At 33.7% G+C, this 288358-nt stretch overlaps 7 protein-coding genes across 8 annotated transcripts in view; 3 read left to right on the top strand and 4 right to left on the bottom strand.

Annotated features, from left to right (window-relative positions):
* The window catches only part of LOC129002532 (kinesin-like protein KIF23), a 22623-nt gene extending 3142 nt beyond the window's left edge, over positions 1-19481 (bottom strand). The window contains exons 1-12 of the mRNA XM_054430405.1: positions 19078-19481; positions 12116-12421; positions 11472-11703; positions 9950-10108; positions 8792-9129; positions 7091-7395; positions 6445-6527; positions 5569-5699; positions 4158-4261; positions 2785-2889; positions 881-1027; positions 1-91 (exon numbers count right to left, since the gene is read on the bottom strand). The exon at positions 1-91 is cut by the window's left edge and continues 80 nt beyond it. Coding sequence (XP_054286380.1) covers positions 1-91; positions 881-1027; positions 2785-2889; positions 4158-4261; positions 5569-5699; positions 6445-6527; positions 7091-7395; positions 8792-9129; positions 9950-10108; positions 11472-11703; positions 12116-12404 — 1984 coding nt within the window. The 5' untranslated portion in view covers positions 12405-12421; positions 19078-19481. The remainder of the gene's footprint in view (positions 92-880; positions 1028-2784; positions 2890-4157; positions 4262-5568; positions 5700-6444; positions 6528-7090; positions 7396-8791; positions 9130-9949; positions 10109-11471; positions 11704-12115; positions 12422-19077) is intronic.
* A 33222-nt stretch (positions 19482-52703) lies between these two features.
* Positions 52704-89352, bottom strand: LOC129002636 (selenocysteine lyase-like). The gene is made up of 8 exons (XM_054430586.1): positions 89248-89352; positions 68995-69232; positions 68250-68385; positions 67581-67725; positions 63729-63861; positions 60363-60587; positions 54485-54650; positions 52704-53242 (listed from the first exon to the last, which is right to left on the bottom strand). The coding sequence occupies exons 2-8, from the start codon at positions 69223-69225 to the stop codon at positions 53082-53084; spliced, it is 1197 nt and encodes a 398-aa protein (XP_054286561.1). The 5' UTR covers positions 69226-69232; positions 89248-89352; the 3' UTR covers positions 52704-53081.
* Positions 71670-94395, top strand: LOC129002637 (uncharacterized). Its single transcript, XM_054430587.1, has 6 exons — positions 71670-71746; positions 84715-84808; positions 85693-85795; positions 86420-86499; positions 92013-92099; positions 94024-94395. The coding sequence occupies exons 1-6, from the start codon at positions 71690-71692 to the stop codon at positions 94218-94220; spliced, it is 618 nt and encodes a 205-aa protein (XP_054286562.1). The 5' UTR covers positions 71670-71689; the 3' UTR covers positions 94221-94395.
* Positions 94396-95267: 872 nt separating this feature from the next.
* LOC129003183 (mitochondrial translation release factor in rescue-like) lies at positions 95268-105075 on the bottom strand. Of its 2 annotated transcripts, XM_054431455.1 has the most exons (5): positions 104941-105075; positions 103878-104048; positions 102085-102215; positions 101149-101254; positions 95268-95537 (listed from the first exon to the last, which is right to left on the bottom strand). In XM_054431455.1, the coding sequence occupies exons 3-5, from the start codon at positions 102178-102180 to the stop codon at positions 95317-95319; spliced, it is 423 nt and encodes a 140-aa protein (XP_054287430.1). In that variant the 5' UTR covers positions 102181-102215; positions 103878-104048; positions 104941-105075; the 3' UTR covers positions 95268-95316. The 2 variants fall into 2 exon arrangements, with proteins under 2 accessions (XP_054287430.1, XP_054287431.1); XM_054431456.1 differs by lacking the exon at positions 103878-104048.
* Positions 105076-112787: 7712 nt separating this feature from the next.
* LOC129004120 (diuretic hormone receptor-like) lies at positions 112788-209430 on the top strand. Its single transcript, XM_054432555.1, has 12 exons — positions 112788-112825; positions 176213-176283; positions 190468-190639; positions 191193-191394; positions 195146-195239; positions 196409-196523; positions 197025-197105; positions 201229-201311; positions 205783-205911; positions 206920-207105; positions 208395-208555; positions 209075-209430. Exons 2-12 carry the CDS (start codon positions 176218-176220, stop codon positions 209217-209219), a joined length of 1434 nt encoding a protein of 477 aa, XP_054288530.1. The 5' UTR covers positions 112788-112825; positions 176213-176217; the 3' UTR covers positions 209220-209430.
* A 19081-nt stretch (positions 209431-228511) lies between these two features.
* On the bottom strand, positions 228512-232488 carry LOC129004316 (uncharacterized). The gene is made up of 5 exons (XM_054432853.1): positions 232281-232488; positions 231563-231645; positions 231101-231207; positions 230565-230692; positions 228512-228968 (listed from the first exon to the last, which is right to left on the bottom strand). Exons 2-5 carry the CDS (start codon positions 231642-231644, stop codon positions 228752-228754), a joined length of 534 nt encoding a protein of 177 aa, XP_054288828.1. The 5' UTR covers position 231645; positions 232281-232488; the 3' UTR covers positions 228512-228751.
* A 9751-nt stretch (positions 232489-242239) lies between these two features.
* Positions 242240-250510, top strand: LOC129004273 (estradiol 17-beta-dehydrogenase 8-like). Its single transcript, XM_054432789.1, has 6 exons — positions 242240-242413; positions 244006-244122; positions 245104-245291; positions 246052-246230; positions 247483-247610; positions 250400-250510. The coding sequence occupies exons 1-6, from the start codon at positions 242374-242376 to the stop codon at positions 250483-250485; spliced, it is 738 nt and encodes a 245-aa protein (XP_054288764.1). The 5' UTR covers positions 242240-242373; the 3' UTR covers positions 250486-250510.
* Positions 250511-288358: the final 37848 nt, after the last annotated feature.

Genomic DNA, 288358 nt, shown 5'->3' with positions numbered 1-288358 from the left:
CCAGTGACCGAGGAGTGGGAGTGTTCAAAGACTCGTCTGACAAGATACGCTTCACCTGCTGCAACTTGCGATCTTTGCTCTTCATCTCCATCTGTAAAGATAAATCAGAGTTTGACTTCATCTTGATCTCAAGTACGTACAGACAGTCTGTGATCTCACATTAAGTGCTGGATGACTCGACAGTTTTGTAAGATTATTCAATTCTTGTTTGTATAAATCAGTAGCTAACGATGAATTGGATTGGTTAAGCCATTTTATATCTAGAGAAAATTATGTAGGATGTCTACTATTGATTTAAGTCAAACTGATAGTCCCACAGTGATTAAATCGAAATGATTCCCACTAAACCAGCCCCAAGGAATAAAATTCTGAAGTTTTTTTTATACAAAATGTATCTAAACTAGAGGTTCAATAGGGAAATCTCACCATTGTCAAATAAAAACATATGTGATATTTAGTGATGGGTTGGTACTTCTAGTCAAATGTCGGTTCTGCGGAACCGAGAACCGATGGTGAAATGTCGGTACCAAAACCCGTCACCGATAATACCGGAAAATTACCGATATTGCCGCCATTGCAGACGACGACAATGACGTTAGCGCAATCCCGGGAGATGATGATAATGTCAACACAATCCGTCGGTGGCTCACATCAACGTCCATTTTTATATTTTTTTTAAATTGAGACAACTTTAGCATGAGAAATGAATGTCCAGGTGTATCAATATTCAATGTTAAAGGTATTAGACTATGCTATAAGCAAACCCAAAATATTAATCCTGTAAGAACCCTTCCTGTTACACACGTGTCAGGTTGTCAACAGTCAATTATATTTTACCTCCTTCTCATTATTTCAGTAGCCTACCCAGTTCCCATCTTACCTCTATCTTCCTCTTGTGATCAGTCAGTTTCTTGTCCATTTGCTGGTTGAGTTTCTCAGCAGTCTGTGCAATCTTGGACTGATACCTCTGTTTTTCCCTCTCCCTGTCCTGAAGTCTTTTGTTAAGAGCTGCGTCTTTCTCGTGAAGCTGGTTGTTAAAAATCATGCAATGGTGGTTAGTTAAGCAGACGGACAAAGTTTGCAATGTTGAAAATTAAGAAGCAGAAATGTAAGTTATTTGCAGTTAGTTTGCAAACTTATTTATTTATTTTAGTTCTTTTAAAAGATTCTAAAACTCAATTAATTATAGAAATTAGGTTTAGATTACGTTTGTTGTGATTGATTAATAATAAATAGTTTTACCAGGGCTACACGGGGACTACAACACAAAGGACTGCTAACAGATTCAAGAAATACGGAGTTTCAATAGCCTACAGGACTCAGAACACCATGAGTAAAATACTGCATCCAAAAATAGAAGATTGTAACAAATTTGACACTTCGGGCATCTATAAAATCAATTGTAACGATTGTGATAGCTTCTACATTGGACAGACTGTGAACTTCGTAAACCGCTTCAAAAACCACATATCTGCGTGGAGGAACAACAAACCGGAAAGATCAAATGTCGCACAACACCTGTTACAAAATGGGCACTCACTAGGAAAAATGGAGGATAGTCTAGATATTTTAAAGAATTGTAAGAAAGGATATGTAATGAATGCTTGGGAGGAATTGTATATTTATAAGGAAAAATGTAAAGATAGAAATAAGTTGATTAATGAACAAATACATTTTGATTCCAGTTGTACTTATAAAAATGTATTGGCCGGTGCTTCCGGTAGCCAATAGGGTATAAGTAGGGACGCCATTCAAGATTCTTGTCATTCGCCTATTGGGTCTGATGATGATTGGAGTGTCCAATCGAAATCGATCACCACTTACCATCGTTTTTGTATATTTACCGTCTTGTGAGTAACAGTATAAGCGTAAATATATGTTTTAAGTGTTATAAGACGTTTCTTTTATTTACTTTCCGTAAATTTAATAACACGTACAATGCTGATCAAGAAGTTATTTGCTGATCAAGAAGTTATTTAATAAATAGTGCAGTGGAATGCATGTATTCAATTATTTATAAACATTCATGAATATGTAGGCTTACTTTTAAATAAAGTACCGGTACCTAATATATGTTGATATTTCCTGAGCACTGCACGGGTAAAAACAACATGATTTTATTTTATTTTTACTCTCATTAACGGTGTCCATCCACTAGTGGTGAGTCAAACCTGTTATTGAAAAAAGTTTTTTGTTCAAAAATTCAAGTCAAAAGTTCAAAATTTGATAAGCATGTTTCGAGATTCAAAACCAAGATTTTATGGAAAAAAAGTTTGAGTTAAAAAGGTTTGCTTAAAGTGTGTTAAACATGTTATTAATGTAATTATGTCAAGACCAAGTGAGGAGTCCATTTGATTTCTTTCAATTTTGATTGCATAGTAAATAAACATTTTATTACTACCTGTATTTTTTGTAACCCAAGGCCTACCAGACAAGTAAAAGTTTTGCGTTAAGTTTTGAGATTTGAAATTTAGGATTAAATTTTTTGTGTTTGCTGTTTTGAGATTTGAAATTTCTGGTTTTGAAAATCACAAGTAGAACTTATTAAACACATAATCAGGCTGATCATTTTCTAGAAATAAGGTCCTGTCCAAGGTTTAAAACTCTTTGCATAAAACCCTCATGATTGACCTAAACAGTCTTTACCAATTTAACTACGAGGCAGAATCCCGTTTATCTGAAAACAATGCTAAGACACTTAGTACTAGCAGAAACGAGGCATATCCTACAACTCATGATGTATTCTAACTGATAAAAGTTTAAACAAAAATGTAAAGAACTCACATCCTCTTGCAATCTCTTGATGACCCTCTCATAACCAGAGTTTTGCTTCTTCAGTGAGGCAAGTTCCACTTCCTTCTTGACAAGTTGTGATTCCAGATTGGCAACCTATAACCAAACAAGCACTTTAAGCTGTAGGCTCTAACCAGGAATATTTCCGTTTATTGCCCTAATAACTGTAGGGAGACTAAATCAATTGTACAGCAGAACCCCGGTTAACCGAAATAAAGGGGGGAGAGCCATTTTGGATAACCAATTTATCCAGGAGTATAGTATATTACCACGGCGAGTTGGAAAAATGAATTAAAAACAATGTCAATATAATAGGGCCTACAGTATTTTATTTCAGCTACAGAAATGTGTTACAATTGTTTAGAAAATACCTTAAACCAAACAACAGAAGTTACTAAAGCATTTTACATTACATATTACCTATATTTTAGCCCCTGTATTATTTTATAGAACCGTTTCGGTTAACCGGGGTTCTACTGTATATAGAAATTATTCATATTATTTGATACTAGCAGAGTGTCCTTTGTACGGGGTTGGCGTATAAGTATAAAATGATTATTGCAGTTGAGATAAGAATAGGCCTATATGTTAATCAGAAATGTGAGCTATCATCATGGCAAATTTCAGTCCAATTCTAATAGTAGCTAATGTGTGACTGAACCCCAAACAAACACACAAATCTGACCAGTGTGTGCAGAGCCATAAAAACCATCCAAGTTACACACACAATAACGGAAACCCCTATACAAATCCTTAATGGTGTCAAACAAGAATTACTCCAGAGATCAGGTAATGTAATGTTACTTATGTACACCATTTTATATTAATACAGTAAACTAGAGATATGCTAATTAATTCATGCAATTAAAATTGGGCATACACTTCATTGATGACACAAACAAAATAATTTTAATTCCAAGGACTTAAAAATATGAATAGCTAAGGAAAGGCCAATTGGCTGATTAGGATTGTTATGTACAATGATAGGGATCAGCTAGCTTACCTAATAGACTAGAGTCCAGATTAACCTAGGTACACACATAAAACACATAACACAACACAGAAAAACTTTACATTTTGTCACAGTTAGGGACTTCATCATTGCCAAGTTGGCAACACTGTTGTGGAACTTTTGAATTTGAACTTTAACTGCCAGTCTTCTTTCTTCTCCCTTCTGATGAAGTCCCTAACTGGGACGAAATATTAAGTTTTTCTGTGTTGTGTTATGTGTGTACCTAAGTTAATCTGGACTCTTGTCTACCAGGTAAGCTAGCTGATCCCTATCATTGTACATAACAATCTTAAAAAGATGAATGTAATTGATGGAAAAACTCAACGCCTAAAAGTTATTAAGTCAATCTCACCTTTTCTTTGTAAGTTCCAACTTCGGAGGAGAGTAAACTGCTTTTATGAGTAAGTATCAATAACTCTTCCTCACTCTTCATCAGCACGTCACGGAAATCCATTACTACGAACAATTTGATGAAATTACACTAGCATGATGTTGGTTGGCCAGTCATAAAAAAAAACATGAAGTTTTGAAATGCAGTCTAGCTAGAACTATTGATAAGACAGGGAGCTAATGAGTTGGAAAATACTATCAGCTTCAGCTGTTCCATAAGCATGACAAATCTACTAAAGGAGTACGTTTTATCTGTGGTTTGAGTCAGTGCAAAAGACTATTAAGTTTAGGACATACAAACAAACAGGTTGAAGATACAAAGCTCTTGACAATATAGCTAAATAAAACATACTAAAGTGGTAATGTACATAGTAGTTGCAATACCTAGCTTTAGGTTTTTGGAGGAAAAAGCACTTGGCTTAGGAATAGATAGGTCTATTAAGGAAGGAGGAATGGATACACAGCTAACTTCCCTAAGAAAAAAGTTCCAGGTAGTTGAAAGCATAAAGAATGTTCACAACACGACGAACTTGATATTTCCTACCTACCAGGGCTCCTTCTGAAAAAACCCTTGGTAGAGACGAAATATCAAGTTTTTTGTGTTGAGAACATTCTTTGTGCTTTCAACTGACTGGAACTCTTTTCTCGGTAAAGCTGTGAATCCATTTCTTCTTCTTTAACGGATACCTAGCCTTAGAAGTTCCTTTGGACAAGATTTTAGAATATAATAATTCTTGTCTTCAGGATTGTTACAACTATTAAGTAGCATCCCTTTTTTGTTGCTAATATATTGCCTACTATAATATTTTCAGGGCCTTAAAGCTCCATTTCCAAAATTTAAAAGTTCAAAAAACTTTCAAAAACACATTTTAGTCATCAGAAACATTTAAGCATATTATCACTTAAAACGATACAAATAAGTTCAAATACCAAAACAAGTTCACGAAAGATTAAGACCTAACTCAGAAAACTCACATGGTAATCTATACAACAAAATTACATAACTTAACACACTTATGTTTCGTTTTTGTCCTAGTACAGTATAGGAATTTTTTGAAAACTTATGAGAAAAAAATGGTGAATGATAAAATATTTTCTCACCAATCTACTTTCTTATAAGTCCTACACTGGGACCAAACATCAGTGTATCAGTGTGTAACATTGTTTGCCCATTTCTACCTGTAAACCCCTGGACCTAAATGTATTTAGTTGTAGGCCTACTAGTCTGACTAGATTTCTTTCGTAAAAATTTCTGCTTGCCCATTTTTTCAAACTTATACAGTGCCTAAATTACTTTATTAAAGTTATGAAATGTGTAAAGCTGTATTATCCTACCATACATGTTATAATTCAAACTGTACCCAACACAATACCTTTGGTTTCAAGTTCGACGTCCATCTTTTTCTTTCTTGCTATTTCAACTTCCAGGAATGTCATCAGGTTCTTTAACAGTCGGTCGTCCTCGGGCCCCACCAGGCAGAGGTCAGGGAACTGGGAGGCTAGGCTAACAACAAAAACAAACTTCAAGCGATAAAGAACCGGCAGGAGGCACTGAAAACATCAGACAGTGATAAATAAATAACAGTGCCTGCAAATACAGAGTTATGACAGAACTAGTAGCTAGTAGCTGTGCCTGCTTGGAGAACTGCAAGAAACATTAGATTTAAAGATTTCTTAGATTTGCTGCTATAGGTAAGGTAAAAAATGTTTTTGTTGGCCAAATAATATAGGGTGAAATAAATAAATTTGCCAAATTTGATTAACATCCATAAAAATGAGCAAACTACAACAGTTTATTTAATTTCCAAAATAATTAATAACATGGGAATTTTAAATATACATTTTTTTAAATTTTCTCCGTAACCAATAATGAAAAAAAAAAAACACTTCAACATACTAAATTATTTTTTTAAGCTCTTCAAAACTGTTTGGAAAGAAGTGGGAAAATTTTATGTTTTGAAAACAAATTCTCACGCCATAAAACCCTGTTCCCTTGGTCCGATCAAGCAAAATGTTGTTATCATTGGATTTAATTTTAGATTTAGATAAGAGATACAGTTTAAAATAGAGTTTAAAAACCTTGTTCAGAGAACAAATAGGTTCCAACATTATGTTTACGCTTAATTGCAACTCAACACAAACTTGAACTTTTTTATGTTAAGTGTCACGTGGTTCATAAAAATATGGCCTTCAAAATTTATTTAAATTGATTTCTTATGGATAAATAATAGAAATCAAAGATGACAAACCTGTAGACAGCATTCACACCCACATCAATAGGAATGTTCTCGTTGTTGGCTTCATTTAGATTAGCCATTGCACGTTTGAAAATCTGAAAAAAAACATATAATTATATATAACATATTTTTAAGGTTGTATAAAATGTTTTCACCCAGTGTTACAGATATTTTTTACATTACAGCAGCAAGTTTGCAAAATACAAGTTTTGGTGTGCATGTTACAGTTTTACATTAAAGGCAAAGGTGTTTTATTTTATTTTTTCTTATTTAAGATTTTTAGAACTATTTATGTTCTTGTAAGCTTTTGTAATTTTGTAAACTCTTATTGTATCAACTTTTGTAATAAATAATTAGGTATTGTACAATACATTAGGTGTTGTGTTAATAGTGTTTTATTATTATTTATCAACCATTGTGAAACTGCCCAAACGAATAATTCCTGATAGTAAAAAAAGATCAACAATCTCGACTTGAACTTAAAATCCAGTCTTGTCCATCCCTTAGCAGGAGTAATGGAGGTGGTATTATGTGATGCCTTTGACACTTTAGTTATTACATAGAGGTTTAGTATATCTAATTTCTAGGCAAGGTAAACTCCAAACAAAGGTGTGTGCTATAAAGTATTAAGTGGCGAGTGTCTCTGTGGTCAACATACCTGGTTTGCCCTTCGTCGGCCAGCTGGCAAGTTGTCAATATTCCGCAGAGGTGTCGGCTTGACCACTTGCACTTCCTGGCTCATCTCAGAGAACTTCATCACGTGAATGTTCTCGTCATAGTCGTCTGATCTAGGGTTGACACACACGATGACACGTACGATGCACTCTCCGTCAAAGAAGTTCTTGAACAGATGAGTCAGCTTGGAGTCTCTGTATGGTACCAGCTTGTTTGTGCCATTGGCTTGGTTCTCTCGTAATATCTCCAGGCAAGTGCGTAGAGTCATCAATGAGTTGTTAATGTTTCCTAAAAACAAACAATTACTTGGTATCTCATTTTAAAATTTCAACAATAAAACTATATTTGCAACAAATATTCAGATGAGAAATTACACCTTACCAAATTCTTTAGCAATGATGTTGACTTTTTGTTGGAAAGGAATTCTATGGTTTCAGATTTGACACTATTGCCCAAGCACACTGCGTTAAATGGCAAATGAATAAAATGTATATCTGATAAGTCTTAAGTTTTGGTTTTTGTGAAAGACCATTGGATTGGTAACTGAGTGAGATGGAAGGTCAATAGATTTGACGGTCAAACTATCACTTGTGGAAAAATAAGCTATTCGTACACCGGATGGCTGCCAAATGCTGATGTATTATAGATCTTTTGGAGGCCCCTTTCCATTTTCTAACAAGTGAGATCAACAGTTTGTCTTATCTTAAGTCTTTAGGATTGTACCAATGAAGTGACCATTGTTGAACCCAAGACAATATAGAGATAATATAGAGATATAAACCAAATAATGACCTGCCAGAAGTATTATTTGCATACAACCAATAGAAGCTTTCATAAAAGATGTCTCGGTTTGCATGAGAATATTGATTTTAACTACAACAAGATACTGGTTTCTGCTACTTACAGCACAATCAATGTAATGTGTTGTGTGTGTTGCTGTGTATATAATGGTTTAGTAATATAGATAGTTTTGCCTCACAGCTCCAATAACACACAATAGTGTTCTTAGTAAGTTTTGTATGGCCATACAGGCAAAGCTGTCTCGATGTGAAAGTTATGTTCATCATGAAATTTTTTTTCCTGTCAGTATTCACATTAATTTGGCTAACACTATTTAAGGATGAGTTTTAATTAAAAAAAACACACACTCACATTTAAAACGCCATGCAAGAAAATAAGAATAAAACTTTTATAGCAGTAAGAGGATAAAGAAACAAGCGATGCAATAATGACTAATGGATTCAATTGACAATTTTTTAAGACTTGGTTTGTAGGTGAGGTCATTAATTCAGTTAGATAAGTAGCCTATGTTTGAGCATCACTCAAAACAGGTAAATGTGAGAAAAGTAGGGTAACCTTGAAAACACTGCTCGTTGATATTGGTGCGCTCAAACATAGGAAATAGAGCAGAACTTTAGTCTGTTACTTTTATTTTGGTATTTTTTATGTGTTTGTGTGTGAATTGGACGTGTGGTGACAAGGACTGCATTTCCCTTATTTCAACAAGGTGACAATCACTTATATGTCAAGGTATATACTTTTATGTTACTGGACACAAATGTTACATACAAACTTCTCCGATCGATAACATATTTTACGGTTTAGCAAAAAAGAAAAGATCTCAAGAAAACTAAAAGTTGGAAAACATTTTTGGCTTGTATTCCACAAATTTCATGTCACTTACCAGCCTCCCTGAGCCGCTGCCCTGTGGTGTTGGTTCGGTTCATGCGCTCACTGCCAGCCAGGTCCACAAAAGACAGCTGACTGACATTGATCCTACGCTTGTCCTGCATCACAGTCTCCCCACACGCGTCCAGCGGCGCCTGGACCACCCGCACAGTGAACACCGAGTGACTGCGGCTAGACTCGGCATTCAGCGTATTGTGTGCCATTCGCCGCCGCCGCAGGCCCTTGTTGAACACCTCAAAAGCTTCATCTGTGCTCTTCACCTCCACCTCTGTAACCCCGTGGACATACATGTTTTTGGCTCCGTCTTCCCGGACCAATTTGCTCTGTGGACCTCTGCAAAACGCAATCCATAATGAATACCAAACTAGTCCCTATATTCACACATGTCATTCTAGGAACACAGTGAGATATCTTGCATCATCCCCCATGCCCTGGACTAAAGTAGCTTTTTTAGAGCGCTGGGCACTTAAGTCATGCACAAATTTTCCAGCATTCAAAATACGATACATTTTGATAGTAAAAGGTTAAGCATGCATCAAGGCTCTTGCTAATTCAATTAGGCCGTTTCATTTATAATAACTTCTTAAGTTCTTAATCAGAATGGTTTGTTTTATTATACATTGAATCTAAGTCAAAATGGTTGTTCAATTACACTTAAAAGATATATTTAAGCTTATACTGTACACTACTACAAGAAGGTAATTATGTAGGCCTAAATAAGACGGTAAATAGTATTGTATTGATTGGACACTCCAATCATCATCAACACCAACAGGCAAACATTAATTATTTCCTTAATGAAACATGTTTTATGAACATTTGCCAATCGGGCAGGATAATGATGTGGGGATTCAATCAAAATTAGTCACCACTGTTATAATTACAGTCTCGTAGTGAAAAATGAAGTATTACTAGATAATATATTTTTATTTAAATACCGTTTAATATTTCAAAACTATAGAAACCCCCTATAACAACCAAACATGAGGTTCTGTACAGCCATACTCGGCTTTCCCTATTAATTCCAGTTCAGGCAAGGGTCCCTTCAAATGAGATAAAGTATACTGTAGGCCTACTTTACATTCATTTACCTGCAAAGGTCAAAAAATTATCAGTAGGCTAAAGAGTCTGTAAACAAAATGTTGCAACGAACCTGCCCCTAGAGAATTCTTCAAAGTTATCATCCAAAAGATCAAATACAGAATTGTTGTAGATCTCGATGTAAGTTACAAACACAGCGTACATGTTGTCTTCATGAACATCTTCTATTTTAACCTCCTCTGCAATCCTATTGGCCCACTCACTCTCCTGTCTGAAACACAATAAAAAGGATATGTATAAAACACAATCTGAAGAATCCAGCTAGTGCATGTAGCTTAGGAAGTTAGACCAACAATAACTTATAGCTTAGTAGAGTTGTGTTTATTTATTTTTTTAATCAACATTGATCATGAGTGAAACAATGAAGCTTATTTTGTATACATTTTTACATGCTACAAGCATGCTATCAAGGATTGTCTGTTGGGAGAGAAGGGGTATTACCAAAAACAAGTAGGTATGCAGGGAATGTATTTACCTATGTCAATGATAAATGGGCAAATGATCATGGGTTTCGTTTCTTTTCCCTATAAAATTAAACATAACTCCTTAGTTCACTTGTACGCTGCAACGAGGCTCCTCTTTACTTACTGGCATCATTTGTGAACAGGATGACTGAACACAAATTACAGCTCTGTAGCGCTGTGAAATTGTTCAAGGGTCAAAAATGGGAAAACCCAATTGAATTTTTACTCCATAAAACTCACAATTAAACCTCTTTCCAATAGTCAGATCATGCTGGTTCAAGAACTTGTTTGGATATGTAGGATTACATGTTTGTACTAAATTTAATCAGATAATTTTTACTCAAGTTATCGTGCTAATGGACATTAATAGGCCTATATATGTGTGTGAACAAATATTCTAAAGGGGTGGTGTTTTTGGCCTCTGGGGATATCAAAATGAAAAAGAAAATTGTTCTCGAGTCTAAGTCTTATCATGAGACCTACGGTAATAGCCCTTATAGCCTATGGCGAATTCACTGTAACTTAGTTACCTAGTCTCCGTGTTACCTCCTAACTTAAGTTATATGGAAATGTCCCTAAAATATAGTGTTCTGTTATGCAGGGGATAGGAAAGTCTTTTTTGACATTCAAAGTTAGCCAAACTTTGGCCAAGACTTAACACTTTAAAACCTGATCTCGAGTAGGAGCCTATAGCTCGGGGTGTTTCTTCGTTGAATATCACCTGCATGCTTAGAGCGTAGGCTGAGACTGGCATGGTAGCTCAATTGGCTAAGGTGTTACAATGAGGAGTGTAGCGTTGAGGAACCTTTCTACATGGGCAGGTTCAAATCGTGAGTTCTACACAATCTGTGAGTTTTTCAATGAACTATGTCCACTCTTGGGGTACCCAACACAGAACCATTACCGCCAGTTTTTTTGCTGCTGTCAAGACTGAAATATTTTAACGCCTATTGCATTCGCTGATTCACAGGCGCGCCGAGGCTGCGTCGCCTTTTCCAACCGCCCCACCAATGGGAATCTCGCAACGAACTTGTTAAGTAATAATGCCAAATTAGAACTACCAACCATTATATAGGCCTGTTACTTAGTAGGCCTATAACAATTATGTACCTATTAAATTTCCTTGGAGTTTTAGATGACAACACTTGTGAATGGATTTCATTGATGCCATCCATTTTTGCGTCCTCATCACTTTGGACCTCAAAACCGTTGAGTCTGTCAGGTTTGAACACATACTTCTTGGCTTGTAGATGGCCAATGCTGTTGAAAATTGCATCCAATGCTCTGGGCATGATACCTGATTCTCTTGGTGTTCCAGTCATAGTGAATGTTTTACCACTGCCTGGAAAATAAATATCATTGTATCAATTTAGAAGGAGTGAATCTAACTCGATGCACTGACAAGTGTTTAAATCATGTCAAAAGCCTTAAATTTCTCAACAATTATTATGATTGTATAGGCTACTGTTTCGTTATATGGGAAATAAATTCATTTATTTCAAAAACTGAAAATTTCCTAGTTAGAGGTCACAAGTAACAAATAATATTATGAGGTGGGTAAGAACTGTAGATATATTAATGCATAGTTTAGTTAAAATAATCTAACACTGTGACTGACATGTGCTATGACCTGGATTTGAAAACTCTAGAAATAATAAACAAACCCTTGAGAGCTACAGCTAGTCTAAACACGGAAAACAAACTATTAGGCCTAGCCTTCTTAGAAGATGTTGTTAACTTTAAACTCAACTTACCGGTGATTCCATAAGTGAACAACAGTCCATTTTTACCATGTAAGACTCCATCAACCAAAGGAAGAGCAACATTGTTGAAAACTGTCTTTTGAGGGGCATCACTATCAAAAACGTAGCTAAAAGTGTACTGTGTTTCTTTGACATAACCATTTTGATAGTTTACAGCATTTTCAGGCGGTGACATCTGAACTGTACACGGAGACACAACTTTAAGGCAAGGTACCTCATTGTCATTCAGCGGTCTCAAACGGCAATACACCTGGATTGGTTCTTTAATGGTAGGCATCATTGATTTAAGCTGTTTTACTGAAAACAAAACAAAAAATAGGCTCTAACTTTAAATCTTCAACACCAACTTGATTGTTTAGCTTAGTGTAGGCCTATAATAAACTGGGTAGCTGGGCCATTCTTCAGAAAAGGACAGATTACGGTCACCAAGGAATAATAAATAAAAATTAAGATAATAAATACATAATTTGTTGTTAAATATGAAGGTAAAAGTTTTTTTATACTTAATGTAAAGAAGAAAAAAATCTAAATGAAATTTAATGAACATTTTATGTCCACAGAAGGTGACATATCACTTCTGTGGACAGTCACCCCCTCTAGGTTTAGCTTAAGATTAGCTGATTTTACTAACAAATTTGAAATAAAAATTATTAAACCCAATTGCTGTTGGCTATCTAGACATTGAATATAATATTTGTTTGTTTATTTTACTCTTTCCATTCTATTAAAGGTAAAAAAAAAACAAAGAAACTCGGTCACCAAAGCCTGCATCACTCCTATGGACAGTTCCAGAAAAATCCACCAGGCAGCACTGGCCAACTTTCACTATTTATTTTACAGAGAAGAAGTAACCATCTTGAACATAGAATCAGTTTGGTTGTGTTTGGTTCAGTTATTAGTTGTTTATATCAAGTGAAACTAGAATTTTAATTGCTCGTCGAGCTAACATAGTCACTTCTGTTACCACATTTTAAAGGCAATTATGCATGTCAATTAAACCTAATACTCTAATTTACAGTAGTTTATGTGTTTCTCTACAAAAATAAGAGCAAACATTGTTCCTAACCTATTTGCTTGACTCTATGTTAGGCATAAAATGCTAAATCATCACTTCTGTGGACACTAGCAGTTACCCGGCGCGTGTTGCTGCGCTTAACAACTATTATTTTAAATGACAATTAAACCTAATACACTAATTGATGTTAGTTTATGTGATCCTCTAGAGCGAACATTGTTCCTAACCTATTTGCTAGACTCTTTAGGCATAAAATGCTAAATCATCACTTCTGTGGACATCACTTCTGTGGACACCTAGCAGTTACCCGGCGCGCGTTGCTGCACTTAACAACTATTATTTTAAATGGCAATTAAACCTAATACTAATTTACAGTAGTTTATGTGTTTCTCTACAAAAATAAGAGCAAACATTCTTCCTAACCTATTTGCTAGAATCTATGTTTGTTTTTTAACTTTATTTGTAAAATTTGCAGTTGCGATAATCACTTCTGTGGACTTATTGTCACTTCCATGGACATGCTAGTTTTTAAATACTAAAAATCTGGGAAAGTGATTTTTATTTAGTGTGACCATTGCAATGGGTAAATATTAAAAAGAGTCATACATTAAAATATCTAAAATAAAAAAATATTAATATTAAATTGAAATCTGTCCTTTTCCAAAGAATGGCCCAGCTCAGTGGTTTTAGTGCTTGCCTGGTACCTAGGCCTTAAATCAAAAGGATGCCTGGTCCAATCCTGAAAAAATTTCAAGCTTTTTGATGGTTCCAAGCTAAATTCAGCTGTATTTAATGGGCTTTCAATCAATGGTCCTGACTAATGAAACAGCTGGTCCTAAGTCAATAACAAAGCCACAACACAAGGAAGGCATGACACACCATTCTACACTCACCCTTCACTCATATTTAGGTTAAAATACACACATAGGTAGTGTTCCGATCTTAAACTGTAATAATAATAATAGTTTATCTTAGGCTATTAACATTGGGTTTATTAACAAGCAACAAAGAAATTCTTACCTTTTGTCAAATAAAAAAGGGTGGAAAGTAAGTTTGAGTATGTTTGAAGCACAAAATGATAGGTAGGCATAGCTCAAGCAATCCAGAATGCAGGATACATTTACACTTTTAGGCTATTTTTAGTAACTTAGGCCTCGGCTAACTTACACATACACACATGATACATGATCTCTCCGTCCATAGTCCTTTGCCTTTTGTTAAGCTCTGAATTTCAAGTAATTTTTTCAGTGGGGCCTGGTACAATTTCATTCCCGTGTAATCTGGTTTGTGTTCAAATTTTGTGAGTTTAAGTTGGACTGCATGTGTGCCCTTTGTTCGTGTGTTGTAAGTGTGATTTGTAAAAGTTGGTTTAATGTTCTGTGATTTTATATAGCAAGCTGATTCATAGATATAAAGTGAAGGGACTGTGAGAAAGCCAAGTTCTTTAAAAACATTTTTGCAGCTCGTCCGAGGCGGCATGCCCAAGATTGCTCTTATTGCCATGTTCTGCCAAACAAAGATCTGATCAATATTCTTCTTCACAGAGCCCATAGGATGATTGAATACAAAATGTGTTGTTCTATTAGGCCAAAATACACAAGTTTAGAGAGAGCCAGGTTTCCGAAGGTCCTTATTCTTCGAAGTACAAAGACCCCTCGAGCCGTTGACCCCTCCAGTTTTTTTATTTGTGCATCCCAGCTCAATTTATCGTCCAATCTCACTCCCAAAAAGTCGGCAGTTTTTGAAATTTGAATTTGATCCTCTCCAATTAATAGGTTACGGAGTCCTATTATTTTTTAAATTTTGTCTTTTTGCAGTTTGGATACACATGTATCCTGTTTTTTGTGAATTTAATTTGAGTTTGTTTGAGGAAAAAAAGTCAGCCAGATCATTTGCTCTTTGATTAGATTCTGCCTCCAGGGCCGCGTCGTCAGTCCCCCTTACGAACAACGTTGTATCATCTGCAAAGAGGTAGACGCTGTCCTGCTGAACAGTATCTGTTATGTCGTTGATGTAGACCAAGAAAAGGAGAGGTCCAAGGACAGATCCCTGGGAGACGCCAATTGAGATAAGTTTTTTTGTTGATGAAATTCTTTCAGTTTTTGAATTTGTGTTTTTTTGAATCTCAGTGACTTGGAATCGGTTGCTCATATAGGATGTGAGCCACTTCAGCGCAAGTCCTGAGATTCCAATTGATGCCAATTTTTCCAATAGAATCGCAGGTTCGACACAATCGAAGGCTTTGGAGAGATCAGCAAAACAACCAACTACTGTTTCTCCAGCCTCCATTGCGTCTATACTGCTGTTGATGAAATCAATGAGTGCAAATTTTGTTGATTTGTTGCGTCTAAAACCATACTGTCTGTCACACAATATGTTATTTTTTCCAAGAAGTTGCTAAAGTTGCTCCGAAACAACTTTCTCAATCAATTTTGAAACAACTGGTAGGAGAGAGATTGGGCGATAATTCCCCGGGTCAGTTTTGTCTGACTTTTTTAAAAATTGGTTATATTTTTGCAGTTTTGCAATTCTGAGGGAAAATTCCAGATGTCAGTGAAAAATTGACTATGTGGGTAAGAGGAACTGCCACTTCCTCCCTACAATATTTACAATATTTGGACATGCATACTGATTCCATTTACACCACTAGAGTGTTTAGATGGAAGCTTTGAGAACAAATCCAGAAGGTAAGCAGATGTAATCAAATGAAATTCAAGTCCAAGTTCAGCAGTGCCATTCCTCCTAAAACCAGATAAGGCATGGGTTTCCTGATCCTTGTTGACAAGCTTCGAAACAGTAACAAAATAGTCATTTAAGGTTTCACACACATCTATAGGATTTTCTATTTTGTTACTGTCAATATTCAGTATAATATTATTAGAGTCTGAATTTTCTTTTGGCCTAATGCTGTTTTTATAATCTTCCAAGAGTCTATAGATTTATTTTTTGAGCTGGATATGCAATTGTGTGCCCATTTTATTTTACTTTCCTGTATTTTGTTTTTATATTTATCTTTAAAGCTTTAGGTATAATTCTTTGTCAGATACCATTCCTGTCAGCCTCCATACAGAGTATTGTTGGAACATTTTTCCTTTGCAGCTATTATCTCATTGTTCAATCCATTTGTTTTTTCCTTTGCGACTGAGATTAAGTTTTGTTTTTTTATTCGGGCAGCTGATATCAAAATAATATTTGAATGTTTCTATAAAGCTATTATATTTGGTATTAATATCAGGAGCATCATATACTGAGTTCCAGTCCTCTGACTGTAGCCTTATTTTAAGTTCATGAAGATTTTCATTGGTAATTATTCTTTTTTCTAAGGTTTTATTTTGGTTTGAGATATTATTTCGGTTTGAGATAATTTCAGGTAGGCCTATTTCTATTGAGATAGCACAGTGGTCTGAAATATGGGGTTCTTTTACTGCTGCTGATAATATTTCAAAGTTGGTTAAAAAATTGTCTATGCATGTGCTGGTTGTGTCGTTAATTCTAGTTGGTTCCAAAATGTTTGGTTTCATATCAAAACTTTTAATCAGCGTTGCAAATCTGTGGTAGGTGTTGTCATCTTTGATCAAGTCGATATTGAAATCTGAGCCTATTACAGTAGCCTACTATACGCCTATATTTATTCTTAATGTTCAGTTTAAGTAGTTATTCATTTAATTTACTAAAGTATTCATCAAGGTTGCTGCTGTATGGAGACCTGTACATGGAAGCTACTTACTACAAACTGTTTATTTCTCACAGGAAAACTTATTTCAGCACACTCAAAAATTGTTTCTTTTAGAAATTTTATGCCTATGTCTGTGGACTTAAGGTTATCGAGTTTTATGAAATTTTTATTTTTGAAAATTGCTACAACCACCCATGTTTTTATATTCTCTGCCATAACCAGCAATAAATTCAAATTTTTTATTCTTAATTCTGATAAGCTATTTTGGTCTAGACCATGTTCATTAATAAGAAATAAATCTGGGTTTTCTGATTCTAAAAAATGTTCGATTTGTTCAATTTTATTTGTGATTCCCCTTACACTCAAATGAGTTATATTAAAATTGTTTTTCTGTGTGAACCTTATTCTGTTCTTATGATCAAAGTGTTTTCTGTTTCGGTTGCCGGTTGCAAGTTTTTTGTTATGATTTTAGAGGTTTCGGTTGCCAATTGTGAGATTTTTTTAATTTCAGAAGTGTTGGCTGTCAATTGTGAGTCATTTGTGATTGGAGAGGTTTCAGCAGTAGATTGTAAGTTTTTTGTAATTTCAGAAGGCTTAGGTAAATCAGGCTTCCTCATTAGAGTTTTTGGTTTCAAATTCAAATCGATTGAAGTCAGGTAGGCTAGATTATACTGCACATAGTTTCTGTCCCAAGCTTATTTAGGTGCATTCCGCTTTTTGTGTAGCAATTGCGATCAATCATTGAGTTTAGGCTTAGGTAGGCTACCTTGTTCCTGACACAAAATTCTCTAATCAGGGTATTTTGTTTCTTTATATTTTCATTTGGGACAGTTTTTGATATCAAGGTGGGTGTTTCAACAAGGATCAGGTTTTTTGGTTGGATCAGAGTTTGTTCTATTTCAGCAAACACCTGTTTTACATTATTAATGGACTGAGCCATTACATTGTTAGTTCCACCAACCACAACACAGGTGTCCTTCGGTGTCATATCCTTAAACTCCTTTTTAGCTGAAACCAACACCGCGGCCATGGGTGCTCCGAGCAGCACGATAGCCTGAGCTTGACTACCGCACCCCCCTTTGCAGCCCATGTGTCTCAACTCTTCCCCACAGTGTCTCGCATGGCTGTCTCCAACAATTACTAACCGTGGCTTTTTTTGCCTACTAATGAGTTTAGTAGGCTTCTTAACTAGGGCCACACGCTTTTTAGGCATAACACTAGTTGGAGACTTTTTGTTGTGTGCTCCTGCAGCCGTCTGCGACCCCTCCCCGCCCACACCTCAAATGAATTAGGGGTAGTCAGAGAGTGACCAGGAGCAGCCACAGCCGGTTCCCTACATCCCTTCCTCCTACTTACCACATCCGACCAGCTATTTTCACTTGGTTTAGAATTCAAGAGATTGTCACTGAGCTCAAAAAAATTAGTTTCTTTCAGATTTAGCTGTTCCTCAAGTTCCCTCTTTTCCTTCAAGAGTGACTCAGCCAAGTCACAAGCTTTCTTAGGCTACTCATTTTTTATAACCTCATAAGGAAGTGGATTGTTACCTTTCTTGTGTAACCTAATACAAACTAGACACACATAGGAATCTTTGCTAGAAATTAGCCTAAAAATAGATTTTTTCAAACGGCTACAAGCTAACTTATGTCAGAATGTACCCAAGCATCACAAATGTCGCAAGCTATGGAGCTGCTTTTGTCATCTAAAATTATTTTGTTGCAGACTTTGCAGGAATCCTGCTTAGACTTGTTTGGAGTTGGTGTTTTATGAGGTATTTTATGTGTTTTAGAAGTTGGTGTTTTAGGAGCCAACCCCCCCCCCCCCCTTAAATGCAATGAGTGGGCTGAAATCCAATAAGGTAAAACTTAAGCTCTTGTCTTTGCTTCTTCTCTTTAAGTACTGGTACCTATTAACTTAACTTAATTGCTACCTATTACCCCTTGTTGCTTTGTCAATTTAACTCTATCAGACTAAATAGACCTAGGCCTAACTTACCAAGTTATCATTGAAGCTTGGTTTGTATTCTCAACTTTTAATTTCCCAGCATGAAATGGATTTAGGCTACTTAGCTTTGTGATTTGACTTTAAAAAATTGCCCTCTGCTATGACTTAATAATTGGCCAGTTTCAAAATTAAATTCTATAAAAAATATCAGTTCTTTAACCAATTAGGCTTTTTTAAATTTAACTAGGCCTACGCTTTAAGTTAACTTTAACTAAGTTAGGCCTAGGCCTACATTGTACAAGACTACTCTACTCAACTTACCTGTGGTTTTCTTTCATTAGAAGTGGTATGTAGGGAAACAAAGATAAGCTGAATGCTCAGGTAAATTAATGGGCCTAGTTGAATGTTTGAGTCCCTCTGAACAGTCGAACGGTTCCTCTTCCTCAGATCAGGAATCAGGATCAGATCTTATTATATTTCCGTTCGCCAAATTCACTGGCCCAAAACAAAACCTGCAAAGATACGAGTTAACTCAACTGTGAGTGAGTAGCCTAAGTTTAAGTTAGTAAGTTAACTCACACGATTTTTCTTGATCTCCTACTTTCTCGTTTCTTTTTCTTATCTCATTCTCTTCTTTCTTAAGCATTATAGCCACGGCCGCCTTTATGTATGTCCCTCATATATGTATGTAAACAAACATAAACATAAACAAACAAAATTAAACAGTTTGTTTAAAAATATTTGAAATTGAAATAATTGGTCTGAAACGATCGTTGTGGTTGGTTGTTTGGTTTGGACTTAGTTGGTTTGGTTTAGTGGAGTGGAGTGGTTAGTTATTGGGTGTGGAGTGGAGTGAGTGAGCAGTTTTATTCTCTTGTTTGCTTAAGGAGGCAGGCTTTTTTTACTTTCTCCCCCTATACCATAGTATATGGAGAAAGTATTGTTTTCGTCAAAATTTTCGAGTTTGAGTTTTGAGTGGATATATTCGTTTTGGGTCCCCCTGGACCCAAAAAAGTGGTTTTCGAAGTGATGTCTGTGTGTGTGTGTGTGTGTGTGTGTGTGGGTGTGTGTGTGTGTGTGTCTGTGTGTCTGGATGTGTACAGAGCTAGGGACTACACCTGTGGTCCGATTTCGATGAAATTTGGTATGTAGGTTCTAATCCATGGTATCTCCAGGTGTTTTTTCATTTTTTTGAAATTTTGATTTTTAATGAGGATTTTCCCATAAAAACCCATAAAAAACCGGAAAATCGAATTTTCTCAAAAATTGCCCGAACGATTTTGATACAAATTTGGTATGTTATAGTCCTTTATATTCTAAACAAAATGGTACAAATCCCATTTCTGTAAAAATTACGGTTCAAAAGTTATTGTATATTATGTTATTTTCCCATAAAAAAAACCCATAAAATAACGGAAAAATCGGATTTTCACAAAACTGGCCCAAAACGATTTTGATAAACATTTTGTATGTAGCCTAGTCCTTTAAATTCTTAACAAGATTATACTAATCCCAATTCCGTATATTTACTCTCACCGCTTACAAAATATGATAAAGGTTGTTGACAAACTTATGGGAGAAAGTATGTGTCAGAATGCTGATACCGTTTATTTATATGCAGTATCGATGTGTAGTATCGCGGCCGTGGTAGGGTACGATGCCATAGCTTATAATTGCGAACATGTTGCATAGCTTATAATCTTGAAAATGTGGCATAGCTTATAATGGAAAATTTAAATTGTTCCATAGCTTATAATCGTAGAAATGTGGCATAGCTTATAACGGTTTTCTTAAAATGTGGCATAACTTATAATGGTATAGCTCAAATGTGCTGCAGCTTATAAAATATCGTTTGTTCTATAGCTTATAATTTTAAAAACGTGGCATAGCTTATAACGCGCAGGAATTACGTCATAGCGGATGGGACAGCTGATCGATCCTGAGTAGACAAAAAAATTATCGTGCAATGGTCCTCAAATTATCGTATGGACTAGCAGCCGCTACTCGGCAATAAGAAGTTGCGTTAAGTGCAGCCGACGTAGCAAAACCAAAAGTATTTCAATTTTTTTTTACTCCTGGACGACATATGTAATAGATGTAGCCTATATATGAAATGGTTTTTTGTTGAATAATAGAATAACTTTTTGTATCTGCTGTTTTACTTTAATTACGTAAGCTGAAATATATTATCATAAGCTTGATGTTGCTCGTGTTGCTTATTTATGCATGATAACTATTGTATAATATTTATTTTGTAATATTGTGTAATACCGGTGTAAAAATACTTTTTCATAGATAAAACCGTAGACTATGCAACATAAGTAGACTTCTCATCCCATTGTTGATTTTGAAGCTTGTTTTTCGTGTCTAGTTCATGTATGTCGACACTGATTGCTAGTGTAAACGAAATATTGTTTCTATTATATTAGGGCAATTTTAAGATTTGTGCTTTACGGTTTGGTTAGATAACTAGGAGACCAGTTATTTTTTATGATTATATAGTTTTATTTGGTTAAATTACGTTTTAAATATGTAAAGAAAAATAAAAAGATTCTCTAACTTCTACTTTTTATATATTTAAATATTGTATTTAAATATATTTAGTATTTACTCCTTGCAATGCTCTCAAAATGAATTCTTTACAAATTTTGGTTGTCCCTAGGTTGGAAGAACTTGGAAAGTAATAATATAAAACAGAGCTTTGGCAGTGGAAGCTTGGTGTTAAAAAATATTTGAGTGGGCCCTGTAAAATAAAAAATACTCCCCAGAGATCCTTATGGGACGTCCTTGGTACTGTTTGAAGTTCTTCCAGAATGCAATACCTTTTGTAAATAATATTTACTAATCTTAACTCTACACTGAATTTAATCTGCTCACTACCACACTAGTATTTAGTGTTGCACTTAAAAGGTGAATCTTTTGTAGTGGCCTATGATTAACTGAATTACCTTTATTCCAATAGTTAAATAATATTGCTAACAATGAATTACCAAGGTTATAGAGAACTAGAAAGTGAGTAATAATTTGATTTATTAAACAGAATTAACGAACTACAATTGGTTTCAATTTACAGTTGCTGGTTGTGGTTTATTTAACAAAATGACCTTGAGTGACACAATCAATTTGAAGTTTTTGTTTGAGAATGTTGAATGGATTTATCAAAAGGGAAGATACGGTACGGTTTCACACTGATCTCGAAAGTGTCAACGGAAGAGTGGTATTTAATTTAATGTTGAGATGACCAGTACCAAGCAAATCCAGTTCGTTGGCCAACGATTCAAAAACGAAGGTCGAGTCTCGCAGTCCAACTGATTAAACAATATTGTGCTTAATCGTAGTAGTATTTATTAGAATGTTGCTTATTGTTTTATGGCTAATTTGGTACTTTGGCGGTTCATCTATACGCAAACTGACACAGCCTCCGATAACACCTCCGTATCTAGCCGAACCAGCTACACGCTCCCTCCTTTGATATTAATTTAATTCCCCCAAATTAAATACTGACTGTGGTACTCGTTAATGAATTGTACCTTAATACTCAACAATGAAATTCGATAATGACTCTGTGAGAAAATTCCAACACTATAAAAATCTTATGAAACTCTGAATTACCCTACAAAAACATTTTCGTCTATTTATTCTTAATACTATTGGATCATCACAGCTTAGTAAATAATACAGATTGTTACACTATAAATGGATATAAAAATCAGCAAATTGAATTCGAACCTGGAAACATGTGATTATTTGACATGAACTAACAAAATATAACAGGAAAATTTACCATGTGCGACTCACTGAATTCTAATATTAACAAATAAATAACACAAATTACTTACAATTTCGGACGTCCACAATAAACACTGACACAAATTGAAGGATAGGGATGAGGAATTGTAACTAGCCGGTTTTCTAATAAAAAACGCGATCGATTTAAACTCGTGTGACGAACGTGAAATTTCCAAATGGCAGATTGCGTTGGCCGGTAAAACAAACTTTTTGACACTTGTTTGACAAACAAAACTGATTCTATTTTCCACTCGCGTTGCAAATATATCCCTTCGGGATATAGGCTATACGATTTCGAGAAAATGAAAATTTATCCGACCAACACCGCGAAATGAATTTAATTTGCACGAACGAAAGTTTCACCGACTAGGTACGTTGGAGACGGGAGAGGAACAGAACAGACACAGAGACTCTCGTTGCTGGCGACTAGTTCGGTATTTACTCAGGGGAGGTATAGAAGAGGCTACGATGACAGCTGTGGGCTTCTTATTAGCTGAGGGAACGCCATTACCGTAACAAAACGATCGGTAGCCATCGGCCTCGGTGGTCTAATGGTTAGTGTGCCGGGCTGATATACTGTAGGTCCCGGGTTTGAATCCTGCTGGCAGCATTAACTTTTGGTCCAAGATTTTTTTATTATCAGCAAGTTTGGTTGGTTGTTTCGGTTATTACAGTTTAATATTATTATTAAGTCATTACAAAATTTTAATTGAGCAAATTCTAGTTTTATTTAATAAACAGAATTATTTTTCCGATTACTAAACTTTTGTTATATTATTTCTTTATCAGCAAGTTTGGTTAGTTCGGTTAGGTTATGATAGTTTAATTTTATAATTAAAAAATAATAAAATTGAATTTGAGACATTTATAATTTTATTTTATGAACAGAACTATTTTTGCGATTAGTAAACCTTCATTGCCAAAGTGCTCTCTACTACAGCGCTGTTCACGGAGGAATTTTGAACTAAATGCCTCATTCGTACCTCCCCTAAGTAAGACCCGACTAGTTCAACCCCTACCACTTTTGGTTAGAATTGTGGGTATCTGATCAGCTGACTATTTGTCGCGTCTGCTACGCATTCGTTGTTTTATACGACGAATCGGTACAAATAACTGAAATAACAATCAAGAAACATATTGTAAAAAAATACACAACCTCTACAGTCGGCAAGAATATCAATAAAATTGCCTTCAGCTTTTCAACAAGGATGACAAATCTTCTAAGGGGCTTAATGTTTGATCTATGATCAAAACATATTTAGTAGATTTGTCATACATGGAACAGCTTAAGCCCAAATTTTAGTTTTATTTCTGTACGGTGCAATGTAGATTATAGAGGTCATGTTTTGTTTATAATTTGTTTCTTATTATTTCACTGTTTACGCCTTCATTTAGCCAAATAAAACGATCTTCTAATGTAGCGGTCAGTTTCACAGGACAAGAACTAAAGTAGACACAAAAACCGAGATTTAAAACTTACAAATTTACAGTCAGAATTCTGTGTTTAAATTTAGAATTATCTAGCAGGTGTTCAGCATGTGACCTCTGTTAAGCTCTTGGGTATTTGCATTGTAGTACAGGCAAAATCATACTAAAAAACCAGTAGAAAACATAAAAATTAGTCCATTCATGAAACTTTCAGGAAACGTAGTAAATACCATTAGGTATTGGAATCTGAAGAGTCCCTAGTGATTGTGGGGGTGGAAGTACCATTTTATGGGGTTTTAAGTTCATGGGGGTAGTGATTTTGAGAAAATTTTTATCTATGGGATCCAAGCAAGTGGGGTGTCGTTTTCTATGTTTCTTAGGATGCAGAATCGAAAAAGAACATAATAAAAGCAATAAAACCGACAGTTTATCAGAAAAAGACTAATTTATTAATAAAAAAACTAAATATGACAAATTAATTAAGGTAAAGTAATCCAGTTAATTAATATCAATCACCTATTACAAAATTGATCATGAGTCTGTGTCACATGTTAAAGATGTGAGGAAAATTAACCAAGAAACTGGTAGTTACGCCTCTTTAACCACCACGTGTCATATTGTTCATCAGCTACTGACGCATCATCACCTTCCATGGAATCGTCAGGGTCTCTAACTCGTTCTTCTCCATCATCGTCTTGCCTTAACACTGACAGCTTAGTAGTGGGGATGGGTAGCAGAATAATATTTCAGTTCTGGCGGTGATCCTGCAACTTAGGGTGAAGATAATATATAAGACCAAGAATGTAAAACCGCCCAGACCCCAATTTTTAAGGACCTTGGTCGCCCGTAATGACGTCATCAATATGGCGCTTGTAAGAGCTTGTAAGAGAGTTTGTAGGCTGGGTCGCTATGAATTGGTTATTATACCAAAAAGCCTGGACCAATTTAAATGAAATATGGCATACAAGGGCTTGAATACGATATATCTAATCCCAGTTTGTCAATGGCTGAGTTTGATTAGGTAATTTTAAAATGGCGACCATTAATAATTAAAATAATTAAAAATTGTTAAATGTTTTGTTTTTCAACTCTCTCCAGAAATCTGCAGCAATCTTTCATTTTCCTTGCCATCACAGGTTGTGATGCCGTCCCTGCATTTCATGGATTAGGCAAAATACCCCCACTGCAGCAAACCTGCAGATTAAGTGAGTTTCCATTTGCCTGATTTGATTTTCAATTAAATCCATTTCAATATCATTAAGTTTAGTGTTAACTAGGTTTGCTGCTACGGGGAGGGTAATAAAGTGTGTTTTTTTTTATCAAAATATGAATGAGTCAAATAAATTCGCCAAGTTTTATCAAAATATAACCATAAACTAGCAAAATAACTAATAAGGGTACGGTATTCAAAATAGTTTAGAGAGAAATTCGAAAATTTTACGTTTAGAGGGGAAAACATGAGAAAACCCAATTATTACCCCTTAAATCCCCCAGAACACCCCGTTCTCAGGGTCCGATATCATGCTGGTTCGCGAAATCGGTCGAGTAAACGTAGGTTTACACGTTTTTATCAAATTTCGTCAACATTGGGTAATTTTTGCTTGAGTTATTACTTGAGTTGTGCTAACGTTCTTTAAAAAGTACACGTCTACAGTCATTAACGCTGTTAAAGTTTGATGTTATGTCATATAGAAAAGTACAACAAATCTTTGGATTGATTCTAACGAGTTCGCAATCCAGCATGATCAGACCATTGGAACGGGGTTTTTAGGGGGATTTATGGGGTCAAAATTGGGTTTTGTCATGTTTAACCCTCTATAACATTTTCTAATTTCTCCCTAAACCATTTTTAGTACCATGATGAATTTAAATACCTTAAAAACAAAATAATTTTGTTTGTTGAAGTGTTTTTGTACAAATATTGGTTACCTACCAAAAAATTCAAAAATTGTAAATTTATCATTCACATTTTATTCTTATGGAGAATAAGTAAACTGTAGTAGTTTACTCGTTTATGGATAAGTTTTGATAAAACTTGGCAAATTTATTTATTTTGACCTAAGCTATTAATGTTTTAATAAAAAAAAACACAGTTAATTATCCTCTCCGTAGCAGCAAACCTAGGTACTAATTAAACTTAATGTTATTGAAATAGATTTAATTGAAAATCAAATCATAGCGACCCAGCATCCTCTTCCGAGCGCCATATTGATGACGTCATTACGGGCGACCAAGGTCCTTAAAAATTGGGGTCTGGGCTGTTTTACATACTTGGTCTTATAATTAATTTGTCATATTCAGTTTTCCATTAATAAATTAGTCTTTTTCTGATAATTTGTCGGTTTTATTGCTTTTATTATGTTCTTTATCAATTCTGCATCCTAAGAAACATAGAAAACGACACCCCACTTGCTTGAATCCCATAAATAAAAATTTTCTGAAAATCACTACCCCCATAAACTTAAAACCCCATAAAATGGTACTTCCACCCCCACAATCACTAGGGACTCTTCAGATTCCAATACCTAATGGTAATTACTACGTTTCCTGCAAGTTTCATAAATGGACTAATTTTTATGTTTTCTTAGGTGAGTTTTACCTGTACCCTACTATTGATAGAAAACTGACTTGGAGCCCTCATATAACCTTGGTTTGGAGTATGCAGTAAACTTTCCAGAGTTATCTTCCTTTTGAGTAGTCTAAAAAGTTGTCTAAATAAAAACTATAGCTTTTTTTCAAGGAGTTCTTTTGTATGGGCTCAGACTCTGGGGTGGGTCTGCTGAAATTAATGATGTACTGCTAATAAAAAAAGAGCTGTAAGAATCCTAGCAAACGCTGAGTATGATGCCCCTTTCAGACATCTCTTTGTAAATGAGGAAATCATGACTGTTTGTAGTTTGTATGTTTTTGTTTCAGTTGTGCATGTAAAAAATGATCTCCAGTCACTTATTTGTAGGGGTTATTATCATATGTAAAATAGCAGAAATAAGAAAAATATTGATGAACCTTATGTTATGTTAAGTAAAACAAAAAGAAATTCCAGTCAGTTTAGCATAAGGCTTCTTAACCACATTTTTCTTGTACAGCTTGGAACCAAACCAACAGAAAATTCAAAAACAATCTCCGGGCACTTTTATATTGGCTTTCCCACTTTATAAGACCAGCGATTTCTTTGACATTCCCAAGGATACTGTGAGAGGGTTTTTCCTATGTACGTAAGTAACAGATTGTTTTGTTTTGACAGTAGTTTTGTGCATGGTTTGTTTTTGGTTTTGTTTAGTGTGTGATTTTTGCATTTTAGTTTTTATTTTTATAAAAATTGTATATTTTTACCGTATTTGTTCTGACGATACCTATTGCATTTCATGTTTAATTGAAAATAAAGCATTTCATTTCATTTAATTTTAATTGATTCCACATGAGATACATAATTTTCATCCAACTCCAAAGTTTCATCCTCGGGTAGTGGTAAGCGTGACAACGCATCTTTTGCGAGATCTAGTACCAGTACCTACAATAGGGGATATTGTATATATTTCATGTTAATTTAGTTTTAGTGCCAAAACGTGTGACAAACTGGACTGTAGACATCCTACCATTAGGGTAATTAGGATTACGTGTGAGTACTGACAATCAATTTAGCCAACCCAACCTAAAGATAAAATAGTAACAGTAGTAAATAAAGGCAATCACAAGTGTATTGTCATAATGTTGTACCTACCATTATGTGCCAATGACCTAGCTGTCCTGTTAATTCCAATTGTGAATACCACTAAGGGAAATTGACAGACATTCAATTTATCTTAAGCTGTAATAATCTAGTAAAGTTCTATCAAAATAAAATCCATTTGACTTTTATATTAAAGTGTCTAGAGGTCTCATTACGGACCAACCAATCCAGAGTTAATATATAAATGATCTGCAGCTAACATGATTGAAACAGTGTAGGCCAATATGAAAGTTAATAACAATTGATTGTAATTTCATGTCCGCCTTTTTAAATTTGTCTTTGCAACTTGTTGCTGGAGATGTATTTACATAGTATGTGTTTGTTGATAACACAAATGGATTAACTTAAAACAATTAAGAGGATTTATCTAATGATAACTTGGTTTTCTGCACCAAAGTGTTTTTTACATAGGTTAGTGAATGTCAATTACAATGATTGTACACAAATAAATTTAATACAATTGATCATACAAATAGAAAATATATAATTAACAAAATATATACAAGTATTATCTTTTAATAATCTAAACGCATACATACATATTATACAAATAGAAATATATATAAATGCAACAACAGATCGTGGGAAGAATCTAACATCTAGTGTTCAGGGAATTCCAAAGTGTTTTTTCCCATAGGTTAGTGAATGTCAATTACAAGGATTGAACATTGAACACAAATAAATTCAATACAATTTATCATACAAATAGAAAATATATAATTAACAAAATATATACAAGTATTATCTTTTAATAATCTAAACGCATACATACATATTATACAAATAGAAATATATATAAATGCAACAACAGCTCGTGGGAAGAATCTACCATCCAGTGTTCAGGGAGTGCCAAAGTGTTTTTTCCCATAGGTTAGTGAATGTCAATTACAAGGATTGAACATTGAACACAAATAAATTCAATACAATTTATCATACAAATAGAAAATATATAATTAACAAAATATATACAAGTATTATCTTTTAATAATCTAGATGCATACATACAAAGTAGACTAATAGAAATATATACAAATGTAACAACAGTGGTGGGAAGAATCTACCGTCCAGTGTTCAGGGAGTTCTGTAAAAAAAACAAAGATTTCAGATTGTAACAGGTATGCCAAGTACAGATGGATAGCCATATTCTTTTTAGCGAATTTCCCTATAGGGAAGTATTTAGCGAATTTCCCTATAGGGAAGTAGCTATTACCGTAGGTCTCATGGTAAGACTTAGGCCCGGGACCGATTTACTTTTTCATTTTAATGTCCCCAGAGGCCAAAAACACCATTCGTTCAAATTTTTATATATGTATATATATATATATAGATTTATATATATATATATGTGTCCGTGAACACGATAACTTGAGTAATTTTTATCCAATTTTGATGAAATTTGGTTTGAAGGTGTAAGGCGGGGTAAACTTGAATGAGTTTGCGATCCAGCATGATCGGACCATGGGAACAGGGTTTTATGGGGGGTTTTATGGGGTAAAAATTGGTTTTTCTCACTTCTTACCCTCAAAACACAAAATTTCCCAATTTTTCTCTAAACCTTCTGAAAGAGCTTAAAAAAACAAACAATTCAGTATATCAAAGTGTTTTTGTACGGTTGGTTATTGGTTACGGAGAAAACTAAAAAAATGGTAAATTTAAAATTCCCATGTTATTCTTATGGAGAATATTGTAAAGTGTTGTAGTTTGCTTGTTTATGGATATATTTTGATCAAACTTGGCAAATTTATTTATTTTATAGTAAGCTATAAATATTTTACTAAAAACACACTACTTTATTAGTTTCCTTGTAGCAGCAAACCTAGGTACTCGTTAAACCTAATGTTATTTAAATAGATCAATTGAAAATCAATTCGGCCAAATGGAAATTCGCTTAGACGGCAGGTTTGCTGCGGCGGGGGTATTTATTTCTCTACTTTGTATGCCGGCAGCTTTTTTACTTGTGAAGTTCAGAAGAAAGTATTTAAAGTTCAAACCCTGTGTTGCGGATGTGCTGGTGAACAAGTCAATAATAAATTTTAAAATACCACTTTAGAATATTGAAATGGAGATAAAAGTTTTTAGATAGATGGAAATATTTTATCTCTATTTTATCAAATATCTCCATAATCATCAAGGTATGAGAAAAAACTGCGATGTTTAAATTGTTTAGTTATAGTTAATAGTCCCCAAGCAATGTCTGTTCAAAATCCTGGAATTCTTTTTCAGAGACCATGTATAATGCAATCATGCTATATTTCGGCCGCTTAGAAAGCGACCTCCTCCAGCATTGGTTTAGCATTAGCACGCAGGTCGTTTTCTAAGCGGCCGAACTATACTATGGTAATCCTTTATGGATTTCATCCATGGTGGAAGGAAAAAACATAGGTGTGCTATTTCCACATATATGTGGGAATAATATGTGGGAATAGTCGGATTGCAAACAAAAGATCACCTGATCGTAACTGTCAAATTAGTATGTATTTGTTTTGATTTGATTGTTATTGTTTTTATTAAAAATAAATTTACATTGTTATTTATCTTCCAGTATATCTGAAAACACATATCTGTTTGTTGTACTCAATAAATATATGAAATAAACCAAAAGTTATCATATTTTAGGACAACAGTAGGGAAACAAACTTATTTCTATTATTGTTAAATTAACAACACATAATATCAATGTGCTGATTAACAAGTTATTTATTGTATATAGTTGAGTTTGAGCTCTTACTTAGTCATATCTGGCAATAATGTAGCCAATTAATGCCCTGCTGTTTGGGCAGGTCCTAGGCATTCTGAAAGGAAGCTCCAAAATACCCCCTCCTGGAGTTGTGACAGACTCATAGAGTCGCTGGTTAACGAAGGCTGGGAGGCAGTCACAGCAAAGAATATTATGGCCACAGGGGGATGCCGTCCTGTCTGCCTTGTTGACCAGGCAAACATAGCAGGCTGTGTCATTGTCGAGTGCCTCTACACCAGTAACACTGTTTCCCCGGATGCCAATTGCCAAAAGGAGGTCCTGGGCCTGCCTTTCAATGAATTCCATGGGAATTACCTCCCCCGGCCTATGGGTTGTTGGGACACCCTTGTAGTTGTCATAGTAAGGCTGATCTGTAAAAACATGTACTGCTAACTAAAATTTCAGAACATGGTATGCCAATATTATTATTTAATTATATCAATTATTTAAGATGGGGACACCACTAGGTGCGTATTATAACCCAAATATGAGTGAAGGATGAGTGGCGCGATCTTTGTAGTCTTGTTAGTGACTAAGACCAACATATACCTTAGACACAACTGTTTAATTAATAGGCTATATAGCTAATGACAGCTAAGGGACCTACAGTTTATATTCTAATACGAATGACATTTTTGCCTTGTAATTAACAAATTGGTCTAAATTATCAGGATAGCACTGTGGGTAGTTAAAGTACTCACTAGTGCAGATGTTAACCCACACCTGAGAATGGGCAATTTGTTACCTCCTAGTAGCTGGATTACCATACAGGAGGTTGATATTGAAGTATATAAACATCTTTTTCATCATAATGCTTTTAACTGAAGCTGGCTAGTAATTGCCAGCCTAGTAAAAAAGAGAGATTTCACATCATCCATTCTATACTCACCGTACATTCGTTTTTTTGTTGTTAAAATACACCTTTTTCACAATTATCACATGAATAATGTAGCTAATTGGCATCATCATACAATAAAGACTATGACATAAAGACATTTTTTGATCATAAAGATTATATTTTTTATAAATATAATATTGTACAATACGAATGTAAACATTTTTGTGTTTTTTTTTTTAAGTTTGATCATGCATTAACTAATTGTAAAAACCATAACAGAACTAGAGTGTGGAGTCAATCTCCACAACACTGTTTGAATGTCCCGCCAATCTCAACCCCTACCGCTGCTCGCGCATGCGCAAGGAGGCAAGCGGGTAAGACGAGTGAAAAACGTCTGTCGTGTGTCGTGCTCCTGACTGCAAACACCATGGAAGGCTAAGTTCTTGGGAAATGGGGGGACGCCCCCTTAAGGTATTGTGTCGTAGCACTAATTATTGATAATACGTAATTTCACATCATGGTATCAATTCACTATAACATTCTTTCCATTATTAGTAATTCATCATTAAATAAAATATTAGTTCACGTTGTGTCCAGTCAACTCATACAGTAATTATTTCATAAGTTGAACAATGTACATATTTCTGTGATATAAATGCATTAATTAATGAAACAATCATCAAAGCTGGCTATTAGGGCCTGTGATTTGCGGTAAATTGTCTCCTCTGCATCAATAAATGTGTTCAGTTAACGTTTCCAACAAGAACGATTTGGTCTGGAATTTAATTCACATGACCAGGTCACCAAAATGTGGCACCATTATGCCACAAGTGGTAGCAGAGCGTGGTTACGATCCACGGACCTCTGGGTTATGGGCCCAGCACGCTTCCATGGGATATCTCTTTAAAATTTTTTAAAATAATTTATAATTTTAAAATATTTATAATATTAAAACAAAGTTTGTACATAAAATAATACATACTGTATTCTGAAAGCCATTGACATGCATTGAAACGTGGGACATTTTTACTAAGCGATTGACACCATCCGACAAAGCGATTGGGACAACAAATTTCAAGGGTACAACATGTGTTTCAAAGTAAAAAATTCAGGTCTTTAATCTAAGAGGATCGTCGAACTAACCACATAATTCCAACACCGAACTTATGTTTTAAATTAACATATTATTGTTTTAACATGGTTTGGAACTAACGAATCATAACATTGTCAATTTAAACCAATATATATATTAATAGGCAAGCACGTTCCTTTAAAACATTTTTTCTCAGCTCGTGTGCATCGCAGAGAAAATCTACGCATACCGTTAGAAAGATATTTTCCTGTAGATGTGCAGAATCCCTTTAAAAATTAAAATAGGCTCAAATATAAGGACAAAAATAAATTTTAAATTTGAAAAAAATGAACTGAGCTTTATGGGTTGCCATGCTGGTGACGAAATAACAACGAAATATAAACAGAAAAAAATGGAAGAAATTCCAATCACATGTTTTATTTACAGCGTAGGAAGAAAATAGAGAAGCCTGTACCTTTACATTCCATCCCCATGGAAAAACATGTTTTTTCCTTCCACCATGTTCCATCCCCATGTTAAAGTTGTCACCAGTTATAATACGCCCACCGCCGCAAACCTGCAGACTAAGCGAATTTCAACTTGTCTGATTACATTTTTCTATCATTTTTGTCTGCTACGGGGAAGGTAAAACGTGTTTTTTGACCATAGGTCAATAGTGTAGGATGAAATAAATGCATTTGCCAAATTTTATCAACATATATCCATAAACAAGTAAACTGCAACAAATTTCATTTTCTCTATAAGAATAACATGGGAATCAAACCTTCCGACCTAGCTCCACCGTGTCCATCCCGCGTCTGAACCGCCTCGTGTAGAATGGCCCGACGGGTTTCACGCGGACTTCACGCAACAGGGATCCCGCCACGTGTAGTTTGCAAAACATATTAGCGCGGTCTTGCGACGGTCCCGTCGCGGTTTTCACGCTCGTGTAGAATCGGCCTAAACAGAACTCATCCCACAGCCACATTTTTGGACCGATTTTAATTCTTAAGGTGTAAAAAAAAATGGCCCTGATCTGTAGTTTAGCTAAGTGTTTTTCATTTTTTGAAATCTGTATTAGTTTGGGCAGGTTCTTCCATCAAAGTTGAGTTTTCTCCCATAAGATTAACATTGGGGAATCTAAATATTTAATTGTGAACTTTGTCTCCACTAATTTGAGAGAACGGCTGGGCGTAGAAACTTGGTAGAGGTGTCCAAAGAAAGGTCTTGGTCTGTAGATGAGTTATCAAAAGAAAAATGAAGTAAATTCCCTCAAGGCTCTGCCCCAGAAGCCTTTAAAGATCCCTCCACAGATTTCTTTACATGTTGGCCATGTGGATAGTACTTTTTTAATGAAACAGCTGTGAATTTTTAAATTGTATTTTAAACAACACACATTTATTGGGAGTTACTGAATTATTGTCCAAAAGAAGTATTTGCAATGTTATTTTCTAATTTTAAATCCTTTTATCACAGTAACTCTTACAATTATTTCTTATTGTACATACTCTCACAAAAACATGTCAATCGATTCAGTAGCTTCGGAGGAGTAATTGTAACAAAAAACCTGCTTGCGTATTAAATAAGTATAGATAGATATATAGAATATATATAATTAAATTGAGTATATTAGTAGGATCCGCCCAGATCGGGGCAAAACCACCCCTAGAGTGGTAGTTTAATCCTCAGGGGTAGTGAATACATATATGTTGGAATGTTATGGGGTATTTTTAATTGTTAGGGGTAGTTTTACCCTCTGTAAGTCATATGTGGAAGTTGTTAGTTAATCATGTGACTTTTCTGTTAAGATTGTATTGCATACGTTTATTAAACTATTTTGGTGGATAAAAAGTGTGTGCTTTGACTGAGGCTGGAACTCTGGTCTTTTAGATTATGGTTAATTGCTCTAGCTATTGAGCTATGACAGCAGTTATTAGTTTATGTTGGTATTTACTATATGTATAAATCAATAAAATATTGTAGCTGTCAACTGTTTCTGAACATAACCTCACTTTATGTACTGTGTATGTAGGAGTTGTAGTCTGTTAATTGACTGCTCTTCTGCTAGCTGTTCTTGTTAATTGATATTTTTTTATATGTTGGTATTTATGTTAAAATAATATATCAAATATTTAGTTGGGGAAATAAGGAAAACAACTGTGAAAGCTAAAAATAGATTTATATATATATATACTATCTTACAACTAAAACCTTATCACTAATTGAGGTGCTGGTGATGATTCTGGTGGTATTGCATCATCTGAAACAGATAATAACTATAATTAGTGTCTAAAAAAGACATTAATCACAATCAGTACCTGAAACAACAATTATAATTGGCCTCATATCAGTAAACAAGTTATAACTTGAAAACTATTATTCTGGTAATAAATCTCTGTATGCTGATTGGCTATAATAAGCTCTCTTCTGATTGGTTATAAATAGGTGATTGGTTACCTCCACCCCTCCTCTATCGTATATATAGTGCTCTGTGTTTCTCTCAGTGTACTTTGCTCCCAGTGATTGAAGATGACGGACGTAAGTAGCTTAGCTGTTCAAGCAGTAGATTCTAATGAACCTGTAAATATAGTAGAAGATTCTGTTGAAGTAGTTGTCCCTGTAAATATCTTAGATAAACATGAGAACTATGTAAAGAAATTTAGAATTCATGGAATTAATACTGTTTTTAAGTTTTCCAATCCTCCTGCTGAAACTAGTGAGATTGATTGGCTAAGATTTGGTCAAATTGTAAATGAAATGAAAGAAGTTTGTGAGGAGGGCGACCAATTGGGATTCACTTTGCGATCACTTAACCTAAAAAGTAAAGAGCCGGGGTTTGTTGCTTTTCGCCCTGCAGATGAAGTTAATGAGGACGTTCTGTGGCAAATCTTTGGGGGAATTGTACAATCAAATTCTGAATCAATCAAGTCCACAGATACATTTCAAGTTGAATGTACCCGAGTTAATCTCCCTGTAGGTTCAGGGGCTATTAGAAGACCTGGCCTGTATAACACATTTGATGAAGAGTGTAAAGCTAGAACTGGGATTGTTGTAATTAACAATAAAGTCAATTTGTGTCTTCCCCGTGCTATTGTAGTGGCTATAGCCAATGTAACTAAAGATCCTGAATACAGTGCAGTTAGAAAAGATGCTAAGAAAAGACAGACTGTTAGGGCTCAAGAACTTGTATGTAGAGCTAGGGTTGAGATGCCTGAGGGTGGTGCAGGTATTACCGAACTTGAAAAATTCCAGGACTTGCTTAAAGACTATAAAATCACTGTGTACAACTACAATGCTAAAGGTAGGGATGTTTACTTTGAGGGAAATGTAGAGAATCCCAAGTTCAAAATTAACTTGTTGTTTTACAATGGACACTATAATGTAATCACTAGTCTGACAGCTGCTTTTGCTTGTAAATACTTTTGTGATGCCTGTCATGTCCCTTATGATCACAAAGGTCACCACAGATGTTCAAATATTTGCCAACAGTGTCAGACCATCTCACCCCCTTGTGTAGAGGAGCATGAGGGAATCTTGTGTCCTAAATGCAACATGACTTACAAAAATCAACGCTGTTTCATTGCACACCAGGCTGATAAGTGTAAAAATGTAAAGAAATGTCTTGATTGTGGGAAACTAGTCTGGCTTAAAGAGAGGTCCAAGCCTCACAAGTGTGGGGAAGTATTTTGTAAGCCCTGTGGAGAATTTAAAGATCCTAACCACAAATGTTATATGAAACCCAACAAAGGCAAACCTAAATCTAAAGACTATGTTTTTATTTTCTTTGATCTGGAAACCCGTCAGGATGAGTCCCTGCCCTCTGATCCTGAAAGTAAATTGCATAAAGTAAACTTGTGTGTCTCTCAGCAGTTTTGTTACCGGTGTATTGAGGGGAAATTCTGTATATCATGTAAAAATCGTACACGAGTGTTTGACTCTGACCCTATCAATCAGTTCATGGACTATGTAATGTATGTGAGGAAACAGTTTAAAAATGTCTGTGTAATTGCCCACAATGGGCAGGGTTTTGACTTTCAATTCTTGCTAAAGTACTTGTTGGAAGAAACAAAATTCACACCAGAACTTGTAATGAGGGGAACCAAAATTATCTTGATGAAAATTGACAATGTTAGGTTTGTGGACTCACTAAGCTACTTCCCTATGGCTCTGTCTGCTCTGCCTAAAGCCTTTGACCTACCTCCAGAGAAAAAGAAAGGTTATTTTCCCCACTTGTTCAACACACTGGCAAACCAAAACTATGAAGGCCCTGTGCCACCCAAAGAGTACTATTGTCCTGAATCTATGTTTGAGAAATCTCACAATGACTTTGACAAATGGTATGGTGAACAGATTGCTAACAACTACGTATTCAACTTCAAAAACGAGATCCTAGCTTACTGTATGTCAGATGTTGATATCTTGGCTCAAGCCTGTCTAAAGTTCCGCTCAATCTTCCTAAAAGAGTGTAATGTTGACCCGTTTCTCGAGGCTGTTACCATTGCGAGTGCCTGTAATCTAGCTTTCCGCCGTAATTTCCTTAAACCCAACACTATTGGACTTATCCCTAAAAACGGCTATCGATTAGTAGACACTCAATCAGTTATAGCACTCCAATGGCTTTCTTGGGTCGAGGAAACCAACGGAATTAGGATTGATCATGCTGGACGAGGCAAAGAAGTCAAAGTTAATGGGGTGAAAGTGGACGGGTTTGATGGTAGAAACATCTATGAGTTCCAAGGCCCATGCTCCCTTGAAGGAGGACCCCTCTGATTCTCTTCATCTCCGTTATGAGAGAACCATGGCTAAAAATGCCAAGTTTACAGAACATGTATTGGTAGAGATGTGGGAATGTGAATTCCGTAAGCAGAAAAAAGACCAAAAACTCAATCATCTAGACAGTCTGTCCATCTTGAATAATCTCCCACTAGACCCACGACAGTCTTTCTTTGGAGGTAGGACAGGTAATGCAAAATCCTATCACAAATGTGCTGAGGGGGAAACTATTCAATATGTTGATGTTTGCTCTCTCTATCCGTATGTTTGAAAGTATGGGAAGTACCCTGTAGGCCACCCAACTATCTATGTAGGAGATAGGGAGTGTCGTGAGAGAGGTATGGAAGTAGAGGGTTTGCTAAAATGTAAAGTTTTGCCGCCTCGCGATCTCTATCACCCTGTACTCCCTACAAAAATGAATAACAATTTGATGTTTGCGTTGTGTAGGACTTGTGGGGAGATGATGTATCAGGGAGAGTGTAATCATGACAGTGATAATAGGGCACTAGTTGGGACTTGGACTATGGATGAGATTAGGAAAGCTGTAGAGAAAGGATATATTGTATTGGACATGTATAAGTTATGGGAGTACCAGGTAGCGACTTATGAAAATGGGGGCTTGTTCACTGATTTTATAAATAAATTTCTTAAGATGAAACAGGAAGCTTCGGGCTATCCAGAGTGGTGTAGGGCTGAGGAGGACAAAAACAAGTATATTGCAGAGTATTTGAGACATGAGGGAATCAAGCTGGAGAAAGAAAAGATTGTTAAGAATGGGGGATTGAGGTCTTTGGCAAAATTAATGTTAAATAGTTTTTGGGGAAAATTTGGCCAGAGGGAGAACCAGACTAAAGCTACAATTGTTAGGGACTCTAAAACCCTCTTTCAAATGTTCTCATCCCCTGAAATTAAAGTGAATAGGCTCCAGACTGTCAATGATGAGGTTGTAGTTGTTTCCTGGGAGTATTTGGAAGAAGTTGGGGAGCCTCTCAGTAACGTTAATGTTTGTATCGCGGCTTACACCACCTCGCAAGCTAGGCTCAAGCTCTATGAACACCTTGATGCCCTAGGAGCTCAAGTATTGTATTATGATACAGACAGTGTTTTATTCTATCACCGTCAGGGCCTGTATAGAGTTCCTACAGGAGATTACCTCGGTGAAATGACAGATGAATTGACAGATTATGGACCCGGCTCTTATATCACTGAACTTGTCTCTGGGGGGCCTAAAACCTATGCATACCTTGTCTGGTCAACCAATCAACAGAAATTGATCCCAGTTTGTAAAATTAAGGGCCTCACCCTCAACTTTAAAACATCAAAAACTTTGAATTTTGAGAAACTAAGAGACATGGTTCTTAGTGAATTAAAGCAGTCCATTGATATCGAAGAACACAGAATCAGAAGAACTAAAGATAGGGACATCGTCACCATCACTGAGAGTAAAGTCTTTAAAATCACTGGGCCAAAGAGAAAGTATGAAGGAGAGTATGACACTCTACCTTTTGGATTTAGCAAAGTCCAAAGAGACCTGTAAATAATAACTTTTGTACATAACTTTGTAAATAATTTTGTAAATAATAACTTTTGTATATAACTTTGTAAATAATCTTGTATATAACTCTCCCAATAAAAAAAATAAAAAAAATAAAAAAAACAAGTCTATAGATAAATAATACTTATGTAACTCAATCAAAATTATATGTATGAATGTGTGTGTGTATGTGTCTCTGTGTGTGAGTCTACATTGAGAAGCTCAGATTGGAAAGAACCTGAACTACTCCTTGTAGCTCAGCTGTAGTCACCACTTACCAAGGCCGCATTATAGTAAGTCCTAGTAAGAATGATGTAATCTCAAGGTACTCGGTCACCATATGGTTACCACCTACTAAGGCGGATTGAGTAAGACCTTGTAGGAAAAATGAGCTAAATCCTAGAGATTCATCGGTCACTGCAGGCTGCGAATGAAGGTCACTAGTATGACTAACTAAAAGATCTATAAACTTTAAAATGAAAACTTTGAAATTAACATTTGGTAGAGCTACATAACTATTTATCTATAGATTTGACAAAAAAAAAATAAAAAGCTTTGTTAAGTAAGGGAGAGGGCGTTTATAACCAATTCAGATAATCTGAATTGGTTATAAACGCTTAACCTGGCCTCATTTATTGAGGGGATAGTCTCAAACCCTATCCAATACAAAGCTATATTATATGTAACAGATGTTAAGATAAATCATTTCCATCATGGAAGCCATAGCGGAAGAGCTACACAAACCTGCAAGGAAGAACTATGTCACACGTAATGTAACACTTAAGGGAATAAATGATTTGTATCAAGCTGATATAGTAGAGATGCAGCCATATGCAAAGTTAAACAAGGGGTACCGCTACATTATGACAATCATCAATTGTTTTTCTAAATTAGGTTTTGCCATACCTTTAAGGGACAAGTCAGGCCCTGTAGTTGCCAAAGCACTCAAACCTATACTAGTTAAATATAAAATGAAAAATTTTCAAACCGATCAAGGGAAAGAGTTTTTTAATATTCATATTAATAGATTGATGAAAGAGTATAATATAAATCATTATCATACATTCTCAGAAAAAAAGGCGTCGATTTGTGAGTGGTATAATAAATCGCTTAAGAATAAAATGTATAAATTATTTACTGCTCGTGGAAGCTACGAGTGGCTAAGTATCTTGCCAAATATTGTAAAGTCATATAATAACAGTAAACATAGGACTATTGGTATGAAGCCTAAAGATGTTAAACAAAAACATGTTAAGATGATACTGAAAAGATTAAACAAACTAAAAAACCCTAAAGATAAAATTAAATTTCAATTAGGAGATAATGTTAGAATCAGTAAAGCTAGAAGAATGTTCAAAAAGGGGTACTTGCCCAGTTGGACTAATGAAGTTTTTAAAGTATACGCGATTAAACCTACAAGACCCGTCACATATATACTACAAGACTCGACTGGGGAAATCCTTAAAGGTGGCTTTTATACTGAGGAAATTAGCAAGGCTAAAACGGGTAATGTATATCTGGTTGAGAAGGTTTTACAGCGTAAAGGTTCTAAATTACTAGTAAAGTGGAAAGGCTTTGATGAAACACATAATAGCTGGATAAATAACAAGGATATAGTTAATTAGTCACTATCTACCAAGGTATTGTAAAAAAACACATAATAGTAGAAAAATTGTCAAGGACCTAGTAGTAGTAGTAGTCATTGTTATCTAAAGTATAAAAACAAAACCACTTAGAGCAGTGTAATCAGTAACAATGAGGTTAGTACAGCAGAATGTGCAGTTTCCTGTAATAAACTTTGATATTTTTAGCGGTTCAGGGTTAGATAAGAATTTCAAGCATGGTCAACTATTGCCAAGTTCAATTCGGTCTATTCTTTGCGGTCCTAGTTCATGTGGTAAAACCAACGTACTATTCAATATGATCTTTGATCCAAATGGTTTGCGATTTGAAAATATTTATGTTTTTTCAAAGTCTTTATATCAGAATAAATACAAGTTGCTTAAACAAGTGTTGCCCAAAGAAATTGGATACTATGAGTTTGATGAAACTACTCAAGTTATAAAACCTAATGATACAAAGAAAAACTCTATAATTATATTTGACGATATAAGTTGTGAGAAGCATAATATGATTAGAAGTTATTTTGCTATGGGGAGACATAAAAACCTAGATATATTCTACTTGGGACAGACCTACAGTAGTATTCCAAAACAGTTAATCAGAGATAATTGTAACTTTCTTATACTATTTAAGCAGGATGAAATGAATCTGAGACATGTATATAATGATCATGTGACAACTGATATGTCTTTTGATAAGTTAAAAGAAATCTGTGCAGTTTCGTGGAAAGATAACTTTGGGTTTTTAGTAATTGACAAAACATCAGGTCTTAATAAAGGTAGATATAGGGTAGGAATCGATAGTTTTGTAACAGAGTTATAAACAGTATTACACCATTGACTTGAGTAAATTGTTTATGGTATTTTGAAAAAAAATAAAAGGTGTTTTTTTAGATAGGTTGAAACCCATAAAACTATACATATAAGCCTGCATACTTCATTCACAAATATGAGTTCCAAGGATAAACAACAGCTAACTGCTCGACTTATAGAGCTTAGAAAGGCTATTAAACGCAAGTATAAAATGTTTAAAGAGGGTACAGAGGATACGGATTTACAGCTGGAAAAACAGTACAGACCTATTATACAGGAATTAAGAAAAGCTGCACCACAGCCACTAATTAAAAGTGACGTTAAGGAAGAGGAGCCTATGGACTATGAAACTACAGATTCAGAAAATGAGATAGTAGCTAAACCACCAGCTTCATCCACCCCTATGAGGGTAGTTGAGCCACTAGCTACCCCTGTAAGGCCTAAAGGATCAGAATTTACCGAACTTGTCTCAACACCGACTAATTTAGCCTCTACTACTCAGTTTGTTGAGGAATACTTTGACAACCCAGTGACACAACAATATATGACGTGGTTTATTAAGGATATGGGTGGTAAACAAAAGGTAATAGATTATACATTTGGCCCACGTTATGAAGACGGTGATGTGTTAATGGTTGGCAGTGAAAACTTGGACTTTGACCATAAAGGCAATATACGTATCGGTGGTGTTAACTATGGAGCGTCTGAAGGTCTCTATGAACTATTATTCAAGCGATTACCTGATAAAGATACTTACAAGGAAAACGATTTAAATGCCTACAAAAGTATATTATATGCTACAAATGCACATAGAGAGAATTATGAACCTACAGGTCGAGTTAAATCAAATAGAGGTCAAAAATATCATAAAATCATACAACCATTGATGTCTGCACAAGGGAAAGGCTTACTATGGAAAAATATACAATCCCGAGATATTAAGCCACCAAAAAAATCATAAAAATAAAAAGTAAAAAAAAGTAGATTTATTATAGAGTGAGAATAGGCCTCTGGGGGAACTCACTATAATCAAAAACGCGCTGAGACCCCTACCTCATGGGTGGTGTGGAAACGTGGGTCACCTAAGTAAAATTAGATTTAAAACTTACCAACAGATTATCTTTCAGGCTCCATTTCATCATCCTCCACCCCCTCCTCCACCTCGTGACCGCACATCGTGCCATAGTCTAGACACCCCCTGTTATGCATCTTAAGAAGCTCCTCTGATAGCATCCATAAGCATCTATAAAAGATAAAAAAAAACATTAAACTAAAAGAAAGATATATATGTTCACCTTAAGAATAGTTTTAAAAACCCAAAACAATAAAAAACCTCAAAGTTAAAAAATACTTACTCACAACAGAGTGGTATCCAAAAACCCCAATGTTCATTATATGCACTACATATAACAAGGCGACAACACGACCAACACTTCCGCGGCACAGGCATAGTTAGAATGATACTCGCATCTGGTGCCAAACTCTTGGAATGAGCCGAAATGTGTAGTCAGTAATTCAGCCGGTTCAAGCCTCTCACATCTATCAATCACATAAGTAGAGCATTAAAAACAGTATATAATCATAATTGAAAATGAAATCCTACATAAGACAAATATTTAAAAAACTAAGTTTAGAGATACATACCGGCAGCATATACAAATCCCCTCATACCAAATCTGCATTAGCAAACAACAGTATACTAATCGTTTGCACACAAAGCAGTCTCTAGCATCTGGCATCTTACAAGGTAATGACCAATAGTGACTGATAGTAAAGCACTCGAGTAGAGTAGGGAACAAAAATATAGTGACCTCTACCATTTCCTCTTCCATGCATATATATACAAGGTGTTTCTGCTATTCGATATATTGTTACTTGCAAAACAAGACATTCTCCACATTCATCACTACAAGGTAAATATTGCTACTATAGTTTTTGTTTGTAGTATAGAGATAATGGTAGCCCAACTATTTACATAACCCCCATACTTGTTAGGAATCAAACCACCCAATCATGCTAACAATTATTAAGACACTTATTTAACTATATAATTTTAGATGGATCTTTCTGCCAAGCTAGAGTCTTGTGAGGTGTTCTCATCCCCATTGAAGATTGCCATCAGGGATCTAACAGAGCCAGCAAAAATCCGAGCTGCAAGGAGGGTCAGCACACGTTTTGGGACTAAGGTTATCGTCCTAGATATCACAACATCTTCTGGGGAGGAGAGGGTAACCTTTCTTCCCTCACGATTCACAACACTCCTCACAGACGAGGACTTGGAGTTTTTTACCAACACAAAGATATATAGCGTAAAATGTACAGGTATAGTGGGGAATTCCCCCAACGTACGTATTTACAAACACTAGAGTAACCTCTACAATATTCACCCATAATGGCTTAAATATTTCTTTATATACCCATAGTGTGTTTTATAGAATAAATATTTATATTGAAATAACTGCGTTTTCAATTTCATATACAACCTCAGAGTAAAGGTGAAGTTACTATTATTTTCCCAGACACACATCTCACAATGTCAAAATATAAATAATTCGTAACAACATGGTTAAGCAGCTCCCACCATAATTTCTTTGCATAGATATATGTTTACAACAGAGAAATACTACTTTTAAGTATTCATTTAACTTTACACCTACTCTAATTTTATCATAATATTTATGTTGACTAAAAGCAATTATTCCACTTTCATATAATATGCCTAGAGATACTGTGACATAAAATATTGAGTATTTTAAAAATAATATTTAAATAGAATATTGTTAACAATATATAGTTACCAACAAGCTTTTGAAATTTATGACAACAGCTTATTTAAACAACAGCAAAGAGCCAGCTGTAATAGTAGATTACTAAAAGTGTATCTTGAAAGTTTTAAATAATTTGCTAAATTTTATCATGGTTGGCATAGAATAACAAAACACCTAACAAAGTTTAACCTATGGTATTTCAGCAATGACTTACCTGCTAATTGTAGACTATCACTTGATACTAACTAGCTGGAGTTTTCACTACAACAAAATACAACAATATAGAAAGCACTATAAAATATCTTCACTTAAGGTTATATTATGTTATGTTGAGATATATCACTATATATCATACATATTAAGGCAATGAAATAGATACACCTATTTTTTAACCTTAAACATATAAATTATTTAATCAACAGAGTTTTCTATATGTTTCAATATATTAATTTCATATGATAAACACCAGTAAAATTGTTGACACAAGTTAACTCCTAATATAGCTACCCCTGTAAGGCCTAAAGGATCAGAATTTACCGAACTTGTCTCAACACCGACTAATTTAGCCTCTACTACTCAGTTTGTTGAGGAATACTTTGACAACCCAGTGACACAACAATATATGACGTAGTTTATTAAGGATATGGGTGGTAAACAAAAGGTAATAGATTATACATTTGGCCCACGTTATGAAGACGGTGATGTGTTAATGGTTGGCAGTGAAAACTTGGACTTTGACCATAAAGGCAATATACGTATCGGTGGTGTTAACTATGGAGCGTCTGAAGGTCTCTATGAACTATTATTCAAGCGATTACCTGATAAAGATACTTACAAGGAAAACGATTTAAATGCCTACAAAAGTATATTATATGCTACAAATGCACATAGAGAGAATTATGAACCTACAGGTCGAGTTAAATCAAATAGAGGTCAAAAATATCTTAAAATCATACAACCATTGATGTCTGCACAAGGGAAAGGCTTACTATGGAAAAATATACAATCCCGAGACATTATCTATTGGGATGATGTAAATGAGCTTGTAAACAGACTTGGACATATAATTATGTCTACAGAGACTGGAAACAGAGTGCATTCCAATGAGATCATCAGTATTATAGAAGAGCTGCGTGAAGCTGGGTATATAAGAGGCAGTGGAAACTCTAGGTTTAAATCATTAATATAATGACTATTGATAAGTTTGGACGCAGTAGTAAATCTGGCAAAGACCCTGTTAAAGGACCCAAGGGCGACGGGGTTTTTTTTTTCAGCCGAGGGAAACTATGACCTACAGAGTAAAATTCTGACTAATATTGGTAAACCTAAAAACAGTAATGACGCGGCTTCAAAGGAATATGTTGATAAAAGAATTATACCAGGTGATAAACACACCTATAATCTTAGAAGTAAAAGATTAATAAATGTGGGTGATCCTGTTGGAAATACCGATGGAGTCAACTACCAGACTATAAAACAACTCTGTCTAACACTCAAGGACTCCCATTTTGATGCTCAGGGGAAACAAATAACACATCTAGCTGAGCCTAAGAATAAAGACGACGCTATAACAAAAGAATATTTGGAGAGAAGTACAAATAGTATATTTACACCAATGTCTACACATTTGGATAGACTTAAATCCGATATTACTACCATCAATGAGAAAATATCACAACATCAGAGTTTAATAACGCAAAACAAGATATATCATGATAGAGAGTTGAAAAAATTCAGCGTGATTCTATTTAACTATATTCATAAAAGACATACGGGAAGGTCTGCCAATTTACCTATTACTGGAGAAAATGATTATCTAAATTGGGAGGAACTATATAAAGTGCCCGATGAAAAAGAAGTAAACCCCAATGAAGAAGTAAAACCCCTCCCCCCAAATAACTATGATCTGTTCATGACTAGTGAATAAAAAGCACGCGTCTATAGTTGACTAATCATTAAAGCTTAGATCTTTGAACATGTCGGTTCTTGTGTTTCTATTGCTTGTACCACACACTGTGTTGTGTAATAAAACATTAGAATATTTACAAAAGTATGGCTATATAGCTGATTCTGCTTTAAACGACGACATAGGTGATGCGGTAAAACAGTTTCAAGAGACGTTTAACTTGGAAGTGACCGGTACCTTAGATAATGCAACATTAGAATTATTAAACCAACCACGATGTGGTAATAAAGATAATCCACTGCCATTTGCAGTTATACCTAACCGTAAATGGAATACAACAGTAATTACATGGTACGGATATAATATATCTCATCTAGGTAATACCAATTATAATTGTTGTTTCAGGTACTGATTGTGATTAATGTCTTTTTTAGACACTAATTATAGTTATTATCTGTTTCAGATGATGCAATACCACCAGAATCATCACCAGCACCTCAATTAGTGATAAGGTTTTAGTTGTAAGATAGTATATATATATATAAATCTATTTTTAGCTTTCACAGTTGTTTTCCTTATTTCCCCAACTAAATATTTGATTTCATGATGGATAGCCTCTGGATCATTAAAATTAGCAGAATATGGTTTATGTTACCTTGCCAGAATGATCCTATGTAGTTGTCAAACACGACAGCTGTTTCGTGCTACAATGAGCACATCTTCAAAGTGAAGAGACACAAAATCAAATCATTTTGCCCGCGGTTGAGCACGTCAAAAAACACATAAAACACATAAATCAACTTACTAGCCAACTATTTGAACGCCGTCCACCGTAACATAACCTTCACACTAGAAACTGAGAACAATAAATCCATAAATTTCTTAGATGTATCAATAACCAGAACAGATAAAGGTATTGATTTTAACATCTACAGGAAGCCAACAACGACGGATCAAACAATCCATTCATCCTCACACCACCCTCATAACCACAAAACAGCAGCTTTCAACAGTTACGTTCACAGACTATTATCCATACCGTTGAGTAATGAAAACTATAGAAATGAAGTCGACACCTTAAAACACATAGCAGTGGCCAATGGTTACAACAGCTCGTTAATTGACAAACTGATAAGGAAACACAACAACAAGACCAGACAAAGCAACACAACAAATAACAAACAGTATGTCAGCGCTGAATTTGGCACAGTCCTAAATAATACCCTAACTAAACAGATGGCCCGAAATAATATTACGATAGCCTACACAACTTCCAATAAACTTTCCAACATCCTACAACAGACCAAGAACAATCCCCGTAGTAAAGTGAATGGTACAGGAGTTTATAAAATCAAGTGTGACAACTGCCCACGTTTTTATATCGGACAAACTGCTCGTTCATTCAAAACCAGATTTAAAGAACATTTACCAAAAAGAAACAACAAATCCGCTTTCGCCGACCATTTCGTTAACCACAACCATAACTACACTGACATAGAAACAAATTTAGAAGTCATGCATTTTTGCAACAACAAGAGGCGCATGGATACAATAGAAGAATTTGAAATCTACAGAGCAGCTAGAACACATCCTGACCATATCTTGAATGAGCAGCTGTCATTCAAATCGAATATTATTTATAACACCGCCATCCCCATCATGAACTCGACCAATCAGCGCAAGGGTCCTGATAAACAACAGATGATGGGGAGGGAAGTGGATGTCTCCGCTACTACCGTGACCACGCGCCAGTCATGACCTACACATTACCGGCGCCGCGTCGCGTGTTCGCGGTACTTGGCCAAGTGTTTGTATCATGTATTTTTGTGTGAACTTCATGTACTTTATGTGTTTTTTGACGTGCTCAACCGCGGGCGAAATGATTTGATTTTGTGTCTCTTCACTTTGAAGATGTGCTCATTATAGCACGAAACAGCTGTCGTGTTTGACAACTACATAGGATCATTCTGGCAAGGTAACATAAACCATATTCTGCAAATATTTGATATATTATTTTAACATAAATACCAACATATAAAAAAATATCAATTAACAAGAACAGCTAGCAGAAGAGCAGTCAATTAACAGACTACAACTCCTACATACACAGTACATAAAGTGAGGTTATGTTCAGAAACAGTTGACAGCTGCAATATTTTATTGATTTATACATATAGTAAATACCAACATAAACTAATAACTGCTGTCATAGCTCAATAGCTAGAGCAATTAACCATCATCTAAAAGACCAGAGTTCCAGCCTCAGTCAAAGCACACACTTTTTATCCACCAAAATAGTTTAATAAACGTATGCAATACAATCTTAACAGAAAAGTCACATGATTAACTAACAACTTCCACATATGACTTACAGAGGGTAAAACTACCCCTAACAATTAAAAATACCCCATAACATTCCAACATATATGTATTCACTACCCCTGAGGATTAAACTACCACTCTAGGGGTGGTTTTGCCCCGATCTGGGCGGATCCTACTTATATTATTATTTCTATGCATATGGAGTATTATTGCCGATTAATAATTGTCTTGGTTACTTGTATTGTGTTTACAAGAAAATAACTGATAAGTGAAGCTGATGATTTGTTGAAGCTGCAAAATTTTATCTTACGCACTGTTCACTTTTACTGGTGTGTTAAGACTTTTTAAAAGATAAAGTATTTTCCTTTTATCCTGCCACACAGTTTAATGCCAAAATTTTTGAAATTTTCATTAAAATAATCAATATGTACGATTGAGATTTACCTTTTATAATTAAGATTGTGTACCTAACTGTTTGTTACATTAGGAATTTGTAAAGAATTATTAAATAGTAATTAGTAAATTAGTAAATAGTAAAGTAGGACATAGGAATTTAACGGTATAAGTGTTATTTGATAAATTTTTTGTGCTTTCAGGTTTTATATCTGAAATGCCAACGCGATGTTTCTAAAAACCACTGTAAAAAAGCAAACGGTTTGGAATCAACCAAATAACTAAATTAGAGTACGGTATTGAATTAAAACAACCAACTCGTAATCTGTAAATAGCACAGAAATTGTATAGCATTGATTTAGCTACCATACTATTTATTTATATTCTTACAAGTTTTTTCTCAACATACGATGAATCACAAATCACAATAAACACCGTCTCAAAATTAAAGATGTACATCAAGTTTAGTCCTTGTAACAATCTAATTGTTCTTCTGGATCTTTTCAATGTTTGAATGTTTGCCTCTAAACGGCAAACTCTGTTGTTGTCTCCAAACGGTTGATGTGTACAAACATTTGAATAAGTTATTCATGTTATTTTAACTGGAGATATTTAAGGTAATTGGGTGTCTATCAAAAGAGTTGCCGGTCAAACATTAAAAAAACTTTTATGACAATTTTTACATAAACAGTCGAGTACTACATTAACTGAATATATATATGTTTATAGCTTTACTTACTGTGATCCGTAAACAGCAGACTCCATTCCATCTGCCTGGACGACCCTGGTTGAATACTCTCTAATATGAGGCGTCCAACTCGAGTCCGTCCCTGGGGAAGTCGTCTATGGTGCATTGAGGTTCTGGTTCGGAGGTGTCCTCAAGAACTACGTGTCCAAACCCTTACAGATGTGTCACGAAAAGGGTGGGGTCCAAAATATGTTTTGTACTTTGTCCTCTGTGGCCAGCACTGGAAACTTCCCCTTTCTTCTTCTACGTCAGGATTTTTTTTTTGCCATGAGGTTATCAGTGGCAAACACAGACCCGTCCATGTTTGGCCTAAACAAGACAAAGGTTGCATCATTTATTTTTGATAGCTGGCCACACAACTCCAGAAACCTTCTGTGATTTTGGAGCAGTTTTTCTACAATTCTCTTTCTCAAATTGAAATATTCTGTTGTATTTCCTTGGATCTGATCGACCTTCGACAGAGGCGAGTCTAGTGACTTTGTCAGAAATGAAATGATTTTGTTCATTTCTCTCGCCCAACGTTGAATGGTTGAGTGTTTCCCATTGAACAGTCACTAGGGTGTCGTGAAGCTACATGGTGCCGTAAAGAGAGATGCAGAATGGTATCGCCTGGCTTTTCTTTTGATCTTGAGACAATCTCAAAACCCTGTGTTCCTTCTAAATACACACCATTGTCACGATTGTGACAGAAATTATATTTTATTTTCATAGATTATAAGGTAATAGAATTGAATGTGAGTACAAATCCTGGAAAACTAGAAAGTCTGGTGGCAAGTGTTCGAGACTAGGCTTAGGGTAGTGATGATTCATAATTTGGAGGAGAACCACGTTGTTTCAATCTCATTTTGCGTAGTTGTGGCCGACAGTCAACTTGTTCCCTCGATTTGGAGGTATGTAATGCAAATAATTAAGCAATTTATGTTTAAGTTTATTCCAGGAAAAATCAGTACAACTTCAATTTGTAAATATATAGCTAAGCATTTTTGGGTAAACCAATTAATAATTTTTACTTGAATTTTGATAGACATGAAGATTGAACACCACGTGTTTTTGGCTCAGGTTTCAACGAGTGTTAAAAAATTGTTTTAGCTTTGTATCTTAAAAGGGTTAAATTTAAAAAGCATTGTGTCAATCTAAATGAGTTTTATAACTATCAGTAACTGTTCAGAGAGAATATTTCGATTAAATTTGATTTTTTAAGGTAAAATTAGGTTGGTTTCAGAGTCATGTTCTAGTTGAACCGACAGGATTTTGATATTGTTTTAATTTTGGGTAGTTATTAAGGATTTGTCTTAACAGTTATTTATTTCGACATGGAAGAAGGATATGTTTAATAGAGGTTATTTGTTTTTATTAAAATGTCACAGTAAACTGATTTTGTAATTCGTTAAAGAATAAAGATGTATTAGACACATGTTTGAGACAGCTGATTTAAAATTACTTTGTGGTCAATTTTATTATTATGTAAATTCAGTAAGATTTGTGTTAAACGGTAATATGTTTAAATATTTTATATTTTGTACTTACAAATGATTTTATTTAGGGGGTTGTTTCAAATGTTTATCAATGAGAACAAAATGAGAATTATTAGTATTCTATGTTTAAAATTGATTGTGGAGAAACTAGACTTCAGAAACAATTTGTGGGAAATTAACTTTGCTGGATAGATGTGTGAAAGTATGTGTAACTAGACTAAAATAAATATATTAAAGAAGGGATCCATAGTACGAATTTGGAACATGTCCTAGGGTTCAAGTCCCAGAGTTAAACATCGTCGGAGAGTACACCATCGCCTATCTGTTGTCTGGAGGAGTCTGGACCAGTATCACCTTCTCGGAGGCCTAACAACCGTCTGTGCATAATCTGTTTGCAAACCATGGACGTCTTCTCACCAGTAGACTGTCTCCGGCTCAGATCATCTCAGTGGAGCTCCACCAAGGATTGAAGACAGCGTTCGTGAAGTGATGAGTACCCTTCACCATGTTACACATCAATACTTTCAAATTTTTGATTAGGTCCTATATTTGAGTGGTAAATTAGGAAGTATGGACTTTGGAGAGGACAAGAAGTTTTAGGGAAACGATTATATAAGGGTTTGATCGATCAAAGAAAGGGGAGGGCAAAATTAAAAAAGGGGGGGGGGGGTTAGTAATGGTTGTAAAGTTTATTTTGGTTAAGTGGAGAAATAGTTTTTTGTTAATTTTCTAAGGTGTTTATCATACTGAACAATTGTTAGTTTTAAGAGTTTATTTCATGATATTGGATTTTTACTGGAATAATACGACTTCTTATTTCAGCATGCCCTTCTTGCCTCCTTTCGCAGCACGCTATACTTGGTTTTAAATTTAAGACACTTAGGTGTGTCACCATCAACTAAAGAAACAAAAACAGTTGTACATTTAGGATTGAATAAAGTAACAAAACTCAACAGAACACAACTTAGTTTTTTTCACGCTCAAAACTGTACTCCATTTCTTTGGTTTAAGGGGATACGCCACTATCTCCAACTTTTTTTTTATTATTTTATTTTTGTCAACCTAGTTAGTATATTTTGTTTATACTAGACTTAGTTAGAAGATTTAGGTACAAAAATATTGAATTTATAACTTATTTACTAAATTTATATGCGTTTTTAGTTTTTTTCACCAAAATTTTTAAGAAGTCGTTATTGAGAATAACTTTTCAACTACTGATCGGAATGACATATTCTATTTATTTCCTGATTCAGGATGAAATAATGAGTATTTCTGTGTATAATCGTTATGGTAACTAAAAAAACAAAATTTTTAGGACACCTTTTATTCAAAATATAAAAAAGCTGAAAAAAATATTTAAAATTTTTGCGTAAACATAAATATTTTTAGTAAATGTAATGCTATAGGGCTTACTATACACACAATCCTTTATTACTATATAAAGAAGGTCTGGTGAAAATTTGAATACTATAAGTATAGTACTAACGGAGTTATTCAAACTTTTGTACAATAATAACCTAAAAAACACGGTATTGAGATAATCGCAGGTGATGTAACAGGTGGTTGACAGGAGAAAAATTCCCATAACTACACTAACTTATTATTTTATATTATATATAAAAATAGCAAAGTACTTATTTTGTTTTAAATAAATGTACCCTACTTTATAACTCCATAATACATAATTATGATACACAATTAAAAGTGTACATATCAGGAACAAAAAAAAAAATAGTTCAAAATTTTGTTAAATTGCTGGTTGCGGCGTTTTATATTTTATTTTTTTTATACTAGAAGGAGTTGTCAGATTGGCAAACAATTTTAGCTAAATGTTCACATTTAAATGACCTATCTAAAAATGCAACTTTTGGAAAATGTAAAAAAAATATAAAATATGGCCTACAGATAGTGGCGTATCCCCTTAATTCAAGCAAAATGTGAAGCAAAAAAATACTTCAACATTTTTTGAAATGAGAAAAAGTTATGATAAAGTGCAAGTTAAGTATTTTCACTTATTTTATTGATTATTAAAGTATTAATTTTGAAAATAAGGGTAAACATTTTGCCATCATCAGGAAACACAAACAAGAGCAAGCATGAAACAACGTCAAAAAAGGCATCAGATTTTAAAATAGGATACAAAGTATACTTGCAGTATCCCAAGTCAATGACTGACAAAAAGAAAAGTAGCAGCTACGTCAATGTAAAGTCCCCCTTTAATTATTGAGGTAATTTAAAATCAAGATTAGAAATTGTATTGTGAAGTAAATGGTGGGTAAACAAGTTATCTCACAGCTTCTAACACTGTACTTAAAAACAAAAATACCGAAAACAAAACACTAATTTTCACCCAAAAGCAGTACACATTACTAGGTAGCTATGAAGATATGGAAGATTCAGTACTGGTAGTTTGTTTCAAGGCCTTCACAAGTTCCTCAACAGCTTTGTCAATATCCGCACAAGTTGTCTCTCTGCCGACACTGAGCCTTATAGTTGAATAAGCCAAATTCTCAGGTACACCAGAAGCTAGTAGTACCGCTGTAAAGTACAAAAAAAAGCGGCATATCAAAAATTAATTGTATTCCATTAATCACTCCATTTAATTTTTATTTGTAAAAAACCGCTGTATACATTCTTGAAACGTAACATAACAATATTGAAAACTGAAAAAAGAGTAGAGAGCAAAAAGTATTTAGTAACTAGACCAGGACTATATATATTTCATAAGCCCGTTGATATAAAATATCTAAGCCCAATCAGCTTAAATAAATTCTGGTTAACCCTTTGATTGCTAGGCCAATAATTCATATTTTGTATTTTGTTTGCCTTTTGATTCCATTACCTGTTGTTCATTTGCAACTGTATTGTTTTCATTATTTTATTAATCAGGCTAATTTGGAATAATAAGATAAAACCAAATGTATAACAAAGAAAAGTTTTGGTATTTGCAGAAAACATTAAATAAAACTTTATTTTCGTTGTAAATTTCCAAGTTTTCTTATAATAAATTGTAATTTTCTGATAGCATTACAGTATTTGAAACCAAAATCTCAAAAAATCGAAAGACATCTAATTTACAATGTAATATTGAATTTAACCTTGATTTAGTTTGTAAGGTTATTATGATATAGCCTTTTTAGGAAAATATCCTGTTTGCAGTAAAGCCTCAGCCAAACCATTTATGATCACTGTTGTGGTTCAGTTGAAAAATATCATATAAATAGTCCGTGACTAACTAGTGCTGCTGCCGCTACCTAGTAACACATTGAAAAACTAGGTTGAAGCGCCATCGGGTGCGCCATCTGTTAGTAATTATTGACGTCAGCTTGAATACCAGTTTTTACTCTATATTCTCCAAGCACAGATAGCCGAGAAGGCTAGGGCGTGTGTCACTTGGCCAGTGGCATTCGTTTGCTCGGGTTCAATTCCTGTCCTGTGTGGCAAATAATTGGTGACCTGTGTGTTTGTAGCGATATACTACAACCACTGGGGCATAGTGAGGGGTTCATAATCCTTGGTTTAGACATACACCTCTAATCATCCGAATGGGTAAATCTTTTAGCTAAGTGGTTGTTAGTGTATCCTATGAATATTCAGGTCACCAATGGCCGTTTTGCTACTTTTTGTTAAAATAACCTTCCTCTCTATATCCCTTAGAGATTTTAGTAAACAACCATATATCTTTACATAGCACTCAAAGGGTTAATTGTATATTTTTAGCTATGACTTTCATAAAAAAAAATCGAAAAAAAAACAAAGTAATGTTTATTTGGGACTCACATGAGAGTTGCGTCTGGTCGTGACAAGCTGCAGTAGTGCTGGCGACCAGTGTGGGACACTGAGCTAACAGTTCACTACCACTGAGTGTACACTGGGACCAAGACATACTAGCAGTGTTGGGCAGACGAGGTGATTGGCAGCAGTTCACCACACAGCCTGTCTGCTCCTATATTTAAAGACATGTTAATATTTAACACAAATATGAGGGTAATCTGTAAGGTCACTATCAAACTCCCTCCACAGTCAAGCTAGATAGTACAAATCTGTGTCCAACGCTGTGTTCCTTTTCTTCATCCACTAGTCCACTACTATTTTAACTAGTTACCACGCCACGCCCATGGAAGGGTTAGTCTTGTTGGACGCGTTGCAGAAAGTCAACAGTCCCGGAAGGTCAAATAATTTATACCTGTGCCGCTAGGTCAAAAACTACAATGTTTGCAGTGTCTGTAGATCAAAAATCCCAGTAAGTCAAATAGTACAGTCCGAGCTAAAAACGTGGTCTATGTTAAAGCAATTGACTTATTGGGAATTTGACTTAATGCAACAGCAGTTTTAATATAACGAAATAAGATAAAATATAAGTTCAGTTTCGCTGAGTCAACAGTGCCGGAAGGTCAAAAGTATAATCTGTTAAAAACAACGATAGTCCTCTCGACGCATGACTTCAATAATTTCGTGTTTTGGTGTACTTAAAGTTGTGCTAAAATTTTGAAAATTGGCACAGAGCTTCTTGGTTAGTCCTACTCAATGACTATTTTATTGGAACTTTAAACTATTTACCGATCTAATTAATAAAAATTGATATGTATGGTGAAATAGTTTTAAATCGTGATTTCTAACATGAAAAACTTAGCATGCGAGATTTCTTTTTGTTTTTGGGTTAGAGAGGTTTCGTCTGTGGCAAAGTTGTAGCCAAAAGTGTGATGCGTAAAATATATTTTTTTTTGAATTTTTTACAATCAGTGGTTCAATAGATAACTTGGGTTGAAGAGGACGGCAAATTTAGCATTTCGCAACGCATGGAAAGAACTACATCGTACGATGCGACTGCTGAGTGGACTTTTAATTTACAGTTCTAAGAACAAGAAAAAGATGAATATACAGATCACCAGTACATTCATATTATTTATAAAACATCTTTCTGTATTACCAGCTTACATTTTTCACTTATAAGAATACATCATATACAGGGTGTTAAAAATAAGCGGGGAGATGCTTTACCTAGTAATTCCTTGGGTCAAGATAAACAGAAAATCAAGGATAACATTTTTTCCGAAATCGTTTTGTTAACCAGATATCCACCATTTTGTATTTTTTACATACAAATATTTATCTTTGCACTTTTCCAACCGATGTTTATGAAACTTGGTATGTATGTTAAGGTAGGAGAGACCCATGTTATAAAAAAAGATTCATCTCGATTCACCCTAAAATTTCAAAATTTAACACTTAACTACAATATAATATACTTTACTACACCACAATATTTACGTATCACCATAAATCTTTAACAAAATAAAACGTTAACATTTTTAAAATCCAAAGTAAATCAATATAATCTTTCTTTTTTGAAAAATATATTTAAAAAAAAGGCGATGGTAAAATAATGACAGGCGAGTTTCGATCTGGGTGTTTCAGGTTTGAATCTAGGAGGATTTAACATTAATTAGGTAACATTAATGTTTAATCCTCCTAGGTTTGAACTGATTGAGAGGAATACATGAAACCGAAGGGGGGAGGTAACAACAAGTGCACTAGTATTTACTAGTGTCCAATTACAATTTGATGGATTTAACCAAAACCTTTTCTATTTCACTTATTTTCAGCTGTTAAATTTCAAACGATACGTTTTAGCGACACCATTAACGTTATTATCATGATCATCGTTTGAGTTTGTGTTTGCGGCAATGTATTTTTATGAATAAAACCTTTAATTTGATACCAAACTTGACTTCTGCTGCTATTAATTGACTAGTATGCACTATTAATTAACAGCTGTGTCTAAGGATTATGTCGGCCTTAGTCACAAACAGGACAACAAGATCGCTCCACTCATCCCACACTCATCTCCATTCATACTTGGCTTAAAATGCATACATTTGTATGGTCGCCATTTCAAAGCAACATGGCTACATTATCAATGACAAACGTGGAAAACCTTATACGAGTGTGAGTAAGTCCGAAAACATAGTAAGTCCGAAAACAACTCTAAAAAACAATAAGCAATAAATTGCAAGAACCGTTGCTTATATCATTGGGTATACACGTATGTACTGACGTGTATACTCAATGATTATATCGAACGAATGTACATCGTAAGAATTTCCATTAGTTGTTCCATTTAGTTGTGTGTCCATTAGTATAATAGTTTAGTTGACTCTTTTAAAGTCAGCGGAAATTGTGACTGTTATTACCCTTGAAATAATGTTTGTGTAGTACTTTGCAATCCTACCAATGCTTATAGAATCATACGATTACAATTTTCTGGTTAGAATATGTCGCATAGAGTGGTGACTACTGTATCTTTTTGGTTTGCTTGTAAAACAGGATCAACAGAGATTTTCCATCGACTTAAACAATACGATACTCTCAAATTGTTCATTGCTATAACAAACTATCACACAGTTTGATGAATATTTGTGTGTAAACCACATACAGTACACCTGTATTCTATCTATTTTTCCTTTTATTTTTCCAAGACTTTATAGAAAATCACGCATTACGTGATCAGTGAAGAAAGGCTGTATCCCATGTGTTTTATAGGTAAAGAAGTAAAGAAGAACACTGCTTCAGGTCAGAGCATTCAGTTATCATCAGCAATTGTAATTCCCGAATCAGTGACTGAATCAATAGTCAATTATGTTAGGGTTTGTTGATTATTTATAATGCACTTTACATGCTCCATTTGATAGTTTATAATAATTTACTCGGAATCTATAAGACACCTTTGGCTTGTATTAAATATTGGGTTGGGCCGTTTAGTATTTTGAATACAATAGGGGTACTTGTCAAACAGTTAAATATTATTATTTCTATGAATTTAATGGGTAACTTTAAAGATTAGGTGGAATTTCTAACAATACTTCACCGTAATTAGCAGCAAACATACATAAGGAATTCCAGTTATTGCAACAGACGCTCTGACAGCCCGTCAACATAAGACCTGCAGACGAGTCAACGAATATGCTGAAAAAATAACGAGATAAGTGAGTGTAAAGTGACTATTTTCCGGTCGTCATACGCCACGAGACATTCCGTCAGTGAATGGGAGGCCCACACAAGGGTGAAGATCGATAACGCGCTGCATTTGGAATGGAATAATTTGCACAGGTCCTCGAAAAGTACTAAATTCTCGAGTCCCGAAAAAGTCAAGTGCCCAGAATGTCTTATACACATACGGAAATTTAAGTCCTCAAAATATTGCAATAGTGTATTTTCGTATAAATTCTTGAGACCCGAAAAAGTCAAGTCCCCAAAATGTCTTATACACTTACATATATATGAATTTGAACGGATGGTGTTTTTTGCCTCTAGGGACTCAAAACGAAAAATTACATCGGTCGCGGGTCCAGGTGTTGCCATGAGTACTACGGTAATAGCTTAATCCCTATATGCGAAATTCGCTAAAAACCTAATAATTCTATAGAATAACTAGCTGTACCCGCTGGCTTTGCCCCGTTTAACTAATTAATTTTCAAGATGAGCTCGTTCGCATGGCTCAATCACGTCCTGGTTGAAGTTCGTTCGCTACGCTCACTCACCTTTAGGTTGGAGCTCGTTCGCTGAGCTCACTTGCCTTGGGGTTAACTCGCCTCCAGGTTGAAGTTCGTTCGAAACGCTCACTCAGCTTTTGGTTGCAAATTAGCTGTTGTCATAAATTGTTTAATTGACACAGCTGTTAAGATTCATTAATTCCTTTTAAATATGAAAAATCATAAGGTTAACATGGGAAACTCCAGAGCCACTGGGGCGAAGCTCGAATGCCCTATCATAATAAAAATTACTCAGTTTTCCTATTTAATGCCCAAAGAATCGGTGTATCGAATATCAGCCTCGTAGGTAAATGGGAAGTGGGAGAATTAGTGATGATGAGTGAGTGAGAGTGAGTGTGTCAGTGGCACAGGTTCACTAGTATTTAATTAATCTGCCATCCTCGTACCGAAGAATTAAATGTATCAATGGTCAGCATTACACATAGTATAAATAAGCCAACCATAAGTATGTATTTGAATTTTCTTCCAAATGCTGAATTTGTGTCACAAATGCTGAATGTTACAGCTGTTATGTTAAGCAAATTATATTGTACTAAAAGCTAGCTAGAAGCATTGACTTATTGGAGAAGGTTAGCATCGGCTGCTAGACTTTTTAAAAACTAAAACTTAATTTATAAAAAAAGCTATAACTTATTTTAAATTATAGCTTTGATATTCCCTAGTTCTCAAAATTGTCTTTCTTTCAACACAAAACTAATGAAAATCCATCTTCTGGTTGATTCAGAATCGTGGGGAAAAACCCCCATTTACGTTTTAATAATATATATGATAGTTTGGACAGGTTTCAACCCTTCCGAGGCGTAATAAATTTACACAGTTTATATGTAGACTACATTATAACTCATAAAATAGTTCTACAATTAAATGGATCTCCTTTTACAAACGTATATAATAACCAGAAATTTTCAGATCGTCCTTGCGGGTATTTTATGCCACAAATTTTGATGAAAGGCTATACCTATTTACAGTGTTGACCAAACAGTTGGCAAGAAGCATTAATAGATAAGCTATGTACCAAATATGATAATTTTAGCTCTATTCTAATTATGACAAAACACGAAGTAACTAAAAGCGAGTTTTGTTGGTGTAGTATGCGTTGCAGGAGGTCTACTTTACACTGAATCGACGTTCACTTTTATTGCTTTTGATCTTCCGGCACTGTTGACTCAGCGAAACTGAACTTGTATTTTACCGTATTTCGTTATATTAAAACTGCTGTTGCATTAGGTCAAATTCCCAATAAGTCAATTGCTTTAACATAGACCACGGTTTTAGCTCGGACTGTATTATTTGACTTACTGGGACTTTTGATCTACAGACACTGCAAACATTGTAGTTTTTGACCTAGCGGCACAGGTATAAATTATTTGATCTACCGGGACTGTTGACTTCCAGCAACATTCCCGTCTTGTTATAGTATTGGAAAACAAGAAGACAATTGACGCTCCCACCAAGTATGAATCACTTTCTTCTGGGGTTTGATAGCTGTAGGAAGTAGGTTGATGCCAGTTGACAGTATGTTTTGGTTTTGAGTGATAAAAATGGCAAAGCCCCACTTTCACCCCACAAAACCCTGTTCCTATGGTCCGATTCTGCTGGTTTGCCAACTTATTTGAATAAATGTGTAGATTTATATGTTTGTACTATTTCATAATTTTTTTTCTGTGTTTGTATATTTTATCTACACTGGATCAGTTTTACTCGAGTTATTACAGTCACACGCACATATATATGTGACTTTGATCAGTTGATATTTTTACCTCTGGGGACATCAAAACAAAACAAAAACAAAAGGTTGTCCCGGAATAGATTTTTTCACAAGACCTATGGTAATAGCCTATCACCTACATGGGAAATTTCCAAAAATTAAATTTAATATTACTGATCAAAGCTTAAATATTGTAACTCATTTTTCCTGTCCATGACCTTAACACTGTGTTATTTCTTTCCAAAATTATTTCCATATTGTCATTATCAAAGCCATCATGGTCCCAGTCCCACAGGTGAAGGTAATTGGTTTTACTGTACGAGTGTGTTTAATCCTGTGAGGGGAGTGAATAGCTACTGAGCTATAAGTTACAAAACAACAAAGTAAAATGACTTACCTGAAGTTGTTTTACAAGGTAATCTCTGGTGTTTCTCATAGTGTCAGTGTATGTCTGAAGGTTATCCACCACCAGGGTAGCAGCCTGGCCCAGCCCAGCTATCATAGGGGTATTCTCAGTACCAGGTCTCAGCCCAGCCTCTTGTCCTCCTCCCCATACCACAGGGGTGACAGGGGCACCCAGATTGCGGTGGACGTAAAGAGCACCAATACGTGGACCATAGAACTGTCAACCATTGTGTTAAACGTTAAACCCGAATCTCAAATCTCAAAATAACTTAATTTTGCAAAAGTTTGGGTTTTTATGATTCGATTCATGAGTTTTGAGGTCTGCGGTTCAATTCATTCAGTGTTTTTGTGAGTAAAAATTACATTAGTACAGTATGTTATTCAAATTTTCATTATCAGATTCAGGAGTTTAATTTATTTCAATATTATGTTGTATATAAACAATTGTGTTTTTATAGATTTAAAATGTATAAGTAATTCATGTCATAGGACTTTTTCTTTCAGTTTGTATTGCATTTAATGAACCTTTAATTTTACCTATTTTTTGACATTAACCAAGGCCACACTAAAAAAAACAGGCCGTAATGCTCGTCAAGCATGACGTCAAGATAGAAGACTGCAATGACGTAGGTATTTATTTATTTATTTATTTTCCAAGGAAAGATTAAAGCAAGCAGCTGATCACAAACGGCAAACATTACGTCATTGCCGTCTTCTATCGTGATGTCATAATTGACGAGCATTACGGCCTGTTTTTTTAGTGTGGCCTTGCATTAACCAGGTGAATAACAATGTTGATATTTGAAATTTATTTTGTTTAAATTTGTTTTCATTGATAAAGACATGTTTTGGTTTTCATAAAAACAATTTTAATTCAGAGAAAATTTGCAGCAAAATTTTAGTTAAGACATAAGATTTTATTGGTCTTTTATTTTAACATTTGTACGTATATTGACAACAGTTCAAATTTAGAGTTTACATTAAGTACTGAATGAATACTGTGAAGTACTGTGTCCTTGTTGAATATTTCAGTCTTTCATAGTTAACACGTTGACTGCTCAAACAGTCTGAAATACATTGGATCACTGAAAGCTTAGCCATTAATGAGAATAGTTGTTATTGTGAGCGCCACCTGATGTTTACACCTTTATCTTTTAGCGAATTTCCCCTATAGGGAATAAGCTATTACCGTAGTACTCATGGTAAGACCTGGACCCGGGACCGATTTACTTTTTCGTTTTGAGGTCCCTAGAGAACAAAAACACCATCTGTTGAAATTCATATATATATATATATTTATATATGTGTCCGTTAGCGCGATAACGCGAGCAAAAATCATCCGATTTTGATTCAATTTGGTACATACGTGTAAACCTACGTTTATTCGAACGAGTTCGCGAACCAGCATGATCAGACTATGGGAACAGGGGTTTATGGGGTAAAAATTGGTTTTTCCCATTTTTGACCCTAAAAACTTAAAACTGTAGAGCTTAAAAAAACAAATAATTTAGTATATTGAAGCGTTATTATGCGCCTAATGGTTAGGGAGAAAATTCCAAAAATATGTAAATTTAAAATTCACATGTCATTCTTATGGAGAATAAGTAAACTGTTGTAGTTTGCTTGTTTATGAATATATTTTGATCAAATTTGGAAAATGCATTAATTTCATACTAAACAATTACATTTTACAAAAAAATACCTTTTTACCCTCCCTGTTGCAGCAAACCTAAGTACTCGTTAAACTAATGTTTTTTAAATAGGGAATAAATGTGATATTTTTAAGGAGACATTTTAGTGTAAATCCAGTCAGGCAAATGGAAATTCGCTTAGTCTGCAGGTTTGCTGCGGCGGGGGTATTTCACTTTTGCACCAGCTTATGAGTTTGAATAGGGTTAGTTTAAAAGATAAACAAAAAAGCGCTGGTCCATAGGTGATCACATGCCGTTATTATTCAGCATTCAAAGTGTTAAGCAAATTTGATTTAAATAAATATATAACAAACTAAATAGTAAATAACCAAGGGGGTAACGTTCAATGTTACTAGAAATAAATAAATATGCCTGAATAGATAAAGAAACTGACTGTTCAGTAAACTTCAATATTCTATTTTAAATGCTCTTTGCTCTTTGTTTTACTTACAACTCTTTTCAACTCATTACAACATGTGCTGTAATACTATTTATTTATTTGATTGTTATATCATATGTTGTATCATTGGCTATTGTATACTGAAGTAGATGTCCCATCTTTTTGGACCAGCTGTAGCAATTTTTTTGTTAAAAAAGAACTTAAAGTCGGGACCACGTAAGTTTGCAGTTGGTAGTAGCCAATCACAAGACAAGTCTAGTGCGACGTTGCCACATCGCCCATTGACAACACTTATTAAATATACAAAGCAATATTTTCAAATCAGCTGGGATTATTAGATTTGGCAACACCGCACGGTTCTTATTGGTTCATTCAAAACCATATGGTAAATAGGCTCCTCCCTCAACTGCAAACTTATGTGGTCCCGACAATAGTTGTTTGAGCTAGTCAAAGAATGTGCTAGTGACTAAAACTCTACAGTATTTTCTACCTTATTTTTTGTTGCTGGCCAAGTTGACGGGTCATAACAGTTGCTACAGCTCACAATAAGTAATTCCATTAGTTTGAATTGGTAAAACTGATTGTGTATTCAACAGAAATCAGTAATTTAGATCAGCACAATCTGTCGGTGGCTCTCATCAACTACAACTATTTTGGAAAAAAAGCTGGCTACAAATTTAATATGGGGATGGAATGTCTTGTATTTCAAATGTAAATAAATCAGAGTGTCTTGTTCTCTTACTACCATTAAATGTGTGTTCATTTTCCTCTCTCTCATATTCTTTAATCTGAATATTTCTCTTTCTCAACATTTACCCCTCTGGTCCTTTAAACTATTTATCATTACCTTTTCTCATTTTTATTCTCTTTTCCCACCACTCTCTAAATAATATTTTATTCCCATAGTAATATCATTCTCTACAAACAAATCACTGACTGTTTCAAAATGAGATTTCAAGTTGGTTAAAAGACTGAGCGCCCAACTCATATTAGTGTGGCAGAAAAGTCTAAAATGTTTGAACCAGTTTGGGCAGATTAGTTGATGCTCAACATATGCAAACCAGTTGAGAGTAAATGGCAAGGTTACAGGGTTTGTAAAAAACTCGGTTCTTCTGATTGGGTGTTAGGGGAAAGTTAAGCCTTTAAGGAATGATGGGATGCATTTCTAAGAGGGATCCAAAGAATAAATAAACTAAACCCTAACTTCAATTTTTCTACACGTAGTGAAAACAAAATTAAGTTAAATTGCTAATCACAGCTGGAGTACCTTATGGCCTACTATGGTCAGGTAATCCACTTGCAGATAACGCACATCAACTGGTAGTTTGCCCACTGCTTGTGCTGCGTCTACATGGAGCCACACTTTGTGTTTGCAGCTGTCATTTACTCTCTTCAACAGCCTGCCAACAGAGCAATACAGTATAAAGCAGATTTTATAAAATGAACCAGAATTTGGGAATCAGGTTTTTCATGTCTTTTTAGGAGGAGATCTAGTCTTACTTAAAGGTAAATGATAAGTTCTTAGAACACAAGTTTACCAGTAACAAAGAGTATATCGCAACAAGGTCTAAATAAAATTACAAATTAAAAACAAAATACCTGGGAACCCAGTTTTGCTCGGGGAAATTCATTAGTATACTCTGAGAGCAATCTATGGTCAATGCCATTTATTAGAGGTGTGCGAGCGGCTCGATTTTTTGAGCCTGGCCTATAAGCTTGAGAGATCGAGCACAAAGTCCAAAAATAGAGCTTGGGCCTATCAGGCTCGTAAAATGCGTCTGCAAAGTTCGCGCATTTGTAAAACTCACGCTTTTGTCACAATTGCAGAAGACTATAATGGCATTTCCATGACTGAGCGAGATGACCATAATGTCTACAAACCGCCGGAGATACTCAGGATTTTGCTGAGATTGCGGATGATTATGGTAACGTTTAGGTTACCGCAGGAGACAACAATGTTAATGTCAAATATATACACATAGATAAATATTATTTTAATCCTATACCGTTACTCTAATATGAGCAATGCTTGCTTGTATATTTGCTTCCACAAAGATCTCAAAAACGGCTTAGACTATTTTCTTGAAATGTTGTAGTTTATTTCTGGCCTAAAAACGTGTTTACTGCAGTTAGAACGACCAACAAAAATCTAATTAAATAGAAAAATGAAACTGAAAGTCAAAAATTTTTAACATTGGCCTTATGGGTTGCTAATTAATTAACCATTTTGGTTGAACAAAATAACAAGGACAAGGTAAACAAAAGACATGTAACATGTGTAGTATAATAAGCCATCCAAAGTATAATAGTAAATTACAAAATACAGTACAAAGGGAAAAACATCAGTTGTAACTATTGAGCAAAGATTACACTGAAGATTACTCGATACATTAGTGAAAGGCTAGCAGTGCGGAGTGTGGGAAGCGTCTGTGACAGTTGGATTAATGTATCTAAAATACTAAAATGCTATGGGAAGGGAGAGGAACAGGTCTAAAATTTAGGAAGTGATAAAGGAAGTAGTAAAGGCTAGCATTGCAGAGTGTGGAAACCGTCTGTGGCGTTAAAGATTAATGTATCTGCAATTCTAAAATGCTATGGGAAGGGAGGGAAACAGGTCCACCACGTAGGAAGTAGTGAAAGTAGTAGTAGCTATTTGTGTACTTTTTATTGGTGTGGCAACACAATCATTACCATGCAATGGTAGGGAAAATAACAACATTTTATCCTACAAAATGAAATCAGTTTACCGAGTATTGGTTCGAAACAAATAATAAATCAATTTGATCAATATACATTACTAGCTGTACCCGCGGGCTTTGCCCCGTTTAACTTCATAAGTGAGCTCGTTCGCATGGCTCAATCACGTCCTGGTTGAAGTTCATTCGCTACGCTCACTCACTTTTAGGTTAGAGCTCGTTTGCTGCGCTCACTTGCCTTCAGGTTAGCTCGTTTGCTACGCTATCTCGCCTCCAGGTTGAAGTTCGTTCGCTACGCTCACTCACCTTTTGGTTGCAAATTAGCTGTTGTCATAAATGTAAAAGAAATAATAGTGCTGCACCCTGTTGGTAATCCTTGTAACTTTAATGCTATTGAACATCATAGAGAACAGAACCAACTTGTTTAATTGAAACAGCTGTTAAGATTCATTAATTCCATTTAAATATGAGTACTCATAAGGTTAACATGGGAAACTCCAGAGCCACTGGGGCGGAGCCCAGAGGTCGGAGGGTAAAATCCTTTCTTAGTGAGTGTCTACTACCCATAAGTAAGATGCCTGCCAAGTTTCAGGTTCCTAGGTCTTATGGTTTCTGAGATTTCGTGATGAGTGAGTGAGTCAGTGGTATTTGAGCTTTATATATAGATTACTTTATTGAAAATGAATTAACATTGCACATAGGCCTAGGTTGTAAACTTAAAAGAATTTTTTTTACTATAGGTAAGATTTACTTACTTTTGCCTGAAGGTGTCAAATGTTAACATATGCTGTACATGTTTCGAGCTACTTACAGTTCATCTTCAGCAGCATTCTTGAATAAAAAAAATCACATCAAACGACGTTTGTCGACTATTTACAGTTTATATATACACACACGAACACACGGAAATATATACAAAGAACACACACACGTTTGGCAGTGTAGGTACCGTAAACATGTTTGCGTACGCACGGTTAAACAAAGATAACCACGACCGGGCGACATTTGTAGCAGGCCTACTGAGGAACTTGAACACGGGAGAGTGACGTCACGGTATTTTATCATGGTGTGTATATATAAACTGTAAATAGTCGACAAACATCGTTTGATGTGATTTTTTTAAATTCAAGAATGCTGCTGAAGATGAGCTGTAAGTAGCTCAAAACATGTACAGCATATGTTAACATTTGACACCTTCAGGCAAAAGTAAGTAAATCTTACCTATAGTAAAAAATATTAAAGGTATCAAGGCTGATATAAAATTAGTTAAAAGAATTGTTCTGAATGCTTTCCACTAACTTCAAGAAGAAAAAAGTGCATTTTATTCTTAAAACTAAACTACTAAACTTTACTCAACTAAATTTATATACACGCTTACACACTAACACTTTTAACTGGACAAGAAACACCTCAGTCCTCAATATAATTTTGCGTCAACATATACAAAGTTTCACCACTTAGGGAATTATTTCCACCTAAGGCCCTGTACACAAGAGGGCGGCAGCCGCCGCGGTTGCTATTGCGCGGGAACCGCGGCGGTTAAAAGTACAAAGGAGAAAATGGGACTGTTCACATGCAACCGCCCACTTCCAATCAACCGCAACGAACCGCGGCGGTCGTAGATTTCCCTTCGACCGCCGCGGCTCCCGTGCGGTTGAAGTTACTAGAGTTGGCATGAGAGCGTACACATGAGTGCGGTAGCCGCCGCGGTTGACTACAGTTGCTACTATAGGATCACAGACATCTGCGTGCTTGCCCTGTGGACATCGCTCTCTCTCTCTGTGTTGGTGAAGTGTGTAGCTTTGGCTGGAGTTAATGTAGTGCTCGTAGTGTAAGTTTACAATGGCCATGCGTGCTGCTGTGGAACCAGAAAACTTTGAAACTGAACTGTCCATTAAAGAAGTACAAAAAGAAGATACGTTTAGGGCATAAACTAAAAAAGAATGCGTGGCAAGAGTTTGTTGCGTTTTTTGCTGAAAAGAATTGTAAAGCGTTACGCGTTTAAAAGAAAAATAATTGGGTAAATACAGTACTGGCTGTCGAGCGACGGTCAATTCACACCGCAACCGCAGCGTAACCGCGGATCCAACCGCTGCCATGTGTACGGTCCTAGGCGGTCACCGCTGCGGCCACCGCGGCGGCTGCCGCCCTCATGTGTACAGGGCCTAAAACCCTAATATGACTGGAATAATAGGATTTAAATAAAAGCTCTTCTAAACAGACCAACAGTCTATGATATCAAATTTAGAATTTTGGAGTATTTTATTTATTAAAAGGTCATTAGTAATAGTAATATCCTAATCATTCTCTTGGCATAAAGCCTACATACAACACAAATTCTTTCCACATAATTAAATCATAAGTGTTTTGAGAGTATTCAAATTTGACTTATTGAGCAAATACACTGTTTCACATGGTATTACCTTGCTATTTCTCTAATGGGAAACACAACTCCAGTCTCGTTATTGGCCATCATGACAGAGACCAGAACAGTGTCTGGTTTGACAGCAGCCACTACATCTGCAGCTTCCAGACAGCCATCACTGTTGACAGCAACCTCTGTGTAGCCTACAAAGCAAACATTTCTCAACCAACTTCCAGACACGCTTCAATTGGTTATAAGTATCACACACAGTTATGTGTACTCTGTTGTAAATAGTTCCTGTTCAAAGATCTGTGGATTCCCATTGTTGTCAGCCAGTATGTCCTGAATAGCCTTGTCTTTCTGAAGAGAATCTGAGCAGTTTTTACAGCTTGGACATTCTTTGCCATTTCAGTCTACATTAGAAGCTACCAGCTATCAAGATTTAACACCCTACAGTCTTTAGAAGCTTGCAGACAAATGTCTCATATGCAAGGTTGAGGGGGGAAATAGCATTCCCACACAGCCAATGCCATTGTTTCAAGTTTAAATGTATGTTTTTTTTTTTTAGAAAATCATGATATATGTATCAAACAAATCATTAAGGGCCTAATTGAGTATCCTAGTTAAATTCAGAGCAACAACCTAAACCTATTACTTTTACTTTGTATAGCTAATTACTACTCAACATGTTTTCCATTTACGTCTGGAACTAAAGTAGATCACTCACTTATAACCCCTTTGTCAGCTAGTCTCCTGACAGGCTCCACAGTGGCCACATGCTCTACATTGGACATGACAACATGAGGGGTTGTGATGAATTGTCTTCCCCACTCTACAGTACTGTGAATCGCCATGTTGTTACTCTACCAACAAACAACTGATGTCAATTTAAGAGGATCAGCAGATTTTAAATATTTAGACATATTTGAGATTTCTACACTCATTCGCTTATACTAAAATTAAAATAATCACCATGTTCCAATGTAATGATGATGAATATAATTGCATTATGGTTTTTGTTTTACCGTACCGAGTTACTTACTACTGCAGCCTAAGACTAGGTAAGACCTAGGTTCAGAACCACTTTTTGCTTAAGGGTCTCAAGAAGCCAAAATGGCTGTTTATTCTAACAGTTTAAAAAAAGTTTTAGTAGGCACGGCACTGTAGCACATGTCATGTAAAAATTATCCAATTTGTATGCCATTTGAATTTAAATGCGAAAACCAACATACATTTGAATAATGTTGCCTACCAACAAGTGCTTGATCAAGATGAAAAACGATTAGTATCTAACACTATCATTTCACGCCTAAAGGTTACCACTGTATGAACACAGTTAATAGAGGTTCCACTGTATTCATATATCACACATTATCCTATTTGGTCCTCATACACATACCAAATAGCTATCCACCAAATAAATGTGTTTCTTATCATCAATATCAGTTTTAAAAACTTTAATTCAAGTTTACCTCGGTTCCCCCGGAGGTAAATACAATGTCAGCTGCATCAGCTGCATTGACAAGACGAGCGACAGCGGCTCTAGCACGATGAATGGTCTCTCTGGCACGATGTCCGGCAGCGGAGGCCGAGCTAGGATTGGCCCAGTCTCGCTGGAGGCTCTCCGTTATAGCTGACACTACCTCAGAGGCAACGGGAGTCGTGGAGTTGTAGTCCAGATATATTATACTTTCATCTTTCATTGCTGAGCTGAAACAATTCAAAATTCATAGACAACCAATTTGTAATTTTATTGAATCGTGGAAACTGCATTAATGCAGTTATACATCCCATTTATATCGACAAGCTGAAGCTGAAGCAAACTATTTAAGTTGTGTCTCAATAATTCTATAGTTTGTAATGCGACGTACTTAGTACTCGGTAGTCAGACACGCGATCAGATACAACAGACATAGTATCTGCTTAAACAACAAAATGTTTTCTGTATTATCTGCAATTTATTGTTTGATACAATTGAGTAGAATAAGGCAGAAGCTAGTCAGGTTTGTCCCATTTTACAACTAAAAATCGTAATATTTTAGCTATTTCTTATTTGATCTTTTTTGAACTTTTGATCGTTTGAAAGGGAATTAAAAATGCTAAATAAAAGTGTTTGTGACATTTTTTTTATAAAATTAGCCGTTTTTGAGAAATTTAAGTTTTAACAAAATTAAAATAACCGCCATTTTGAAATTTTAAGTTGAATTAAGATGAATTTTTTTCTAACATTGGTCTTTTCCACCTTAACCTACATACCAAGCTTTATAAAAATCAGTTGAAAAAAAATTAAATATAAAAATGTTTATGTCAAATACAAAATGGTGGATAATCTGGTTAACGAAGTGATTTTGGAAAAAATGTTATTCTTGATTTTCTCTTTATTTTGACCCATAGAACTATTTCCTGGAGGTTGGCTGTTTACTTACGGAACATTCTGTATAGTCTGTTAGCACGATAACTCCAGCAAAAATGATCCGATTTAGAGGAAATTTGGTAAAGACGTATTACATTTATTTGAACAAGTTCCTGAACCATCATGACCGGACTATGGAAACGGGGGTTTGTTGGGGTTTTATGGGGTAAAAATAGGTTTTTCCCATTTTTGACCCTAAAAACACATAATTTTACAATTTCTTTTCAAACCATTTTGTAGAGCGTAAAAAACAAATAATTTTGTATATTGAAGCGTTATTATGTGCCTAATAGTTACGGAGAAAATTCCAAAAAGGTTTAATTTAAAATTCCCATGTTATTCTTATGGAGAATAAGTAAACTGTTGTAGTTTGCTTATTTATGAATATATTTTGATCAAATTTGGAAGATGCATTTCATACTAAGCTATTAACATTTTACAATAAAAAAAAAAAAATACTTATTGGGTTTTACCCTTTCTGTTGCAGCAAACCTAAGAACTCGTTAAACTAATAATTAGTCTATTTAAATAGAAAATAAATGTGACATCATTAAGGAGACTTTTTAGTGTAAATCCAATCTGGCAAATTGAAATTAGCTTAGTCCGCAGGTTTGCTGCGGTGGGGGTATTTGGTCTTGCTCTTGTGTGGATGGCATTGAAACATAACAATAGTCAAAACAAGACTTGATGGGGGATTACTAACTATTTGTATCCTGATAGTTTCAATGTAACTAGGTAATGTCCCAATTTCGCATTATATCACGATGATAACAGGATGTTTGCAATTTTGTTGATAAATAGCTTCAATATAAGGGGGATATTTATATGAAGGGTAGCGATGGAAAATTTATTTGAAATGAGAATCTGCATTCCATCATATTCAGCCAGGTACCGTATGTATATTTTACCCATAAACTTAATTATTCTATATTCTTCTAATATTATAAATGAGAAAGTTTGGTCCTACTAATATTATAAATGAGAAAGTTTGGATGTATGGATGTATGTATGTTTGTGACAAGTAAACGCGAAAAATACTGGTTGGATTGGGCTGAAATTTGGCATGATGATAGCTCACATTCCCGATTAACATATAGGCATATTCTTATCTCAAAAATCCTTTCGGGCTCCGCCCCAGTGGCTCTGCAGTTCCCCATGTTAACCTTATGAGTTTTCATATTTAAAGGGAATTTATCCAGCTGTTTCAACTAAAAGAGTTGGTTCTAAGATATGCAAAAACATTAAAAATTTACAACATTTACCAACAGGAATCAGCACTATTATTTTGTTCATTATTTATGAAAACAGCTAAATTGAACGAAGCAGCAACAAAAAACTTTGATATGCAATGAGAACTGTCAAAGTAGGATTGTATACAGTTATGTTTATGTTTTTAGTTTTAAGAATAATTTGTGATATTTTGTGAATTTTTAATAATCCATCTTTCTCTATTGTGTAGGTGAAGTGGTAGAACATTATGTCTATGGTAGATGTGTAATATTATAGCATACCGTAAATTTGGGGAAGCAAAATTTCTCAAACCGTGTCTTCTCTCATTGCAAACGGAAAGATCGAGTATAACTGCAATAAGCATTTTATACTTAGTTGCCAACCCTGTACGAAGGACGGGTACTCGGCTAGTAAGGTATAAATGAACCAATGGGGTGTTTACATAAATGAACCAAAGATAAATTTACAGGATGGCAGTTCTATTTGTGTTCCTGCAACTTCTGATTTCCTCCATAGCAGCATCCATGGGTGATTACACACCTTGTGCTAAAATAGAGGCAATGCAGCAAGTAGCTTCCACGGTAACTCTGTTACTCTTATCAAATAATAATATACTTAGTCCTAGCAATATACTAATATAACTTAAGCAGTGTTTGGTAAAAATCTATAAAGTATATTCCAGAGTGGGAGGTTTAATTAAGCACTACAAGTTAAAACTTAATTGTTTTTACTTTTTATTGATATCAATGAGTGATTCACTTCATATTCAATATAAAATGTTACCTATCTTACATTTAAGGATACTTTTTTACTTATGTTAAAAGAGGGGAGAACCCATAAAAAAGTGTTTTTCGCATAATATGAATGTGTGCAGGACTGATATGTACTTGCCTCATTCTAGTATCATAGTAACTCTTAGGAATTTTAAATATTCATATTCAAATATCTTTATTCATCATAACTCATGTGGTACAGTGAATAGTGTCTAAATACATAAAATAAAATAACTATTTGTATTTCTGGAAGGTGGAAAACTCATCAAAGGTATATAATGCTAAATTTATTATATGCTCTTTTAGCGAATTTCCCTATAGGGAAGTAGCTATTACCGTGGGTCTCATGGTAAGACCTAAGCCCGGGAACGATTTACTTTTTCATTTTGATGTCCCCAGAGGCCAAAAACACCATTCGTTCAAATTTATATATATATATATATATGTGTGTGTGTCCATCCGCACGATAACTTGAGTAATTTTTGTCCGATTTTGATAAAACTTGGTTTGAAGGTGTAAGGCGGGATAAACTTGAATGAGTTCGCGAACCAGCATGATCGGACAATGGGAACGGGGGTTTATGGGGGGTTTTATGGGGTAAAAATAGGTTTTTCCCATTTTTGGCCCTAAAAACACAAAATTTCACAATTTCTTTTCAAACCATTTTGTAGAGCTTGAAAAAACAAATAATTTAGTATGTTGAAGCGTTATTATGAGCCTAATTGTTACGGAGAAAATTAAAAAAATTTTAATTTTAAAATTCCCATGTTATTCTTATGGAGAATAAGTCAACTGTTGTAGTTTGCTTGTTTATGAACATATTTTGGTCAAATTTGGAAAATACATTAATGTTGTATTAAGTCTGTTCTTTTATCATGTGTTTAAATATGTTTGTTGTCAGATGTTTTTGTAAACATTAGTTTAGTTTGAAAATAGAGTTTGTTTAAGCAAGATGTGTGAATAATATTCTTGTATAAGAAATAGAACATGGTGGCAGCTTAGTGGATTTTTTATCGAACAAAGTCTAAAACCACGCATGATGTCAAGTAAGGGCAGAAAAAAACGAAATACTCGTAGGCAAAGGTATGAGGACAATGAGGAGGATGCCCAAAGTGAATTCAACTACATGTCAGAAAGGGATTCTAGAAAGACTAAAGGTGAGTCACTAGGTTTTGCATTGGGACAGACAAACCGAGAAAATAATGCAGTAATGTGTACTCCTACTCCTATGATAAATCTGACGTTACCAACTCCAGATACCTTCTCTTTTACTCCGAATGAGTGGCATTCCTGGAGGAATCGCTTTCAAAGGTACAGACGGGGGTGCGGTCTAGATAGCACTTCCGACGCTCGGCAAATCGATGTACTTTTGTTTACAATGGGTAGTAGGAGTGAAGATATTTTCGATTCGTTTTCACCAAAACCGAATACTTATGACGAGGCTCTTCGGGCCTTTGATGCATACTTTGTGCCAAGACGAAATATCATTTATGAGAGAGTGTCTGTTGACTTGTTCAAACACGAAGACAAGTGGTATATGGTTATCGTGGATCACTACTCAAGATACTTTGAAGTCGAGGAAATGCATCGAATGAGGGCTTTAGATGTGATTCGGGTTTGCAAAACCACATTTTCACGTTTTAGAATTCCTCAACGTGTTTATTCAGATAGTGGGACACAATTTCACCATATTGACTCAAGTGAATTTAAATTGTTTGCAAAGGAGTGGGGGTTCTCCACATTCAGAAGTAGTCCCCACCACCATCAGGGAAATGGGGCAGCTGAAGCAGCTGTGAAAGTAGCAAAAGGGCTAATGAAGAAAAACAAGGATAAATTTGAACTTGCCCTACTTTCTTACCGGACCTCACCTCTTGAAACCGGCTTTTCTCCATCTGAACTTATGTTTGGAAGGAAATTAAGAGACAATCTTCCATCTACTTTGGTTGGAAATCCTGTGGAAAATAAGAATTTTCTTGAGAGGGAGAATAAGTACCAGAATAAGTACAAGATACAATTTGATAAACGACATGGAGCGAGTGGTTTAAGTGAATTAGAAGTTGGAAGCATGGTATGGATCACAGATCTACGTCGACACGGTAAGGTAGTCAGGAAATTGAACGAACCACGTTCCTACCTTGTGGAAACTGACAAGAGAACTATTCGCCGAAACAGGAAGTTCTTAGTTCCTGCACCGTACTACGGAGGAGATGGAATTCTTTCAAACTGTTCATCCATGGTCCTTAATCGTCCATGCAACTCACGTGATCGTCCAGGAGCTGGCACAGTAACCCGTTACGGAAGGTCCATTAAGAAACCGAGGCGGTACTGAGGTTCATAAAGATGTGGACATCTTGAAGCGGGATGTTGTATTAAGTCTGTTCTTTTATCATGTGTTTAAATATGTTTGTTGTCAGATGTTTTTGTAAACATTAGTTTAGTTTGAAAATAGAGTTTGTTTAAGCAAGATGTGTGAATAATATTCTTGTATAAGAAATAGAACAATTAATTTCTTACTAAACAACAGTAACTTTTAATATTTTACATTAAAAAAACTTTTTTACACTCCCTGTTGCAGCAAACCTAAGTACTCATTAAACTAATTCTGTTTAAATAGGGAATAAATGTGATAATTTTAAGGAGACATTTTAGTTTAAATCCAATCAGGCAGATGGAAATTCGCTAAGTCTGCAGGTTTGCTGCGGCGGGGGTATTTTGAATTTTGATAGGTCCTTTTCCTTTTTTATGAATTTAGGGACAAATTGTAGAAAAGATTTAGGTACCAACGTAAGAGGGTTTTTTTTCAAAAAGATTTAATTTGAGGCTGGACAAACTCCCTTCTTTTCCTGAAATTTTTAGAATTTAATAAATTTATTACTTTCTCTGATTTATTTTTTTTATAAGAATTGTTTTATAAATATATTGCCCACAAACTTTAAAAATTTGTAATTTCTTAAACATTCTTTTGCTGAATCATCTCGTTTAAGCTTAAGCATAATTCTGATAGTCTCTATTCGCTGCTTCAGAATGCTCTCCTTATTTCATTTTTTTGATACGCAGAGGATACGCGTCCGGTAACCTGACGTGGATTAGGCGTCCGGCAGTTACTGTCATAACCTAACCTAACCAACCAAACTTGCTGATAGTGAAAAAAAATTAAATGAAGGTTCAATTCTCTTCATAACATAAAATTATAAATGCCAACAATTCTAACAAAAGATGTACAGTTAAAAAGAAATTACATTCAAAGCAAAATATGTGACAAAAAGTTATAGTTACCGATGGGTTTCGAACTGGGGACCTCTCGCATGTCAGTCGAGCACTCTATCCACTACACCACGAACACTGATGGCTGAACATCGTATCATTGTGGTAATGGCGTTCCGGGACCCCTTACCGGACGCCTAATCCACGTCTGGTTACCGGACGCCTAATCCACGTCTGGTTACCGGACGCCTAATCCACGTCTGGTTATCGGACGCGTATCCTCTGTGTTTTTGATAACCCATATAATGCTAAACCAAATGAAAGATGAGTGTAAATGTGAGCAAAATTTATATACTTATTAGGGTTTTCAATTTACAATAAAAAGACAAATGATAATGCAAAAACTCCGGAGTTAATTTTGATTAAAACTTTCTGCGTCTGTTTATCCCAATTCAATAATATTAATCTATTGTTAAACCCAGAAAATTGATTTGATTATCCTTTTGAATGTTATTTGAGTTGTAAGTTATTATTATGATTGTAGATATAGTTTCCAATATTCTCTAATCCTACAAATGTAAAAATTGCTGTTTCTTCTGAAGAGTAAGATGATGCCATTAAATTGGAATCATCAACATAAATAAATAATTTCAGAATTTTGCTTGTATGTTAAAGTATTTTCCATGTCCTTAAGATAACACAAATAAAGGAAAGGTCCCAAAATTGAACCTTGTGTCACCCCAAATTTAATTGGTTGATAAGTTGATGATGATTTGATAATTAATTCTATTATGATTTGTCAAATGGGTAATTTCCACAAATTAAGAGCTATTTTTCAAATAGGAAGAAAACCAATTAAGAGCTCTTTTATAATATATTCCAATAATTATTAGTTTTTCTAGTAATTTACTATTTTTTACACTATCAAACGCTTCTACAAATATGCTTATTGTATAATTTCCTTTGGCGACTGATTCAATAAAAAAAAAACAATTGTGCTTACAACTGATCTTCCATTCCGGAATCCATGCTGATTTTTATCGAAAATATTACATTTTTCCAAAAACTCTGATAGTTGTAAGTAGACGACTTTTTCGTAAAATTTAGAAATAGAAGAAAGAACAGATACTGGGTGATAATTGGAAATATTTTCTGTGTCATTTTTTGTGTAAAGGAATTATTTTTGCCTGCTTTAATATGTTAGTAAAAATGCCTGATACAAGCAGAGAATTGATTATATGACATACAAATTTGCTTATGTACGTTTTTGCAGCCTTTATTATTGTTACAGGAATTTCATAATGCCCAATAGTGTTTATTTTTTAAAGATTGAATGATTTTTTCCACCTCTCTTTCAGTGATCGGTTTCAGCTCAAATTTTGGCTTTACAAACAAGTAATCGATAAAATCAGCTTTCACATTAGTCGTCTCATTTTGATTGTTACAATTTAAATTTAAATCTGTATATTTTTTCATTATTTCTTGTCATTTTACCCAACTGTACTAACGTTAGTTATTAAACATGTCACTTGTTATTTTGTTATTATTTTGCATAATAATCTAAATTTCTTAGATGACGGGTTATAAATACTTTAACACGTTCACTGCTAAAGGAAATTATAAAATCGAATCGTATTGCTAAAAAACTTAATTGTTGTATAACATTCCTTTTTGTGTCCTTATTGAAATACAATATTATTTAATACAATCGGAAGTGAATATGACGACAACAAGTGACGTCATACTAATGGGTCATGAGGAGCCAGAGTCAGAAAAAAAAATGGAAATGCCACTGAATACATTATATATGTCACTAAAAATATATGTTCTTAAGATATATGTAGTAATTATCATAAAAATAATCAACATAAAATAGTTCCTATATCAATTGATTGGAATTGATTATGACTTCATAATGTGACGTCATATACATGGGTCAGTGCTGACCCATCAAGAACCAGAGTAAAAAAAATTGAAATATTTAACAAAGATGAAAGATATAAAAGATTTGAAATATTAATATTATTGAAATAAAATAGTTTAAAAGTTAATTGAAATATAATATGACGTCATAAAGCACAAAAAAGTAGCACAACAAGGGGCGTTCACAGTAACGTGGGTCAGTGACAACCTAGCCGCCTCTATGGTAGCGAGACGCCGGAACCAACTCAATGGTGAACAAACCAAGTCACACACTGCACGCTAACATGCTATAGGTCCACCTTCGGCCGACGCAAGGCTCGTACTGGAGCAACAGATTGATGCACTGCAGTGTGAGTTAGTACTGACCCGACCCCGTGAGCGATGCGATCGCCTTGGGTCAGTACTGACCCACCCGCAGCGAATGTGTTAAAACAGATAAAATACTTTATCACTGCATCCAAAATGTAATTAACACATTATTCTAAATATAACCAACACAAAATTTCCATTATTTTTTTAAACTAGAGTCGTGTTACTTAAATATTTATACGTACGACCGTTTTTTAAAGTACGGTAGTTGTTTCAGTTCAGTTCTTAGAATTGAAAAGTTTCTCATTACAGCATTGTTTACTTTCATAACAGCATAGTTTTACTCATAACAACACGGGTAACAGACCAATGAGGTTCAAGGATTGAGAGTGAAGAAGTAAAATTGTAATGATTCAAACTTCAACTAATCAGCTGTTCAAACCAATTTAATTGTTGACTGGTGCAATTCGTGTTTGGTACGATGTTTCGCATCACTGTCAGTGACAATGAGAGGTTATAAACGAAAACATAACCTCTCTTAGAAGTTATGAGTAGTGATTTTTTGTAATTAAAACACTGTTGTAGGTAAAGTAGTGTACGAAACTCTCATAAATAGTGTTAACGACACTCGCAGAAGTTTTTGAGGCACTCGCCAAGGCTCATACCATAAATTTTTTACTCGTGTCGTAAACACTATCTTTACCCAATTGTTGCGTAAACTACTATAGTAATTACAATTAATGTTTTAATTAGTTTACATAGTGGCAGATTTACAATAATGGAGTAGGTCTGTGGAAGGGTAATTGAGTTTTATGTGTTCTGTAAGATGTGATTTTTGTGTTGTTCATTAAAAATAAATTGAAATTTTAAAGATATTGGAAGATTTAAAATAATTTGTAATTTGTTCTTGAAATGTACCATGCAACATAAAATGTTATTGCACAGTAGGCAATAACATCCTTACATGCACAGATAAACATTTTTTACAGATATACATTTTACAGATATACATTTTCATGCTAAAAATGTCTTGTAATAAAGAAATTACATTTAATTTTTAAAATAACTTACTGATTTAGGTTTACAAACCATCTATTTAAAGCTAAACCACCAAAGACTATTCTTTTAAAGTAAAATGTTCTAATAAAATACAATAATGGTAATTGTGCAACAGAATTTAATCAGAGAAAATGTGTTAAAACTTGCAACAATTGTCTGAATGCTAGAGAATTAAAAGTTTAGAATTCTTAAACTCACACAAGAACTATTTACCAGTTTTTTTTCTTACTGCTCCTTTTTATTCTCTTTTTCAAGATGTTAGCAAAAACTTTCATTCGCTGAATCCTAGCAATGATCACTTGTATTTTAAGTTCATCAATGCTGGGAAACCAATTATTTTTCTGTTGATCTTGAAAATATTTTGGAACATGTAAATCACCCGAGATGTGAAGCTCTTTGAGAGGCAAACTGTCCCAGAAGATTCTCTCACTTATCTCTGATCTGGACATTGATTTTGGTATCTTGTCGTCGATAAGCAAATAGTCGATATTGCCAATATAAGTTATGCCACTAGATACTGGGGGCCATTGAACACCAGTGCCTGTATCAGGTATTCCACTTTTTATAAAACTAATCCACGTCTTCACCATTAAGTTGTGTACATCCAAGTCTTTGTGAGGATCAAACCTCCCCATCTTCAAAAGATAAATCAAATCGTCAATGTGACATACGCCTACATTTGACTTTGACCTTCTTAAATATTTGGAAAAACTTTGTTTACCTTTGTAACCAAATATGTACATATAGACAGGAGCTCTCGAGGCGGCGGCGTGCAGCCTTACAGAATGCTCTATTGAGTTCATATACAAACGGTCACTGATGATTCTAATAATTTCATTAAGCGTTTCAGAAGAAATCTTCTTATCCCCCAGGTAGTGTTTTCTAACCTTGTCACTTATATCTGGTAGATCACTTTCATCAGCATATTCCTTGAGTTGAAGTAAATAGGGAGATATTAGGCTCCAGTTTTGGTCCAATTCTTGCATTTTACTGTCATGGTCAATAAAATCATCAGCATGAAAGAGTCCCTCGGCTGTAGTAGCACTGACCAGCCACGGAGCGCTCTTTATTTTACCTTTCCTCAGAAGATGGAAAGGATTTTCATCTAAAAAGGGTTTAGGACTTCCTTTCTCAACGACTGGTCCAAAGTATTCGTATGTGTTGAAATCTCCCCATGGACGATTTTGAGATACAAGTTTTCCGTTGAGTTCATAGGCAGGAATTTTAGTTAGGCAGTCAACTATTTTTTGAGTGCTCTTCTCCTTTTCACAATCGGGAAACAGACTGGCCAAGTTTTCAAAGCCTTCACTGGCTTTCCAGGTCTTAGTAAGTTTGCTCAGGGCCACTCCACTCATTGAGATTCCTTTTGAGAACAAATGTCTCGACAACGGAGCCATATAGTGAAGATGCACACCCACTCCTCCTGCTGACATTCCCGCCAGCACAATATTGTTACGGTTTCCTCCGAAGCTTTTAATGTTTCTATTTATCCATTCCAAAGCAACAACTTGGTCTTTCAACCCCATATTTCCTGGAACCACTTCATCACCTGTGCTCAAAAAGCCAAAAGGCCCCAAACGATAATTTATGGAGACAAAAACAAGTTTCTTTTCATGGTTGTAAATGTACTCAGGCGTCTGTGGATGTCCCGATCCATATTGAAATGCACCTCCATGGATAAAAACAAGAACATCATAACCGGCACTACTATCTAATGTAGTTGTATAAATGTTTAAAGTCAAGCAATCTTCCTGGCCTATAACTTTGTTTGCAGATTTTAAAAACTGAACACATCTTGTTTTCTTATTTTGTGTAGCTTCAAAAAGATTTCCAGAGTAAGATTTTGTTAGAGGCACTGGATCTTTAAATCTCAGATCACCCACGGGCTGTTTAGCATAAGGAATACCTGAAAACACATACAACAGAGTTCCTCTGATAGTGATCTCTTCTCCTCTGATGTTTCCAAGTTCAGTTGAAACAGTTTGTCCGGAAACAAAAGCAATATCCAACACAAATAATGTTAAAACACTGTTCGTTAAAAACATTTGTAGAGTCTTCAAAGTATATACTAGTAAAAACTATTAAGGACCAAATGCGAGTAAGAAACCATTACACTATTTTAAAAAGCTAGTTACTTAACTCTTGAATCAAACTGATTTAAAGGTACGTGTAGATATTAACAATATCTATATATATATAGATATGGGGTATAGATATGGGGTTATATTGGTAGGTAACAATATGGGACCTCTGCTAAGCTTAGGCAACAAATGCCTAATCAAATAACAGTTGTTCAAATCAATTACTTTGTGCCATGTGTTGGCCTACAGTAAGCCTTTTATTCATTTTGCTTAACAATACAACCATATTCTCAGCTACTGTGCATCGCAGGGAAAATCTACGCATAGACTACTGTTAGAAATATGTTTGCCTGTAGATTATCAATCAATTATCGTGCAGAATCCCTTTATAAAATCAAATAGGCTCAAAAATAAGCACATAAAATTAATTAATTATTTTTTTTAAATTAAAATGAGCTTTATGGGTTACCATGTTGGTGACGAAATAACAACAAAATATAAAAATAAAATGAAAACAAATGGAAGAAATTCCAATCACATGTTTTATTTACAGTGTGGGGTGAAAATAAGTTTACACAATACATACTTTTGGTCGACCTCTAGTCTTATATATTAAAAAAACTTTGCAAAGTGTATGACAACTTGTAACAGGTTCTCTCACTTTTTATTGTGACGTAATGTATAATCTTGACTAATTTCTTTGTATTACAATTAATTTTTATTTTTATTTTTTTAGAATGAATCTAAACCTATGTAGGCTAGTTTGATTGTCTGATCTCAGGGGTGTTTTGGTTCGTGTGAGGCTGAATAGGCAATTAAATGAACCTGTTTATATAAATATACACATTTAATTAACCCCTTTCAATAAAAAACAATAAGCTATTTGACATTCGATAAAGTTACTTAAGTGACACTGTTAGATTAATTAAATTAACTGCTGATTCAACATTCTTCTGACAATAATAACAACAAATTCTCACGGGATGTTTTGATAGCCTATTTAAAAAGGAAAGATACAACCACGGATTAAAATTTACTAAGTTACATTTACTTAAATAGTACTCATCTTAAGTCTCAGCAGTGAGTGTGGGTGACCATTCATCCACCACTAGGCACCATCATGGCGTCGGGAGTCAAGATGTCCTCCTGTGAAGTGAGGGGCAGCAATTTCCTTCCCTTGTAGATATCGCCTAAATCGCACCGTAACTAGGTGGATACTTCTTGATGTATGCTCACGGGGACGTAATATAAGTAGGTTAAAGACATTGTGATTGACGATTCATCTGACAGTCCTCATTGAACAAAACTTCCCTCACCGAATAATGGCGATGTCCCCTATCTGGTGGCTAGCTGACGAACGAATACCGAATAACCTCCCTCGCTACTCAATTTTAGTTCTACTCCCCCCCTTAGGAGCGCTGCCCGACGGAAACAGAAACCAACCCAAAGGCTCTCGAAGCTTCTACATCTTTCTAGATCTTTCTGGAACCGGACACGGAAGTTACCCAGAGTGCTCTGAAACCTTCTAGAATGTTCTCGGACAATCTAGAAAGTTCAACCCTCCCTCTTTGTATTTGAACTTGTTGGCGGTTTCTTCCGAATTTGAATTTGAATTGACATTATTCTTCTTCCCTTTTAATTAATTAATAAATTTTTTTTCAATATTCACCAACCCATTACAAACTAGCCTGACCATAGGGACTACTGGACCGAATTACACGCGGTTGGTACCAAATGAAAGATATTTTCCTGTAGATTTTAGACAATTTTGCACAATACATACTTTTGGTCGAGATTTTGACTACGGGACAAGCTCTAGATAATTACTAAAAATGTTTAGTATTTATTGAAGTTTTAAAATGGACTTAGTCTGAAACATGTAACTTGAAGAAAAAAATATATTAATCACACGGAGATCAGTTGTTTTTAATATACTACCTAAACAATATTCAGTAAGTTAACCAAATTTTTAGAAAGAAATTTAAATAATTACAGTCACTTATATTATATATAGCATATGGCAACCAAATGCAATGATTGAGTCAGTATTAAACAATCACGAACCAACAGGCCTTGCAGATACAACTTTTAAGATGACATGGCAAAGAAGTTTTAACCCACTAAACATTGTTGTCGTGGTCTCAAAGCTATTGATTTGAAAAAAATTAGTTGCTTTTAATTATTAGTTGGCTAACAATCTATATTTATAAAAGAGGAAGTTTGTATGTATATATACAGGGTGAATAAAAAGTCAAGACCTCCCCTCTAATATTTTTCCAAGTAAATATACATAGATATCCTTTTGATGGTCTTGCAATCTTAGCAGGAAGTTTCATTTTATGATTTTGAAATTTTTGAGTGTCCCCCCAAAAGGAGGGATTTGGGGGGCAACTTAAATATTTTAAATGTAAACCCCCTTCAAGTGACACCTCATTTTGAAGTGTTTACAAAAACTTAAAGAATGGTGAAAACTAGAGGTCGCTATCTCTTCTCTATCCAAAATGGTAGCCCCTCAAATGTTGTGGAAAAATCAATGGTAAAATTGGTTCGTAATGGTAATATTGGCAACAATTTTGGATAGAGAAGAGATAATGAACCATGGTTTTCTCCATTCTTTAAGTTTTTGTAAACACTTCAAAATGAGGTGTCACTTGAAGGGGGTTTACATTTAAAATATTTGAGTTGCCCCCTAAATCCCCCCTTTTGGGGGGACACTCAAAAATTTCAAAATCATAAAATGAAACTTCCTGCTAAGATTGCATGACCACCAAAAGGATATCTCTGTATATTTACTTGGAAAAATATTAGAGGGGGGGGGGGGGTCTTGACTTTTTATTCAACCTATTTCATTAACTTATTGACTTTATTTTTTTCTAAAATGTTTATAAAAACCTATTGTATTTGTATGGTATATTTCCCTAAAAATAATGTCTGGGAAACAAAAGTAGACAGTTAAAATATTAACTGTCTATAAACTTAAAGTATTAACGTACTTAAAGTAAACTTAAGTAAACTTAAGTAAACTTAAAGTATGAAAGTATTAATATTTATTATTAAAAGTATTAACTTAAAATATTATTTTAGTGATCAGAGGAAATGAAGCGTGTTTATTTACTTCATTCTCATTTATCATCACCTTACACACATACACACACTAATAACTGTGTGCGAAGCAATTGTTGAAAATGTGATGAACTGGGACTACTTCTCAATTTTATTCTATAGGACAGTGACGGGAATAATTACCTCAATTCCAGGGAATACTTCTATTTAATGTCAAAGCCATTTATTTTTGGTAGGTTGTAGCTTCACAGTTATTCAAATTTGTTTACGAGCTTTATCGGAATAGGGCGAATTATATTTCAAGTTTGGTGATGAACGTAATCCCGTGAAAAGGCTCAAATTGACACAATCCCTGTCCAGCGCACTTTGACGATTTAGAGCCACAAAAAGAGCCCGTTTCTCCCAATCATCAGCCGATTCCGGAATCTCAACAAAATGCATTAAGGCGTAAACGGCGTAGCAGGTGCACAGACAAGCAAGCGAAGAACGCAAGCAAAAGGTATAAACAAACTCATCCTGAAATACATTTGCCAAAGATTCAATAATGGATGGTGAAACATCTATCAACAATGGCATACAATCCGAAAATAGACTATGAAGGAGATAGCTCGGTGGCGATAGGTACCATGATGTTCAAATAATGTAAGTACTGCGATGCCTTGAAATGGAAAGAATAATCACCGAGCATGTACTGCAATGGTGGTTAAGTGCAGCTACTACCTTTGCAGCATCTACCTAAACCTTTATTCAGTCTGGTCATGGGCAACCACCCTGAGCATACACACTTTATGGACCCAGTGAGATATTATTATAGCTTCTTTAATATGACATCGATTGGAGCAAAACAGGTTGTAGCTGAATTGTTGACTGAAGGCTGTTGGAACTTAAACACTAATTTATTTAAAATGTCAACCAATCTGAAAGTTTCCGTAACGAAGCACGGGTATTTCGCTAGTAATTTTATAAAAATCAAACAGTAGGGCCTACTTAGCTTGTACAGTACCAATGACTGACGCTTGAATAGTAATGTTTGATAGTAATATTGGATAACAATTTTACTTCAATAAAGTCAACAATAAAATGAAAATTGTTGAAAGCAAGGGTGGTGAAATTAAAGTTTTTTATGTTATTATTTAGGCCAGTGGAAGGTGGTACCTAATGGCAGTGAAAAATAAAGACACAATGAAAGAAAAGGAAACACTGTCAAAACCTGCTGAATGTACTGGATTTAGTGAGTGCAAATAATTTTCATTCATACAAATCTAATTATCAAAGATCGGGAAACACAAGTAATTAAATGGGTGGGTATGTGGTTCAATATTGTACAGTTTTGTTGCTATCTTTGGACATTTGAAAAGGGGGTTAAAATAAACAAATTTGCTGTCATGTTCCCTGAAATTGTAAAGGATGGTCCAGTTACGCATTGAGGATGTGCAAAATATTTAATATTTATATATTTCTAAACAACAATGTTCGAAGAATGTAAGGTTGTTCATTGTACAACATATTTGTAAGAGAATAAATTATTGTATCTAGTTTTTTTAACAGATAGGAATGACCACATTTTACTAGGGCTGTATTTCAGATCTATGTGGCCCCTGGCGGCTCTCACCAGAGGCCCCTCTATTTTCTGATTGGGAAGGTTAGAACTTATGAGTTTATAAATAAACGTGGTATTGTTTCAACTTGATGAATTGACCTTTTGTTTCCAACAATCAAAAAAAGACTGATCAGAAGAAGACCTAGGAGACTAGCTAATAAATAAGTCTGTTATTTTTTAAATAATACTATTAGGAGTCTTAGGTCCGGGCCAGACATAATTAATTTCTTAATCAATTATCTCAGTATTCATTAGGGAAATACGGCCCTGCATTTAAAAAAAGTGAAAACTAAAACTTTTAAACATTTTACCTCTTTCCTCCCAATCTGAATATCAACAAAAACGTTTTGTAGCCTAACTTACTAAAAATTGAGCCAAGGTTGAGTATAATACAGCTTCCAACAGTCGGACGAGTTTTTTTTTTGGGTTCATGTTTTAATACTTCTTTCTTCTTTCCTTAGTAGTAAAATAAAATAAGTAACAAAAAAACTTAAATCAAAAACATATTTTTACAGATAGAGAATCACCCTGCTCTTGCACCGTTTATGATTTCAACTCTGCAATTGCAGAACCATTCGTTCCTGAGTACAATGTCACTGAAAATTCATACAACATGATGTAAGTATGTTTTTATAATAAAAAAATAACCTGGGCATTTAAATTGTTGATAAGTCCAATTCAAAATGAAACCTCATGCTTTATAAACGTTAAAAACAACATTATCTTCAAACAGATTTTTAAACATCGACCTTTATCTAGACAAAAGTCAGTAGGATTTCAGAAATTTTAGAAATAAATATTTTTTGTTTGTAGCAGTTTCCTTCTCTCTAGTAATATCGTTTTTTTACTCGTTAAACTTCCTGTTACATGGTTTTTATGCATACGGTAAGTAATCTCAAGCCAAACACTGACTCATTGTATATTTTAACCATTTTTTTATTCTACAAAAAAAGAATTGTGACATAGCCAAAGAAGCTTTTGATTGAATGGTTCTCTATTTTGGTTCCAGTAAAATTGAAGCCACATTTTTCTAGTGCAGTGAAATTTCATAGACCTAGTTGAGAACTAAAGCATTTAGTACAATAAATTTAAAATTACAATTCATAGTGTATTGAACACTGTTACAAACCATATTATGCCTACATAGAAATGGGTACCAGTAGAGATTTGAACATAAAATAAGAGGTAGCCAGCCTACTAAATTTCTAATCTTAAACGTACTAATCTAGCGGATTCTTTTAGGTCCGGAAAATATGATGCTCACCAACTTAACATGAAAGTAGTAGACAACTCGTCCAGCATTTTTCATGTTTCTTTAATGGGTAAGACCAACATAAATGTGATGAAATTAGAACTGAATTTTAAGTAGCCACAAAGCATTCTAGTTAATTTAAGTTTCCAATAGACCTGATTGTTTTAAACAAGTTTGACATACGACATTATACAATATTTTTTGTAATCAGAGCTGTTTTGGTAAATTGACCATAGGGAATAAGCTATTACCGTAAGTTTCATGGTAAGACATAGATCCGGACCAGATTTACTTCTTCAAGTTGACATCTCCAGAGGCCAAAAACACCATAAAATCATTTATAAATAAAAAACTTTTTTAAAAACAAAACGTTTTTAAACGCACTAAATAGTAGAAAATAATTTATAAATATGTGGAGGGTAAAAATACTTGTAAGATTTAAAACGAAAAACGTGGGGTGCACGCAATAGATAATTTACAATTACCTTCACCTATTGAACTAAAGTATTATGATAAATTGCATGCACCCCACGTTTTTCGTTTTAAATCTTACAAGTAGTTATACTCTCCTATAAATTATTTTCTACTTTTTAGTGTGTTTTAAAACGTTTTGTTTTAAAAAAGTTTTTTATTTATAAATTATTTTCTACTTTTTAGTTTTTAATGTGTGCGGATGTTAAATCTATTTCAAGCTATATCAGATTAAACCAGAGTCATGTAGGAAATCTAAGGTTTATTTGAGTTTCTGTTCATATAATTAAGTATTAGATTTAATGTATGGCCTACCTACTAACACAGAAAACGTACTACTATAACCCAGAATGCCAACCGCATGGTAAAAAGCATTAAGTGTTTTGAGAGAGCTTTGCCTCTCAATCCGTAGGCAGCGCCACCAGCGTTGCTATACTACTGTCCAAATTTGACATGATTACGAGTAGCGGCCTTTGGGTTCTGCCTCCCAGAAGGCAGCGATGTCGGAGTTGAAGCGAGGATTGATTTGAAACGGATGTCACCATTATCATAGACAAAAATAATTAAATATAGACCGTCAGCTGTGCTGCGTTACCAAAGGTTCTGGCGCACACTGCCGGGAGCGCCATGTAGTTATGGCGTACGTGCTATGTAGCTTAGCTACACGGCACTTCCAGGGGTGTGCGCCAGAACCTATGGACTGCAGCACAGCTGACAGTCCTTAAATAAATTCTTTTTGTCATTATATAAGTGTGCATATATATGTTATGTTAGGTTGGGCTATCATAAATATGTTTTGTAGGACTTTCCTTGTTTTGTTACAAAGAATGTTACTTCTCATTTCTAGCGAGACAAAACTAACCTAGTGCACGACAATAAATCACTCAGGATAATGACCCAGCAGATACAGGCGGTGACAGGTGATCCGCATCGTCAATAACCTGACCTTGGCCTACTTGGAGGGGATTTGGCGGGAGAAAGTATGACTCCATATGGTATCGTTCAATTCATAAAAAAACTTGGAAAGTCCTACAAACATATTTATGATAACCCAACCTAACATGATCGCCACAGCACACTTTATTAGGGTGGCCTCCGGATAATAACAAAGTACCCAACAAATATTCAAAGCTTCAGTACTACCTATTTTAGTAAAAGTTACAACGGTATTAAATTATATGAATCACGCACCACGGACGGGCGATAAGGCAGGTCACATTGTGCTCGAGCTGATGAGTGTGTGTTGACGAATGGTCACCTAATTTTAATCCTTTGGCGTCCACAAAGCCCCTGTCACAGTATAAGTAGGCCTAACTGGCGTCGTCCTGTAATCCAGCTACTAGGAGGTCACGAATTGTGGATATTTATAGGCATGCACTGTGGATGCAATACTCCCTGGTGTGGATTAATGTCCACACGAGGCAGAAATGTGGTTCGGACTCCACTATTAACTGTAGGTCCCTTAGTTGCCATTAGCTGTATGGGCTATTTTTAACAGCTGTGTCTATAAGGAATGTCGGCCTTAGTCACTAACAAGACTACAAGATCGCGCCACTCATCCAACACTCATCTCCATTCGTACTCGGCTTAAAATACCTACTTAATATGATCGCCATTTAATAAGAAAGTATTTAAGAATAGGGTAAGTAGGTATTAACTAGGCCTCTTAATTAAATGGGGTAGGTATACCTTATAGTTTCTTAACTGGGCTCCGGGCTACCCTAATTCGATTGAAACTATCGTTTCGATAAGTAAACCTTCATTAAATTTTTTCAATATTAGGCAGTTTGTTCAGTTAGGTTAGGTTGTAACAATTAATATACATTTTAATTAATTGATAAAGGGAGTTTAAAATGTGGATTAAGTTATTAATTGACATTTTCAATTGATGTTAGGATTTCCCAGTTAAGAAACTGTACCCCTTACGGGTTCCTTAATGTTAATAATAGGGCGGTTGAAGTTAAATTAGGAGCCGAAGTACCGTACCTACCAGACTATAATTTAAGCAAGTAAAACAATGATAAAGCACGTCATTATAAAATTAATTGGGTACAGTTTCTTAACTGGGCTATGCTAATAAGTTATTGATTGAAACTATCGATTTGATTAGTAAACCTTCATGCGATTTTTTTCACCATCAGCTAGTTAGGTTAGGTTATGATAGTTTAATTTTATAATAAATATAATATTTAAAAATATCGATTATTAATCAATATTTTCAATTCTATAAGTTAGTTTCAATGGATATTAGCATAGCCCAGTAAAGAAACTGTACCCAATTAATTTTCTGAAAGAGACTAACTATTATAATACCAGTTACAAGAACTAAAAAAAAATATTAACTTACCAAAATAAATTTACGTTTGTGTGTAGGGCTGTGGTAACTTAAACGTGGTTATGGTTAATGTAAGTTACTATCCTAGGCCTATTACAAAACAATTACTAAAAAAATAGATTTATCACAGAACAAAACTGAAATTTTATAAAGTAAAGATCACAGAGTTTTGATGTTTTTGTTTGTGGGATGGGAAATGCTGAGATGACAAGACGTAAAAAATACGAACAATGGGATGGATGACAACTAATTGACAACGACAAAGACAAGAAATCCCCACAATCACAACACTGAACAGTGAACACAACCACAACACAACACAATCAAAAATTCAAGCAGTTAGCTAGCAGAGGCAGAAATAAAAACAATTATTTCCTACATTGCTTAGTTCTGTTTGAACCATGCAGCTGCGTAGGTTGAATTAAAATTGAAATAAGATCAATTTACCCGTATCAATAAAACATAATTCAAAGTAAGTTCAATCATAGATAAAACATAGTATGGGAGTATTACTCCCTTAGTAGATTTCTCATCATAATGCAACAGCTTAAGACAATTTTATTGTTAGTTCTGTACGGGTTATGTAGAGGTCGTGTTTTGTTTACAATCTGTTTTCCATTAATACAGTCATTTAAACCCTCGTTTAACCAAATGACGATCTAATCATAAACAATAAATTGTCCCCTAGTTATTTAACCAAACAGTAAAGCACAAATCAAGAAATTAACCCTAAAATAATATAAACAAAATTTCTCGACACTAGCGCCCAGTGTTGCGTACATGAAATAGACATGAAAAACGAGCTTCAAAATTTACAATGGGATGAGAAGTCTACTTGTGTTGGTTAGTCTATGGTTCAATATTATACACTTGCAATAGGTACTGTAAGAACTAATACCTACATAAAATTAGATCAACTCTATTAACAAGATTGAATCAATCAATCAATCAATCAATTATTGAGATGGGGACGCCACATAGGTTCGTATTTTAACCCAAATATGAGTGAAGGATGAGTGTAGAATGGTGTGTGATGACCTGTGTAGCTTTGTTACTGACTGATCAGCGGTTTCATTAGTCAGGATCATTTATTTAAAGCCCAATGATCAGGAACAGCTGGGTCCAGTTTTGAACTATCAAAAAGCTACTGACTTTTCTCAGGATCGAACCGGCTACCTTTTGATTACTAGGCGAGCACTATAACCACTCAGCTACCCAGCCAGTTAATCCTTCAAAACCGATAATAGTGTATATTTTCACGTTACTAGTCCTGAAAATAAGTGTGTTTACCGGATGAGTATGGGATTACCATTCATACGGGTCCGGTAAACACATTTTGGACGAGTGACGTACGATAGTTTCCGCTTTAGGCGCTATACTACTATAAATCCGTTCAAATCTTTATATATTACCACCAACTAAAGGACTAAAAATCACTAGTAATTTTCTTATAACCACTCATTGCCACCCAAATACAATATAATCAGCTGATTGGTGTCCGGTAAAACTCATATTGATTACAGTACAGTAGTACGCAATGAAACCCCATTTGATTAAGCTGGTGACAAACAGCTGTTTTCTGGACTAAGACCTTGCATGGGGAGTTCGTCAAAATAGTGTAGTGTGGCGTAATAGCTATTTACGTTACAAAAGTGTAGTAAGAGCGTTTTACTTACTTACTTTCCGTGTCCAGAAATCAGACTTCGCTTTTCCAAAAATTAGCTACCGATATGGCTTTGTCATTCGCCTGTAAAAGATCATCTAATCTGGTCTAGGTGTTCATTTTTCGAAGTCTTCCGGTTGTAGAAGGATTTGCCGCTGACATATCAGCGTTTCCCGGGGTGCGCCCGATTGTATAATGTTGTTTTTACATCACGCAGGTGAATGTTGTGCAACGAGCGAGTTGCATAATTCACCTAAATGATGTAAACACGCTCTTGCGCAACGTGTAACTTAACCAAGAGCTTAACTTAACCAATCAATAGTTTTATTATACTTATGAAGTCAAACGGTGTGAAGCCCGTGGGTAACAGCTAGTTTAAGTAATGTTCCATTTTGTGCCCAGTCGGTTCAGTAGTTTTTGAGTTTATCTCATACAATGAAACACGCAGACAGACAGACACCACCCCTTCTTTATAATATAGTATAGATAGATAGAAAGATAGATAAATGTTTGTGAGGATTTTTTTTTCTCTACATCACTTAATTAACTGGGTTACACCGGCAACGGCGGCAACGCAGCGAGTGCGTCTTGGGTGGACGACGGACGCCTATGGTGCACTAACTACTCGACACGTGCCAGTACGGTATACATGGGGATCGAGCTGGTGTAGTGGTTAGAGCGCGGGACTTCAGTCCCTTAAGTTCCGGGTTAAAATCCCGCAAAGTCACCAATGGATTTTATCTAAGTGATAATGCCACAACCTCTAGGTCCAGCCTGAAGTAATGTGAAAATCAATCCCAGGCTCGTGCCTAGCGTCCTAGGACAAAAAAGGTATACATCTGTGAATACTGAATAGATCAACATCAAGAACAAAAGGCAACAAACCCAATAAAAAGTTAACAATAAAGTACCTATTTGCCATTTTGCAGGCCGTGTAGGGTATTATTATAGTTTAAAAATGTCAAGGAGTAGCTTCCTTTCTTTGGCTGAGAACCTTATTTGTAAAGTACATCCATGACTTCATTCGTCTTGAATACAAATTGATCCTTCTAAACAGGGACCTCTTTAGTTTGATTGCATTGCATCCATGCATAATCTTATAACAAACTTTTAGGTGCAGAAAACACAACGATGACAGTAAGAATCCTTGGATCTGATGACTATCAAAGTTTCATGATTGTACATATCTGTGTGGGAGAAGGTGAGTACAATTAAATTGTATAATTTTGTAAGTAGCCTAGTATTCAGTGCTTTTGGACTGCAGAAGAAAATTTTCCTGGATTTAGATTTAAGTAATGGAAAATTAGGCTTAATGCAAAAGATTTTGAGGTCAAAGTAATACCAAACCTCCCTAAACAAAATATTACAGGAACAATTTCTTTTTAAAATTTTGAACCGCAATTGATTCTATGACTCAGTTTTTGGTTTTTTTAGCTAATTATATTTTGACAGAAGTTCGAGTTGATAAATGCTCCTATATGGAAAAAGTATTGGATCTAAAATGCTATAAACTAACGACAGGGCATTTGGTTGTTTTATATTTATCTCATATTCATAATTTTGCCTCTAGTGAAGACGAGTGCTGACATGTTGACAAAAAAAAGCATATCAGTTAGTATTCATTTGACGTGTTTGTGACATTGTGTATTTTAAGATCCATTTGACAATGACATTCAGAAAATGTCCTACTGAATTTAGAAAAAACTAGTGGCTTGTAGGGGCAATAGCCCCTATATATATATTCTAGTAAATATTTTGTATGACTATTAATTAAATATTTATCAATTCCTTTGAATATAGACAAATTCACTTAAATAAAACACATAGAGATAATGTCATCCTCCAAATTGTATAATGCTAATTATAACAAAATCTCTCTAAAAACAACAGAGTATAGTATCCATTTTAATCGAATCTTTGGTCTTTATTTTGTTCTAGTACTATTTTAACATCATCTGGCAACTTTAACCGGCTAAAAGCTACATAAAGTTGACCATGGGTAAACACGGTTTTTTTTTCAAATAAATGCCAACTTTTTGAAGGTTTGGCCTTGCGCTTTATTTATAGTAATATCGAAAGCTAATCGCAATAGGAATTAAATTCCTAAACTTAAACGGCATATTAGGATCTTTAGATGTTAGTTTTATTTTTGGCATGAAAAATATGTTCCCTTTGCCTACTCCAGTAATTACTTCTAACTTTACACTTTTTTCAGACATACCTAACACAACTAATCTTATTTCATTAACTAATCCAGACCCTGGAAAAAGTCTATATTTCAGCTTTATAATAGTATACATATTACAGTACATATTACCATATGCTTTAAATTAAATAAACCACATGTTTTTAAGTAACCAAAGCAGACATGACCTGGATTCCCATGTTATTTAAATGTAAATTATTTTATTACGTAACGACCTTTTGGTGCATAATTAAGAAAAATGAATAATTTTCCCCAAAACTTCATGCCCAGACCTTTAAAATGAGACCTCTCCCAGCTTTCTACGGCCTCCCGTTCGCTCACTCACAATTTCATTGTAAAATTTTGGGCTTACGGAATTAGATATATAGATAGATGGTTCATGCACTGTCTTACCTCAAAGATTATGGACAAGTCATTAGATAGATAATTTAGTATGAAGCAAAAAATCGGGGTGGGGGCAGTATTAGTAATGAAAATCTCTATATTATGCAGGGAGTACTAGAAAATTTAAAGTTTCAACAATGAGACTGTATAACTGAGGAATGCTTAACTCTACTGCTTGACAGAAGTGCTTTTGATTATCCACATACTTACTTACTGCCGTGGCTCTTGGTACCCAAGGAGGTACAGACTGCACGATCCACTGCTTCTTCCTCCCTTCTTCCCATTCTTCTCAGGTCTCTTCTCACTTGATCTCTCCACTTAGACTTGGGCCTTCCAGGAGGTCTTCAACCCTCAGGGTTGTTGTTTAGGATGTTTCTCACTAAGTAGCCCTCTTCCTTCCTCAACACATATTTAGCCCGCCCATCTCAATCTCCTACTTCTCACCTCAGCCACAATATCATATTGATTATCCACATATACAAATTAAATAAAATTAACACATGACATTAATACAAGTTATCCTAAAATGTTATAGATCCGGATGCAAACATGGACATGTGGTTTTTATCTCGAAGCCCTTCCATGTCTGACACAATTGTGGATGAGTTGAAACGGGTTCTGGCACGTTACGATATGACTGTGGATGATATGAGGGTCGTTGTGCAATCAGACTGTGTCTACCCTCCAGGCCAGACGCAGAAGTCTAGGAGGGACAAGTTCAGAGTTTTTTAGGATGACATTTGTGCAAGTCCTAAAAGGTTGACTCTATGTCACAAAATTGTAGACAATTAGATCTATTTTAGAACCTGTACGAAGAGAAGAGGCTTGTTAAAGATTGTGTACATAATAATATGAAGTGTGTTATGTTAGTGTTTATGAAATAAATATTATTTTAGCAATTGAATAATGGCTAATCTAATTTCCTTATACACATTTCTTTGCATGAGAAGACTAAACCAGGGTGTGTGGAATAGTAATACTAGTAGATTGTTGTGGTAGACTCTTAGAATAGAGTGGATGAAGCATTTACTTTGAATACTGAAGTCGACATTGCATCCTTAAGATCTCTAATAGACCACATATGGTATAGCTCGTGACACGTAAGCTGACACCTGACCGATCGCTACTAGCACAGACTACTCTATAGTACACACACAGCACAGGTTACTCTATAGTATATAGAGTAATTAATGTTTACTCTATAGTCTGTGCTACTAGTATCTACAGTAGTTAAAAAAAAACATGCCGTCATAGGGTTTGTGTCAACTGTCCTTGTGACCCTCGTCAAGGCGCTCAAGTGCGTGTAACACGGGGAGTCAACTCCAAGAGTCAGCGGAAATGTTTGCAGTCCGGTCTTATCCTTACCTCTACAATGAATACATGTATTCATTGCCCAAGTGCTAGCTTACATGTCTTGAGCTATTTATGCTCACTAGCAAAGTGTATTAATGTACATCTGACACTGTACTAGTAGCAAGCTAAATAGCTTTAGATTCTAATATTAAGAGCTATTAAATTAGCATGGTCTGATTGAAGCACAAGATAAAATTCATGACACACAGAAAGAGGGTATTTTTCTCTTGTTCTTCCAGTTTGGCAAGACTAAATAAACATTTTAAGTGATAAATAGGTATTTTACAACAGCAGTTCAAAAGTAGTGGCTCAGTTGAACTAAGTACTAAGTTTTCTATTATAGAACAGGCAGCAGAATTCCATAGGAATGGGGAATGGACTCTGTCTATTTCCCACTCTTACAACAGGAAATAAATTTATAACAAAATGAAAATAACCGTTTATACGAATTTACATAACCGTTCCTAGTACAAAGTTAAGTAATACCCTCTTGCTCTTTCCATTTATCTTTCAACTTGGCAAGCTTTTTTCGTTTTTGATCAGCTTTGACAGTCTTTAGTTTCTCCAATGCCTTGGTTTGAGCTTCAATGGATTTGTCTCCATTAATGAGGTTGTCCAATTTGGTGACTAAAATTTCCCTGGCGAGTTTCCGATTTCGATCCTGAGACCTTGTTTCATGGCACTTGACTACAATACCTGCAACACCGGGAAAAACATTTTTGAAGCTTAAACTGTGGAGGGACTTTTCATTACAATTCTTTGAAATTCTTCCAAAATAGTTACTTTGTCGATTTGTAGCTCAAGCTCTCGTTGTTCATCAAGGCACCCAGTGGGAAGTGTTGGAGTAAATAACGAGTTCGAAAAGATTACAAAAAAAAGATGGTTTATTACACAAAAGAAATTTAGATGCCAATTACACTTTTAAGGATTACACTTTATACTACACTATACTGTTACTGTTATAATTTAGATACTTTTACATCAATTTTAATAGTTATAATAATAATACCAATACCGGAAGGTCATCGCGGCCACAAAGGGAGAGAGAGAGACAAACTAGAGTTACGATCAGTTATTCACGACACATGATGGAGAACAAATGAGACTGTTGCATGGGCTCCACCCGGCGAGGCGGAAGTAAAGAGGAAAAAGAATGTTCACCGTTCAGTGCTGCGCTCTATCAAAACTGTGCAGCAGTGATACCAACCGCATGCGTTGCGCATGTGTCACAGTTGCGGGCTCTGATCACATATACACCTCTCAACTGAGTTATGGTTTATAATATAATTTTGACTGATGAACGTTTTGATGATGTAACGTTACTATAATGAATCCATAGGTAACCTGTATTTCCTAATACATTGATATATGTTGCTAATGCAGTTATTTGAGTATCCTGTATTATTCCTGATTAAAACAAAAAAGTGAAGTTAATGCCAGTGGCCAAAATTGGGGGCTGGCAGCGCTTGAGCCGTCAGAGATTAAAGATGTTGTAAGGAAAAATGAAAAGAATATTTCCTATATTCTTTTGTAAGTAAAAAATAAAAGATTCTTTACTTTAATATCACCATTTCATTTCTTCAAACAATAACTCACACCTGTATGTAATATAATTTCGATATTCCATAGAGGTGTGAGTAAACCAAAAAATTGCCCCCTGGTGGGGGTTGAAAATGAAATTTAATTACTTTAATATTAATTAAATGTAGTTCGCAAAAGAACAAAGTCTGTGACGGCTATACAATGTGAACTGAAAATATTTAAAAATGAAGTTTGATGTAAAAATTACAATATAAAATACGATTGATATAAAACTCTTTTCCAAATATTTGATCTATGTAAAATCTACAAATGTTTTACAGTACTTAATAAATGTAAACGACTCTAAATTTGAAACATGTGACTAGCTAACATAATAAAACATGAATGCTGCAAAAACATGATTAAATATTCAATATGGACAGATTGGCTCGATTACACACTATAAATACAATTTTCACAGTACATTTACTTAAATACAATGAAGACACATAGATGACACTTAAAAATATATTTACAAAAACTGCACTTGGGGATGACTACGCAAAACGATCAATTTTTTACGAAGTTTCTCGATCGATGTCGGACGGTCAGACTCAAATATTTCAATTCATTTAATTTTACTTTCGTTGTTTCGCGATAAGATTTTCTAGACACTCCGGAGATTAAACAATTGTTTCTCGTTACCGATACACACGTAATGATTTACCGAGAGTGGTTTTTTTACGAATTGAGTTGAGAATTACGAATTTCCGATCATCGCCGATAGAAGTCTGGTCCCCAAGTGTACGACCGTTGGAAAACTTTTCAACGTTTCAAGTTAGATATCACTCCGCGTTCACGTGTTTGGCCGTTGTTGTTTCCTTGTTTTCACGCACGTTCTTTTGATTTGAATTTGAATCGGTACAATGTCCAGCCTTCAACTATATTTTTCGAACAAGACAAGCTCTGCACAATTAAATCTCCTAAGTACTTGGCTACACTTTGCTACAGCTTATAGGCAATTCCCTTCACTTTCCAGTGACTTCCTCACTCGACTCTTACATAAAGTTTGAGTTAGCATGAATTACATATTTACAACTTACTATACCATCTTGTAAATTTAGTTTTAGTACAAAACTGTACCTACAATGGAGAAACCGTTAGAATAAATAAAGCTAACTTTTTAGAGGTTATCTTTGACTAACAAAGTCAAGTAGGGAGATATAAACTTTTATTTAAATCATTCAATTATTTACGCACCATATTTGCAAATACTATGTGTAGGCTATATCATGGCAATGGTGGAACCAAAGCCAATAGGATAGATATCCAATGAAAATTTTGTATTAAGCCTTAAGATGATGAAATCAAGAGATGATATACTAAAATATAAATTTTAATCAAATAGACAATGACAGACAAGACCCAAATCCTCAAAAGACAATCTATTTATCGAATAATGTTTACCAAGGATAAAGTTTACACACAAATTTTACATTTTAACTACCAATCATCTTCATCAGTAATCTAATCATTATTAACCAAGCCAAGACCAACAGCAATAGCTCCTAAATTAGCCTATTCCATAACTAACTTATAGACAGTCCCATTTCAGTCCAGGAGATCAAAGCAATTCATTCCCTAACATGGGGGTTTTTTTTAAGACCTCAGCGGCCTCTTTTCATGCATTTCCTCATCCACATAGACTAACTGCCTGTGCGTGGATTGTATCATTGTATCTAGCAAAGCAAAGCAAGGGGTTAGCCGATACAGTACGAAAGTGAACCAAGGGCGGTTCCAGGGCTAATTTTCGGGGGGGGGGGCCATTCTATCTCGACCACCGGGGGGTGTGGGGGGTATGGAATACCCCCCATTGCGCAAGGGGGGTCCGGGGAAAATTATACTTACAAAGTCGACATTTTAAGCACTCTGACGAAGAAAAAGTTTAATCTCTTGTAATCTGAAAAGGAGAGTTTTAGTGCAAAACTTACCTACTTTGTTCAGTGATACAACTTTGTCTGCTCTACTGTCCCTGTAATTTCACATTATCTATTTTTAAATATTTTGTTTCATAATGCTGACGCGCATTGTATTCCTTCAACAATTATTGTTTCAGAAAATAAAAAAGTTTCTCGCTTACTACATTATTGACGTTGCCTAACCTAACCTAACATTTTTACACAGTTTAAAAGCAAATTGTGAGATTTTAACAATCAAGGGATTTGAGGAACATGATTTTTTGGACAATAATTAGGCTATAGTACCAGTTTTTTTTTTTATTTAAGTTACATGTAAAACAAAATGGAAATTCAACAGTGAATTCTATGATAGTTATCCTTGTTAGATCTTAGGCTATTTACAAAACAAAATCAAGTCGTCTTTCACTCTTTTTGGCAAAACGTTCGATCACTTTTTCAGTATCTACTTCAATATCCCGGTGAACGTGAAGTAGACAAAGACCCGTAAGACGGTACTCCCCCATTCTCGCCCGTAGCCATGTTTTCACTCTCCTCAATGTGGAGAACGACCTTTCCGCTGTTGCCACACTGACTGAAAAACATTACGTCTGAATTTTATTAACTGTATATATAATATATATATATATATATAAAAACTAATAATTGAAAATACACCACAAGCGTCTACAAATTTGAACATAAATTATTAACTAAAGTAAAACTACCCAAGCAGTTGTGGAACAAATAAATAATTATTAAATAATTAATAAAATAACTCAGGTTTGATAGCAAACAATACGTATACTTCCTGTGAGACTTCCGACCTACGTACCATTCCCACACTCCACAGCGCAACATACACAGCGCTTAGTTTATTACTATTTGTCTATATTGCCGTAACTTAACATAACATTAACATGTGGAAGTTGCGGTGACGAGTTTAATAATTCGGTTATTTCAAGACCCACTTCCACACAACAACTAACTACCGTATCTAGATTGTCGGTACATAAACTAGTTGTCGACGATTTCGTCAAAACTATTATAGTTTTTCAAAAACGGCGTTCTGTTCTGCGGATCTGTCCGCTGCCGATTGCCGTGGCATTGTCGCAATGAAAAAAAACACAAACGCAATGAATATTATAACATCGATATTTTACAATCGCTTACTGTTTGTGCCACTGCGACTTTGTTAATGTCTACACATGAGTGGTAGTAAGTTTAATGGCGGTTGCTCAATTTCGAGTCTAGGCTAACCTAACTTAGAAAACAACTAAGCCTAGGATTTAAAAACTTTCATGATCAGTACTTACCATTATAATCTTGTCCGGTGCTTGAGCTCAAGACGCTCAAATGGAGATGAACATTGGTTATATCTTGTAAAACTGTGTTTTAATAACAAACACAACAAAAAACGTAACAAATTAACAAAACGAATACTGAGCTGAGCCACAAGTGTAGGTGTAACGTAATGTGGAGGTATGATCGACACGGTGACGTACCGGATGGCAGGAAACGCGGATGCGCGCGGACGCGGTGCCACGCCCACTGCCCAGACTGCATTGCTACAGAGTGCAGAGCGGGGTTTCCCACGATTTTCCAGACACACAGTTTGTCCAAGTCTTTCAACTCTTCAGTGACACTTATAGTCCAACATGCTTATGTGCGTGTAATAGTCTATTCATGTAAATAAAATAAATGTTTAAATAAAAAAAAAAAAAAAAAATCTCGGGGGGGGGCCATGGCCCCCATGGCCCCCTCTCTGGAACCGCCACTGAAGTGAACTGTACTGATAAAAGGTTTGCGGCAGTGACCAGGATCCGAGCCCTTGACATCGCTGCCTTGGGGCCGAAGTCCTTGAGCCTACCGACTGAGCCACCGACTCACATAAATAGTTGGACCATTGGTTGTTTATACAGCTTATCTATGTAAATAGATTTGGTGTGACACATTTATGAGTCATCGGTAGCCAAATTTTAAAATTAATTTGATGATAACATAACAACTTACAATACAATACACTAGTGATGTGCGATACGTATCGTATCGTATCGGAATATCGCGATACGCGAGGGACGATACGATATTTGAAAAACGATACGTATCGTATCGCCTAAAACGATATTTGTATTTATATCGGCACATAGAGCGATACGATTCATGTCAAAACGATATTTTTAAGCTTTTTTTTTCGCAAATGTGCATGACGAGCAAACTGCAAAATCTGTACTCTGTGGATGAGTAAAATTTGAAATAGGAGTTTTTGACATCTGTATTTTTGGTTTTTACTTGATAATGTACCAGTCCCATCCCAGTCCAGTCCATTTCCACTAGCGTGCTATCTAGCACTAGCAGTGCAGAGTGTGGGAACTGTCTGTGGCAATTACATTAATGTATCTGCAATCCTAAAATGCTATGGGAAAGATAGGCAAACAGGTCCAAGACGTAGGGAGTTGTAAAGGAAGTAGTAAAGGCGAGCAGTGTGGAGTGTGGAAATGAATTAATGTATCTGCAATACTAAGACTGTTTTCAGAGTAAACTAATGATTTTCCCCGAGCAAAGCTTGGTCCCCAGGTGCTTATATAAATTTTCCGTTTCTAGGTTAGGTAGGGGAGGGGGGAAACGATACGATACGTATCGTTTTTCGATATTTTTGACGATACGATTCGCGTATCGCGATACAGACGCCCGATTCGATACGGCGATACGATATTTTTTTCTGATATGTATCGTATCGCTGTATCGCGATACGCGTCCGTATCGCCCATCACTACAATACACTACTCAACCAACAATACCAATACTCAATAACAATACTCTAGTCTCACCTGAAGGCTTGTGAGTGAGAACTACACAGTTGCTGGTTCTATTCGTAGCTTGGCCACCAGGACCTGACCCTCTTACAAACTGTTCCTTCAAGTCTTCTTCTACCAACTATAGACAAACCGATAGGAAATAGATAAAAACCAGTCTATTTTCAGTTCTACAAGCAAGAGTTTAAAAAACAAAATAAGTTGGAAAAATCTAACTTCCTAAACATTTGAAAGAAAAATAAAAAAATCAACAACACTTTTTTGTGTAGTTTTAACGTTTTTAACGTGAGTGAACTGCCTATTACTAGAGTGGGAATTACTTGTTATTACATAGGTCTACGGCTAAACTTAAAGCTACACCGTAAATCGGATCTTAACAAACAAGCAACTTCTTGCACATTAAGCAAGATTCACTAAAAATCAATCCGAAACATTTTGTTCAGAATCTAAATAAGTGTTAATTTTATCTAGGAGTATTCATTGCCATTACAAACTCTTGTTTATGTAATTAAATGTTTCTATAAAATTTCTATATTTTTACAAATGTACTATCATAATGGAGTGTATCATAGTGTATCATAGTTAGAAAATAGTTAGTTGTTAAAAATAGTTTTTTAACAATTTGTAACTATACAAAAGCATTTTGAGAGTTTAAAAATTCAAGTTATATTATAATTTTTGCAGTAGGCCTAGTCTAGCCAAACTGAACCGGCTGTGGTATGCTAAAATCAGCGGTAACTAATGTAACTTAGACTAGCACACTTAGACAACCAAACCACACAGAAATGCCAAGCAATTTCATGAGACTCGATAGTCTGCAGAGAGGGTTGGCTAATTCAGAAGAAATATAACAAAAATGATCAGATGGACTATTCGAGACTACTCTATCAAAAAAGATGAAAAATGAGCACTAACTTAGCAGTTTCCCCCAAAATATGTTGGCAAACCAACCTTAGGGACCAGGGAGTAGTCTAGTTTATTCTTGTTGATCTGAACGACTACCGTGGTAACCAGCCGCCTCACCATAGACCAGCTCTGTAGCATCATACAACTCGTCTGTACTTCAGCAGAGCTTGTCCTTTCTGCAAGTAATTAGTTACGGTAATAAAACACATAAAACTCCTACTAGATACCCTAAGGCTAGGCGCACACGAGCGATTATTTTGAGGCGACTATTTCATCGGCCGATCTGTGCATCATGTATTTGAATGGAAGCGCGCACACAGGCGATCAAGAACTGCGCCGATTTAAAAATCTGAGTTTTGCCACAGATTCGTAGGCGAGGCGATTGTCGCCCGAAAATCTGTAACGTACAGATTGTTATCAGTCATATGGCCGACTAAAAAATTGCCTCGTGTGCGCCTGGACATAAATCAAGGGTGATTCGGCCAGAAAATCGGCCGTGTGTGCCAGGCCTAACCCTAAATTGATAAAATCAAACATTCCTAATCAGAATGAGTATAAGTAAAACTATTGTCGAATAGATTACAGAATAGGACCGGCCTTTGAAGAGGTAGGGGATGCGACGTTGCCACTTCGTTCTTGGCTGGTGAGCTGACTTTCACCTAGAGCCCGGCACCCCCCTGTATCGTCCCACTTGTAGGGTAGTTCAGTTCAACACTACAAATTAATAATTTATTTGTTCTTGGTGGTATTAGGTTAGTATTGTTATATTTTTATATCGTATGGAACACAAAATTCACCCCATACATAAGGTTTGATTATTTGCTACACAATTGTCTTTAACATGGCTCAAACAGCTACCAGATGCAGTTTTTGAAAAATATATTTAAACATAAAATTAATAAATTTAACAGTAAATTTTTATGACGAAACAATTTGTATAGCAGTTCTAAAAATCTTCTAAAATATTGCTCAGCTTATTGTTTAATACATGAAACAAAATTAACATGGAAATGAAGAGGATACAATCTACCATATTAAGTATTCATTTGAGATGGGGACGCCACCTATGAGCGTATTTTAACCTAAATATGAGTGAAGGATGAGTGTAGAATGGAGTGAGATGCCTTTTGTAGCTTTGTTACTGGCCTGTTTCGAATTATAAGCACACTTTAAGGCAATTTCTTGACCAAACAAGAGGATATGCTCGAAACGCACAGGTCGGCTGTCGGGCAAAGACTGAGTGCGAGGCACAGCTTGGCAACAGTGGACAGTTTTCTGAAAGCTTATTGGATACCGCTTGCCCTCACCCCACCCGACTCGAACTGGTTCCGGTCCTATTCTGTAATCTATTCCACTATAGTTTGAAATATTTTAAATAGCCCATTAGGCTACTATATTTATGTAATTTATAGCGGATTTTAAAATGTTCGTTGTTTTTCTTCACATTTTACCCTTAAAACATGAAAATGCCCAATTTTAATTAGGCTTAACTGTCATCTTGGTCAAAGAACATAAAGAATTTTGTATGCTATATTGAAGCTTTCTTGTAAAACTCAACGTTACGAAGAAATTCCCAAAAACTGTATTTAAGATTACCATGTTATTCTTAAGGCGAAAAAGAAAACTGTTGTAGTTTGCTAATTTATGGATGTACCGGTATCTTGATCAAATTTGGCAAATTTATTTATTTAATCCTATAAAAAAACACTTGTCAGTTAACTTATGTCTTGTTTATGGAAATATTTCAGTAAAAACCCAATAAGACAAATTGAAATTGGCTTAGTCTGCAGGATTGTTGCAGTGGTGGTATTTTACCACATCAGTCTCTACTCGATTACCTTATAACAGAATTCTATAATGTCTGGTTTTTCTTCATGCTGATTTTTCCTGAATTCCTCCTGCACTCTGTTCAAAAAGTATTCTTTGTCTGTATATTTCAAGTTTTTTGAATAACGGATAAGGCTTCGATAAAGATTTAAAACTTTTTTTGCTGTAGGCTGGGACATAATCTGTAAAGAAACAAAGTTAATTTGGCATCTTAATTTTTTTTTACCTTTAAAAACATTATCTGTAGTCTTGTAGGCTATAACATTTAAGGTACGCCTAGGCAAATAGGCATGGATGTTATTTGTCTATCTTGAATAGGTACCATTTTAGTTGATTTATTACCTATAACTTAGAACTTGTTTTTTCGAGGAGACCTAATATTTCCAGTTTAAATCTAGTATGATAGGCAATTAAATAAGTTAGGTACATGAACTAGGCTATTCCATCAAACCTAAACCGAAACACCTAGAAGGTATTATCATAGACTAACCAACTAAGGGAGTATGTTTTATCTATGGTATTATGTTAACGGAACTACATTTAGACAATTGTATAAGTTTACCTACTTGTGTTGAATTTGGGTTGCAAAACTACTACTAATAAGTTACTACATAATTGATATTCCTACAAAAATGTTCAAACAACCTTTAAACAAAACATCAGGGATGAGCATCGGTAGTCAATGTTTTTTAAACATGGATGTGTTTCTATTGATGTTCGATGTTGTTTACATCGATGGTAGGTTACCGATGTTTTTGTTAAATCGTGGAAGTGGTATAAGTATCGATGTTTTCCATTACTAGAGAGTACAGACAGCAGACAAAAAACTGTAAAAACAAAAACATAAAAAACATGGTCCCCGAAACATCGTAGTCCTTAGTCAATGATCGTAGTTTTCACAATCTTGGTTAATTGATGGTGAACATTGATGGTTGACCTATCGATGCTCATCCCTAGCTACCAATGTAGAATATAGATGCTACCTAGTTGAGGTTGAATGAAAACCTCTCTCTGAGGCATACCGGTGTTTACTTTTATATTTAAAGACAAGTGTAAATATTGAAAACGACTTACCAGTTGCGAAATATAAAATTCGAAAATTCCGGAACCATAATCCACACAACAAAGATTAGAGGATGGAATAAAATCAAGAGTAGGCCTATTCATAAAAACAAAAAAAATACTAGGCCTAGTAGTTCATTTTCAAGCTCGTCTAGGTCTCGTCAAAGTCTAGCACTAGCAGAAAGCCAAAGCAAAGCAATTCGGCAGACGACACTATTTTATTTTTTTTCAGTAGGGGTAGGAGAGCACTCGTGGATATAGAGAAGGCCTATAACTTTTGGAAACCATTGATTATGCATCTCCACAAAACCTATGATAGCATAACCAGCGTATTATTATCAGATCTGAAGGTTAATTATTATCAGCTGAGTAGGAATAAGTAATCTACGATTTAATACGCTACATGTTTTTTGCCTCAACCCCTCAACTAATTTGAGAGAACGGCTGGGTGTAGAAACTTAGTAGAGGCATATACTATACACATACTATCTGTGTATAGTGGTATGGTCAATGGTAGAGGTGTTTGAAAAGAGGTCTTGGTCTGTAGATGAGCAATCGAAAGAGAAACTAGGCAAATTCCCCTGTTGCTCTGCCCCATTGGCCTTTTGGCCTTTACATTTTACTTCTCATGTTATTCTTAAGAATAGGAAAAAATATTATTTTTTGTTGACTAATTAGAGGAACGGATGGGCGTAGAAAATTGGTAGACAAGTGGGCAAACAAAGGAGCTGAAAGCCCGCTCATGGGTCCAGAGTCGACGTGTGGTATTGCTTACAACACAGCACGTTGAGCTATTCGCCAGTGGATGGGCATAGAACATCGAAGGAGCTTGGAAAGAACAGAAAGGCAACGTAGAGTCAAAGAGAATGCTGCACACACCTTCTGGTGCGATAGCGGCAGATGCCCTTTTGGGCTGAATAGAAAGACCCTGCGGAAGGTGGTTGGCTTCATCAGCGGCCATTGGGTGTTCCGCGGACAGCTACACAAGATGGGAATTCAAGTTGAAAACCTCTTATGTAGGAAATGTGGAGAGGAGGAGGAGACAGCCTTCCACGTGATATTTATGTGCCCAGCCTTACAATTATCAATTATCAATTATTTAAGATGGGGACGCCACTATGTGCGTATTTTAACCCAAATATGAGTGAAGGATGAGTGTAGGATGAGTGGCGCGATCTTGTAGTCTTGTTAGTGACTAAGGTCGACATGTTCCTTAGACACAGCTGTTAATTAATAGCCCATACAGCTAATGGCAACTAAGGGACCTACAGTTTATAGTGGAATCCGAACCACATTTTTCCTTGTAATTTATACCTTGTAATACAAGGCCTGCGTATGAGATCCCTTGGCCTATCGACTGGTGATCGAAGGGAAGAACAGATCACCATGGTCAAAAATGATCTCATGGTTCACAAAGGGCCTGGGATTTTACGGAGAATGAGGACCTGTGAATGAGGGTGCACAATAAGCTGTTCCAGCTGCGATGCAATCCCATGGTTACTTGTAAGCCTGGCCCTCTGTCAAAAAAAGAAAAGATAGTGATTTACCAATACGATCCAAATATGATCTGAAAGTTTTTTTTCAATAAAGATGGTTCCGGTGTATTTATTGAAATATTGATAGCTTAGTATAAAGTAATGAATTTTCCAAATTTCATTAAAGTATGTCCTAAAAAAAAGATTATTTTACTAAGTTTATTTATTCTCCATAAGAAATAACATGGTATTTTTAATCTACACTCTTTTGGAATTGTTTAGGCATACTTCATACTTTATGTTTGTTTATGTTTTTGTTGTGATGATTTGAGTTAGTGTTGAGATGACATGAAGATTAAAATGTTCTTTTTTATTTAACTACAGTTTGTTTTATTTGTTTGTGATTATACTACACATACAACAACATACCGATATACCAAATTGTTTATTTTATTTGATCTCTACGAAATGGTTCGGAAAGAAATTGCAAAATTCTATGTTTTCAGGGTGAAAAATGGGAAAAACCCATTTTACCCCCCTCCCCCCCTAAACCCCTGTTCCCATAGTCCGATCATGCTGGTTCGCGAACTCGTTCAAACAAATGTAAGTATACACGTTTATACAAAATAGAATCAAAATCGGATCATTTTTGCTCCAGCTATTTTGCTAACCGACACACACACACACACACGCATATATATATATATATATATATATATATATATATATATACAACCTGAAATTATTTTTATTTTCAATAAAATAAAAATAAAAAAATAAAAATAATTTCAGGGTACTGAGTTAGAATGATTTCTTTATTATATATATATATATAAGGTGTATATATAAAGTACAGCTTTGGTATAAGAGAGCTTTGGTCTCTACTATACTGTAACTGATATGTCATCTTGGATTTGAGCTTTGGTTGCAGTAAATATTTTTTTGTTCAATTCATTATAGGATCAGTTAATTGCTTCTTCTAAACTTTTAGTAGATGAAAGGGACTGAATCTTCTCTTAAAAACTCTTGATAAAGTCAGAATAGTGAGCGAACATGCCCATGGTTCGTCGCAATGATTGGATATCATGAGGAAGGGATAGTTTCAAGAGCGACTGAAGACGGTGTGGATAAGGACGGATTTCGTTCTTTGTTATTACATATCCTAACAGATTGATTTTGTCTTGTGCAAAAGAGCCTATTTCCATGTTCAGAGTAGTCTAAAGTTGTACCTTGACTCTAATAGTCATGGTTGTACTTATTGGCTGCAAAATCACGTTTTACAAAAACAAAACAAAACATTGTTTATCTACTGGCAATTAAGTAGAAGGTTCTTTTAGCGAATTTCCCTATAGGGAAGTAGCTATTACCGTAGGGGGCATGGTAAGACCTAGGCCCGGGACCGATTTAATTTTTCATTTTGATGTCCCCAGAGGCCGAAAACACCATTCGTTCAAATTTTTATATATGTATATATATATATATATATAGATTTATATATATATATGTGTCCGTGAACACGATAACTTGAGTAATTTTTGTCCGATTTTGATGAAATTTGGTTTGAAGGTGTAAGGTGGGATAAACTTGAATGAGTTCGCGAACCAGCATGATCGGACCATGGGAACAGGGTTTTACGGCGGGTTTTATGGGGTAAAAATTGGTTTTTCAAATTGTTTGCCCTCTAAACACAAAATTTCCCAATTTCTCTCCGGACGTTTTTAAAGAGCTTAAAAAAGAGATAATTTAGTATATCAAAAAGTTTTTGTACAGTTATTGGTTACGGAGAAAATTCAAAAAACTTTTATTTTAAAATTCCTATGTTATTCTTATGGAGAATATTGTAAAATGTTGTAGTTTGCTTGTTTGGATATATTTTGATCAAACTCGGTAAATGTATTTATTTTATACAAAGCTATTCATATTTTACTAAAAACACACTTTTTTACCCTCCCTGTAGCACCAAGCCTAGGTTCTCCTAAAACCTAATGTTAATTAAATACATTCAATTGAAAATCAATTCAGGCGAATGTAAATTCGCTTAGTCGGCAGGTTTGCTTTGGCGGGGTATTTTATTTTTGCTATACAATTTTATTGCTCATCGTAAAGAACAAATTACCATTTAAAATCATAGTTGTTAAGCGCAGCAACGTTCGCCGGGTAACTCCTAGTTCCCTATAAGGATGTTTCCGAACTGCCAGTATCAACTAAAGGATCAGTTTTAATTCCAGTAGATTAGCTGCACATGTACCTAGATCTTTGCCGGAAGTTTTTTTGGAGTCAGATCCAACGAAGTTTTAACCGATATTAATCTTTTACCGTTTTCGAAATATCAGCGTTTTAACACATAGCGCCTCCCGTTATGTTTGCCCCCTCCAAACCCACCTTATTGACCACTTTTGAAATAGGCGACATACGTAATTTTGATCACCACAGCCCATATTACAATAATCAGCAATAACATTGCGTACTACTTTCATGCATGCTCAAACCCCCTCAGCCCCTGTGGAATAAAACAAAAGGGTCCGGCCGTTACCCTCAGGATGTCTTATGTCAGCACCAGTTGTTACGAATGATAAGTCTGAGTTTTTATTCTTACCTCTTCTTGACGAAGTTAGATGTATTATCTTGTCTGGGTAGAAGGCCTATTACCTTGGGTGACTAACAGTGGTGATAGAGAAACCTTCTCAGATCACACAGAGTGATTCCCGGATTTTTAATATTTATAATGCAGTGCGTCACAATGGCCACATCTTTCATTAAAAGGGCGTAGGTTGGATACATTTTCATTTAAAAAGGAATATCGAAAGCAGCGGCAGCTCTATCTATACCTTACACAGGCTGAGGTTGAAATGGTAGAATACCGATTCGCTAATAAGGAGTTCTAGACGACCTAAGTTTGTTGATAATCCTTCGGTCAAACAACAAACATTTTTTTTATCTCACTATCATTGTTTTTAAAAATTCTCAAAGGACTCACTTTCATCCAACTGCCAGAAATAGGGGTCTGACTTAGGGGAGGTACGATTGAGGCATTAGTTCAAAATTCCTCCGTGAACAGCGCTGTAGTAGAGAGCACTTTGGCAATGAAGCACTAATCGCTAAATAGTTCTGTTCATAAAATAAAATTATAAATGCCTCAAATTCAATTTTATTATTTTTTAATTATAAAATTAAACTATCATAACCTAACCGAACTAACCAAACTTGCTGATGATGAAATAATATAACAAAAGTTAAGTAATAGAAAAAATAATTCTGTTTAGAAAAAAAACCTAGAAATTGCTCAATTAAAATTTTATAATGACTTAATAATAAAATTAAACTTTCATAACCGAACCAAACAAACCAAACTTGCTGATAATGAAAAAATCTTGGACAAAAAGTTACTGCTACCAGCGGGATACGAACCCGGGACCTTCAGCATATCAGTCCGGCACGCCAGCCACTATACCACCGACGCCGATGGCTTCAGGTCGTATTGTTACGCTAATGGCGTTCCCTCAGCTAATAAGAAGCCCACAGCTGTCATCGTAGCCTCTTCTATACCTCCCCTGAGTAAATACCCAGAAATAGCATCAATGTTAATTAATTAACCCCACTGCTTTTAAGAACATAAAAGTAAACAAAAATATAAATACAGTACAGTAAACAAACAGCTGTTAATTCCATTGATCAGTTGTTTATCATTTAATGAATTAAATAATGAAAACATGGAAGCAAGGAAGGAGCCCTTTGTAAATATGTCTGTGTGGCAGAGCCCTTAGGGAATTAGTTCATTCCAATAATTTTCGGCAAATCCATACACTCTTCGCTTAATTTGTATGTGTCATTTGCCTGTATTTTTATTTTTTAATGGTTTTAAATGATGACGTCAAACTTCCACTTATCACTTTAATAACATATTAGATAACAGGTTTTTTTTTAATTTAAAAGCTGTTAAGTAGAAGCCGAGATTATGAAAATAATGTTTGCGTCCATTATTTTTAGTGCACTGTTAAGAAGTGGAATCAACTCATCGTGTTTAGAACCAAACGTTTTTCTCCGGGACGGAGTGAAGTTACTCCATAGCAATTTTCATGTGCGTTTATTGATTTCATCAGAATGTTTTACTTTTTTTAAGGTAAAACCTAACTTTTATAACTTTTTTGTAACTTTTAAAGCAAGAATTCCATACGACATATTTAATCTCATTTGAGAGCTTGAATCTTCCTTATTATTTAAAAAATGTTGTTCATTCATTGTCTTTGAATACCTTCTTCTCGTTCTAATGTATGATCTGAAGCCTATTTTGATGTGTTTCTTTTTTGCACCGATTTAGCCTAAACGTGTTGCTATATTTAATGGTAACTAAAGCATTGTGCAAATAGTTGATTTTATTTTTTAATAGTAGTTTAGAAGACGGCGAAGAAAATATAAATACAGTTAACATAAAAACCCCTTCATTTACACATGACGGAAAGATATAACTTACACCCTTATATTTCCTTCAGCCGATCCGTAAGGATGATAAATATAAAAGGGAGTATGTTTATTTTTATGGTACAGGTATTGTAAAAGGAGGCTATTGTACAAAAGAGACATTCTGACACAGGATCCCAAACTGTCAATTACAGGATAAAGGTATGGGAATCCATTTAAACAAATCTTGTTTGGTAATCGAGCCGGTTATGTGTGGTGGAATTGGTTTAAATGGACTGACATATGTGCCTGAATGGAATAAAGATGTGTGCTCTGTTCAAGCCGCATATGCCTGGGAACGGTACGGGAACATTTGAACCATGCAGTACTAAATTGAGCGGAACCATGAAGTATTTTTGGATTGTTTGATACTAACACACTGCCTTTGGATGCTGAAAGTAGAGTATTTCCTCATTCGTTGCCAAATAAATTCAGCAGCCTGTTTTGAAGTGTTATGTACACTTCACTGCTACGGTACGTTAACAGCTCTGAAGCATCGATACATAGCTACTGATCGTAGTAGTTATATATCGGTGCTCTGATCTTGGCTAAGCCCCCCTTGGTCAGGTACATTTTACATCTTACTTTTCATTCTACGGCAAATAATACTTGCAAACAATATTTTCCAATTAGATAACTTTGTTTGGTTATATCGTTTAAAAGTGGGTTAAATGACGATAAAAAGGAAAACATCCAAATGCACTCCACATACACACCGGACATAAACATACTGGAAAATTGTATTAAGGAGATAAATAAGAGCTATTATGAATCTAGAAAGGATTAATAATTCATGGCACAATTGCTATAAAAAGGACGATTAACCAAAGATATAAATTGTAAATGATTAATTTTAACCAGATCCCTAAATAATGATATAAGGAAGATATTAATTTAAGAAAACAAGTAAAATCAAGTGTATAGGATACTACCATTAGACTATAAACCTACAGGTAAGTATAAATATTCAATGATACACTATGCAAGAGTTAATATAAGAAATAGGGCCCATCACAACGCCTAGCTCCGCTTTCCAAAAGCGCTCCTAGAAGTGGGTAGAAAAGAACTTTGGAAACAAATCTACAATGATCTCCCCTTGGGCCTAAAACTGCTGGGGGTCCTGGCTTTCGAAAAAAACATGAAAAAGACTGTAAAATATTTGTATATAGTCCATAATTTAATTATATCATACACATTGTTTTTTATCATTGTTGTATATTTTTTAGTTAGTTATACCGATCTGAGTTACTCTGTAAAACCAATGCTCAGAAATAAAGGCTTATTTATTTATTCATAGGACTCGCACTTCAGAATCGGTATAACAAACTTAGCCTGGTTCATGTATTTTACGTATTTTGAATATTTATGTATTTCCCATGTTTTGGCGTCAAATATATTAATTATTAAAGCATATCTGCATCTTCAATCAAAAAGAAGAAATTTCTGTTCTTACAACATTACTTCGAGATTATAAAGAAAAAGACTTTGTTTTTAATACTTTAATACTTTAATTTGAAATGGCACCATATTGTAATGCCTTGAACTTTAACAATTGAACCATTGCAGTTTAATCAAATTGGAAAATCACTTAATAATTCATCTGGTCATGTATTCCACTACTTTCGTTCTTATTAAAACAAGAAAATCTGCAATGTAACTTCCTTCGTTATAAAACACAATGTTAGCAATAGAAATCGTATAGAATAAATAAATAACATGCAACTAACACATTTATACTGATTACAGCGAATTTGTAATAAACAAATAAAGAAACAACAATTTGAGTAATATCTTACATGGTGGTGAAGGAGGCAAACATCAGCTGATCGCAACAATGCGTCAGCTGATACCTCAACAATGGCTGGCTTGGCTGCGGCGCCGCGCGACGCCAAACCTTCCTTCAGTATGTGTTACGGCGTCGTCCTGACTACATCAGAGCATGCATGGTTCACATGGTTGATTCGGTATGTAAGAACATTTATTTTGATCTCTAATATAAAACTATTTATAATAGTTTTTTGGCATAAAATGAATTAAATAGTTGATCAGAAAACATTTCACCGATCATTTAAAGGCGAATCAACGAGTTTGAGGATGATTTCAGTTTGTTTGATTTCTCATGACTAGGCTTAACTTGCAACTTGTTGTTTTACATAGTTGACAGGCTGCTGCTAATGAAGTTGTAGCAGTAGGGACATCTTGGCATGGCGGCAGGTCAAACTTGCGAGTAAACAAACAATAATCTGCACTTATTTATGGTACGATTTTGATAGTTAAATACGATTAGTGTTAAAATATTATACCGTATTGATAGTAATTTGGTGTATTATTTTAACTAACTCAGTTATTTATTTGAATGATTTCCATTATTTTATCCTATTATTTCTCAGTAGGCTATCCAATTTGTTCAATATATATTTTATTAGTTTTTCTTCAGAGGCTAATTTTAAGTTTCGCATTAATGAAAAATGCCATTAATGTGCTTTAGGCCTGCCATCTATTACAAAATATTGTGATTGTGTAACTGATTTACAGGTACTTTTTAGCATAGTTTCATCACAGAATAAACTTTTTATTCTGTGGTTTTATCTACGGTAATTTTATTATAGTCTAAATCATTTAGAAATATTACGATTGGTCAAAGTGAAGACTGTTGTGACTGGTCGGAACCACCAAGCCAATGTAACATATTTTATTTGGATCTATCGTCTTGAATTTGGAGTATAAGTGTAATAACTATACTATGTGGTGTTATGGGGCAAACTTTTTTCCTTGATAAGAATGTACAAACAAAATAAAACTTGATATATGGTTGAATTATTTTTAGTTCATTATTTTACATTCCTATAACACAAGTTTATTTGTGTAAATTAAAGCTTGATTACAATTAATTATAAAGTATGATTAACTATATACTGAAGCAACTTAAAAGCTTCAACAGTTAATTTTTAAAACATTATTCCATTTATTGTCAGAACAGTTAACAGTGAAGATACACAAAGTGTAATATAATATGACACTTTAGTGGAAATAAATATTTAGTTGATAAAGCTTGTGACTGAAATATATTTCTTTATAGAAAAATGTAACTTTGCATTCATAATTAATTGAATTTAAAATACATTTAATTTACAATTTTCTCAATATTGACTTTTATGTCGTATATACAATAGATACATTTGATGAAATTTAGATGACCTTTAGGGTAACTGATCAATTCCTATCTACATTTGAATACTTTAAACAAGTAGGTGAAACGTTAGGATATGTTTTTATACACTAGAAAATTTATAAGTGTTATAGTTATTTCGGTTTAGGAAACTTTAATCAACTTTAAAAACACATTTTCACTCATTTGTGTGAGTTGCACAAACTACGGTGAACGACTAACAAGTGAGGAAACAATTATTTCATTGAGCAATTAAATTCGTCAATTGTCAGTCTTTGAGCATGTTCCATATTTGTCGCCATTACATATTACTACACATGTCTACATTGTTGAATATATAACTTCTTTATATTTCATAATAAACAATAAATTTATCTTATTAGTTTCATTCAAATCTAGAATTAAAACAGATACAATAAATTATTAATGATATAGATCACTATAGTATTATTTCAAAACCATTTTAAATACCGTTCAATCGAATGTAAACATGACACCTACTAGATTTAACCATAATAAATTCTCTCCTGTGAAATGTAATTTCCATTCTGTTGTTTTAAATATACAGCTCTATTAGAGAGTTATGATAAAAAGAACTTTTTTCAATTGAGACGGTGACTGAGTAGTGCCGTATTGTTTCTTACACTCCAACTTTTCGATCGTGCTAAACTGAAAGTGTAACTTATTGTAAAGTTTAGAATCTTTCACCAACTTTAGTATCAGTTAGTTTCTCTATAATAGTATGAAAAAAGAAAACATAGCTTCAGTAGTGGCAGATTCTATTGGTGGTTCATTCAACTATGCAAGACGACCTCTTAGAGACAAAAATGGTTACAGCAGACAATAAATATTAAATTAATATTACAATTAGTTTCCAAATACTTTTGTTAAAATTCACATTTGAGCGAATTTCCCTATATTGGCGTAGTTATTACCGTAGGTGGCACGGTAAGACCTAGTCCCAGGAGCAATTTACTTTTTCATTAGGTATATAGAAATTTACTTAGTCTGCTGTGGCCCGTATTATAGTATTGCAACCTAGTAGAATGTATATGAACGATTAAGTCACCAGTCTAAAGCATTTCTAATGTTTATTTTGACTTCGTGACAACTTTGTACCGTATACTTTAGACCGAATTATGAACTACTTAATTCTCACTGTTGTAACTGAGATAATTAAATCAAACGTTAACAAACTTCTGAGAACAAATAGCAAAGAACCAATGACAATAAATAGTAATGACATGATGAAATGCAATGAGATTTACAGTAACAAGTTATTTACGTGCTACCCTCCAAAACTTTCCACTGTATTTGACTTTTCAATTAAAACAAACTGTTATTGCATTGGGTGTGTTTCATTGTTTTAACAGCGGTAAATATATATTACTTCATTCTGTCCGAAGAGAACCAACGCCTGGAAATGTATATAGTGATGTTTGATTAAATTTGTATAAAATATTCGTTATTTTTCAGATTAAATAGATGTAACTGTTTTTGTTTGTACGTTTGTTTAACGGACAAACTGTAAATAATAGTAGTTATTACTTAATTTTTTGCTAGTATGACAATATATATGAAAGTTCTGGTCAGTGATAAATTATCGGTTATATTATTGTTTATTTGTAAAAAATCGACACACTGAATTCTATGAATATAATTGAATGTGAACATAATATATTAGCTTTAGTACATAAAGGCATATTACTTTATATGTTGTGAAATTGAATTCCTTATTTCATGTAATAAAAATGCTTAAAATGTAATAAAAATGTAATAGTAACCTTCCTCGGGATGGACTCCTCAGAGAAGGCTACGACCTCGGTTGTTGAAACCCCCTTAATCTTTACAGTATTTGTAAATCCAATTTATATGAAATAGCATGCTATCATAACTATAGCCTTTATAGGTCATCGTTATGGGTTGACGAAACTTATAATGTTTCCGATGTGAAAATGGAGTGTTTATTTTTTGTTGTAGTTTTGTTTGATTTTTTATATTCTATTAGCATACCAACTTTGAAGCTATCGCTACCAAATACAGTAGAACCTCGATAACAAGACTCTCATGGGGATTACAAAATAAGACTTGATCAAGGTTAACTTCTCATCGGGGTTTGTAATAGCATTCGATTATGGGTAAAATAAATTGTGGATTTTAAAAGGACACTTGTTATCAAGGATGACTCGTTATCAAGGGTCTTGTTATCGAGGTTATAACAATATTTATTAACTATTGCTTGTTCTCTGCTTTTAACATAACCCAAGCGTAGCCCAAGAACAAAGTACATTTTTAATCTTACTCCCAAACAAGAGAGAAATTTTTCATCGCTTTCGATGTTCTGTAGGCTCACCACACTTTAACAAGCACTTGATCAACAAATGGTGCCTATTTTAGAAACATTACCAAAGACTACTTGCAGTATCTGACTCATGTCAGTGACTGGACAACTGGATTAATCTGTTAGGTTACATTACATGTGTTAGGTTTAAGAAAAGAGCATAAGCTGCAAATTATTGGAAGCCGATGTTGGTATTTGATAAATGTATGTATTCACAGAACACACAGCTTATTTAGCAAGTTATTTAGACAAAACTCAAATTGAGCCAAAATTATTAATTTTCAATATAATTTAAGTTAGTGGAAAATATAGAAATAATTTTATATTATTTTCATAACATATTACGAACCTTTAAACATAGTACTTTTAACTGGTTGCGAAGTGCAAAGTTATGATGCTTGTGTGATTATCGTTAGGGCTCCGGATTTGTACTATTTTTAAATGTACCTAGCGATTTTCGTTGGGTGTTTTGAAACAAGTGGCATTGGCTAAGAAATATCTGTTATCCCACGGTCATTTGGACTTTTGATAATGGTTTTTAATATTCAGGATAATGTACCGGTACTCTACGTTGTGCATCTGTCACAATAAAATTAATGATTTGCATGGGAAGTTTTATTCGCAGTAGTTTACTTGTTGTTCAACCTTTACAGACAAAGGAGCATGCATTGTATTGATTGGTTGCAGATAAATGTCAGGTTTTCTTTACTACGTAGTTTGTTATACATTATATCCTTTAAACGATACAGTTGTAATATACTACAGTAGAAAGTTTATAGTTTTCGGGTTAAATAACAAAGAAACCAAATAACCAAACCACCTCTGCAATCAAAAACAAAACTGTTGATTAACATTTTCGTTAGCTAATCCGAATGGATAGCAAGTCTACATAAGGGAGTAAGAGTACGTTTAATCTGAGACATTTTATTTAGTTAAACGAGACCGACTGAGGAACAACAGTTGATTGTTTGATGTGCAAGCTGAGAAAGTGTTTGACTAAACGCCTCACTTGTTTTGGGTAAAGAACTGTTTCTCTATTATTCGAGATCAAATTTCCAGCTTTGTTTTATAACTTTGTTTATGACAGCAGATGAAAAACAACCATTGAGTACATCTTTGTAATTGGCAAAACTTGCTAAAGTTGGTGAAAATCCAAGAAAAAATATCGAAAATAGAAACACTCTACAGTATACCCGACGGACTCGAACGTTAAATTCTATTTTTAGTTAAATTAAACGGATGACAAATCTATGAGGGATTGAAATAATCTATGACATAGGTTTTGTTTATATCATGAAAAAAAAAACATTTAAATCTAACTATATACATACAAGAATATTCTTAGCGATTAAAATTCGAAGTTAAGACGATGGATGAGACTAAGAGTTATTAAGGAAGCGATCGAGTAGATAGTCTCATTCCTTTATTTAAAGATGCCAATTTAAAACTTGGTATCGCCAATTTGAGAATATTAATAGTATTACGAGCACATTTTTATCCATATCACAAACACTGGTAAACATACGATACGCATTATGGAGTACATTTGATAAAATATGGTTTTTTGTTTTAACCAATATAACGAAGTGCTTAACATAACCCAAAGAGAGTTCGGAATAACCTATTTAGTGATTTATTTTTGTCTGAGAGAATTTTGTGTTTTGTAACTTGGTGTCTGATATTTTGGTCACCTCTGAACACTATTAGGCTCTTCTTTTTGTTACAAATTCTGTTTCTTCCCTCTAAACAACTCAGTATTTTTGTGCTAAGTTTAAATTGGATCCAAAAACTTGACATGTTATTTTTTAGACAGAGTTTCTTCTCTGCTTCAACAACAGTTTCTCAGCCTGAGCTATAAACACGCAATAAACCGCTTTGCAAACATTCAGCCTGTTTGTTTGTTTGTTGTCCCATCCTCGTTTGCTTATTGGATTGTACGTCTTTGATCTTGTAACGAGTCTCAACAAACTTGGACAAACTATAACAAGTTGTTTGCGATTAAATCTCAGAGCTGATTGGGACATCGACTTTCCTCTTGTTAAGATATAACACGTAAATCTGAAAATGTATAGGAATAGTTTGCAGTTCAGGTTTAAAGCTTACCAACTAATTGTAACAATTAATTGATTGCGTCCATCGTACGCCAAAAGATTATCAATGGTTGATAAATATAACAATCATTAAAATTAATGATAAGTAGGCACTGTTTTTTGTCTACATAAAAAAAACTATCGATAATCCGAAAATATGAAACTCGTCAATAACCTTTTGATTTTCATTGTTTAAGCACACCAATTTCAATAATACTGATAGCAGAAGAATATGAAAATAAATATATAGACAATAGTAACACCCAAAATTGTGTTTGCAATACAAAATTCAAATAACCTTTAATCGCTACCCTCCTACTAAATTTCCACATTTTCAAAATTGGCAATGCATTTAAATTCCACTTTTCTCACTAAACAAAAGGTTTATTTTATTTGAATTTTAATTAATAAATAATTTTATTGTGCTCAAATGTTTAAATTAATGTAATAATAATACCATACGGTACCGAAAGTTTAGTGTGAATACATTTGAATGAAATGTTCAACAACTCTACGTGTAGCTGTGTTGGAGCGATAAGGTGAAACAGCCAAATAAACGTTGCACAGTTTGTTATAGACTGTTTATTTTTTGTGCTCCTCTGATAACAGAACTATCTTGGGAAAATGTACATAACTTGTGTATGTTTAATTTATACATTGGTTTCTTAATTCAGTTGTGTTTCTATTTGTCGACAAATTTTGTTTATGTCTTAAATGAATTGCAATATTTTTGAAATTGTATATAAATACATATACATATAACATTAATATTTTTAATAAACAGGAAATTTTTGGTTTCCATGTTTTAAAAAGTTGCTACAAAGAAATGAATTCACATAGACTGCACGTTGAAATGCAGGCATTGTGCCAAGTGTAACACAGGAAAATGCAGTTTATTCGTCTCGCTTGTGTGTGTCATTCCATTCATGCATTCATAGAAAGTTTATTTTATTACTGTTGGGAATTGACAGTATAAACTTTTTTCAAAAAAGGAATATTTTTTATAAATTGAAATTGGATCTGTCCACGTTTTAAGATGTTATTCATCTATTTTTATTTTACTACATAATTCTAAAATACGGACACTGCAAACCCACAAAATCTGGACCAAAATTTGTTTCTACAAAAATATGAAGCAAATCTGTAAACTTAGTCAAATTGTATATAACATGGATTAACTCAATTAAAAATAGTATGCGAAACATGATGGTAGAATCTCGACTTTACACAATACGAAAATTATATAGCAAAACCGCAAACAATATATTTTCAAATTTCACATCAAATATGAAAACGAAGTTGAACTAAAACTAGTGCAGAGCTCTGATGGAATTTCAAAAATGTTATGTTTGATGGAAAATCTATGTGCAAGGCCTATCAAATGACACCTTGTACATGGTTATCAGTTGAGTGGTAGCTTCAAACAATTGTCATACAATTTATGTTGGCCTATTAAATATATAGATTTTACCATTTTCAAATGCATAAGAAACAATACACAATATAAAGACAACCCCCTTACACAATATGAAGGCACTAGTTGAAAAAAAAACACATATAAAAGAGTAATGGGACGTGTTACCATACTATGGCTTTCGTTTTGGTGTGCGGGGGATTGGTTCAATTCCCGGCTTTTCTACAAACATTGGAACGGGGGTTTCAGAGTTTTCCCATAATAGCTTTTGGGTTTCTTGCACAACATTTCCACTTGTTTGGACACTAACCCCCAACAAGATATGGAGATAAACCCATTTTTAAGCTCAAACTCGTCTCCCACCTCCAAAATGAGTGAAAGTCCAACTCCACCAAATACTGATACAGCAGCGGTGGCATGAGGCGAGGTCATGTTGTTGAAGTAAGCTTGATTTAGAACATTCTTATCACCTCACTTGTAAACATGTCTACACGACCTTCCCTCATAAGAGACTAATTACACGGATCTACCGACGTAACTCGTTGTACCTTGCTTCAATTGTGAGACAAATGCTTACAGGTTGGCAACAGTAATTGGTGAAGTTATGGGTAGTTTCTCTAATATTGGCCGTGGATATGTATTTGCTGATATTGCAGGGGTAGATTTGTTGGTTTGTAAGTTTTAACGCTATTTTTCACATTTTAAGGACTCAGCCCAAAAACCTAGTCTTTGTTGGTCGTCGGATAGAATAGTTAAATGGTTTCGGACCACACACCTTCAGATTTGATGGTGAACACTATGGCTAAGAAACATACCTTTCAAATTCCCGTGAGCAAAAAATATAGATATGTGCAGAGGGAGGTATTGATGAACGGAACGGGGGAGTAAAATGAAAGAAAATACTTTGTGTTGAATACAGATTTTAAGACGAGCTGTTTCTTTAGTAAGGATAGTTTGCTAAACGTCAAATGATCATATCCATCTAATTCCAGCTTCTAATTATTGACGAGCTACCGGGTTTTCTTTGATGAAAAAGGTACGTATTGTAAACCTAAGAAACACCCAGCAAGACGATCAGTAGTAGACAGAGCTGTCTAAGGCAATAGGTGTTGTATTGGAGTTAAACTTATTCCAAAATAAATGCGTGCAATAAATAAAATGCATGCAAAGGTAAAACAAAAATAGTATTTAGCAATTATAGTCACGTTATTTATTTTGAATTTAGAATTATAAATTTGTGTGACCTTTCTCATAGTTAAACATATTATGTAGCCTCTAAACTGTTTTATTAGACTATTATATGGTACCTAACCTACCTTTACGGTTAGTCTGCCTTCATACCGCGGCCGGTTAGTAGAAGACCTACTTATGTCTAAGTTTTTTCATGCATTGTTATATCCTATGTGTATTTGTTGGAATTCCACTGACGAGTCTATTAATGGATGAAACATTCTCGAAAGGAGATCACTTGCCTGAATAGGCGAAACTTGTAAGTTTGACCACTTCTTTTTTGGACGGTTGGCGTAAAGGTTTGCACCCTAACAGTATTTCTCATCAGTGACATTTGCAAGATCACCTGGTTCACTACGAATAATTTAATTCAGAGTTCTCTGAGTCTATGTTACCAAAGCAGCGTTAGCAGATTACATGAAATAAGCAACATTTTGTTTTCACTAGGAAGTCTTGTGAGCAGGTCTTCAGTAATCTATTCTATCAAGGTCTTCACTTTGGCCTTGAAACTCCGATAATCATACCCTACAGTAGATAGATAATAACACATTGCGTCTCTCTACCTAATAGCCGGGGTTTCTCATTTCAATAATGGTTAATTTAAACACCTTATTAGCTGAAGAGATATTTTATAGTTTGAACTGATCTTTCTGGTTAAACAAGTTCAATGTTTACTGTGCGAAAAGCTGGAGAGGGCCAGGGTCCTAATGATAATGTTTTGTACCTTATTTATATTACATTACACATAAAATTGATTTCAAGTAGTATTTTGAATAAATCGTTCCTCTGTATGAATATAAACTTAGTTCCTGAAGTGGTTATATTGCTTTAAATCATACAATACAACTTTTACACAACGTTAAAACGTAATTATTCATTAAATGGAGATAACGGTTTAATTTATGAAAACAATGTGATTGATTTTCTAGTGTATATTTATTACAGTTTCAACTCTTTTAGCATAGAGAAATCGTGTTACAATAAATTAAAGATGAAAATCTTGATCAAGGATGTTTTTAAAGTCCTGCTTCAAGCTTATAAGAGAATCTAATTTTTTCGGACAGCTCTCCCCTCTTCGACCATAAATTTCTTATGTTATTGGAGATCTTTTAATAAAATATCCTCCTCACATAAAAACTTTTTCATTTCTCGCTTACTTTCTTATCCCAGTAAAATAAAATTGTTCTAAAATCACGAACAACTATAAAAAGATTTATAAAAATGGTGATTATAAATGTAACCGTATAGCATGTGCACATTTGTTGAATAAAACTGCTCTAAAGTGTTGTTTCACTACAAATTCGTGGTTCGTGGTTTTGTGGTTTTCGTTTTAGTGCTATTATTGATCATGAATTATATTTTCAAACAAAATATTTTAAAACATGAATAATTAAAATAGTTACATGTTTTGTATAATCCATTGTGTTAAAAATAATAGTAACATCAATATCGTTGAAATTTAAATGGTTGACAACGAATTGTAAATGGTATTAACGAAAAAGTACACTAAATAAAAATAAAAATAGCAATTTCTTCAACAAGTAACCTAAGATACTTCCCAATTTCAAGAAAAATATTTATGTTTAGTTACAGAATATATTTTCGTGTCCAGCAAAAATACGGTAACAGCAAAAATGCATTACACACTACACTTTTCTAGTTACCATAAAAGGTGACAATACAATTTTCAGGTAGTTTCTGGTGTTAAAATTTTCACTTAATAGATAATAACTAGTTCACGTTGGTGTTAACAGTATTGTTAAGGATAAGTAAAATCTTGTGGAAACATTGACTTTTGGATACTAAAATCAATTGTGATTTCTCTCACAAAATGTATGGTCCAGTTGTAACAAATTTTCAAAATCCAAATACAGCGTAGTTCAATGAAAGAGTGCACTGCAGTCAACAACTATATTTTCTGCCTCAGTTTTTGTATCTGTAAAAGGGGACTAGTTATCTTTTATACATAAAAGGTGCTGTATTAAGGCTTACACGAATCGTCCTATCTGTTTGACTTGGTTAGACAATTTATTGTAACAAGTTGGCGTATTCTACAGAAATCAGTAACTTTCATGAGCGCATTCTGTCGCTGGCTCAATCAAACTACGTCCATTTTCATTAAACAAGTGGTGATAATTTAAACATTGGGAAGACAGCTCTATCAATAGTCAAGGTAGAAGTTTTAACGTACATTTATGGGCTACACCAGATGTTTATTAAACTTAAGGGAAAAGTACCTTACCAAACATAACATCTTTGAAGTAAATTATAGACTCTAAAGATTTAAACTAATATGGATTTAAAGATAGGCCAGTTTAATACCAGACAAACGTTTTACATACCCCCATGAATTTATTATGTAAACAGCTATCGTTGATCAATAAGCTGCAATAAATGGCTCTAGCTGTAGTTAGAATGCTACACAAGAAATCTCAGTCAATTCAAGTAATATTTGCTTATTTAAAATGCATTTACAAAAAGAAGCATTGTGTCACTGCCTCATCTAAACGCCATAAAAACATCTAAAGCCAAATTAAATAGATATACAAATGTTAACTACAAGTACTGATCTGTTTGGCGTAAAAACTCTTCTGGCTAGAAGGAATTTGTTACAAGGTGTTCTTTAATTTCGTTAGTGACCTTATCAAGAAATCTTTGCTTTAGGAGATGAATAAGACGATGTGAGGGGGGGAGAGAAACATCGTTACGTGACTTGATAAGGCCAACCAACTGATAACATGTTTACAGCTGTGTACTGGGAATTGTATTTCCCTTAAATATGTTAACACTGCGTGAGTTTACTAATTGTTTAAAGAAGTGATCCATGAAGAGGGATGTCGGATTTACCGCGCGACAATTTTGGATCAGCGTGATGTCACTACAGCGTTGATATAGTGTCGATATCATGGAACAATCAACGACAAAGTTAACAGGTCAATGTGAGTCTTAATTTTTACTATTATTAGTGAATCTGTTTACTTAAGCGGTTCGATCTCTAAATTACCACAATAAGCATTTTCCCAGTGCCTACCTGTTTCTTTACGTGAAATTGTATTACTTCTTTTAGTAATTCTATTAGTAATAGGATTAATTTAATGTAAGGCTTAGTTTCAACTCGTTGTCAATACACAGCCATTGCAAATGTAGGTAGCTATACAACATGTTCCAAGTGTTATAAATGTACATAAAACATTATTTTGTTAATAAACATGAGATGTTTGTGTAGAAGCCATAACAGCTATTATAGTGGACAAACTTCAAAATACTACGCCACAGTTAACTTAAACCTTACTAAAACCTTTGTGGAAGTAAAAGAAATTAAAAACCTTGCTGTTTTATTGTTTTTGCCCAAAGGAACCGTGCAGAGTTGCATGGCATTATCAATGACAATAGCAACTAAAAGCCAAAAGTGGCTATAGTGACAATAGACAACAATGACAATAACCACAATCAACAACTAGTTACGAGCCACGGAAACTTATCACTAAACTTACACGAATACCAACAATATTTTCATATTCCCTTGGAAAGTTAGTCACCGGCTAGCAGATCATCTGACGAATCGAAGGACGAATTTCAACACAGACATGAAAAATGGTCTAGCAGTAAATATATTCGAAGGAATCTAACCTATTAGATGAAGGTAGCCAGGAAATAAAATTAGTAATTATAGCCTTGTATTCAGGCTAGGGCTAACAACATTATTTGAAATATGCAATGATATAGTCATAACGTGTCTTGACTTCTTGATTATAGGCAATATTTAAAAAATCTGTAACTATTGATACAAGTCCCTTCCTTCAACAACTATTCCTAAAAATTATTTCTTTTAGACGTTGGTACTTAGTTCAAATACGTTCACATTGTACTGAGTTTAAAAAATTAAAAATACTTTATGAATTAATCCATATACTTAATACATTAAATGTAACATAGCCAAGATTTATCCGTCTGAATCCGTTTTAAATTTTGAATTGACAAAATACTATTTTATTGACTGTGTTGCTTGAATGTTCTAATGTTCAAATTTTCGAAAACGCACGGGTTTCTCTGATATGTTTAACCCACTTATTTAACAATTGAAACCGTTCTATTTTTGAGGGACGACCTAAGAACGTGTATGTTGCAGATAAACCTTTTGGTGATAGGATTGTCAATCATAAAAGATTTATGTTATGGTTCAAACTAAGTTATTTTCAAACGACCAATACATTTAAGACGCAATACAAATGCCTAGATTCATGCTCTAAAAAAATATAGATTCTATTTTTATCTTGGCTCTTACAATATACACAAGTTTAGTTTGTAATCATTAGAGCTCTACACATTGTAAACTACCGTACGGCGTGTATGCCTTCTATGTAATCTAACTCAAACATCTAGAGAAATTATAATTTACTAAACAATTCACATACCTTGTCAATTGACAAAAAAACTTTGTTTCTCACACGGAGAATATAATTGAACGGAGAATAATTGTGCGCTTTGACTCTTTTGCTGCACTCTAGAGAAACTGAATTATTTACGAGCTCACAAAAACCACACACCAAGATTTGTTTCGGTTACTTTGATAAATATAACTGAATAAAATCACGTAATAAAAATACCAATACAGATGTGAACGTCGTATGAGACTTTGTAATGATGATATTAATTCCACGTTTTATTTGAGTTGATGATGATATTTAAACAAGGTATAATCGCACAACATTTCTCTCGGTTTGAGACTCTCCACAATAAAATACTGTGAACAATGTAAACGTAAACTACGCTAAGTTGGGGACAAAGTGCCAACGCCTCAATAGATGAACCGCAACTGCCAAACAATACACGATTCTCAACTCGGGTCTTTGTTTAAGCTTTGCATGGTGGTTCATAGTATACAATACTTTTGAACTAAACGATCCCACTCCCAATGATTACCTGGCTTAATCGTAGCAATTGTTTGTTTACTGAACGCCTGAAGACGATTGTCCCTCCGTATGAATATAAGTGTTGTTGACACACTCAAAACCGTTCCTGCGACTGTATCTTGTATGTAGGCCTATAAATTGTGTCATCCTAATAATTGATGGGTTTCTTTCCAAGAAGCAAAATTATTTGGTTTGTTTGCAAGCTTTTTCAAATATGTAATTCAATAAATTCCATAAATGCAATTAAAAGTATTTAAAGTTCACACTTTATCCCATGGGGGTATCATTGAATGGCTAACGGTTCTTTTTTCATTTTCATTTTCATTTTTATTTTCCACGGCAATGCCATTTACAAAATACAATCAGTTAAGATTATAATAAGATTATACAGGGTGAGTTTTAAATGAGTTCCCCCTCTACTTTTTTCTACATTTCTTAAGATATCAACTCCGGACCACGTCAGATCATTGTAGAGTAGTAATTACTTCATTTTGACTGGGTATAAATTTTTGGCCGCCATCTTGGATCCGCCATATTGGATACATAGTTTTTTTTCAAATGTAAAGGTAGGGTTGTGACCCATCATTTTAAACTACTTTTTTATGCTGAATACGATGCTGCAATCCGTTAAAAAAAATCTTGACCCATTCTAAAGTTATGAGAACTTTTTATAACATTATTTTTAGCCCATTTTAACATTGTGCATTTAGAAACTAAGAACATAATCGCAAAATAGTGCTAGATAAAGATAAGTATACACCACATAATATACATAAATCTTTATCTAGCACTATTTTGCGATTATGTTCTTAGTTTCTAAATGCACAATGTTAAAATGGGCTAAAAATAATGTTATAAAAAGTTCTCATAACTTTAGAATGGGTCAAGATTTTTTTAAACGTATTGCAGCATCGTATTCAGCATAAAAAAATAGTTTAAAACGATGGGTCACAACCCTACCTTTACATTTGAAAAAACAACTTTGTATCCAATATGGCGGATCTAAGATTGCGGCCAAAAATTTATACCCAGTCAAAATGAAGTACTTACTACTCTACAATGATCTGACGTGGTCCGGAGTTGATATCTTAAGAAATGTAGGGAAAAGTAGGGGGGGGGGAACTTATTTAAAACTCACCCTGTATAAATACAAAACATTAAACTACAACAAAACAACATTTCATCAGCAATAACATCGATACAATCGATCAACAATAACAGCTATAAACTATGACATAACAATAACAATGCAGAATGACCATGAATAACAATAACAAGTTCGTCTGGAATAAAGCCTAGAAGATGAGGTCACAGTGCATATTCGTAGCCGGTTAAAAAATAGTACTACATTAAAATAGGTTAAATGTTGTGGTAGGTTACTAAATTTGACTGAATTAAATACCCTAATACCGTAATACCTAGTTGTAATACAATATAGATTATATTTTGGCTTTAAATATAGATATCACACCCTAAAGCAATACCAATATAATGTTAAAGGTGTGGCCAGTTTAAACCAAAATCTTAATTGAATTAAGCCTCCAGCAGAATGTGCTGTGAATGAATAATTTTGTTGTTTGCACTATTTGAACAAGCCAATCTGACTGATGAACTCATTGCAATATTTTAAATCTTTGTCTATATCAAATCATGTAGTATTATAAACTAAGATGGGAAAAGTTAAATCCTGACAGTAGTTCAATATTTGAGCGGTTCATTCTACTTTGTTATCTTGGAATTAGAAACTGGCCACTGTTTAGATGATCCATCTACATGTGATTTCTTCTTCACAATTTAAATTCAAAATATTGCAAAATAAATGCAAATAATGATGAATGTAAGTATAAAAAAACTCCAAATGTAAAATTTCATAAACACTAGAATACAATTTTTGTGCAGTGTGGAATAAATAAAAAAATCAAGGCAGCTTACAAAATGTACGATGCTGCTAACTATCGTTAAAAAGTTTTGAAATAAGGTAAAACAAAGTAAGGCGAGAGAGCAACATTTGGAAGGTGTTAAACGATTACGTCGAGAAGTCATTACATGGAACCGAGGGTGTGTAAGGGACGAAATACTTGCTCAGCATCAGCACTCGGTCAGGGTTTCCTTGCTGACGGACTTTTCTTTCGTTTCCATCTCACCTGGTCCGGTGTTAAATTCGGAAATAGCGTCTGTTCACTAGTTTGTAGGCTAATCGTATACATTTTTTCTGGACACCAAAATACTTATATGTTCTCAAGATTTGAAATATTTGCTCTGTGGCCTTGACTAGAGAAGAAAGACGTCAGTGAATATTCAGGTTATACTATTTATGCTATTATAGGGCGAGTGTTGGGTGGGGTCGGGGGTTGTTTATTAGCCCCCGCAGATTTTGCTAAGCTTATAAACACACTTTTGTATGCGCAGTTAGTTGACAACTATAATTCTGATATTTATATGAAAGTATTACTGATATACTTTGATATAAAAATCGGAATTATAGTTTAGATGTTAACTAACTGCGCATACAAAGTGTGTTTAGTTACCTTCCACAATACCTCACCAAACTTAACCTCCCAAAACTTTACCTCACCAAATTTACTCGTTTTCATGAAAATTTTTAAAAACTGTTTAACATATTAGATTTGTATATTTACTTATTGATTTTAAAGTAGTTTGTTGCAGCCTTTATAAATTAAAAACAAAAAGGATTTGGATTCAAAATTTGCGGCTTCTATTTTAATTATATTTTCTTAAAATATATCATTATAATATAGACCTAGTTATTATTTATTTTATGTATTGAATTCATAAAAATAAATATATATATATATATATATATACAATATATATATAGCTGGTATAAATAAATATATATATGACAGTTTTGAGTTGTCAGTAAAACCTCGTTGCCTAAGATGTGATATTTGATATACGAGACAGACATAGCCTCCTTCCAAAGAAAGTTTGCAAGGTCTGCTTATGGCTGTGACTGTAGGCCAAATAGTCCTGGGATCTATAATTATGTTGTAAATTTGAAATTTTTGATTCTAGTCACTGAATCAAGCCTTAACAGCTCAACGGCATCTCATTTGGATATAGATTATAGCATAGAAAAACGATCCACTCTTGGATTACATAAAGTAAAAGAACATATGCCTAATTGGGAATATAATATCTTGATTTAAGTGTTCCCAAGGCTTTAAAGTTATCATTGTATCCATCAGTGTTCATTAAAATAATTAAAACAGCTATAATGTTTACTTTTATCACGCCCTTTTAGTTTTGTAGTGCCATGCAATTGATGAAATCATCCAAATACTTTTTAATTTTTTGTAAATATGTTTTATTAATAATAGAAAAATTCTACCTAAACTGTATAATAATATAGATTAAGAAATAAAAAAAAACTAATCTTGTGTTATTTTTCCATTAGCAATACCGTATCAGTTTAAAATTTATCGTACTACCAAAGATTGAAGCATGCAACCGTTTAAATTAACAACTGATTTTCAAAACCTCCAAAATATTCTCAACATACTGTCGACGATTTTCTGTGCTGCGTGTACGTCGATATGAAATATACCACTAGAGATTAAAAATACACAGAAATGGATTCATCCTCTGATGATAGTTACAGACCAGCTTAATATTTACTAAGATTGTTTTATCTCACCTAATTTAATAATATTTTAGCAAAGTAAAACAATCTATTAAAACCACATTGCTTTTCATCTGGCATTACGATTAAAGAATATTCTGTACCGGACATTGAACATTTGAAAATAAAAGTACCCCTCCAGTAAGAAGAACCCATTTAGTCGACATCAGCGCACCCAAGCGTAATCGAAAATCAATCACGCATCAAAATAAGATTAATATTTTGATCCTGGACCCAAATACCATTTGTCATTTGGCTACCAATAAATTATGCTACCCAACAAAAGGTAGACTATTGATAGTATTAATACAAGGGCTTAGTAGACCGATGACTTAAAAAACACATTAAAAATTCCAAATGGTGCAGGAAAATACTAACACAAATTTTACGAAAGAACTGAAAGAACTAAAAATCCCCTAAAATAAAAAAAAATACTTCAAACTTATTCCCTCCAAATTCGTCATCCTTATCAGTAAGATTTAGACAATTTAAGACAGGTTTTCCCCGTAAACGCAGATATTGCTTCAATGTTTAGTATTTTACCAATTTTGAACTACTTTTTCCTACAGGTACCTAACAATGTATATGTTCTCTCACTGATTTGAGAAAGCAAAGTGGTCAATTCGCTCATCAGTGAGACAATGTTTCTCACTCTAATTACTTTGTCTCACTCACTCCAGATTTGCAACGTGAAGGCACGAAATAGTGAGCGCGTAACATGCAGACAAGGTAGTATGCGCGCGAAATACGTTGGCAGCACTGGCTGTAAATCAGCTGGTCAGCTGTTGTACTGTTATATCATTAAATGTCATATTAAAAGTTCATTTCTGTGTAAAAATATGTCACGTTTCTTTACCAATTTATTTGTTTTATGGTAACTGTAGGAAAAATATAATTTGCAACTCGAGTGCAAAGTGCAATTGCCTCACTCGAGAAACCATTCCTCACTCGCCTACGGCTCGTGAGTAAGTATTTCTCTCGAGTGAGTCAATTGTTCCTTTTGCTCTCTAGTTGCACAAATAACTATAGTCAGTCTAAACGAAATAATTAACTAAACATTCTCTAGTAATATAAAAACAATGCAAAAATTACCTTTAAAATAGAGTAATTTATATTATTATGAAATTTATTCCCATCATCGCTATAATTGCCCCCTACTAGTATGCTCATCAAAAATAAACACTCATTAAACGATGCTTCAGATCTTACAATAGTACGCAAAGCCAACATTTAATATCCAAATTGTTTCAGCTTTAGTTGAAATAAAGATTTTTACAAGCTTAAATTCTTACAAGTGACAACAAATAACTTATCTAGATTCGATTGCACAACCGAATACATTAGTCCACTTGAGTAGACGAAATTATCCGACAGTTTGTGCCCAAGTCGAGTGCTTCACATTAACATCAATTAGAGTGATACCTGTTTAAATCTCGACAGGAAATCATTAATATGGCGTTTTAAGTTGTACAGGTTAGCAAGGTCAAGTTAGATGAATTTAAAAAACTTAAACAAAATTATGGAACTTAGATATGTGCATTTTGTAGTTTAATTCATTCATTTGGATCAGTTAATTGAGCACAAAAACATTTTCAATAGTCGTAGGACCCCGAATTGTAGGCCCAGTGTTATAACATATGACTTCTCAATAATTTCTCAATAACCTCTCAATAACTCAATATTAATTATCATATGACCATAAGCAAGGGTTTCTGAATGAAGATAAAGTTTTATTCAACACTTCCTTTTTCTGAAATATAGGTGAACCTACAATTGTGGCTCCTTATCATCTGACATGGCATTATATTTACCTCAGCTCTTTGTTTTATCATTATTAAATGCCTTCCTTGTGTTAACATGTATTCCTCGTTGAAATACGTGAAAAATTTACAAATTGAAAAAGTTCAATTAGTTCAAGAACTCCGACTCGCACGATAATTATTAATACTCCTGAAGTGTAGAAACTGGAAGTGTAAATGAAAACTTTTGGATGTCGCCCAGGTCTACAAGGTACTTAGTAGCACTGTCATCGGTGTGAGGGAGTTAAACTGATAAAACTAAAACTGCAGACATAAAATACGCGTATCTGACAACCCTTCTTTGGACGTCCTAATCTGGCGGTAATCTGAAATGTAGTTGATTTAGTGTCTTGAACTATCAAACAAGTGAATATGAGAAAAATGTTAGGTTATGATTAATTTTAATAGACTTATTGCAATTGCATCAAAAATTTACTTTTTAAATAGAAAGGCAAAACACAAGCTGCATAATATGAAGCTATTAAATACCGGTACCTGTTTTCTTGATTTTGATATTTGTTATATATATTTGAAATTTTATTAAAAAACTAATAACATAATTAAATAGAATTATAATCAAACAAAAAATAAACAGTTTGTATATAATACTGTTTTACAAATCTCATCAACCATAATTGGTTTCTGAGCGAATAGCCCTCGTTTCGTTTAGCAATCAAATAGTCACCAGTTTTATCCTGATGAAAGTTAGTGGTCTTAAATGGTTAAAAACTGGGTTTTACTGGCCTTGAACACTCAGCCTTTACCAAACTATAATATCTTAAGAAACAGCCGATCCTAAATCTGCGCAGATCACCTCGCTCCATTGTACACTCTCATAGCATCTACATTTAGCTGCACATAAAGAAAGTAGCTTCAGTGTTGCAACAACAACATTGTTGCAAAAAGACCTTATGTGCAAAGAACAACAGAACGTTTCCATTGCAAATTATGTGAAAAAGCATATGACATTTGGATCGAAGTCGCCCAACGTTAAGTTTATGCAAATGAGAACTGAAACATCTGCCAGGTCTCACTTGCAGAAACATTTGCAGAATTTAGAACAATAATTGTTCTTTATGACTGTTGAAATGGGCTAAAATGGTGTTAAAAATGTAGTTAAACAGTGGCTACCTATGCTGCTTACAGGAAGGTTGAATCCACTTATTCGGAGTTTTTTCCGACGAATTGCAATAACTATTGCACAAGAATAATGATCGTCAGCTGTTTTTGGTGCCACCGATCCACTCGTAGGGAACATAAGTACTACGCTAAATAACTTACTAGCAAGCTGATTGGTTATAATGATCGTCCAATAATCGGAAAGGACGTCGGTTTGATTTTGTTAAACACCAGTAGTTTGTTAACTTTTGAAACTGGCCTGTACTTTCTTTGGTTATTGACTTTTAAAATTAGAAGTCCAGGCCAAAGAAACACCTTGTCTTCAATTTATAGTCATTTAAAAACGCGTACCCAAAGAAACACATTGTCTTCCATTTATAGTTATTTAAAAGTGTACACCTATGGGTGCACAACTGTCTCAAAGTAATTATATCAATGAAGTTTCTAGGAACCATCCTATAAACGCTCAGATTATGAATTAACCAAACTCAATGAAGGTAAAACTACATTATATTGTATTAGTAAGACTACGGTTGGCGATAACAACTGTATAGTATTGTAAACGTGTGGTGCCAATCAATCCGTCTGTATTTTTATCACGCATGTTCTAATGGAGCCATAACGCTAATATTTCACAATTTGATAGGTGTTCTACAGAAGAGTGCAAAAAAAAAAAACATTGTGATATTGTGATCCACTCCGGACCTTTGAAAATCTAAATTTAACTCTGAGAAGTAAATGTTGCCTAGAACACATTGACAAATTGTAAAAAAAATGGTTTACATTTAATTTGTTAATATTGTCAAATACTATGAATATTACATTAACCTGCACCAGATTCAGGGTATCAAAATAAAATGATTGTAAAACTAAGCAAAATATTCTTTTCCTACAGCCACCTGACAAAGTGGACTTCCTTGCTCTGATTTTAGTACAGAAAGTTGCTAATTGCTACATTTACTTATTTTTGCCGCACTCTTTTTAATTTTGCCGCACTCCAGTAATCCAACCGAACAGCACAAAACAGCGTGCTTTTATCAGGCACGTAATCCGTGTACGCTTGAAAATAAGTTGGCAACACTTTAAAAATACTACGACTACGATCAGCTGGTGCAGTGTTTCCCATTTCGTTCAACGATTGGATTTAAACTAACCTAAAGACGAGTTGTAGTACACTGAGCTAAAATTATAACTAGAGGTAGCACTGCCATGGCAGAAGTCTGTCAAAAGCGAGTCGCTGATTTTGTTAGGTTGGTATAGCGGTAAGTTTTCTTACCATAGCAATAACATGGCTTCTTATAACTAGGTTGGTATATCAGTGAGTATTTTTGTCATACTTGAATACTTTTAATACTTTAATAATTTTCTTTGAAATGGCGACCATACAAAGTAGGTATTTTAAGCCAAGTATAATAATAGCCATAGCAATAATATGGCTTCTTATAACTCACACCTCACGCAAACATGGCGGCTGGCGACACGCATCTTTGACATTCAGTGCTACCTCCAGTTAGAATTATAGCTCAGTGGTTGTATAATGTTTGAAAGACTAATTATTTATATGCTTTATAATAACTGTAGGAAAAATATAATGTGTAGCACAAGTGCAAAGTATTTTTGCACACTAGTTTTACTCAAATAACTATTTCTTATGGAAAAACATTTTACTATAGAAACAACGTTGTGCTGAATGACCAGTGAGATTAAATAACTGTTTTCCCTCTGTATGTTTGAACGAATGAATTTTCCTATTCTATAAGTCTTTTAGATGAGGAAAACTGCCCCTATATTATCCAATATCTTATTTTATCGCTATTTCCACTTACACGAAATGGTGTACTATAATTTACCTTTTTAATAATCATTTTAAAATATGCGCTGTATGGCAAAACCCGAATAATATATTGAGATCGAATAAATACACGCCATTAGTAGTATTTACTTCAGTTCTTGTTCGTCTGTGAATGTAATGTATGTTTTTATCATGGTTAACAACGCCACCGTCCCAGGTAATATCATTAGGAACACTAATGCAAAGCTACATGATATGTAATATTAAAAGTGGAAGAAAAGGGTTATATAGGGTGATTACCGAGAAACGCATGTTTTTCAAATAACTAGTATTCAGGCAATTCAAAGCAAAACATATATTTATGAGTGGAAAAACAGTGTACACAATATGCAATTTCAAAATAAAATGACTTACAATTTAGTGTTTAAAAATTACATATCTAAGGTGGTCGCCTTCTGCTTTGATATAGTGTTGAAGGTGTTCCCTAAAACTTGCTACGGATTTTGCTAACATATCTCTAGGAATGGCGTTGATTTCCTGGCGAATAGCTTCTTTAAGTTCCTGTATTGTTTGTGGTTTGTTTATGTAAATTCTAGATAAAAAAAACCATTGAAAGACATCTGGAACTGCAAGATCCGGTGAGCGAGAAGGCCAAGTGACATCACCAAAACGTGCGATAACTCTTGTAGGGGATGTTAGATGAAGGAATTCCATACCAAGTAGAAGGCAACCATCTTAGATATGTAATTTTTAAACACTAAATTGTAAGTAATTTTATTCTAAAATTGCATATTGTGTACAGTGTTTTCCACTCGTAAATATAACTTTTTTATCTGAATTGCCTGAATACTAGTTATTTGAAAAACATGCTTTTCTCGGTAATCACCCTATATTACAATTGTAATCCAATGATGGTCGTTTTACTTTTAAAGAGTAAATTTGGTTGATACTTAATCGGGCTTTATGAAAAAAAATAAGCACAAACATTTTGATCCTTGTGATGAAATATTATATATTTCACTACACAAACAAGTTTTATTGTTGAATATTTGCACCTCAAGTCGGTAGTTTGACATTTTATGGTTAAACTACAACAACTACATCAACAACAACCAGTTGCAACAATTACTCTACATTTACAGGGGGTAAAGATGAAGGACTACATCATTATGGCGAAAATGATTAACTTATTTTTGTTGGTTTGAGAATCATGCAAGATTTTACGACATAATCTTAAAAAGTTAACATTTTATTTTTTAGTTAACAATTTTACCTGTAAATTTGAACATATTTTTGGTCAGTTTATATAGGCTCCTTTACAGATAGAAAGAGGAATTCCTTATTCTAGTATACTTATTGTTCAAAAATAAACGTTGATCGGACATTTTAAACAACCACTAGATCACTGACACTGGCAAAGATTTTTCTCTAGAAATAACTAGAAAAAATAGATGTGTTATAGCTACTACTAAAAACTTTTGATATAATTTATATCTGTTTTAATTTAAGACGACATTATTAACAAAAGTTTGAACAAAAAATATGTACAAGAAAATAACAATAACATGGCGGATTCACTCAGAACCACAGAAAACATACTAGTATGTTTTCTGTGTCAGAACTGAGGTACGTTGAAACATTATAAATTTACATGAGCTTAAACATGTTCAAACATTCAGTTAGAAAACTGTTGCCATAGCCTTAAACTTTATCGCTGCTTATGAATAAATTAAACATAAACATGACCGATTGTTGTTTTTATGATAAAAGAATTACAAAAACATCTAACCAACAGAAATATTCAACCCAGTATTCTGTATGCCCAGTATTGACAGTGCGTTTTATTCAGTAGAGATCAAATATAAAATTAAGTTACAGTTTTTTGTTATCTTCTTTTGTGTTGGAAGTAAATTTTCAGAACTTATGATTAGTTCACAACGAACAGTGTGGCATTCATTGCATTTTCAAGTACAACAATGTACGAAGGTTGTAAACTGAGGAGCTGGAGACTGCCAGTCATAAAATTTCTACTTGCTAATGAATATTTCATTCTCTCGAGAGATTTGTAATTTTTCTAATTAGTAAGGTGCTGAAAAAAATCATACTACAGTAAAAGCATTATTTTTACAATGTTACACGAAGATAAAACATATTTATCAGCTAATAATGATAAGTGATTACATTGAAGTTATAGTATAGATTTTTGCTTTTAAAATGTCTTATACATCATGGAATACAAAACCCACGAAAAATATGCGCATTTCCCCCAAATATGCTAGGCAGATGGGTGGTTATAGTGCTGGCCTGGTAATCAAAAGGTCGCCGGTTCAATCCTAGTAGTACTATCAGTACTACTATCAGTACTATCAATCCTATCAGTAGTTATTTGATAGTTTGAAACTGGACCCAGCTGTCATAGCTTATTAGGCTTTTAATACATTCTGATAAATGATAATAAATGAACAGCCGGACTTAGTAAGTATTAAAGCTAAACAAATAATATCACTCCATTTCACACTCTCCTTAAATTCTACTTCAGCTTAAAATATCCACCCAAGTACCTGAAAATATCGCTGTCTTAAAAGACCTGATATTTGATTTAATGATTAACAAGACGGCAATCATTTATAGAAAAACTGAGGATCCGTGAAAATATTTTTGATGATGAAATAAAAGTAGTGAATATTGGTTGTCACCGGACATTAATGTAATGGTTGTAATAATTACATTAATTAATGTAAGTAATGTCAATAGTTGACTCAGCCACGTAATTTGCACAGGTAATGTTGCTGAAGCGGGTTGAGTACGTTTCCACTCTGTATATCTGGTAACAGTTATGGGATGTTTTGCTGATTGTATGTGAAGCGAACGTACAACGATCATTGCTGACGTACCTCTCACTCTAGACGCTGCGTTTGATCAGGTGAAGTAGTGTTGGTCTAATGCGGGTTACGTTTATAACATGTAATGTTATAAAGTGCATTATGTTGATGCAAGTTATTTATCCCTGACAGTGATCGCTTGTTTAATTTAATATGCAATTGAGTTGTTGGAACTAGGGCCAAGAGTAAGAAAATGCATGATAGTATACAAACGCAGTTAAAAAATAATACACTGGGAAAATAGTTTCCGATTGCACTTCAGTACTTTTTATACATGCTTTTTTGTCAATTACTCTCATTATTTAGTTTGAAGTACGTTCATAAATGTGTTAAAATAGTCTTTAGATAGATAGAGTGGGGTCATTTTTGAAATGACTGAACTGTTGGATTAAACCGTTAGATTGACACGTTACATACCTATTGACAACTCCTACTTCGATTGACAGTAAAAAAAAATATTCCGAATATAGAATTAGTTAGTCGTTAAGGCAACAGTTATATAAAAGAAGTCTTTCGGTTGTTTACCAAAATGAAACCACCCTACTATTGCGGGTTTGATATGAATTTTATTTCATACTAAAATCCAACTTCGTGTGTAAACAGCAGTAGCTCTCCTGTTTATACCTGTTTTATTGTTCACATACGGACAGTTATCAAACCTTATCAGGAAACTTGGCGTTTATATTGTTTGGGGATTGCCAACTTTAAACCACGTGATTTTACTCGTATACTATACAGTAACTGTTTGATGTCATGGAGAAATTACAGTTTAAAATTACATGAAAGCAGATACGACCATTTTAACCGTTTCATGTGAAAAACAAATTTTTACAGTAGGTATGGACCATATAAGAAGGTATAATTTGCTTAACTTTGTAATATGATGGACAATTGTACATGTATTTATTTTTGTACATGTATTTCGCCTCCCTTGTTAATCTTGAATTGAATACTTTACAGTAAAGATTCTCTCGTTCTAAAAATTCATACTAAAAGGGAGGTTAGTTCAGTAATATAACTCGGGACAGTCCCTAGAGCCCGGGATTATATCCCACCAATCAAAATGAATTTTATCCATGTGATAATGCCGCAATTATCTAGGTCTAGCCTGAAGTAATGAGTAAAAATGGATCCTACAATGTGAAGGTAAACGTAGAAAAAAAAAACTTCACACCTCAAATGCATGGATTGTATACTTTTGTGTAAGTGTCACTGGTGACGTTTTGACAACATTTACACAGGGTTAGCCCATAATCTTTGTGGAATCGCAAGTTTGAATAAACAAACTGAGAATTATAGTGAAAAAACAACATCACCATGGCGTTTGTAAAAATCTCGAAATGTTCACTAAATTTTGCAAAGAATAAATTAAAATTAGTAAAAAAGAAAAATAATTTTTTGATATAATCAATTAACACTGAATATTATAAGGCAGTTAGTTTTTAAAAACCAGACATGGAATTTAAACTAACATATTAAGAGGTTAATATTTTTATTAATAATGCAATAGAAATGTATACTATTATAAAATTGAGGTGGTGTCTGTCTGTCTAATGTCTATGCGGCTCTCATCTACTTAAATACTAGACCAATACACCCAAAATTAAGAATAAAGATAGTCCACATATCTAGGCCATGTCTTTGGCCTATTCACTTCCCTAAGTTCCTTTCGGGCTGCACCTAAACGGGCAACCAAAACTATGTGGTAGGTTTATTTATTATAAAACTTTGTCATGGATTTTTATTCTAAAACTATGGCATTGTTTGTGGAAATAAAAAGTATTCCATAACCGTTGTTGTATCCATCGATGTATAATAACTCCCTGATGTAGAGTTATTATACATCGATGGTTGTATCAACCCAGGCTATGCTTTAGTTTATTAAAGTGTCTAAGTTATGAAAATATCAATTTAATGTTTTTTTTTTGTAAATTCCAACTACTTTAAAAGTGCTTGACTTAGACGGTATTAATAGCCATCTTCCAGTTGCAAAGCACAGGCACAGGTACAGCTGCTCGTTTAATAATATAAAACTTATAGACATTGGTTATTTTTCTTTTGATCCCATGAAAAATCTGGTTACTTGTGGGTGTCACGTAGGTCCTAAAACATGGCGAGGAGGTGATTGTGTGGGGGGGGGGTGAAATAAGCCTATGAGAGTGTAGGAAAAACAAACTCATAAACCCCTACAAATTGCCTACGGATACTAGGCCTAGAAAGGGCGAGGGGGTGAGATACAAAGATTAAACAGTTAAAAACAAAAATTCCCTTTCCGCAGCAAATCTATTGACTTAACATGCATTAGTCACTTCATTAAGCTGTTGTTTGAACAGGTTCAGTATATCACACTAACCACGACCAGTATAAAAATAACCACGGCTTCGTAGGTAAGGTTTGCCTCACACAATAACACAGAAAATTGTTGTTTTGTTGAAAACATACAAGAAACAAATTACTGCCCAGTTTTAGAAATATAAATTTCAATAAAAAAATAATTTACAAAAATCATTTTTTTTTTTCAATAAATTTCAAATTTATGAAGATAAAGTGGGAGATAGTGTACTTGACTATTAAAGTGCAATAGACAAAATTGTTTGTTTTCACTCGATTGAATAGTGAAAATGAAAAGGGGAGTAATTTATAATAATGCAAACAGTATATTCAATAAATATATTTTTGGGTTATGCCCGGTAAAGACGTTCGGGCCAAGCTGGTTAGCCAGCTCGATCATGTAAAAGTCTATTCCCCTGTTTCGCCTGAATTTAGTTAAAATTGCAGAAAAATTTTTGTTTTTGACTTGTGGGTACCTTTGAACAAAAAATTACAGCTAAACTGGATCTAAAATATTAACACAGTAATGCTAATAGTTTCTTCTCTTTTTGTAGATTCACTAAAAACACACAAAACTGAGATCCTACTTGGGTTTAAGAAGCTGTATATTTTTTAGTGTATTTGTTACATAATTGAAAATACAGTATCGTATGAGGTTAGGTTTTTGAAAAAATTGTGATACCTTTGCATTTTCAAACGGCGAAAGTAAATCTTTTGGTTCCTAACTAACGTAGTGGACCAATACTCGTGACGAACAAACAATTCCGAATCGCCAAATTATTGTATATATATACACATGATCACTTTAGAATTTATATTCCAGATTACTTCATTGGTTTTATTTAAAACTATTTTAGTTTTTACACTCTTGGATTCAATGTAAAATTTTTATTGCATGAACATGACTTGCGAAATTCATTATCTTAAGTGTGACCACAAGTATTATACATACACGATTTATAATAGTAAAAATTCCTCTGCGAAAACTTGTCGATTTTCAAAAATTTTACCTGAAAGTAAAGTTTGTCTTGCCTCTCAGACTTTTAAAATTTTACGACTAACAAGATCAAACCCTGTAAGTTTCAGGGAGGGCTGGGATACTTTTATGACTGGCATTTACCGTTTTTTACAGGCATATTGGAAACGCTATCACATATCACAAGAGATGCGCTATCTTAGAAATCACCAATTTAATCACTGCTAAATCAATACATGGTGCACTATGTTTATTAGAATTTATAAATAGTCAGGATTCCTATTCCTCTTTTGTTTCTTAAATAAGATAATACGTTTTCCACCTTTTTTTAAATCTGAGTTTATTGGTACAATTCTTGAGAAAATATATATTTTCTCACCTTAAATACCACTAAATCGAATAGTGAGTATTATTGTTTGTAACTATAGCCATGAACTGGTAACGAGAGTATGTTTTGGCTAATCTTTAGATGGTAACAGAGACAGGAGTAGACCTACATACGAGGTGACTAGTAACCAACCAGCCAAACCCCGGGAAATAGTTTTATAGGTAAAACAAAAATAAAATCAAGTATGAAATTTTACAAAAATATTTCGTTAACCAGACATCTGTCATTTTGTATGGTTAAAAAACATATATCTAAAAAAAAACTTTTTAAGACCTTTAAGACAGCTTAAATTATCAAATAGGCCAACTTATTTGATCATTTAAGGTGTATTTTAGGTTGTAAACTGGTGTTAAATGAAATTCTCAAGTGCACTGAAATAGATGTGTTAAATTTCAATCCATCATAATTGCAATGTTAATACAGTATGTAGTAATATGTAATTAATTTAACTTTGTAAAGTATAAACAGTTTCTTCACATTAATAACGTAGGGCAGAGTAGAGCACAAGGGTGTTAAATGTATGTATGTATGGTGTGTATACTGAATACGTGTGTTGGTAATAGTAATCTGTGTAATTTAGAAAACATTAAAAATTAATTTTTCCTACAGTCATCCGACAAAGTTGGCTTCCTTGTACTGTTTATAGTACAGAATGCTGGTAATTGCTGCATATTTATACTTTGTCCAATTCAGAAGACCTGTTAGACATTTTACATCACTAAAAGTTAGTTTATAATACAAAAGAGACGGTGCTGTTATGTTTGTAGACATTCATCGTATTCCAAATGTCAACAGTAGCTTAAGAATTGCAACATATTCGTTGCCGAGGAACCAATCAACTAAAAGCTTCGTGGCTTCTGGGGAAGGTAGTAAACGGATAAGTCAAAAGCGAGCTTCCCTGCGTCTTGTTACAAAACATAGAACGAAAGACAAAGTGGATATATTGTTACGTTGTGCTCATTGAATGGGGTTACATATTTTATTGTGCCCCGATCAAAATGTCATAAATCCTACAATAGTTATTTGTGGGCCTAGTCTTTCAAACACTATACAACACGTTTTTAGGTTAGGTTAAATCGAAGTGTTGAATGAAATGAGAAACACTGCATCAGCTGATCGTAGTCGTAGTATCTTTAAGTGCTTCCTACTTATTTTCAAGAGTACACGTATTACGTCCCTAATAAAAGTAAACTGTTTTGTGTTGTTTGGTTGGAATACTGGTGTTTACGGCAAAAAAAGAATGCAGCAAAAGTAAAACAGTTCGGAAAAGTAAGTAAAAACATCAATTAGCAACTTTCTGTGTTGTAATCAGTGCAAGATATCCCACGTTGTCAGGTGACTGTAGGAAAAATAACTTGAAGTTGAGCACATTTTGAGGTGATATCACTTTTTAGCACTTTAGTTAATGCTGCGTCAAAACACCACCCTGTATAGAACTTGTATGAAGTTCAATGTGAATAATTTTGTCATCTAATCAGAAAATATTTTAATTAGTTTTACAATGAGATTTTATTCCACCCAAATAATTGCAATTATTGCATTCGTATAAAACCAGCTAGAATAAGTTAGCACGAATCGACATACACCTTTTTACTTCTATCATGACATAACTATTCGGATAATCCACAATCAAGGGGTTCATGGAACAAAATAGATACACAAGATGAAGACAGAAAAATCGTTCAAATAGATAACTGGTTTCTAAAACGAAGAACTTGTGTTATCTGAGACACTAAAGCTTGTTATATCCACTCTTGACGGCCGTTTTAAGTATTTTTCAGACAGTTACAGCCCCATACCCCCGGTTTATGATGGGACGGTATATTCCGTACATATGATTCAGCCGTTGATAAGGTCCACTGGGAATAGGCCAGTTAGCTGGTAATGTACTGTGGTTGGTTTACGAATAATTATCCCTAGCAAGGTTTAACACTTTCCACGTCTTAAAGTAGCCTACTAGTATTATTGTTTATAGAGTATTACGGGGCGAATTTAAATGGAAACTCCCTATTTAGTGTAACCCTCTATATAATTTAGTGGCACATAACGTAAATACTTGCTGATTTATAAGCATAATGCTAATAATATTTTAAACTGTAGAAAAACTGACGAGTGGGCCTGGTATTAATAATTTGTATTTGGAGTTTCGTATTTTGCAAAGACCTGCAAATGTGTCTAGCATCAAAAAATTACTCTTAGTTCCTTACTTATCTGTGGTTCCTAGTGTTATTTTATAAAGACTAGGGAATGAGCCAGGCATTTTAATTCCCGTACTTAAAATAACTGTTTATTTTACAGGAAATTAAATAACTAAAATGACCAAAAACTATATAAATATCCCTGGCTCATTTTAACAAATTTTCTATTGGTCCTTATAATATTTTGGGCGTACCGACCGACCCTCATTAGGCTACGATTAACGGTATAAAATAACTAAAGCGATGATGAGTGTATTCATCACTTATCCATCGAGGTGCTCTCTGAGTTTGATTAAACATCAAATATCCTGATTTCGGAGATATGAGAATAGTAGTACGGACCTTGCCATTTCCCGGCTTGTATTGAGCTGTGCGATCACTTATTTGTGACGTACGGAAAAGTGAGCTACGGGATGGCTGTTAGTGAAAAGCAACGACCCGGCGGCGGCGCACCGTACACATTACAAGATTCTTGTCAAGAAATATGTTTTATCTATGTTTGACTTGAACAAGGCTATCTTTTTTTGTAATCAGAACAATACCATAAGGAACGAACACATTATACAAACGCATTGTATATAATGGTTCACCTTTAAAATCCTATATAGGCAAGCATGCTTCTTGAAAACATTTTTATCAGCTCGTGTGCATCGCAGGGAAAATCTACGCATACTGTTAGAAAGAGATTTTCCTGTAAATGAGCAGAATCTCTTTATAAATTAAAATACATAGGCTAAAAAATAAGCACACCAAATAAATAAAAATACAAAAATAACATGGGTCTAATGGGTTGCCATGCTGGTGACGAAATAACGACGAAACTACAACGAAATATAAACAGAAAATCGAAACAAATGGAAGAAATTCCAATCACATTTTTATTTACAGCTTGTGGTGAATATAGATAAGTCTGCAAAACTTACACCATTACATATTTTTGGTCGAGTTTTCGACCACTGGACGACATCTAGTTTAAATTCAACCACAAGCAGTTGACAAGTTTAATTTCACAATAAAAATTTAGGCGTGGAAGATTTTTTCCCGTAAGCTGAAAATATCTCGAGCTTTCTCACTCAGGACTTTGCTAAATGCACCCTTGATTGGAATAATTGACGCCTAAGGAGCACTTACGCCCTGCATTTCACATGGCGCTCCTTTTATCCAATTTAGACGTGCACTTATACATTCCATTGAGGAAATTGGTCAACATTTATCTTTGATTCTACAATATTTAGATCTTCACGAAAATTTAGAACGTTTTAAAGAAATTTAAACAACGAATATTTGGGATTTTGCGTTTTACGATTTTATTAAAAATAGAACTGTGATCTACTTACTTACTTATTTATTTACGATTTATTTATTTTTATAGTAAGCTATTCACATTCAACTATAGTACATATGGGACTAGGTATACGGGAAGGTATACTACCTTCCCTAAAGCAGTATACCTAAGTGCTCGTTATTCTTGTTTTGTTTGAATGGGGCATACATCTGACATACCATACTATTTTTACTATTTTAAAATTTTTTATACTATCATATTATTTTGGAACTATTTTACTAAAATCCCGATTAGAAAATATCAATTTATTTAGTCCTTAGGTTTGCTGCGGAAGGGGTGATTTTAAAACCATAGTAGTTTTGTTTATGTATTTCGAAAGGAAACTGTCCAGACCCTGGTCACTTAACTCTATGACGCCAAACTGATGATATACACAATGATATGTAACGTTTATTTTTTTCCTGAATAAATTAATTGAATTTAAAGAATTGAATTGAACTTATATAATGCCAATTTGAGAGCCCACTGTCAAATGCTATCAGGACCCAGAATCGAACCGGCTTTGGGTCTTTGGGATCGAATCAATAAGATAAGATCCAAAGTACTGTGACCACTTGGCTGGATAAACATCACTCTTTGCTGTAGTGTGGTTATTTCCACATAAGAATAGTTTTCATAGTTGTTATAATAGAGAAACGACATGTTATGAGGTCTACTCAACACAGTGTCTATACCTTTTTTGTGGCCGCTGCACTTAAACTAGTTTTAACTCATTGAAATCGAAAGATTACTTAGTGATTTCATTATGATTACATTACATTTATGCATTTCTAGTTGATCTTTCTTTTGTCTAATTCAGAAGCAGTACCCTTTAATGTATTCTATAATAAATAGCCACATTTTTGGACTGTCCAATAATGTATAAAATACAGGATAAAATTGTAAGTAGATGGCTCAGTTAGTAAATAGTGCGACTACGAATCCATGGCAGCGATGGACCCGGTTCCCTCTACAATTAATAAGTACTGTTTATTAGTCACCTATTGATATGATTTATAATATATTCCACGAGACGGCTTAATGGCTTTACGACATACATTAAGGCCAATGGGGGGTGAGCGACTTTGTCTTATTCTATTGTAAATTTTCTGTATTGAATGGCTGAATAAATAAAGGACTTGATTTGATTTAAGCAAATGTAAGGTTAGTAGCCGCCAACGTCTAGAAAATATAAATATTCCTGCGTGAATTTTTAAACTATAAAATTAACAATAATCAACTATCACAGTGAAAAAATAGTGTTAGTGAAACAGAATTTCTATCAGTCGCAAAGGTAACGTGCCTTGTGTTTGAAATGAAATGAAATAACCAGTGCACCCTCAGTTCTAATGTTTATAGTTTAATTTTTTAAGGTCGATAGCCACCCAAAACGCAAGATGAATAAACAAATCGAAATTTAAATTTAATTGTATTTAAATCCAAAGAGTTCTAAATCCCCGATAAGCCCTCTTCAAATATCTTTTACCATCAATGTCCCATAAAAGCCGTCACTGAATTGCAAATTGACTAACGCAGGCTCTTACACTTTACTCAACACTTTTCAGGTTTCTAAACGAACATTATGATCTTATGAATGTAATTTCGGAATAGGTATTTACAAAACCTCCTTAAAAACTAACTAATTTGTTAATGGCTGAGCTATGGATAAGGTTAAGCCATGGGTATATGATACGGTTTTCAAAAATATTAACTTTCTTGACATCTATGTTTTAGTAATACTAACTAATATTAGTATGTTTTAGTAATACTATTATTAGAGTTAGTTAAGGATAAATAGGATAAAATGAAAAAAAAACACGGTTAAAGAGGAGTAAAGAGAGTAAAAGAAAACGAATGAGTGTAGGACAATTTAAAAATGCTATATGCATTTCCTGGTGATATGATTTATGTGCAATGAATTTTATTTTTCAACACTCTGTTTGAACACAATACGTCAACTTGTATCAGTAGAGGGTAAAACAGGCAATAAGTTAAATATCTTTCCTACACTGTATAGCTCAATGGCATTTTTCCTATGTTGGATACAAACGACACTTGGCTTACACGGTCATTCACAGGTGCTCTCACCCGCCCCAGATTTGAAAAAAATGTATACACCACTTTACAACCTTGTTTAACATATCAAAATAATAGTTTATAAACTTACAGTATTTTCATCCACTTCGCAATTAGAATAGTCCAACTAGATAAAAAACAAAAAAACAAAACCAGTAAACTCAGTTTTTCCGCATTAAATTGATACTTGTATGAACACATACAGTACTATAGTACTATTTTGCAACTCTTTATGTGTCTCCTTTGTACAATCACATTTTATAGAGAAAAACATAATTAATGTATGCTGAAGCAAAAGGAAGAAAAAAGGGAACATTATTAATGTCAAATGAACGCTGAGTGCCAAGTTAATAATAACGCGTTTTTAATTTTTCTGTACGACATTTTTGAATTGGTGTCAAATAGCTTTCCAGATGAAGCAAAGTTGGTAAATGGAGACCATATTAATAAAGTTTAACTGTAGTTACAAAACTAAAAATATGGATAAAACAATATAAATCGTTGTAATAAATACTACGCTTTCAATGCCGGTAAATGACCTATTAATTTTAAAACAAGGTCATGTTTTTAAATGAGTTTTCTTTCAGCGAATACCACATTAATAATCTGAATGTTAACAATTAATTCTCAAAACAACACTGGAATGTGGCTTACCCAAAGTGCTTTGTTGCAAAGGTTGTTCCAAGCACTAAGTAAACAACAATAAAGTTGAAGTAAGCCAGGCTGTTAACGCTTATTTGTAAATGTCTTAAACCCATCTCATCAATCTGCATCTTGTGGTGATGTTCACAATGCTTCTATTTCCATTGTTTGGATAAATCATACTGGGTATTCTAATTTTAAATATGAGTAACTTCTATGAGTCAAGAGAAGAATCTTCGATGGATTCACTACCACAAAGTTAACATCCACAAGTAAAAATGTCACCGGTTTTTAAAGAAGATCTTAAGGCCATGTCACACCGACATCCGCCGCTCCCGCCGCGGGAGTACCGCGCGCGGATGTTTTTCCTCGAGCCATGTCACACCAAAAGTTCGCGTCCGCGGCGGGAGTTTTGAGATGAGTTCATTACAATTCGTTTTACATAAGAAACTCATCCTAACTGTTTAGTATGCCATGTAAATTTGCAGGTTTTAAGTAAAGTGCTTAAGTAGCAATTGAATGTTTATTAATTTGTTAGTGTAGGGCTACTTTAAAAAGTGAATAATTATTTTTTTAAATTAATTTAGACCTTGTGTTTGAAGCATTTTAAATATGGTTGAGGATAAATTATCCACTTTCAGCATTTTGAACGTTATTTTTCGCTACACTACAAAGACTATTTGTTGCATATAATAACTATTGGACTATGTTTATTATATTTAGTACTCTTTGACTTCCTTATGAGAATTCAAATGTTTTTGTTTTACATATGGTTTTCTGTTGTTCATTAATTATTCTGTAAATAAGTTTGACCAAATTAGTACATTATACAAGTTTCTTCCAGTAAAGTATTCTTTTCATTTCATTCTATTTAACTTGTAACAATAGTATTTTATAACAGGTTATGGGTCCAGACACCCTTATATTGTGTGTTACAGGTTTTAAATAGAATAATTTATTGCTTGAGATCAAATCTTTAGTATGGAATTCGTTATGCAGAAAATGGAATTGCTGCATGGAAAAGACAACTGGGATGATTGGAAATATCTCATGCAAATTAGGCTTAAAGGAATCCCAAATGCATACGAAGCCATTTCTGGTAAAATGGAATTGCCAGAGAAACCTAAAGATGAAACACAAGCTGCAGAAATGAAAGAATATAATATGAAGATGGATAAGTTTAACAAAACACAGTCAGAGGTAATGTTTATGTTAGCATCTTCATTAAGTAAGGAAGTAAGAGCTCAGGTAAGAAACCTAGAAAAACCAGATGAGGTTTGGAAGGAGCTGCATAATCTATTTGCGGAAATAGAGGAAAATAAAGCCTATGATATATGCTCTCTGTTCTTCACCTACAAATGGGATCAACACTTGGATATGGCTGGGAACCTATCTGCAATCAAGTCATTATGGGTAAAGCTTCAATAAGAAATTAAGAAAATTCAAGACAAGAAAGAAGATAGTTTACCTCAGATATTGTTGATTTGCAAGATTTTTGAAATCCTACCAGCAGAATACTCCAACTTTCAGACAACATGGTTAATGATTCACAAGGATAAAGCAAGAAACCTTGACAATCTTACAAATTGGCTGTGTACAGAAGCAAGAAAGTTGACCTCAAAGGAAAAAGAGAAAGAAGATACAGCTTTAATGGCAGTCAATAGATCTAATGAAGCCAAAGGTAACTTAGTAGGTCTACAGAAAAACAGCAAGCACAATGATAAAAAGAAAAAGTTTCCATGTCACTATTGTCACAAGAAAGGACATTGGTTGCAAGAGTGTCAGAAATGGATAGCGGATGGAAAACCTGAAAGAAAACCTGAAAAGAAAAGCTTGGAAAAAGAATCCAAACAAGCAGCACTAACCATATTAAGTAATTGTGTTTTTCAAACCCAGAATACTGCCGTATCACATGATTGGTACGTGGACAGTGGTGCTACCAACCATGTTACACATTGTAGGGAAATTTTTACTGACTTTGAACAATTTGAGTTACCTCATGCAGTTACAATGGCAAATGGACAACAGACAAGTGCTATTGGTAGAGGAACAATTTGCATGGAAGCAAATTTGGATGGTATTTGGAATCCAGTAAAGCTAACCAATGTATGGTATATACCTGGTATTTTTGCAAACCTATTTTCAGTAACCGCTGCTCAAGATTTAAACGTAAATAGTACATTTGTATCGACATCCAAGGATTGCACTTTGTTTGATAGAAATGGTAAACCACTCATCAAAGGACATCGAAGTCAAGGCGGAGGCTTGTTTAAATTAGCAGTAAGAAAATCAGTAGACCTCATGGCTGTTATGGAAGGAGTTCCAGCTGTTAATCAGTTGCAGTTACTTCATGAACGACTAGGACATCAAAGCAAAACTCATGTACAAGAAATTGCAAGGAGAGAACTGAACCTTAATCTCAAGCTTGACAATGAGGTATGTGAAGGTTGTGCTTATGGAAAAATGCACAGAACACAATTCAGAAGCAGAGATGAACACAGAGCTTCAGTACCTGGTGAAATCATTCACTCTGATGTTTGTGGACCTTTCTTTGAGTCGATTGGAGGTTCAAAGTACTTTGTATTGTTCAAGGATGACTTTACTCGCTACTGCAGTGTTTATTTTATGAAGACAAAATCTCAAGTTGTAGAGAAGCTGAAGCAGTTTCTTGCAGAAGTCAAAGTCACAGGCCATGTAATATGTAAATTGAGATGTGATGGAGGAGGTGAATTCGACAATGAAAGTATTAGACGAGTCCTTCAAGTGAATGGAATACAACAGTTGATCACAATGCCATACACACCACAACAGAATGGATCTGCAGAGAGAGAAAATCGGACCATAGTTGAATGTGCAAGGTCAATGATGCATGCTCACGGTGATCTGCCTCAAGGCTTGTGGGCTGAATTGATAAACACTGCAGCCTATATTTTGAACAGAACTGCTAAGTCATCAGTTGCCGGAAAGACTCCATATGAATCATGGTTTGGAAAAAGACCTACGATAAAACATTTACGGGTTATCGGGACAGATTGTTTTGTCCATATTCCAAAGCAGAGAAGACGTAAGTTTGACAAGAAAGCGATGAAATGCAAACTTATTGGATATGATGGTAATGATGGATATCGTCTCTGGAATTCATGGAAATGTACTGTCATTCGGTCCAGGGATGTAAAATTTTTGAAAGAGCCTATTAGTGAATCCATAGTAAATAGGCCTATATCTTCAGAAGAAAAAGTCCCCGATGAAGCAAAAGATGAGAACTGTTCAGCCCCTGTAGTAGAAAATGTCCCCATTCTCTTTCCTGAAGATGAATCGGAAGAAGATAAATTGACAGACGAGGAAGCAGAACAACAGGAAGAAAACGTTGTGCAAACTCGCCAACTCCGAGATAGAGCTATGGTAAGGCAGCCCATTCGTTTTGAAGATTTTGTGATGAGTGCTGTTATGGGGAACACACACTATGAACCTAATACATACATGGAGGCATCGAACTGTGAAGATCATCTGCAATGGCAAAAAGCAATAGAAGATGAGATTAACTCACTTCACATGAATGAAGTGTGGACACTTACTGAACTACCCAAAGGTCACAAAGCCATACCTTGTAAATGGGTATACAAAGTAAAAACAAATGCCGATGGATCCATAGAGAGATACAAAGCCCGTCTAGTAGTAAAGGGATTTGTACAGAAGAAAGGAATTGATTATAATCAAACCTTTAGTCCAGTAGCAAAAATGCCAACAATCAGAAGTGTTATCGCAGTAGCTGCTAATGAAGGCATGAAACTTACACAATTTGATGTGTCTACTGCCTTTTTGTACGGCAAAATAAATGAAGAAATTTATATGCATCAACCAGAAGGATTCAGTGATAACAGTAATCACGTCTGCAAGCTTAATAGAAGTTTGTATGGTTTGAAACAAGCACCAAGATGCTGGAACGAGAGAGTTGGAATGGTCCTAACAAAACTGGGACTGAAAAAGAGTGATGATGATCCATGTCTTTTTATCCGTAACAACAATGGACATAAGTTAATCGTTGTTCTATATGTTGATGATGGACTCATTGCTTCAACTCATGATGAAGACTTAAATTCATTCCTAGTAGAATTGAAAAAAGAATTTAAAATCAAGTCAAAACCAGCAGATTATTTTTTAGGATTGGAGATTTCCAAATATGGTGAAAATATCAAATTAAGTCAAGGAGGATATGTTTCAAGAATTTTGGAAAGATTCAACATGGAAAACTGCAGATCAGCACCAACACCTATAGTAAAATCTGAACAGGAAGACAAAAGAACAGATGAGACGTCTTTCCAGTATCGAGAAGCTGTTGGAGCTCTTATGTACCTCATGGTTAGTACCAGACCGGACATAGCGTACGCAGTGAGTGTCGTCTCCAGAAGCCTAGAAAATCCTACAATAAATGATTGGTGTCGAGTGAAGAGAATACTCAGATATCTTCAGGGTACTAAAGATTGTGGAATCGTGTACAAGAAGCACATTGGAAGTGGCGTTCTTAATTGCTACAGTGATTCAGACTTTGGTGGTGACCATGAAACCAGGAGATCGACAACAGGACTACTGACTCTGTACGCAGGTGGAGCGATATCATGGATCAGCCAACGACAGCCTTCTGTTCAACTTTCCACTACGGGAGCAGAGATAGTAGCTGCGAGTGAGGCGGCCAGGGATGCAATTTGGTTAAAGCGATTACTAAGCTCATTAACTGAACTTAAAAGTACACCTGTGATCTTCGTAGACAATGAAGCTGCTATATGTCTAGCACAGAATCCAGAGCATCACAGAAGAACCAAACACATTGAAATAAAACACTTTTTCATTCGAGAACAAGTGACAGCAGGAAACCTGGAAGTGAAGAAAATTGACACAAGTGAACAACTAGCTGATTTGTTTACAAAACCTCTTCTTGGACCAAGGTTGAAGGTTTTAAGACAGAAAATTGGACTGGCTTAACGTTCCCATGAAGTCTCTAAGGAAGCCTTGAGTAGGGGGAGTGTTGCATATAATAACTATTGGACTATGTTTATTATATTTAGTACTCTTTGACTTCCTTATGAGAATTCAAATGTTTTTGTTTTACATATGGTTTTCTGTTGTTCATTAATTATTCTGTAAATAAGTTTGACCAAATTAGTACATTATACAAGTTTCTTCCAGTAAAGTATTCTTTTCATTTCATTCTATTTAACTTGTAACAATAGTATTTTATAACACTATTTACTTTTGAAATAAAAAGATATGACCATTTTAAAACTAACGTAATTTTTTGCTAAGCCTTCTATTGTAAGTTCAAGTTTACATTGATTGTAAAGTTTTGGTTGTTGCAAATCGAAAAAGTTGATGAAACGGTAAAAAAAGTTGTTTACGTTGGCAATATAAAAATGTTCATGGGAAACATTAAATTTTCACTGTAACCGTTATTTTTGCATGGTAAACAAAAATGATTTTTTCTGGTGATAAACATAATTACGAATATAGGCTAATACAAAACAACATATACTACATCATCAAACAAAAGAAACATGTTAAATTTAATTTGAAACTGTATTACTTTTAAACTTCAAATAGTTTGGGCATTCGAATTCCCCCTTTGCGCATGCGCTAGACAAAACTCCCGCCGCGGTACTCTCAAAAAATCGCTCAGCAGGCGGACGTGGCGGACACTACCGCACGCCCGCGGGCGCGCGGTAGTGCGGTGTGACTTGGCCCATTTGATAACATGGTGAGCGATTTTTAAAAATTCGCTCCCGCCGCGGGAGCGAGCTCGGTGTGACTTGGCCTTTAGACTTATGTTAGTATCCGAAAACTAATGACACAATTAATGTCGACCAATTAAGGCAGCAATATATTTTGATGCTGTTAATACACTTGTTTTACTAATTGAATTGAGCTTCAGGCAGAGTGTGCTGTCAATATTAATATTAATTTATATCATGTTCCCCAACGTTTTATTATACTACAGTAATATAATTTATGGTATATTTTGTGTCCCTATCGTCTCTAAAAAATAGGAGAAAATGGATTTTTAATAGTATCACACGCTTTGAGAACACGATTAAATACAGCTGGACCATTGTGATTTTTGTTCCAGGCTCTAAACGTTATTAATCTTTGGATTAAGTTATGTTCAAGTACTATTGAACTATTTTCTTCAATTGTGGAGATCTTGTTTGGAATCTTTTTGGAAACTGAATAATATTGTTTACGAAATTATTAATATTGCCAATTATTATTGGTTTCCAAATTCCAAAAGGACCAAACTTACTTCCTAAAAAACTATCATCCTTATGCATAAGATGAACATTTTTAAGGTTTAGTTTTGTCCAGTTTGTAGATTGACTTTTATTGTTTTTTGTCTAATCAACTTAGACCTAAATCTGATTTGAATAAATATAACTACAAATTTGTAACTATTAATTTCCCACCATACATTATAAAGCAAAAATCATAAATACGCCCTTAAATAAGAAGTAATCATTTAGTCGACATCAGCACTTTCAAAATGTATCAACATGAAACTCTTGAGATGGTATAATAAGATGAGTAAACTATTGCATGTTTAATTACATGCTTTCTTACAACAGGCTGATGTATGATAAACTACCAGGATTTATATTCCCCTTTAAAAAGAATTAAATAAATAAAAAAACAATATAAAGATGGATATGACTTGAGTTAAGGCTTTTTCCACTTGTAATGTCCTGGAATTTTGTTTATAACTGGAAAACTTATCAAAACATTTATTAATTTACCTAACCCGCCATGTTAAACTTCCCTATCCCAAGCGTGATGTATACAACTTCCTTACTTCTCGAGTGATGTAAAGTTGAAAAAAACTCACTCGGTGATGTAATGAAACCCATTTAAATAACATTGAGTGGATAGCTTAAAAAATATACCTCTATGGAGCCAACGACGGTTTGTAAATGAACGTTACTGTTAGAAGATGAGTGAATTTGATAATGAAGCATATTGCTCGTAACCTCCTGAATATTGTCGGGTCAGGTAAAATCTTGTACGTTACACGTTACGCAAGAGCGTGTTTTCATCACTTCGGTGAATTATGCAACTCGCCTTCGCTCGTTGCACAACATTCACCTGCGTGATGTAAAAACGCTCTTACTACACTTGTAATGTAAATAGCTATTACCCACTATATTAATGAAGTAGATTATACTCAGAAGTAGGGGACAACATTTTCTTAGGAATGCCTCACGTTTGAGAATGGTATAATTGAGGAAGCAATAGACCTGTGAAGATGTTTGGAAAACAAACTAATAAAACCCAACATATTGGTTGAGTTGACGACGCCTTCCTACGTTAGGCCTAACATCTTGATAGAACAGAACTCTTCTAAAACTGTGTAGTCGGAAGGCAGCTGAAAACATGTTTATATATTTGAATACCTATTTAACCTATTATTATAACTATTTATACGGATATGCAAATTATAACCTGAATCGTAGTTTATAATATATTTCTTTAAGTAGAAGGTGTGCTACGTAAAATATTTGTAAAATATTGCTAGTAAAAACTGTCTCCGCCATAATTGAAATAATACTATGAAAATTACAACACTAATTTGTAATCGTTCCGTTTTGCTATTAAACCGGCTGTTTGTATTTTCTAAATGAATTATCACTCCTTCAACATGGGAACTTAAAAATATATTTTCTGGTCATTTTGCAAATGTATTTAAACAAATTTCAGTGACTTTTCCCCTTTACATGTCAAAATATGTTTAAAGTAATAATTTTAATATATGAATACAACCTACGAGAATGTTCATGGAACTAAAATGACTAGACCAATTTTAGAAATTTTAGAGTCAAACAGCCTTTGTACGGAGAAATGTAGCCATATTGAAGTAGCCTATGGTAATTTACTATAAGCTCTGACCCACACCTTCGAAAATCTTCGGTAGGGTTTTTGGAATTAAATATTTGGCTTATATTCTTTGGTGATACCAATTGTTTCAGAAACCACGAAATGTTTAATCATAAAAGCTGATACTACAAATATCTTTCTATCATAGTGTCTTTTCTATTCTGTAATTACAACTCATCGCCTAATAATACGGGTGAAAAACTGGAAAAAATACAATTTTGTATAGTTAGTGTCTACTTGAGTGGCATTTTGAATAATATAATCATACACATTTTTTAAGGGAAAGAGGACTAAACCTGTCAAATGTTTTGGGTTTACCTAACTACTCTTTATTTAATTCTCCTTAGATGAACACAACACTATGGGGTCAACTTAGTTAAGATATTCCGTGTTGAAGATGTCAACTAAAACGCATGTCCTTCATCAACTAAAAGCTAGGTTGTCAGTAAACCGAAGACGGTCAAGCCATGAATCGATTAACTCCAAAACAGACTCCACTAGAAGCTGCATTGTCTCAGAAGTTTGGTTCAATTCAATCAAACCAGTTGAGAATCGCCGTCACCAGAAGTTCTTACGCTTGAAGTTTAAAACAATTTTTTTATAAATAAAATATCAAACCCCTTTCAGCAAATATTAACTTGTACCACATTTCCCACTAATACCTAGTAACTTTACAAACGTTTAAAGTTTCACTGATTGCGGAGCAGCAAAGATGATATCTGCTTACCGTAACTGGCTTCGTATTGTGTCGTTACAACCGTTACTGTATAAAGAGTAGCCTATAATTAATTGGCGTACCTCAATCGTGTTCAAATTATCTATAAAGTTATATTTAACATGAATTTTTATATTTTAAATATACTTGAATATATATAAATATACGTTGAGATACATTTAACTATCGCAAATATATGGTTTTAATTAATATTTTAGCAACTAAAGATTTGATCATATTAATTGCCTCATGGACTTAAAATCGATCCGAAAATAGGTTATTTTTATACCTTTGACCTTTTATCAGATTATTGTGATTAGGATTCATGAAGATAAAAAGTAACATTAATTATTATTAAATAACTACAATTGTTAAGTATACTTAAAATGTATCTTGTTCCAAAACACAAAATGTTGTCATTTTTATAAATCTTTGACCAATTAAAGACAGGTATATTTAACTAATAAAAAATAATGTTAAAATCCAAGCATGTTAAAAGCCTTAAATAATCAACTACGCCAATTGATTGGGAGGGGGTTGTTGGGTGGGGGGAGTTCCTCTTCTGTTTGCGAGAGAGAGTTCAAATTTGAGGACGTTAAAAGAGATATCATTCGCGTTCGACGAGACGATATACGTAAGTGGGCTTCTTCAATAAGCGTCAGATCGGAAGTAGATCTCTAAATTGACAATATTTTCTTAAGGAGAATTATAGCTATGAAGAACATCGTCAAAAATGTGGTTTACAGGATTTATAAATGTGTTGAATTGATTATATGAATATTAAACTAGAGCAAATGTTGGAACCTACTTTACTTTCAATAAATCTTTAATTTAAGTCATTTCCTTGCCAGTATGTTGGACGAGTTTCTAATAATGCGCATTCAGAAATATCCATTTATAACAAGTAGTAAACAATGCTGTGTACTGCAATAACTCTATTATTCATACAGTACAATGTGAATAATCAACAATATTTCAGGTAAATGTTGTTCTACCTCTGTCATAATTGCGGCATGTACTAGTTTCGGGAATCACGCAGTTATGTTTGAGCATTGTTATTTAGAATGGTTTTGTTAGTTAATTAACAAAGTAACCATCTGTTGGATATTTTAGTTTGGTGAGCAAATATAATATACACTTTAAACAATTCCAAACACGACTGTTGTGGTTTGATAGTAAAAAATTAAATAAGCCTAGTTGTTGATATCTTGTTGTTGTTTGGAATATACAGGGTGGCCATCAATTGTTGTACACATTTTAAGATAAAATAAATAAATAACCAAGCAACATAGAAACATAAAAGTTATTTAATTAAATAGCTAATTTAAAACAATTGTATACAGTAACAGCTAAAAATAATTTTAAACATGTCTAAAATTATAAAAAGTAGTTATAAATACCCCCGCCGCAGCAAACCTGCCGTCTAAGCGAATTTCCATTTGGCTGAATTGATTTTCAATTGATCTATTTAAATAACATTAGGTTTAACGAGTACCTAGGTTTGCTGCTACAAGGAAACTAATAAATAGTGTGTTTTAAGTAAAATAATTATTGCTTAGTATAAAATGAATATATTTGCCAAGTTTGATCAAAAGATATCCATAAACAAGCAAACTACAACATTTTACAATATTCTCCATAAGAATAACATGGGAATTTTAAATTTAATTTTTTTTAGTTTTCTCCGTAACCAATAACCGTACAAAAACACTTTGATATACTGAATTGTTTGTTTTTTTTAAGCTCTTTAAGAAGGTTTAGAGAAAAATTGGAAAAGTTTGTGTTTTGAGGATCAAAAGTGAGAAAAACCAATTTTTACCCCATAAACCCCCCATAAAATCCTGTTCCCATGGTCCGATCATGCTGGATCGCGAACTCATTCAAGTTTATCCCGCCTTACACCTTCAAACCAAATTTCATCAAAATCGGATAAAAATTACTCAAGTTATCGTGTTCACGGACACACACATATATACAGGGTGTTTCACGGGAACCCTGACAAACTTCGGGAAATGGTTCCTGGGGTCAAAACTAGAAAAAAATGTCCTGTAAGCATATGTCCTAAACTCAATCGTTTGCTATTTATACGTAAAAATGTGTTTTTTTTAGGTTTTCAGTGTATCTGTTGAACATTTTAACCTCTAGATTAAAAAATCTTCAAGATATTTTAATTAAACTTGCATAGCTAGATAGAATATTAAATTACAAAGAGATTTCATTAATATTATGTGCACACATGTTGGGTATCACTGAGAAAAATGAGTTAAAAAATCAAATTACAGCTCTTCATATTTAAACCATTTAGTCGTTTGGCTTGCAACTTTACCAAAAGTTGTAGAATTTAATGGAGAACAATAAAATATCAACTTGTGTATACCTTTTATGGGGATTATCTTTATCAAAATCAAAAATATTGTAAGGTAACACATATTAATTTAATTTGAAGGAATAAACAAAAATGTATATTTAGCTTATTTATAAACATACCTCACTAAAAATTCGTATATTGGTTTTCCTAGTTGAGAAGGTTCGTATAAAGGCCTAAAATCCTCCATCCTTTTCATTTTTTATGGTGTAAAACAAGCATACTCACTCACTTTTCTATGTTAACCTTATAGGGAAAAATAAAATATGACAACTTGCAAATTTCTGAACATATCTTATTAAAACTTGGCTTATGACTTATTTTGATTGAGGACTTTAGGATTAATGCCAAAAATTCCAGTTTTATATTCATTTTGCACAAAACTAGCACAATCCTATCCTTTACGGGAAATAATTAGTCTTTTCAACTATTAGTCCTAATGGACGTTTTGACCTTTTAAATTTAAAAATGTAAATGCTATTTTAAAAATAAGTTCTTCATAGTTAGTATAGGTTGACGTGAAAACATTTTATGGAAGAAAGTAAAATATTTTACAACTCAATCAATTTCAACAAATCTAGGAAGTGCACTAACTTGGACGCATTATTATAAACATTTAAAATCCTAACATTTACCAACTGAAGCTCATTGGGTTTCAGGAGGGATCGGATTATAAGGGTTCAGGTATTTGAAAAATCGATATTTGTTGTTATTATTTCGTAATTGATTACATTTTTTAGTGTGCAACTAAAAATAGCTTTGAATTAAATAGAATATTGGTAAACCTGTAAATGCAGTTAATAAATCATCTGTTTTGCTCGGTCAGCTGATGCAATTTTTATTGTTGAATACTTTGTTTACATTGAATTTCCAGTCCATTGTTATTGGCAGTGAATATCATGTACACTAACAGTGAATATGCAGATATGGTATTTATTTATGGATTTTGTGATGGAAATTCAAGATCATCCGTTCAAGAATACGCTAGAAGATTTCCCAATAGGCGTACGCCTAATAGGCAAGTATTTACAGATCTATTTAATCGACTAAGGGAGACAGGATGTGTTAGAAAAGTTGTCCCTGACGGTGTAGTTCAAACTCCTGTAGAGGTTGAAAATGACATCTTACACTCTGTTCAGCAAAGCCCAGGAACAAGCGTAAGAAAGCTTTCACGACAGCACCTGGTGTCTATTTCTAAAACCTGGAGAATTTTACATAATGAAGGATTATATCCTTATCACTTAAGAAAGGTTCAGGCGCTTCACGCTGGTGATACCCTAAGAAGGTCTCAGTTTTGTCGCTGGGTAGCAGGAAATCGTCACCAAATTAAGTTCATACTCTTTACTGATGAAGCTCAATTTACTCGGAATGGAATAAACAACTCAAAAAATGTCCACATATGGGCCGAAGACAATCCACATGCCACAGTGGAGACAAACTTTCAACAGAGGTTTTCGGTGAATGTTTGGTGCGGTCTTTTAAATGACAAACTTGTAGGACCTCACATCTTAGATGGTGCTCAAAACGGTGTAAGTTATCTACATTTCCTAAACAACACTTTGCCGGAACTGCTCGAAGATGTTCCCATCCAGTCAATGGCAAGGATGTTTTATCAACATGACGGTGCTCCCCCACACAGGAGTCGAGCTGTAGTTGAAACGCTGAGAAACCGTTTCGAGGAAAAACTTATTGCTCATCAAGGACCAGTGAATTGGCCCCCTAGGTCGCCCGACCTGACTCCGATGGATTACTTCCTATGGGGATACATGAAAACAGAAGTTTACAGAAGCAAGCCTCAAACAAGAGAAGAGCTGGTAGAGAAGATTCACACCGTAGCAGAAACAATAAAAAGTAATCCTATCATGATAAGAGCAGCTACATCATCTCTGGTTAAACGTGCTAGACTGTGTCTGTCTAAAAATGGAGGCCATTTTGAAAACCTCATCAGTTAAAAAAACTTTACTTCAAGCCTTCATAGTTTATATTGGCAAAAAAAGAATGATGTTTCCCTAGTTACTGTTTTTCTTCTTTAATTTGCAGTAATTTAAAGCTTATTAAAATTATTATGATACATTATTATATTAATATTAATTAAAAACATACCACAACATGTAAAACTTGGGTATACTAGGTTATAATTATTTAGTTCCAATTAAACTATGTCAAATAAAAAGTTTTAATTAAATATGTACTTAGAAATATGAGAGCTATTTTATTTTATTTTTCCTCATAATGTTAACATAGAAAAGTGAGTGAGTATGCTTTTTTTACACCATAAAAAATGAAAAGGATGGAGGATTTTAGGCCTTTATACGAACCTTCTCAACTAGGAAACCCAATATACGAATTTTTAGTGAGGTATGTTTATAAATAAGCTAAATATACATTTTTGTTTATTCCTTCAAATTAAATTAATATGTGTTACCTTACAATATTTTTGATTTTGATAAAGATAATCCCCATAAAAGGTATACACAAGTTGATATTTTATTGTTCTCCATTAAATTCTACAACTTTTGGTAAAGTTGCAAGCCAAACGACTAAATGGTTTAAATATGAAGAGCTGTCAAAAATAAAAAAAATTTTTGGATCCTTATTTTTTCGGGAAAATTTGATTTTTTAACTCATTTTTCTCAGTGATACCCAACATGTGTGCACATAATATTTATGAAATATCTTTGTAATTTAATATTCTATCTAGCTATGCAAGTTTAATTAAAATATCTTGTAGATTTTTCAATCTAGAGGTTAAAATGTTCAACAGATACACTGAAAACCTAAAAAAACACATTTCTACGTATAACTAGAAAACGAGTGAGTTTAGGACATATGCTTATAGGACTTTTTTTACCAGTTTTGACCCCAGGAATCATTTCCTGAAGTTTGTCAGGGTTCCCGTGAAACACCCTGTATATACATAATATATAAAATTTTGAACGAATGGTGTTTTTGGCCTCTTGGGACATCAAAATGAAAAAGTAAATCGGTCCCGGGCCTAAGTCTTACCATGAGACCTACGGTAATAGCTACTTCCCTATAGGGAAATTCGCTAAAAGACTGTAAAATCACATAAACTGTTTTTGTAAGTTATGTTCCTTTTGAGGTGAGGACCCTTAGACTATGGTTGACACTTCCCAGTCGTTCGAACTGTATGTACCACCATTTTATATAATTTTTACACGGAGAATTATGGTCATATTTTAAACGAAGCCTTCTTCGAACAGTTATTATATATTTGCTTGCATGAAACCAAAGACTTAGATTTTTATCACACTAGTAATTTTGTTACTTAAGTAATTTTAATGTTTGATTCACCAAATGTCATACACAGCTTGTGTAGAAAGGTCCATTGTTGGTTTTGCCAAGCTAACTATGCCATGCTATACATGCTGACTATGCCACAACACAAGTCATTGAGAAAAAACAACTTACACTCACTGTTTCAGTGATTTTTTCAAACTTTTTATATCCACTTTTTACAGTTACTGACATTTATATAATTATTGTATTTTTGCAGTTACTGTATAACACCGTTTTACATTTGCTATTAAATGAAACAATTTCAATGTTTCTAAGTTGCTTGGTTATATTTTATATAATCTTAAAATGTGTCCAATTATCCATGACCATCCTGTATAGCCCATGTCCAAAACGTTAGTACTTACTATTATTATCGTATATGTAAAGCATATTTAATCAACTTAATAAATATTGGAAATGCATGGTTTACAACTCATTACCAAAATACTCATATTCAAACATATTGTCATAACTGTTGAACAAATGTATATATCGTATAAAGTGCTTTTTTTGTCGGTACGCCATAAAATCCTTATTTCTTCACCAATTTTCATACATGAGGTGTCATTTTAAAGCTTTTTTTACACACTACAGCAGTAAAATATACAAATCACTCATTGCAAAAACTGTTAAACAAATAATTCAATAACTCTAATTTAACCATTCAATTTAGATACACATAGTTTTAAGTTTCATACTGTCTTTGGCAGACGAAGTACTAAAATACATATTCTCAGCTGGTAAATATTAAACTATATACATGCTATTTTTTTTTTAGAAAATAACCGCTCTCAAGGTGATACATAATATTGAAGTGTTTTGTAAAAATAACGTTCGTTTACGAATAACCTAATAAGAGCTAAACCGTAGGGCGGCAAAAATTAACCAAGGGTTAATTGAACCCAGTTAATTTGGTTTACGTTGAACCCATGAAAATAGTGGATGGAGTTTGGCAGGTTTGACACAATTAAATGACAATTGTTATGAGGAAAAGGTTTTATGGAAGTTAATGTAAAGATATTTTTAGAAAATAGTAGGTAATGGAAATTTGCCAAATATAAATGTTTGAAATAGATATTGTACAGGGTGAATAACAATACTGTGCCACCATTGATATATCAGAAACTATGTTATTTAGAGAAAAGATGTAATGTAGAACATCGACTAGTTCTTAAAAAAATACGAATTACATTTCTTCAAAGATTACCGCCATTTTTTAATATGGCGGCTATTTTTAACACGTCTTATAAAAACGACTTGTGTTTATGTTGATTTTAGAATAAAAATGCAATTCAAAAACATTTTTATTCCACACATTTTTCTCCCCAAATGTACTCGCTAAGGAGCTACTGCGTGTTACATTTAACAGAGGCTTGCTGTGTACATTGCATCCTGTAACTCTGAAACGATAAGTTTGGAGAGGAATTTCTGAGATTAAATTGGTCTTAAAATTCAATCTACATTATGTTAAGAACAGCTAATTACGTTTATATTTATTTAATAAACCAACGCAAGTTCAAAATCTCCATGCTAACGTAAAAAGGAAACAATTTGAAATAGCAGAGTTCTTAGATATGCCTGACGTATTTACTTATCTGAAACTAACTAAAGCTTTGTGTCTGTAGCTTTAAGCTATTTAAGATAAATCCTGTATTCACTCTAAGTAATCCTAACATTTACCTTATGATGTTGAAGGAATTGTTTTAAATTCATAAATCTTAATGCATATTTTATAATGTACCTACTAGAAATTGACGTTTTCCAATGACTTGTGATTGTAAGTTTTAAAGGAAATAATTCAATCTTATGTCTTATCTTATGTCTTATGTCTTAGAAATTTGTATTTCAATGAGTGATTATTAAAGTATTATTTTGGCATTACGGAACAATCCTTCGATGTTCAACACAAAGATTACAAAACAATAACATCCAATCTTTGGCAAAATAAAACTGTGTTAAGTTAAATCAATGTTTAAGTAAATAATCGTCAATGTTAAATTGGAATTGCTTTACATTTTAATGATATTTTTCGAATTTATTTGTAGAACTTTTTGATAACTAATTAATTGGTAGACAATGTTTGTTGTAATGTAAGCCACCTTATTTATTTATATTTATGTATTCTTATAGATAAGCGGAAGATAATTTTACTAGATTTTTATGTTTATTCTCGTTTGCTAATTTAACAGTTAGTTTGCTACAAACATTTACTTACTTGGTTGAAATGAAATATTTACTATTTGAATTTGGGTTGGCGTAAATATTACAATGGAAAAAAACGAGAAAGCCTGTATAAATTGATATACTAGAAAGAAAACTGAACTAACACTGTGCTGCATTTCTTAGTAATCATTGAAAGAGCCGATTTGCAAACAATGGAAAGTCATAGAACACTACCAAGCAGAAGAAATAGAAATAATGTGTTTTTTTTATATTTATAATCGTTATTATGGACAACCCAATGCGGCTATGAGTAACCCTATTTGTAGTAAACACTAAAAAACAGGATCAGCTTTTGAAAAATGATAACATATTTACAAGAAATGTTCATTATATCGATCTGTTATGTACATCTTGAGTAATCCATAATCTTTGAGTAGAATCTTTTAAAGCCATCAAAAATTATAACTGTTATTCGTTTGAAAATAACGCCTGTAATACTTAGCAATTAATTGCTCGATTTCGAGCAACGGGGACACTAGTAATAACATAATACCTTACTGTGAAGTCAAAATACTCAAAGTAAGCAAATAGCTAAAGGCATAACGACAATAGAAACACAATAATACAACTGCATTTCATTAACATTTATGTACATTCTCCCTGATGTACCCTTTAACGAATGAAAATAACAGTTCGAAACCAGTAAATTCAAATATAATCGCTTGTGTCAACATTTACAAAAGGATGACAAGCATGCTTTTAGTTTCCTAGGCCAATGATGCTATTTATTGGAAAGATACACGAAAAATTATTTTATATAAAGGCAACATGTTTCTGTCCACAATTTATTTCTGAGTTATATTATACGTGATATGAATTTTCTGTAATTTGCGTAGGTCTAATTACTAGTAGAAATTAAGTAGGTAATTTCCTAACATACGAGTTTATTTAACTTAGTTTTTTTTTATTTAGATTCGTTATGCTTAAATAAGTATCTTAAATCTATCACTCAGCATTGTTATCATCAATCAGCTGTTTGATTGGCTGACTAATTGGCTTACTGACGGACTGATGGTCTGGTGGTGATTGAGGTGGCCTATAGTGCATTTACTCTCACCTAGTGTCCACCAACCACATTGTGATATGAAAGCACTGGTGGCAATTAATAAATATCGTTTAGTAATGCAGAATTCATATCTAACTGAAGTTACGAAGATACGTTCTTTAATGTGTGGTAAATATCGGGATGACTAAAATTCATCGACTATTTAAGGATACTTTTTAGATGCCTTTAGAGAAAATGTCTGATAGCAGTCTGACTGCCAATTTCCTATTAAACTGAATTGGAATTTAAATAAACGGTTATTACTTTTCACGTTTTTTTTTACCATTTATATTATTTTTACTTTAATCCGCTATGATGTTTTACAAAAAAAGTTACATGAACGAATGAAAAACCGATAAAACAATGTTTTTCTTATTGTTAACAAATCTACAGTCAATAACAGATGTTGCATAAGGTTAAAAACCTTATAACCAAACTTTGGTAAGACCAATTATTATAAATTATCAATTATTTGAGATGGGGACGCCAAAAAGGCACATCCAAACATTAAAGTTGTTAAAGATTTGCATGGCAATTTCACATAGCATATTAGCGTTGAAGCTTTCTACTGTTGCAATAGAAGTCAATATATATACGAGCTATTGTTGTGTTGATTTAGAGGCTCTTTTTGGCTATTGGTGAGATCATAATATTTAAGCTACGGTAGAAAATATGTCATAAAATGTGTATAGCTTCAAGGAGAAGAGATTACTTATTTCCAAAACTTTATATTTAAATTAAATAAGTATATAAGAGTTTATATTGCCGTTGGAACAATGTTAAACATAAGGGCATTTCAACCTTTTGGTTTTAGCTCAAATATGTTAATAGAGTGTGATTATCGTTTTTAATTAAGATGATTGCAATTTATTGAATATTCAAACAGACATATTAACATATTAACAGATATTAAAACAGCTGACTTATAAAAATGGATTTATAATTAATTATGGTTGTAAAATAAAGTTATTGACAATTTGCTCCTACAGATATTGGCAAAGTTTTCGAGCATCAAGTATACACGTGCATACCCGTTACTCGTACAGTATTTACCTTCATTATACTATTACATAATGTTTACTAGTTGCCTCATATCATTAGTATTAAGATGCTATAATTATACAATTATTAAATCCAGTGATATTATTCGGTAATATAATAACCTGGAATTGAATATTCTTTAAAAGTGTCTTTGAACATTGTTCTATTTAATCATAGACAAAAATAATTTTTTGTCTATGATTTAATTGACCTTCATCGCATTTCGCAAATCTTTACCCACTCACTAAATATTTATGGATTCAAAAATGGTTTTGTTTTATTTACATACATGTAGTTTTTCTCACAGTACTTAATTACAGTTATGGCAAGCGTAGTTTAAAAACAAAAACAATTTCCAAAGTATGATAAAACCAAGTCAATATCTAGTCTAGAAGTTTTATAATGCTAAAAGTTTCATGTTTAGTATGCAAGGAGTTTGTGATTGAAACCCATGAATGTTTGAAAAGCTCTAACAGCGTTATAACAAGGTGATTTAACTGTATACATGTTTTTTTCAAATAACAATTTATATTCCTTAACATTTATGTACAACTGTTGTTAGTAATTAATAGTAATTATATTAAACCATATTTTAATAACAGACAAAGTAATTTAAGGACAGAAATTCGAACATAGGATTTAATTATAAACATGGACACGAAATATAGTGTAATGTGACATATAGTGCCACATATGAAGGATACGTATACAGGGTGTCCCGGAACTCTCTTCCAATATTTTAAGGAATTATTCATGAGCAAGAAACATATATAAATTTCATGTTTAAATTGTCCGTAAATTTAAATTTCATATATGAATTATGAAAGATTTCAAATTCACAAAACAAAATTGCAGCCAATTAAAATTTTGTAAAACCAACGGTTATTGGTATATTTCAGAAGCAAAAATTTAATAGCTGCCATTTTGTTTTATGAATTTGAAAAATTGTCATATTTTTTTAGCTTTGTCTAGTTTTCATAAATGTTTGTGCAAAGTTTCAATTTCGTATCTTTAACCACTTTTTAGGAAAATATTAATAAGTGAAAAAAACAAAATGGTGGATGTGTGAGTAACTAAGGACTTCCAGGCAATTTAAATATGATATTTAGATATGTGTCTTACTCAGAAAGAAGGTCCTAAAATATTGGTAGAGAGTTCCGGGACATGTTGTATATAATTAACTACACTCATAGGTAGATTAATTGAAACGAACAATATTTGTAAACAAAAAATGAATAATTATTTTTCCAAACAACTAGTTTTTGAACAATTTACGAGTTTAAGTGGGCAAGGTAAAGTATTAACTTAAAAGATGTTTAACTTACTATAATAAGTAATAGGTACATATTTTTTACACTATAAGTTATAATTATATATATAAATCAAATTTTACTTTTTTTAATCACAAAATCATGAATATATATCTCATAGAAAAATTCCAATATTAACTTACATATCTTCCTAGAATTGAATTTTGTTAAATTTTGAGTTTTGTATGAAGAAAAAATCGTCTTTTATTATATCTTTGGGAGTCCAATATTTACCATTCATGTTGTAACGAACTTTCCATACAGGAAATAAGCTATTATGGTGGGTCTCAGGGGACCACTTGACGAAAATGTTCCAATTCCTAGCCAAATACAAACGTGTGAAGACGAAGACCAAACTTTCCCCGCCATCAAGACAACATAAAAGTCTGCACTGAATTGCAAAGTGTCTATCTCCTCCATACAGATGTCTTGAATAACAGTTTGAATACATCTGCATTCATTTATCTGGCGAGACGATACCGATCCTGCATCTACTTGGACGATTTGAACTTGAACTTCTGTTGGATAGAACAGTCGATCAAATAAATTACACGACGGATTATTGTTCAGATATCTATGTAATTTCTTACACAAAATTTTAAATCGAATTCATTTCCAATAAACATTTAAGTGTCCTTGCCATACCATCCTAATTTGTCCTTGATAGACGTGAAGTTTCAAACCCCCGTCAAAATTTTGGTATTGGAATTACCACGCTAGAAACTTAAAATGGTAATTAGTGGTATTTGAACTCAGACCTACTTTAGACTGATGCTACGTGCTTTGACTATTGTGAATAATGTAAAAAAATCATTAAATACTCATAAAACTACATAATTAGGGACACTGATGAACGTATTTAATGTACTTCAATCTATATTGCAAAATGGCCTGTAAAGATAATACATTTAACAAGGTAGTTAAACATAGAAGGGATATCTTGTGTCGACATGCTGGAGTATGTGTAGCTGTTACTGTCGGTAGTAAACTATACAATACCCAGTATGCTGTGTCTGTAGCTACAAAGTTATCATACTACCGACAGGTAGTAAACTATACAATACCTAGTATCCTGTTTCTGTGGCCGAAGCTATACAAGTCATCATGAACAGCCAAGATAGTGTATTATGTGTATACAGCTGTACCCTGTAGGACAATAGCAGTAACACATATTGACGACACGGTACAGTATGTGTAGCTGTTACTGTCGGTAGTAAACTATACAGTACCTAGTGTATTCTGTCTGTAGCTATAAAAGTCATCATATACACCTATCATAGTGTATATATGTATACAGCTATACTCTATATGACAATATTGCAGTAAAAAATATTGACGATACGGTACAGTATATGTAGTTGTTGTTACTGTCGGTAGTAAACTACTGTGTCTGTGTCTGTAGCTATAAATGTCATCATGTACAGCCAGCCTATTGTATATGTGTATACAGCTATACCCTAATAGAAGTAACACACATTGACAACACGGTACAGTATGTGTAGTAAACTAGTACCAGGTGCTCTGTCTAAGTATATACTACTACAGCATATATAACACTGCAGCAAGAATTACTTGCTGGACAATAATTTAGTTATTCGTTTGTTAATTTTTTTTCCAAAAAAATTAAATGAGTGGATGATAAAATAACATTCCGGACAGATTTATTCTGACATCCAGATGACTGCATAGAGCCTCTAGACTACTAGAGCTTCAAATACCTCATTGTGGTATTTTATGTTTATTTTAATATTTAAAATTAATTACTTTGTTTTGCAGTGTAATGTTTGTGAGTGTTATTTTTTTTTTTATTTGAACATTTATGCCAGTCATAAACATAAAGAAAGATTGTCTTAATTTTGATAACAAAATATTTGCAGACTATTCAGGTAATTTGATTATTGTACAACAAAACATTCGAAGTATGAGAAGCAACTTTGATATATTTGCTTTGAGTTTGGAAAGCCTAGACACATTCCCTGATATAATTATCTTATCTGAGATATGGATATTGGACAATGAACAAAATCAATACAGTCTACCAAATTATAATCTTTTTACAAAATGTAATAATAGTTATCGGTCGGGAGGAGTTGCGGTATTTGTGTCAGACCGTCTAGCATGTCACGTGATTCCTGACCTTGACTTTGAAACAGCTGACTGCTTACATTTATCAATAACCGTTTCCCACAAATTTACACTCGATGTGTTAGCAATTTATCGATTACAAGATTTTGTAGTAGATAGATTTGTAAATGAACTTGAATCTTGTTTGTCATTAATTAAAAATAATAATTTAGTTATAAGTGGTGACCTAAATATAAATATACTTGAGAGAAATCGACTTAACGATGATTATTTGATTACGATAGCTAGTTATGGTTTACTTTCATTAATATCTGATCCAACTAGGGTAACTGAAAATTCTGAATCGTGTATTGATCACATATTTTTTAGAAGTGAAAGAAAACTAAATATTGAATGTGCAAGTTTTGTTATTGATACGGGAATAACTGATCACAGGATGACAGCTACTTGTATGAAGGTCAATTTACCTACACGTAAAGCAAAATTACACAGAAAGAAGAAATTGATTTCAATAAATTGGCATTAAAGCTACAAAGTGTCTCATGGGATTCAGTTTATTTAGCCGAAAACGTTTCACTAGCATTTAGTTTATTTATGAGTATTTTTAAGCAGTGTATAAATGAGTCATATGTTACTAAGAGAATAAGTAGAAATAAGAATGATAAGTTTAAACCCTGGATCAATACTAGACTCTTAAAAATTATAAATAGGAAAAATAAGATGCATATTCAATGTAAAAAACAGCCACATGATGTAGAGCTTAAGAATAATTATAATGTTTTTAAAAATTATGTAATAAACCAAGTAAGATTAACAAAGAATGAGTACTACAGCAAAATATTAGTGGAAAATAATCAAAATCCTAAGAAACAATGGAACACAATCAAAACCCTTATTGGAGAAAATAAGAAAGATGCAGAACTTATTGTATTGAAAGGTGACGATAAAGAGTTAATTACAAGCCCTGAAGCAGTTGCAAATAAATTAAACGGATTCTTCTGTTCTATAGCAACGGAGTTGAGAGAAAGTATTATATTAGAACAACAGATAGTTCCCCAGCTAGTAAACGAATATAAACCTATGTTTCAGACAACTACATGTAACAATTCAATATTTTTCTATCCAACCTGCGAAAACGAGGTTATTGGCATAATCAAATCGCTTAAAAACAGGAAAGCACCAGGATATGATAATATTACTCCTTTGATTATTAAGAAAATTTCTACTTATATTGTTGAGGTTCTTGTTTTTTTAATAAATTTTAGTTTATATTCAGTCGAATTTCCCAATGATTTAAAAACAGCTATTGTAAAACCGTTATTCAAAAAGGGTGTTAAAACAGATCCAAGCAATTACAGACCAATTGCTCTTTTATCTATATTCTCTAAAATGTTTGAGAAAATAGTTAAGACTAGACTAATACATTTTTTAGAAAAGTACAAATATTTTAGTGATGGGCAGTTTGGGTTTAGGAAAAAACTAAGCACTAATTCGGCGTTATTACATTTTATGAGTCAAGTGTATAGAGGTTTAAATGAAGGTAAATATTGTGCTGGCATTTTTGTCGACGTCATGAAAGCTTTTGATACTGTAGATCATGGTATTTTGTTGGATAGACTTCATGAAGCTGGGATAAGAGGTGTGCCTCATAAATGGTTTGCTTCTTATCTCACTGGACGTACTCAACGTACACGGGCGAACGGCGTGATTAGTGACCAAGGAACTGTATTACATGGCATTCCACAGGGATCTGTTCTATCTGGCCCTCTTTTTCTAATATACGTAAATAGCTTGTGTAATAGCCGTTTTAGAGGAAATTTAGTGGCTTTTGCGGATGACACTGCATTATTTTACAAATCAGATTCCATTGAAACTTTAAAATTAAATATTCAATACGATGTAAATGCTCTTCGATGGTGGTTTACCAACAACTTCATGGTAATGAGCCCAAAAACTAAATATGTAATTTTTAATCTATCAAGGAACATAAGTTTTATTACTCCGATAAAATACCACCAAACAAACTGCCAATCTACAAATTGTGATTGTCCTGTTGTTGAGCAAGTAGAGGAAATTAAATATCTGGGATTACACTTAGACTCAAAGATAAATTGGAAACGCCATATAGATTATGTTAAGAATAAACTAATACAATACGTCAGGATATTTTATATGTTAAAAAATATGTGTAATCAACGCCTACTCATAAATATTTATTATGCGATGATAAATTCTAAATTGGAGTATGGTCTAGCTATCTATGGAGGAGCTTACTTTTCGTCAGTTAAGCCATTAATTGTCTTGCAAAAAACCTTTATAAGGATAATTTGTAACAAATGTAGAACAGAACATGCAGCACCACTATTTAAAAAGTTAGAAATTTTGCCTTTGAGAAATCTATATATGTATAAAGTTTTACGAATATTTTATAAAAGAAGTGGAGATGAGGTTGAATCTATGTCTGAAAGGAGGATAACATTAAGAAATAGGTATAATGCAATAGTTCCAAAACCAAATTTAACAGCTTTCAAGAAATTTTATTTATACCTTGCCCCTAAAATGTTTAATGCTCTACCATCCAATCTCAAAACCATCTCAGAAGCAGATTTTTCTAGGCAGCTGTGGCCTTATTTATTATGTTTGGAAAATGCTGAAATGTACTTTTATGGAATTTAGTATATATACAGTAGTATAGAAGTGACTAATATAGATAATAAGTAATATAAATACTTACTCTGTTGTATTATTTTTGTTTGTAAGTGTATTGACTTTTTTTACTCTGTACTGAAGAAAGAAGATCACTGTGTAGAACTCACTCTCACTGTATATATTATAACCAAGTGACCGGACAAAACCGCCTCTTCGATTTTTAGAACATAAGATAGTGTATAAATCCACCAACATAGGTTTTTAACCTAAGGTGGTTATTGTTTTTTTCTTTTTTCATGTGTAAAAGTATTTTGTGTTGTGTATGGAAAAAACAATAAAGATTTCTAAAAAAAAAAATTTTTATAGGAGAGTCTATGAGCAATGTTTTTCTGGTTAAGACGTCTCGTTCGAACAGTTTTTTAGCCAAGAATTTTTAAATATAAATAAACTATTATAATCAAATGCAGTAAGAAAAATATATTATATACAGACTTATGACTTATGGTAAAGGAAAAATGTATTAAGTCTCCGGTTACTTAGGAAGTTTTTTTTAGTTTTTACAAATTACCTGATAACACCAAAATAAATATTTAGATAAATGTTAAATTTATTGTCAACTTTAGCTTAATAAAATGATTTGATTTGATTCTATAAATAAATATAATAACAAAAGCTATGCACCACACTACAATTTAGTTTCTTACACAAAGTTATACTATAAAAACCTTCACCCTTTATCGTGGTACTAAATGGTTTTTTATCTATGGTACTAAATTTCAAAGGGTGTGTACATTTAAGCAATTTTACAATAACACAAGTCCCTAAACTAGACAAAGCAGTATTTCATTACTGATAAAACCACTCTATGGTACAATTCTGTGTCAATGCAGTAGTAGTCTCTGTCATGGAACACCTGAGGTTTTGAAAGTTATTACAGCTACGTTAATCCGTGAGGTAAACTGTAAGGTTTTTAGTGAAATTGTATTTGGGGAATATGATTTTTCCTTAAATCTCATATTATTCTAGGCCAATAGTGTGTTTTATAAGAAAATGTGTCATTCTCAAGAAACCTTTCCATGAAAATTATTTTCAGAGTGGAGTCGGTTGTAGTTCATCGCTGCAGCGGTTACCTTAAGTAAACAACGATGGAAGTCGTTGAAGTGGGCCGAACACTAAAAGTTATTTTAAAATAAGCTTCTGAAACTAGTCCGCCATTTGAGCTACACGTGTTTCTGGTATTTTTGCAGTGAAATGGTATCCAAACAATACTCCTTTACACTTGTTTTATAATCATTTAAAAGCAAATAATTGATTAACACAACTAACTTCTGAGTTCAACAGGTAGCTAATAAGTTGTAGGCTATCATTAATTATCAAAACAAAAATAAGGTTATTAAAGAATATTTTTATTTAATGTATGCATGTTATTTAAATTGATTTGTGGGTATTTCAAATAATTCGCTTTACAGATTTTTATCCTTGTATAATGGTACTCAATTTTTAAATGTTTTACCCATACTCATAATATAATGTTATACAAGAATATTCCTTTTTTTAGGGAAAAAGCATTTATGCACACAGGTGGCTAGCCTGTAGTGTGGGACTCCAACGGGTTTAAACCCCAGAGACTACCCACTACACTTCAGACACTAGCCCGGGAACACTACAAGAATATTAGCACACCCACAAAATAAATCATATAAAAACATATTTGGTTTTGATATAACATAGGAGCACAAAGATAAAATAAAACAAAAACCTCACTACGGAATGATGATTACCAGGATAATTGTGATAAAAAATGAATTAAACTGTTTGTATTTGTTTAAAAAACATATTGTTTTACAGACAAGCATTTATTTACATAACAAACTGCGGAAGGTGTAATCGAGTATTTCTTTTAACAATATTATGTATTATACAATACTTTTTAAGGACAAAAAATGTATTGCCACGCATTGTTTATCTGAATTGTAATATTTAATAATACATTTTTAATCATATTAAATGTTAGGTATTGAATTAAAAACAAAAGAATTGTTATTCGACAACACACACAATATATTTGCAGGATTCAAATCTATACTGTGTCCATTATGTTAAGATAATTACGTTCACAGAAAATCGTGTATTGCCAAAAATATTGCAGAGAATAAAATTTTAAATATATTTAAAACAAAGTAATGGAGTATAATACGATGGTAATGTGTAAATAACCTGAAAAAAGTCTGCACTAAAGAAAGTTTTTTATGGATACCGTGCCACCTTAATAAAGTAGGTCTATTTAAAATGGCATATAGGAGAGGCTAAGTACTTAGTCAAAACGTGTTCAAAACATTACGCCGGTAAACATGAGAACTGCCAGCTTCGTAAGCAGGTATGATCTTCACACAATGTAGACTACATAAATCATCGTAGGCTCATGTAAGCTTAAAAATACATCATAAAGTAACACAATAATTTTATTAGTAACACATATTGTCAATAAAAATAATGCAACAATAATAACTTATTATACCCACAACAAAATCATATTTTACGCTGACAAATTGCAATTTTATTGTTCCTTTGAACAGTCAAGCTCTACAACGGCTAAGTTGTACAAGTGCAACATAAACAAGACAAGACGCACAACATGTCGCCCAGCTGATAAATGTGTCTTGGCTATTTTGTGTGGAACGGTTTTATAGCGTTCTCTTCCGCCAACATCGGCGCTCCCTTGGACATTCCAAGTATAATGTTAATTTACGTTTTACGTGAAATAAAAAGAATCATACTTTAAAAAAAATGCATGAAGTTCAAACTTACATTTGTTAGTACTAAATATTTACACATTTCAGGCCTCTTTAAATTAGGCCTGTATTTTAAAATTTAATGGTTTTCAAGAAAAATTGGGTTTTGGTTGTACCATTGACGTCTGGTAAGACGGGTAAGACCTCCTATTTATATAGGGCAGCTTATAAACGCATTACCATATGGATGGAGCAGTAATACCCAATTTTGTTTTAAAGTAAATTGCATAGTTGTTGATTGCGTTACAGAGTGTTAATTGTGATAGATGATATAACTAAAACCTGATATAACTTATAATGAATACCTTTCAGGTTTGCTTAGTTACAAAAGCTGTGTAAGACAAAAATCAACAATTCTTCCATTTTACACTTTATTGAATCCACGCCTTCCAATTCAATCTACACCTTATTCTCCAATTTGCATCACTCTTTCGGTCGCGTGATTCAACTACGTTCTAAAACTGGCTGCAGATCGGAAATAAATGTCTGGTTCTTTCAAAACAGTTTACTAGAGCATCACAAAGAAGCCACACAACAAGAAAAGCGCATCTTAATTTTGTATGTTTTCTGTCTTTTTTATGGTAAGTCACCATTTGATTTTTATTTAGAAAAAAATCTAATGGTGTCTGTCGTTGTGTTTTTGGTTTGGAAGCTTTGATAAGCGTGGTTGATAGTACATTTTATTCTAGTTTTGTTTGTATGATGACACCGTATTTTAAAAGTAAAAATAATTACTTAAATGACGATTATAACGAAAATTATCATCGCTTTCTGCCGAATGTTACACAAGCAAATGCACGCTGTGTGATTTCATACATTTAGGCAATTTAAACTTTAACTGAGAGATTGAATATTGGTACTAATAGAAAAGTTGCATTTATTTGATCAAAAATTAAATTCGTAAACTTTAGATTAATTAAGAGAGTTTTTTCTATATAATGACAAAATACCTTTAAATTATTTAATATATTTTATGATAATGTCAGGAATTAAAACTCCACTAACAACAAAATGTCATGGTTTCTATGAATGAGGTTTTGTGTCGGGTTTTAGTATTTCTTAAATGAGTAAATTATTACCACGGACGATTTCCTTTCAATTAAATGACCAAAAATCCCTCACTTTTTCATATGAAAGGAACACAATAATGGTCAAACAGTTTGATTAAATAAATGTACGGTGCTTTAATAATGGGTTTGATAAAGTATGCAAACAATATTTACTAAATTAATGGTTTTCCTGCAATTTAGCATAACATATTTCAGAAAGCCCCTTTTCTTTTTAATGGTTCAAAAGTTTTTATTCATATTTTGCACAAAGATAGTGGCTAGAAAGTGATCATTTTTTCAGAATTGCAACGCTGTGGCTCAAACAGAATAGAATTTATTTGTAAAAAGCACATACAGACAGACGCTTAACGGTTCAAAATAGGGCAAATGTCGATTTTGTTGTATATTTTCCTTGTTTTCACCTCCCGAATAATCTGATAAAGTTTGTCCTAGTTGAAGCTGGTATATAGATATTTAAAAATGCACGCAACATTTATTTGAACAACTTTTACTGACATATTTCGTTAATGTTTCAGCTGGGATGAACCTGTCGGAGGTAGACATGGTGACGGTGGATTTCAACCGGACAAACCTCATCTCTCCCGAGGTAAGTGTCAAAGTGTCGAGTAAAGTAACTTAGCCTACTTGTATGATGACATAACACATTAATCTCACAACACAAAAATAGGACGTAGCATAGGATATCGTAATATTTACGTTGTACAACATAAGTATAAAACGTACAATTGGTACAACAATGTAACACAAATTTGGAATACTATTTTGAAAACATAACGCAAAATTTCACATTAGGAAACAAACAAACTTAATCTAATTAGGTAGTTTTTTTTACATTTATTTTAATTTAAAGTGGAATAACTAACCCACAATTATCCATCCATAATGGTATCATCTAGACATTTCTTTGGACACTGCAAGCAAACATCTAACTTTTAAAGTCATCTGAATAATCTGAGTCCTGTTTTGATTATTGCATGGTCACGTTTGAGTACCCTGCCGACGACTAAATGTTTTTCTTAAATATTTTACGGTATTTCAATATTTTATTTAAGCTTTAATTATTCTACTAGACGCTACGAAGTAAGCTACAAATAAAAAAAAAACTTAAAAAATATTCGACATAATGGACGTAAACGTTTTAAATCTCTCTGATTAACTATATGGATTAAAACTTAATACTACAATGGTTTTTAATCCATGATACTATCTTCTTGAAATAGATTCGTCTATACGCTGTAGGTTTGAATTTCCGTGAAGGTTCCGTATTAGGGCACAAGAGCAATAAACCACTGGTATCAAGGTCATAAAACAAAGGGCCGCCATGAATAGATAAATTTCGCGTATCAGGGTGGGTCCTGGTACTTGACCTTAGATAACTCAGTCGATGAGTTTACCTTGGGATAAATTAATCATCGTGATTGTGAAATATATTTCTACCAAAAGGCTATAAATTCCGGTAAGGTTATTTGTATCTGTTAAGGTGTTAAGAAAGGGCGTTTGTCGTGTTAGGGAATTAGAGGAAAAACTAACATTTATATTGTCTGTAAGAAATATAAAGAGATGGACCAGTAGAATTTAAAGTTTTCGTTGTAGAAAACTAAAGAAATAAATGAAAAATTCTTGTGAGAACTTATTATTTACTACAACTTTTGTGATTAGATGTTTTTACGTGTCCCTTATTTTGTTTTTGTTCCTAGTTATAAGTTTTGTTGAAAGTGAGTAGGTTATTCTTATCTCTTAGATTTGACTCACTTAATTTTCTGAACATAAGTATTTGATTTGGTTAGGATATACTGTATTTAAAACCACACATTATATCAATCATGATTATTGTAATCGAACACTAAAACACTACATAAACAGTGAATAAATGTGTGTTTAATTGGAACACCATTTATTTAGGTGATATTCGGTCGATGTGCCCGGTCTCAAACTAGCAAAGTTTTTTTTTCTTATCTGCTCAATACAATACTACTGAGCGACCGTTTTTTGTGATCGTTTGGACTATTCATAAATTATTTTACAATAAATTATATTGCCATGTGTTCTCTGTATGTTTAATAATATCTATTAAAATATACAAAACGGTAAAAACAGTTTAAAACTATTCGGGAAAGCATCAGTCCATTCGTTATGATGCCTAATCAAGCTATAATCCAAATTAAAGTGCTACTTCACAAAACACAACTTTACAACATAAACCCTTATAGCACAATATACAGCAATATACACAATGCACAATATGTACAAGAATCTATTGTAACAATCCATGTACATTGCAGACAGTGAGTGAAGAGATGGGTAACACCGGCTTCACTGTCCATGTATCTATCGGGTTTTTTTTAACTTTAATTCTTTGCACTATCCTTTTTACTTTTTGAGACAGTATCTCCGCACTTAAAGGATAACAATTTTACCGTGTCATAAAAAATGCAATACATCATTGATGCAAAAGATTTATAATCTTGACGATAATGATAAAAGGAAGTAAAAGGTGTGTTGCTTGATATTGATGATTTAATGGGTTAGCAATCAGTTATTCCTGATTCTCTATTCTAATTTCTTGTGAGTTTCAGTAAAAAGCTGAATATAAAATTTACAATTATGAAACTATTAAATCAATTAAATGTAATTTGGTTTATTTTTACTACAAATGTTTAAAAAAAGTCACAACGCGAAAAAGTTTTCCATGAAAACTTAAAATGATAAAATTGAAAATACTTCGGTACTAATTACATTAAAATGTTAACAAATAAATATTAAGAGCTTACTAAAATTTTAATGAGGTTCACTTTAGAAGTTTCCAAATACGTCTTTATACTAAAATATTAATTAATTTGTTTATTTATGATTTATTTTGTAATAATCGAGTTTTTTTGTTTAACACAAGTGAATTTTAGATCTTTAATTATAAGTATGGCAGTAGAATGAAATCAATAAATGATACATGAAGAATCACAACGTGATGTTTAGGTAAAATATCTAAGTACAAACAAATAATATGATTAAAGTTCGATTTTTCGAGTAGCAACATAAAACACATCCTACATTTCTGCACCTTATGTAGTATCCTTCCATGAAGATATACGTGGGTTGGGGGTGGATTGAGGACCTCCCCAGGGATTATAGTTCTCGTAAACTACAGAATATATCTTAACTTCCAAATCCTTGAAGAATTAAAGGTTTGAGGTCAACATTAGTTGGAATTACTGCATGCAGGCCAGTGATAAGTTTTATTACAAGAAATTATTCAAAAGGTTCAACAAAAAATACAATTCATGAATATAAAATTAATTGGCTGAAGAACCAAGTTGTTGTAGTGCTCACCTTCAAATCTGGAAGTCGCTAGGATCGTTTCTACACTTTTGAGCTATCTATCTTTAGGCTATTAATTAATTAAAGTTCAAATTAATTGAAGTTAAATCTTATTTACAGCCATTAAAACAGAATGTTAACGTTTGTTAAAAACAATACCTGAGTTTGAACGTTCCTTTAAAAAGGAAAAGTCTTAAAGTAATGTTACAGATTATTTATCAACTTAAATAAGAAGTATCAATTTATTAATAATGTTAATGACGATAAAATAAACATGTTTTGCAATTCAACTAAGCAGCTTATGCTGGTTGGAATAATAATGTGAACAGAAATCAGAAAACCCTGTTTTACGCATACCTTTCCCGAAAGTGACATGAAAGCAGGAAACATATCTTTAAATTATCTCACAACTTAAATTATGTAAAATATTGCTTGAACAACTAACGATTCTTCAAGAAGAACCGGTAATATTGGAATGAATAAAATTTGAAATATAAACTTCACTAATATTTTAAGAATTTTTAATTTCATGAGGCCTTTCGCCATAGCATAGTTGGCGAAAGGCCTCATAAAACTAAAAATTCTTAAAATATTGGTCAAGTTTTTTTATTTATTTTTTTTATTTATAACTAACAATTGCTTTTTGGTAAAGATGTTGTTGTGTGTATTTAAATGCGTATCCGGTTCAATATTGGAAAACAATATCAACAGTCGTGTTTTTTTAAAGGACAAAATACACTTTACATAGACAATATTTTGATGCTGCATGAGAAAAATTAATGTTTAACGGCGTTTCAGGATATTGAAACTCCTACCTTCTTCAGGTGAGGAGAAACGTAAACGTATTCATATTTTAGATTTCATAACAAAGTAAAGTTCTTTTAATAATCAGCCACGGAAATCGTCCGGAAAAATCCTACCAAGATTGTAATTTATTTTATGTCGTAAATATGAAATATAAATCATGAACGAATTACTTTAAAAAATACAACTGATCAAGAAAGACTTTTAAACGACTTCTGTATTAAGGTAGGGATTAATTAATAATAATTTCAAAAACCAGATCACAACGTGAACTGGAGTAGTTTACAGTTTACCTAAAACATTTAACAAGTCATGAATCGCTACTAAGATATAGGCTACCATAGCCTGTGTATAGTGTTCCTCAACTGGTCCGTATATTATAATTTATACACTTTGCAACGCTTGCCATGTTTTCTTTAATAGCTTTGTAGCACTTGCAAACTGTTATAGCCTGATATACCCAGCCATAGTGGAAACTATCGTTGCTTTGCAACTTTAATAACATCATGTAGTACCAGGGATATGATATTAACATTCAAAACAACCATATGTTTGTGGTTTAGTCCTAGAGAAACACAAGAAACTATTGCGTTATTTCCATCATAAGATTATTTTCAATCCAACCCAACCCACAAAAGTAGGAGGAAGACCTTTTTCAAAAAAATTAGACGCGAATTAATCTTTTTCGGACTGGAGTATGGTGACATAAATATTGGAAGTTTACGTGGGGACAGATGTTTAAATTGATCAGTCATGGTTGGTTATAAGATTTTAAAGTTACATATAGTTCTATATAAAACATCTGTTGTAACGCCAGATCCTCATTTTAAGGTTTATGTGGAGATTTCGGTGGTTTTATCAAAACGTGATGCGAAGCTTCAAAAGCTTGCTGCCTTTGATTCGTTTTTTACATCCATTCATTTAATCGTAAAGTTTATCCAAAAAAGGTTTATATTTTATTCCAAGACAAAAGCTGTTTTACTGCGTACTTAGCGGCAATCCTATTGTACACAGACAAAAAAATTCAAATAAATGTAGTTAAGAGTTTTAATACAAATACAGATTGGCACTTACGTATTATACCGACCACACCTAATAATTATAACCTAACCTAGCCTAACCTAAGGGGAAAAAGCATAGGATTTTATATTTATTTATATATTTATTTGACGACCTAGCAATCGGGTCGAATTTTACACAAGAGGTCAATCTTCTCCTTACCAACGTACCGGTTGCCTAATCCCATGTTGCTCCGTCGTGTCATGTACGCGAGTGAGCGGAGACCAATTAATTACAATACACGGCATTGTGAGTTGAAACTGTCATCCTAGAAATCGCCAGAACGCCAGAAACACTGCAAACGCATAAACAACAAACCAAACACATACTGTACCTACAAATATTTAACAGAATACAACAATTCTGAGATGGTTAGAAATAAATGATTTCAATACTTTAAGATTGAAAAATTCTTATAATAAATGCAGGTGAATTTAATAGAACTTCGTTCATTAAGTAAGCGGCCTACAAACTCGCCAGTGCCATTATAATGTTACTTTGCCGTTATCGCAGTCATTGACATAAACGGACACGTTTGATAAACACGTTAACGTTGCAGAGAGTAGCAAACTGTTGTTTAGCATAACTACAACTTACTTTATTGCCTATACAGGGTGCAGTTTGTATGGTAATGGAGGGAGATATTTTACAAAACATGCCAGTCTTAAAATTAAAACTAGTAACTATCCTAGAAAAGACCCATTTATTTATTATTGTATAAATAAATATATAACAATCGATTAACATGTACAGAGTATAGTTTTGAAAGTAAATCAATTGATTCTTTTCCCATTAATTTTGTTTGTGATTTAACCATCAAAAGTTAGAAGATTTAAATCGTAAATTTGTTAGTCTGATTTTGGTAATGACAATTTCTACTGATAAAAACTACGATATTAACGACTTATCAATATGTCTAAAAAAAATATGTTGTTTTAATGTTATATGTTAAGGTTCAAAAAGCATACACCCCCCGCAGTCATATAAGAGTTTTTGAAGCGTGGTCTGTAGAGTTAATTATACCCAAAGGCAACTTTAAAACGATGTTTGATGCTATTAAATAACAGTTTTAAGTTGTCTAGAAATAACCGCAATATTTCAACTTACGTAGAATCTCATTACTTGAAATAACATAACGTGAGTAAAAACAATTTATGAAACACGTTTTACGCCAGAGCGTTTCAGGTTTTAGGCCAATAATGAAAATAAAATGTATAACTAATTGTAAGCATGCAACTAAAAATACAGTAATGTAAATATTATAATTAAAAAATACTGGACTGCTACTAAATCTTTGTATACCTTAAGGTTTATTTGAAATCTTCAGATTAATACATAGTTCACCAGCATAATTACAGGTTGTGTACAATACAACATTATATAGAATTTTTAGGGGTTTCAATAAGACCTGCTAAAATATTAGTATTAGAATTGACTTTAAAGAATCTAAGAAGACTTCTTATCCTACTGAAAATGTGATGCCAGTTTTTATGTATGATTCGTGACCGGTTTCGCCCGAGTGATGATTTGAACTCCATGTTTTAGTATTTTTTAAGAAACATTTTTCAGGGTGAACTCTACTCATTGTCTACAACACAAATAAACAACCGTTCATAAACAGTACGTTTTATTTTAGCTGGTTGATTTTTTTTAAGTTGTGGAACTATCCCAAAACGAATAGTTAACCGACACACAATGTATACTGTATTCGCCGGCTGCAATAATACTTTTAACAATATCTTCAGCTGATCCTTAAGGAAACCAATCTTATAAGGCAGTGTGTGTAGTCATAGATTAAACAAACACATATAACTTCTTTATGGATCAGCTGAAGACATTCTAAGGCTAGTTCCTGTTTATGTTTATCTTGTTTGGCTTAGGAGTTTCTAACAAATATTTTTATTTCATTATTAGCTTTTTCTTGTTGTATAAAAAAAAGTATTTAGTCAGCAAGAGCAGTAGAGCACACTTAAACGTCGCCAACACAAATCACACATACATTTTTCGATCGGATTAGAAGACTACTTCTTCTAATGAATTGCAATGGTTTTTCAAGTAATGATATCTTGATGATATCTGGTATCAAGGTATTATTTTGAGAACACTTGAGATCTTCTCTAGAACCAGGTGTCTTGCCGGATGTCAAACTTTTCCAAGCGCAACGTTTATGAAGACCGAAAATAGGATTGGCGCAGTGGGTAAATAAACAGACTAACAGGTGGCCAGCTAGTAGCACTTGCTTTGATATACGGCTCTATTAACATTTCCTGATGGACACCGTCCAACACTGGAAATTGTAAATGGTTGGCCGTCCGAAAGATATAGTAGTAACGCAGTAGTGTACTATGTCAAAGTTGTGTTTAAAAGTGATGATTTATTTGACTTTAAGTATTTTATAGATTAGTATTATATTTCATTTGACTCTTTAGCGACATTTCGACTTATTGTTAAATTATGGTTTGCTTGTTTATATTTTACTGTGTGGTCAATGATATTAATACGGATATTTATTCCAAACGAGATATTCAACTTTAAATCCAACCTAAAAACAGTTTCAACCGAAAAACGGGTAAGTAGAAAATATATCAACCTCAAAAATCTATGTGCTTTAAACCACATTCAACTTTACATCGCCTGTACAATCAAACTATATAATCAAAATACGAGTATACTTAATTTATATTTTAATACTGTTAATTGAAATGGTGACCATACAAAGTAGGTATCTTAAGCCGAGTATGAATGGAGGTGAGTGTAAGATGATAGACGCGATCTTGTAGTCTTGTTTAAGGCCGACATGTTCTTTAGACAGAACTGTTAATTAATAGCCCATACAGCCAATGGAAACTAAGGGACCTACAGCTTATAGTGGAATCCGAACCACATTTTGGACATGTAATTTACGAATTGGTCTAATTATCAGGATACTGTGGATGATAGTCATAGTACTCACTTGTGCGGACGTTATTCCACACCACAGAGTATCGCATCCACAGTGCATGCCTATAAATATCCACAGTTCGTGACCTCCAAGTAGCTGGATTACAGGACGACGCCAAAGTCCAATTCTCATATTTTACTAATTTTTTTTACTTTTTGACATAACATTGCCCTATTTGTTTCTCAATATTTTTCAACAAAAGTACTAAATTTACTGTTATACATAGTTACTATAGTTTACTATAGTTACTAGGCCAGATGAGGCCCAATTTTAATAAAGAATCTTGTTACTAATAGAAACGAACTTTAGATTACTACTTGCAATACAACTTTTACTATTTGATATTCATGTAAACCTTAGAGTGTATTAAAGACTTGCAAATAGTTCTGAAGTAGACTTATACAAACAATCATAAATAACCAATGTTAGGCCTAGCTTGTGCACAGATATTATGAGCTTCTATCAATCCAAAGGTTCCCCGTTGGCCATTTGTATTGTGTAATGACTGTAGCTCCGATATCCAAACAATATCTCACAGATCCTGCCAAAATTGTCGAGCTTCTCTTTTAATAAAGATCAAGTTGTATTTTTATAGATGTTAAAAAAATATTAGGTTGAAAATAAATCTTTAATCTACTGTATAATTTTGATTTTAGGTCAACATATCTACTCATATCAACACACTCAGCAATAATCAGTGAACCTTAACACCAGTATTTGGTTAGTACAACTAACACAGATAGAATATCTTGCGTTGGAAAGAAACAGTACATATTATGACGTATAGAATTGAACTAATCTTTTGTAGGCAACCTGAATAAATCCAAGGCAACGTATGCACAGTGAAAATCACATACACAGGGATAAACAGGACTAGAAATTGGATAGAATTGGAACAAAGACGTTTTTGGCTCTAAAGGAGTTCCATACATTTTACATTTATGTACAAGATAAAAACACCTCTTAAATAGATGCTAAATAACCCTTAAATGAATCTATGCTTTGTGGCATTTAACATTTTGTAAATGGTGATGCAACACAATAGATTCTTATTATCTTTACTCATTTTACAGTTTTATGCTTAGTAGGTTGAAACAAAAGTAAAATTTTATCGTATAGAAAAGAGTATTTAAAAGCTTGCTTTAAAAGATATTATTTACTGATAAAACAGCAGATTGTGTTTTTACTCCTCTTGCAGTATCAACATCTTTATTTTAATGCTAGCAATATTAGACATGACCTTCTGAAAGTGATGTAATTTACCTTAGAATATTTAACGAAGATTGAAACTAAATATGATACAGTTTTCATTATTTACACACCTATCAAAATTTATGAGGTTTCACAGCCTCAAGCTACGTGTTATACCTTCTTGCATAATGAAAACATCTGTTGTGTAGTTGTTAATATAAACTAACTGTAGCACGTGTCAGATTTGAATGTACATTATTGTTTATTGTGTAAAGCAACAGATTTTATAATTTGATCTAGTTAATTAAGATTTACTTAAAAGCTTAGTAGATTTTGAAGGCTGTTTTGGACTTATGATTTTAGTTTCAAATTCGAACAAAAAAGGGTTATTTAAATTGGAATTTCAAAGTACGTTCAATAGTTTGGAGTAAATGATTAGAGATCGCTTTCAGACATGAGGCTGTTAAAACTTTGCGTAGTCGTTTAGAGGTAATAGAATTTTATTTTAGCACCAGTTTGCGTTCCTGCAACGTCAGACTACACGGTACAGTTTCCAGATGGAATAAAAATCTATTTAACAATTTATTTTAAAATGGATTTATAGTTTAACCCTCTCAGAAAGGTTTTAAAACCTCATAAAAAGTAATGAAGAAAATACACTTTTTTATTAGTAATTTACAATGTATTTTTGTTAAAGATATTTTTATCGTAAATAAGAAGACATTATGAACAATAAATTTGAAATAGGGTTTTCGCCTGTTTACATTTGTATGTAAAAAGATTAGATTTAACTCCAAACTCTTCGAAAAAAAACCTATGAAGTTATTTTTTTTACCAAATAAAATAGCTTTTACATGACACAATATACAATATCTAAAGATCTTAAGCATAGCTAGACGTAGGAAAATATGAATGTAGTTCAAGGAACAAGTTTATTATATTTTTGGACCACCTTAACTAAGTATTTTATTATATAGGTCCTACAATATTTTTATTACTTATTGATACTTTTTTGATAAATTAAAGACTGTTTTCAAATTAAATTCCAAAATAAATACAGATCATAATATAAAATGTTAAAAAAATATTATACAAACAAATAAATGAAAATAAAGAACCTTTCTATTTATTACTTCCATTAGCCATTACATTCAACCACAAGAAAATTCAAACGTGTGAATGAATGAGGTCCGTTGAATAAATGAATAAAAGAAGAAAAGCTCAAGTAAGTACATACATGGTATCGGCACACAGTGGGTTCCCGCACCCTAGGGAAGCTTCCCAGACTACATGGCTCCCTTGGTGTTGGAATCTACAGAAGAATACTTTGAAGACTACGCGACTTTGTCAAAATTCTCCTCTTCATTTTAAAACTGTTTGTAGCACGTAGCACGTTGTAAATATATAAAAGAACATAATTGGTTTTATCTCCTTATTTTATTCTAAATGTACGGTAAACTTAACTTTGTATTCTTTTTGTCTTTGAAGATCTATACCTTTAGTGAAACTATAAAAGAGCAAATCATTTGTAATAAAAAGAAGCAAGAGGGATAAAACAACAAAAAAGCTAGTTGAGAAAATAGCAAATGGTAGAGAAAAAAAGTGAAAAGATTTTGTATGGTCGAGAGTTTAATTTTTCCAAAACGGATAACTACATCCATAGAAAATAAACCGTACTTAGTGCTTCAACACTGTTAAACACAATTCCAGAAAAACAAGGTTATGAACCAAAACCACTACGTCAAAACTTAGTTTTTTATTTATATGATAACTACCTGAAACAAAAATTTTAAACTCCATCGTATTGGTATACATAAAGAATTACGTTTGACACAAAACAGTACATTTAAATATTTTTTCTTCTGTTAAATGTTTTATTTTATTTTATTTGTCTATGCAAACCTAGAAACTCTGAATGTAAGACATATGGTACTTTATTAGGTATGACAGTTAATTTAGGATATATTAGGGGGATCGTCAAAGTTTTACTGCATAATTCAGCTTTACCTGTCTCCATTTATGAGCTTTGGACCTATGAGTTCCTTCCACCTCAGGTGAGACATTGTTTGGTAAACGGGCCTACACAGTTATGTGAATTTTATGGCTATGATTTCGTAAAGGGAAATTTTGATTGTTTAATACAGCTAAATATACGTGCCAAGGTATAATGAATGGCTTTATGAACGGTTTATGAATGGCTTTAATAATTAAATCTGTATACTACGTCCCACTGAAGCGATTGTTTTTCTATGTTATTTTCATACGTTAAACCTACTGTATTTCTAAAGTTTATATACTTACTTACGAGACAAACTATTTATACCTAAAATGTTCACTAGTGACTAATAAACAATAATTTAACATACAGGCCAAAGGACGTTTAGGGTGAGCAAACACAATTTTACTCCAAGTGGTTACTGAACCGAACACGTGTTAAAATTACCTTTTCTGAGCATTCAACACTTTTTTATATAAATGTGCTTTAATTATAAACAACTTTATTTTAACCATTGAAGTAACATTAATGTATAAAGCGCTGAAATTAAAAAGTTTAAGTAACATTCAGGAATAGACAACAACACTAAGAGTAGGGGTATCCTATTAGAAATCCTATTGCTTATCCACCGTTCCTAGCAGACGTAAATTCTATAAACAATGATGAGTGAGAACCTAGGCTTCTTGCTTATTTGCGTTTTCCTTCATTCCACATTTAGAATCTTAATAGTTTCAAAACATGGATATAGGAGTACAATGGGTTGAAATATATGGTATACTCCCAAAACGGTATTTTTAGTTATGAAAATATTTGAAAACAAATATAAGTGTGTTTATAGGAAAAATCTTTTGAGATTAAATAAACACTGCACGTACGTACTCATGTATAAATAACTCAAGAAAAAAATACTCTGGAAAATGTGGTGACCTAAGTCATCTATCACCTATTACCAATTTCAATAGGTACATCGTCCATTTAATGATGGGCAAATTAATAACTCATATTAATAACTCTTAACAACTAATAACTCAAATTAATTTGCAAGAAAACCATCTGTTCTAATGAAGAGATAGGTTCCTTGCAAATTAATATGAGTTCTATTTGTACAGTAATTATACAAGTTTGTTGAAGATTATAAGTGGCTGTAAATGCATATGAACTAATTGAATTTATTGTTAGTCATGTGGTTGGAGCCACGGGCGTCTTTGTTGGAAGTGTTGAGGAGTTCAGTCCCGGCTAGTTCATAAAAAATCTGCTTTTAGCGAATTTCCCTATAGGGAAGTAGCTATTACCGTAGGTGGCACGGTAAGACCTAGACCCGGGACCGATTTACTTTTTCATTTTGATGTCCCCAGAGGCCAAAAACACTATTCGTTCAAATTGTTATATATGTATATATATATATATATATAGACTTATATAATATATATATATATATATATATATACGTCCGTGAACGCGATAACTTGAGTAATTTTTGTCAGATTTTGATGAAATTTGGTTTAAAGGTGTAAAGCGGGATAAACTTGAATGAGTTCGCGAACCAGCACGATCGGACCATGGGAACTGGGCTTTACGGGGGGTTTTATGGGGTAAAAATTGGTTTTTCTCACTTTTGACCCTCAAAACACAAAATTTCCCAATTTCTCTTTAGACCTTTTTTAAGAGCTTAAAAAAACAAATAATTTAGTATATAAAAGTATTTTTGTTCGATTATTAGTAACGGAGAAAATTAAAAAAATTGAAAATTTAAAATTCCCATGTTATTCTTATGGAGAATATTGACAAATGTTGTAGTTTGCTTGTTTATGAATATATTTTGATCAAACTTGGCAAATTTATTTATTTTGTACTAAGCTATCAATATTTTACTCAAAAACACAATTTATTAGTTTCCTTGTAGCAGCAAACCTAGGTACTCGTTAAACCTAATGTTATTAAAATATATTTAACTGAAAATCAATTCAGACAAATGGAAATTTGCTTAGTCGGCAGGTTTGCTGCGGCGGGGGTATTTTATGTTTGTAGCCATTGATGTTTTGTGCCGATGTTAGCACTACGACAATGTGAGTAAGGTTTTTTCTTAAAATTTTAAACATTATGTTCAGATATATAAAATATCATGTTTACTTTTTAGTAATGTTGTAAAATGACTTCTCAAACTCAATTAACTAAATTTGCGAGTTTTTGTGATGTTTCAGTCTTTCTTTACATTTGTTTGTTTTGTAGATAGCCTCGGACCGATATAACTATCAATGTTAAGAATTTCATGTTGAACTCCATTCCTTAAAATGTATGCGATTCTATCTAAAATTAACCGTTAGTAAGGATGGTAAAACAATCGTTTTAGAGATTATTCCATATATTTTTATCATCACGGTTTCGGAACCTGGAATCCGTCCCCTGGAAACACCGTCCTAATCTCGTTAAGATATCAGTACTCTCAGATCCCTAAACGACGTCAACATTTAGTATTTACTAATCGTAATGGATAACATGCAATTGCCATTATCAAACAAAATCTTTAAACAATGAGCATGCTAAAAGGTGATTTGAAAAGGGAAAAGGGAATTGATTTACTAAAGAGGGTATTGATTTAGTAAAGTAGTGTCCAACTTGCTATAATGCAATAGTGGTATTATTGTTAGAAATACGTAAACTAATATTTCTACAACAGAAGCAGACATCTGGTAACTATTCCCTGAGCAAAGCTACTTCAGTAGTGATCACGTCTTGCTAGAGACGACCGCAAATGTTATAAAGTGTAAAAGTTTCTTGTCCCCGAGGTAACTAACAAATGTGTGCTGAACTTTTCTGTGGGAAACTTGTTTACTCCGTTACCGATGAATTATTGATATAAAGTATCTTCTTTAACATTAGGTAGCAAATGCGTAGAAATTCAAGTAAATGACTACTTTAGTTACTTAAATATTCTCAGTTAGTAAGATGTCCATTTTTATTGTGGAAGGATTATAGCTGGACGATACTTAGTGAGTTTTCAGAGCGAGTCACTGTGTAAATTATATATTTTCTCTTATAGTATTATGAATTTCATGATTTAAAAGATGCAATGGTTTACTTTAAGTTGATCTGTAGTTTGGCTTTCATAATAAATAGTGCATAGGCTACTACAGGAATCAGCAATGGACATTAGCACAACCTTTTGGTGGGTTAATTAACCCAAATTTATTTAAACATAAAATTGGCAACAACTTGACAATGGAAATAAAATTAAGTTCTATTTATAGTCAAAATTGTCAGCTTATTTCTGCAAAATTGAATTAGCTGTTTTGGATGGTAAAAAATAACAATTATGACTGTTACCTGAGATTACTGTTTTCCTGGATATGAATCTAGAGTCTTAGGCACCGAAGCCCCGCACTCTTCTACTAGTTTAGGTCGATTTCTCCATAAGTTATATATATAAATAATGATTTCTTATTATTGGGTACTTTTGTCCCCAGGAGTTGGAGTGTGTGATGTTGTACCACCAGGAGAGTCAGTTGTCATCAGTTCCTCAGCTGGAGTGTCCCCGGGCCTGGGACTATGTACTCTGCTGGCCTCCCACTCAGGTCAACTCATCAGCCGTCATACCATGCTTCCCAGAGCTCAACGGGATCAAGTACGACATCTCCAGTGAGTTTGTTCTCGAGTACACAGAGTTACAAAGTAGATACAATGAGTTTGATAACATTAAGAGTTTCAAGCATGGCAGCTGTTTGAAGACATTTCATAAAACAAGTTTGTGTTTGTGCTTGAAGTGATTTTTTTGTCCCCTAAGGATATTGAATGTAACGGGGGGGGGGGGTATTTAATATCATGTGCCTTAGAGCAGCCTCAGTGGTTTCTTCACGTACTAATGTACTGTAATTACTTATAACTCTTCTTAAACCTAACTCTATTGGTTTTATATGTTGTGAACTTCTAATACATTTTGGGAGTTAAGCAACAGTATCAGATAGACTGATCTATCCATTGTTAATACCATGGGCGAATGTTTTATGCCATATTCTCTACTACAGCCTAGGACGCTACGAGCGTTTCGTAAAATGCTGAAACGTACTCCAGCTTTTAAAATCTTTTAGATAATTCTCCACAGGCAGTACAATGTAACTTCTAGTGCACATAAAACTAGTCGTTGACGAGATGATTATAAACTGTATGAGCAACAGCTACTTCCGTGTTACAGAGAACGCTACCAGATGGTGTCACAGTAACGGGTCCTGGGATGAGTACTCGGACTTCTCCTCGTGCTCGCCCGTCTCTGGGGTAGAGTCCACTCTGCCCAAGCTGCTGTCTCCGGTGGAGATCACCACAATTCTCTACATTACCGGGTACACAGTCTCTCTAGTCGCACTTCTACTGGCAGTCACTGTCTTCGTCTACTTCAAGTGAGTTCTGTCTTTGACTTTGGGTCCTGTAAGTAAACTACTCATTCTGTTGAACAATTATAACAAAGTATATTGGGTCTTGACTAAATACTTTTCTTGCATTAAATGTTGAATGATTTTTTCCTTTTAGTAAAACCCGATATTAAAGCAATAGTATCTAATGTATACTATTGCCGATCATGCTTGTTATTGAATAAAAAAAGTAAAACTCACAGACAGTATAAGTTAAAAGATAATCTAGTTAACCACTTTGAATTAAATTTTTTTTTAATAACGTTCAAATTAAACCAGGGGGTTTGGTCAGTTATTACTTGAAAATTGTAGAGTAACATAGGAACCATAAAGTGGGATACTGCAATTACAATAGTTAGTTCCGTAATAGTAGTTAGTTTTAATTGCATATTTGTTTGCTGGTTCTGTAGATGGACGTTCTACGTGTTACTGCCGAACTCAAATTTCTACTTCTATTTCATTTATTCGCCTCTTTGTTACAGAACCATGTTTATACATTTGTTAACTGATGTACAAATTAATGTTGTAAATTTGAACTAATTGTGATTTAGCGATGGTTGGTTATGTATGGTATACACAAAACTTTATGTACCTACATAGGTGTCAGAGTTTGTTTAACATTACGTTGTTCTAAGCAAATGTTATTAGTCTACGGGTTCATTCAATTGATATTCCTAAGTTTCAAGTTTCCTAAGTGACAAGCTAGGTGTCTACAAAAACTTATGTAAAAATTGATAATCTATAATAGAGGTGTTTTCTGTTCCGTGTGAACGCAACCTGCTGAACCACGTGAGATGCAATTTGACACAAAGCTAGATGGGTCCTTGCCAACACAAAATCCGTCCGTGGATGCGTAAAGTTTTAAAGCAGAACTTGGAAATAGTATATTTCATTACTAGGACCGAAAGTGGCATTTTCCGGCTTTTTGTGTAAGGCGAAGCCGAACACAGGGAACACCAATTTCACGTGCGAGGCGAAGCCGAGTACGTGAGAGCTATTCAAATCAAATCAAATCAAATCAAATCAAATCATTTATTATCATGGACATTTACATGCATTGACATTGTCAGTGGAGCAGAACATAAAATTTCAATGTTCATTGTCTAAATAATCAGAGGTAACTTGGGTATGAGTCTATGTTGTACAAATTCCTTTTAACTACAGGGTTAACAATCACAATAGACTAAAAACAATTTAACAAATGAACAATTAACAAAGTTGAAGAAAACAAAAATAGACTATATAGAAATAATTAACAGATTTGGATACAAAGTTACAGACTTATCACAGGTTGTTCTAGGAACTCTTCAATACTGTAAAAAGGATTTCTTAAGAGCCAGTCACTGAATTTTTTTTTAAATATTTTTTGTGGATACTTATTTACATTAATAACTACCTTATTATAAGCTTTCTTACACATAACAACATGGCTATTTAAAGATTTGCTCAAACGGAGGTGCTGGTAACTTATTTGATGTCTACCACGAGTATTGTAGGGATGTACATCTTCATTCAGGACCATGACTGGTAGTTTTTTTAAAGAATAAATAACAAGTTCTAAAATATAAAGGTTAATAACAGTAAAAATCTTTAATTTAATAAAAATAGGCCTACAATGTTCAAGATCAGCTGAACCATCAATAATTCTAACAGCTTTTTTTTGTAATATTAATACTTCTTCAATTCTTGAACAATTGCCCCAGACAAGCAAGCAGTACTTAATTATTGATTGAAAAAAAGCAAAATAAGCCATCCGGATATATTCTGGAGTTACACAGTATTTCAAACGCCCCAACAAGAAAACAACTCTAGAAAGTCTAGTAGTAACACAATCAATATGAGTATTCCAAGTAAGCTGTTGGTCAACACATACACCTAAAAACTTGGTACTGACAGCTGTTTCTATAGCTAAAGATTCATGGTCATAAGGCCTCAAAGAGAATACTATATTTTCAGTTTTATTTTTATTTAAGAGATAGCCATTAGCTCTAAACCAAGATGAAGCTTCTTCTATAGAGTTATTTACCAAATTACTTAAATGCAGCAAGTTACTGGAAGTGTTAACAAATGTCGTGTCATCAGCGTAAAGAAGGGTTCTTTTTCAAGGGTATTTTCACGTAAGAGGCGAAGCCGAGGACGGGAATAATGGAGCAAGTGCCGGATGATAACTTTCGGTACGAGTTATGAACGGTACTTTTCATCACGACGCAAAAATACACAAACATAGAATAGCAGACCTCATCAGTAATATTACAATAATTATCTATCAAACAATTTGTTGAAACATAAAAATAAAATAAAATTTTCTAAAAGTAAACCTATGTTCATTTTTGTTTGATTTTTAAAACATAAAATAAAATAAAATATTCTAAAGAAAACCTTCGTATATTTCTCAATACTTCAAACATCAAAATAAAAGATTAAAACGACTTTGAACAATATATATAGCTGATTTGAATCATTAAATTAAACCGTAACAAAACACTAGCGCGCGTAGTGAATAAATGGAAAACTAATTGAGAGCGAGGGAAAGTAAATTTAGAGCGAGGGAAAATCAGCTGATCAATTTTCCCTCGCCCTAAATTAGAGCTTGAGAAACGGCTACTTTCATTGATGTCAGCTGTTATCGAAAATAGTTAATTTCGGTGAGGAGTGATGAAATAGTATATTTCGTACCAAGGGCCGAAAATGAGGTTTTGCCGGCTCGAGATAGTTTTTAAGTTCGAGACGAAGTCGAGAACTTAAATCGATCGAGAGCTGCAAAACCATTTCGGTCCGTGGTACGAACGCTATTTTTCACCACACTATACCCTATTACCACTATTCACCACTATAATAATGCACACTGATCGTAAACACAACTACAACTTTAAGGTTAAGAAATAATTTGAGGAATCAGCAAAAATATAAATAAATAGTTGCTAGGCAACGGTGACAATAATACAATTCTATATTGCAATGCTATGGATTTTTATTGTGTATTTAAAACGCATTCATATTCTAAGTAAGTAAGCGGACAGCTGATTTTGCGGCCCCGGCCTGTAAAAACCTGCTCGGTCCCCAAATTGGCGACAGCTGGCATGGCCAGCAAAACGTAACTTTCAGCCACCAATTAACGTATGTAATACAGCCAAAAACATCATAGTGTGGTGAAAAAGTATTTCTCTACCTCCAAGGCCACAAAGAGAAATCACATGATGATTGAACATACCCAAAGATTGCTGATTGAATTGACCGAAAAAGAAATATAAAAAACTAGCTGGTGCTGTAGTACAAAAACAAAAACGAAAACAAAATTTTGTTTATTTGATTTATTATAGTTGGTGCGAGTGATGACAAATATTATTTATCAAAATAAACCACCATAGTGATGGAAGCAGGCGCCTACCTAGCCATTTACCAAAATAAAATACTGGAAAATAATAAATACTATAATCACTTCTTATGTTGTTCAAACACAAGACCAAACAAACAAAACTACCGTGCATTACGTTGTATTTTTAACGGTAGGCTCAAAGAATGGGGGAACATGCTACCTACTACATGTTTACCTTGGCAAAGCTATTGGTATTCTACAAAATAGAAATAAAATGTTTAGGAAATAGGTGTCATCCCCAAAAAATCAAATAAAACTGGAAATACACATTCCTAATATAATTAAGTGAAATATATTTTATACTTGTTCTTTTATGCAAATAATTGAACTGATTAAGTAACAGTTTTCCTCTTGATATTGCAGAGATCTGAGGTGCCTGAGGAACACTATCCACACTAACTTGATGGGGACTTACATGCTGTCAGACACCGTATGGATGCTTACTCACCCCATACAGGTGAGAGTAAGGGCAGATACAGTGGTGAGGCTGTATAATGTATAGTTATTGCTACTGAGTAAATGGGCCGATTATTGATTAAATTTTTGTTATTTGCCACACTATACATAGGCCTACTTAGTAAACTCCAACTCAATTAGACTAGCTTTTATCTTCACCTTTTGGATTCAGATATTCGGGAACTTTGTGAGTTCCTACATTGAATTCATAAAATAACTTTTTTTTCTTAGTGTAGTTGATATTTGAAATCATCAAAAATATGCGTTGCGAAATAAATTATCTAATCCAAACGGACAGTTGAAAGTCATGTTTATGATGAACTGTTAATTATGTTCGCTCAAAATGAAAAGCAATTACCAATAACTGTTGTTATTTGATTTTGGGAAACAGGTCAAAATTATATTGGCGTTCAGTAATGGGTTAAGCTCAATAAATGATTCAGCAGGTCCTTATTAATAACTAAGCTACCAGATATCACATCCACCCCACACTCCTCTTTCACATAATTTGTATAATTATCATACCAATGACTTTGGATGCTATAAAAACCCATGGTATAAGTTTGTTTCAGCGCGTTAGATATCAAGTAACTCTAACGCTCATTAATAAAAGTTTCTTTGTTATTTTACGTACAAAATCAAATATGACTTCTAGCTTTGATTTATTTACACTGTACTTTACATATTTGCAAAAAGGTGGTCTTTCTATCCGTATTAGCACCAATAAGGGTATTTGTTTTAGGAAATTAAATGTTGTTTTAATGCAACCCAAGTAACAAGTTTAGAGTACTGTTTAGGGACAAGCTCATAAGTTGGCAGCCCTGCTTCTATTACTGCAATACTGACCAGCTTAGTTTAGCTTAGTTTAGTTTAACTTAGTTAAGTGTTATTAGGGATTTATTTAATGCCAGAAGACAACCAATTGTTTAAAGGATAAATTATTATTTGATTTTTATAAAGATGAATTTTCTGGTAAAACAATTAATTAATATATAAGATAGCAATATATTTGCTTGATGTAAATCAATTATGTCCTTATATAACAACAAATGGCTTTTAAATTTATTTATCTACGAGTTGTGGCTACCTTTAAGTACCACAGCTAGCGTTTAGATATTGTAGCTGTCAAAGTTCTATACATATCATTTGAACCGATATTTGTTTGTGTAGATGTACCAGACCAACGAAGGCACGCTAGGCCAGGAATGCACGGTAACGATCCTCACACTGAACATAATACTTCACTATCTGTATTTAACAAACTTCTTCTGGATGTTTGTTGAAGGTAAGTTTTCATTTATTCATTGAAATCGAACTAAGAACATTAATTCAAGGTCATACTTAAAGATTCCAGGCGACATTGATCTCTTCCAGGAAAAACTTACTTCAACTGGTCTACATAGTATTTAAGATATTATTCATTGCGTAAATTTCCAATTACGTAAATTCAAAACTAAGTTTTGAACGACGCTTTGGATTTTTTAAATTCCCAGTGGAAATCTTTGATTGAATACAAGATGGACCGCAATCTCAAGCTACATGGGTTATTGTGCAGTCTCCAATATAAAGCAATCCACGCTGCAGTAAACGTTTATAGTCTCTAAAATACACTTTAATTAAACTCAAGCTAGAAGTTTACTTTAGAGTTACTACACTGTTAATGGCCCTAGGTCATATATTTAATTTAACGAGGTTTCTGCTTTAAAAGTTATAAAGACTGTTCAGTACACCGTTACAGTTATGAACAAAATTCAACCTTAAAGTTAATCACCTCTTTTGCTTTCAGGGCTGTATTTGTACATGTTGGTAGTTAAAACTTTTGCAAGACAGAATCTGAAGTTGAGATCGTATGCTTGCATTGGATGGGGTAAGATATTTAATTTTTAATTTAAAATTATATGAAAGGTGGTTTTGATGAATTATTTTATGAATGAAGGTAGTATATTGATGGAGTAACTTTGAATATGGATAACAATAGTTAGGTTTCATCAGAATTTCAAAGTTGTAGCCATTTCAGAGTAAAAAACCTAATTGTGCTTAGCACATGACAGAGAATGTTAATGTCAATCATCTATTCCTCATGTAAATCAAATGCTTATCAAGCTAAATTGAAAGCTAAATAAATTGTATCAATTTGCATCTTCGTCACCAATGATAAATAAGATATATGGAGTCAGGCCTGATATTTAATCATATAAATTATCATGGTATTAAAAACTAAGCGGGGAAAAAGATTTAGTTAAGAGGCGAAAACAACAGATCGCAAAATAAGTGTAACACAGGTACCTTAAGCCTTTACACAGGTACACAGGTAACTTAAGCCTTTATCAATTTAAAAGATCGTAAGGCCAATCTGTATGATATTTTGAATTTTTATTTTAATCCTTAGGAAAAAGTTATGCTATGATCTTCAAACCTACTCATTTACGACATAAAAATACGGCAACAAACTCTGATTTAATGGATGTCTATCTTTCAACTTTGCCCATCTGGTTTGACGTAAAACTCGGAGCAGTAAAGACGATTCATGACGTCACTTAATGACCGGGAACTGTTACAAAGTAACTACGGAACATCGTGACTGTTGTACCTGTTATAGCTTCAGGAAGTCACTAATGTAACGAACGTTCCGTGTTGCTTGTACTTGCAAATGGCAAATAAAACTAAAAGAATCTGCAAAACTTTATTTAGCCTATGTAGTTTGTAGTATGTAGTGTTGAAATAAAAATGTCTAGTGGATGTACTGATGCCGCTTTTTAATAACCTCTCGATTAGTATTGAAATGTTTGTGCAATTGAATGGATGATTATAATATACGTCTTTCAACAATAATCGATCATTTTTCACCAATACACTACAAACTTTTTCCAGACGTTAAATATAAACACAATCAATTTCAACCATTCACAATGATAAACAAGCATTATCGGAGACAGTAACAGAATATATTATTATTATATAATATATATGTGTATATATAACTGCAATTTTTTAGCCTAAGATTTCTCAAGGGTGATTTAAGTCGCCATTTTGTATGCTGACGTATAAAGTTGCCCCTCTTCCATCTAAGACAATGACTTGATCCTGACAAAGTCCCAGGTATAAAGCTTCAACCGCAGTCTTTACAGCACCTTGAAAGTTTACTGCTTTAAGACAACAGTCTTGGCCCTAAAAGATGACCCTGCTTCTAACTTTGCTGCAAGATACTAGTGCATTTAGAAAGGTGTTTTTTGTTCAGTTTGTTTTTCATACATATTAGGCCTCAGTCTAGTTTTTGAGATACCATAAACAGGTTTTGGTATTTTACTATTTACAAAATAGTAATGTTACGTGTAAAAATCGTATAAAAATACACTCTTAGTAGCAAAAGATGTGTTCGTTTTAATTAGCAACCTTTATACAGTACAAAATGATGATTGCGTATAATCATAGACAAAAAGAATTAAATTTAGACCGTCAGCCGTGCTGCGATTAGCATAGGGTTTGGCGTGCACCGCTGGGAGCGCCGTGTAGTTACCCTCCCTGTTGCAGCAAACCTAAGTACGCGTTATACTAATTCTATTTAAATCCATAAAAAAACCGAATCCCTTTTTTGATGATATTCCATAACTCGAGAACGAGTGCACTGAATTGGATGATTCTTTTTTTTGTTGTGTTCCTTAGAGCCAGGGGAAGGTCTTTATGTAAAAATATTTATAATCCATCCCCTGGATAACAAGAGCTTTAAATGAATGTATTGAAATAATCACTGCATATAGTCTGCCATTGAAGTTGTTAAAAAAAATATTTTTTAGTTTGATGAGGAAAAAGGTAAGCTATATGTTTTATAAAACTGTCCTTTTATGTTTGTTTTTATAATTTTTTTTTAATAGTATGAACGCAAAGAATTACGGTATTTTACAGCATGGAACTCAGTTTCTATACATGTCAAGAAAGGGCGTATGGCGGCCCTAACCTTACCTGTATGAGTAAACAACATTTCATCATTTCATATTTTATATTCCGTCGGTGCCTAAGCTCACAAAAGTTTATTTATTTAACTTGCCAAAGCATTAAAAAGCGACCGGAATTATGCTTTGTGGTTAACTGTATATATCGTGGATACAATCAAAGATTAAATTTCGTACAAGGAAAACCAAATGCAAAAAACATTCACACGACGAAAATGAACAAACCACGTGCCATGAAATGTTAGACATTTTCTAATACTTGCTCGTTAGCTTCCCCAAGATATAATGCCTGGCCATTGAGGACACACATTATAAACCTAGGATATGCAGCTATAAACTAACACCATAAAGCCCGCCATGCTAGTGTTCAAGCTCATTGTTTTAGGAATTTGCTATTGCTTTAGTTAAGGAAGTATAAACGTCATCTTATATCTAACACGGAACTAAAATAAGTCATTTACGAACCTTATAAAGGATAACGTGATTAAGTGGTTAGAGGAATGACTTAGGATGTAATAATCAAGTGATGACATTTGGCTGTCTATCAGCACTGTTATATTTAGTTACTTTGTTGCATATTTAGTGAGAAAATGAGTTGTTGTGACTGTTTATAAATTGAACCAATAAATGGTTTTCTCTTCTATTTTATGAAATTTTTAACATCAGGATATTTAGTTGAAGACTTTTTCAGGTGTTAAAATATTTTATCTTAAATACACCTTGATTTATTTTATTTTATTTTTGGTTTATTATGTGGATGTTAACTATGTTTTTTTGTGGGAAACCGTACAATCCATGTTGTTGTTATTACCATCCAATGTCGACCTTTTGTTGGATAACATCATTAACCATCGATATATAACTACTACCGAGTAGTCATATATCGATGTCATTAACTGATAGTCAAATATGTTTTATAATCAGTCAGCAACAAATTTTATTGGATTTTATTACTATTTATTATGCCATAGCATAAATCTTAACTCTTAATTTGAAGAATTGTTTTCATTGATTGTAAGTCCAATTAACTTTTACCAACGATTTTAATTTTTAATTTTGTCATTAATATTTTTGCTGTAGTTTTAAAAAGTCGTCCTTTTTAGCAAATTTGCCATAAAAGCGTTTACCGCAACTCTCATGGTAACCCCTAGACCAGGTACCGATTTTCTCTTTTGTTTTGATGTCCCTGAAGCCAAAAATATCATCCTTTCAAAATCAAAATATAGATATACATATATTTGAATACAGAAATAATACATTAATCCGTTAGCAATCTGGACTCGAGTGAAAATAGGTCGATTTAGATTAAATCTGGTACAGACGTGTAAATAAACAATTATGTAGTACGAGTTCACGAACCAGCATGATCGGAATATCTGTAGCAACAAACCTAAGAACTCGTTAAACCGAATGTTATGTAAATAGAAAATGAATGTGACTAGCTTAAGAAAATTCTACTAAAAATCTAACAATGTAAATTTAAATTCGCTTTGTGTACAGGTTTAATGTATTGAGCGTATTTACGTGTTGTTTCATATTAATAGTTGATTAAATAGTTCATATATGGCTATATTTCTTCCCTTGAAGATGTTGCTATAGAGTTTTGCGCCTATACAAAAATAGACTTTAGATAAACTCCAATTAATTTATCCCTAGCACCTATTTTTGAAACTGTAATCTTCTCTTAGCCTATTATACTATACTAGTTTATTCATTTCATGCAAAATAAACTAAAATTTAAATTAAGTTGAATTAAATTAAAGTAAATATGCTTTGTTACGGTTTTTTTATATAAAACAACAATAATTGAAGGCAACACACTCTGTCGAAGCAAGTCGAAGGCCCAATACATTACTACTTCAGTAGTACTAATTAATACACAATACTAAATGCATTTCTACTTAATTACTGTTTAAATTGTTAGCGTGATAATCCAACTTTTAATTTAATGTCCTTTCTATCCCATTGAAGGAAATTGCTCAAAAGTGTTTCACTATTCTTATGAGTTGTAAAATTGTTCCATATTTACATTTGTTCCAGGAATTCCTTTGATCGTAGTGATCGCCTGGATCATTATCAAGAGTGTGTTCACCAACGACGCGCCTACTGAAGGCCCATTGGAGGTAACAAATAGTTCCCAAAAATATTACCTGTAAACAATTTGGAGTTTTTACTCAACATTGACATTTAAAAATAATCAATTGGAATCTTCAAAGTAAGTCTTTTTACACAATTTTTCACAGGCGTAGAGCAAGTCTCATTATAGTTTTTAAAATAGTTCGTAGCAATTATTTTTAAATTATAAGTGTACAATTTGGTAAGTATTATTCATTGTAAATCTGTATTAAAGTTTTAGATGCCTAGAGGATTGTCTTTTATATAGTTTTGCAGGAGTTAAAATTTAGTTGATAACAAACAAATATTAAATTGCTTTATTTTAGGTTTATAAAACTTGGATATCACTACATTAGGTCACAAAGATGAAACATTGTAAGTCTACACATAGTTTTGGAAACAAACATTTTCGATTCGTCTCATTGGATACAAATAAACAAAATTTTGTTTCCAAAACCATATGCAGACTTAATTATGTTTAATTATGTTCCAAATAAGTACTTTTAACAAGGTTTTAAATTTTCCGTTAGGTTTTATAGCTGAAAAACTGTTTTAATAACCGACTTGCCACTCACAACGAAATGAGAAGGTTCTCAATTTGTTTTTTCTCTATGGATGTTTGTAAATGTCTCTGTGATTTTTTTACCGATCAACGTGATTCCGCCACCAAAATAACCAGGAGAGTTTCCTTTTGGTACCATATATAACATTATGTTTAAGTTTAATATTTGTTTCGGTGAAAAATGCTGAAAACCTCAAATATTCATCTTTTTTTTATTTGTACAGAGTAAGCAATAAATAATACTAATATTCCTAAAGCTGTTAGATGAAACCATTTAAATAAAGCTACAGACAGTTCTTCATGTAACAGCTGCTTCATATTAATTAATAAACTATTTCTTGCCATGAAGCCTGAATAAATTATTTTGCAAAAAGGCATTTTGTTTTAGTTACTATATGAAAGCTATTTCAACGTTTGACCTGATTTTTGTATAATTCCGTTTTGAGTATAGAATTGTCTCACTTATAAAAATATAGCAAATAGCTGTATGATATTGACAAATAAAGGTGTATTGTGAAAACCAAAGCATTCGGGTGAATATAAACTAAAAGAAATCATTCTTTACAAAACCTAAGAATATAGTGAGAGTGAATAACCGTCTTAAAAGTGTTAAATATTTTAATTAATAAACATGTATCTGCTCATGTGACTTGAAATACATGACCTTGAGTATTAAAAAGTTTGCTTTATAAAAATTATTTAATTATTTTTAGTGCGTTTGAAGTCTGTTGTTTTTTTACAGAAATAAATTAATTAATACTGTTAATACTGTTCGATGAAATGGCGACCATAATTCTTCTAAGATCCAAGAAGAAACATTAATTTTAATGAGACTATTTCACTTAGCTTATCTTAGGTATTTAGTTTTGGATTGTTTGTACAGTAGAACCTTGATAACAAGACCCTCGATAACAAGTCACCCTTAATAACAAGGGTAATTTTAAAATCCCCTTGAAATTATTTTACCCCTAATCACATGCTATTGCAAACCTTGATAAGCAGTCAACCTTGATAACACTTTTAGTCTCATTTTATAATCCCTACGAGAGTCTGTTATCAAGGTTTTACTGTATTTTGATATTCTAATTTTGTTTTTACGAACATTGTTAGACAATGGTTTACAGTTAAGGCTATGGAAAATCCACTATGATGTTTTATAGCAAATATATTTATGAGCCATTTTGAAAAAAAGCAAAAGAAGAAATGACATATTTCCAAGAACATGGTTAAGAGATAAATTGGTTTTTGATCGGAAAGAAAACCTTAATGACTTTGTCAACAAATTGAACTCTTTATATCCATCAATAAAATTCACATATGAGGTTGAAAATGATAAGAAGATCTCATTTCTGGATGTACTAATCCTACGGAGTGATGAAAAGCTCGAGTTTGATATTTACAGGAAACCAACCGACACCAATAGGTTTATCACTCAAGATTCTCAGACGACATATTTGCAGTTTTTGATCGGAAAGAAAACCTTAATGACTTTGTCAACAAATTGAACTCTTTATATCCATCAATAAAATTCACATATGAGGTTGAAAATGATAAGAAGATCTCATTTCTGGATGTACTAATCCTACGGAGTGATGAAAAGCTCGAGTTTGATATTTACAGGAAACCAACCGACACCAATAGGTTTATCACTCAAGATTCTCATCACCCTCCAGAACAATAAATATCAGCGATTAATTCAATGATTTATCGCCTCTTGTCCCAAGAAAATTATATTGAAGAGCTTAACTACATAAAATACGTGGCTAAGTATAATGAATATGAAACCAAATATGTAGACAATATGTTGACCAGAGCTTTAAAAAGAAATGAGAAAAAGAAAAGAACAAAACTGGAACCAATCAAAGTAAAGAAGAAATGGGTAAGCACTACCTATACTAAGCAATATAAAGACGTCAAGAAAACGTTTCAGAAAAATGCTGAATTAATGGTTTCATTTAAAGCGAAAAACAAAATTAAAAACATTCTTGCAAATCCAAAAAGTAAATTAGAAAATACAACAAAATCTAGCATTTATCAAATTCCGTGTGACAGTTGTGAGATGAAGTATGTTGGACAAACAAAAAGAAATATTGTAACTAGATTCAAAGAACACACTTCTCACATAACACACAACAGACCTGAAAAATCAGCAATAGCAAAACATTGCTTAGAAACGGACCACACAATATCAATCAATAATACTAAATTACTAAAAAATATAAAAAAATCCAATGAACAATGCATGGGAATCATTTTTTATAAATAAAATGGACAATTTGGTAAATAATGATAACGGTTCAATTCAAAATGTTACATTACTAAATTCTAAATTTACAAAGTTATAAGTTAATTCTACTTTATATTTCATTTTTATACATATATTTTTGTAATTTTAGCTAAATGTACTTAACAGAATAGTTTTTATTTTTAACTACCTATATGTTACGTTCTTTAAAATTTATAATTGTATTTTTTAAACATAAACATAACCTTCAGTTTTGTGATGTGTCTAATGATGCCAGCATAGCTGGCGAAAGACCTCAAATATTAATTCCAATATTACCAGTTTTCTTGAAGATTATACAATCTTTGTTTGAAAAGTAACACATACTGTAGCAGTATATCAATATAAACGTGACGTAGTGGCGGCTCCATCGCACAGTGTACATTGTTCTACAGTAATGTGCAATAACCGTTGAATAGATTAACTAAGCGTCATATTGTGCGTAAACAATGAAATTTTGGCGTGTCAAAACTCTGATAGGGTTCTTTATATGCTGTTAAACCAAGGCCGTTGTTAAAACCTTACCACAACATGCCTATTGAAAATCAGAGCCTATTCACACTTAACTTATCTGTTTAAACCACTCTGGACGCGTTTAAGCCCCTGCGAGGAAAGGGCGACACGTTTGGCAGTAGATTTGATTTGATGACACGGATAACCATTAGAAGTCGCTAGATACTGACAATGGCTGTGAAAGAAATGTGTAAAGAAACACTTTAAAGCACTGGGATTCTAAATATGTGTATGTTTTTTTTTTTTAGTTCAAAATCCGTTCACTCTATTAAACAGGGTATATTGACATCACAGAGAACTTTTACTTCGGTATATTTTATTAGAGTTCACAATTATGAAAAATATTTTAGAGTATAGCAATAAAATATTAAATCGATGTAGAATTGAAGGATACAAGAACATAATCCATCTAAAGGTTGAACCCACAATTGAATACATGTATGAATACATGAATGTTAAGTAAAACTTAAAATTTGATCAAAAGGGCATTAAATAAAATTATAAATTATGTACTACTATGTACATATAATGCTTCACCCACTGTTAATGTTTACTGTCTTTTTTATATGTAAGAAAAATATTTGATCAACTGTACTCTTAGTTCGTTATCGATTAGGCACTTCAATCATCCTCATACTTATTAGGTCAATACAATCAGTTAGCGTCCCTACTTAAATACCAATTTGGTACAACTTCTTTTGGAGTTTATTTAGTAGTAAAAAATAAGCTTTTTTAAGTCCCAATACAATCGATAGTAGCCAGTTCATTGATACGATTATTCCCATTTTAATTTTTAGTTCGTAACTATACTTGTTGTGCGGTTTTATAAATTTCCAACTTTCTTTTCCTTAAAATCAATAAATCTTAGTACATTACCATTTTTAAACACACATTTATTGAAATTTGATCATTAGCGTTATGGTTTCACAAAATACTGAAGAACTCTCTTCATGGTGTATTGATTCTGCTTTACACATAGGCCTTGGGTGCGCAGCGGAAAATTCTACATTTAGTACTTTTGTAATGAACACTATTCTATTGTTTTAGTTCTAAGTTTGATTGTTTACTTTCTAAAGAATAAATATACATTATTATATATTGCGATTTCTGGTGTTCCCAGGCACGCTTGATCTCTGCCATGATGCCTCAATGTTCCATGTTGGTGCCTGATGTGTATGACTGGATATATCAGGGACCGATGCTTTCTGTCCTCCTCCTAAACATATTCTTCCTCTGTAGTATCATGTGGGTATGTTTCCTAACACGGCTTAGTGAATTTTAGAACTAGCAATTCTACCATTATTTGGAAAAGAGATATTTAACGAATATTTTCACAGTTTGAGTATTTCATGTTGGTAGATTATTTGCTAATATTGTTTATATTTAATACTGCGAGGAGGCTTCTAATAAAATTTTTAATTTTGAAGCCTGCTAATGCGTGTGGTTTACACATAGTATGGTAAAGCTGTAGTACATGTGATCGTCAGTTCCTCTCTTATTTTGAGAGATTAAGTCCACATAACGTGCTAAGTTCCTTTCTTAATTGTCGTCATACTGTAGAAAAACTGAATTTTTATGCCTACGTTGTGGGTCTAAGATAGTATTTTTACTCCCTAGGGAGCAAAAAGCCTTTTTAGTCCCTTTGGTGTAAAAGTCAGCTGTTGAGAATAGTTGTAAATTTCGATTGTAAGTACATAATTGCATAGATCGAAATTATTTATCAATTAATTTATTTTTAGGTTTGGTTGTTGCATTACTGTCAATAGTTCGACACATCAATTGTATAATGTACAGTAAAACAATTTTAAATGTAGTAAAGGAACAAGAAATGAATTGAACTGATACAATGATATTGTCGCATATAAGCGTTTCTGGGCTTGGACATACATTGTGGCCTATGTTGTTAGTTAGATCACGCAAAACAACATGATTAAATTCACCCTATTTTTAACTAACTTAGCTCCAACCAGGAGAAACAAGGATTGGTTTGTTCTTCCTATCCTTCGCGACCCGTGAGAATTTAGTCGATAAACGCTCTTTAGGCGACAGCCTTCTTTTTTCAGACAGTGTGTCTATCTGGTTCACTTTATTTACTATTAATAAGTATTGGTTTCTAGGAAAACTCTAAAAACAAGAACATCACAATATCACTAATAATATCACCATGTTGTTGTAGTTCATGCAAATGAATTTATAGGTCACTCAATGTTTCTACCCAATAGTGATAAGACTGATAAGTATGAATTTTCTGATACAGGTGCTGATAACCAAGCTGAGATCAGCCACTAATGCGGAGACTCAGCAGTACCGCAAGGCCACCAAGGCACTGCTGGTGCTGATCCCACTGCTGGGAGTCACTTATGTTCTGTTCCTTGACGCTCCCACAGAGGATCACTTAGCAAGCTACTATCACAACGTGCGAGCCCTCTTGTTGTCAATACAGGTAGGAGGATCACACGAAAACATGCGGGGATTAGGTTTTAAGTCTTGACGTGTCCGAAGTCTAAATAATTTAAACAGGTGTAAAATAATTATTTGACTAATGTATTTAGTAGCTGCAAAATTTCGTTTAAACGATTCTCCACAAATTTATCTTGAAATAAATATTAAATAAGTCAAAAGACGAGCCCCCTTTCACAACGCCTTGTTCAGCTGTGTTCCAAGGTTATTAAGTCTAGGATTAGCCTACGAAGAAAGGATAACATGACAAACATTAACAGGTTATTCATAGTCCGGCACTTAGCATCACTACTACATGACCAATCTCCTACTCCCATGCCAGACTTCCATGCACCTGAAAACTGTTTCAATCCCGGAACCCCTCCCCCTTCTAGAAGAAATCCAAATCACAATGAGATTCATTTAAGAAAATGTTATTGATTATTTGAGATTACCAACTGTATGATCAAGATATTTCTCTCTTTTGTATCTCCATCGCTTTTGTTCTTAAATATGATAGCGGCTCTGACTGATAAACCTAACATAGGGGTTTCTTTAGGTAAGTAAAATCATAGAATAATATTACTGCATCTATGGTAAAAGAGTGATATGTTTAGCTCCGTATGGTAACTCGTCTATTTTGTCTTTGTAATTCACAATTAACAACGACACTTTATAGATATAAAGGGTCTAAATCACCGCACTTAAAACAACGTTTTCAATTGATAGGTGATTAACATTTCAAAAATACCCAATATTTATCCAAGCGTTGCTTGTCTGGTGATAACACCATGATAGGGGATTTGGGTCTCCTTTGAAGCTGCAAGCAGACAAAGGAGCTGCACTATGAAGCAAATTTGGATATGTCTACCAAATCAGTAGAGCCTACTCTCTATTGGATCTATTTACATCAAAACTACACAAAATTAAAAATTAATTTAACTTTGCAGTATTAATGAGGTTCTAGCAATTAAAAATCTCATTATCAGGCTTACTACTATATACTAGTTGTTCTGGGTTCTTGGTGGTGTTGATATAGGTTTATGGTTAGTGGTTACTCTTTCACTATTGTTTCCAATCAGAAAAATACCTTAAATTTTTGAGTCTACAGTATACTTGATATCTTGCAGGGGTTCCTTGTGTGCCATCACTGTACACACAAGAGTGAGGTACAGAACACGTTGAGGCACCACCTAGCCCAGTGGAAGGAGGTTATGCTTACCGAACTCTACATTCACCAAACAGAAAAATACCTTACATTTTGGTGTCTACAGTATACTTGTTATGTTGCAGGGGTTCCTGGTGGCACTCCTCTACTGTTTTCTCAACAGTGAGGTACAGAACACATTGAGGCACCACCTGGCCCAGTGGAAGGAGGCTCGAGATCTGAATATGGGGCCTCGCTACTCCACCAGCAAAGAGTGGTCTCCGTCCACGCAGCAGGAGAACATAAGGTTTGTCACGTGATTGAAATCTGCCACAGCAGTATTGGGTCTACTGTCTACTGTCTGTGTTGCATAAGTTTTATATAGTTCTGTAATATTGAGAGGAGCTATTTACATTGAAACAGTCGCTTTAAAAATAGGTACCATATTCGTGTATTCCTGCTCAATGTTGTACAACGTTAAGTTGGTTTAAGACTTCTTAAATTTCATTTAACGAGGTTAAATTTAATAGTTGAAGGTATACAGTGCTGCTGTCAAAGTAATACGTTGAATATTATTACACACTGTTACGTGATGAGCTTAGCCCATCTTCAGATTAATACGTCAAACTACTTTTTCGCTACACTACTGTGAAATGGCCTGTTTTCGTTACATGTTTATCACTTTGCTTAAGATTAAATTACACCTTAAACGAACAGTCTTTTACTGTTAAAAAGGTTCAACTTCTCTTTAATCACAATTTCGATTTATTTTCAAGGTTTGCAGGTATTCTGTAGAACACCACTGTAAACGTTTCTCATTTCACAGGTTATTTGAGCCGAGCAAGTTCTTCAAACGTAAACGGCAGATGAGTGTCAGTGAGGCTACGACTATGACGGTCCTGGGACATAGTCGAACCAACGGCTCCTACAGCGAGGGCCCGCCATTACTTCATGGAGAGAATCAGCTGTAGCTCCAGTTGTAACTGAAACAGCTGCTACTACAGTTGAAACTACAAACGCAGCTACTGTTTGATCTTTCAACAATACCTCAACTCTAGTTACGCGAATGTACATCTGAGATTTTGATCAGGGTGGCTTCGATTGTGGGAGTAACTAGTCTAACATTGTAGCTCCAGCTGAAGCAGAGTAACTCTTAACCACAGCCAAAGTACGATGTGTGAACATAGCCAAAGTTACACTATAATCCACCACTGTTACAGTTATTCTGAACCTAAGCACAGAAAACATACTACCATACGTTTTCTGTTGACAGTTGTTCTATCTAGAACACAACATGCAACTACTACAGGTGTAACTACAATAGTAGTTACAGTCTGAACTGTGTTCCGAATTAGGTATTGTAACTAGTCGTAACCTAATTCAACTGTAATATGTAGCTTCAGTTTAAATATAAACGGCTGAAGTATCTATACTCATAGCTACAGTGTGACCTGTGAGTATAGCTTTAACTCAAGCTACTCAAACTTGAAGCTAAGACTGTATAGCTAGAGTAGGTAACTAAACTGTAACATTTTAAGCAATAGGTGGAACATCAATTGAATCAGCAGCATGTCCTACTACAAACTGGCATACAGTCTGGATTTTAAACGGAGTTGTAACTCCAAATCTAGACGAATCCGAAGCAGATACTGAACAACTCAAACTGCTACATTGTACCTTCAGATGCAACACAATCTGCATCTAATATAGGGGAACTATGAAAGTGGCAAAACTGGTCTGAACTGTGTACATAGCTTCAACTCTAAAGCTATGCACAACTGATGTGAAGCACAGCTTCACGTTCAACTACATTTAAAATACGTGCAGTGATAACTGCAAGTAATAAATGTAGAACAGCGACTAAAGTGTAACGCATAACTAGAGAAGTTAAAAACTTTCATCTTTTAACTTCTATTAGTTGTAGTGTTTCTACTTTTGAACCCAACCTGAAACTGAAGCTTCTAATATAAATTAACTAGCATTTTATACATTTCTTAATACCGGCTGATCGGAATATTATGTTACAGTTAAGGGTAGAGAGATTGTGCCATGGTTTATCGTGTTTTAGTAAAATCTTATATGATTGCAACAATATCAGAAACAAGGCCAGGATTTTGAACCTTACAAAAACCGTTATAAATGCAACTGACGTAGATAGACACAATGGATAAATACAACCATTGTCTTCATACAGTGACAAAGGCATTGAACAATGTTCTGCCTTGCGTAAAAAAATATATATTTCTAACAAATTAATTAAATAGGTTTACGCACCTTACGTCGTCAATCCCTACTGTAGTCTCGGACAAATTCAACGATGCTCAAAGCTTCCACAGGAATGACGACGTAAACATATTTAATTTATCATAAATCAATCCTGGAGGCAATGCTGAATAGATATATTTCTTCACCAAAATATTTTTCCGAAGAATTAAATAAAACCAAAACGACAACACTATACATTCAGTCTCGTTGTTACGGCACTGTACTGCTTACTACAGACGTATGTCACATAATATTGCAAACAATTATTATTTACAGAAATATTGATTACAGTACTTGAAGATGTTCAATCCATGTAAGCTTCTAAGTTCTTTGTAAATTGGATACAATGCTATCAACAGTTCCTCGAATTTTTATTTACAACATTAATAACAAAAAAATGTTTGTTCATGCGTACATAGCAGAACACAGAAATGTAAATATCTTAATCCGATGCAACCAAGCAATACTTCCCTCAAAATTTAACTACAGACGCCTTTTTAGGCGGCTAAAATTGTTTGTAAATACTCTTAAATGGTGCTATAATAATGTGCTAGCTTAGATCTTTTTAATCTGTAAATTGTATTGTATTGTATGTAGGTTAGATATACGTGATGTGAATGTATTGTATGTATTTTCACTGTATTTTAATTATATATTTTTTGTAATAAAATTGTTCAAATTTGTTAAATTTTTTATCTACCCACAAGAATTTGGAGGATCAGAGAAACTACGAATGAATTGAAATATTTTTACAAGTTTAACAACTGGAATAATTATATTTATTTCAAAACGAAAATCATTTACTCCATAAAAAGTTAATTGTACAAAAATCACAATAATTCTCAAGAACAAAAATGGGAAATTACCTTGTGACTGATTCGTTGTTCCGAAAACTGATATAGTATAATGGATTATTTGAACATATATGAAGTGTATTTAGTTACTTTTTGGTCTTGTTCATTTAAACTATTCATGGTTTAGCTACACGTCAGAAGAAATATACTTACAATAATTAAAGTTTAGTATATCAGGTTATTATAGCTATTTCAGTTTAAGTATTTCCTCGGGTTTAAAGGCAGAATGCATCCTTCGACATTCTGTTCGCTAAATTATTTACTGTTTTTAGGAAAAATTACACTGATTACTAATTTTAGAAAGTCCATTAATGACTTAGACGACATTAAGTTTCATTTAGCGAGACTATTCTACCCAAATGTGTACAATATATAGTTTTAAATTATAGAACAGTTTTTTGAGGCAATAGCAATGATGCTCAAGTAATATATTTACGAAACAACAAATTATCATCGAAATCAACCATATTTAAAGCCTATTTTAACAGTACTGTAAACAAGTTAATTATTCAAACAAATTCAAAAACATTGATCCAATCGTTAGTTTGACTAAAAATAACTTTAAATTTCCCAGTCTTTGTAAGAAATAGCTAGTTACATGAAATAGCATTCACCTCAGCCTTCACAAAACCACTTGCCCTAGCATATCCGTAGTTCTCAGCTAGTCTTCAATACAACCCCGCAAGAAATTGGAAACTTACCAAACCATATTAGAAAAAACTCAAGAAAATACAAAAATTTGTGAATTTAAAATCACCATGTTATTCTTATGGAGAATAATAAACTGTTGTAGTTTGCTTGTTTATGAACATATTTTGAGCAAAATAGTAGTGGCAATAGAAGAATATTAAGGCACTTGGGGCGTTTTTCCCCATAAGAATAACATGGGGATCATTTTTTGGCCACCAAAACCAAAAATCCTGATCTTTGCCTATACATCCCCTATACTACTGTACAACTTCATTAACATTACAAATCAACATATATTTTCAAATCATGTGAGATTTGCAGCAGAACTCAAGCGCGCTCCCGGCCCATGCTTCTCATCTCCAGCGGTGTATAGTAGTATAGTTTGTCGCTGCCGTTTTTTGGGGCGCGAGGTTTTTGGGCCAACTCTCCGCCCATGCCTAATTGCTAGTACATCTACCATTCCCCTTTCTAGTTGATATGTTGATATATTGTTGTCTATATTTCTGTCTTATCTATATATATTAGTTGTATGAGTTGTTTAATAATTTCATTTCTTTGTATTTTGTGATATACCTCTTAAACTTGCTCTTGGGGCCTATACAAGCCTATATAAATGTACAACTCCATATCTATATTGTATAATTTCAAATCCATGTCCAACACCCATTCACATGTATATTCTCAAAATCGAGCGAGGTTTGTACGTGAACTCGGGCGTGCTCACGGCTCACGGCGTGCTCCCTTGGACATCCTTAGTGGAAATCCATGAGTTCTGGCTACTTGGGAATCCAAGCCATTTGACATACAATAAATCACCCTTCCTCCTAATTACCTTTTCTATCAAATACATGTCTTTATACTTGGTCTTTAACAACTCCTCTGTATAGAAGCCTCCCCTGATTATATTGCCATTTTCATCTTTCAAGATATAAGTCACAGGCTTTGTATTCTTAACTTCTGCTATTGTAAATAGTTCCCCTGTCCAATTCGGAGTGTAACCTTTACTAAAAACATGTTTATACTTGGAAATCCTCACACTATCACCTACCTTAAATCTTGGTTTTTTAACTTGCACTACTTTAGAAGTCAACCTCTCATGCACATATTTACTATTCTTAATATTTACTTGGTTAGGCTTCATACCTATAGATCTATGCACCTTATTATTATATTTTCGAATTAACTTTGGAAGTAAATCCAACCATTTATAACTTCCCTGAGCACTAAATTCCCTATATAACCAATTCTTTAAAGTTCTCTGAAACCTCTCCACAATTGCAGCCTTAGTTGTAGAAAAAGTGTGATAGTGATTAATATTTAATTGTTTCATTAGTTTGCTAAAATATTGATTAAAAAATTCTTTTCCATTGTCAGATTGAATGTTTTTAACCCCCATTGGTAGAATGGTTTTAATGGCTTCTGTAACCACCAAACCCGTCTTATTCTTTAGTGGAGCAGCATAAGCTTTTTTAGAAAATGTATCTATTAAAGTTAAAATATATTTATTGCCAGAATTCTCTCTAGCATAGTTTTGCATATCAATTAAATCTATTTGTACAGTTTCGTTTATACCTAATACTTTAAAAGACCTTCTAATGAAATTCTTTCTTGCAGGCTTATGAAGTTCGTATGCAATTTCATTCATTTTTTATAACATCACTCTTTCTTTGTACTGTAAATATATTACCATTAGCCCCAATCAATAGATTATCTTCCATTCTTTTAAATACATAGTTTTCTGGTATATATGGTCTATTATCTATATACTTAAATCCACTCAAAGATGTAGGGTCGGCAACTAATAAATCAGGATTGTATTCCATCAAATTAAATTTTCTTCCTGCATATACAAATTTTGATCCATCATAATACATAGCTTGTGACATTAAACAAATATCATCTAAATATTCCCCCTTTGGCAGATTCCTTATAAATTGTTTTTTGGCATCCCAACATTTTTCTTTTTTATCAAAAGTTATAGTCTGTTCTTTTGTAACACAGTCAGTGTCATCAACGGCGGGTTTTACACGTACTAACCTTTTATTATTAAAATCCCAATAGCCTGCTTCCATTTTTGGAACTTGTGAAACATTCACAGCATCCTTACTATCTGTACCTTCTATCAAATTGCTAAGTTTCTGTTTCTTAGCATTCCAAACACCATTCTCTGATTCTAAAAATTCATAATTATTATCATCTTGTATAAATTTACCATCTTCTTTTCGTATTAAAGTCTGTTGTAAAGTGGGCACATCATTTAAACTTTCACCCTTTTCCACATTAGTAATTTTCCGTTTCTTAGCATTCCAAACATCATTTTCTGATTCTAAAAATTCATAATTATTATTGTCTTGTACAAATTTACCATCTTCTTTTCGTATTAAAGTCTGTTGTAAAGTGGGCACATCATCTAAACTTTCACCCTTTTCCACATTAGTAATTTTCTGTTTTTTAGCATTCCAATTTTTATTCTTAGATTCTAAAAACTCATATTTAGTTTTACCTTGTAAAAAGACATCACCTTTTCTAGTTAATGTCTGTCCCAAAGTTGATACATCTTCTACCATCTCCCCATCTTTAACATTACCAATTTTACGGTTTAAACCATTCCAACTATCATCTTGTAAATTTAAAGTAGGTTCACTACTAGCCCTGGGTTCTGCAGGCTTATTATATGGATTATATAAACGATAAAATTTATCTATAAACATATTTTTATTTAATAAATAATTCCACTTTCTCTCAATTCCTCAATAATGGAATCTATTTCATTATCCACTCCAGAGTTACCGGCTTGGCGACTTAGCCAAAGAAGTCTTAACCTATCTACAAGCTCATTAGGATCATCCCAATAAATATAGTCTATTTTATTACCAGTCACTTGTCTCAAACCTTCACCAACAGATTTAAAAAGAGGTTTAATTATATTAAGATATTTAGTATGTCTATTACTTGAAATTGGTGCACCATCTTTGTAACTCTTTAAATGCCCATTTGTAGCTTCCAAAATCTCTTTATAATTTTGCAAATCAGTCTGAGTATAGTTCTCAGGTTCTTTTAACGTTAACAATTCCCATAAACCTTTTGTCCCCTTGTAGGTTTTATTTGCAACTGTAACATCATCATTGGCAATATCAACTTCCTTATTTCCAATAAAAAATTTATTTGCTTCTCGTCTAATACCATATGTAGTGTCTGTCATACTACTTTTACTGAGGTAATTTCCTAAATAGTCTGATGCTAAAAGACCAAAATCTAATTTCTGTGGGGTGGATTGCTGTAATGGTTGTAATGGTTGTAATCTTGGTATCATTGATATTCTAGATGGAGTCATTGGAAGAATCTCCATTCGAGGCCTCTCTGATGTGATTTTTTTTAACTCTTGTAATGGCTCTAGTAAAGGTTGGAATGTTTGGAACCTCTCTTCAGCCTCTAGAAACTTGCCACGTTTTAAAGCTCTATATTTCTCTCGTATTTGATTTGCAGAGTCAACCAATTCTTGTTGAATGTTTTTCATCTTTTATTTACATTTTATTTATCTCATTTGACAAAGGATTGTACTCAAACACTTTATCATGTATTATCAAACAATATGCAGATGTATTTGCTGGTACATTTTCTGCAGTTTCAATCTCTAATTTAATATCAACAATTCCTTCCTTCACTGTTTCGTTCTGTCTAGAACAGTCTATTACAATTAGTGGATATTTCTTCATAAACTCAGCCCTACTAATCATAGGATCTGGGATAGTATTATAGTAAGTCTCTCTAAACCTCATAAACATCTCATAAGCTTTAGAGACATCTCCATTTTCAAAGTCGAGATTTAAATCACTATAAGGATAATATTCAGAGTTTAGAAATACTTTGAGATTTTTTAATTTACAGTGATCAAATTCATCAGTTCTTTTTCGTGCACTATTATCCCTAGCTGTTTGGAAACCAAATATAATATACCTAGGCTTCTCTAAACTTGAAGATGTCTTTACTGACCATGTATGTCTTGTAGTATTGGGATATGAAGGAAGTTCGTGCAGCTCTAAACTTCTAAATGCAATTTGCAAATTTTTATTTTGTAATAACATCTTTTGTAATTGTAACTTCTCTCCATCTGATGGTATCACATGTGGCATCACACATTGAATTGAGTTAAGTGTAATTTTAGGAATCGTATCAGCAGTGCCACTGGCTGGAGCACTAGCAGTTGTTAATATACAATTCAAATCATTTTTTGATCTTTTCAACACCAATTCTTGTTTGACATTTACTAATACCTTATTAAAATCCTCGAATACACCCATTAACAGTTCTAATGGTAAACAAGTACTAAACTTGCCACCTTTATGGAACTCTTTTAAATTCGTGTCAGAATCAAATGCTACATTTGACAATTTAGTAGTTTTATTGTAAGAGCTCAATATTTTCATAAGACTAGAAATTCCTGGGTTTCTTACAATGTCTATTTCTTTACCTGCAACTTCGTATCTAATTTCATCAAATAAGAACGCAAATGCATTATTTATAAAATGACCTTTATCATGATTTTCAATTTCTCCCTTAATATACAGATAACTTCTACATGGGAGAGTTAGCAAATCTTGATTATTAATACATATTCGAATTTCATCAGAATTATTTATTGCTAAAGTATTGTGGGGAACATAGGAGTGATTTGTAATTTTAACCACACTATCGTCGAATTGGGATTTCCCTGTAACGTCTAGAAAATCTTCCATTTTTATTAATAGAAAATTTTAACTTTAGTCCTATTGACTTTAGGAACCTAGCATTTTGCACACTTATAGATAAATTCTTATAAATTCTCATATCTTTTTTATATGACAAGTAATTGTAGTTTCTTCTCCGTTAAAGTCAATTGCCTTGTCGTGTTGATCGGCAAATGTAATACTGACAACATCTAAACTTCTCTTATTTACAGGAAAATATATAATATTTCTTGGAACTTCAATAATTTTGTAGCCAGGAGGAGCTTCTGGATAAAAGCTATGTATGGTGTGTGATTTGTTTCCGTTTAAATAGGACCCGTTTGCAATATTACATTTTACTCTAATCACATTTACATTATTAATGTTTATTTTATTTGTAGATTCAAACTGAACACCAGGAGTAGAAACACCTTTAAATCCCAATAAAACAGATCCTAAACATGGTTTTGTAAAATCAAACACGTGGCTAGAAAGTAATGTCGCTTTCATAGTTTTATTATTAGCTGTAAGGAAAAAGTCTGGGACTTGCTTTTGAATTTCCTTTGCAAGCTCAACCACCTCATATGTTCCTTCAGAAATTTCTATTGTAACTGGAACATTGTGGTCATAATAGAAAACATCATCACCTTCTCTAATGGTTAATTTGTTGCCTTTAAGTTGATTTAATTTTGGAATAAGCCCTTTAAATAAAAGTTTGGATTTAGTATTAATTAATGCTTCTCCATTTTTATCTATTATAACTTTAAGTTTGCCATTTAATAACTGGTTTAAATCATCGACAGAGATCTCTCCTTTTGGTAATGTTATTTTCTCTACTTTGTAATATGTTAAAGTATTTAGAGGTTTTTTCACATTAAATATAGAATTATAACTTTGAAAATCTACTAATCCAATTACATAATCATCATTTAATTCTATGGGAGGAAAGAACACTGACTTTAGCTCTGACTCTGTACCCGAAAATGTTATAGTAAATGAATCCATTTTTATAAAGAAATATTTTTTATGAATGATAAACATAAAATTCCACAAATAGAACTATTTAAATCTTGTATTTGATCAGTTGTATAGTAGATTTTATATCCCTCAAAATATTTAATTACTTCTTTTGGAGGTTGGATTCCAAATGGGTCAAAATAAATTACAATATCTTTATTTTTACGATAAGCTGTCCAATGTGTGCCAGATGAACTGTCTAAATTAACTATTCCGCACTCTTTTACTCTTGGTGTTAGATTTTTTAGCTCGTTTTTTAGGTACACCCCTCTGAAGTGAGGCACGTCTTTTGCGGCCTCTAACAGCTGGTAGTTGTCCATCTTTTTTATTAAATTTTAATCCCATTCCCATCTTTGCTTTTGCCTTCATCAAATTTGTCACGGCATAAGCAGCAGCTCTTTCAGCAAGACTTGCATCATTGGCTGTAACTCTAGTCCAAGCTAAGTCTGCTAATCTCATGTCTGCTTTGTTCCGAGCAGCGGTATCGGGATTATTCATGTAGAATATGTCATGCTCTTTACAATAAGAGTCTAGTTTATTTTTTGGAGGTACATTTTTAGCTAGATTCTCACGTGTATTCGTTCCAGGTCCACAGTATCGATATGATGGTATGTGAAGTGGGAATGGAAGGTTATTTATAAGAGTATTCAATAACCCTCGACCCCTGTAAGGCTTTAGGAATAAACCTTTGCCCTTTTTACATGTTTTCTTATTAACATTTTTTACCATTTTTATTATATAAAAAATGTCTTTTATTCAACAAAAACACAAATTTAAAATAGTACATACTAAGGAAAATATACCAAAGAAGTTGGGTCTATTTCCTACCAATATTCGATGTGTTATTTGCGGTCCAAGTGGAAGTGGGAAGACGGTTGTAATTTACAATTTAATTGTAAGAAAGGAAGGATTAAAATTTACAAACTTATATTTAATATCCAAATCGTTAGAACAAGAAAAATATAAAAAAATAATTGAAATATTTAGTTTGTGTGATGAAGTGAAATTACACACGTTTACTGACTGTGAAATCACACCAAATGATGTAAAATCACAGTCAGTTGTTGTATTTGATGACATAAATAGTCCAAATATTACACAATTTTTCTCAATGGGTCGACATAAAAATATTAACTGTTTTTACTTGTGTCAATCTTACAGCAAAGTACACAAACATTTACGTGATAATGTAAATTTCCTGATATTATTCAAACAAGATGATTTAAATTTAAAACATGTATATCACAATCATGTTGGTAATGACTTTTCATTTGACCAATTTAAAAATCTCTGCCACCAATGTTGGGATAAAACTAAATATGGCTTTTTCGTAATAGACAAAGAAAGGTCAAAGAATAATGGCAAATATAGATTTATGTTTGACCAATTCTATCAAGAGGATGGTATGGGTAAATAAATAAAAGACTGGAGTTTTTTAACATTTGTATTTATTTTATATCTACACATTTTGAACATCAATTTTATAATGACCAAACGCAAGAGTATTGATACCATCTTCCAGAATAAACCTCTTGTCATCGTCAAATGATAGTACTTTCTTGTTCATGGTTAAGGTGTGAAGATGATGATTTGTAGATTTAATTCTTGTCACATTCTCATAGTAATCTTGCCCAGTTGCAAGACAGTTCAAATAATGATGATGTCTTAGGAGATGTTTAACTGTGGCACCATCAGCTCCTTTAGCTTTCTTCACCTCTAAAGCTTGCTTGTCTTCTTCATATAACCATTTTAGAGGAATGTAAGAATATAACTTTGGTCTTAAACCACAATATTCATACATAATATGACCATCTAATTCGTCTTTAAACTTGCCTGTGACTTTTTTATTTTTATCAGAGTATAAGAAATGGTCTTTACTATATCCAGAGGTATCAAAATAGTGCAAGTCACATTCTATTTCCTTGTAAAAGTCCTCTGTAACTATAGAATACATTAAAGAATCAGTGTCTGTCATTAGAAATCTTTTGTTCTTAAATTTTGACATATAATTATAGTGGAAATCATACATTATTACTTTACTGATATCCAAAATGGTCATGCCTAAATATATTGGTTTATTAAACTTTACAACTAATTTATTTAAATGTATAGCATGTAAATTGTTATCAAACTTTTTGCTACAGTCAAACCTTGGATTAGTGACATATTTTGTTAATAGTGACTCATCCTTGAGATATATATCACGAAACTTGCGTTGATTCATAATTGTTCGACCAAAGAGACTATTATTTAGCAATTTGTAAAAGTCTTTTTCAAAATCATTTTTAGCCCATTTTCGTTTTTCAATATTAAAATTAATATAGGGTGCAAGCCATTTAGACTGTCTAAATTTTAAAACTCTATGGTATTTTGTAACAACCAAACCCAATTCCTCATATTTTTGTAATGCTTTATAATGTAAAATATATTTAGTTTTGTCATTTAAATTAGGTATTAATTTGCCATTCATTTTCTCTGGTGCTAATGGATAGTCATTATGTAAATCATGTAAGCTTTTATCATATTTTAAATCAACTTCTAAAATGTATCCAAACTCATCATTTTGATTATATTTGTAGTATATCTCATTAGTCCAACTGAATCCATCCACAGGCAGTGGCTCGCACATTGCTGTAGAGTATAGTGAGTTACAATCTAAATATATTAAATAGACACTCTCTTGATTGGGATCATAGTGTTCACCCATATATCTATTATTTGCTTTAGCGTAACGTGTAGAAATCATACTGACTCCTCCTCTGATCGCACTTTCTATGAACAAATGCATGTCAACATCTTCGAATAATTGTAATTTTATTCCTGTCATTCTAAGACAGGCCTCCCATGTAAGTCCAGGAAGTGAATACATATGTACAGGGTCAAGTTTGTAATCTTTTAAACACAGGTCTCTAAATGTCTCAAACACATCAGCCAGTAGCAATACATCTGTTTTAAGATATAAATCATGATATTCTTGTAAATTATGTATATTAAAATGGGTCCATACATTTTTAGCATGTTCATATTCATTGGGAGAGATATGTTCTTTAGTTATAGAACTGTAAAATGTTTCAATTGGGGGTAGAGACTCTGCGAACTTATCTGGTCCCGTCATATATTCATAGGGATATACACCTTTACGTTGTAGTAGTGGATTTTGTATGAATCTAAATGTGTTCAAATTGGAAGCCAATTTATATAATGGAAGGGACAGAAAGTTGTATGAATCTAAAAATACTAAATCATCAACAGAGAATGATATATATTTTTCCATATCTTTAGCTATACAATTTAATTTATGTTTATTAAACTTTCCCAAGTGTTGCATTATTAAATGTCCATCGTAATTTTTCAAATTATGGAAGAATACTGGTATTTTCTTTGTTACTTTATAGTTTAAATTACAATCATTGTGGGCAGCTCCACGGTATTGGCCAGAGGAATGGCAATGATCTCTCACCCTATCAAAATATAGGGGCTTTTCACAAATATGACAATGTGTTGAGTTTTGGAAAGACACCTCTTGCTCTGGAGTCATTACTAGGGGAATATATATTGCCATTTGACTTTTAATATAATCATAAGTCTGAAATAATCTTTCAAAAAACACATCCATAACATTTGCACCACTGTACAACTCTTCAGAAATAATTTTTGAATCTTTTACTACAACAAATGCAAATCCAGATGGAGTATGTATATTAGAATTTACGAAACATTCAAAATCTGCATAAATTACATATGGGGCTTTTAGTTGATATTTATGATTTTTAAATTGTAATGTATCTTGTTTCGACATTTCCACTCGTTGGGCATCAAAGTTCTTACAATATGTTATATGACGTTCTAATTTATCGCTGGTATAAAAATGTTGCAAACACAACTTGCAAAAATGCTTCTTATTGTTATTTTTTGTAGAGTGGAGCATTAACCTATCGAAATCACGAATTAAACAATAATGTGATTTACGACCTTCTTGTAATAATAATAAATCTATATGAGTATTACTACTATTAAGTTTGGTTGTTCTTAATGGATATACACATTTCTGGTCTTCAACTCCAAAAACATTAACACTTATATTATTCTGTCTTTCGAATTTATCTATATCAGATATTTTTACGGGATATTTTATATTTGTCATATTTAACTGTGTTTCATAGGGTGTATAGTTAGAGACCCTATTAGCACTTTCATTGATACAATTCCTTGGATATAAAGCTGCTAAAATTGACCAAATGAAACATTTATTGTCAAAATTTCTTATATTTAGAACTGCTTTTGTCAATTTAATACTTTTTGGTGTGGGGATATATGACTTTGGAGTTAGGGGCTTATACTTATAAACATGCAGCTGCCAATATTTAGTATGCTCATATATCCATCCACTGCCTTGAGCTTGATATTTGTGAATGGATGCATCAATCTTTAAAAGTGCATTTTCAATTTGAGGCTTTAAATCTCCCTTCTCAATAGTTAAGGTAGTAAGGCTTCTAAAATCTGCAATACATTCTTTTTCATTAACTAATTTTCCATTTTGATCCATTGAATATTTTATAAATTTAATTCTCCTAACTAACGTCCATTTGATTGGCAGAGAACAAGACTTAAGAGTGTTTTCAAGGTCAGCTCTAATTGATTCACCAACAAATTTTATCATTGTGTATGGACAATTATTGCAAGAATTGATATGTCTTCTAAAATGTCCAACAACATTTTTCTTACAAAAATTACAAGTCTTGTGACTTTGTAATGTGTGTGACTTTAGAGCCATGTAGCTATCACAGATTAAATCACAAACCTTGCACAGTTTCACATTCATTTGATGCATTACCTTATAATGACGAATCAGGTTGCTTTTGGTGGAGTGCGACACGGAGCAGTGTTGACATGACGGCTTCATGTTTAGGAATGAGGTCTCGGGCTGATGCCACCTCTATATATAGACTTTTCGAAATTTTCAAAATTTTTGAAATTTTTAAAAATTATTACAAAAAAAATTATAATTTGGAAAATTGTAATTTATAAAATTTAACTTTAGAAATTTTAATTTATAAAATTTAACTTTAAAAATTTTAATTTATAAAATTTAACCTTAGAAATTTTAATTTATAAAATGTAACTTTAAACATTTTTTTTAATTAAAAAATTACTTCAACAAAAGGTTTCCCAGCCAGGACTCAATCAAGAGCTACCACTAGAGACAAGGAGCAGGAGCTTGCCTGTGGCCACGGCAGTGCCTATAGACCGGGAGCGCGCCATGAGCCGTGAGCACGCCCGAGTTCACGTACAAACCTCGCTCGATTTTGAGAATATACATGTGAATGGGTGTTGGACATGGATTTGAAATTATACAATATAGATATGGAGTTGTACATTTATATAGGCTTGTATAGGCCCCAAGAGCAAGTTTAAGAGGTATATCACAAAATACAAAGAAATGAAAATATTAAACAACTCATACAACTAATATATATAGATAAGACAGAAATATAGACAACAATATATCAACATATCAACTAGAAAGGGGAATGGTAGATGTACTAGCAATTAGGCATGGGCGGACAAAAAATAACGGTAGTTGTTTAATAAAATCTGTATTAATGAGTTAAAATAACATTTTTCGATGATTTGGAGGTCATGTTGCATACCCTCATAACATTTACAATAAGAATGCTACATACACTATAGGATGGTTTATGAGACTACTTATAGTCCAGTCGTATTAGGATTTAGGTTTAAATAACTCGCTAAACGGGGAAACTTTGCACTTGTGTATTAATAGTACCCATTATCAACATATTAAAAACCAACATTCGTGCACGCTGTGCTACAGCCACTATATTGGGAAATGGTGGCCAATTTTACCTTTTTTGAACATAGTTCCTTTTGAAAACAAAATGTTGTTCATACAAAAGTTTTAGAACACACAAAAATATATATTTTTAAGTTCTTCAAATATTTACCCTATCTCTAACGGTTATAGAGGGAGAGATTTAATACATATCCTATTGCAAATAAAATAATGAGCAGTTCAGAAAAATTAAAATACCTCATGTCGTTGAATATGATCCGTTTTGATTTCTGTTTCATAGTATATTTAAAGGTGATGCACGTCGATCTTTATCAATACTCATACCGATACCACTCAGTCAGTGTACTGCAACGAAACTCTACACGAAAGAGTTCTGTATATTCTCGCTAGACTACAGCACTAGTTGACAACTACCTTCTTTCTCACAAATTATCAGTCTCAGATAGATATTACCATTGACTATTATGTATACTGTAATACGAGTTGCTTTTGCGCACAATGATTTCAAAAACGTCTCCTATGATTTCGTACGCAATAATGCGAGTTTATTTATAGACCATGAGCCACCAATATGAAACCCTCCCCCCCCCCGTGGGAATTTATGACTTATACTTTTTTTTGTTGGTATTACCTACCAGATTGAGAATTCAGTTGTTTGCCTCTTTTAAATTACAGCGTATTCCGGAAAATAAAGAAAAACAACTGTTAAATTTAAAAACTGTTTTATTTAAATTACAAAAGGGTAGCCTGCGTTAATTACTGGTGCAATATTTTTTTATGGACTTCTTTAGTATGTATTCAAAGGCTTTAAATGAAAATAAAAAAAGTTAATAAAATACCCCCGCTGCAGCAAACCTGCAGGCAATGCGGATTTCTGGCAATTGGCCTGAATTGATTTTCAATTAAATCTATTTAAATAACATTAGATTTAACGAGTACGTCTAGGAAATAGATTTTAAGAGATTCTATTTAAATTAAATAAATTTTATTGAGAAATTTTAGACGTAATTTTTACTGGAATGTAAGGTTCCAGTTAAATTAACGTCTAAAACTTTGTTTTCCTCATATCAAAGTCGGATTTGCGACAGTAATTTTCTTGTTTAAATCTCTTTAAAATAATGTGCTGATTGATATGGGTTGCCTTTAAAAAAATTTAAGTTACTCTTAGCAACCCTGTTTGTGGGTGGGGGGTGCATTTCAAAATATCACCAAAAAGAACCTTACATTACCCTAGAAACGTGTATTGAAGCTTGTTTGCATTTATGCATATTTGTGCTGAGACCATTCATTATTTAGCAGGTTAACCCGTTGTTCCTTATTTTTACCATTAGCTAGGATTTTTCCAATCCCATGGGATCTTGATTTTGGACCTCTCACAAAAACGTTTCTCCAAATCCCCTTCTCTCTTTCAATGTTTTTAATAGATACATCTAAATTGGTATCCGTAATAAAGTATACTAGAGGTCGTCCAGTGGTCGAAACTCAACCAAAAATATTTAATGTACAGACTTCTTTATTTTCATTCCACACTTTGAATAGAACATGTGATTGAAGTTTCTTCCATTTGTTTTGATTTTCTGTTTATATTTCGTTGTTATTTCGTCACCAGCATGGCAACTCATAATATCCATGTTAAATTTTTCAAAATTTTAAATTCATTTTTTGTGCTTATTTTTGAGCCTATTTTAATTTATAAAGGGATTCTGCACACCTACAGGAAAATAGCTTTCTAACAGTATGCGTAGATTTTCCCTACGATGCACACGAGCTGAGAAAAAAGGTTTTAAAGAAACATGCTTGCCTATTAATATATAGATCCTGCTGAATTTCGGAAAACAGCTGAAGGCAATCTGTGCTAGTTCACCAGAGGTTTCTGGAATATTAGTAAGAACCTAAAAGTAAGCCATACCGTCAATTACATACATACATTCTTCAATCTTGAGAGGTTCGTCTATACCCTTGTTCTCCAAAGCATGGAGCAGTTTGGCCTTTTCTGTTTTGGTTGGGCATCCATCGACAGTGGCTGATGCCCATGGTACTGGATCTAATGGGTATGTCATCAGTTTCTCAATGTTAATATCACGTTCCTGGGACAGCAGTAAAACTCCAGAAAAATATTTTTTATTGCTCTTATCTCAACTAATCTGTTTGCATGCAGCTTTCTCTAGATTATCTACATTGAGTAAATTGTCTTCCACCAATTCGGGTACAGGTCTTCTAGCTGATAAACAGAACATCTAGGAATTCTGATCACGGTTTTCAACTTCAAGCAGAATAATGCATTGTTCAAAAGCATCAAGTACAGTACTTGCAAAATACTTTGCTCACTTCGTTTCATTTCATTTGCTTGCATGTCACTGAGAACAATCTGATGACTTCACCATACTTGCATTTTAAAATTCTAACTTGCTGTGGGCCCGTCCTACGCACAGGAATCAACTAATCAAATCAAATCAAACTAAAAAATCTATACTAAAGGACCCATGCTGCACTGCGGCGTTAAAATAAATATCATATCCGAGAAATAATCAAATTTATTATTTTTGATTGTGTAATACAGTATCTTAAACTTAACTGATTCAAATGATCAATAGCTCAAATTAAAGCCTATAATTGACTGATTATTTTGAGTCTAAAACATATAAAAAAACGTTAACAATACTGGTGCTATTGATATTCAATCATAGAAAAACCTTATCATTTTTTTTATGTTGGATGATCACCTTGCGTTTGCTTGAAAACCGTCCGATTTGAATAACTAATATCTTAAATGCAAGCCGGTATTTCACTGAAGGTTCTTAGACCAAAATATATAGGGTTATATAATTACAAATGGTAAAATACTGTACAATTTAAATTGAAATACGAATTAAAAAATATATCAAACCTATGTTTTTTGGTCAAGTAATAAAGTAGATAAATATACGATGATGCTTGATGTGAAATATATGTGTGCATACTACCAATTTAAGACCTCAATCATGAAGATCGGACGTGTAGAAGAGCCAAAGAAACTCGGAAAAGAAAAAAAAAAACAAATTTAACTCCCTTTAGAAATACATGGGGGGTAAATTTAATTTACGTATAAGCCGAGTGGGACTGTCGATAAATATATACTGATGCTTGATGTGAAATCTGTGCGTGCATACCTTCAATTTGAGACCTCAATCATGAAAATCGGGTGGGTAGAAGCGCCAAACGAACTCGGAATAGAAAAACCAAATTTAACTCCCATAAGAAATACATGGGAAAAAATGTTGTTTACGTATAAGCCGAGTGGGACTGTAGGCAACTATATGCCGATGCTTGATGTGAAATCTGTGCGTTAATACCTTCAATTTGAGACCTCAATCATGAAAATCGGTCGGGTTGTAGAGCCAAACGAACTCACTAAAGAAAAACCATTTTTTTAAATATATATATTCATGATATTTTCGTGTTTTCCAGAACATGCTGTAATTCACAAGTGGCAAACACCTAAAACCTTAAAGTACATGTCAATACAAACAAAAAAATGTATATGTCGAAAATTCCCACCGGGGGGGGAGGGGGGGTAAACGCCAGCCTCCGCTCTATTAGGCCTAGAATGGTTTTCAATGACTGGAGACGACAAGGTCGTGCACAAAATGTTGTGCAAATAGCAACGGTACGTGAGCATGATAACATGTTATTATATAATTTGATGTATAATTTAGTCTGTAATGTATATAATGGGAATTGTACATATGTAGGCCTGTGTTTTTTAACGTCTACTTCTACTACAAATTAAACACCACGAACAATACTTGGCCCCTCGTGCCATGCTATTATTTGCGATTGTAACTTATATCATTGTCTTTGAATGCTTCGCTGCAAAATTAGTCTTAATGATCCACAAATTAGGCAATATATTTGTTTATTATTTGGGATAACTATAGCTATGGGTAGTCATATTAATAGTCAGAGGATCGTAAATTTATTTTTATTCAATGTTTTTTTTTACATTTGTCTATTGAATCAACGCAATAAACATCCGTTAGGTCTCACATTTTCGATATTCTTATTTTTAAGCCAACTTATTGTGTGGTTTATTTATACTTTTACTAATACAATAAAAGGAAAAAACTCACCAGAAAGTTGATTTAGCAACAATTAATCGTTTGAGAAAAAAATTAACTAAGGAAGTAAATTTGTTTTAAGAATATTTTCTGAATGGAATTTAAAATGTTACACAAATAATAAACTATTTGATTTAAAAACTAATCAATTTACTCATATAGATTTAACAACACCTCATGTTCAAATTCCCTTGGTTAGATCTACAACTTGAGTACAATAATGTCAAAAACCTCTTTGTATAAAAGGATTAAACATTTCTTCAACAGTACAGTAAAGTAACACTGTTTGACAATCGAAGCTATACACTTAATTTTCGTCATTGTAAACCAGCTGTATATCTTACTATTCCCATAGAAATATTTGAGTTCAAAAACTCATATCTAAAAGTTATAAATTCAGACTCTTACTTTTGTTTTTACTTTTGACGTTATTATAATCTTTACTTTTTGTAATTTTCAGTAGTTACAGGATGGAAAGAAAATAAGAATAATTACGATGTTTTCATTGTTCTTTAACCAAGGAAATTTAATCCAGAGGAGAAACTGTTGGCAAATAGACCGCTCGTTTTGGTGGTAATTATTTTAAAATTATTATAACAGACTCATCAGATATTAGAACAGATATGGACATACACGGAACAGTATGGATCATAAACATAAACAAATAACGTCATTGACCGATTGACCCGATAACAGCAATATCTGGTTTGACAATTATTCCATTTAATACGAATATTTTTACTTTTGGGCCAACAACGTCATTTTTTTGTGTTTATGATACTTACAGTTTTTCGTTCTAATATCCGTGACAGAATGTTGACGAAGAGAAGACACCAAAACATGTAGGCGTTACCGAACGTAAAGTACATTAAATTGTCTTCATCTGACCCATTTACATTTTTAAATGTGACGACGAAAATAGCTTTTAAAAATTTAAATTTTCTTCAGCCAATCCATAAGATTTGGAAGATACATCGGGTAGATTGATATAAACTTATTTAGGATTCCTAATCAATAGTTATTTTTAGACCCCTACAGCAAGTTATAGAGTAGAACGGTTCAAACTAATCTGACGTCCCCCAGAAGATTGCTGCCGTCTAGAAAGTTGCTGATCACTGTGCTGAGGATGCCGTTGACCACGAGCTCCACGAAGCCGAGGAAGTATGGCTCCACGACGTCCACTATCGGAGTCAGCACGCCGCTGGAGCTGCAGCATCGCCACTCATCATCTTCTTCGGCGTCTTCGTCATCAGCATCTATCATGGCGGTGGCAGAGCTTTGGAAAAGACGTAACAGCTTAGTGTACTTTTTACTAGTATATTTCATCACTGGGCCTTAAGTGTTTTAAGTACAGTACTCCAAGTTTGACGACCCAGGAGAGCAAAACAAAATTAGCGAGTATCGAAAAATATATTTGGCCTTGTTTTCGACGCATAATATTTTTTAGCGTAGTACACTATTCATAAAATCTAACTAATTATAAAACTAACATTTTGTACACTTTTTACCCATTACGTTAGCTACCGGAGATTGATACAATATGCAATTAAAGGTGGTGGTAAAGTGTTACTGTACTTGAAACCAGTGTGCGTGTGTGTGTGTGTGTGTGTGTGTGAATCGACCGTCAATCTCACTTAAAGGTTTTTTAAATGTACACAATTGCTGTTTTATTGTAAAACAGTGGGATTTAAAATGCATATCGTATAGGCCTATAATCGGATGAATGAAATAGAGATGGTCACGTGGTATTAGTTTACAAGATAATTTTCCCGACTCAAACTGCCAGAATTTTTCTTTATGAGTGTAAACTAGCTGTTATGAATTATAGCCTATTTTTTCAAATTTAATCGAATACTTGATTCCCGTACGTAGGACGGCCCAACAGCCAGTTATTTAAAAAAGAACGTAGTTTTGTGCTTCCATCTGGTTTTGCTATCAAACAAAGAGATGCTACTGAAGTATTCAATTACAGGAATGGCTTTTTTTGGCAGTAGAGGAAACTTATTATATGCAAATCCGGTATTGATATCCAAAATCACATAGATTTGTACGTGGGGTTCTAAAAACAAACGAACACTTTGGTCTATAACACAAAGATGACACCATTATCTTTTGAGTGTGCAGTCGTCAAAGTGAAGACTACCTAGTACACTATAAGATTTATTCAGTAATTGTATTATGCGAATGTTCCATACTTTACATCAGTTAATCACAATAAGATACGTTTTTAGATAACACCATAATAACACTCTAATCTGTATTGATTTAAATCGACGTATGTAGTACTTGTACAGATTATAGGATTTTCTCAATCCACTTTTTTTATTATATAGTGTTTCGATGACTACATAAAATTTATAACTGCATGTTACTAGTAATATTTAAAAATGTGTTCGGATAATTTAATTCTCCAGAAAATACCACGTTTGTAGTGAAATTAGCAACACAAGAATAATGGTATAACCCGTTATAACAAGAAGAATATACAGCAGGAGAATAAAAAGAATAAATAGTTTAACAAAACAATGCTGGACTATTGTTAAGGGTACAAATATCTAAACTAAAAATGTAAGAAAAAAATAAAAAAGTCTATAGACTTTAAGTTCAAAATGTGTTTATATACAGTATGAATTCTGTATTCATAATGCATGACAAGTGATGAATCTGTGAAGAGAATAATATGTCTCGTGTTTTGAAAACCTGATGAAGGGTTAGTTAAACAAAATTGTATAAATACTTCCTGAACTTATAGAAGGATTTACATGGACGAAGGTATGGGAGGTTGTATTATTTTCCTATTGTCTACGCTTGTGGCAATTAAGGAATCGAAGGTACACGAACAGTTGTAGGTGTTGAGAATTGTTGCATTTACCTGTGGTCTGACCTGGACGCCTGTAGTGTGAAGGTAAGAGTCAATCGTCTGTCGTGATCGGTGATGTTACCCTTGATTGTGACCGATGAAGAGGCCAGCAGTAGGGTATCTGCCAATTCTGAACCCTCCTGTAGCCACAAAGCTCAACTTAAAATAAATACACAAAATTATACAAAAACAATCACTACAGTAGTTGTCCATGTTAGACTTTGCCCTTTCATTTATCAAAATGTGTTATATTTGAAATTTACTAACAGTTATTTGTTTATAAGCTATTTTCTGTTTATTTTGTCTTTGTAAACACGGCAAAAATACTAAAATTGACGCAACTGAAACTCCCAGCAGTTAACAATTTTAAGAACATAAACAAAAACTAATAATTTGTGTAATTATACCTGAAAATTTATAATAAGTAAAAAACTAAATTTTCCTAGCTTGTCTGTGGTTCTGTAGTCAGTGTCAGTGAAGTATATTAATACGGCAAAATAGTACAGCATATATAATTTAGTAAGTTTGCTGTGATATTGATTACTTACTGTTGCAATTATCTTAGTGTCCTCTTGTTCTTTACTGACCATAGTGTCAATCTTTTTCAAAAGCATCTGCAGCAATTCCGTTTGTCCCCCTCCTAGATCCACGGTTGCTAAAAAATATTTGGTTGAGAAAAAAACTACCAATAATAGAGGGAAAATAGTACAAGAAATATTTCATATAGCTTTTTTTCTCGTTGAAAAATAAAGTAGAAGTAATTAATTAATTTTAAATCAAGTATTATATAAAACATTAAATTTTTTGTCAGTCAACTACATATTAAGGCCGGGCATATATGAAACCCGAAAGATCAAAAAACTACCTTGTTTTGTGATATTATAGATAGCTGACAAACTACTGCAAATTTTACTTACATGTTACAATACAAAATTTGTCTCGTGGACATAGTTGTTTTAGTTATCAAACATAATTTACTTTAAACAAATGGAAAAAATACATTTTATTACCATGGACGACGACGCCGCTTACTTCTCGGCAAGTAGCCATTAGGATCCCCACCAACATGATATAGGCCTCTCGTGCTGGCATCCTGTAAACCATACAACCCTTAGAGCACACACAAACACACAGATACCATTTACATTGTTGAAAACTATACTATTACAAGCTAATACGCAATGTTTTATACATTGTGTAGAGGTACAAAATTGTAAGGTTTCATTTAGTATGTTTTACTCGCTATCCAGAACAACAGTAATGCACAGGTGGCAATCAGCTGATCATTAATTATTTTTTTAAATTGTGAATATTGTTGATTTTACTGGTAGCGGAGTGGTTAGTGTTGACATTCAAACTCAAAAGTAGCTGAGTCGACGTCTAACTTGATCGATTCTTAGCTCAGGTGACACCAGTTATCGGGTTATCAATTAATTATGGTGTCCAACAAAAAATTTCAACTTTAGATAGTAACGAGACTGGGGTTTGGAGCTTTCCCGTAGGACTTGTTAGATAATGTCGCGGATAATGTTTAAAACCCCGACAAACACAAAACTAGCCGATCTCGTAAACAGCATCCGATGAAACATTACATTGAAATTTAAACTCCGTTCACGTAGTTAAAACAGTTAATTGTAAACTACTGTAATAAATTCTAGGTTGACAAGTTTTTGACTACTCTGAAACATATGTCTTTAAATTTATGATAAATAATTCTTAAAAACTCACTTCTTTCCTTGGTGTTATAAGAGCTGGTGTTGAAATAGTTTTGAAAAATCCATTAGGCATAAAATGTTGTTGGGGTTTATTCAAGAAGACAACTTGCTAGAAGGTTGCACGTCGAGTTCTAGAAGCTTCCAAATTGTCGATTCCATAGCTGAAACAAAGAAGACGGTCTTTCGAGTGCGCAGGCGTCAAACTAAAGACACGACACACACTATCACACTATCAGATGACTAAGTGACAAGTTTAAGAATACTAGATTTTCTTTTTATAGCCGATAATCATGTGAAATGAATCCTGTTGATACTAGATTAATACCTATGCAATATTAAATTTGTTAAGTCATTTTAATCGGTTTAACTCGATTCAAGTGGTGCTTGTAAAGATAAAAGGATGTTCTTGTTTAATGTTTTTGATTATCTAGGTTTTTAATACACGAAATGTTTGTTAGCGTATTTCATTTAATGTAATGCGTTGATTATTGGGTAATATGGTCTTCACAATAGTAATAATTTCAATAAGACTAGTGGACAAATAACAATAATTGATTGGAGAGTTAATTCATTCATTTTAACCAGCCTGTTTTACTTTGGAAACTGTAACTTATGTTTAATAATAAACATATCTTCTAAATTCATTCTTAGTGATTAACTAATAGAAGATTTGCCCATGGGTCCTTGTATGTTAGGTTCTGAAAGGTAATATAATAATTTGATGAAAAAATTCGGCAATCTTTTAAGAAGTGTCAAATAAATTTAAGGTACCTGTATACGAAAATAGCTTTATATTCATTATGGAATTTATCGTATGAGTATATAAACAATCAAGTAAAGCAGTCTATAACTCATGAGAACATATTGACTTATTTAAGAACCAATTATTGTATTAATAGTACAGTCAAGAAAAGGGTTAACCTCCAAAAAATTCCAAAAGTTTTGAAACTTTGCACCCTTATTTCTAGGTACCTAAGGAAGATTATACCGAAAATCCCCATATATATGAAGCGAGCTCATGCGGCAATTAGCGAAAACAGGGTACCTTTTTTGGTTTTTGGCTAAAATCTTGAGAACCGTCGGTCGGAGTTGAAAGTGACTATATATACCAAATGAAATGAAGGATCATTAAATTCTCAGCAAACAAGATATTTACACTTTTATTTTATTCCTAATGGTTGCCGAGTTATAAAGTGCTAAAATGTGGTGTTTTTCTCAAACTGTCGGGGGGCTATAACTCGGTAACCATTAGAAATAAAATAAAAGTGTACATACCATTTCTGTTGAAAATTTAATTATCTTTCATTTGGTACACAGTAACTTTTATCTTCGACCGACGGTTCTTGAGATTTTAACCAAAACCCAAAAAGGTGCCCTGTTTTCACTAATTTCTGTTAGAGCTCGCCTCAGATTTATGGGAAATTTTGGTATAATCTTCCCTAGGTACCTCGAAATATGTGTGCAAAGATTCAAATATTCGGATTATTCCGGAGGTTAGATCATTAATTTACATATTTTGACTAGACTGTTAATTGTAGAAGAAATAAAGACGTTTAATATATTATTCAGACGGAGAGAAATCAAAATCATACATTTTTCCGTCTGAATAATATATTCAACGTTTTTATTTCTTCTACAATTAACAGTCTAGTCAAAATATGTAAATTAATGATCTAACCGACGTAATGACTACGTCAGGGTGTTCAAAAAAGGTGTGGACATATTTTACGTAGTCGTTACTTCAGTCAAAATAAAGAGAAAATCTTGAATATTTTTTTTTTTCCAAAATCGCATTGTTAGCCAGATATCCCCCATTTTGTATTTTTTACCTAAATATTTTTATGTTTGAATTGTTTCAACCGGTCTTTCTGAAACTTGGCATACATGTTAAGGTAGTAGAGACCCATGGTTGGAAAAAGCTATCTTAATTCAACTTATAGTTTCAAAATGGTGGTAATTTTAATTTTTTAAACTTAAATTGCTAACATATGGCTGATTTTATGAAAGAATTTGATGGATATTTTTCTTTTTAGCATTTTTAATTCCCCATCAAACGATACCAAGTTCAAAAAGATCGAATTAAAAATACCTGTTATATCAACAATTTTATTTGTAAAATGAGGCAAACCTTGACCAGTTAAGTAGTCTTGTTCTACCCCACTTCAAACAAAAAATCGCGATATTTCAGGTAATTGTTATTCGATCTTTTTGAACTTGGTATCGTCAGATAGTATTTTGTCAAAAAACATTTTGTCATAAAAACACCTATATTTTAGTAATTTAATTTTAAAATATTTTGTATCAGGTATCATTTATTTAAATATTATGTGAAGCATGATTCGAAGAAATGGTTTTATATTCACTAAATCTCAAATAAAAATATTTCTCTTAAGACATGTATAATTAATTCGTGCAATAACATACATAAGACAGATAAATGTATTGGCAAAAGAATAATATGTTCATAACTCGATTCTAAAATGTATATGTAGGAGTAAATAATATGTTCACATTTGAATACTCCATTCACAACTAATTGTTATGCTCGCGACTAAATTTAGCTACCCATTGACAAGAGAGCGCTGTATACATATAATCGAATACTAGCTATATATTCACTACTGCATTAGATTTTTTTAAATAGACTACCTTACCTCTGTCTCAAGTTATTTTTTTTTTTTTTCATGAAACGTCTTCTGCCTAATTTTGTTGCAAGCACAACATTATCAGCAAACAAGTCCCAACTCAAAAATTGAATAAAATTTACAAACAATAAAATACTTTTAACAAATTTGGACCGTATGTGTTAGGGTTTCTATCAAATACAAATTTCGCTTGTATAAACAAACAATAAATACAATATACAAAGAGAACACGAGACGATTACGTTAATGTTGTGAATGAAGTCGAAAGGTATTTTTTCCCTAGGCCTAGGACGCTAGGCACGGGTTTGTTTTTCACATTACTTCAGAGTAGACTTATTAACAACTTTTAAGAAAAAAGTGAAATTGACTTCCGGACGATTTACATTTGATATTTAGATATGTTTCTTACTCAGGAACAATGAATATTGGTAAAGAGTTCCGGGACACCCTGTATAATCTTTTTTGTAACCTAAATGGTCCTAACAGCAAATGCTAAGGTAGATGATACAAGTTTAACAACAGCGGTATAGGTTAGAGAAGCTCATTCAAATATGTTTGGAACAATAATTTGAGAAAGGTACAACATTTTAGGTATACGTTATTGAGCACTCTAGTAGCTGATAGTATTTCAGTTGCAGTTTCCTAAAAAAAACTTATATCTGCTGCTCGGCAATTACACTTCGGCTGATTGAACGTTTGTTGATAGTACAAGTTCAATGTCGTTTTCTGCATCGGGTCGCCGGAATGGTCGCCCCCGGAAACATCACCCCCCAGGCTAAACGTGACGTCACGAAACCAGACAACCAGCTGGTATAAAATCTATGTCCGCGACCGGAATCGTTCCCCCCCAAGGGCTTGACAAGTAATTTATCAAAATCTAGTTGATATGAACTAATTATGTTATTAATTTTAATTCAAACAAGTAGAAACGGAAAGGTCTTCCCCGGCAAGGCATCCCCTATGTACACCCCGGAATCGTCCCCCCCTGAAACGCTACCCCTAGTAGGGCTGGGCTGCTCGGCAGCCTACCTGCTGCCCGTCCTCCTGAGTCCATTGTTCTGAGGGTCGGCCGCTAGTTCATTATTATTGTCGCTTGGACAACAGCTTTTCCACAGAAGAAAATTTCAGACGCTGTGGTTGAATATCAATCAGTAGATTTAGATGTGTATGAACTTCTAAGACAACTAAATAATGCGAGCAAAGATTGACTTTAAAAAATGATTCTTTTATACTTAATTCATAACCAACGATAATGCGTAAAGTATAATTTTTTTCTGTTGCATTAAATGGTAGTTATACTTATCAACATCAGTAAACTTACCTTACACCCTATGGTAATTGTTAAGCAACACATTTGTTAAAAATAGAATAATGTATAAATGTATTAAAAATGAATCGCATTGCTTTAGGTTTGGCCCCGATTTAATTAATAATTTGAAAATTAGAAACAGATTATTAAATAAGAATAAACATAATAATATCTTTTAGGGGATTAATCCCTTAAACTTATCGAAATAATTAATTGTTAGTAATTACAAATATGTAAATGATAGGCTACTATTCTAAAGGTTATGCCAAAAAGTACCTTAATTCAGAAACAGCCTAGGCTAGTTTCATATCACTGGAATAGAGTCAAAATATAATGAAAGTATAATCAAAATATCAGAATCACTTTAAATCGAGAAGAGGACTTGCAATCAGTGTTGATATACCAATAAATTAGTTTTGTTATAAGATGTATATGTTTAGAAAACCTTTTTGCTACTGAAGTTTGCAAAATTATGTTTCATAATTACTAAGGGGAAAATATACGTGAGTTCAAATTTTTAATATGTAATCAAAATTTGAAATGTTGAGCTGTAAACTTGTATTACATCGCTTAAACGATAGTAACATTCGTATATACTCCAATTAATGTATCACAAAGTGTCAATTATAATTAAAAATACCCCCGACACAGCAAACCTGCAGACTAAGCGAATTTCCACTTGCCTGATTGGATTTACGCTAAAATGTCTCTGTAAAAATATCACATTTATTCCCTATTTAAATAACATTAGTTCAATATATATCAATATCAATATCAATTGATATGGGGACGCCACCTAGGTGCGTATTTTAACCCAAATATGAGTGTATAATAGAATGGTGTGAGATGATCTGTGTAGCTTTGTTACTGACTAAGATCAGCTGTTTCATTAGCCAGGACCATTTATTTAAAGCCCAATGATCCGGAACAGCTGGGTCCAGTTTTGAATCATCAAAGTTTAACGAGTACTTAGGTTTGCTGCAACAGGGAGGGTAAAAAGGTGGTTTTTTTATGATAATAGTTTAGTATGAAATGAATGCATTTTCCAAATTTGATTAAAATATGTATATAAACAAGCAAACTACAACAGTTTACTTATTCTAAGTATAACATGGAAATTTTAAATTTACAGATTTTCGGAATTTTCTCCGTAACCATTAGGCGCATAATTAACGCTTCAATATACTAAATTATTTGTTTTTAAGCTCTACAAAATGGTTTATAAAGAAATTGCGAAATTTTAAGTTTTTAGTGTCAAAAATGGGAAAACCCAATTTTTACCCCATAAACCCCCGTTCCCTTGGTTCGATCATGCTGGTTCGAAACGTAGGTTTACACGCGTGTACCAAATTTCATCAAATTTATGAATTTGAACGGATGGTGTTTTTGGCATCTAGGGACCTCAAAACGAAAAAGTAAATCGGTCCCGGGTCCAGGTCTTACCATGAGTACTACGGTAATAGCTTATTCCCTATAGGGGAAATTCGCTAACACAAATTTAGGATTTTGTAACAAAGTTTGGAAGACAGGTACTTAAATTGAGAAATAAATACACACAATGAGTACTAAATCGTCTATTAGGCCTATACATTTTAATTGTGGAAAGAAAATACAAAAATATACTTACTTACTTGAATACTTGATTCCTTCATCTTTGACCAACAAAAGTTGGATAGACTGCGTAAAAAAAAGAGTAAACTTATAAAACACTATAAACATATATATATATATATATATATATATATATATATATATATATATATATATATATATACAATTTAATCTGAACTGGTTACAATTACTATAACTGAATAACAATTTAATATTCTACAAAGTGTCAAGGAATTTATACAGTACCGATACAAACTTCATTTACAATATAATTTAAAACAATAAAATATATCAAAATCAAAATCAAGAGCACAAAAAGAATAAAAAAGCATAAAGATATTTTTTTTGTGTTACGCACTTTAAATTTGTGTGTTTCGTTTCTTATTCTTATTTTTATTTCTGTTTATAAATATACATTTTGCTACTGTAGTACCTTTACCTATTTGGTAATGTTTGGACACCTTCTTATATGGGAAAAGGTTGAAAATAATATGTTGATAATATTTCAAATTATCAAATCAAATACTTAGTCATTTTAACTACGTAAAAAATAATGTAAGTAAATAATTAAATATATTTTCTTAAATTGTTTTTGGCAACAAATAAATCATTAAAAACCTGGTAAACATTAAAGACCAAGAGCACAACAAATAAAGAAAGCAAAAAGAAAAATCATTTGTGTCCTAAATGAAAAATGGCTTTAATACAAAAAATAACGTTTTACTAAGGCTAGGATTATACTAGGACGCTGGCGTCCGGGATGCTGGCATCCGAGAGGCTAGCGTCCCACCTCGAGCCGAAAAATGACGTGATTTGTGTTGGGATGCTAGCCTCTCGGACTGTCATTTGATTTCAATGTTTAGTCACTTTTTGTAACATTAAATAACATTAGGTTTAACGAGTACCAAGGTTTTAAGTTTTAAGGGGGCTAATAAAGTGTGTTTTTTTAGTAAAATACTGTATTATTAGCTTAGTATAAAACAAATTGGCCAAGTTTAATCGAAATATATCCATACACAAGCAAATTCCAACACTTAACAACATTTTCTATAAGAATAACATGGCAATTTTAATATACAATTTTTTTTAATTTTCTCCATAACTAATAACAGTACAAAAAAACTTAAATATAGGTACTAAATTATTTGTTTTTAAGCTCATTAAAATTATCTAGAGAGAAATTGTGAATTTTTTTAGTTTTATGGGTCAAAAATAACAAACCCCTTTTTTTAGCACATTAACCCCGTTCCCAAGGTATGTTCATGCTGGTTCACGAACTCATTCAAATTTATCCCACCCTTCACATTAAAACCAAATTTCTTCAAAATAGATCAAAAGTTACTCCAGTTGTTTACAGACATATATATATAATATTTAAATCTATACGATCGGATGGTGTTTTTGGCCTCTGGGGACATCAAAATGAAAAAGTAAATCGGTCCCGGGCCTAGGTTTTACGATGCCACCTACGGTAATAACTTCGAGCTTTCGGTAACTTTTTTTAGCATCCGACGCTAGCATCCAAAGTATAATCGCCCCCATTTGATTTAATGCCCCGCTAGCGTCCCGGACGCTGGCCTCTCGGACGCTAGCGTCCTAGTATAATCCTAGCCTAAGTTGTTGAATATGCCTACGGTTATCTGTAAATATCAACCTATGCTCTTATTTAAGATTTCCTTCTGACTCCTTGCGGGATGTCCCCATTATGTGACAGAAAACTGACAGTCTTTAAAACGTTGTTTTTAGGTGTGGTGTTTATGTACCAAATCTTATTGATTTATCTATTGCCGTTTTGAAAATATTAAGCCCATGCGGGACTTTATAAATACACCCTAAATATGTGACCGTGAGCGCGGTAACTCGGGCAACAACGCTGCGAGTTTGATGAGATTTGTTACAAACGTGTAAGCCTAAGTTTATTAGAACGAGTTCGTGAACCAGCATAATCGGACTATGGGAACGGGTGTGTCTGAATTGCGAACACCTCCAAAATGCTGGAGACTGAACATAAGTCGCCAAGATTGCGCACAAATATTCGGAATCGGGGAAAATGGATGAGTCACTATTTCTTGTAATTTATGGAAGATTTAATACAATTGTTTTAAATGTAATGTTTTAAGACTTGACTTGGCATGTACAAAAACGCAAAGAGTGGAAAAGTAAACGGATAAGCAAGAATTCATGTGGGTGGGTTTCATCGATTTCCACTAGAGTGTGCAATTAATTGTGATTTATTATATTTTTAAACGTGACAGAGTTTTTTTTCCATTTCAGGATTCTGAATCAACCACTTTCGCGATTTCGTGATTTTTGTGTTGAAATAAATATAATTTTCTAAGGAAGGGAATTTCAATGCCATGATTTCATTTTTTAAAGTTTAATTTTTTTAGTCTAGCAGCCAACGCTAATAATTTAAAGTCGTTTCATTGCTGTTTTAACTAACAGCTGGTTTCAAACTGTCATTGACGTTTTTATGTTACAAGTAGTTTACTTAAATATTGATCGTCGGTGTTTGCCCGCATACTGTTTCAATTTTAAATGTTGTTTTTTCCTACCGTAACGGATCTTCGTATTCAGGATATCTGTAGATTTGATTTGAACTATACATCTACCCTTGGGTAAAATCAAGATTTGTCTGAAATCAAATCTGTGTAAGTAGGCCTATAAGTTTATGCCATGAAAGTTATGTCATGTTTGTAGAATGTGTGTAGTCTATATCGATATACCAAAATTTCGAGGGTTATAAAAATGTGAACCGGTGTAGCAGGTCTCTAGAAAACACTGGGGAAAATCCCCTACAATATTTTGAGCTGATTTTATTGTTAGTGCAACTTTAGAGTATACTTTTTACAAATTACATTAACATTTTCAAAATCTGTTTAAAACTCAATGAGGCGTTCTGTTCACAAATTAACCCCTTCCAAATTAATTAAGTACATAGGCTAGATAACACTGATAAATTATGAATTATATTAATGTACGAATTATGGTAAAAAGATGAAACTGACTTTAGTAAATAACTAACTAAACTTTTCCTTGACTATGTTAAACAAACGTATTTGGCTCAGGTATTCTTGGGAGGGATACCTGAAATGGGGAAGTCTAAGCTATTTTACAAAAAAATACTTCCCGCTATAAATACAGTTGTACTCTACGAATTAATAGTCTGCAAATTACAGACGAATTCCATAAATCAATACTCTGAGAATAGTGGATACTATACTTAGGATTATGTTCTCTTGCAAACTTATAAGTTATACGTATTAATATTCTGCGAACTATAGGTAGATTTAAATGTGTAACTTTCAAAACAATGGGCGACCGTTCATGGAATAACTGTACTACGGTACTTCAATGTCAATTTAGTTATTTAATATCAGCAGTGTGAAATCATGAAATAAAGTGAATGTGACACTGTTGCTTGCTTCTCTGTCAACGCAAACGTAAACAGTGTGAGCTTTTTCCTGTTTATTGCCGAAGAAACTAACCAATATTTACTTTCTAAATTCTTTTTACGGGAAAGAGTCCTTCACCAATATCAAAAATCAAATCAGGAATATTCTCAATGCATTTATTTTACCATAAAATCCAGACAATTATTTAAATGTATAAAAATTATATACAGCATTTATTGCTCAATGTTAACAATTTAAGAATTAGGAAATGTGAAAATATGTTTGTCAAGTGTGTATTGACTGTATTATGATGTTGAGTGGTTGAAGCATGCTCATATTAATACGAGTTGATTCCTTACTTAATTGTCACTATTACTATAAACATTTTATTTCATTTCCACGTGTTTCAAATACATTTTATACGTTGACGGAAAAAAACTATATGTAATTTATACATCATTTGATGTATAAAATTAAGGGGAAATGTCTAGAGAAAGCACAATATCAAAGTGTTAATTTGTATTTATCTTAATATCCACAACATTTGCGTAATAATACCAAATCCTTCCCATTCTTGCGAGTTCAGTCGAGCGGTGGTAATATGGGACAGTCTCTACCCTTGTGAACAATAGCTGGCTCGAGTCACGAGCCCAAGCCCTACAGCAGGTATACCGGGGGAGATCATGGCACGGGGGGACCTTTCCGGGGTGTGAATTTTGAAAACGATCGGGGTTAACGTATCCGGTTAACACAATCAATTCTAATTAGAAAATCTGGTAATTGTATATGATAAGTGAATATAATTATCTAATTAATGCGCAAACTCAAAAATAACTCGTCATATCGACGAGTGCATGCTGCAACTGAAATTGAGTGTCCGCGGCCGGAAACATCACCCCCCGGTCTCTGACGTCAATATGACGTAGGGGGGTGATGTTTCCGGGGGCGACCTTTCCGCGTCCCCTTCTGCATCTGTGTACCAGCTGCTACTGCAGTAGCCACAGTATGAAATTGCTATGGATCCCTGTCCCAACACAACCGCTTGAAGTGTGTGCGCGTGTGTGAGAGAATTGGTACTGAGGTGTGTGTTTCATATATTGAAAATCTATAGTTTTGCAGTTTTTTTCTCACAACCGATACACCAGAATGCCAGGCCTGGTTGAAGGCAGATTGGCTCTTGTGACAGGTAATATTACTGTTTTTAATCTCTATAACGTTTATTTAATAGTTGGACTACTAAGAATTTGATTAACTAACTGTATACCACATGGGCTGTTATAAATGTTATGCAACAGTCACTCTAGCTTTTAGAGAATTTCCCTATAGGGAAGTAGCCTTTCTATTCTGTGCTCTCTGGAAGTACTGTAGTTGTTATTGTAGTTGGCACTGTATTTTTTCACCTAGACCCTAGATTTTTTCATTTTTATGTCTCTAGAGAGGCCAAAAACACTAATCGTTCAAATTTTTATATGCATTTTAAACGCATTTGTATGGGTATTTTTTAAAGTATATTGTTTTTAATATGAATATAAAGATATACGTTTCAAACTTATGAGGAATGTTTGCATTTACAAACATTTATTTATTGTTTTCTCTAGGAGTCCATAAAAAGATTCAGTTTGATAAGGAAAATCTACCAATGTGAGACTAATAGCTAAGGTCAAGTTCAATTGGGTCGACTCTTATCACTCTATTTGCCTGACACTAACTCACTGATAACACCTGACACTGATAACTAGTGATATGAATATCTCTTGTAATGTCAGTCTTAAACTATATTTTGCTTCTTCATGTATATAATATTTTGTATTGAGTATTTATTCTGTCGTTACTATTAGTATAATATGATGTCTCTTGTAATGTTAGTCTGCAACTATTTATTCTACTTGTTCATGCATGTTTTATTTTGTAATGAGTCGGATCATTCTATACAATCTGTCTAGTCTCTTGAATGTATTGTTCCATGTATATTTGCTATTCTTGTATTTATTTTTGCAGACCATCTTGTTTTGATATGTATTGTTTAATGGCATTTGCCGTAGAAATGAATAAATGAATAAATGAATAAATGAATGAATAAATGAATAAATGAATGACACTAACCCCATTAAAGAACTGAAAACGTATATTTATTTCCTACAGAAAATAACTATTTAATATCTTACTAAGCTAACCCACAGCTCATTGTTACTTAACGCTCATGGTAAAGGTAGCTTAACGTAATTTTACTTTTTCATACAAATTTTATTTTAATTTTACAACAAATTAATTAATCACATAACTTATTTTTTGTTAAAATAATTAGTTTTTTAGCATGTAATTTTCAATACAAATCGTTTATTGCTAAAGGTGTCTTATTATCTTCCTTTGGTTAAATTCTCACAACTGTATGGTCCAGAATTCCAACCAGATACTGGCCCATACTGCCCGGGTTCTGGTCCAGTACTGCCCAGGTTCTTGCCCAGTACTCTGGCCAGGTTTTAGTCCAGTACTAACTATGTTCTAGTCCAGTACTTCCCAGATACTGGTCCATACTGCCCATTCCCAGGTTCTGGCCAGTGCTTTCCAGTGATTGCCAATTTTGCAAGTGCTTCTCCTAGGCTAGAAATGTGTTTCTGAACCAGAACAATCTTCCTCATAGTATCCTAAGGTTGTACAACTTTCGTTAAATTAACCTAAAATTCGTCCTGAAATTTGTTAGCGAGTTAGCGGAGCGAGTTAATGTATGTACATTAAGTATCATGGATGTTCATTTACCATTTCTCAACCATTTCGCAGGTGGGAGTAGTGGCATAGGCAGAGCAGCATGTCAGGTGTTGGCCAGAGAAGGTGCCACGGTAGTTGTCACATGTGTGGATGACTATGGAGCGAAGGCAACAATGGAAACATTACCAGGTAGGCTATACTTCATGTTGGTCATCTCCACGATACCAATGTGCAAAACTACAAAATACAAGGGCGGTTTTTAAGTAGGGCCGGTTTCGCATGTAAATCTATATTTCACTCATCGCCGTTTACTGGCATCTGTGAACAGAATGACTCAAATGTCTGCTCTGTAGCTGTCATTTATGATTCTCTGTGTGTTTTTAAAAATTTGTGAAAATTCAAATCTCCCGCCGCGTCCGAGGTTAGGTCAGTGATATTTTTTTGATTACAATAACAAACATATCCGATGCTGAGAATCATTGCCAAAATGACTGAAGGTGGTGTTAATAACGCAATGAGTGAGGTTAAAGTACGAAAATGGGTTATAGAGTGTTAAAACAGCCGAGAAATCATTTTTTCTTAGTGGTCTTCTTTTAGCAGTCTGGGTCTTACCATAGACAAAAAATTTACCAGCCGTGCTGCTGTTACCATGGTTACCATAGGTTCCGGTGCACACTGCTGGGAGCGCCGTGTAGTCACTTAACGTGTACGCCGGAACTACATGACGCTTCCAGTGGTGTGCGCCAGAACCTATGGTAACCGCAACACAGATGACGGTCTTTATTTAATTCTTTTTGTCTATTGTCTTACCTAGGACGTGGCGGGAGATTCGATTGTTTAAATAAAAACTTTAAAACATACAGCGAAGCGTACATCACAGATACAGAGCTTAAATTGGCATTATGTTATGCTTGTAAATGGTGATGAGCCTCATTACGGCGTACAAGCGAACTACGGTTTTATACGAGAAACCGGCCCTTCCTAAAAAAAAACCATGTTTCTTTTTTTGGGCCTCTCCCACCACAACTTTGCATCAGACTTAGTTCATAGCTGTTGTTATTATTTGAACTCAATTGCATGATCATAGACTTAGGAAAAGAAATTTTCTGTGCTTTTTAAATTTGGTGGTTTCATAGTTCAAGTAAAGTTAAAAAACCTCGTTATGTCCAGGAGCCAGCCATTCATGGATGAAGTTTGATGTGACCGACAAAACACCTGTGTATATCCTAGATAAAATATTCATCGAATACCGAAAATACCCAGACATTCTTGTCAACTGTGCAGGCATTGTCAGATTCACTCCGCCACTAGAAGAGACCCCAGAGACTTTCCAGAGCATCATTGATGTCAATCTAAAAGTGAGCTTGTGTTAAGAGTTTTACACGTAAAATATCAACAATTATCAACGGAGTGGTGGCCACCACTTTACTTTTTAGTCATTGGACCCTGAGAGACCAAAAAGCCGGTTGATATAGATTGATATTAGTTAACTTTAAAGATAATTTTTATTTTCAAATCAAAATTTACTTGATTTCACCTGAAACCCAGCATAGTCCCATGGAAATTTAGTTTTTTTCTTCCTTTCTTGTAGGTTTTAAGTGGACTTGACTTGCAAATCCTAACTTCACATCTCAAAAAAAGTAATTTTAAAATTAGTTTTAGGTATTATTTTAAATTTGGCTATTTTTACTATGCTTCCACTCCAGGCCAATCTAAACTCTTATATAAGACTATGTTTAGTGTAAACACATACATTAATGATAAGTGATTATAATTACTGGTTTGTTAGACTCTTGGAGTTGCAGCACATTGGGGTTCACCTTACGTTCGATTTAATAGAAGTGTGCTTGCATAGGCTAAATAGTTTCAGTAAAAGTTTGGTTATGTTACCAAACTTGCTTCCAATACATCGTTTATGCTTGGCGGGCTTTTAAATTTAAAGGGTTAAACATATTCAGCTTTACTCGATTGGAATGCATAGTAAAAATTACCAAAGTTTCCTACACTTAAATAGTTTTCCTACAAAAACATGTGGAAGGCATTTTGAATAGTTTTATTACATCCGCAAAGTTGATACAGCTACCAACTACAGTCTATAACTTGGTCTCAATATTCTAGGGGACATTTTTCACATGTCAGGAGTTTTGCAAGCGACTCGTCAGAAACAAAATGGCCGGCTCTATCGTAAACGTGGCCAGTATGACGGGCCACCGCGGATTCGAGGGTATGAGTGCTTACGCGGCTAGCAAACTTGGGGTGGAAGGTGTCACGAGGTGCCTGGCCAGGGATATGGGTCGGTAAGTACCATAGGCATAGGCATAAATATAGACAGTTCTCCGAAACACAATTTCAGAGCATTGCCTATTGGAGAGGCACATGGTGATTTCCATGTTGACATGTTCGAACATTTGAAACAGATCGATATTATGGCTTGGCCAAAGAAATGTCTGGTATTCGTAACAAAGCTACTCAAGGTATTACAATACATTGTATCAATGTCTTTTCAACACCGAAGACGACATCCCATCTATATGGACCAGCTGTCGCCCATTGTGAATTCAAAACATAATTATGTAAGCCAGCCATAGGTTTTGCTAGCAACAAATGGCATATGTTGTTCAAAGGTTTATTGCGGACATTTTCTATCACGATGGTAAAAAACAATACACAACGTTTCAGGATCTGGAATCTGATCCCATCCTCAGGTGAAAAACTTAACTAACACATTACAACTAACAATACACAAACGCCCAACCTAATTAGGAATACACTACCGAGGGTAGCAGTAAAAAAAACATGCATTATATAGCAGTCAAGTCATGATACAACATGCAAATAATAACCAATCACAAAACACTATAGTCTATCAAAGGTGTAGTGTTAACAGCTTACAGAGTCGTACACTAAAAACACCGTTCGCAATGACTCCACCAATGAATGAGACTGAAGCAACGTGGCCGACCAATCGGAAACACGGAAACAACAGAGATGGCATCTGGTCCCTGGAAAAGTACTTGTACCAGTCTTTATACCAAGAATAGTTCATCTGCGACTGTAAACAAAGGATGGAAAAGTTTTGTAAATAATATAATATTGCATACTTTGCACATGGTACCCCTTTAAGTGCTACATCGTTTTTCCACGCAATTCTTAAGGGATGGAGTTAATAAGCTGTGGTGAAATTCCGAATTATTCAATGTAGTAGTAATAATGGCTTAGCAAAACTCAGTTGTAAAGGTGTATAATGGTCAATTTTCATATCACATAGTGCTTTAAAAAATCTGTTTCTAATTAATTAAGTAAATGGCTTCTAGTGCTATTCTTATGGAGAAAGTTTTATATTTCGTTTTCTGGTACTGTAACTTTATGGGAATTCTCCTATTTTCCCCGAGTCCCTGGGGTCAAGACCTTTAATTTAAGACATCTCCCACTTTTCTGCGGCTTACCAGACGTCCACAATTTTCTGGTGTTTTTAGTTTTTTTAGTTAATCTACTAAAGTTTACAAATTCAATTGTTATACCGTACATATGCCACTATGTCCATGCAAGGTATAACATCCGAGTGAACGACGTGCAGCCAGGCATGATTGACACAGCGATGTGCAAGGACTCTCCCCCTCACATGGTCCAAGACTGGATAGACCATTGCGCCACCAAGAGGAAGGGACGGCCTGAGGGTAGGTGGTAGTCAATATTTTAGAAGGGAAGTCTTCCATCAGGGATTTCGTAAAATACTAGTAGGTTTTTAGACAGGTAGATTTAGCCCAAAAAACCTCCAAGATAGAACAAACTCTAACAAAAGGGGTTTCAGCGGTTTTTGGCAGTAACAGGTGTATTTAAGTGCTAGAAACAATTCTATCAAAAATTGAAACAACCGGAAGTAGTTTTTTCCTAGATGGCCTCCGTGAGGCCCTCAAATCTACAAGATGACTGCAATTTCATCGATTTATAGTTAAGTATTGACCGATTTTCACGAAAATTATAAAAACATATAAAACCTATATACAACATATAATAACCTAACCCAAACATGGATTTTCGGGGTGTTATGTGCTAAAAAATAAGACTGTTTACCTCAAACGTTAGTTTTCAAATATTTTTTAAAAAGTTTATAGGCTTTTATATTCAAATTAAATTTTTCATCATTAGATTCAGCACAAAAAAACAAACAATGTAGAATATTGACTCTGTATTCTGCGTCAATTTGTTACAGAAATATTGAAAGTAGTAACTATTATATTTCTTTTCCATGTTAAATTTGTAGGTAGATCAACCATAGTCATTATATAATAATGACTATAATCATTATAGTCAATGGTATAATTACCCTGGCTGAAGAGTAAATAGCCCTAAAACAGCCCCATATTTCACGATCACGTCACGTATAACTAGACAACAGTTGTAGCCAGTGTATGAACGAAGCTTTTTTTAGTTATTAGTTATATAAATTATAAATCATCAATTACAATATTTGTTTGTTTTTGTATATGGTGTTTCTTTGCATAAAATTGGTATACAAAGGGTCTCTGAATACAGCTGTATTTCTTTAGATGCATGAGAGTTTACTTTTTTTATTAAATAATTTTGAAACCGGTTATGATCATAGCTTAATAATGTCTTGAGCTAATTCAATAGGTAGATAAAATGGCAGTGTTGTATGTTTAATACAACTGTATTGTACTGCTTGCTATTGATTATAGATATCAAAAACTCTACGTTTGAAGTAAAACTTCTGCGATTACGATATTGTTGATGATTTATGGCTGATGCCTGGCTCTTTTCATTTTAGAATTAGTGGAATATTAAAATATAAGCTGATTTATTGTATGAATTTCCATACAATGTAATGCCATTGGAATATAATAGTATATTTCGTACCTAGGGCCGAAAATGAGGTTTTGCCGGCTTGAGATAGTTTTTAAGTTCGAGACGAAGTCGAGAACTTAAATCGATCGAGAGCTGCAAAACCATTTCGGTCCGTGGTACGAACCCTATTTTTCACCACACTACACGGTTACCACTATTCACCACTATAATAATGCACACTGATAGTTAACACAACTACAACTTTTTGTTTATGTGGAGAAATAATTTGAGGAATCAGCAAAAATAAAAATAAATAGTTGCTAGGCAACGGTGACAATAACACAATTCTATTGCAATGCTGTGGATTTTGATTGTGTATTTAAATACCCCCGCCGCAGCAAACCTGCAGACTAAGCAAATTTCCATTTGACTGATTGGATTTACACTGAAATGTCTACTTAAAAATATAACATTTATTCTCGATTTAAATAGAATTAGTTTAACAAGTACTTAAGTTTGCTGCATCAGGGAGGGTAAAACTGTTTTTTTTTTTTTTTTTTGTAAAATGTTAGTAGTTAGTAAGAAATAAAAACATTTTCCAAATTTGATCAAAATATGTTCATAAACAAGCAAACTACAACAGTTTACTTATTCTCCATAAGAATAACATGGGAATTTTAAATTTACAATTTTTTTTATTTTCTCCGTAACCATTATGCGCATAATAACGCTTCAATATACTAAATTATTTGTTTTTTTAAGCTCTACAAAATGGTTTGGAAAGAAATTGCTAAATTTTATGTTTTTGGGGTCAAAAATGGGTAAAACCTATTTTTACCCCAAAAAATCCCCCGTAAACCCCCGTTCCCATGGTCCGATCATGCTGGATCGCGAACTCGTTCAAATAAACGTAGGTTTACACGTTTGCACCAAATTTCATCAAAATCGGATCATCTTTGCTCGAGTTATCGTGCTAACGGACACATATATATATATATATATATATATATATGTATATAAATATATAAATATATAACTATATAAATATATAAATATATAAATATATATATATATGAATTTGAACGGATGGTGTTTTTGGCCTTTAGGGACCTCAAAACGAAAAAAAAATTCGGTCCCGCGTCCGAGTCTTACCATGAGTACTACGGTAATAGCTTATTCCCTATATGGGAAATTCGCTAAAAGCATGCATGTTTTAAGTAAGTAAACGGACAGCTGATTTTGCGGCCCCGGCCTGTAAAAACCTGCTCGGTCCCCAAATTACGATGACAGCTGGCATGGCCAGCAAAACGTAACTTTCGGCCACCAATTAACGTATGTAATACAGCCAAAAACATCATAGTGTGGTGAAAACAAATAAACATCAACCCATTCAACTAAGGTTTACTGTTTAACTTGGATACAGTGAACCCTCTTGAATCTACTTACAGTATCGTTGCACAGTTTACAGCACTTCCCTACTTTCCTGTTTTTAAATATAACTCAAACAAATTTGTGTAATTTGTGTTTCTTTGAGTACGAGGAGTATTCAAACGGTCCCGGAACACGTATGTGTTGTTTAAGTGTGTTTAGTTGTTCAGATCGTTATATTCATATAATGTTTAAGTCATCAATGTATTTAATAAAACGTTATATGTTTCAGAGGTTGCGGAAGTGATAGTGTTTTTGGCCTCAGATCGCGCGTCCTACGTCAACGGCGCCCACGTCCCTGTAAATGGAGGCTTTTAACGTCTAGCTGTTATTGCAATAAAATCATTTCTCATGCTGCAGTAAAAACTGATCTATTCAATACATGCCTTGCCCCCCAAATTAGTCCTTATTATCTCTAAGGTAAAAAATCAGTGGAGCCAAGAGTAGTAGATAAAGATTTGACACACTTGTAAACTTCCTTAAAAAATCTAATATATAGAGAATATTTACTGATTGATGCCAAGTTCATGTTGCACTGTTTCTTTTTTTTTGTTTTTGTTTTTTTTTGCTAGACTGCAATTTTGTATGATTATTGATAATTGGCCGTAGGAATATTAACCCCTCTCCCTGTATGTACAATATTGTAAAAAAAAAACTAAGTCTTAGGTCAACCTCCTAAATAATTAGAATCCTAATAATTAGAAGTTATTAATTTGTAAAATGAATACCATAACATTATGTAAAAAAGCGAATATTTTTCGTTTGCCTAGTTCTGAAATAAGAAATTATGTTGATTAACCTGTCAATGATTTGGCATTGTGGCGGGTTTTGACTGATTGAGACCTGATTGAGACGGGATTGAGATGTATATAGATTGGATTGAGACGGGATTGAGATGGGTTGAGACGGGATTGAAATGGATTGAGATGGTATTGAGACGGGATTGAGGTGGATTGAGACGGGATTGAGATGGGTTGAGACAGGATTGAAATGGATTGAGATGGTATTGAGACGGGATTGAGATGGGATTGGGACGGGATTGAGAAGGGATTAAATGTAATTGAGACAGGATTTAGAAGGATTTCCAATTTTCAAGTTTGCTGCCATTTTGGAAAATGGCCGCCATATTTGAAACAATAGAATCAATACTTTGTACGTATTTTTTTATTATTATTATTTTTTTTTAATGTTGATGCAATCACTTATTTACTCTTCCCATTTTCGCCTATATAAACCTACTCGCTTAAGAGATACATGATGGAAAATGTACACCGGAAATAATTTTTTCATAACTCCTTAACGAGTGGGTTTATGGAAAAATTCTCAAGAATTTTTTGTTAATTGCATGTTACATCCGTAAAATATAGGGTGTTCTATAAGAAATTTCTAAGTTGGCCTCCATTTTGGAAAATGTTGGTTGAATGAAAAAAAAAACGGAATTCTTATTTTTAGGTTTCACCAAAAATAAAGGAATGTGTCCCATTTAAACTTTACTCTAATTCTTACCGTTTTCGATATCCCAATGGTGGCCTCCTTCAGTTGGATCATCCAACTCAAGCAAAAATGATCCGATTTTGATTAAATTTGGTATAAACGTGTAAACCTACATCTATTCGAACGAGTTCGCTAATATGCATGATCGGACTATGGGAACGGGGGTTATGGGGGTTTTATGGGGGGAAAATGGATTTTCCCATTTTCACCCTGTAAACATACAATTTTGCAATTTCTTTCTAAACCATTTTGTAGAGCTCAAAAAACGAATTAGTAATTTAGTATATAGAAGCATTGTTTTATGTCTAACGGTTACGGGGAAAAATTCCAAAAAAGTGTAAATTTATAATTACCATGTTAGGCTATTATTTTTATGGAGAATAAATAAACTGTCGTAGCTTGCTTGTCTATGGACATATTCTAATGCAATTTTGAAATTTTGTTTACTTCATACTAAGCTATCAATATTTCAATAAAAAACCCTATTTTCTTTCCTGTAGCAGCAAACAGTACTCATTAAAATTAATGACATTTAAATAGGAAATAAATCTGACAATTTTAAGGGAATAATTTAATGGAATTCCAGCCAGATAGATGGAAATTCACTTAGTCTGCAGGTTTGCTGCGGCGGAGGTATTTTACTTATCGTGATGGAAAATGTCCTCAATATTCTTTTATATAACAAAAGCTATGATAAATTTGTCTGTGATCGAATTAAATTACATTTCGATTACATTATTAACTTTTAAAACTACTGTATTTAAGGAGTTGTAATTTCGTACTGTACAAAGCGATGCGTCGAAATGTTTCATAAACTTGTCGTTAGAGTGTGTTGAGTGTTCAACCGCGCTACAAACAGTATTTCGTAAATTCTCACCCAGAATGCGTGCTTATACATTGATGGGACTAATACTGTTCTAGATTCTAGAATGTAAATATAAGTAATTTAAATTTAAAAATTCAGAACACACGTCTTTCAATAATTGTAGGGATTAATCTAAACGAGGGAACATTGGTGTATCTAATGTTCAGTGTAGTTCAATGTGATGTATAAAATCGGATAAACCAATAAAATGTATACCTCTTTAATACATCTTTGATCAACACATGATTTTGATTTAAAAAAAAACTTTGTTAGCTAAAGGAAACTTAATGTTTGGATTAAAATGTATCTTATTATTTTCCACTTGCGTTAGATAAATGTTTTACATACATCAAAATAAACCATTTACAATTTGATAAAATACATTTAATATTAACAATGATCAAAATCTAATCACCAAAAACTATCAACATAGCTTCCATACATTTTTAAAGTAAGTGTTTAAGTTGGTTAGCCTAATTAAAAAAATAAATTACAATAGTGTAGCTAAAAAAAGTATGAAAATGTATTTTGGCAAACAATGGTGAACAGGGTCTTTTCCAGACAATGTTATCGTATCATTCGTATATTTCCATGATCTACTCAAATTGAAGGGAAAGTATGAAAAATCTTAAGAAATTTATGAAAATTGCACTATTTCTTACATGTTTTTACGATAGCTTCATGCTGTAATATATGGTAAAATCTTTAAAAAGAAGGGTTTCCAACTATGTATGTATACAGTATGTAATTACTGTATATGTTAGTGGATGGAAAGATTTTTTTTGTAGGTACGTTCCATCGGGGAACCATTTGTTTGTGTTCCTGGCATAATTTGTCCTGTACCAAATGGTGTGTATTCCACAGCCCTAGTGACTAAATATATACTTTTAGCAAAAGCCATAAAAGTTGGATCAGTAAACGAAACTAAGACGGAGATCATGAAATCAAATTAAAATTAATGGGTGGTTTCGATTTTACAATATAATAAGAAGACTGCTTGCACTATCTAAAATCAACAATGAAAATACTCTAGTTTCAGGCGTAAACAAAATAAGATGAAATATCAGTCAATTTACATGCAAAAATGAATAGTTTTGTAAATGAAATGTGTTATTGAAATTCGTAGGTCTATATAGGAGAGGCCTTGATTCAAACCAGTGAATAGTGATTTCAAAAACCGCTCATTAAAATAAAAACTACACAACCAGCGCTATTCATTTTGCTTCTAAAAGCATCTAAAACCGACGCTATTCAAATGAGAGGAAGCAAAGAGGGGTCGGAACAAAAAGTTTCAGTTCGTAGAAACCGCGGAGTGTAAAGCGCGTGTAGCATAGTTCAACTAAAATCGATGACTTTGCGGACCTAAGGGGGAAGAGGGGAAGCGCATGTAGAGGTAGCAATCAAAATAATCCAGAACAAAACCGAAACGAAACGAAAGGAAGAGCTAGGACGGAGAGAGCTTTCACTATTTCCATATTGTCGCGTAGGAGTAGAAGTAGTGGGGATAGTCACCACCCTATGAGGGGAAACCACCCTCCGCGAGAGCCGGATAAAAATATTGCCTCCGCGTAAACAGATAGCCCATCAAGGCATCCAAGAATCGTCTATAAATGTCGCAGTTTTGGGATCAATAAGGCTCATAGTTGCGTCACGCCCAGTTGCACAACAATGACGCATTGCTAACATTCGTCTGTTTTAAATTCGACAACGTGACGCAGAATTGTCACGTTCAGTTACTGGTGACGAATGTTTTGCATAACCTATGAAAATGTGGGTTGTCACAGCAGGAAAGGTCCGAAAGTATTCTCCTATATCGCCCCTGTCACTTTTTATTAGTTTACCTCTACAACACCTACACACCAGGGTGACGAGTGGAGGAGTTGAATGTATGGGGAATGTTATAGCTTTGTTACTAATACCCCTGGTTGCCAGGACAATTCATTATTCTGGCTGCATGAACAAACTTCTTACACTTCTTAGTACCGAACCCGCAATCTTTTAGGTGAGCAATATAACCTCTCAGCTTCCCAGATAGCCTGTAAAGTCTGTATAAGTGGTTTTCCACCAGGCGTATGTGAAAGAGCAATGCGTAGTTATCTGATAAAAAATATGTAAACTGATGGTTTTCTGCAAAACATGTCAAAACCCAACCAAAAAAATATAAACTAGTGGTTGTATACGGATCATGATATTATTTGCTTCTTTGTCATTCAAAATTGTTAAATCTGTTTGAATACTAAACAGTTGACCTTTTTATTGATATCACTCCTATTGACTGATTTGAATCAGCGATACTGACAATAGCACTGTTTATGCCGGCAAATAAAAACAAATAAAAACATTTAAGGCATACAACTTTTTAGAGAATTCAACTAATTAGAGTAAAGCAGTAAGAATTACGTGTATATAAGGGATTTATTTCACGATAGAAACATTGAGTGATGCTAATTCACTACCACTATTATAGTCAATGGCAATTCTCTTACAAAAGCCATAATCCTTATAGTGTATTTAATTGTAATTAAATGTTTTTAGGTTTGGACATATTGAAGAACATGGTTTATTTTTTATGGACTTTGATAAAATGACATTTCACACCCCACAGGAAAGCTGTAATTTCACAATTAAATTTCAGCATTTAAATTAACTAGTAAACTAATTTAATTTACATAGTAATTATTTAGTATTTAATTTACATAGTAAAGATTTGCGAAGTGAATTAACATCGCCTTCAAGATAATTAAAATATTTAGTTCAACAAATGAGTCATTGACATGTTGTACAAATGAAATTTGTTTAATATCCATAAACATTAAATTAAATACGCTTTAATATAGGGTCGTTGTTAAGTTAATTTTGACCTTACACAATGTTTACCTTCAAAATTTGTGCTCAACAGCTATGACCCATCAGAAATGTCTTCATATTCGAAAAACATTAGTTATTTGTGAAAATATTAGTATTGATACCATCAATAATATGCTACGTCAATTAAATTTTACTTTCAAAATATTTAGATGACCACTGTTAATTTTCCAAACATTACAGAATAATCCTTTTTAATACCTGTTCACGATTACGAATTTTGATAATCCATTTTCAAAATTCAACTTTTAATTGGAAAGAGATCACTTTACCAATCAAACAAGTGGAAGGTGTCAATTTCCAACTGTAAACAAACCAAGATAGCGTTAAGAGATTGTGGAATGTAAGGTAGGAGGGGGGAGGGGGTTGTTGGTGTCGAGTGTGAGGGGGAGGGGGTGGGAGGTGTGAATGCAAGACGTAAGGCGATTTGCCAACAATGTATTAGGGGTCAGCCATTCACACCTCGCTGTCCATCAAAACAAAATACAATTTGAATTAATTTACCTAAGTTGTTTTTTTTAATTTTTCACCTTTCTAATGCTCTAAATGGATTTTTAAATGATTACTTGGTTAATTAGAATACTTAAGCATAACTATTTGCCCTATTTAATAAAAAACTTATAATTATGGGTGTTTTTTAAAATTGTATAACCTATTTGTATATATTGTATTTGTTTGAATAACGTTTCTAATAGACAACCACAACCTACAGCAAAACCCAAACTATTTTCTTATTCCTAACACATAAATGAAGATTTTGGTGCATGGAACCATTGACTATATACCACAACTTGGTATATAGTATATAGGAGTGGTATATAATCAATAATGGAACCCATGGTGACCCAAAAATAATATTTTTAAAGAATTTATTTGAAGTTATAATTCTTTTTTGTGAGAGTTTTTAATTCTAAACAGTGGAAATAATATTGTTAAATGTGATTCAATTGGGAAGTATATCACCAAAATCTGTCAAATATTATCAAGATCACCTAGTAAAATTTGTATTTCAATATGCCCTGTCCTACTTAAAGAGTTATTCGAATTTTTGTTCGTCAAGTTGCGTAAAAACACAAATTAGAGCAAGCAGCTCTCAAAATCTTGGGAGACTTTTTTGCACTTGATTTGAGTTTTATTGTGTTATAATAAAAATTGTGTTATAATAGATACTTAAAGGTACCAAAGTAATAAGAGAGAATAGTAAATTATTTTATAAAATATGAGCTCATTTATTCTTGGTAAGTAAAAGTAAAAACTACAAGTACATAAAGTGTATGTTAAATTATAAAAATAATAATTAATTAGTGAAAAAATACGCAAAATGGTAAACCGCATGTTTTAAATTTTAGTTTTTTCATCTAAATATAGTCGGATTGGTATAAAATTACATGTACATGTTGAAAATTAAATGCTGAATCCAAAAATATAACATTTGAAAAATTGAAAAATCAGTCTATAGATTGTGGCGGATACCCACTAAATATTGATTGAGGTGCGTTGGATATGACGAATGGCAAATTTAATTTAGTCAATTATATTGCACGAGTTGATAATACCCTTGTATGTTAACATTTATTTGAAAATTTTGACTAGTAAAAAGATGAATGGTTTGGATCTCTGTCGTTGTTGGATTTTTAGGAATTGACAGACAACTTAAGAAAGACGTTTTGGATTCCATACGGTTGGTAAATAATGCCATTAACTTTGGATATCGTACCTAGAAATGATGTTGTATAGCATGGAACCATACCTGCAATCGTTCATTGAAATTTGCACAGTAATATAGCTAAATATTGTCATGGACGTCTATCTAGCCGTTCTATAAGAGGGGGCTGGAGTGCATCATGTTTTTTTTTATAATCTCCAGTTATTTAAGAGGGGATTATACAAAAATATAGGGCATTCAAACATATATTTACACTTATACAGTTCATAAGATAATAAATACATACCTAAGATGATACGAAGCAATCTATTACTATTTAGATGGACACTCCAATCAGTAGACTCAATAGGAGAATGAAGAAGGAAAATAGCGTGTCGACATTAAAAATTGGTGTGATGATAAACAGTAATTTACTAACAAATCTCTCTGTTTGGTTGTAATAGTTTTGTTATAAAAATGAATTTAAAAAAATATATTTTTTAAATGAATACAATATCTCAACACTCATAAGGGTTAGCTGACATAAACACGCCTTAAATTGTCTTCGACTGGTTCCTAAAAGTAAACATGATAAACCTATGGGGTTTGTACCACGTTTATTTACGTCATTGATCATACACTTATACGTCCACATAATATCTGCATTGGTATATAATCAATACCGGCTTGAACATAAACATGGGAAATAGAGTTTTTCATGGTAGTGTAAAGCAGAGACAAGTGTCTGTGATCTACAACCAACGCTAAACCTACAATTATTTGTAATATAGTATTTTTCCTTTTGTTAATTTGGTAATATCTTCGTTTTACAGTAGTTTTGACGTCACACGCAGGGTTTTGAAGGTAATCAATCAAGCGCACAAAAATGTATAATACTGTATATGATTCACTATATGATGTACAATCATGATGTGTTGTATATGAAGTACTAATGATTTTCAGTCTAGTATTTACTTTTGTCAAGTTGGCAACATCTTAGTTTTACAGTAGCAACGTCATACGTAGGCAAGGGCAACGCCGCGGTGGAGGGGAGGCCTAGGCGCATTTTTTGACGGCACAATTAAAACACAGTAGTGAGTAGTGGGGGCGGATCGATACATTATTTCTAAGCCTAGAGGGGGAGGCGCGTTTTTCTACTAGTGCCGACGAATATGGCTGGGGAAATATTTGACGAATGTGTGCTTACGTCTTCGGCTGTTTCCCTTCTTCTCGTTCACCGAGCCCGGGAACTAGAAAACCTTCATACGAGGCCAATCGTACTGTAACATGTAAGAGTTACACGTGTACAACAATAAGTGTACATAAACTTATTGGCAATTTTTGGGTCTTGAGGAGTAAAAAAGTACCCAGTTGCCATTTGTCATTGGGCGATCCAAACAAATTGTTCGGCATTAGATCGTAACAAGACCAAGGGTGGACCGTTCCCTTAAAAAGTTAAAATTGCTAATGTTATGGATGCATAATACAATAGACCTAAGCTGTACTTGATACATAATATCATGGATTTAATAGTTGTCTCTTTCAGCCAGCCGCAAAGATAAAGAAACAGTTGGTATACAGCTAACATTCTGTTAAAGTAATTCTACCAGCATATCTAACGTCATGTTTGTGACTCATCAGTAACCATACAGAAAATATTCATTCGATACATATTGTTTAATTTGATACTCCGTGTTTCTTTGTTTTTTTTTATCTTAATAAGTTATTAAAACTATTTCAACACAACTCTTGAAAGTGTCTGAAGTAGTAGCTTCATGTTTTACTGAGTCACGTTCACGTTATTTTGTTTAAAACCAAATTTAAAAAATAACAAAAAGAAGCCACCATGGATTTGATGAGAACATCAAATGTCTGGTTTGCCTTTAGGAAAACCCGACGATATAAACAAGGAAAAACACAACTGTACGGCCTAAGGATTCTTTAAAGCTCGTTATTCAGTACAAATATATTGTATTTCCGAGGGGACAAACTTACAACTTTGGATATAAATATTATTCATCTCTTTAAACTGTCCTTGCTCAATGGTGGATTCATTCAAATGTTCTTTATAATCCGTAATAATAGATAGTTGGCTTTGTAACTCTTCCGTGTTTTCTTTTGCTATGGTTAATTTGTTTACCTTTCTTATGGTAGTAAAATATATTTTTCTTCTAGATAACTAAAACTTGGGAGCTTGATTAAAACTTTTTCATTCGCAGTTTCCTCCTGGGTGGTTGTATCACCACTTGGACTAAATGGCTCTTTTAAGCACACACTGCTCATTTCCCCAAAATCAGGATTTTAAAGCAGCCCCAACACTTGAATGTGGGCTCTGTTCGCATGTCATCTCATTTTATTGCTCTTCAATCTGAAGAATAGGGGAAAACGAATAATCTCCATCTCAACTGAGTACATATAAGAAACTATACACAAAATACTCTATTTTTCTTTAAATAGATATTGATGTTTTCCTCTTTGACTTTATTCCCAAATTTCTTCAACCCCTCTTTTACGACTGACCGATTTCCTACAATCAGGTTCGACTTTGGCGGCGCCTCCAGTGAAACTTGTCATAATATCAGCAGGTTTCAACTACGGAACTACGCAGCGAGCGAACATTAAAAATCAATAACTATGAGGGTGGGCCTACCGCCCTCCACCCCCAGTAGTTGGTATTTTAAGATGTGCGTAGATGAGAAATACGAACACGCTGCAAGAAATATCGACATGTTCATAACCCTCTCCTAGTTTGTGGGTGGGGGTAAAACCACCCTCTCTTTCTGCTCTCTTTCTCTCTCACACACACAAACTCTCGCTCTCTACCACCCCTACCACCCCCTTCACGACCTTGACGTTTAGCCCGTGTCTCGCACAAATCCTTTAACAGGGTCAATTTTGGCTTCCGGGTCCACAACTTGGCCGCCCTCCCCCCCCCAACCTCTGGCCACTTTCCTTAACTGGAGCTGTTTATTTGGGTCAGTAATTGGTGATTTGTTTGAGAGATTTCGATTTGTTTTTTTACAATTTTGATATTTGAATGTCTTAATCCACCCGAATTCTATGTCCTTCCCCATATTCTTCCTTTCTTTCTTGTTTGCATCCGGCATAGCTATATCATGTCATCTTAATAAATCATAATTTTAATAAATGCAATGTTTTTTGTTCAATTACTATGAATAATTGTTTGGTTATATGTACTTATAGTATTATATGTACATTATAGTTGTGGTAATTCGTGTAGGCCTATAGTAGGGCCTTGTATGTTTACAGTACCGTAGGTTAGTTATATGGACTTGTATGTATTTATATGTATATTACATATAAATTATTATATGTAGGCCTACATTAGTTATGATAATTTGTGTATATGTAGGCTTCTTTATGTTTATATTACACTATTTGATTTCTTATGTTTAGTTTGAAATCCTCACTGATTGTACATACGACGTCTAACAACACTTTAAATGCATATTCTTAAAACATACGAAATTTTAATCCGGTTTCATGTCCAATTTAAAATTACCACATCGAACATGAATTTAGAAGAATTATTAGTTTTTTGAGAAAGTGTACAATATTTAACATTTAATACACCATATTACAATAGAGTGTTTGTTTTTTTACAATACATATAAATAACCCCTAAAATATGAAAAATATCAACATAATTACATCACGTTAATGCAATTCTGACTAGCCCAATCCTTGAACCGTTTCTATTTTCATGAGTTTTCAATTCACTAGGTATTCCTTCTGACTCTTTGAAAGCTTATCTGAAAAAATCAAAGTAAAAGAGGATTTTTGAAGACTTTTTTAATACACTTGTGATATTTATAAGGACTTTGCTAACAACCCAGCTACCGGTTTAACATTGAAATATCGTTACACAAACCCTATATAAATTGTTAATGCGAAAGTCTCGAACGAACTTGCCAAATTGTTTACATTTCTTCTGCTCGCCTAAATGGATTTCTCACTAGAAAGTAAATTGATATTACTCACTTTGTTTTTAATTGTTTGTAACTATAACGTCAGGAAAATATTCCTTGAATGTAAATTATTTTAAAACTTAAATAAAAATAAGTATGATTTAGGTTTTGAAATAGTTCTATAAATGAAGTGTTCTATAATTATTAGAACATACTTTGTTTAAAGTTCTTTTTTTGATGGTGGTTTTATGATGTTTGAGGAAAGCACGAACATTATGGAAAATTGCGGACAGCAAGATTAGTAAAAACTACACATGGTGAACACTATTTTTTTCTAATTGTAATAATGGAAAATATCCGCAATAATCAATAATCCCACTAACATCCTATTAATACTCCAACGATACTAGAAGCCTTCACATCAGTCAATGCAACTCATCACTTGAACTGTTAAGCGGTTAGTGTAAGCTTTGTTGCAGGCGTTCACGAAACTTCAAGTAAACTCCAATCGCTAATACTTATGCCATTTATATATTATTGACAATTTAACAATCATATCATTAGCCTTTATTTGATAAAATAATGCATTGCATCACAGTATATTTTGTGTAAAGTCTAAAGAAATCAGACTGCATACCAGCACTGTGTTTATTGGAGTTTTATGAATATGATGCGATCTTGCATTCGCTAAATATGCACCATAGAGGTCAGCAAAGATACTGGGTTATTTGATGCTATCAACAATTTTATGAAAAATGTTTATCAGCGGTAAATGTATCCAGTAGTTTATCTATAAATATTAGCAGTTGGCGACCCACGACTCTTCGCAATATTTAGTTAAACAAACTTCTATAAACTTACATTATTAAACAAAAAATGAGTAAATAATTAAATAAATAAAACAAGTAAATTAAACCTATTAAATAGATAAATAAGGCAAGATTAAAATATATAATTAAGTAAATTAAACAACGCTGCAATTTTGTATTGCAAAATAAAAATACTAAATAAAAGTTTTTATACAAATTTTTGCTATCAGTTAGTTGAAATGGTAAGTAAAAATCTGAAAAAGTTCTGCTATTAACCATTATCTAAAAGATTCATAGATTTCCCCCATTATACATTCACTTTCAGTCAACAACACACAAATAATATTGTTAATATTCTGAATGCAAAATAAATTTAAAATTAATTTTACACCATCCACTCACTATCCTACATCCTCTTTCAGGTTTCAACATCCAACAATAAGGGTTTGTACAAAACTGTTGGAGGCCCTCAAGATTTTTTTGAATGTTAGGATGGATATTTCACGGACGTTTTGAAAATGAAATATACATTTATTTATGTAAATTATATCTAATATGCATTTAAATATGGTTTGGTGCACCTAAAGTATCCTAGCTACTTGATCAGCATAAGGGCTTTTACCAAATCTTTAACTTTGAAATATGAGCCTAAACTAAAGCGTATGTTTCTTCCCAAATTGTATTCATTATTCTACATAACATTTTCCTTATGCACTTCACAATCTCGTATTTTAAAGGAACTAGTAAACCTGTGATGGTAATAAGTTGCACATTTGGCAACACAACACAAGAGATTCGCGGGTCGACGGCCTGGCTAGAGAGCCTAGAGTCAAGGCTATCCTCTATTGATGGCTAGCGCTAGACGATGACTAGTTTTGGGGGTCCTTGACCTCGCCTACACTCTCGACAGTTCGCCAATCCCTCTACTATCAGATCTATGTTTAGTTGGCACATTTCTACTATTCAAACATTAGTTGGTGTCTGGTTGGTGGATATCTATATTTGTTTTTTATGGATTTAGGCTTTTTAGAGTTTTTCTAAATTACATTAAAAATGCTCTGTATCTTCTCTAGATTGTTCACAAACCCCTCAAGCATTTCTAGGAATCAAACATTAAGAGGCCAATATGCGTTATTTGCGTGTTTATATGAAGCTATTGTATCCAATTAAATATATTTTAGTGTACTAATCAGCTACGACGATGAGGTCCAAATCACACATATTGTTTGAAATTCGATGTCACTTTTAATCAAAAACTATTGAGATATTGACTAATTACCAAAGCCACTCAAATCGCCTGTTTTTGTGTAGTTGGTGAGTATCTATTATGGTCCATACGATGCAAAGGTCTCAATCACATATATTGGTAGTACCTACGTAATAAAGACGAATATGCCAACAATAGTCAAGAAGTGAAATGATAGACATTAGATTGGCTGGCCTCTTTTCCTAATCTCGTCAAATACATTTCATTTAGCCATATTTTAATTCTAAATTTAAAAAATTTTAAATTTGCATAGTATTCAAATTTTATAACTTGTTTTGGGGTACTAAATAAATGGTACTAGATATCATATGTTTCTACATATCAACATTTTAGGTTACTGCATCACTTTTCGATGTCTGCATTAAAGTAAAAATCTAAATAACTGCAGAGTAGGAGAAAGCAGGGATATTTTATTCGAAACATAGCAATAACCATCAGTATGTGTTAGCGAGTATAAAAAGCCGCAGTGCCGTATGCTCAACTAGGGGGGGCGGCATGCGCCATTATATTCAAAGGCAGTGTCAATCAATAATTTGGGCCTCTCTAATTTCCGTACGCGTCGCGTGGTGTATCTATGCGCCCAACTACATCTACCGGGCATTTTTAACCCTAGCTTCACCCCCTCCCGCCCAACACCCGCCACGTGTGCTCTGTAGAGGGGGGAAACTACCCCCCTCAAAACCTTTCACTTTCAGTCACCCCCCGCATGTTTCAATAGTTCATTTTTGCAACCTACTTGCTTCCTTTGCTAGGTGCATGAAAGGTTCCCCGGTGATATGAAGGATCCTCTCCAGTCTTTTCTACCTTTTTCATCCACTCCTATGTTATCCATTTTAGGAGTATTGTATGTGATAAAATAAAAATTGTAGTTCTACTTAGTAAAAAAGATATTATTACAATCAATACCACCACAGCCGACTGATCATCATAAAAAAACTGCTTCAGTGAGAAGCTGTTCATCTACCACGATGACAGAAAAGATGTTTGACAAAAGTGCTGTAAAGCTGTAAAATAGTGCATTTTAGTTATTGAGAATTGAGACGTTTTAGCGTCCAATGATAATTACCGTAGCCTATGTCCATCAGCTAGTAATGTACAAAATATATGTTAGGAGTTTTATCGATAAAAAATTGTGTTAGAAAATTGTCAACAATGTGTTGTTTTCAAGCCTGAGCGAAGACAACACGCGATTTGCCGAACCAGTGAGAAGTTTGTTGTCTCGCTGAGAGTGATGTGATGTTGCCACGACTCGAGTAACAAGTTGTCATGGCTAAGTGTATGGTGTTGCCACAGTTATTGCATATTGTCAAGCCTACTATGATATATTGTCACAGCTAGTGTGATCACTTGTCACGGTGATGTCAGTACTCAGTTGTCACAGTTAGTGGATGGTGTTGCCAGTGCCACGGTTGGTGCGATATGTGTATATGTGTACTGCCACGGCTGGTATTTCATGCTGCCACGGGTAGTATAATATTTTGACGACTAGGTTGTGATGTTGGCACTGCTATCTGCTAGTGAGTAGTTTCTCTGCCGCTGGGAGAGCGTCACTGAGGCCTAGCCCTAGCTAACATCTCGTATGCCAATGACCTGGTATTCGCCAAATAGTTCGCCAGCCCAACAGGTTTGGGACTAGCGGTCCATGTCAATTAAATGCTAAGCCGTGCCGCAGATTTTGGCTTTTATCAATTTCCACGGACCACTATCTCTTTGCAAACACTCTGTGGAATTGAAGATGCAGATATCTTTTTTAATTAGGCAGATCTGCATTTGTGAAAGACGGCTAGAGATTTCCTGGAGGATTGAGAAATAAACAGCTGGAAACCTTTCTGTGGAAATCGAGTGTCTAAAAATGAAAAATAAACTGATGACTTAAGTTTTGTGCAATAATGTGTAATAAAAATAAACCAGAAAGAGCGTTGGTTGCAGAGTTATTTTTTCACTAATTGTTCTACGAAAACCTCTCTGTCAGGTAGGGTATTCCAAAACACCCATTACTATTTTTTAAATATAAAGATTAATACATTTTTTATAATTCTGTAGAATATAATTAATTAAAAGTAACCATAACAAGAAATGCGAAACCGTCAAATTTTATAGATACAAAAATTAACATTCAATGTAAAAATTAACCTAGGTATTACTAGTTTACATCAAATAATTTAAACTTTTTAAAAAACATATTAATTTTGTAATTATACTTTATAGAAATAGACACATGCTGTATAATAGTACTTGACAAACAATACTTAAGTGTAAATTGTGTAGAAATTGTTTAGTAGTAGAATTTCCAATGATATTGGAGCTCGATTGAAAAAGAAACCCCTGGAATGCATTGACTTAAAAATCGTCAGTTGTGAAGTTCCTTACACAGTTTTGAACGACCTTGAATGAGATAAAAGTTGTCTACGATAGCAAATGAATCCGAATTGAAGGACCTATCATCAAAATGTTTTTGAATGCTTCAATTATTAATCCCACCACAGTGAAATTTGTCAAAGCTGTGATTAAAACCTAAAGAGGTTTCAACTTTTTAGAAATGTTTGACCAGTCAGTGATAAGCATTTTCTGTTCCTCAATAAGGTTTGAAGTATATACTATCCTTAAAAAAAATGTATCTATGTGATGGTAGATGCATAATTTCTGAATTTCAGCACCATGCCCACCATGTATTTATACATGTTACGCTTATGTACACACGTTGCGAACTGCAGGTAAACCATTTCAGATATGCACCTACGCGCATTTTAAAAATAACTCCATGTCCTACACAAATTAGTTTTGTTGAAACGTGTTATAGAGTGTCCATTTAATAATGTTTCAAAATTTATCTTCTTTAGTCTATAATTTATAAATAATAAAATATCAATCATCTGTCATTGACTATATATACGTGTGTACATAAGCGTAACATGTATAAATATATGGTGGGCATGGTGCTGAAATTCAGAAATTATGCATCTACCATCACATAGATACATTTTTTTTAAGGATAGTATATACTTCAAACCTTATTGAGGAACAGAAAATGCTTATCACTGACTGGTCAAACATTTCTAAAAAGTTGAAACCTCTTTAGGTTTTAATGATATTGGATGGTACCTATAACGATTCTTGAATTAATATCACTCAAAATTCGAAATTATGAATGTAAAGAAATATAACGCATACCTTGTAACTTATATTATTATTCTTTTACCATACCTTTTATTAAAATTTTAATATTATCTAAGGAAACCTTTATTTTGAGCTATGATATTGCATCTCAGCTACTTATGTTAGGTTATGGGAAATTATTATTTTTGAAGCATTATTAACTACTTCGTCTGAGATTAAAAATCAGTCGTATTAAAGTGACTAATGCAAATTTTTTATCTTATTTATCTATTTAATTAATTAATTTTTCTTCACACATTTACAGTACAGACCTAACAAGAAACAAAGAAATCCTAAGTTTCATCATGTTAGGTCTACTCAGGCAGATAAAGATCGAATATTTTATAGATCGTTTTACATAAAACCATAGATCTTTCTCCCATTAGTGATGTTTTGCTTATGGATAAGAGGCATATTTATTTATTTTTTTGTCAGTTTTTTCATTTCATGTTACAAGAAAATAAGCAAGTGTGCACTTAGAGTGTATCTAGACCTGCAGGAAAAATACATGTTTTAATAAATGCTATATATTAATTCAATATTAATTTGCCTTAATTTGATAGTGGTACTATAATGATACAACACTTTAAAATATTGTGTCTGAGCACTGCTTTTTCACAAGACGTCGCAACACATCCACTCAGCCTGACTCCTGTTTCTACCCTCAATCCTTAGCTATACCGGAACCCATCCATTATTGTTCTTTTTTCTGATTAGGATTTTTGTTATTTGATTTGAACACCTTATACCCACTATGGCGGTCTGGGCATTTATATAATCAACAAGTAGTGTATGATTTAATTACTTTTTTAATTTCTCCAATACGCAAGAAGCAACATAATGTTTGCCTTGCACACATGCTGACTTTGCAAGAAAGAAAGCAAGTCAGTCCTATGTTATATCACTGTCACCCACATTTGTAGACATAGAAACTTACTGTAAAAGTGCAATCTTTTTTACTAGTCTAAACCGAGATTGTGTAACCTAAGCGTTCGCCCTTGAATTAAAGTTATGTTTTATTATAGCCTACAAAAATGCATATTGACACTGAGAATTAACTCAATTCATTGGCGGTTCTAGGTCCCTGTCAAGGAGGGGCTCACACTCAATGTGTCTCAGCCCACAATAAAGGTAGAGGGGGTTCAATGGACCTCCCCTGTAAATTTTGGTATTTTTTACCCGCTTGGCGACTCTTTAAATCAATTTTTAATATCTAGAACTGTATCCAAAAATCTCCGTAAAGTTTTTAGAACGAAATGTATTTTTTATGGTCCAATGGGGGGAGGGGGTACTGTAGCCCTCCTTCGAAACCACTATTGAGACTCCATAAATGTTGTTTTATATAGTCTACAAGAGTTTTAAAAGCTCGGTTTGGATGCCCAACAAAAGTGAAATTGTCCTAGTTCGAACAACACAGTAGCCATGTCCAGCCTACCGTAGCTAGGAAGCAAGGACTATGTAGAGACTAATAAAGATAACACTAATAATATAGGAGCAAAAACTAACCCGGCCTGATAAATATGTATAAAAGTAGACCGTATAATTTGCATCGAGTCGCGTGAGGAACACAGGATGCTCCACTATTAGCGGATTTTCGGCGTTGTTCTTTCTCGGACAAAAAATGCCTTCAATGGTAGAAAGCCAATTAATTAGGCCCAGAGTCTAGTTTGGTTTGTGTTTAGTGCTGGAGCACTTGTCATTAGACGTAGGCAATTACGGGTCCGATGCTTCATAATTAGACACGCCAGACTCTATTTTCGCAATGCCTCAGTTTGGCGCAAAAACATTTATACTCTTCCTGCCAGTTTGATGTCCTAACTTGATAAAACAAGGAAACTTGCTTTGTTTCTGGTGAGGCCAGTGCGTGTAAAGCAACGATGTAAAAAACTACGTGTAAAGCATAGGTAAATAAAATAAGAACCGTTCTTCTGTTCTTGGTGCAAAGCAAATCACTGATGGAGATGAATAAACGGATTTGTGTAAACATTATACTACAATATTCATAATATTTAATTTGTTGCCGAAAAAACATTGGACTTCTACCTTATGAGGTCGGTTTGTGTGTAAAGCTAAATGACAACAATGGGAGGTAAACGAATACATTGTATAAAGCATTTAATAAAGACACCCTGACGCAATGACACATAAAGTGTCAAGGATTCAAAGCAACGCGTCATTAAAATAAGGCCACTGAAAGTTTTGTTTTAAGTATCCATTACAGACATGTTTATACTTATTGCATCTGTAGTCCTAAAGTTGTGACAAATAAAAAGAAGGATGATTTGCTCGGTAACTTGTGAAGTGGTGTGTGAGCAAGGAAAAACCTACCCGAGAGGTAAATATATGGATTTGTGTGGTAAATTCAATAACAACGTCCTAATGTGAAAATGTGTGATATCCTATACTCTGATATTAGCAATGTGTGCTTGTATGTATGCTTACACAAAGATCTCGAAAACGGCTTTGACAATTTCCTTCAAATGTAAATCATTTATTTCTGGCCTTAAAACGTGTTTAATGCAGTTAAAACTGCCAACAAAAATCTAATTAAGTAAAAAAATTAAATTGAAAGCCAATTTTTGTACATTAGCCTTGTGGGTTGCCAAGTAAACATGTTGGTTCTGGTTGAAGGAAATAACAAAGGAAAAGAAAAGAAAAGACTTGTTACATGTGTATATAACAAGTCATCCACGGTATACTAGCAAATTACAAAATGCAATACAAAAGTGAAAACATCAGTTGTTACTATTGAGGAAAAATTACACTGAAGATAACTCGATATAGTGGTACAATGGAAATAAACTATCGAACCATGGCTCGGTCCCAAGGTACTCTTTACTAATGTGATATCAAATGAGTCTCAAACCGATCATGATTTTCATAACCAGTGTTAACCCAAAATACCCCCGCCGCAGCAAACCTGTCGACTAAGCGAACTTTTCCATTTGCCTGAATTGATTTTCCATTAAATGTCTTTAATTAACATTAAGTTTTATGAGTACCTAGGCTTGCTGCTACAGGGAGAGTAAAAGGTCAGTTTTTTTTTGTAAAATATTAATAACTTGGTATAAAATAAATACATTTACAAAGTTTGACCAAACTATATCCATAAACAAGCAAACTACAACAGTAGTTTGAGCGGAATGAATGGATTTGTGTAAAGCATTTAATCAAAACATTTATATTTTCCATGTCAGTCCAACAGAGGATGGACTTGTTTGTTTCTTGTTGAGTAGGTAGGTATGTGCAAAGTATCTTGCTTGCCCGCTTGCTTACAGTACTAATGACTAACGACTAACGTTGATATTAGACAAAATATAAGGTACGTTTCCATATAAAGATTGCATTATAATGTTTATTTATTTATTTTTCAGTAACTTTATACTTACTTTCACCACAAAACGGTCTTATTTGCAAACTATTTTACTCCTGTTAATATAAGTAAAGTGTATGGTAAATGTGGTTGTTATGATAAATAAAAAATAATTAGGTAGTTAGTAAAGCATAATGATTGGTAAAATAATTTCAAGTGCCAATCGGAGAAGTGGTGTGAAGTAAAACCTAAATATCAAATGCACTCAACATAAAGACCTTACAGAACTTTCCTAAAAAACTGTATTAAGCATATCCGTAAGGCAATTATATCAGCAATATATTATTGGCTGTGCAGTACTACAGTAGGCAGTTTGAGTTGGATATCTCGGTTACCAAAGTCTGTGTGCCAACTTGTTGACCAGCTGAAGCAAATTTCTATTATCTACTTTAAAGACTCCTGTATCCTGACATTCAGTCTGACGTACTTCAAAGACTTTTTGACACCATGAAATCTTCTAAATAAAAATATGCTGTAATTCAAACAATAACTCAACCATTCAGTTTGGCTTGGTTAAAAGTTGGCGTTTCAACAAAAATAGGTAATTGACAGCACCAAAATTTGCCAACTCAACAATGCAAATTTTTATTCTAAAACTGGCAAAACTCTTAACATTAGAATAAGATGTATACATGGTCAAAGGTATTAGGTTGCAAGTTACCTAAGGCTAGGGAATATGTTTAATCTAGCGCAATAAGGTATAAGTTAGCAATGATGTGGCAAGTACGCCGAGGCCGCTAGATCTGATTGGGCCGGACGGTCCTTAATCTTCGTCTCGACTAACAAGGATCTTCTTTTCCATTCGGACAAGATGACAGAGACACAGAATGCGGCGTGAGGCTCTTAAAATGGGAAAATATCACAGCCTGTAACGGATCTGGCCATCTCTGCACAAAAACCAGCCCGGCATTTGGCGGTGCAAGAGTTTATAGGGGGGCAATGCACTTGGACATGCACTTTCGTGCACCCCCCCCCCCCAACATGACCTCAACAGGTTTTTGGTGCAGACAATTGTTGCTTTTTTCTTACAAAAGTGTTTTTGTCTTGGTATATAGCTGGATAGGCGAGTGGTTGTAGTGCTCGCCGGGCAAAAGTTCACTGATTCGATTTTAGTTATGATTTTATTTTTATGTATTTGACTATTTTTGGGTTAAGATATGCATCATTGTGTTCCTTTTTCAATGTTGATAGTAATGGTAAACTCTTTTAAGTGTGTGTTGTATGGCCAAAGTATGAGAAGGCTAGAAGTCATAGCTTACAGCTTTAAAGTTATATCTTTTAATACAATAACTATTAGAATAAGGCCCGTACACACCGGCGCGGGAACGGGAGCGGGAGCGGTAACGGTTCAGTTCCTGGAATTTTAGATGCGATTTTTGCGCGGGAAGATCGTGGCGGGAACTCGTGCTTCCACACAGGTGCGGCTACCAGACGGGAAGCGGGAGCCAGTACACCGCAGTGAGTGACCATGCCAAGGTGTGTAGTCCAGTGATTCGAGTCAAGTTTTGTGAAATATTGTAATTAGTTTTTATTTTATTTACTTACCATGTCATCGTCTGATGAAGAAGAAGCCCTACTTTTGCTTGCTGTATTAGAAGACGAACAGGCGAAAAAACTTTGGGTGCATGACGTAAATAAAGGAAGGCTAGCATTTGGAGAGTACCACACTCTCATGCCCCAATTGAGAAATGATGCTAAAAGGTTCTACATCTATTTTAGAATGACTCAAGAATGATTTGATGAATTACTCAGTTTGATTGTTGACCTTATTGAAAAAGAAAATACCAACTACCGTGAAGCACTTAGTGCCGAGGAACGACTAGCAATTACTTTAAGGTAAGATCTACAGTTACTAATTATCTTTGTAGAGTAGTCGGCAGCTAAGTTGGGGAGTCTTTGAACCTGTACTTATATTTAGCATTTTCCCCCTCCGCCAGCCCATTTTTCTTTATAAAAATTGATTTCTTTTTCAGGTTCTTTAAATATATTTTTTATATATAGGTTTAAAGTTTCCCCCCCTTCCGGATAACTTTAATAGAAGGAATAACTGCCTAGCACTTTACATGGTACCGAAAATCTTACAGTCCAGTAAACTGTTATGTAATTGTTTACAAATATTAAAGTTTTAAATTCGAGGCAAAATTACTTCTAATACAAAGTAAAATCAAAAAGCAAACACTAATTTTATGTTAGGGACAATAAAAACAGTATTTTGTCACATCAAGATAATGTTATACTTAAAATAAAAATGTATTCTGCAATTATTCAGTAGGTCTAACATTGTAACTGTCCAATATGCCAAAGAATTAAATTTTCATGTACAAAGGAAAACTATAAACACAAGAGTTAGTACTTATGAAGTTAAACATTTCCAAAACAATTGTAAACACGGAATCTTTGTTCTTCGAGCTCTTCATCATTTAGATAAGTTGGATCGAAGTCACGCCGAGTTCCTACTGAAGAGCTACATGATGTTGAAAGATCTTCTTCACGTAATTGCTCCAGTTCACCAAGATTGATTATCTGAGCAATCTGTAGTTTAATCTGAGCCTGTCTTGCGCGCGAGAAAGTCTTGATTGTTTTGGAATAACCCAGCATCAAATGGTCAGTCGCATCAAGTTGGATTTTATTTTTCCCCTCTAGATATTGTACCACTTTGTCAACGTTGTTGCTGTTGCCAGGGGACTGGGTTTTCCTTTTTTTTATACGGGGTTCGGAGGCAAGATCTACATTATCAGGCCTGTTAATTTCAATTGGCTCACGTACAGGAGATTGACCATCGCCTGAAATATGGTCGTGGTTGTTATTGCCCACATCAGGTTCAAAAACTACCTCATTGTTTACATCTGTACCTTGAGTTTCAGTAGCACTTATATTTGAGACAGTTTTGGCCATTCCAAGAAAAGGCTTGAATCTCTCCATCTGAGAGGACCAAGGCCACGCCACATAGTTCCTCTTGGCCTGACCAGTGGTAGGCTTGATGGATTTGAGATGTTTCATGTAGGAGTCTCGAAGATTTCTCCATTTCTTCTTCAACTGTTCACCTGAAAATAAATTATTAGTTTTAGAAACAACGCAAGTAAAAATTACCAATGTATGTGATAAATTAAGTGTTTTACTATCAATTTATATTCAAGAAAATAAATTGGTATATGCATATTAGTCTACTTTAAAAATAAGGTTTTTCTTTTTAATTGGTAAACACATTGTCTTCAACACTTTTCAATTGTTGGAGGAAACATTTTTATTTATTTGGAACAACAAAAACTTATTTTTATGTTTGGCCGTCAACTTTCGAAACACCCTTTATAACTTTTATTACACAATAAAACGCTATGGGTTCCTCAAAATATGTTTCTAAACTAAAACGTATTTAAAATATTTACTGTGTTTATATATATTACTGTGGGTTTACATATGTGTATGTTTCTTTCAGGTTTTTGGCCACTGGAGATTCGCACAAAACTATTGGACATAGTTTCAGAGTTGGATTTTCAACTGTAGGCGCCATCATTGAAGAAGTTAGCAATGCTATCATAAAGCGATTGCAACCTCTGTACTTGCCCGAACCTTCGGAGGAGATATGGGCACAATCAGCAGCATGTTTCTATAATCGTTGGCAATTTCCGAATTGTGTGGGAAGCATAGACGGAAAGCATGTGACTATTAAGTGCCCAGGAAAATCTGGTTCAACATACTTTTGTTACAAATACAAGTTTTCGATTGTTCTGTTAAGCATAGTTGGCCCAGATTACAAGTTGCTCTGCGTTGATGTGGGAGGATATGGGAAAAACAGCGATGGAGGTATATTTGACGAATCTGCCATGGGGAAAAAGTTTAAAACAGACCAACTAAATATTCCAGGAGAAAACCCTCTTCCTGGGCAAAGCCAAGGGACCCCACACTGTTTAATAGGTGACGAAGCATTCGGTTTAAAACGAAACCTTATGAAACCCTTCCCCCAAAGGAAAGCCCGCCAAGATCGAAGAAAGAGGAGGTACAACTACAGACTTTGTAGAGCGCGTGGTATAGTAGAGAATACTTTTGGCATTCTGTCGCAAAAATGGAGACTGTACAACAGGCCTTTGGAGGTTAAGGTAGAAGTTGCTAAGGTTGTTGTGATGGCTACATGCGTGCTACACAACTTTCTACGAACAAAGGATTCCGATAAGGACTTCTTCGCATGCCTTGAAGAAGACGATGAAGAGCCAGAGCCACGAGGGGGTGCTTTCTCTAGCTTTAGCGCGGATTTCAAGAGCAGTTCCCGTTATGCAATGATTGTACGCGAGAGGTTCGTAGACTTCTTTAGTAAAGGAACACTGCAGGAGTGAAGTTGAATGATTGGATGACTGAAGTTGAATGATTGGAGACTTAGTTAAACACCTTGTTTTGCAGTCTGTTTATAACTTTTTTAAAGTTAAAAATACAAAATAAAATATTTTCACAACTACAACTATTGTTATTAGTTTTACCTACGACCGTTTTTGAAAGTAGCCGTTTCAGTTTAGTTCTTTGACTTGAAAAGTTTCACATAACAACATCGTTAACTTACATAACACCATAGCTTTACTTAACAACATGGGTAACGGACCAATGAGGTTCTACAATTGAGAGAGAAGAAGTAAAATTGTAATGATTCGAACTTTAACTAATCAGCTGTTCATGACAATTTCATTGTTGAGTGGTGCTTTTAGTATTTGATACTATGTTTCATTGCATATCACTGTCAGTGGCAATGAGAGGTTATAAACAAAAACATAACCTCTCTTGAAAAATTATAAATAGTGATTTCAGTAATTAAAACACTGTCGTGGGTAAAGTTAAGTACGCAACTCGCGTAAATAGTGTTAACTACACGCGTATAAGTTTTAAAGACACTCGCCAAGGCTCGTACCTTAAATCTTTTACTCGTGTCGTTAACACTATCTTAAAATACTGTACTGCCACGTGCTATAAAACAATTTAAATACCACAAATAATAACACAATCGTTGCGTAAACTTCTATTACCTAGCCTACCGTAACATAACCTAACCTAATCCTAAAGCGAGGGATAGCTAAAAAATGAAATCTGTCGGATTATGTCGGTTATTCTGTGGACACAACGGATAATTAAAACTGATTTGTTTACAATTTGTATAAATTCAATCTTTAAATTGAGTATAAACATGGGTTTATAAGGGTGAAATTCAATAAACTACAGAACACATACATGCAGCACCCAATAAAAAACATCGACTACTATTTTACTTACCAGATGTATTTAGTGTCTTCCCAATGTCCTCCCAAATCTTGTCCTTCTTCCTAATATTCTTGTAGTCTTTGTGATTGAGGTCATACAACACAGGATACGTATATACAACTTCAAGCAAATGTTCAGTTATGCACGACATGGTGTTGTTGTTGTTGTTGTACCACACAGCAGACAGGTGGAAACCGATTAGTTCAGTTTCTTTCCGCAATAATACTGGCGCGGGAAGCGCTGCAAACGCTGCATGCTGCGGGAAGCGCGGGAAACCGTAGTGTTCCCGTTCCCGCCTCGTGCCCGCTTCCCGCAGACCGCGCCGGTGTGATTGGTTTCATATCCCGCAATGGTACACGCTGCCCGCGCGGGAAATTCTTGGAATTAAAATCGTTCCCGCTCCCGTTCCCGCGCCGGTGTGTACGGGCCTTAAGAAGGTCACCAGTTGAATTATGAGAAAGTCACTGCTTTTCGATTTTTCGAAACTTTACGATAATTTCATTGATTATTTATGAGTTTAAAATGCTCCTAGCCATGAAAACCATTAATCTTTGGAAGTAACAAAACTTCATTGATCGTCTCACTCTATTCTACACATTCACACCTTGTATATTCAGCTTTATACGCACCTAGGCGTGCGTTACTGTTTTAAGGTAATGTCAATGATGATGATGATTTGTAATCATTTATAAAAGGTACAGGATATACTACTGAACTAACTTGAATAGTTATTTGTGCAACTAGTGGGAAAAGTGAGTAATTGACTCACTCGAGAGAAATCCTTACTCACGAGCCGTAGGCGAGTGAGGAATGGTTTCTCGAGTGAGGCAATTGTACTTTGAACTCGAGTTGCACATTATACTTTTCCTACAGTTACCATAAAACAAATAAATTTGTGAAGAAACATAACCTATTTTTACACAGAAGTGAACTTTTAATATAACATTTAATGTGAAGTGACAAATACAACAGTACAACAGCTGACCAGCTGATTTACAGCCAGTGCTGCCAACGTATTTCGCGCGCATACGACGTTGCCTGCTTGTTACGCGCTCACTATTTCGTGCCTTCACGTTGCAAATCTGGAGTGAGACAAAGTAATTAGAGTGAGACAATGTTAACATTGTCTCACTGATGAGCGAATTGGCCACTTTGCTTTCTCAAATCAGTGAGAGACCATGTACATTGTTAGGTAACTGTAGGAAAAAAATTTTTTTCGTACAGTTTCAGTTTTGTATTTTAGCAAATTCGTATTAACTGTCTGTTCATTTATGCATTGCCATGTCACACAAACTGAATGTAAAATAATGGATCCCGAGGATAAATATGTATTATTGTGCTTATCAAGTATCAACCACCATTTAAAAAAAATTAGAGTTTTACTACAAATGAAAATTTAGATCAGTTAACCAACAAAGACTGCCTCTGAGTACACTAATTATTTGACCCGAGCAAAGCTCGGTCCCCAGGTACTCCAACCATAAAACAAACATTTATTTGAAATAAAACAATTGTACATAGCAAATCCACACAATGCTTGAAATGTATAAAGTTCAATATAATTAATTTAGGAACTTTTTACACGAAGCCTATAAGTACTAAGCTCTAGCAGTTAGTACGAAATCATACAAAGTATCATTTGCAAAGTTTTGATGCCAGAACCTTCGGTAATAGTTTCACTGACGTGAGAAAGAAAATAGGTATGTCTCAATCTAAAGATAGATAAGAAGCGCGAGGTTGTTAATTTACTGTAGTTAGCTACGCTACCGCTCTAGCCTACTTCATTGAGGTAACGATCATGATCATGACGTTTTATTTACAGTAGACTGTTTGTTAAAATATGGAGTACATGGTCAATGAGTGCTTTATTACTGTTTTTCCTGGTTGAAAGGACGAAATGCCCACAGAAAACAATGAGAACTGCTTCCATCGCTGACTGCCTTGGAATGGAATTAGTTTAGATAATACATTTTTACCAGTGAAAATAAACAGGGTGACCTGTAAGTAAGCAACCAACTCCAGGAAATGATTATATTGTTCAAAATAGAAAGATCTTCAAGAATGACAATGTTTTCATAAATCGCTTTGTTAACCAGATAGCAACCCCTTTTTATTTATTATATAGATGTTGTATCTTTGGATTCTTCAATCCAATCGTTATAAAACTTAAAGGTATGTATGTAAAGGTTTTTTGTCCTAGGACGCTAGGCACGAGCCTGGGATTGTTTATCACATTACTTCAGGCTAGACCTAGGGGTTGCAGCATTATCACTTAAATAAAATCCATTGGTGACTTGGCGGGGATAGAACCCGGGACCTCAGGGACTGAAGTCTAGCGCTCTAACCACTACACCAGCTCGCTCTGTAAGTAAAGGTAGAAGAGATCTATGTGGTACAAAATGAATTGGTTCAAATCAAAAAAATAGCGGCCATTGTATTTTTTTAAATTAAAATTACTTAAAGATAGCAGATTTTATAAAAAAATTTAAGAACATTTTTATTTAGTATTACAAATTTTCAGTTAGGTGACACCAAGTTCAAAATTATTAAACAAAATATTTCCAAAATATCACGATTTTTTGTTGTAAAATAAGGCTAGTCAGCGTGCACATCCTTTTGCGTTACTTTACAATAAAATCTTGATGTTTAAATTATTTGTCCTTCCATCGTTTTGAACTCTACCTTTTTTAATCTATGATAGTTACTACTAATATAGCAAAAACTAAGATAGTAAAACTGATAGTAACATTAAGACTAAAATCAGTACATCGCATCTAACGATATCTTCAGGACGTCAAAAATATATTTTGAGCTGGATTATACAATACAACCCTTAAAATCCCATAGATCTTAAAAATACTTAACTTCAAAAATCTGTTACCCTCACCTACAGTTATAACCCAATAGCAATAAAACTCTGAAAGCTCGTGATAATTAAAAAAATAACACTTAAGTAGCCTATATCCCCATTTTAAACATGGCTTGGGAACCTCATCTACATCTAGTTTAGCCGAAAAGTAAATATCCTGTATGTCGGCGATGTTAACGATTACTTGTTATCCTCTAAGTAAACGGACCCTTGTTACCATCATAACTGGCCTACAACACACAATAAGGTTCGTGGTTCGCGGGACCAAATCACCATCAAACACGATATACCAAGTCTAGACACTTGCTTCATTATCAGCCCTAGAGGTTTTTTAGTCAAACATATTCTACAAAATGTATGATTTATCAGGAAAAATATGCTTTCACTTTCAACGAACTAGTACAAGTCATAAATTCCAACAATATGATGAAGTTAAAAAATTCACATGCGGAAAACATGCGTCATAAATTTAAAATGTTATCTAGCAATGGGTTGAAGTTAGGTCAACCAACAAGACCAGGATGTGGTCGGTTCCCTTACAAAAAAATACTAAAAATGTCATTGGGTTTGATAACACAAAGTGAAATCAAACACATTTCAACTACAGACTACGAATAAAAAATTATGATGAAAACTGTTTCATACTCAAATAATAAAAAAAGGAACAAAAAAAGAACGCAGAGAGAACATAAAAATATATTCCACAAACTGAAAATGGACCCAGCTAATAACATGATTAACAAAATGAGTACTAGATAAATACTTACTGAAAAATAACCGCAACTTAACGAAACTCAACATTTGCATTTTGTTTTTTTGAAAATAATTACAGTATACTTCAAGTTTGGGAAATAAATGTACTTCCATTTAATATAAAACACAGATAAGTTGTATAACATTTGAAAATAATTAAAATAAGAGTTCTTATGTTGATTGAATAATTTTAATTTGCAAATTTCAGGCTACATCACTGACTAAAGGGTTGAGGTAGTATTTTCATGCATACATCTAACTTAGTATTTTCTTTGAGTGAATTACTAATCTTTTACCCTCTTAGATTAAACACAATTTGCATTCAATATAGGTTATATTGTATAATGTTATGTAATTTTAAAATATGGCGGTTTATTACAAATAACTACCTGATTTCGACGTGGTAATATTTAAAATCTACCAACGTTTTTCTTTTCCTTACAATAACACTAAATCATATAAAATATCCTACATATTTACCCTATCGGATTTTAAAAGCTATAAAATAAAAATTAATTCACATATATCATTTCATTTCATTTCAATATCTTTATTCAATAATTGTACATTGTACATTGAATAGCATTGAATAGTGTCAAATTCCTAACCTAGTAAATACAGTTATATGCTAAAATTACAATTTATATAATACTAAGAAACTACCAATAAAATCAGGTTAATTGGGGAAACACCTCTTTAATGGAGTAAGGAGCGATTTCTATGAGATAATTTTTTAATTTGTTTTTAAATTTGACGTTGCCAATGGGTTTTTAATGATTTGGAAGAAACCGTAAGAACCTTCTTCCGGCACAGGTGGGCTTTTTATTTGAAAATAAAAGATGGTTGCGACTATTTTCTCTTAGGGCTATTCCTCTTGTATTGTAGAATAATTGTGCGTTATCTGATATGCTTTCTTTCGCTATGAGAGCAGTTTCAAAAATGTATTGGGCAAACACAGTTAGTATTTTTAAATTTTTGAAATGAATTTTAACACATTTATAATTTTTTAGTCCCATTATTGTTCTTAATGCCCTTTGCTGTAATTTTAAGATTCGATTAAGATTTTTCTTAGTTGTAGCTCCATATAAAGATATACCGTATGAAATGTGGCTATGGACAAGAGAATGATATATTGTTTTTAAAGTATTGATATTACATAGATATCACATCTTTTTCAAAGCAAATATCCCTGAATTTATCTTTGAGCAAACATGATCAACGTGGTCCTGCCAGGATAGATGTTTATCAACTTTTAAACCTAAAAAATCTATTTTTTCAACTTGTTTGATTTCATCGGAATCCAAAATAATCAACGGTTCTATTTTGTTTTTACATTGCTTAGTTGAAAATGATATAAAATTAGTTTTACTTTTGTTTATTTTGAGATTGTTGGATAGTAAGTAATTTTTAATATTTGCATGTTCTATAAAGGTATCTATTTCGATATGTTCAACTGTTTTTCCTGTAATTTTTAAGTTAATGTCATCAGCATATCTTACTAATATTATAAATGTGAAAGTTTGTGTGTTTGTTTGTTTGTTTGTTTGAAGTTCAATCACGCACAAACTACTGGACGGATTGGCCTGAAATTTGGCATGATGGTAGCTCACAGTCCCGATTAACATATAGGCATATTCTTATCTCAAAAATCCTTTCGGGCTCCGCCCCAGTGGTTCTGTAGTTTCCCATGTTAACCTTATGAGTATTCATATTCAAAGGGAGGTAAAGAATTTAGTCAGCTGTTTCACCAAAAAAGTTGGTTCTATGATATGCAAAAGAATTAAAAGTTTTAAGTTTAACCAACAGGGTGCAGCATTATAATTTTTTTCATTTATGAAAACAGCTAATTTTGAAGCAGCAACAAAATACTGTGATATGCAATGAGAACTGTCAAAGTAGGATTGTTTACAGTTATGTTTATGTTTTGAATTTCATGAATAATTTTTGATATTTTGTGAACTTTTAATAATTCATTTTACTGTATTGTTTAGCTGAAGTGGTGAAATATTATGGCTATGGTAGATGTAGTATACTGTAAATTGAAAGAAGCAAATTTTATCAAAATGTGTCCTCCCCCACCGCAAACGCAAAGCTTGAGTTGAGTATAACTGCAATAAGCATGTTATATTTATATCCCAACCCCGTACGAAGGACGGGTACTCTGCTAGTAAACACATATTTCCACAAGGTAAACACGACAGTATATTTGGAATCTTATCAATGTAGCAAAGGAATAAAACAGGGCCTAGTATTGAACCCTGAGGATATTAAGCACTACATACTTGAAGTTTTATATTTCATTTAAACCATGCAGTAAGAAGCCTGCACAAAAGAACGAAACGCGCAGATAACGTAATGGAATTATTATACACTTTGGTACAAACAAAATTATTCCAAATAAAAATTGATATTTTTGTTAATATCCTATAGTAATCTGGAAATTTAGATGTTCAAAGGTGAAAAGTAAAAAATTCCTTTGGTTCGCGTAAGTATGGTCACAATCAGTTTCTTGGTTAGTTTTGTGAAACAAAGGAATAACATTTGACGAAACGTATGAAATCGATCCAAACAGATGTTTTAAAATGTTAACCCAATAGTATTTTTGACCAACTCTTATTTTAACTTATTTTTAATAACCAAATAAACATAACTAATACGTTCCCTTTAGGTAATCTTTGGACAAATCTTTCTCGATATCCTCCATTCAAAATTATTTTACTGTTACAGCAATGGTTGGATTTCTTATGGATGGGTAATTTGATCTACAAACGATTTTTGCAGCATTTTGTGAAACATTATGCAACCATAAACAGTACAAGCTATTTTTTTCGAATTATTATAACTTTACTTGTATACGAATGATATCCTTTAATTCGTAGTCTATTAGGCTTAAAATAGTGTAAGGAATCATTCACAATGAAAACTGAATGTAGATAATTTTTTCCTTTCACAACTATTTGCTAAATATATTTGTAAATAACTATTGAATGTTATGTGCGATGGGAATCTCTTCCGTATTACTTTATAAGATATCCTCAATTTTTATTTCATGCCTAACTAATTATTAAAAAAATCAGTACACTTTAAACAGAGTGTTCATTTAAATAATACTGATCGCAAGCTATGGCTATGTTCTATTGAGAAAGGTGACTGATTTTTCCTAGTAAGCATGGCTAAATTTGAGTCTTATTAGAAGGTGAATTTTAGTTTTCCCTCTGATGTGTAAAGCAAAACCTAAGAAATGAAAAGAATCCTATGCAAGCATGAAAACGTTATATTGAAGACGTTCGTGGTTTCTTTTATTTAGTGGTGTTGAAAATTAAAAAAGTTTGTTGTCCATTAGAAGTTATTATGTTATTCGCACGTAAATTAAATTTTTAAGTATAAACCATTAAAATGAGTACCAATAATAACTGAAAAAATCCACATGACAAAACTTCGATATAATATGTTTGTAGAGGACATTTAGGGAATAAGTGATATGGAATTGGAATAAAAAAATACAGCAATGGGACAAATTCTTCAATAATATATGCATAAATGCGATCCTAAGTAAAACTATTCCAAAACGGACCAGAGGCACCCTTACAATTGCGACGGTTGAAGATAATTTTATCATTCGCAGATATTTTTCTGGTCAAGTGGATAACAGTTTCATAGCTGGAGATAGAATTACCTGTCCAAACTGTATTAATTTATAAGAACCTTTAATTTAAACATTTTTAAAATTTCAGCAAAGTGCTATTTGACTAAGTTCCCCGTGGTTCTGGGTTATGTTGTAATAACCAGTAAATGTTCGTCCGAGTTTATGTTTGTGTTAGCTTTATAGATGTTAAATTATTTTATTTTATTTGTATTCCAACGGACAAGATCATTTGGCCTACGTAATTGATACATGCAATTACAATCTTATATAAACAGTGTTATACGGGTAGCTATACAATATAATCGATAATAAATCTTAACTGTATAATTAATTCTTATAACTGATGAGGAATCAGCTCTGAAATAGAAGCCTGACTGGTTGTGTTTAGAGCCCGGGTCTTTAGCCATAGAGGGCCGGGTCCGAATACCGCTATTCACCAAACCAATTGATTTTAGATATTGTACCTGATAATTTTGTGAATTGGTGGTTGGAAACTTTCATTGAGCTGTAAGTCCTACAACACATGAAACTATTCGCCTTTTTTACGAAGGGAACTTTTTCGTATTTGTGAGTTAATAATTTGTCTGTATTTTATTGACAAGTATCGAAGACTACAGTACAGGAGTGACCGATCCGATCCACGACCTATCAAAAAACTTCAACGGTTTAAATAACTAGCTTTATAGCACAGCATGAGTGGTAATTTAATGTAAAAGTCTACTAGCATAGACCCATAGAGAGTAAAAAAATATTGTCATAATTTAATTTTTTTACAGATAAGGCAAGTATTGCTGAAAAATGTACCTGTATCTATCGACTAATAGAAAGATTGGTGTAAGTACCTGCTTCTAAGTAATCCAAATTGTTACAAATACGCAACTAGTTTCGACTTCACGAAGTATCAGGCGTCCATTGGATGGGAAAATCACTTCATCAGAAGGTTGTCGATACACATATTGTATATTTACACACAAACTAGCACACGAACTTACGAAAAAAGGTACATTTACAACGAGTGAAAGACGAATAAAAATGGTAACAACGGTTTAGGGATTATGCGTCACAAACGGATGGATGTAGCGTATATTTTTACATCCCCTGGACGCCTGATGATGACTTCGTGAAGACGAAACTAGTTGCGTATTTGCAACATTTTGGATTACTTAGAAGCAGGTATTTACACCAATCTATATATTCAACGTAATCCGGAGGATAACATAAAAAAATACTCATATACATTGTGTGTCAGACTCTTACACCTACAATGATTTGAATTGAAGGGTTACCGTCGCTTTCAATTTGAGCTAACCTCAGAAACTTTTCCGATATAATATTGAAAATGTGTATAGATGAGGCAAGGTTTGACTGTATATCACGTAATAGACTTTAGTGTGTGAAACATCCCGTCAAATGTACATGAAATTGAAAGCTTTCCAAAAACCATGACCATTTAAGCTCCAATCTATGAGACTTCTTCATTTATGCCAGTTATATGTGTTATAGAGTCCGTATGGGCCGGTGACTGTAACTCTCATGGTCCTGTTATGTGCTTATGGAGTATGTATGGGATTTCATGTGCCTGTTATGGTGTTTGGTGCACGCGGGCAATGCCCCGACCGCCACCAACACCAGACGCGGCTATAACGTGTGAATTGGCTTTTTGTTTGGATCTTTACGACTGCCAAATCTCAGAAATGCCCCCCCCCCCCCCTCTGTACATGCGACCTCCCGTCACCTCTGACTGCATCTTGGTCTGATGCAACCTCCACTTGGACCAAACACTCGCTGGCTTGACGGAAATCGAAATACTGTATCTTTAAATGCAATTTTTAAATAATTCGGTCGTGGTTATAGAAAAGGACTTTTAACTATGTAACATTTCTTCAAAAAACATAAAAAAATGTATCCCCGATGAAATAGTTACAGTAGTGGTGAATAAATTATCTTGTTTTGAGCAGCATGGCATGAGTAAGTTCTTATTCGGACTATCGCCAAAACTGAAAGCTACAGGATATTTGTGTATATTAAGTACTGTACATTGAGACTGTTTTATAATTGTATATACATATATTATGGACATCTGTCAAGTAGACACGACTCATAATAAAACAACTTTACAATTGCAATTTTGGTTAATGGGAAGGACAATGACCCATTGAAAAAGTGGAGGGATTTATGAAACACGACTCTTTTTAAACTTCAAGTATTTTAATTTGTTGTTCAAATTGAAACCTGTCAAATCCAATATAGAAATCAGATTTTGTTTTTATGATTTCGTTGGCAACAATCGAAGCTCTTGGGAAAAGAGACGCGGCTGACTTTTAAAACCTTGTATACGTTTCAAATGTCATGATTTACTATTTCAAATATTATGTATTCCAAATGTATCTACTAGGTACCATGTAGTCATTGATTAAGCATGAGTGTCTGGTGCCACCCACCGACCTACACCGTCCCGAAGACCCTCCAAGATCTGTTCGCCATCCAGATATCTGGCGATCGTCTATCCCATCGAGGACCAAGTTTTGGCTTGACCTCCAGACTATAAACTATTCAGCAGCCCAAACAAAGAGCCAGTCGCTGCTGCAGCGTTGCCAAAACCAGTTTCGGCGGCAGGTGGACCCCTCGCAAAAATGCAAGCTCCAAAAAAATACTGCATTTTTCTGTGCACTGTCTGGGCCTAGTAGTTCGACCTTGGCGGCCATTGCTAGTCCCCGAAACCGCCTGTTTTTGGTCGTCTTCAGTTCTCTTTTTTCAGTCCCGTCTTCCAAGTGGGTTTTGGTTTGTTTATGTATTTTTGTGGGCTTTTGCCCACCGACTCGATAGTCGTCGCAACATATGGAAAACGGAATTTGGACTTTTTACCTTATTGAATTACCACTATATTTAGTTATATGTCTTTGTTAAAGTTCCTAAGTTTATTTTCATCGATTACAAAATGTTACTGATGCGGTATAAGAACCTTTTTTGGAAAGTGTTGTATTGATGTCCATTTTTGCAATTGATCATCTTACAATAAATGTGGGTTTTGGTTTGTTGGAATATTTGGTAATACGTCTCCAAATGTATAAGATGCAGTTAATTATTTCTGAAATTTTTTTTACAGATTCAATGCAATACACTAAGTCAATATTTTAAAGGACGCATATCCAGTCTTGCAGTGTGCTCAAACCATTAATTATCTTCTTCCATAAATTAAGTGTACTGTCTGACAGAATCATAACCCTTATGAATCAGTTAAACATGGTTTGGTTAAACATGTCTGATAACGCTGGAGTGTTTTCGTGTCCTTTTTAGATTCGTAGGATGTATTACTAACTTTAAAATTATTACAGTCGAACGAATGTGTAATCTATTAGAGACCAATTACATTCGAGTGCATTGATAAAGACTTCATATTCTCCTCTTGATTTATGATAAATTTTAAAGTTTTCACTATAATCTTTGGGTATAATACCAGTGGACGATACATAGTTAGAACGTTTTACTTGATTAAACAGGTTTGAAGGTAAAATTTTAAGATTAAGAAAATTCAAAACACTCTCGAATCAAATAATTAACAGAAATATACCTTAAATAGTCTTTGATTGGTCTAAATAATGAAATATATGATATGAACATAAGTCTCTAGTTAAGCATGTTTATCAATATACCATATACTACACATTTTATATGTCTGAGAATTAAAGACACACAAACTGCTCTTCTTGAAGTTTCAAAAAGGTGATCTCACCTTGGGCTGTTAAGAAAAGAACATAGTTCTTTGTAGATTAATTTTCTATACAAAAAGAATCTTTTAAAAACGTCATAATAAGTGATCTAAATTTATAAAAGTATTCAAAGAACGAATACAAAATTTTTTCCCAGATAGATAATAGATCAAATAGAACAGATTTAACCTTTTATTTTTTTTATAGAGTGGTCGAATGAACATCTTGCAGAGATTGTGTTAGAACTACTATTTTAACTACTTTTTTTAGATTTTTTAGGAAATTATGGTTAATTGTAACATAAATATATACAGTATATCACAATCAGTTGCCATTTTGGCATGACCATATTCATCAAAGGATATCTTAGCTGCTGTATGACACAAATTGAAGAAGGGAAATTTAATTGAAAAGAATACAAGACCAGTATCTTTGCATTTGCAAATACAAATGTTTCCTAACTTTTAGACTCAGTTTAAAATTAAGTACCTATGACTTTTTTCAATCTTGCAATATGTTTTAATTCCTCATGAAGCCCTCTTGTTAATATACAAGTATAAAACTAAATTAAGATGCGTAAACTATTTAACTTACTTACTAGGGTTTATAAATTAACAATATCTACAAGATTTTGAGTTTCAATTATCTAACTACTAACTTTTAAATAATAATTTTTCCTTTTACTTTTGTCATATTGTGTTAATTCACTTAATGTTGTTTAAATATTGATGCTATGTTTATGTTTCACAAGTTCACTTGTATTAAATATTGTTCTACAAATAAAATCAATATTATCCAATGCGTTTGATTGAGTAAATACATTACAACTGTATTATATTTTTCATTAAATGAGTACAGCTCAGTATATTAAAAATATGTAACGTTTTATAACATATAACTGGTTTATACTGCAAACTACTGAAAACTGTCTTAGGATCCACATGCTTTACACATATGTGGTTTTTTTTACAAAATATAAAGAATCTACAAACATACCTATAAATTGACATAATAAATGTGAAAATCAAGAAAACTAATATCACAGTTGTTCAATTTTCTCTGTATTCTGCTACAAAAACGGAAACGTCATATTTCGTGTAATTCAGACAAAAAAAACTTCCTGTACGAGGGAGAAAAACCCGCCTAAATATTGCAGGAAAGGTGTTTAAAAGAATTGGTATAAATTATCTTGTTGATCCAGATACGATACCAGATTAGTGAAATTACATAGGACGCTGCATTTAGAAGAGATAGATGGCGTTGTTAGCATCAGCATCTGTGTGCAGCATAAGTGAATATCATTTAAATTACACATGCACCTTGCATCCTCCTGCCTTATACGTCGTCACTGTCCCGCGATGAGAAATGTGGTGTTAAACGCATTCTGTAAAACTTTCAAAGGTCATATTATAAATCCCCAATCAAAATCATAGATTAAACAACACACTCCGTTATAAATCTATCCACTATTAAGATCAACTAACTTTATAGATACTAGGATTGGTTCTTTCCAGATTATACAGAGGGTGTTTTGGACTCACATAGAATGTGTTCGTGATAAATATATATCTTTCATAAACACCAGTTTTTTACTCCATAGTAACTGAAATAACAATCTAATATGAAATAAAACATCTTTTAGATCCCTATAACTATCATAAAAATAAAAAGAATGTCAATAGTAGCACTCTGAACTACAAGTCACTACAAAGTCACTGCCACCTTTGTTCCCTTTTGGTAGTAAACTGGCTAAATCCAGTCCATAAAGACACTAACTTCAACAGCCAAAGTCAATAGTGTAGCAAACTATCTACATTTATCTGTCATAATAGCATACTCTATACTCCTGAAACTCATCGTGTATCAGTTGAAAACCGCGCATAATTTAATTTTTAATTTCTCAATAAGGAGTTTGTACTTCAATTTCAAGGTTTCCTCCAATAGGTCTTTAGGCAATGACCACGAAAGTAGCCAGGGAAGCATATATAGGAAAATCAAACGTGCAATTATTTCATTTTGTGGACAAGGTCTTGGTTTAAAAAATAAATGCGTTTTTTCATTAGGCTGTGATAAAGTTTAAATTCCAGATGGTTCAAAATCTATACATTAATTTATTAAATTGGAATATTTCAAAGAAACCCTAACACAAATTTTACAATCAGAAAGATCAGTTTGTTGGACCTAGAAGCAATTGAATACCGAGTCAAATCAAAGAATGTTTCTAATATCAAAAGAGGCATTTGATAGAACATCTATTACAATTCTGTTGCAGTATCTAATGCCACAGTCCGCCCATTTTTGATGAGCTCCAATAACTAATAAGTTGAAACTGTACGGGAGACCCGTGAAATCAGGTAATAGTCGGTAGCGTTAGATGACCCTCTAGCTGCCAAGGGTCAAAATGAGAATTGCTTTGTTTCCTATTCAATTATAAAGAATGAACATTCCATTCATGATAGGTACTATATCGTATGGCTAATTCATTTAGCCACCAGAGACAAACATATTTGACTAGGAAACCAGCGTGGCTCGATGAGCCGCAAAGTAAGAAACACAACGTCAAGAAGAA

Source organism: Macrosteles quadrilineatus, unplaced genomic scaffold, assembly GCF_028750875.1.
Source record: "Macrosteles quadrilineatus isolate MER2022 unplaced genomic scaffold, UCM_ALF_1.0 Scaffold_9__3_contigs__length_116548681, whole genome shotgun sequence".
Lineage (NCBI taxonomy): Eukaryota > Metazoa > Arthropoda > Insecta > Hemiptera > Cicadellidae > Macrosteles > Macrosteles quadrilineatus.
The sequence above is the reverse complement of the archived record's forward strand: the minus strand, read 5'-3'. Positions and strand labels throughout refer to the sequence as shown.

Bases quoted from the DNA above. Each gene is read 5' to 3' on its own strand.
- LOC129002636 (XM_054430586.1), bottom strand. From the start codon at position 69,225: ATGAAAGATGAAAGTATAATATATCTGGACTACAACTCCACGACTCCC. The intron at 68,386-68,994 runs GTAAACTTGAAT...GTTTGTTGGTAG, and splicing joins TTACCTCCGGGGGAACCGAG to AGTAACAACATGGCGATTCA. The intron at 63,862-67,580 runs GTAATACCATGT...CTCTGTTGGCAG, and splicing joins CCCATTAGAGAAATAGCAAG to GCTGTTGAAGAGAGTAAATG.
- LOC129002637 (XM_054430587.1), top strand. From the start codon at position 71,690: ATGGGTGATTACACACCTTGTGCTAAAATAGAGGCAATGCAGCAAGTA. The intron at 86,500-92,012 runs GTAAGACCAACA...ACAAACTTTTAG, and splicing joins TTTTCATGTTTCTTTAATGG to GTGCAGAAAACACAACGATG. The intron at 92,100-94,023 runs GTGAGTACAATT...AAAATGTTATAG, and splicing joins ACATATCTGTGTGGGAGAAG to ATCCGGATGCAAACATGGAC.
- LOC129003183 (XM_054431455.1), bottom strand. From the start codon at position 102,180: ATGATGCTACAGAGCTGGTCTATGGTGAGGCGGCTGGTTACCACGGTA. The intron at 101,255-102,084 runs GTTGGTTTGCCA...GTTTGTCTATAG, and splicing joins ACTACTCCCTGGTCCCTAAG to TTGGTAGAAGAAGACTTGAA. The intron at 95,538-101,148 runs GTGAGACTAGAG...CCGGTGTTGCAG, and splicing joins TCTCACTCACAAGCCTTCAG to GTATTGTAGTCAAGTGCCAT.
- LOC129004120 (XM_054432555.1), top strand. From the start codon at position 176,218: ATGAACCTGTCGGAGGTAGACATGGTGACGGTGGATTTCAACCGGACA. The intron at 176,284-190,467 runs GTAAGTGTCAAA...TTTTGTCCCCAG, and splicing joins CAAACCTCATCTCTCCCGAG to GAGTTGGAGTGTGTGATGTT. The intron at 207,106-208,394 runs GTAGGAGGATCA...GTTATGTTGCAG, and splicing joins CCCTCTTGTTGTCAATACAG to GGGTTCCTGGTGGCACTCCT.
- LOC129004316 (XM_054432853.1), bottom strand. From the start codon at position 231,644: ATGCCAGCACGAGAGGCCTATATCATGTTGGTGGGGATCCTAATGGCT. The intron at 231,208-231,562 runs GTAATAAAATGT...AATATTTTTTAG, and splicing joins AAGCGGCGTCGTCGTCCATG to CAACCGTGGATCTAGGAGGG. The intron at 230,693-231,100 runs GTAAGTAATCAA...TTGTGGCTACAG, and splicing joins ACACTAAGATAATTGCAACA to GAGGGTTCAGAATTGGCAGA.
- LOC129004273 (XM_054432789.1), top strand. From the start codon at position 242,374: ATGCCAGGCCTGGTTGAAGGCAGATTGGCTCTTGTGACAG. The intron at 244,123-245,103 runs GTAGGCTATACT...CGTTATGTCCAG, and splicing joins AACAATGGAAACATTACCAG to GAGCCAGCCATTCATGGATG. The intron at 247,611-250,399 runs GTAGGTGGTAGT...TATATGTTTCAG, and splicing joins GAGGAAGGGACGGCCTGAGG to AGGTTGCGGAAGTGATAGTG.